This window comes from Pogona vitticeps, chromosome 3, assembly GCF_051106095.1.
Source record: "Pogona vitticeps strain Pit_001003342236 chromosome 3, PviZW2.1, whole genome shotgun sequence".
NCBI classification, from domain to species: Eukaryota; Metazoa; Chordata; class Lepidosauria; order Squamata; family Agamidae; genus Pogona; species Pogona vitticeps.
In genome coordinates, this window is record NC_135785.1 from 254,434,952 (window position 1) to 254,678,744 (window position 243,793).

General features: G+C 43.2%; 2 protein-coding genes and 2 long non-coding RNA genes across 6 annotated transcripts; 3 read left to right on the plus strand and 1 right to left on the minus strand.

Annotated features, from left to right (window-relative positions):
• Positions 1 to 15,128: 15,128 nt before the first annotated feature.
• Positions 15,129 to 142,947, plus strand: NOX4 (NADPH oxidase 4). 2 transcript variants are annotated; one of them, XM_072993556.2, is made up of 18 exons: positions 15,129 to 15,706; positions 24,855 to 24,950; positions 35,149 to 35,259; positions 37,585 to 37,669; positions 39,816 to 39,913; positions 41,802 to 41,829; positions 47,760 to 47,832; positions 50,915 to 50,995; positions 61,780 to 62,002; positions 63,988 to 64,155; positions 64,714 to 64,776; positions 80,745 to 80,805; positions 101,423 to 101,504; positions 123,143 to 123,262; positions 126,681 to 126,789; positions 128,093 to 128,161; positions 130,565 to 130,665; positions 142,210 to 142,947. In XM_072993556.2, exons 1-18 carry the CDS (start codon positions 15,650 to 15,652, stop codon positions 142,328 to 142,330), a joined length of 1,746 nt encoding a protein of 581 aa, XP_072849657.2. In that variant the 5' UTR covers positions 15,129 to 15,649; the 3' UTR covers positions 142,331 to 142,947. The 2 variants fall into 2 exon arrangements, with proteins under 2 accessions (XP_072849657.2, XP_072849659.2); XM_072993558.2 differs by lacking the exon at positions 15,129 to 15,706 and having other exon boundaries at positions 35,153 to 35,259.
• Positions 142,948 to 149,616: 6,669 nt separating this feature from the next.
• On the plus strand, positions 149,617 to 157,515 carry LOC144588089 (uncharacterized). The gene is made up of 2 exons (XR_013543433.1): positions 149,617 to 153,226; positions 156,027 to 157,515. It is a non-coding gene; the product is annotated as an uncharacterized LOC144588089 (long non-coding RNA).
• Positions 157,516 to 158,305: 790 nt separating this feature from the next.
• On the minus strand, positions 158,306 to 230,478 carry TYR (tyrosinase). Its single transcript, XM_020810966.3, has 5 exons — positions 229,097 to 230,478; positions 212,541 to 212,757; positions 192,691 to 192,838; positions 170,728 to 170,909; positions 158,306 to 160,792 (listed from the first exon to the last, which is right to left on the minus strand). The coding sequence occupies exons 1-5, from the start codon at positions 229,913 to 229,915 to the stop codon at positions 160,575 to 160,577; spliced, it is 1,584 nt and encodes a 527-aa protein (XP_020666625.3). The 5' UTR covers positions 229,916 to 230,478; the 3' UTR covers positions 158,306 to 160,574.
• Positions 193,475 to 207,915, plus strand: LOC140705385 (uncharacterized). Of its 2 annotated transcripts, none has more exons than XR_012084765.2 (3): positions 193,475 to 197,684; positions 198,068 to 198,184; positions 201,320 to 207,915. It is a non-coding gene; the product is annotated as an uncharacterized LOC140705385 (long non-coding RNA). The 2 variants fall into 2 exon arrangements; XR_013543432.1 differs by lacking the exon at positions 201,320 to 207,915 and adding an exon at positions 199,977 to 200,226.
• Positions 230,479 to 243,793: the final 13,315 nt, after the last annotated feature.

Here is a 243,793-nt window from a genome sequence, read left to right on the forward strand (position 1 = left end):
CTCTAACGGATATGGGCATGACCCAAACCACAAACCAGAAAAACTGATGAACCGTGATCCTGTTTTACCAAAGAGATGAAATTTTCCCCCACAGTGCTTCTCTTTGGTTCAGCAAAATGGATGCCTGTCAACCCTCTCCCAATACCCCATCAAATCCCTACCTGGTCCTGCCACTGCCAACATCCTCAGAGACAGCAGGCCCAGCTTTCTTTCCAGGAGCTGAACCCGCTTCCTCTGTGCATGTACTCACATGAACAGAGGCAGCGCTGATCAGGTGATCAGCTGGGGGTTGGGCGCATGTGCAGAGGCAGTGGCTGGCTTCCCTGCAACAAACCCAGATGCTACTTCTGTGCATGGCATCCAAGGATGAGGCGTTGGCAAACTGGTTTGGTTTTTTGGTTGGTTCATGGTTCGTGGCTAATCACGAACCATCACAAACCATCGTTTTTCAGGTTCATGCCCATTGCTACTCCCTAATGTCTTAGAAAGTGATCTTGAAAGCTCACATTAAATTCTATCATGCAGCGGCTTGTTTCCAAAAGTTGTCAACGACAGCTACCTTGATTCAACGTGAAGGAAGTTAAGGCCATTAGGCAACTTCCTGGTTTTAGAGCATAATGCATTTGAATGGAGTCAAGATTTAGGGATTGCATCTAACCACCCAGCAGACTTATTTAATGCTTTTGTCTTTGAAGTCCCCGGCTCTTTCTGTTTTGCAAAGGCCAGCTGCCTGAATCGAGGCAGGCACACCCTATTTAATCTGGTAATCCATGGATTGAGAATGTTTTAATCAAATGGTACTGCTGAAGCTAGCAAAACTCAGTGGGGTATTCCTGCAGGATGAAGAACAACAAAGGCATGGCCACAGCGGCCTGGCTACTGGGCCATATTTGGGAAGCAAAAAATAACACGGACAATTTCCGGGCATGGGATTCGGGGATGGGAACACCAGAGAAATGAATGCAAAGAATGAAAACACCCACTCAGCCGGGATTCTTTTGCAGTATTGTTCCTAAACAACCAAAGGTATGCTACAGCTGGGTATGAATCCACTTCACATTGTACCAGTATCCCCACATCCATCAACTAGAACCAAATGGGGGGGGGGAGCCTCTAGAATCAACACATTCAGAATCCAGGGATTACTTTCGCATGCCAGAATTCCTTCTGAGTACAATTCTTGCTTCAGTGGGTGGGGTTGGACTTTATGTCTCGGGGTTCCCTTCCAGCTCTACGATTCTATGATTCCGTAATTCAACAGATCTCATAATCCTTCCATGCACCATTTAATTCTTGGATACCCTCTCTTGCCTTCAGAAGCGCTGTCCTCTCCCTCCACCCTAGCAGCCTCATTTACAATGGGACACATCATTTCATTTTTCCTCTTGCTAACTCACTGGGGACAAGAATTAATGCCAGAAGCGACTGCAGTGTATCCAGATATCCATCAGTCAATCTCCATCAACATTCTGTCTGTCCTTATATAGACACCGTAAGAGCTTTGTTCCTCTCTTAGGTTTCTCCCTTGAAATCCAGTACCTTCTTCCTTTTTCCCATCCTGTTTGAAATAAGTAGGTGTGCTACACTTATTCAAACCACAGCCTAACTCAGAATGTGGCTACAAAGTGAGGGGAATGTCAATTAACTTGGCGTTAACTAGCATTCTCCCGCTGTGAAGTCATACTGGGGCATTTGGTTCTCTTCGGTATAAGTGGCCGCACAGGCAGAGAAAGTAAAAAAAAAAACAACACACACACACACAAATCAAAAAATAGTTCCATTTGAAGCAACTGTAGGTGGCGTGGTTCAATGGAACTGCCTTAAGAAGGCTTTCATTCCTCAGTCACTCATTTCCATATCTTATAACTCCATTATTCTGTGATACTGTGACAAACACAGAACCGAACTGAGCTTTGTATTCTTAGTAGGAAAAGTGCATACTGCCCCCATGTATGCTTCTTTGGTCCTGTCTGTTCTAACTATGATGCCATCTTGTGTCCCTACCTTTCTCCCTTGCTGAAAAGCATCTCCAGAGACCCTTCCCCAAACTAGAAGTTGGCTCTCTGGAATTTCACTTCAACAGGACAATTTTTTTCAACCTTTCTTTAAAAAAAAGTCACCTCAAGCTACTTGGAGGAGATGAATATGTAATAAAATAACGTAGCAGTGACTTCCCTGGATCTCAAAGAGGAGGGTTGTTTTTTTCCTAGCTCTTGCAGAAAATCCCTGAGATTGAATTTAGGACCACCTTCATGCAAAGAATGTGCTCAACCACATAGCTGTTGACCTTACCAATAAATAGCAAGAGGCCTTGGCAAACCCAGACCAATGAAGCATTATGTGAGCAGATGAGGGCCGATTATATTGTCCCCAGGAGCAAATAATGGAAACCTTTCCTGGAGCATCTTCATTCTCATTCTTAAGTAAGACGAGAATGTTGGCTTGTTTGAACAGGGAGGATTTAGAAGGATGGAACATACTTGTCAGGAATGTGATGGGCATTTTTTAGCATTATCCAAAGCCATTCCAAATGGTTGCCTTTGTATTGACCTTTGATGATGATGAGCATCCTTGCAAACCAGAGGCCTCAAAACAGTATGTCTTACCCTTTGATCCTGGTCCGAGATTAATTATTCTCGACACCTTGTCCACACACACACACACACCCCAAGACAGAATGCCTCTCCTTTCTGTTAACTATATAAATCTGCAGGCGGAATGCATTCTTGTCTATTTATGGGGAAAACCATATACAGTAACTACTCCAGAAGCAAAAAGTCTAAAAGTCTTTGAGTACAAGTGATAAGAAGCTCAGTAATAAAACTGAGAAATACTCATTTCCTAAATATCACTAAAATTTGAATCACAGAAAAGAAGTTCAGACAAGGAGGCTTCCTGAACTGAAGAAACTGATTAAAGATGGGGGGAGGGGAGATCTTTTTTTTGTCTGTTTTGTTTCACGTTCAAAATCTTTTAACATCATTTTTTTATCTCAAATGTAATATTTGTGATTTTCTTCCCCAGTCAGTTTCTCAAAAGCACATTAAAATGACATTTCCCTTATCTGCACCAGCCCAAAGTAAAAGACAGTGCTATTCTCAGTATGGAGATGAGCCAAATGTACCTCTCTACCATACAGATGTTAAAATGAAGAATTTCTCACAAAATAAGAGGTGACAACCCTAATCCCACACTAAATGGGCCGGATAAACAGAGATTCAAACCCAACCTTGTGAGAAACATTCCAAGCTTTAAGCCTCAGTGAATTTATCTATCGTTTTTTTTTTTGTTTCTTCTGCTTCTGAGCTTCTAAAAATCTTTCCATTCGAGATGCGAAGACATTTGCAAATGTTCCCAAATACTTATCCAAAATGAACTGAAAACAAAATTATTTCCCATTTCTTTTCTTAACATCATATCTGTGTCCATTGACTGTTCTCTTTCTCCTTGTTCCTAGACTAGAACGTGGAAAACTTACCCCTTGTTTTAACTGCTGTTCCCCAAATCTTCCAGCCACCATCGTGGTCATGCTGGCTGAAGGATTCTGGGACCTGTAGTCCTAAGTAACTTTCCAATGCTGTTTTCCCAATACATACCATCTACCCTGCCATTGCATCAATCTGGTATCAGTTTAGTAGTTGCCATATTCCTACAAAGAATTCCTGGACACTGCAATTTAATGGAGTAGCTGAGAATTCTTGCGCAAAGATTGTTCATTAATGCTTCTCATAGAGCTATAGGCATAATTCCAGGGGATGACCCGAGAAATTATTCTGCAACAGCAGATGGCAAACCCATCTCTCCAAAGCAAGGTGCTAAATTCCTGAAATATAGAGATAGTCCTTTATAATTTTTTTAATATGGTGGCTGGAATCCTATGAGTTATGCCTGCTGGTGTAACACTGCTGGTGTAACTGCTGCAAATTAAGAAGCTGGTGCAAGTATTTCCTGTCACTTGACAATTGTGTGTTTCAGTGTGCAATGGGAAATGCCTACTTTGGCTTCGTGAGTCCCCACTGAAAGATACATTGCTAAGATTACAGCAGTGGAAATATACAATAGGATTCTGGCCTGTATTATGTAAGCAGCATTTCTGTACTTTAAAAAAACAACACTGGTTGTCAGTGCAGCAGCATCTCTGACCTCCTGGGGTAGTTATTTTGTTGTTGAACAACTTGTAGCATAAGAAATTTCCTCCAGACATTCAGGTGAAATCCCCTTTGTTGTAATCTTTCTGGATTTATTCCTCCAGGTCCTAATTTGCTCCATCATCTGGGTGACAGAGTTTGAAACGTTTGAAGACAGTTATCCTAAGGCCTGTTCAGACTGGCCATTTTGGGTGTGGAGTGGATCAGGCTCCAAATGATCTGTTGGGGTTTTTTTTTTTGGGGGGGGGGAGAAGCAGTATGCCATTTGGCATGCTCCCCCCATCCAAACAGCAAACAACCCCTTGCAGCTGGATTAGTTGTCAAGCTAATGATCAGGGAAGCACAATTAGAAGTGCTTCACCTGATCATCTGCAGGGGTCAGGGGAAGTGAAATTATCTTTTAAGTTGTTCCTCTCTCCCTCTGTCAGTTTTCTTCCAACCCTTCCCTCATTCTACCCCCCTCCCCACTTTCTTTCTCCTCCCTTGCAATGTGCAGCCATGATGGCAGAGACTGCTACAGTAGAAGTGATATCCAGGCTAAAGAATGAGTTTACCAAAAAGAATGCATGCTCTATCACTTGGCCAGAAAAGTGTGTGACAGCTCTTCAAGGGGAAGGGTGGATCATTCTAAGTAGAAACACATGCTGACAAGGTTTTTTTTTTTCAATTCGAACTATGCCTTCTGCAATCCATATGTCATGCCAGTGTGGACAGGGCCTCAGCCTTCTTCCCTTTAGTAAAACACACTCAGATCCTTCAACCAAACTTCTCATCATCTTTGCCACCCTCTCTGAGATATGTTTCCATTTGTCATTATCCCTCTTAAGCTACAAAACCCAAAACTAGACATATTGTTTAAAAGCTATCTGATGTGCAACGGCATCACACCATTAATCTTCATGACCGTGATGATAATCACCAAATTCCATTTGATTCAATGGACCTACCCTAATGATTGGATTTCGGTCATGGGCATTATCTACATGATTATCCCCTTAAATTTACCCTATCTTAAAGGTCATGATTCCATCCTATGGAATCTTGGGATCTATAGTTTGGCCAAGCACTCCAGCACTTGGCTGATTTTTGGTGTGTGCATGAGAGATCTCTAGCACAGAATCCCAACCAGCTCACCAAACTACAGATCCCAAGAATCTATTATACCTCTCTTGCACTGCATTTGCCTTTTTCAACCCCTGCCATCACACAACTGACTTGTATGGAGGAAAAGCACTGCCGATGTGTCCTTAGAATGACCTGTTAATATCATTTCCATATATTCATGCTGGCAGAAGTGTTTCAGAGCACAGAAGCAAGCAGAGGTTGGCGTGCCAATCTTGAGATATTATCAGCCCCTCAAATCCTACAATCTGAGCCCCTCTCTTGCTTTTGTTGACATGCTCAGGGACCCTCTGTTTTCAAGCATGCCGTCAGCTGCCTCAGATGTTGTGCTTTGTCAATGGTAACAAAACTTTTAAGACTGAGCTGTGGCTCATATTCAGATGTGGGATTAGCGGACAATGAAGCAGTCTCAATCAACTACAAATCGTGGTGGGGAGGAAATCATACCAAGAGGCCAAGGTAATGGAGAAATTAATGTAATTTTTGTCTATTCTGGTTTATGCAGCCTTCATAACATCCCATGCAAATAAGCATGAGCAATATAGTAGGAATTTGTATTTTTTTAAAAAACACACACACATCCAAGGTCACATATTATGATTCCCCCATCTGCAATGAAATGAAAATGGGAGAGTGCTATGTAACACATTTAGAAGATCAGAAATCAGTTCTGCTGCTTATTGTTGGAGTTTTATTTAAAACCTCACATGCTGCTTGCAGTTTGAGTGACTGGGAGAAACTTTTTCTGGACTGTGGTGATTGTCTGCCTACCCACCACTAACCAATAGTTCTTCCAGCTTTTGAAATTCAAAGAGGGTCCCATATCATCTCTGAGTGTTCCATTCACACTCTTTTGTTAGTGGCAGTTGTTTGCTTGCTGCTGATCGCTCCAGTTGGTTTCTAATATCTGCAAAAGCAGATATTCTTTCCCAACTGGAAAGAATGCAGCATACACAAGCCTATGATTTCAAGAAAGTGCCGGTTAAGTAACTTTTTCTTTCTTTTTCCCTACAAATGAGTCGGAGAGAGTTAATGAAAAGTAAATGAAAAAGTTAATAAAAAGGGGTGAACTCTGGGAAACTTGAAGCTAGTCTCCTCTGTGGATCTCAGTACTTCTAATATGTAGCAAACAAACAAACAAAAAACCGAGAAATTCAAAACTCTGTCACATTTATTGGAAGTTCTCAAAGGGAATTCTAAACAATGTTAGGAAGGTAAGGTGGCAAATCTGCAGTTAAGTATAATACGTAGAGGGGGGGGGGAAATACCATAACTGAGCAACAAGGGGAACTTTTATTTTGGGGGGCTGAATTCAACATCAGAAACATATCTGGGAGCTGCATTCGAAGGAGAGGCGGATGAAAGGCAAAATAGAAGGAAGTAAAAACGGTGGCTATTGTTGCTTAGTGCTCTTACTCCCGCTAACTAAACCTTATGAAAAGGAATTGGTATTTAAAAACACATACACGGGAGAATAGGTGTTTCAACGTTTTTCGATGGCAGCGAAGAACACTATATAAAAGCTGGAAAGCCATCAAACAATAGTGACATTGGAAAGGAGACACAGCTAGACTGAGAAGCTAGAAAGGCCAGATTTGGCTCCCAAATCCATTGCAAAGCTTTGCAGTGAAATCTAGATGACAAATAGCCCTTTTAGCCACTTTGAATTTAATCACTGGACTGTTTTGCCCTTCGTGGGACAAAACTGCCTATAGGAGAGTGTGTGGAATTGCATGCAGGTAAATCTGAGTTGATGGTGGGGATACAGATTATTCCATGCCTCTTCTACAGCCAGCATAAAAAGACAGTAAATTATTGCAAGAACTTGCCCTCTGTCCTCTGCCTCTCCATGAAGATTAGTATTTTAAAAATATATATAATTTATTTTAGATCAGTAAGTTACCCAGACTTTTAGAAAACTGTCTTAAAGGAGCCCATTTGGGAAACCATTGTTGGGAATGGTTTTCTGAACTGTCAGCAAATATGGTCTCATTACATCTGCTTGAGAGCTCAGTGGTTTGTGGGTACCTGGCTGTGGAATCAAAGATTAGGAGTTTGATTCTCCATTCTGTCTCTTCGGAGAAGTACTAGCCTGTGTAGCTTTGGTCCAGCTGCACAGTCCCAGGGCGGTGCCAGGAGAAGGGAATGATCAACTGCTTCTGACCACTTTTCACCTAGGAAACCTTGGGAAGGATTTCTATAAATTGCTCAGATGGATATGTATGCAAAGGGATCTTTGTAAGAATCAGCTGATTCAATTTCAGTCCTTCCATCCTTTGTTTCCCTTTCATTTATCATCGGATTGGGAATTGTCTCGCTTGCAAAGAGACGGATATGGCCCCTGGAGTGGGCCCTAGGGGAAAAAAGCTGAAAAAATGGAGCCAAAATAAATAATTGTACCCCCTTGAAGCCACCAGAGAGAAAATAAATGGTCCATTTTTGTGCTATTTTGGAGATGGCATGCATTTCAGGGACTTGAAATAATCTTTAAAACCTTCCAAGCACTTCAGGTTTCCAAAAAACAAACAAACTGCACCTTCCAATCACTTCAGGTTTCTCAATATATCCAGAAAAGGGCAACCAAAATAATAAATCCCTCTCTCTTGTCATTCTGCTGCCAGACCAAAAAAAATATATATATATTATCTGCATACTTCTACGGACCTTTGGTGTATATGCTTTTCTGTGTTTTTAAATGGCAGTTTCTAATATTGTTACCTGTTTGCTTTTAATATTACTTACAATTGTGTTTAAAAACAATTAGTTCATATGGTGTATGATTATATTGTTTTAATTAACTGGGAGGTGCCTTGGACCTCTTTGTTGAGAGAGAGGCAGCATATAAACAAAAGGAAATGAAAGGTCTGTCAATCAAGCTTCTTGAGGAATAGTTTGGAAACATATTGTGGCAGTTGAATACGTTTATCCAAAAGAAGAGAAGATTAATTGTTGGTTTGATGAACACCTTCAGCTATCTGAAGTTGGTCACGTGGAAGATGCAGCAGGCTTGGGTCTTTTCTTGGAGAAAGGTGATGTGAAAGGAAGGAAGGAAGGGAGGGAGGGAGAAAGGAAGGAAGGAAGCAAGCAAGCAAGGAAGGAAGCAAGGAAGGTAGGAAGGTAGAAAGAAATCAAGAAAGGAAGGAAGGAAGGAAGGAAGGAGGGAATGAATGAATGAATGAATGAATGAATGAATGAATGAATGAATGAAAGGAAGGAAGGAAGCAAGCAAGCAAGCAAGGAAGGAAGGAAGGAAGGAAGGAAGGAAGGAAGGAAGGAAGAAATCAAGGAAGGAAGGAAGGAAGGAATTTCTTGCCTCGGCAAGGTTGGGTGACATAACCCTTGAAAACTCTTCTAAATCTCCAGTTCTGTGAGCACAGACCATCAGACAGGAAGACCCACTGGCTCCAGTCAACACTTCTTCAACTCTTTGTCCCAGCTTGGCAGGGACCAGCTGTGTTTATGGCATGCCGTTCCCACATGGGCATGCTCTGTGCATTCCACCGCTTGGTGCTGACTCTTTGCCAGCTGAGCTGCTGTGCCTGGAACCCTGGCTCATTCTCCCCCCTCCAACTTAAAGGAGGAATGTGGGGAAAAGGTTATCTGAGGATGTCGGTCTGTGTGAACTGATGCTATATTTTGAATGGAAGTTAGCGGGGGAGATGGGGCCACAGGGTTTGGAGAGGAAGCGCTATTAAAGGAGAAAATGGAACTCCCGGGGTGCAGATTTTGTGGGCCTTGGGTTTTAACAATCCTCTAGTGCTGCAAATCAGATACTGTAAAATCTGCATTAGGAATCCAGAAGCCAAATAATTGGCTAGTTAATCAAATAGTTATGTGTTTCTTCCTCTCCCTTTTTCCTGCCTCATGCTTTGTTGTGACGGCTGAAGCAACAACAACAACAAAAGGATGGGGGAAGTGAGTCTCTGTGCTAAAGGAAGATGATTTGCAGTATTTAATTTGTTTAAAGTAACTCAGAAGTAACTATGTTACTTTTGAGAAAGAAGGAAGAAATTCTCAAAGTCATCCCTGCACTATTGGTCCTGGAGAAAAAAACCTGCATGGTATTAATAAGAGGGGAAAATAGTGGCATTGGGTTGGGTGGGGTCTCTTTTCATGGGAATAAGGAAAAGGAAAAAAGGGCAAACGCTCTTCTGTGAACATCATCCTGCTTGGCCATGATTTAAAGTTTAAAAGATAGATGGAATGTTCATCAAAACGGAATGATGCTAAACTGACCAAACCGAGTCTATCATTGTGTTTTGGGAACATCATGAGAGGACGAGACTCCTTGGAGAAGACAACAAATCTGGAGAAAGTTGAAGGATATCAGGGAAAGAGGAAGGCCCCTTTGAATCAATGAAACAGAGGAGCTGACTCACCAAATCCACATTGATTCAATAGGCCTCCTCTAGTGGAATTTACTACACTAAGCAACAGAGTGTTAGCCATTATTTCACCAACCATTAAAACTTTCTCCATCTTATACCTGTCAATCATATCACTTTGTCCATCAGCTTAAAATATCTTTTCACTGTGTTCCATTTATTTTTATTTAAAATATTTTTTACCCCAACTTTCTCCTTAAAAAGGACCCAAGGTGGCTTACATCATTGAAAGACAATATTTAAATCTGAAAAAGAATGAGTATACAACAGTGGCTTACATAATTAAAAAAACAAGATTTAAAGCCAAGAAAAATGAGTTTAAAAAGGCAGCTTACATACCGATCCGCAGCGCTTTGATCCCTGCTTTCCTTTTGCTAAGGATTAGCAAGTGGAGGGGAAAGCAGGGATCAAAAACCTGCAGGATCACTTTGATCCCTGCTTTCCCCTCCACTTTTTTGTACTCTCCTCAGCTTACTTCCGTGTATAAGATGACCCTCAATTTTTAGTCTAAAAATTTTAGACAAAAGTATTTATACACGAAAAAATGCGGTAATTAAAAACAATATTAAAGCTAAACACAGTAAGTATACAAATATTACAAAAGAAGAAATAAATGCCACTCCACATCCAGGTCACCATTTACCCCAGTGCAGAAAAACGGATCTGAAGTATGCCCCAAAGCATGGGTGGGAGCAGATACCATTTGAAACTGCAAGGAGAACAAACCTATCCATTCTAAAGGAAATCGACCCTGAGTGCTCACTGGAAGGATAGGTCCTGAAGCTGAGGCTCCAATACTTTGGCCATCCCATGAGAAGAGAAGACTCCCTGGAAAAGACCCTGATGTTGGGAAAGTGTGAAGGCAAGACGAGAAGGGGACGACAGAAGATGAGATGGTTGGACAGTGTCAATGAAGCTACCAATATGAATGTGACCCAACTCTGGGAGGCAGTGGAAGACAGGAGGGCCTGGCGTGCTCTGGTCCATGGGGTCACGAAGAGTCAGACATGATTAAAAGACTAAACAACAACATGGTCATCATGGAGGTCATGAGGTCCTGAACCACTGCTGACAGATCTGCCTTAGCATGGATATTGAAGTCCCCCAGCACAAGCCAAGGGGACGTGAACACCACCCCCGAGACCAGCTTATGTTTACCTTCCTTAGGCTTTAATTAAATTGTAAGAAGCTGGGGTGAGATACTGTGTTTTGCAGATGCCATAGGGATGGACACTGAAAGATATATAAGATAAAATAAAACATTCACACACATGCCTTGGGAACATCATAAATAAAGTAAATACAAGAATCATGAATCTCACCCAGGAGGTTTTGTTCCCCTCAGAATTTCCCCTTCTCTGAAATGATTTTCAAAAGAAATACCTGTGACTTTGATTAGTGTTGGTCAACATTCTAATGGGAGAAATTTCTGGCTTAGCAAAGACTCAAAACCAATCAACCTCATTGGATGCTTCAGGTAAAAAAACCTCACAAGCTTCTCTTCCATTCCCTGGAGATAAAAATAGCAATACCAAAGTAAATAGCTAACAATTTGCTGCAACAACAAAAAAATAATAACATACACAGTATAGTGTTTTTATATTTTTTATTGATCATGTCTGATATTTTTGATCACTACCACTACAGCCATTTCCAGGGCTTTTCAGGTAGAAAATACTCAAAAGTCATTTACCATCCCCTTCTTCTGGGGGTGCCTTGGGACTGTGCAACTTTGCCCAAGGCCACACCAGGCTGGCTTTACTTGCAGGAGGCACAGTGGGGAATTGGAACTCTACGGCCAAATACTGAAACCTCTGAGTTATCCAGCCAGTCTGTTGCCCTTTTAAGACACCCAAAGCCCTTCTCATGAGGTGGCTTCATGATGCTACCCAGCGGGTCTTATATGTGGGACATATGGTATATGACAGGTTTGGGCTAAACCTGATAGAATTGTTAAATCAAGTTTTTGTACATGACAATAAGTATTGTCAGGATCAGTATTGTAAAAGAGAAGCGAAGCTTGAATATACACAGCTGAGGTGATTGTTACAGCTGTGAATGTAATCCTAGGATTGGTCAATACTGGGATAAAACTAGCAGACCAAGCATGCACAATTTGTGGGTTGTTGTTGGTGATGCTGGTTGGTGTGTTTGTGGAGAAGAGTTGTCTTGTTCCTGTGCTGGAGAATCCTGGAGGAAGCTGTGTCTATGAGCTTGGAAATGAAGAGGAACTCTGGCTACCTGTATGGAATGTATGGTATATGACTATTGAACTTATTTACTGAACATTGACTCTGATATATGCACTAAACTCTGTGGAAACTATTGTGCATTACTTTGGAACTGAGAACAAAGGCTGAGCTGTAAATATGCCTGTATATTCTGTAAATAATACAATCTCTGCTATCAACACTACTCTGGTGCTTGGCGTATTCATCATCTCAGGAAAGATCTTTTTGGTTATCGCACCCTGGTGTGTACCTGTACTACCGCTACTCTGTCAGTATACAGTGGGGTCTTGACTTGAGAACTTAATCCGTATTGGAAGGCAGTTCTCAAGTCAAAAAGTTCTCAAGTCAAATCTGCATTTCCCATAGGAATGCATTGAAAACCATTTGATCCGTATCTGCTCTTTTCCGTCCATAGAAACTAATGGGAAGCTGCTATTCTGCCTTCGACCACTAGAGGGGGATATTTTGTTTCTTTTTTTTCTTAGGTCAAGAAAGGTTCAGGGAAGGCAGGGAAAATACAGTCCAGGCAAGTACAGTACCAGGCAGCCTGAAGACAGTCTCCCAATCCACTCTCTAAACGCTGGGAGGAGTGAGGAAGCAGACAGGCACCCTTTTCACTGGCCAACAGTTAACTGAAAGTTCACTTTTTGCACTTTCCCTGCCTCCCACGTGGGGTTTTTTCAGTTCTTAACTCAAATCTAAGTACTTAAGTCAAGTCAATATTTTCCTATGAGAGTGGTTCTTAAGTCAAAATGTTCTTAACTCAAGCCGTTCTTAAGTCAAGACCCCACTGTAGCTACATCCTGCAAGAGAACATTTGAGGGGAGTCACAAGTAATGGCCAGAAAGCTGACAGCGTGAGCTTGTGACTTGCCAAAAACAAAAACAAAAACAAAAACTGAGATAGTTGCCTCAATCTACTTAACGGTAGGACCACTTCTGAAACCACACTGGCCAATATCTAAAAATTTTTTATTAGTTTTCAAAGAACATACTGGTTCCTTAACATGGTCTCTTGAGGACTCAAGGTGAGTGAAATTGCAACTATCATAAGTAAAAGAAATAAGAGAAAGCAGAGGTAGGTATAGGAGTTTCATGGAAAAGAGAAACAGAAAAGACATAGAAGTTATGAATGACTGAATATGAGACAGTGTTGTATAATAGTTAGAACACTGGACTAGGACTCAGAATGCCTATCTATGTTCAGATCTCTATTTAGCTAGTGAATTCATCTGTTGATGACCTTGGGGCCTCCATGCTTCCTCAGCTTGACCCACCTTCCAGGGTTGTTCTGAGGATAAAAGGGGGAGAAGGCAAGCCATATACGCTGCCTTGAGCTCACTGGAGGAAAAGTGGGACATAAATGTGACAAATAAATTATACCAAAGTGGTAAAACTATACACATCAGCATCTATAAGGCTACTACATAAAGAACCTGAAGTTATATGGCACCGAGTCCCGCTAATCAAGGGAAATTTGCCTTCTTAATATTTTATTGGTCTCTCAATGCAACCAAAACATCTGGGTTTTTGTTGCTGTGTTTTTAAAAGAAAAGATGGGAGAAGAGCCCATAGGATACAAGTTTCCACTCCAGCACCATCCAAAAAGTGGTACGTTGCCCACCCTTGGTTAATCTGAGTTATTTAACCACAGAAACTTCTGTTTCATTCATTGATAAACAGCAGATAGTTACTCAACAGGTGAAGCTTAAGTTAGCCTAGAACAGTGGTTCTTAACCTTTGTTACTTGGATGTTTTTGAACTGCAACTCCCAGAAACCCCAGCCAGCAGAGCTGATGGTGAAGGCTTCTGGGAGTTGCAGTCCAAAAACATCTGAGTAACAAAGGTTAAGAACCAGTGGCCTAGAAGATGCTTCCCACCTCTGTAGATCCTTTTAGGGACCTTTTGTTTAACTCTTCTGATTGTCGGGAGGGGGGGGATAGTAGGAAAATAACAGCCTGAACTCTGGCATACAAAATGGTTCAGGGGCTAAACCTTAGATCAACCTCTGATGTATGGGCATACATGCACATTGTACAGTGCCATATATTCTGTCCTACTGTACAGCATGAGCTGGCAATTCCAAAAAAAAGGCAAAAGTATCTCAATGTGGATTTGTTTCAGGGTGCTAAGAACTTCTGGTGGTGCTGGTTGGATAGGTCAGTAGTTTAGGTATCTGTCTGGGAGTTTGATTCCTCATTGTGCCTCCTGCAAAGTACTGTAGAGCCACCCAGTGTGGTCTTGGGCAAACAGCACAGTCCCAGACAAAGGAAAGGGTAAACTTCTTCTGGTAGGAAGAGAGCAGCCAACAAAGTACTAAAGCAAATGAATAAAGGTATCATTAAATACATGCAATATTTTTTTTGTCTTGGATAAGATGAGACAGAGTCTTCTCAATGACCAGTCCTAAACCATGGATCTTCCCTTTTGAGAGAGGCTAGGATGGCCAGGGATATGCTGCATTTTTATATTGTTCCTTGGTCAGGTTCCTATTGCAAGACTAATTATTGAATAGCGAGTCAACACTTCTGTAAATCGCACTGATTGACACAATATCAGACTATCCTAGCAGGGACTGCTGGTAGGATTTTGGCCATTTTTGTTTCCACTGAGATGTTTTTCAATGGTATATGACTGCATTAAGTCCCAATATAACTTATTAAATCAGGTTTTCATGTTTACGATGTATTGTATTTCATCATACTTTATTTTACTCTCTCTCTCTCTCTCTCTCTCTCTCTCTCTCTCTCTCTCTGTAAGCTACCTTGTATCTCAAGTTTCCAATCAAATCTTTTTTTTAAAAAAATAGTGGAAAGCTGGATATTTCTATTTCCTCTGTACAGTCTATTACAGCTGATCATTCAATGAAAGGGGAAAGGAAGTGGAAGGAAAGGGGGGAAAGTCACTGGATGAAAAGCCTAAGAGACAGGTTTGGGTGCAGTACAATCTCCTGGTTTTGAAATTGCTATTGTTGTTATGGGTCATCAAGTCATCTCTGACTTATGCTGACCCTATGGATAAGCGATCACTCGAATGGCCTGTCCTCAACTCTGTGGCTTCCTTTAGCGAGCCAATCCATCTTGTCGTTGGTCTTCCTCTTTCCTGGCTGCGTTTCACCTTTCCAGCATTGTCTTTTCAAAAACAAACAAAAAAAGTACTGCCTTCTCACGAGTAGGGCAGCCTCAGTTGCCGCATTTTTGCCTTCAGGCTTGATGTGATCTAGGTTGGGCCACCCCCGCCCATCGAGATAACCGTCCCTCGAGGAACGAGAAGCCGAGTGAGGCTCGACGGCGGGGCATACTCCTCAGGCAGAGGGAGAGAGGGGGGAAAAGAGAACGTGTGTATGCGTGTGGGGAGGAAGAGAGAGAAAACGTGTTAAAAAAATGAAACAAAGCGCCTCCTCACACCCGCGCACCGCTGGCTTCCCGCCGCCTCGTCCCGGACAAAAAGAAGTCCGACGGCGCCCCCCCGGGAGTTGCCTTGCGCGGCTCAGGGAAGGTGGGAAGGCGGGCAGAGGCGGCCAAGTTTCTCCCCTCTGAGGGGAGAAGGAGGGGGCGAGGGAAGAGGAGGCCAAAAACTGAGGGGGGCGGAGGCCGGAAGGAGGCGAGGGAGGTGTGTGTGTTGGGGGGGGGGAGGCTTGGCTTCCAGCGGCTGAAAAGGAAGAGCCGCCGCTCGCCGGCCGCCCCCGCCTTGAGCAGCAGCCGCCGCCGAGGAAGGACGGCGAGGGAGAGGGAAGCAGAGGACCGCGGCTTTCGGACGGCACCATGGCCCCCTCTTGCCGCAGCTGGCTCGCCAATGAGGGAGGCAAACACCTCCTCCTGGTAAGGCAGAGCGAGCGAGCGAGCGGAGGGCTAGACGGCCGGCCGGGCGCGCGCGCGTGTGCGCGCTGCCGCGCCGGGGTTTCGGAGAGCGGGGCGGGCGCAACGGGGGCGCGCGCCGCGCCGGTCGGGGGCAGATGTTTTGAAGCGGCACCCCTTCAAACATCTGCTCCCGGGGGGTGGGGGCGGCTCTGGCGTGAGTGGCGGGAATGCCCCGCCGGCGATGGGGAAAGGGGAAGAAAAGAGTGTTCCTGAGCATTGGAGGGAGGGAAGGGAAGAGTCTGTGGGGGAGAAACTAGTGACTTTAGGGGGTTGAGGGACATGCTCGGGGTGCAAAAGGGCCGCGGAGGGTGTGTGTGAAAAGAGAAAAGTGTTTCTGAGCATGGGCTCAAGTGGTGGAGGAGGGAATCCCGTGGGGAAAAAGTAAAAAGAAAATGAAAAGTTAAGAAGCTGGAGAGAAGATGGCCGAGGACACCTGCAGGGAAGGGAGAGACTGTTCCTGAGCATGTGCAGCAGTGTAGCATCTCTGGTACAGTCGTGTCAGAGAGGCTTGGCGTGATTTCTCATCTGCCTGGCATCTGCTAGACACTTGATGAAAGTAAAACAGATGTTGCGTATACCTGTTGCCTTGCAATAAAGCTTACAACAGCTCTGTCTAGTTGTTGCTGTGTGTTGTCAAGTCACCTCCAACTTATGATGACCCTATGAATGAGCACTTTCCAAAATCTCTTGTCCTCAACTGCCCTGCTCAGCTCTTGACAACTCAAGCCTGGAGGTTCCTTAGAGAGTCATCTCTGTTTGATCTTCCTTTTTTCTTGCTGCCTTCCACTTTTACCACCATTATTGTCCTTCCCAGGGAATCCTGACTTCTCCTGATTTGCCCAAAGGAGGACAGCCTCAGCGTCTACATTTTGCCTCCAGAGATAGTTAAGACTTGATTTGTTGTAGGACCCACTTGTTCCTCTTTCTATCAGTCCAGCATCACTTTTCAAATGAATCATTTTTTTCCTGGCAGCTTTCTTAATTGGTCTGCTTTCACACCCATACATGGTGATCGGAAATACAGGAGTGTGGATGATCTTAATCTTGGTGTCCAGTAACACATCCATATACTTGATGATCATTTCTAATTCCTTCATTGCTTCATTCTCAGTCTTCTGATTTCTTGGCTAAAATCTCCATTTGTATTGATGATTGAACCAAGGTATAAAAAAATCTCTATTTCAGTTTCTTCATTGTCAAGATTAAAGTTGTGAAGTTCTTCTCTAGTCATGATGTTTGCCTTTTTAGTGTTCAACTGCAGTCTTGCTTTGGCACTTTCTTCTTTCACTCTCATTAAAAGTCATTTCAGGTTATTTCAGCATAATTACCCACACATTGCAGATGGGGAAGTTTTTCAGAGAGGATGGCTTGTCGCTTTTCAGCAGGGCTACTCAAAAGAAAGCCTCCAGAATTCAGTGGAGTTTGATATGGCATAAATGACTACGAATGACTAAGAGTCGGACATGACTTAACGACTAAACAACAACAAATGACTACAGGATTCCAACCCAAGATAAATTCTGCTGGATTCAATTTAGAGATGATTACCCAGTTCACTGTGTCTGATGTTACATTACAGCAGTTTTTGTCACTGTGTAGAGAGTCAAAGGCACACATGGATACAACATGAACATGTGAAGGGCTAAAGAAGACTTTTGGGCAGGGAATCTAAATTCCTGACTCAGAAGCTCAGATTTTTCATTTTTGAATTGAAGCACAGTGCATCTGTTTGATAGACCCATATGGTCCAGTACAGATTTCATGCTCCACAGTTTTGCATAGAGTTACATGCTTTCTATTCTGTGCAACTTAGTTACTCCTCAGCTTTTGTTAATTCATTCCGAGTGGAATCCAATCCTTTGGCTTATTAGTTTAGGGCAAAGGTGGGCAAAATATAGGGAGGCATCCTTCCAAGGCTATTTTTTGCAGCCTCCTTATCCCCTTCTGCAAGAAATGAAACTTATTTTCCTCTCCTGGAAACTTCTGGCCACACTAGTTTTTCAGTAAAACAGGGTGCAAAAATAAACTCAGAAGTGGACTTCCAACAACATTTGGGTTTGACTTGCACATTTTGGGTTAATTGTGTTCTTTGGGTTATTTCTTTTTCATTGGGTTATTTCTTACTCATTTTTGGAAGCTGATACCCCCTCCCCTGTTGGTCCCCAGCTGAGCATGCTTACAACCTTCTGTGAGACTGGAACCCCTGGCTTATGATAACTTCTGATCATCAACACACTATATCTCAGATCAGCACAGCAAGCTTACATATGTTAGAAGAGATGGGCACAAACCGGTTTGTCCCAGTTCATTCCTGTTTCGAAAGGTGGCAGCACAGCTGTTGGTGCTCCCTTCCCTGCCTCCTCAGACACTCACCAGGCCCAGCTTGCCTGCTTTCCCCACCTCCTCAGCTAATCTCCCAGTCGCGAGCAAGAGCCCAGACTTCTCTGCCCCCATCCTTTTGTCTGAGTGGTAAATCAGCCAAGGAGGTGGGTCAGAGAAGCCTGAGCTCCTGCCGGGACTGGAAGATCAGTTGAGGACGTGCAGGAAGCAAGCACGCCGGGCCAGGCAAGAGGCTGAGCCAGAGGACGCGGGGAGGCGAGCAGCAGCACCTTTACGAACTAGGGCAAACTGGTTCGTGCCCATCTCTACACTAAAGCCTTGCCGTGAATGTGCAACAGTCTGCTGGTCTTCTGTATGGAGTAGATATAGGACTGAAGATCCATGGCACCACCAAACTTATAAGTCTTGCCTGGTTTCAAGTGTAATTATTATTATTTATTTTTATTATTTATTTAATTTATATGCCGCCCACTCTACCCAAAGGTCTCTGGGCGGCTTACAAATGCAGCCTTCTATAGGAAAAAAAATCAGAGAGATACAGAACACATCTTGCATATGGAAAACTCCAGTTTCATTCTTTAACGTCTTCATTTAGAACAGAAATCAGCAGCTTTAGGTAACTCCAGGGACCAGTTCCTAAAATCCAAAGTATTTCCTCCTTTGTACATAGGTGGGCTTTGAGGTATGGCCTTTGTGATGTGCAGAAATTCAGCATGATTTGGGGGTGGGGGCAGGAATCTTGGAACAAAGGAGTTCAGGGTTTTTCCTGGCTCATAGACTTTTGCATCCTTGAGCCTTGTGTTGTATACAATGAGTAGGAGAGGTCAACCACTGGATTGCCCTCTTTGTGAGCTTCCCAGAGGCATCTGGTTGGCTGCTGTGGGAAACAGGATGTTGCTCTAGTTTAGTCTTTGGTCTGAACCAGCGGGGACTTGTCTCTGGTGTTGAAAAAAGACCTGTGTGTGACACTTTGGAAAAGTTAACTTGTTCTAGAATTCCCCTAGCCAGCATGGACACTGACGGTGCGGGCTGGAGGAAGTCTGAGAGTTGTTGTCAAACATGATAAACTTTTTCATGCTGGAGAGCTACCGTCAATCTGAGTGCACCAGATGGATTGATAGTTTAACCTGGGAAAAGGCAGATGTAATTAGGATTTCCACAATTTGGATGTGACTGCATGACACATAACACAAAAACTAGACCATCTGATTCTCCCCTTGGCAGCAGAAATTCTTCGTAGCAAGTTAATATGGAAAGTTCTATATGTTTATTTGGGGGAGAAACAGACATTATGGATAGTCTGTAAGGTTCCCCTTGACATGTAGTCCAGTTGTGTCCCATTCTAGGGCACGGTGCTCATCCCCGTTTCCAAGCCGTAGAGCCAGCGTTTGTCCGTAGCCAGTTTCTGTGGTCACGTGGCCAGCGCGACTAGAAAGCCGTTACCTTCCCACCATGATGGTATCTATTTATCTACTCGCATTTTTACATGCTTTTGAACGGCTAGATTGGCAGGAGTAGGGACAAGCAAGAGGCGCTCACTCCGTTGCATGGATTCGATATTACGACTGCTGGTCTTCTGACCTTGCAGCACAGAGGCTTCTGAGGTTTAACCCACAGCACCACCACATCCCACTTGGATAGTCTGTACTGTAATTATTCCTTAATTGCTGGATGCATCTGCATGCGCAGCAGGAGTTTTTATTACCACTTGTATCTTACAAATTTGCTTTGTTTCATAATCGTTCTTTGGGGTTTAAATGCAAGATTCTTTTGAAATCTGATTTCTTGAATGTAAAGGCATCTCCAATATTTGCGTACTCCATCTCTAGCTAAAGTCTACAATGACTGATTCTGTGCTAATGGCTTGCATGTTTTATAGAAGAAATCTTAAACTTGCAAGCAGATTTTCTTCTTGAAACCATCAGTACAACAGGAGCCCTATTCAGGCATTCACAAATAAGGCTAAAATCAATACATCAAGAGGAGTATGCCCTGGTTTCCAATCTTCCAGGGTTGCTTTGCTAAGAGGGGAAGTGACAGTCTGAATGGGAGGGTCCTTCTGTCTCTAGACATAATTAGGAAATCTGGGGAGCGGGGAATCAAGCCAAAAACAGGGTTCCCAAATAACCCTGTTTAACTGGAGGGAATGTTGTCCTGTCCAGACATGGAGGTTGGGTTGCCCCCCCCTCCATCCTTACACTTGGAGTTGAAAACCCACCTCTTTAGGCAGCCTAACTAGGACCGAGTGCCTGAATGCTGGGCTGTTTGCTTTTCCATGTTTACTTTTAACATTTTAAATGTTTGTAGTGAATTTTAGTTATTATTATAGTTTAATTGCTCTTTAATCTGATTAGACTTCTGTAATGCATTCAGTGTTGGGCTGCCTTTGGAGAATACTCAGAAGCTACAGCTAGGAAAAAAATGTCTAATATGCAATTTAGATGTCATATATCTCTCAAATCACCCACAATCTTATAGTTTGCTTCAGTTCAAGGTTTGGGTTTTGATCTATGAAGCCTTAACTGGCATGGACCAGAATATCTGCCAGACCATCTCCTACTATAGGTGTAAATAAGAATTGCATGCCATCCACTCTGACTTAATGGTGACCCTTCGCAGAGTTTTCTAGATATAGAGAACTAGAAGTGGTTTCCCATTTTTCTGAAGGTGCCCTGGAACTGTGCAGCTTGCTAAAGGCTACGCAGGCTGATGACTCTTTTCTCAAGAGAAGCATTGGTGACTCAGACCCCCAATCTCTGGCTTTGCAGACAGATACCTAAGTTGGTGAATTTCCTCCCTGGGGACATCACGCTGGCTTCATACCTTATGAACTTCAAGTGGGCAGCCAAGACTGTATGGCATTCAGAGTCTGAAAGTGATCTAAAGCACGTTTTTAGCATTTTTATTATGTTCTTGTTGACTTTTGACCTTATGTGTGCATGTGTGATTTTTGCATCACTTTGGCATGACTTTGTTAACTGAGAAGCAATAAGCCAGTGAATAAATGCTACACCAGGGTGGGAGTTGAGATTGTAGCTCAGGAAAGAAGGGCTGAAATTTCCCTCCCCATGTATTATATACTCCTGATGAAAATTACCACCCACCTATTCATGTAATTAAATGAAGCAATACCACAAGGATAGCTGAACGAAGCACGTTTTGTGCTTCAAATCCAATTAACATATTTTTAAATGTGGTGTTATATGTCATGGACTTGCTTCCACTTATGTTGTTGTTATGTTCTGTCAAGTCATCTCTGGCTTATAGCAACCCTTTGATCACCAACATGTCCTGTCCTCTGCAGCTCTTGTAAACTCAAGACTGTGGTTTCCTTTTTGGCGGTAATCCATTTTGTATTTGGTCTTCCTCTTCTCCTGCTGTCCTCAACTTTTCCCAGCATTTTTTTTTTTTTTGCCAGTGAATCTTGCCTTCTCATGATGTGCCCAAAGTAGAATAGCCTCTGTTTTATCATTTTTTTGCTTCTATAGTTCAGGCTTGATAGGATTTGGACCCACTTGTTTGTCTTTCTGGCAGTCTAGGATATATGCAAAGTTCTCTTCCAGCACTACATTTCAAATTAATCATTTTTTTTCTTGTCAGCTTTCTTAACTGTTCAGCTTTCGCATCCAGATATGGGGATCAGAAATACAAGAGTGTGGATGATCTTGGTCTTGGTGTCCAGTAACACATCCTTAGGCTTGATGATCTTTTCTAGTTACTTCATTGCTGCCCTTTCAAGTCTCTGTCTTCTTCTAATTTCTTGGTTGTAGTCTCCATTTGGATTGATATTGAACCAAAGTGTACAAATTGTAACTGTTTCAATTTCTTCATTGTCAATATTAAAATTGTGTAGTTTTTCTCTAGTCGTGATTTTTGTCCTGTTCATGTTCAACTGGAGTCCTGCTTTGGCACTCCCTTCTTTCATTTTCACTAAAACTCAGTTCAAGTCACTGCTACTTTCTGCAAGTAAGATGGTTTCATTTGTGCATCTTAAATTATTGATGTTTCTTCTGCTAATTTTCACTCCTCCTTCATCTGAATCTAGTTCAGTTTTCCATATATATTCTCAAACAGATGGGGAGAAAAATGGACTCTTATCTGACACCTTTGCCTAAGGGAAAGCATTCCATCTCTCCACCTTCTGTCCCGACAGTAGCTTCTTGTACACAATACAGTTTATGCATCAGGAGTCAGGGCAATCAAACACTGAGAGACACCCTTTTATTTCGGAACAATCCATAGCTTCTCATGATCCACACAGTCAAAGGCTTTGCTCTACTACAGGTGGATAGACTGTAGATATATACGGATAAAAGAATAATAGGGAAGAATGAAAAAGGTAATTCCTATGAAAAGAAAAACTCAAATGGATGATGGAAGAAAGATTTTATAATTGCTATGGATAGGCAAGAAACAAAATTTTGTTTTGTGACAGAAATAAGGTCAAAATCCTGAATGCAGCTTTTCAGCAACTGTCACATAGAGACGAAGAAAATTATCGTAATGGCCAGTACAAAGAAATGGAAGAGAACAACAAAAAAGGAAAAACAAGAGATCTCTTCAATCCTTAATTCTTCTAGTTCATGATCAATCAGGTTTTGTAATGCAAATCCGTTCTGTATGTGGGCTTTAAATTCCTCCTAAATTTTGTTTAAAATATATTTTGGAACTAGGGTTCTTTTAGTGCTCTTCAGTTTCACTCTGATGTTCGATATTAACAGTTCATGATCAGTACCACAATCTGCTCCTAGTCTTGTTTTGTCAGAGATTATACAGCTTCCTTATCGCCTGCTTCCTACTATGTAATCCATTTGATTTGTATATTGACCACCTGGTGATATTCACGTGTATAGTCTGCTGTTCAGTTTCTTAAGGCATGTATTTGCTTGGCTTCACAAAACTCTACAAGTTGTTCCCCTGCTTCATCTTGACCCCGAGACTGAGGGATATTATTTGGCTTGACTTTACATTATAGTCCCTAATTGCCTGTGCTACACCTTGCATCAGTATTAGAGCCACTTCATTTCTCCTGAGTTTTTCATTTCCAGAGTAGCACACCTTTTAGTTAATTGACTGAAAATGTCCCATTCTAGTCCACTTTAGTTCTCTTGCATCAAGCACTGAAATATTTAAATAATCCATTTTTCCCTTGATGGTTTCCAGTTTACAGTGGGGTCTCTACTTAAGAACTTAATCCGTATTGGAAGGTGGTTCTCAAGTTGAAAAGTTCTTATGTTGAATCTGCATTTCCCATAGGAATGCATTGAAAACCATTTAATCCGTATCTGCTCTTTTCCGTCCATAGAAACTACAGTGGAACCTCTGCTTAAGAACTTAATCCATTTTGGAATGGTGTTCTTAAGTTGAAACATTCTTAAGTTGAAGCAAGATTTCCCATAGGAATGGGCTGAAAACCAATTAATCCATTCTGGCTGTTTTTTTGTTATGTAGAGGTGCGTTCGTACATTGAAGCATTAGTTCCCATAGGAACTAATGCAAAGCTGGTTAATACGTACTCTACCACTAGGGGGAGAACTTTTTTTTAACCTAAGATGACCTAAGGTTAAAAAAAGAGCAGGAAAGGTTTTTTTTCCTGTTCTTATCTTGGATTTCTGTTCTCAAGTAGAAGCAAAATTTAGCAAATGGAGCTGTTCTTAAGTTGGATTGTTCTTAAGTAGAGACGTTCTTAAGTAGAGACCCCACTGTACCTTGATTCATATTTCTCATGTTCTATGTTCCAACCACGTCTGTTTTGCAGAATCAAACTTTCCTCTTTCTAATTACATCACACTGGCTCTCAACTAAAAGAGAACAAACTCCAGATTTCTTAACTAGACAAGACACTGTTAAAAGGAAGTTGTGGGGGGTGCAAACTTCTTAATGTCTTAATGCTGAAGTCATCTAATTTACATCATAATCTGCAGGGGAATAACAGGGGTTTCAGTGAGATTCTAGATGGTGATGCAATGGTTTTAAATTTCACCTGAAGTCACCACTAGAAATGCTAGGAATGAGAAAAGCAAGATAATTTGATCCTCTGGCTTTGAAATTATATTGTCTAGCAACACATCCCTTTATTGGTGGAAACCAATGTTCCATGGTGGCCGCGCTAAGCCTTTTCTGGTCGAGCAGAAAGCTACATAACTCCGGGTTTCCTGTTGTCACATTAGTTGATGCTGAAAACTTACTGCGATGAAGAACAGATTCAGGAAAAAAGGGGGCTTTAGTTTGAGAAAATGAGTCTTTTCTGCTTTGCCTTGGGTTTTAATTGGTTTCTGGCTTTGGCATATTTGAATAGGATTTTTCACTCTCTTTCGTTGACCTTCCACCTACTGTATATTCTGTATCCAAAAATGAGACGAAGCAGTGTTAACTCTGAGTCATAATTGCAAAGGTTTGGAACTGTGCTGGAAGATTGTCTCCATCATCGCCTACTTTATTTTACTTTATATTTAAAGAGCTCTGTTTCTTTCTCATTATATGAATCTCAGATAGTTTCACCGTGATCTTTGCTGATGGGAGGGGGAAGAGCCTTCTGGTACCTTTCACACAGATTTTATTGACCATGTACTACTTTTATAGATAACAATCCATTTAAATAAAATTTGTGGATGCTATACTGAAATAAATGTCAGTCTTAAAGGTTCCCCCTTTTTAAAGTTATTCTGAAAAAGAACAACACATTTGAAAATATACAACTGACAAAAAGAATCCTGTACCTGTGAGATCTTCTTTATTCTGATGTCCTTTCTTTTTTTTCTCCCATCAGTTGCTGTGGCTATCTCTCAACGTGGGACTGTTTGGCAAAACTTTCAAGCTCTTTTATTGTGAGCCAGAGTATTACTATTTGCACCAGATGCTTGGGGTAAGTGGTGCAGCCATATTATTGCATTGCTTCCTCTTTTTCTTGAGACAGTAGGACTGCAGACGAGATGGAAAATCTTGTTTCATGGGGAAACAGGCGAAGCTTCTTAGTGACTCATGAGGTGGGGAACAGTGGGTTGAGAAGGAGGGAGGAATTCTCCAGGTGGGGAAGAAGAAAGCAAAAGGATCTGTTTCGCTTTTGGAAGGAAGGTCAGGAAATCTGGGGTCTGGGAAAGCAGAGATTGCTTTCCTCTCTGCCACTTCCCACTTGCAGGCAGATCTGGCATGTGAAACCCCGTTCAGCAGAAGGCTCCACTAGCAGGGTTAGTCACGGTGACTCTAAACCAGCTCGTGGGCCTGTTTGGAGAACGCTTATATGCCAGCTTGCCTGATATATATTTCCCAAGGGGAAGAGGGCTTTATTTTGGGGAGGGAAAAAAAAGATCAGTGAACATTCACATCCTTTCTGTCTCATCCTTGTGAATTCTGCTGCAGTTTAATGCAGAAAGTCCCATCCAAAAAGTGTGTGTGTGGGGGGGAGGGTAAAAAGGGGGGGAAGGGAAGGAGGGGAAAAAAGAGAATGAATTATGAATAACCACTTTTTGTGGATGTCGTGTGTGGGAGAGAGAGAGAGGGAGAAAGAGAGGGAGGGAGGGAGTGTGTAGAACCAGCCTAAATCTGACTTTCAGAGAGGTAGTTTGCTACAGAAGCAACAAAACCAGAAACAACTCAAAAAAAAGTATTGCGTGGAATGTCAGACTAACAGGTTTATTGCGCTGTGAGCTTTCATGGTTTTAAGACCCATGAGTTTTAAAGACGGCAGATGGTTCTGAATAAATGGATTGAAACCCACAAAAGCTTACGGCACAATAAATTTATTGGCCTTAAAAAAATGCCACGTTCCTTTTTGTTTCTTCTCCGTCTAATTGTTCGTCCGAACTAGCAAACTGTAGTGAATCAGCTGTTGAATGATTAGACGGAATTTATGCACACCCCCTTGATGCAGTGGGTCTGTTTTCTTTGAGAGCAGCAGTTGAATTGAAGATGTATATCCCCAGGCAATGTCACAAAGAGGGTTGCTGGCTGTTTTTTTTAAAAATTAGTTGCCTTGATAGCCTTATGTGACTGCCATCAGCCCTGCCCAGGGTGGCCACGTCCAGGACGGTCTCTTCTCCACCATGGGTGCCATGAGCTCCAGGCTCTCATTGCTATTTAAACTCAACTTTATTAGGGTAGTGAAGCAGGGTTCAAAGGCAGGCTGGTTGCGTGGTTCCCTCTGTCCTGACAATCTGCAGGGGTGCTTAATTAACTCCACTTAATTAACCCCACTAGCCCCTTGCTGCCTTCAGTCCCCAGCTGGGCCTGAACTCCATTCGCTTGGCCCCCAGCATCTTCAGTCCTTGGGCTGGGGTCTAATTCTCAGCACTGACCCTGGCCAGCTGATGCTGTTCAGGGAGGGTCAGTAGTGCTGGGCTGGTGGAGGTCCCCAAGTCCCACTTCTGGAAGGTCTGCTGTAGGTGCTTGTTGTGGCACCTCTTCCATCTCTGAGTCGGGGAGGCGGTCAAGTGGCTTGGGGTTCAGCTGAACACCTGTGCTGTCCTTGTGAGAGCCCAGATTGGGAAGTGACCCCTCCCCAAGTGCCTTACCTGTAAGGAAGCAGATTAATTTGCCCATCTACACCTCCTGTAGCAGCTGATCTCTGCTGAGAGCTATAATTTTTTTGGGGGGGGGGCTCTTATAAGGTATCTGCCCAGTCTTTCCCATCCGAGTCTGTTGAGGGCAAAAAGTCCCCACTTCCTCTTCTTCCTCCTTTAAACATGGATCCCACAAACCCATCCCTGTCTCTGCCCGTCTGTCCTGGGGCAACGCCAATGCCTCCTCGCTCCCACCTCTTGCCTGCTGTGCCCTTAGGCCACCCTGCCAATTGGGGCTCCATACTGTCCACCAGGGGTTGTGGCTCCATGGACTATGGCCTGCTGGGGACAGCCTAGATTTTCTCCAGTGACCCTAAGGAAGCATACAAGGTGCTCAAGGAACCCGGCCCTGTTAGAGTCATAGAATCATAGAGTCATAGAGTCGGAAGAGACCACAGGGGCCATCGAGTCCAACCCCCTGCCATGCAGGAACTCCATCAAAGCACTCCTGACAGATGGCCATCCAGCCTCTGCTTAAAAACCTCCAAAGAAGGAGACTCCACCACACTCTGAAGCAGCCTATTCCACTGCCGGACAGCTCTGACTGTCAGGAAGTTCTTCCTGAGATTCAGGTGGAATCTCTTTTCCTGTCGTTTGAAACCATTGTTCCTTGTTCTAGTGTCTAGAGACATGGAAAACAAACCTGCCCCTTTCTTGACATGACATCCCTTCAAATATTTAAACATGGCTATCATGTCCCCGCTTAACCTTCTTTTTGGAAGGCTAAACATTACCAGCTCCCTAAATCACTCCTCATAGGACATGCAAACTTCCCTTGCTTTTTCCTTTGTTTTCTTTGCATTTCTGACCTTCCCCCTTTGTTCTCTGTGCATTTCCGATCTTCTCCATTTGTTTTCTGTGCATTTCCTATGGGTCTTGCAAATTTGATTGCTTTTATTCCCTCCCCCACCTTTGGCCGGAAGGGATTAATCGTGTTTCCAATGAGTCTTGCAGTGATTTTTTTTTTGGTGATTTTTTTCCTTCGGGTGGAACGGATTAATTGCATTTCAATGCATTCCTATGGGAAATGGTGCTTCGACTTATGACCATTTTGAGTTACGTCCATCTTCTGGAACGTATTATGGTCGTAAGTCGAGACACCACTGCCAACAGCTGTGAGGTGCACCCCATCCTCAGCCAAAAGACAATCTTTGTGAAATAGCAGACCGTGGATCAAGAAGCCAAATCGTTCCTGGCGGCACCACCTGTGGAGCCAGTTGTTCACGTCCATTATTCTTCTACCCCCTTAGTGGGCCAGGGAGGAGAGATGAGATTACGACCTGCACACCCAGGTCCTTCAGCTTCCTACCCATAGCCTCGTAATCCTTTGTGATGTCCTGCGAACTATGCCTTGCGGTGTCATTGGTTCCCACATGAACCAAAAGGAAGGAGTAAGAGTCGGTGGGCTTAATGAGTCTTGTCCATCTCTCTGTTACATCACGAATTTTGGCTCCAAGGAGATACCGATTCATCTTGTCAGGCTTGCAGATCGTGGCTGCTGTTCCTCCGAGCAAGGAGCCCCCAACCACCATAACTTGTCTCTTCTGAAGCTTGGTAGGGGACACTTCATTTACAATTTATTTATTTATTTATTTATTTATTTATTTATTTATTTATTTATTTATTTATTTATTTATTTATTTATTTATTTATTTATTTATATCCCACCTATCTAGCCGGTGAAGACCACTCTAGGCAGCTAACAACGTAAAATAGAACAATAAATATATATAAAACAGTATTACATAAAATAGACGTAATAAAAGAGGCAAATGGGGGGAGGGGGAAGGGCATCAGGGATTGACTGGAGGGAAGGCCTGCCGAAACATCCATGTTTTAAGTTGGGTTTTAAATCTACCCAGCATGGGGGCCTCGCGAATCTTCGGAGGAAGGTTATTCCAGAGGCGAGGAGCCACCGCCGAGAAGGCCCGATTTCTTGTCTTTTCCTTCCGGGCCTCCCTCGGCGTCAGGCTCCTCAGCCTCACCTCCTGGCTCGCACGAGTGACACGGGTAGATCTTGGTGGAAGCAGGCGTTCCGCCAGATATCGAGGCCCTAAACCAGATGGTTCCTGGGTCCTCTGGAGATTCTCTGCAGGCTGACACTGCTGCTCTTGCTGCTGTTCCATTTCCTGATTAATAAGGGAGAGAGGCTGGAATCTCTTCTGTAACTCCAAACTCTCTGTAAGGTTCTTGGGCCTTCTACTTCTGTGTGCGATATTCCTCCACGTGTCTGCCTCCTGTATTTGTGAACTGACTTCCTCCTCAATGAAGTTCTCCATGTGTTTTGTATGGAAGATGGTCTTCACTGCCCCATCCAAGAAATCCTCATCCCCCCTAGTAATCCAAAGATTAGAAACATGGGCCTCCAGCTTCTATGTTGTACGGCAAAGTGAGGCAGCTACCTCCGACAGCTGTTTTGGGGAGTCAAGAAGGCTGCAAATGTTGGGGTGTTTGTTGTTGTTTGTTTGTTTAAAACAAAGAGTATCTGTCATTGTATTTTACTGACTTGAAGTCAGTGGCTTAGGTCTGGCTGCAAAGCCAGATGATGGGAGTTCAATTCTCCACTTTGCCTCCTTGATAGGAGCTGGAGTCGATGATACATAGGGTGTCTTCCAGCTCTGCAGTTCAAATGTGATTATCATATTATTATTGTGGCCTTTTTCTTTATTTACCTCAAGGGCCAGAATAATGTGTACAGCCTTCCAGAGGCCATACTGGAGTAGGCTGACCAAAAAGGCACAGAGAAAGCATACAATCCTTTGATCATAGATACAGTGGTGCCTCGCTTAGCGATGTTAATCCGTTCCAGGAAAAACGTTGCTAACGTGTTTAATGCGTTTTTATGGGCTTAAAAACTGACCTTATGCGAAGACCCGCCATAGGGGCAACTATTTTTAGTGCCTCTAAAGTGAGGCAAAACAGCAGGTGGCCATTTTGTTTTTCCAGTGGCCATTTTGGAACCACCGATCAGCTGTGCAAAAAGGGTCGCTTTGCCATGATCTCTTCCCCACGATCATCGCAAAGCGATTTTTCCCCATAGGGGTCATTGGTAAGCGATCAGTCTGGCAATGGCCAAAACCCCATCGCTAAGCGATTTCATCGCTCAATGGAGTGATCGCTAAGCGAGGCACCACTGTATCTTTATGAGGCAATGTGTCACTAAGGTGAACAGAAGATAGTGGTATGTGTGATATGAAATGCAGAAAGTATCAAAAGATATTCAGATAGATGAGATAATGTGATACCACTATTACTAGAGTCTGGCTCAGTTCCCATGGTAAACTCAGAGTCATTTCTGGTCTCTTGAGCTCACCGGATGAAAAGCATATAGGTACATCATGGTACATGTACACCTTAATGAATGCATTGATTAATACTTCACTTTTCCATAAAAATTTTGCTTAGTGCATCTGCCAATAATAAAAGGAAAACGATGAACAAAATCTTAGTTAAAATACTGTACCATAAAAAATTTAAGACATAACTATAAAAGACAAAGCATTCATCCAGCTGTTTAGACTCCATTCTGCAGCAGAGAAACCTCAAGTCAAAAGTCTGCCTTAATAACAGTGTATTCGGCTGGCAGCAAAATGACTGGATAAGAAAAAGGGAGCAGACATTGCCTTCCATTGGCAGGGAGTTCCATAGTCTAGGAGAAGCCACTAAGAAGACCTTACCTTGCCTTCTTACCAACTGATTGATTGCACCCAAAGATGTTAGAGAATGTCTTGGCTTGTTTGGAAAAATGTGGTTTCCTGTAGCTTGGGCCTACGTTGTCTAGGGTTATATAGGGTGCAGTCAACACTTTGAATGGTGCCTAAGAACAGAATGGGAGCCAGTGAAAGTGCAGAAACAATGCAGCCACATGCTTCCTGTCATCAGCCACCACTCAACCCTCTGGTTACAGATTTCTGCATTGCTTCAGGTTTACAAATGCTTTCCAAAGGCAGTCCCATATCATCCTGCTTTAAGGTTGCAACCCTATATTCATTGATCTGGAAGCTAAGCCTTGATCCCAATAGAGCTTCTTTCTTTATAGACATGAGCAGGGTTGCCTTGTGAGGTAGATGTTGGTGGAAGAAGTGTCCAATTTTCCCACCTCTTCTCTCCAAGATGAATTTTCGAGGAATGATGCTATATATGGCTGTCTAGTCGGGAGTGAAAGAGCCCTCTGTCTTTACACATTGTCTTGTCATCTCATCCAAGAATGCTCTCTTATTCTGTTATAATTACATCCTCTTTCCTTTTTTTTTGCTTGCAATATGTTCCAGATGTTCCCTTGGCCTACCTAATAACAAATCCTCTGTATGTCTTCCTCTCCAGAGTGTGTTCAAACTCTTTCCCATCCACCCCATCCCACATTGTCGTAGTGGGAAAAACAGAAAAGCTTTGTTGCTTCTAGGCTTGCATTCCCATGCTGCTATCTATGCCAGTTTCGGAAATGATGGAGTCAAGGGGCAGAGACCTATATAGTGCCCAGAATTTTACAAATTTAAAATAGAGATGATCTTGTAACCTCTGAATTCTCATATCCCTTCAGATCTAGCCCTGCCTGGGAATTTGAAAGTATGTCGGTTTTGTTTTCTGTCCAATTCCACTTTTCTTGTACATCTCAAGTGCTTTTTCTCTTGAATATGTAGGAATGTACAGATTTTTAAACATTGAAAAAGTAAACTGAATTGAACTATGTGTGTACTTGCACCAGTAAAATTCAAAAAATATAGATGTTCCCATCATGGAGAGGACCACATTGCATTTGTCTGCCGTATAGGCAAAGATTCCCCTTGACATTTAGTACAGTCGTGTCCAACTCTAGGGCACGGTGCTATTCCCCATTTCCAAGCCATAGAGCCAGTATTTTGTCCGAAGACAGTTTCCCTGGTCACGTGGCCAGCGCGACCAGACACGAAATGCCATTATGTTCCCACCTTGGTGGTTCCTGTTTATCTGCTTGCATTTGCATGCTTTCAAACTGCTAGGTTGGCAGGAGCTGGGACAAGCGACGGGAACTCACTCTGTCATGTGGATTCAATCTTACGATGGCTGGTCCTCTGACCTTGCAGCACAGAGGCTTCTGCGGTTTAACCCACAGTGCCACCACGGCATATAGGAGTTAAATTTAAAAGCTTCTTGAGAGGAAAATGATGGCAACCCTAATAACAGGAATGGAAACCTACACTTTTAAGAATGAAACCTTCAAAGAATTATCATCCATCCCTAGCTGTAATGATGGCTAAGAAGAAGAGTGACTTGTCGGGGGAGTCCAGCTGTGTGCAACACAGAGAAGATGGTGACTTAGATTTTTTAATGATTTTCTTTTCAGTTGAATCAACAGAACAAGACCTGTTCTTGGTCAAGGTTCACCTTTAGTACACCTTTATATACAATGAGAACACCATAGTTGTAGTACTTAAGTATTTGCTTAAGTTTCTCTTAAATATTATTTATGGTAGAAATTCAGAAGACACACACACACACACACACACACAGAGAGAGAGAGAGAGAGAGAGAGAGAGAGGCATGCTTTCTTTATATATGAGAAGTCCTTTTGACAAAGGCAAACGTGGTAAGCTAATGGAATAGTTGGCAAACAAAAATCTCGATTCCAGAGATATTTGGTAGCTGGCGTTGGGAACACAAAGCTTTAAAAAAATGTTGAAGATCAGCTGAGAGGGGGCATAGAGATACAAAGGGGAACATAACAAGGATGTAGAGTTTCACCACTGCTTTTCAACTGAAATATCCTTAGAGAAGAACTTGCTGATTCAAATGATACTATCATTGTCAATGAATATATTATCACCATCTGCTGTGTAGAGAATAACAGTATTACTAGCTGCCAGTGGGCCAGAAAGGGTGCTCAGTGGAGTCAGTGAAATGTGTGATGAATACAATCTAAAAATGAATGTTAAGAAAATCAAGTTCATTATATTACGTAAAAAACAAGCAGACTAAGAACTACTGTTAAAGATCCAAAATGGATCTTTACTGTTAAAGATCCAAAGATACCATATGGAATATGGTAATGAATATTTGTTGTTTTTGTTTAGTTGTTAAATCATGTCCACTCTTCATGACCCCATGGATCAGAGCACACCAGGCCCTCCTGTCTTCCACGGCCTCCCGGAGTTGGGTCAAATTCATGTTGGTCGCTTCGATGACACTGTCCAACCATCTTGTCCTCTGTTGTCCCCTTCTCCTCTTGCCTCCATATCTTCCCCTTCTATTTGCCAGGAGGTGATGGGACCAGTAGCCATGATCTTAGTTTTTTTGATGTTGAGCTCCAGACCATTTTTGCGCTCTCCTCTTTCACCCTCATTAAGAGGTTCTTTAATTCCTCCTCACTTTCTGCCATCTGAGTGGTATTATCTTCATATCTGAGGTTGTTGATATTTCTTCCGGCAATCTTAATTCTGGTTTGGAATGCATGCAGTCCAACCTTTTGCATGATGTACAGTGGTGCCTTGCAAGATGAAAACAATTGCTAGCGTGTGAAATGAGTGCAATTGTACGGTAGTTGGAGCATTCTTTGGCACTGCCCTTCTTTGGGACTGGAATGTAGATTGATCTTTTCCAATCCTCTTGCCACTGCTAAGTTTTCCAAACTTGCTGCCATATTGAGTGTAGCACCTTAGCAGCATTATCTTTTAAGATTTTAAATAGTTCAACTGGAATGCCATCACCTCCACTGGCCTTGTTGTTAGCCTGGCTTTCTAAGGCCCACTTCACTCTCCAGGATGTCTGGCTCAAGGTCAGCAACCACACTATCTGGGTTGTCTGGGACATCCAAATCATTCTGGCATAATTCCTCTGTGTATTCTTGCCACCTCTTCTTGATGTCTTCTGCTTCTGTTAGGTCCCTTCCATTCTTGTCCTTTATCATGTCCATCTTTGCACAAAAGGTTCCTTTAATATCTCAAATTTTCTTGAACAGATCTCTGGTTTTTCCCTTTCTATTATTTCCTTCTATTTCTTTGCACTGTTCATTTAAGAAGGCCCTCTTGTCTTTCCTTGCTATTCTTTGGAAGTCAGAATTCAATTTTCTGTAACTTTCCCTATCTCCCCTGCATTTTGTTTCCCTTCTCTTTTCTGCTATTTGTAAGGCCTCGTTGGACAGCCACTTTGCTTTCTTGCATTTCCTTTTCTTTGGGATGGTTTTTGTTGCTGAGAATGTGCTGATTTTTCTGGCAATGATGAGCTTCCTTTTTCAACTCAGAATTTCTTGGGCTTGCTTTTAGAGCAAAGTTGGAGCATTCAGAGATTCGACTCTGTAGCTGTTTGCTTTGGGTTAAAAAAATGTACTGGAGACTTGATCCTTTCACTGAGCTGTTCAATATAGGATCTATGGAATTGTGTAACAGTGTTAAGTGTATTCAGAATCCAGTGCTAACTATAGACAGGAACACAGGGTCAGGAGGAGATGCTGTTGAACTGTACTATTCCAGAATGGGAGTGAGAAATAACATGTGAATATTTTAACTACTTCTTATTCTCCTTCTTCATTTATTTCCTGCAGTTAGAAAACCATTGTGTGACATAAATGGGTAGTTTGCAGTCTTTTTTGTTGCTGCATTTAAGAACAAAAATCTATGAAGTAGCATTTTTTTGAGATGGCCCAATCACGCACCCCTCCTCGCTGTTGGAAACACAGGCTAACAGGGGTGGGAGGCAGAATTCTACGGATGGTGTGTTTTTAGCTTTTTAAGAGAGTTTTCAGGCCTGCCAAACAGCTTACATGGCTATTAGGAAGAGCTAAGTGGCTGCAAATGCCATTGGAGATCTTTGGAAATCAGATTTTTTAGGATTGCTGGGCAGTTTGTGTGGGTGATGCTAGCATGTCTTCCAACAGGGAGAATGTCACATTCACGCAGCATTTGCCAGAGCAGGGAGGTTTTAAATACTTGCCCAGTCCAATGAGGGAGCAGTGGGGAACTGGGTCACAGCTCTATATATTTATGTGTGCTCCCCAGTGGATTCCAGAATCTCTCTCTGAATTTTTGGTTTTCATTTGAAAATAAAGAAAAAAATAAGCCTTTAATACTCTTTTTTATTTTCTGAGCTCTAAGCAAAAAAGCTCAGGAGTTATTCTGTAAAGTGAGGTAAGAGACCATAGCATATGCTTTTCGGCAGAAGACATGAAACCAGTTTACTAGCATTTCCAGTGGTCTTTTATTATTATGTGCATGAGTCAAACTTGACTAGGAATTTCTCAGCTTCTATGATCCACCCCCCTCCAAACCAACATCTTTAGAGGACTCTGGAAGTTGTGATCCGAAATGCAATTTTCCCAAGCTCTCACTTTTGTATGAAACCTTGCAATCTTTGCATCTTTCTTTCGGCTTTTTTTTTTGTCCTAATGAAATAGGTTTTGTGTTTCTTCCCTCCTCCTGATCCTTTTTTATTATTGCATGGATAAATATATCTTCCCTCGTCAACGACATTTTCAAAGGCTGTTCACTCACAACCTCGCCTATCCCGATTCTAATCCTGGTGGTTTTTGTTCAGCTAGGATTGTGCCTCAGCAGAGCCTCGGCATCGGTCCTTAACCTCAACTGCAGCCTTGTCTTACTGCCCATGTGCCGGATTCTCCTGGCCTTTCTCCGGGGATCTCGGAAGGTAAGAGCGATCTGTCTGGAAATAGTGCCATGATTTGAGCTTATAGTAGGGACGTGGTGGTGCTGTGAGGGATGTGGTGGCGCTGCGGGCTAAACCGCAGAAGCCTTGCTGCAGAAGACCAGCAGTCATAAGATCGAATCCACGCAACGGAGTGAGCGCCCGTCGCTTGTCCCAGCTCCCGCCAACCTAGTGGTTCGAAAGCATGCAAATGCAAGTAGATAAATAGGGACCACTTCGGTGGGAAGGTAACAGTGTTCAGTGTCTAAGTCGCACTGGCCATGTGACCACAGAAGATTGTCTTCGGACAAAACGCTGGCTCTGTGGCTTGGAAACGGGGATGAGCACCGCCCCCTAGAGTCGAACATGACTGGACAAAAATTGTCAAAGGGAACCTTTACCTTTACCTTGAGCTTATAGTGCCTCATGGGGTGTCAAGAGATGAGTTCCAAACAGATTTTAGAAAAGTTATATATTTTGAACTATAGCTCTGAGGGTGCATCACCAGCAAGACAACTAGGATTCTGGGGTCTGTCATCCCAAAAGTCCACCTTGCTCCTTCCCCTTCATTACCGATTTCAAGCAACCCTCACCTCTTCTCTAAGGAGCCATAAATGAGACTCAAGGAAGGCTCAGGAGAGAAAGTTTTGTGAAAGAATGAAAGAAGTGGAAGTTAGAAAAAAATTCTCCAGTTTTTTGGGCCCCATGCTCCATCAGCCACCCCTGCTGTAGGGTTTTGATGTGTGCCCTCAAACCAATGTACAGCCTTTTGCAATTTGGTGTCCTCCAGATCCCACTAGCCCCAGACTCAGTGTTCAGAGATGTTGTGATGTCTAATCTGAAACATCTGAAGAGCACCAATTAATGATGGCCCCTATCTTTCTCCCTAAAGGGCTTCATTGGCCTATATAAAACTTGCCCCCTTATCTTTCCACCAGCCTTTGAAGCAGGTTAGATTGAGAACGGATGTCTGAACATTCTGTCCTGTGTGTCGTCCTTTCTCTGTTGTGGACAAGACAGGGAGCTTAAGAATTCTTGGCATGGTGTCATGGGCTCTAGTGCCTTCTCCAGTAGGAAGCCAACCTGTTCGACCCTGTCTCAGCCTAACTCACTTCACAGGTTTGTTGTGAAGCACAAAGAAAGAACCTTGGATTTTTTTATTTAAAAAGGTGGAGGGAACCCCAAAATATACCCAATTCACTCTTAGCTAGATGGTATAAAACAAATGACTTTTCAAGCAACCCACGCTATACAAATATAAACAGCAGCTGCTTAATAAATGTCTCATCTGTAGCAATCAAATGTGACCTGCTATAGAAGACAGGTTGGCTGTTCATGCTGGGAAAGGTTCAATCACAAAAACACTGTTATCAGCCATCCGTTTGGTTATTTCTTTATTTATTTTGTGTTCTTGTGTGCTGCCCGGTTTTGTGACAAGCACTACTCTTGAGTGGTTTACAATGGAAAAATATTCCCGTGGATAACATGAACCAACAACAGAATCAACAGTGAACAATCATGTAAGAAAAAGGGACAAAGAAACCAAAATCTAATAATACTTAACGTGAAGCCTAAAGGATTGGTGGGACTGATGATTTGAATATGTCAGAACTCAAGGAAGAATGTCCTTAAAAGCTTCTTTGGACATCGCTGTCTTGAGCATCCTTTTGAAGGCTGGGAGGGAAGTGGGGCCCAGTAAAGCTTAGTCCCCCTTCTACCCATGTGTCACTGTTTACCCATCAGAGGTACAACTATGGAAAGCCCAGCAGCCATTTTTCCATCTCCTTCTGCAGCAGACCTGGCGAAAGTGCGTCCCGAGGGCCACATACGGCCTGCGAGCCGCTCCTGTCCAGCCCACCTTCTGAAGATCAAAACCATTTATAGCTTTTCTTCTAAAGTTGATCAGTTGCTTATCTTTAACATACCACCAAAAAACCTCTTTAGTATTTGTGAAAATGAACCAGTTTAAAATAAAAACAATCATAACATCACAGTTTCATTTTATTTTTAAGTAAAGTTGGTTCGGCCCCCGAACACAGTTCAGATTTTTCATGTCCCCCCCCCCCCGAAATTAATTGCCCACCCCTGCTCTGAAATCTGCAACTCTCCACTTGGTTGATACGGGAAGCGACTGTACCAGCACTTGTCTTTCCGTTTTAAGGCTGTTTGGACCCCACAAAAGTCACCAAAGGTCCTGAAATAGCCTGAAAAATGAAGTATCACATCCCCTAGAAGTTTTGGACAGCCATAACGCTCCCACCGCCTTGCCTTAGTTGAACTAGTGCTTCATGAAAAAGGAGTGACATCTCTGCCTTCTTCTTTTCCCAGATGCCCAGCCGGAAAGCCAGGAGGCTGCTGGATAAGAGCAAAACTTTCCACGTGACGTGCGGTGTGATGATATGCATCTTCTCAGGTGCGTTGCTCTGGAGCTAGGAGAGCAGCCACGAAGCACGCATAACTTTGCAAGCGCTCTCTGGTTTTTCTTCAGCTGTACATGAGAGGGTACTCTTGTTCCATATTTCTCCCTGGAAACCTGTGAATATTTTCTCAATTTCTTGTCGTCTCTTTGAGCCGAGGAGGTCTCCATCGGGGTGCGCGAGGATCCTGGCCCTGAAGGCTTGTCTTTTTATCTTGCATGTACAATCCTGCCGAAAGCTTACTGGTACAGAACTGGTCCCTGGATCAAGTGCAGCCAATTTAAACAAAGCAGCACAGAGCTTGCTTCAGAGAGGGTCGAGCCGTAGACAGATTTTTTTCTCTGTGTAGCCGATGCCTGACAGATATTGAGGGCCTCTTTTCTAACCTACTGTCTCATCAATTCTAGCTCTTTGTCTCCTTTGAAAAAGCCTTATTTGCTTTCAAAATAGGTTGACACAAGTTCCAGTTTAATCTTATTTTTAAGAGTGGTGGAAGGACAGAATATACCACATGTATGATTGTTCTATCCTCCCAACAGAGGAGAACAGCCACAGGAAGAGATGATAGGGTGGTTTTGCTGCCCCCCAGGATCTGCAACCAGAGGCAGTTGCCTCACTGCATTGGAGGAGGGAGATGATGATAGTAGGATTTAGCACCAGAGGGTCCCTGATAATGCTGACCAGCTGCCATTCTGTTATTACTGACAGTGGATGAGTAGTTTTGTGTGTGTGTGTGTGTGTGTGTGTGTGTGTGTGTGCGTTTGTTTGTTTGTCTATCCCTGCCTTCTTCAAAGGGACCCAAGGTGGTTTACAGCATTAAAAGACAATACAGTGGTGCCTTGCTTGACGATTACCTCGTTAGACAAGGAAATCGCTTGACGATTAGTTTTATGCGATCGCTATTGCAATCGCTAGACGATGACTGAATGGGCTTTTTTCGCTTAACGTTGATCGGTTCCTGGCTTCGGGAACCGATTTTTCGCTTAACAGCGATCAAAAACAGCTGATTGTCGGGTTTCAAAATGGTCACCCGCTGTTCAAAATGGCTCCCTGCTGTGCTTTAGGATGAATTCCTCGCATTACAGGCACTGGAAAATGGCCACCCTATGGAGGATCTTCGCTGGACGCTGAGGTATTTCGCCCATTGGAATGCATTGAACCGGTTTTCAATGCATTTCAATGGGCTTTTTCATTTCACTTGACGAGGATTTCGCTTAACAGCGATTTGAACGGAACGAATTATCCTCATCAAGTCAGGCACCACTGTATTTAAAGCTAAAAACAGCCAGTATACAAATACTAAAAAGGATCAAACAAATGCTACACTAAGAGATGGTCAACAAAAACAATATTAAAAGCAAAGCAAAGTGTGCTGCTTATATACTGCCCCATAGCGCTTCAAGCACTCTCTGGGCAGTTTACAAGTTAATTATGCAGGCTACACATTTCTTCCCCAGCAAGCTGGATACTCATTTTACCGACCTCAGAAGGATAGAAGGCTGAGTCAACCTTGAGCCGGCTACCTGGGATTGAACCCCAGGTCGTGAGCACAGTTTTGGCTGCAGTACAGCGGTTTAACCACTGCGCCACGAGGCTCATAAAAACATATTCAAACCAGTAAGGGGCAACCAACCATTAAAAAACACCACTCAGGCTGCCAGTCACTTGAGGGAAAGCTTACCTAAAGAGAAAGGTCTTTGGTTGCTCACAGAAAGACAACAAAGATGGGGCCAGTCTGGTCTCCTGTGGAAGGGAGTTCCAAAGTCTGGGAGCAGTGACAGAAAAGGCCCTCTCCTGTGTCCCCAACAAACATGACTGTGAAGATGGTGGGACTGAAAGATGATCCTAACACCTACACAGGCTCACGAAGGGAGATGTGGTCTTTGAGATAGCTTGGACCCAAGCCGTTTAAGGGGCTTTATAGGTTAAAACCAGCACTATGAGTTGTGCCTAGAACCGAATCAGCAGCTTCTGAGAGTTTTAGTCCACGAACATCTGGGGACCCAAGGTTGGCAACCATTGAGCTAGAGTCTGCATGCCTTGTATACGTTAAAAAAGAGTTTAAATTCATTTGACAAGGGCTTTCAGTATGAAATATTCAGAGACCTTTTCAGGTGACCTCAGATCTCCCTTCTGTTTCAGTGATTCATGTTGCTGCACACCTGGTGAATGCTTTGAATTTTTCTGTGAATTACAATGAACAGTTTATTGCACTCAATGCAGCCAGCTACCATGGTGAGGTGAGTGAACAGAGCTTCTTCCCTCTTCCCCTCAAAATTGCTGCCTCCTCTCTTTGGATGGCTTTTCACCAGAATACTGTTGGGAATTCAGAAGTGGGAAAGGTTTCAAGGCTATGTAAAAGTTCAACTGGGTTACTCAAAATCTGAGTAATCAGGCATAGTCCTTTGAGTCTATCAAAGAGCTAGATCAAGGATGAGGAAACTAGGTGTAGAACATTCACATTTCTTCGATTTCAGCCCCCAGAATTCACCAGGAATTCACCAAGCCAGAATTCTGGGGACTATAGCTAAAGTCGGACATGACTTAACGAATAAACAACAACAAAATAGCTAAGAAATTGAAGCAATTTGTGCTGCTTACATACCTCCCCTTAGTGTTTAAAGCAATCTCTGGGCAGTTTACAATTTAATTATGCCAGCTACACATTACCAGAGGGACGTGGTGGCGCTGTGGGCTAAACCACAGAAGCCTGTGCTGCAGGGTCAGAAGACCAAGCAGTCGTAAGATCGAATCCACGCGACGGAGTGAGCGCCCGTTGCTTGTCCCAGCTTCCGCCAACCTAGCGGTTCGAAAGCATGCAAATGCGAGTAGATAAATAGGTACCATCTCGGTGGGAAGGTAAACAGCGTTCCGTGTCTAAATCACACTGGCCATGTGACCACGGAAAGATTGTCTTCGGACAAAACGCTGGCTCTATGGCTTGAAGAGCGGGATGAGCGCCGCCCCCTAGAGTCAAACACGACTGGACAAAAATTGTCAAGGGGAATCTTTACCTTTACCTTACACATTACCTCCCCCCCACTCCGAATCCAGCAAGCTGAGCACTCAATTTACTGACTTAGGAAGGATAAAAGGCTGAGGGAACCTCAACCTGGCTACCTGGGATCGAACCCAGGCTGTAAGCAGAGTTTGGTTTTCTGTACTGCAGTTTAACCACTGCACCACTAGGATCCTTAAATTAAATTCCTCACAGGAGTTTTCAGATAAACACAGGTGGATAATGAAGGCTCTGGCAGCCATTATAAAAAGAAGTGGTTGAGAGGGCCAAAGCACCATGGGATCTGCAAGGAATTAGTAGTTTCTTTTCGAGAGAAACTCTGTATACAGCCTAATGGCCAGAGAGACTTCCAGTCTTCCAATCCCTTTCAGTTCCCACAGAGCTGAAACCTTCCCAGCTATTTTCTCACAGACAGATAATGGCTGCTGGATCCATCCTTCTCCATCTATGTTTAATTGAAAACTCCTGTGAGGACTTTGATTACTCAGCGTAAGCCCCCAAAATTCTGTCTTGAGGGTATTCCTAGTGAATTAATTACTAAAGAATAAATAATTAGCTTCCCCGCCCCTAATGAAGCAGTAGTCTCCAGGATGTGGTAAGAGCAGCAGGTAAATTCTGAGGAGAAGATACACCACTGATAGAGCTCTGGGAGGAGGATTTTGTCATGGTGGAGAACCCCATATTTATCAGTATTATTGTTTGATGAATGTGTTTTGAGTACTAGTGGGCACAAAAGGGGTGTATTTAGTTTGAAAAAAGGTTTTACATTTTTAAACAGTTTCCATTACCCGAAGCAGAGTGCAAAAACAACTTGCACAGTCGACAACCAATAAATAAAGAATGCAAATTCGCCTTCTTGGCCCCCACTTCCTTGCCTGCACAGCCCTTGGCCTGCCCGCAAATCTGAAAAATAGCTCTGCCAAGATCACACACACACACACACCCCTGCATGAAAAGGGAGAGAACGTTACCTGTGAATTGAAGCAGACTGTGTAATAGGAAGGTCAGCGTTCCCTTTACAGGAAGCACCACTTGGGCCGAGAATGCTGATGATGTTCTCCCTGGCTGTGCATGCAAAATAATTCATCCTTTCTGTGTCTGCTTTCTAGGATCCCAGGAAACTCCTTTTTGCCACAGGTAAGTCAGCAAAGCTTCCTCAGAATTGCGTGGAATCGGCAAAAAATTTCCAGGCTGCGTTTTGCAAAATCAGGAACGGGACTATTTTCTTTTTTTACCACTGTTCTTGGAGAGGTACCACACTTTTTCCATTTAACAACATTCCCTGCTGAAACTGGCAGCCCTGCCTGTTTTGTTTTAAATGTCCTTATAAAAATAAACAAGCAAATGAATGAGCGCACAAATAAATTACAGTAGCATTTGTTGCACTTTAAAGATGTCACATAGTTGCGGAAGGGAGAAGGATTAACGGAATGGTTTGCCGTACAAATGAAATAAAAGTTCCCAGTTTCCCCCAGATTTGTGTGTTCTCTCTGTGGCTTTCATGCTGCTTGTTTATGTGCAGGATTAATTGGGAACGAGACCCGCTGTGTTCCCAGTGTGCATAAGATTGCAATATTAGCCTAGGATAAATATTAAGGGTTAGAGCCAGACTTAGCCATATTTTAAGAGGGAACCCATGGAAATCAGCTAGCCTGGGGTAATTACCAAGGATTGGATCCAGATAAAATTATAAATAACCTATATCCCATTGATGTCAGTAGGTCTACTCTGAGTATGGCTGTATCTGGATATTTTCTTCTTCTTTTTGTGAAGCTAATCTTGCACTCTCCTCTCCCATCATCCTGGTCGGTCCTACAGTAGAGGTGCTACTAGTTTTCCTTTCTAGCAAGCACTTGGTAAAAACGCCTGGTGGTATTTGGGGTGGTATCTCTCCTATCTGAAATGTTATGGCAGAGAGACATATAGTATTGAGCCCTTCTGTTCAGAAAAAGTTCAGTAGCAAGTAGAATATTCTGTTCTCGGATGTTCTCTACAAGCTGACCCCTCTCTACCTTGGTCAGCCTCTGATCATTTTCAGAAAGATTCCTAGTTATGACTAGACAGGGTGGATGCCAATGCTTTTTTGCATTCTCTGTTTTGCTTTAGGACTCCATTATGTGTTCAGTCATTTAGTCATGTCCGACTCTTCATGACCCCATGGTCCAGAGCACGCCAGGCCCTCCTATCTTCCACCGCCTCCCGGAGTTGTGTCAAATTCATGTTGGTTGCTTTGATGACACTGTCCAACCATCTCATCCTCGGTCGTCCCCTTCTCCTCTTGCCTTCACACTTTCCCAACATCAAAGTCTTTTCCAAGGAGTCTTCTCTTCTCATGAGATGGCCAAAGTACTGGAGCCTCAGCTTCAGGATCTGTCCTTCCAATAGCACTCGGGGTTGATTTCCTGCAGTCCAGGGAACTCTCAAGAGTTTCCTCCAGCACCACAATTCAAAGGCATCAATTCTTCGGCGGTCAGCTTTCTTTATGGTCCAGCTCTCACTTCCGTACAACACTACAGGAAAAACCATAGCTTTGACTATTCGGACTTTTGTTGGCAAGGTGATGCATCTGCTTTTTAAGATGCTGTCAAGGTTTGTCATTGCTTTCCTCCCAAGAAGCAGGCGTCTTTTAATTTCAGGGCTGCTGTCTCCATCTGCAGTGATCATGGAGCCCAAGAAAGTAAAACCTGTCACTGCCTCCATATCTTCCCCTTCTATTTCCCAGGAGGTGATGGGACCAGTGGCCATGATCTTAGTTTTTTTGATGTTGAGTTTCAGACCGTTTTTTGCACTCTCGTCTTTCACCCTCATTACAAGGTTCTTTAGTTCCTCCTCACTTTCCGCCATCAGAGTGGTATCATCTGCATATCGGAGGTTGTTGATATTTCTTCCTGCAATCTTAATTCCAGCTTGGGATTCCTCCAGTCCAGCCTTCCACATGATGTATTCTGCATATAAGTTAAATAAGCAGGGTGACAATATACAGCCTTGTTGTACTCCTTTCCCAATTTTGAACCAATCCGTTGTTCCATATCCAGTTCTAACTGTTGCTTCCTGTCCCACATATAGGTTTCTCAGGAAACAGATGTGGTGAGGCACTCCCATTTCTTTAAGAACTTGCAATAGTTTGTTGTGGTCCACACAGTCAAAGGCTTTTGCATAGTCAATGAAGCAGAAGTAGATATTTTTCTGGAACTCTCTGGCTTTCTCCATAATCCAGCGCAAGTTAGCAATTTGGTCTCGAGTTTCTCTGCCCCTTCGGAATCCCGCTTGTACTTCTGGGATTGCTGCCTTGTCGTGGCGAGGGGGCTTGAGTAACTCAGAGAAGCTATGGGCTATGCCGTGCAGGGCCACCCAAGACGGACAGGTCATAGTGGAGAGTTCTGACTAAACGCAATCCACCTGGGGTAGGAACCGGCAATTCCACTCCAGTATCTTTGCCAAGAATGCCCCATGATCAGAAACAAAAGGACTCCATTATGCATTTTAATTTACTTATTTATTTAAATGTTTTACTCCACCTTTTTCCTTAAAAAGGACCCAAGGTGGCTTACATCATTAAAAAACAATATTCAAAGCTTTAAAAAAAGCCAGTGAGTTTACAAAGGCAGTTTATGTCATTAAAAGACAACATTTAAAACTAAAAACCAGTAAGTATACAAATATTAAAAAGGAGCAAACAAGTACCACTCTGAGAAATAAATACTAATAATGTTGTTGTTGTTGTTGTTTAGTCGTTGTGTCCAACGGTGGAAGTTGGGTGCCACTTTTGCTCCTCCACAACCTCCAGTTTTTGTTGTTGTTTAGTCATTTAATCGTGTCCAACTCTTCGTGACTCCACGGACCAGAGCACACCAGGCCTTCCTGTCTTCCACTGCCTCCCGCAGTTGGGTCAAATTCATGTTGATAGCTTCGATGACACTGTCCAACCATCTCATCCTCTGTCATCCCTTTCTCCTCTTGCCTTCATACTTTCCCAACCTCAGGGTCTTTTCCAGGGAGTCTTCTCTTCTCATGAGATGGCCAAAGTATTGGAGCCTCAGCTTCAGGATCTGTCCTTCCAGTGAGCACTCAGGGTTGATTTCCTTCAGAACAGATATCCAAAATGGATAAATAATAATAACATTTATTTAATAAATACATTACTGGGATGTACAGATCTCCTTGGTTCATGTTGGACATTCTTATCCATTGCTTTGATGGGAGGCAAAAGACCAGTGTGTTCAAGCATGTCAAGCCTTTTCCACTAGAGCTATTTGGCTTGGTTCGTCCCTCTGTCATGAGTTAATCTGTTTTACTAATTGATTACATTTACTTTCTGCCTTTCCACTAGAAATAGCACTCAAGATACTAATAACATTTTTAAAAAACAAGCTAAACAATAAAGCATGAAAATCATGCCCCAAGCAAATTAACCATTAAAATCAGTAAACAGCAGAGTAAGGCTACTGTGAAGAGGTGCCTCCACAGGCTTTCTAAAAACAGCAGGAATTTCTGGAAGCAACCATCCCCTGTGGAGAAATACTTTAGAAATACACAGGAGAGGCTTTTCTCCTGTGTATCTGTAAAGTGTTTCTCCACAGGTGATGTTATCCTCCAAGGGGACTCTCTTGAACCCTTTACTATATATAGGCAAGCTGACAATGAAACTGCCTTGGCTGGCCAGATCCCAATGTTTCTAAAGCTAAACACCTTGATTTTGACCCCAGAAGTAATTGATAGTATCAGAGTCTTGTCAAATAACTTAAATGCTGACAAAGAATCCTTGGAAGAAGCTTTCCTGAACTGCAGATGAAGTAGGACAGTGGTCCTCAACCTTGGGTAACCCAGGGGTTCTTGGACTGAAATTCCCAAAATATTTCTCCCATCAGCTCTGCTGGCCATGATTCTTGAGGGTTGCAGTCAAAGAACACCTGGTTTACCCAAGATTGAGAACCACTGAAGTAGGCTAAAAAGCAGGGTGGTGAAAGCTGGACAGAGAAGAAAGCTGATGGGGGGCAAAAGCTGATGCATTTGAAATTTGGTGTTGGGGAAGAGCTTTGCAGATACCTTGGACTATGAGAAACACAGAGAAGTAGGTGCTAGATCAAAGTAAGCTTGAACTCTTTGTAGAAGTGAAAACTGAAGGTGTTGTACTTGGGGCACATGACAAAAAAAACAAGACTCTCTGGAAAGGACAGTGATATTAGGGGAAGTTGAAGGGAGCTGAAAACTAAACTTCAGATGGATCTGCTCAGTTAAGGAAGCCATAGACCTGTAGTTTTGAAGACCTGAGTAATGTTGCTTATGATAGGACCTTTTGGAGATCAGTAATTCATAGGGTCGTGTGGATTCGATCTTACGACTGCTGGTCTTCTGACCCTGCAGCACAGGTTTCTGCAGTTTAGCCCGCAGCGCCACCACGTTCATAGGGTGGAGGGACGTGGAGGGACGTGGTGGCGCTGCGGGCTAAACTGCAGAAGCCTGTGCTGCAGGGTCAGAAGACCAGCAGTCGTAAGATCGAATCCACGCGAGGGAGTGAGCTTGTCCCAGCTCCCGCCAACCTAGCGGTCCGAAAGCATGCAAATGCGAGTAGATAAATAGGGACCACTTCGGTGGGAAGGTAACAGCGTTCCGTGTCTAAGTCGCACTAGCTATGTGACCACGGAAGATTGTCTTCGGACAAAACGCTGGCTCTATGGCTTGGAAACAGGGATGAGCACCGCTCCCTAGAGTTGGACACAACAGGAATAAATGTCATGTGGAACCTTTACCTTTACTTAATTCATAGGGTTGCCATACATCACAAACAACCTGACAGCACATAAAAATTCCCATTGTTCTGCTAAAAGCTGGAATCTGTGCAATCATAGATAATCTATGCTACTGAGCTCCTTGAAAAAAAGTGAGATGCAAATATGGTAGCTAAGTTAATACAGTATGTTCTCAGTGCCCTGGATTCACTTCATTGGCATTTTAAGCTTTCTCCAAGAGAAAGTTGAAAGACTTGCAGTTGGAATTCATGAATTAAATTGTGTTTATCTAAATGTAGAATATTCACAGGTCATGCATTATTGCTCTGGTTTCTTTCCTCTGTGATATTTTTTTCATTTCTCAGGCCACCAACTTTGATAGCGACATAAATGTCAGTCAGGCGTTTATCCCCCCCCCCCTCCTTCTCAGAGCTATATATGGGCTCAATTTCTTCTCTGGAGGTTGAGAGGTAGACACTTGGGGGCAATGTTGCTGCATTGGTCATTCCAACATCTTTCCCTTTTCACAATTAAATGGATCCATTGATACCCCAAATTTAATGAGCTTGTGCTTTATTTTTTGCCTGATCTCATTTTCATTCTGCGTTACAGAAACGTTTCACCTTCTGTCTCATTTTTTTGGTGGAAATTCCAAAGATAGCTATTTAAAGCACAATTCTTGATGACTCACTAGATTAAAAGTAAAGCTTTTGAAAATTACTTTGGGGGTCTTCCCCCCCCCCCAGTCATCTTCAGCCTAGCACGTATACTTCCTAAGTTTTGATTATAAAGTGGCATAATGTAGACTCTGTGATGAGCCATCAGCTGCCTAGTTTAGATCTTGCCTTGTCCCCTGATTCACAAGGTAAGCAACCATCTTTCCTAGTTAGACTCCACCAGTAACGAGGGGGTAATAAGATCAAGCCGCCGGTGCAAACATTTGACTTCTGTAAGTTTTGTAATCCAAGTGTAGGCTTATATACATGGAGGTCTGATTCTGTAGTGCCAACTGCCCTAACCTGAACACACTAAAGTAGCTAATTCCCCTAGAGCAGGGTTATCATGTTTACCCATCTCCTCTTCAGATCAATGAGATTTTATCAACAACATCATGTTTACTGACTTGTGTCAGTTGGCTTGGATTTAGACTCCGTTGTGGCTAGAGCAACCCCATGGGAAGGGAATAATCTCAGTTGCATTGTGTCATAGGATTAATATTGATGGCTCTGTGCTGTGTAGGACAAATCTTGTATCTCACCTAGGTTTTTAGTAGCACCAAGGAGATCTTTTTTGCCATTTCACCTAATACACAATATATCAAAATATGTTTTCTTCTAGTTCCTGGGTTAACTGGAGTCCTCATGGTTCTGGTGTTATTCCTAATGTCTACAGCTTCTACATATGCCATTAGGTAAGAGTTAAATTGAAATATTTTGCCTATTTCTATCTGAAATAATCATGGGTTAATGTGGGCATCCAAAACCCTCCTACAGTCATGGCTAAAAATATTGGCAGCCTTGCAATTCTGTCAGAAAATACAACCCTTCTCTCAGAAAATTGTTGCAATTGCAAATGTTTTGGTACTCACCTGTTCATTTCTTTGGTTTGCGTTGGAACAACACAAAAACACAGAGAAGAAAAGTCAAATCTGATACAATCCCACACAGAAACCCAAAAATGCACTGGCAAAAATTATTGGCACCCTTAACTTAATATTTGCTAGCACCCCCTTTGGAAAAAATAACTGAAATCAATCATTTCCTGTAACCGTGAACAAGTTTCTTACACCTCTCTACAGTGGTGCCTCGCTTACCAAGCGCCCCGTTTAACGACGAATCCGCATAGTGATTTGTTTTTTGTGATTGCAAAAGCGATTGCATTGCGATCTTTTTAATGGCAAAAAATCGCTTTGTGATGATCAGTAAGCTGTTTCGCTTACCGATTTTCGCATAGTGATGTTTTAAAAACAGTTGATCAGCGGTTCCAAAATGGCCGCTGGGAAAAAAATGGCCACCCGCTGTGTTTTCGCGCCCATTCCTTGCATATCGGGCAGCAAAAATGGCGGCCGTATGGAGGATTTTCACATAACGGTGAGTTTTTTGCCCATAGGAACGCATTTAACGGGTTTTAACACATTCCTATGGGCTTTTTCTTTTCACATAGCGACGAATCCGGATAGCGACGATTTTTCCAGAATGGATTATCGTTGCTGTGTGGGGCACCACTGTACTGGAATTTTGGACAAACTGCTCCTGGGCCTTCAGATTTGAAGGATGCCTTCTCCCAACTGCTGTTTTGAGATCTCTCCACAAGTGTTCTGTGGGATCCAGACCTGGACTCATTGCTGACCATTTCAGAATTCTCCAGCGCTTTGTTTGTAATCATTTCTGAGTGTCTTTTTGAAGTGTGTTTCGGATCATTGTCCTGCTGGAAGACCCATGACCTCTGGTGGAGATGCAGCTTTCTGACACTGGCCACTACGTTGTGCCCCAAAATTCTTTGGTAATCATCAGATTTCATAATACCGTCCACACAGTCAAGGCATCTAGTGCCAGAAGCAGCAAAGCAACCCCAAAATATCTTTGAACCTCCACCATGTTTGACTGTAGAGACTGTGTTCTTTTCTTTGAATGCCTCAGTTTTCTGTAAACAGTGCCATGATATCCTTTACCAAAAAGCTCTCCTTTTGTCTCATCTGTCCACAGTACGTTTTTCCAGAAGGATTGTGGTTTTGTCACATAAGTTTTGGCATACGCCAGTCTTACTTTTTTATGCCTTTGTGTCAGCAGTGGTGTCCTCCTGGGTTTGCTACCATAGCATCCCTTTTCATTCAGATGGCAACGGATAATGCGAGCTGACATTGTTGTACCCTGTGTCTGCAGATCAGCTTGAAATTGTTGGGAAGTTCATCTGGATTCTGTATCTACCATTCAAGCAACCCTTCATTGTAATTTTTCAGAAATTTTGCTCTTCCGTCCACGTCCAGGGAGGTTAGCTACAGTGCCATGGGCTGTAAACCTCTTGATGATATTGCACACAGTGGACACAGGAACATTAAGATCTCTGGAGATGGACTTGTTGCCTTGAGATTGTTGGATGTTTTCCCACAATTTTTTCTCTAAAATCCACAGGCAACTCTTTACACCTTATTCTTTTCTCCATGCTCAGTGTCACACACAACACAAAGGTTGAGTCAACTTTTCTCCATCTTAAGTGCTTACAAGTGTGATTACTATATTGCCCACACCTCTTACTTGCAACAGGTGTGTCTAAATACAAATTAAAGGAGCATCTCATGCTTGAAAAGCAATTCTTTCTTACCATTTAGACAGGGTGCCAATAATTTTGGTCAGTAGGTTTCTGTGTGGGATTGTATCAGATTTGACTTTTCTTCTCTGTGTTTTTGTGTGTTGTTCCAGCGCAAACCAAATAAATGAACATGTGAGTACCAAAACATTTGCATCTGCAACAATTTTATGAGAGAGAAGGTTTGCATTTTCTGACAGAATTGCAAGGGTGCCAATATTTTTGGCCATGACGCTAAATGCAGTATAATGGAATGCCTGGTCATCAACTACAGTATGCAGACACTGTGATTTGATAGTTTGTCTCCCTCATTAATAGAAGAAGATTGGGTGAATGAATCCTGTATACATCCAGGGTTATCCATAGCGCTTCCCACTCATGTGTCCTGTAGATTTAGCATGGGAGTTAACATGTTCTTCCCAGTGGTGAGATTCTGGTAGTTCAGAGGAATTTTCTCATAGCCACTTTTTACAAATAAGTTATTCTGATTATTTATTACTATGTTTAGAAAGTATTCGACTGCTGCTTGTTACAATGTTTAGAAAGGAAACTGTTGTTACTACTATATTGCTCTTGCCTCTCTTAGTCATTAAAACTTGTTTTCTTTTTTTTAAAAAAAAAATCCTTAGGATTGGTAGGAGACTGGTTTGGACTTGAAAAATTCCAACTCAAAATGCTCTTTAAAATTACTTTCCAAAGTACTTAGACAACGTTAATGATAGCAAGTAGTTTTGTTCCCACTCAGTGTTTTGTATTTCAAATGTAACTTTCTATGCTTTTGTTACCCAGAAGGTGAAAAGAAAAATAACTTGTTGTGGGTAACTACATTACTTGTAACTTGTTGCTTCCAAGGGCTGCTGTTCTTATGCTACAAATAACTATCCTTGACTATTTCAGTATGTGAGCATGTCTCTCTATCTTTCATTTTTCATTTCTTCCTCCCCCTCCCCTTCCTGGTTTAGCCTCTGGAAAATCCAGACTTTGCTTTTTTTTTAAACACAGCCTGCTCTAAGAATAAACAAAATATGCCTTTGGTCAGAGGAGATGTAAAAAAAGACTACCCTAGAATAAATATAGATTTTCTTAGAGTAGCTACTCAGAATTTGGCCTACTCAGCAGTGGCCACAGAAAGAATGCAAGGCTGTTTGATTGTCTGCTGTTTATTAAGTATACTTTGTTCTTTGCAGGATTTCAGATTACGACATCTTCTGGTACACCCACAACATGTTTATTGTCTTCTACTTGTTGCTGATGTTGCATGTTTCTGGGTAAGTTACAACCTCTGTTGATTAAACACAGCCCAAGGAGTGTGTCCTATTAAGAACTGAGGAATGGCATTTATGTAATGGCTGAGATGTCAAGGCATGGCAGGGTAGACCAAACCGTACGGGTGGTTTGAATCGTTTAATGCGTTCCAATGGGCCCTAAACTTACCGTTCAGCGAAGTTTCCTCCATAGCGGCAGCGAGGGCGTGAAAACGCTGCGCGCAGCCATTTCGGGGCTTCCAGCGGCCATTTTGGAACCGCCTAACAGCTGATCCGCGGGCATCGCAAAGTGAAGATCGGTAAGCGAAACGCTTACCGATTGTTGCTATGCGAGTTTTGCCCATTGCGACCGTCAGTATGCCTCCGCATTAGCGATCCTGAAAAAGGGATCGCTATGCGGATTCTTCGTTATACGGTGCACTCATTAAGCGAGGCACCACTGTACTCGGACACCGACCTTGAGTCCCCATGTGTTCTTGGACTGGAGCTCCTAAATGCCTTCACCATTAGCTGTTCTGGCCAGGATTTTTGGGAGCTGCAGTCCAAGAACATTTGGTGACCCAAGGTTGGAAACCACTTGTCCTAGAGGGTGGAACCATAGGAATTCATGTGGGGAGTGATGGGACTGAAGTGATTTCAGTGTGATGGAGTCAGATACATTGCTTATTTTGATGACTTTGCCATGCTTGCATTGGGGGCCAATAATGCATCTCATAGAATTTTAGAATTGGAATCGACACAGAAGGGAATTTGTTAATGCATGGAATCCAGGGCTAAATCGTCCCCGACAGTTATGTCCATTTTCCCAGTCTGGTCTCAGTTCATTCTACCCAACTACTTGTAGAAATCAACATAAACAGACCGATGGCTGCCATAGGAAAGGGTATGAGCAAGCCTTACCGATACCCACAGGAACTGGAGAAAAGTTTCAGACCCCATGTTTCAAAGCATGGTTCCAAATTACTCTGGTGTTTAGAGCTCTTCCTGTTGGAAGAAGTTGTGTGCAATTGCTAATCTGGTTTTGTGTGCTTACTCATAAATCAGCTCATTGATGTAGTTAACCTTCTTCTACATACTGTGTATTAGGACTCAGCTTGTCATTTGGCAAAATAAAGTAACTGTCTTAGCTGGCAGATAGCAAGGGACAGTGGTTGTAATTAGAGATGGGCACGAATTGAATCATGCTGCTTCATACGAACCACCCCGTGCAGCACCCTCCCCACAACTGGCTAGCCCACTCATATTTTGTCATACGCTGCTGGGCGCCAGTATGGGCAGGAGCTCTGGCTGCCCTTCCCCGCCTCCTCCAGCAGCCAACCACTCAGGTTAGGAGGTGGGATGGGATTCTCCCTGTGCAGCCATGGTGTGGTTGGCTGCTGGAGGAGGTGGGGCAGGGCAGTACGGGCTCCTGCATGCACTGGTCCACTGTCATAGAAGGAGGACTCCAGCCGTGCACAATGAAATGTGAGTGGGTCAGTTGGCCAGCAGCAGAGGGGAGGGAAAGCACAGCACCTGTGATCCCATTTGGGGTGGTTTTGTACAAAGCAGTACAATTTGATTTGTGCCCATCTCTAGTGGCAATCCCTAATTCTTCCACCTAGCCCCCTATCCAGAACTGTGTGTAGCACATAGGACACCCTATACCCCATAAACCAGCCCACTGTCCCCAGGTTTATCTGAGAACACTGTTTTCAGTGTTAAAGGGTGAGTGCAGTATTCACCTGCCAGTCCAGTCAGCTCCTGGACTGTGTTTTGCTCTGTATATATGTATGTGTGTGTGTGTGTGTGTGTGTGTGTGTGTGTGTGTGTGTGTCTGTCTCTGTCTGTCTGTCTGTCTGTCTGTCTGTCTGTCTGTCTGTCTGTCTGCATGCATGCATGCATGCATGTGTATATATACACGCATATATGTATGTATGTGCGTGTATGTAGGCAAAATGAAATAAATGAAACATACATGTGTGTTTGTGTATGTATACACACACACACACACACACACACACACACACACACACTTTCATTTCATTTCATTTCACCTCAGGCAGCAAAAGTCTTGGGATAACCTTGCATATCTGAACCATCTTGTAATGTTTTAACGCAAATGACATCTGTAGCCCTAAAGCAGTACACATTCTCAATTGAAGAAATAGCTTATGGCACATTTTATGTGCAATGTGTTGGTAAGGATAGATACCTGTGTAATTATTTTTTTTGTTTGTTTTCTGGAGAGAGGCTCCCCTGTCTCTAGCATGTAACCTTTAACCTTCTCCCTCTTACAACTTTATAAGGTGACTCAGAAGGAGAGGATGTGGAATTGTGGCCTGCCTAGTGGGTTAAAATACTTCCAAGTTCCTCTTAATTTTTTTCCTTCTTAACATTTATAAGAAAGGAAGTTGGCTTATGCTAAATCAGACCAATAGTCCAGCTAGCCCAGTTCTGTTGGCCTTGGCTACCTGTAGTTTCCCGGGGTTCCTTTCCTACCCTTGTTTGGAGATGTTTGGTATTATTTGGTGGTCTCCTGTTTTAAACCCCATAAACCAGAATCCTAGCCTTGCTTAGATTCTGAAATGGGATGAGGCCAATGTGTTCAGGGTAGCATGGTAGTAGTGTATTAGTAATAGTAGAAATTATGGTATTGGGAGAAGGTCAAGGCAGGGTTAGGGAGAAAGCTAAGGATGGACTGTCAAGACAGAACTGGTGGGCTTAGAAGGAGCAGGAACAGAGTAGAAGTATGGCAATGGACTTGTTTTCTTTTCTTTTGCAAAGTCTCCTGAGAGACAAAGAAAGTCATCAACCCTTCACAAGACTACATTTCAGTGCAGGGGGGGGGGAGGGAGGAACAATTCTTGATACAAAGGAGGAGAAACGTTATCTCAGTTTCGGTCCTCACATTCCCACCTAGACCTAGTAGGACTTGTTTGAAGGCCAGAATATTTTAAGAGGCAAACCTCTGTCCCCAAAGACTGCAAATATGGAATTGCAGAATAATGGAGCTGGAAGGGGCCTATAAGGCCATTGAGTCCAACCCCTTGCTCAATGCAAGCATTTAACCTGCCATTCTCCTTAAAAAAAAAGACCCAAGGTGGCTTACAAACAAATCCATCCATAATAACTGAAAATCCCATAGTATGGGTCATCTTGGCCTTGTCTCTCTCTAGTTGTAGCTGTCGATATAGCTTTCTCTACAGTTGCGTTTGAGTAGTGTATGAGCCAGTAATGAATGCATCTCCAGGTCATGAAGCAAGTTGTGTTTGAAAGCGTCAACTTTTCCATCAACATTGTTTTTGATTCAGGCTCTACTTAGATAAATCTTTGAAACAAGTGTATTTGCATTTAATGCATATTTGCTGCTGCTGCTGACACATTTTCTATAAAAAATGTCCAAGGCAACCAGCAACCAAAACGATACAAGCTGGGGAATCAACAATGAAATCAATTACATCTAAAACACCACCAATAGAAAGCCTGGGAGAATAAAATTGTCTTCCAGGTGAATGTTAGGTATTAATCAAACATTATTGAAACACAGATTAAAATTCTTATTTCTCTCATCCTTGTGTGCACTGCAAAATCTTATCTCCTTGCATTCCGGGCGGGCAAATATTTGCTTCTACTCTCAGTGAAGATTCTTGAGAATGATTTTTATGATGGTTCTTGCTTTTTCAGGCTTAAAAGCATTGAATTGGTTGAGTGCATCTTTTTAAAACAATATCTTATTATGTATTAGGTATACATCTATAGCCTTTGCTTCTCAAAGGGAAGCAAGTAGAACCAGCCTGGGTAGCCTTGGGCAAGCTGGACAGTCCCAGGGCAGCCCCAGAAGAAAGGAATGGCAAACCACTTCTGAACCTGGAAACCCCTGAAAAAGCGTTGCCATAAGTCGGAATTGACTTGAAGGAACATTATTATTATTGAACAGGATAAAAACATTCTTTGTTGTAACCTTCACTGTGGAGGTGAGAAATCTTGCTAGACTTAAAATTGCTTGGCATGTAGCACTGACATATCCAAACAACCTCAATGGATGAGAGCAAGGAATTTTCCGAACATCATTGACTTCCCTACTGTAGAGAAATCCTTGCAATCTGGTGTGCCACCACTGAAAAGGCCCCAAACCTGGTGGCCATGTTTCTTGTTTGCGATGGGAAGTGGAGTGAGCAGTGTTTCTCACGGAGACCTTAGAAAACAGGGATGTGGGTTATGGGAAGAGATTAGTAATGTTTTCAACTAGCCTTCCTGCCAAAACCTCAGTATGTAATTCACTATGGCAGTGGTCCCCAACCTTGGGCCTCCAGATGTTCTTGGACTTCAACTCTCAGAAATCCTGGCCAGAAAAGGCAGTGGTGCAGGCTTCTGGGAGTTGTAGTCCAAGAACATCTAGAGGCCCAAGGTTGGTGACCACTGCACTATGGGACATCTCATTCCTCAGATTTCTTTCATCTATAGAAGCGTTTTTTTGTTGAGACAAAGCTTATCTGCCACCGTGAGCTATGAGTCAAACAGACCAGACTACCCTGCAGTTGGAAGTGAACGGGCACTGCAGAGGAAATATATTTATCATGACATAGAGTCGTTTTGAGGAACATTCTGCAGAAAACAAAATGGTGGCTGCCAGCCAAAGATTGGGCAGAGTGCTGCTGGGTTTTGCTTCCAGTTCCACCCGTTGACTCCTCCTTTCATTTTTGCATTCTGTGACTGAACCATGAAACTGGGCGACAGTTTTCAGCCTGGCACTAAATAAAGCTCCTGTTTCTTGGCATGTCTAGGTAGCCTCCCTGAAGAAAATGCAAGGGACAGAAGTGAGTAATGTAGCCCTACTTCCGCTGTCAAGTGTTTTGTGACTTTCTAACAGCACGATAATGGATTGTATATCTTGGCAAAAGATCAGGGCCCTGACAGAATGATTCACTGCAGCTCTGGTCCCTTTCAAAAGGCAATGTTTTGAGTATACACTCCCAGCCACTGAAATGGTTTCCTTTTCAAGGTCTACACGCCTTCACAAAAATCGTTTGAGAGCTTGGCAGACCTTTAGACCAATCTCCCCTCTCGGCGTAGGGGCTGCAGTGTAGAACGCACAGCATCTCTGATGGACGGCTGTTCCTATTCGGCCTCTCCTTCAGTACCTCCACTGAAGATGATCCCACTGCTTCCCACCCCACCCTAAGGCACATAGTTCCAACATTAAACAGATCTTACCATTAGGAAGCTAGCCAAGTTAAGTGTTTGCTTGAGAAGGTAGATAGACAACACAGCAGTCATTAGCTTCTCCAGCTATCTGCAGTGGTTCCCAAGCTTGGGTAACCTGGATTTTCTTGGACTAGAACTCCCAGAAGTCTTCACCATTAGCTGTGCTGGCCAGGGTTTCTGGGAGTTGTAGTCCAAGAACACCTGGGTTACCCAAGGTTGCTCTCTATGTATCTAGCAACCGTGGAGAAGCCACAGGGGTTGGGGAAGGGCACATTTCAGTGATTTAGACCATGCCTCATCCCTGACAAAAATTCCTTTCTGAAACTCGGTGGTTTAGGCCTCTGGGTGTGGAGCCAGAGGTTGGGAGTTTGATTCCCCAATGTGTCTCTTTGACAGGAGCTAGACTCCGTGATCCATAGGGGCCCTTCCAGCTCTTGCAGTTCTAAGACGACGGTGATGATCATGTTGACACTGATGTTGAGGATTATGATGATGAAGGTGTTTGCCTTTCAGAGGAAGCTCCCATTTGCTCCAGTGGCTGCTTTCCTTGAAATTCAAGTAGCATTTTTTTTCAGAGGGGCAGTTTTTGACCAGACTGCAACAGGGAGAGAAAGAACTAAGCTATAGTCACAAGACTTTCCGGAGCTGCAGTTTACATTATTACGCGTTAACCCCGTGCTACCTACAGTTTGGCCTTCATTATAGTTATTTTGAGTCCACTTCAGGATAGGAGAAATAGGATGCAGGTGGCCCCAGTAACCCAAAACAGAGCTGGAACAGCTTCCAGGGTATGTTTCTGTGACCCTCCGCTAATCTGCGTGTTGTGCGACACACACCTTGGAGATAAGCATTGTTTCATTCATATTGCAATTTCCTTTCTTCTTTACCATCACTGGCCTTGACTTTCGTCATTTCCACTTGTATTTGGAATTTGCTTGACTATGGCAATCAGTGTCATCCTAATGTTACAACTCGGTAATGACATATTGGATTCTTGTAAATAGAATATTGTGGGTTCTCATCACTCATGAGCGTTATTACTGAAGTAATATATGGGTGTGCGACAAGGTGAGCTCATGGAAAGCAGGCTAAGTCCTTTTGCTGCATTGCATGTATTGACTGGGAAGGCCTACGCTAGAATCAGAGAACATTCATTGCAGTGGTGCAGAAATTAAACTACAACTGATTTGGACCTTCCATAAAAAGAGATCAGAAGGCTTTACTTGGTTATATTTCTTCAACATGGGCACTCCATCACTCTTGCCACAGAGTTTTTATGCAATAACATTTTGAGAAGAGAAAAAGGAGGAATGAAAACCAGAGAGAAAGAGTATTCATACTGAACTCAGCACCTCACTGTTTTTAATAACTTGGAGGCAGAACTGGGTTTTCTCATAGCGTTTCCCCTCCTGTCCTTTTGATTTCTAACCGTGTTTTCAAAATCTATGGTCCTTCATTTTAATATAAAACAAAGCTAGCAAGCTCCCAGAAATGTTATTTCTGCAAAGAGCAAGTATTGCCCTTGCAGACTTCCAAGGAAGACGATCATTTCCTCCTCTTCTTCTCCCCATTTTTTCTTTCTGAAACTTCTCCACCAACTGTCACATTTAACTGAGTGACGGGAGTGCTCACTCCATCTATCATGTAGCGCTGCTCTTCGTACAGAACTGACAGCCTAGGCAATGTGAGAAAGGAACATTTGGAAATAAAATAAAATAGTCTCTGTAATTCATTAGGGTTCCCTTTGCTTTCCTCCCTTTTTCCTTTTGTAGAAAAGTCAAACCAACACAGCCTGGGAATAGCAGATGGGCTGCAGGATGAAAACAAAGGGAACTAACCAAAGAGTCTGTTTTGTTTTGCGATATTTTTTCGCCTGAGGTCGGACTGTAGGAGCTGATGGCAGTGGTGTGAAACATCTGGAGGGAATAGCATTGAGGAAGGTTGTTCCTGGAACTTAAAAGTAGATAGGCGTCTCTGCAATATGCAAGCCAGTGTTGCTGTTTTGAATTTTGACTTGGGAATAGAGAAGGGGACAGAGTTCCAAAATGGTGCTTGGTCTTGCTTCATGATGCCTCATGAACCATGAATTGCCCCCCGGTGTCCCAATGAACCATGAACCAATTCGTTAGTTTGTTGGGTAATTTTTTTTTTACAGCCCCTGGGGCTATCAAAAAAGAAATACAGTAAATAAATAAAAGAAAGCCCTGGCCCTCACACCGTTCCTATTCTGCATGGCACAGAAAGAAGGGGAAAGAGATCCAAGCATATAAAAAGGGGGAAAGCCCGACTGAAGCCATTGCCTTGCCCCACTGCCTTTGCAAAGGCAGTGGGGCCAGGGGATCGCTTTGATCCCTTCCCTAAGCACAGCGGGGAGCCATTTTAAGCACCCAGTGGCCATTTTGAAAACCCGACGATCAGCTGTTTTTGATCGTCGTAAAGTGAAAATCGGTTCCCGAAGCAGGGAACCGATGATCACTAAGCGAAATCCCCCCGTTTAGACCATGGTTTTGCGATCGCAACTGCGATCACAAAAAGATCATCGTAAAGCGGATTTGTTGTAAAGCGGGGCAATCGTTAAGCGAGGCACCACTGTATAGTAAAAGGTTTATATTTGTTGCTTTGTATTCGTTTGGGGGGGATGTCTCTGACCCCAAGAATACAAAGCAACAAATACCTGACGAATCAGGGGTATATGTTGAATTTCCTGATTTGTTTTTATATTCATCCCCATGTCTACTTGGGAACAAAGAATTAATAAATCAGTACTTGGAAGCTGCAGAAATTCCCTTCTGGGGTTGCAAGGTCTTCATTCCTGCAATAGAGGTTAAAAGATTTATTTAACCCTTGTTCTCCTCCCTCCTCAGCTTCAAACTGGAATATCTCTCTCTCTCTCTCTCTGAAGTACTTCAGACAAGAATTTTCTTTAAAATTCGGTGGAAGATGTGTGTGTGTCCCTTAGCATGAGCACAATGCTCTCCTGCAAGACTCTCCTGGAGACTCTTGCAAAAGCCTTGGACTTGGCCTCTTGTTCTACTACACTCGTTTTCTTGGTATCCAACACCTTTGCTAGAAAGTAGAAGAAGGAAGCCTTTATACTGGATATTTGTTTCAGAATGAGATGTGTGGGTGATATACAGTACAGGAAGAATGGAGGAAGAATCGTTTGTCCATATCTATACTGTATTGAGAATCATAGCTTCACTTGCATAGACTCCATGGCCTACATCCATTTATTCATCCCAACTAAAGTAACCCCATTCAATCAGTGGGGCTTGTGTGAGTGTTGACATGCTGAAGTCCTAGTGGTTCTGTGTGTTCGCTCTAATTGGAATGGACAAGTGGATCTAGCCCCATGTGTTAAGTCAGGTGAATGGAGAAATCTGGAACTGAGGACTACCCATGACTGGTAACCACCCAGCCCCATAGTTGTGATGAAGCTGTAGAATTTGGCTAAATAAGACCTCTTGTACGAGGGTGGCCCTTAACAGCTTCAGTTTCTCAACATTCTGGAGCTTGAATGAACCCAGAAAGCCTCTGTAGAACAACTGAAAGGGATTATTTGCTAACGGGCTAACAGTAGTTGCACAGGGTCCGGAGTTAACGAGCTGGTCACAGAAAAAGGTGTTTCTGGTGGCTAGTTACATAGGCAGTGAAACTGGGAAGAAGGATGGCTTCACCCTGACATTACTAATTGGTGCTCCTGTGCAGAAATTAAACAAGAATTGTCTGCTTGTGTACGAAACAACTGTGATTCCCACTTAGAATTTGCTGCTGTCTGGTGCAGTCAATGGTTTTTTCTGACCAAACATTTTGCTGCCTGAGGCAAAGTTGATACTCACCCATGTTAAGGTGAACAGTTCACAAAAGCAGACTAATTGGCACTGGAGGAAGAAAATGTCAGGAATTGCTCTGCAAAAAACAAAAACAAAAAACTGTGACAAATTAAACATGATTCCCTTTTGCGACACCCCAAGTTCTGTTGGGAGGAAAGCTATGATTGGGAGGAAAGTGGTGACAAACCTAGACAGCATCATAAAAAGCAGAGACATCACCTTGCCAACAAAGGTCCACATAGTCAAAGCTATAGTTTTTCCAATAGCGATGTACAGAAGTGAGAGCTGGACCATAAAGAAGGCTGACCACCAAAGAATTGATGCTTTTGAACTGTGATGCTGGAGGAGGCTCTTGAAAGTCCCCTGGACTGCTGTCACATTCCCTGGGGTTTCAACAGCAGAGTCCGATAAGCTAGTCCAATGTCAGAAGTTTAGAGAATGCAGAGCCGATATCAATGTCAAAGCCAAATCACAAACAGTAATCCGAAGTCAGAGTCCAAAGCCAAATCACAAACCATAATCCAAGGTCAGGATCCAAAGCCAAATCACACAACATAGTCCAGGGTCAGAGTCCAAAGCCAAGCGTCCAGAGAGCAAGGTTCAACGTAGCCAGGAGCATGGATGCGAGCCAGAGATTTGACTTGTCGCTTCCATAAGCTTCCCAGCGTCTGGGTGCAGATTTGATAGCAACAGCAGCCCCCTAACCACCTCATCCTGCTAATACTCAGGGCTGCTTGACCTGATATTCCTATGGGAAGCATTCATGCAGGCTTCGCATCTCCGTGTCATGAGTCCTTGCCGAAGCTTGTCCCTTACTCCGGCTACTGGGGAGGAGAATCTGGTGGTGATTCAGCTGTCTGTGATTCTGATTGTGTAGCATTCTCCTCAGCTGTAATTAACCCCTCAGATTCCAGATCTTTTTCAGCAGAACTCATGACAACTGCAAAGAGAACAAACCTATCCATTTTGAAAGAAATCAACCCCGAGTGCTCACTGGAAGGACAGATCCTGAAGCTAAGGCCATCTCATGAGAAGAGAAGACTCCCTGGAAAAGACCCTGATGTTGGGAAAGTGTGAAGGCAAGAGGAGAAGGGGACATCAGAGGATGAAATGGTTGGACAGGATCTGTCTTTCCAGTGAGCACTCAGGCTTGATTTCCTTCAGAATGGATAGATTTACTCTCCTTGCAGTCCAGGGGACTCTCAAGAGCCTCCTCCAGCACCACAATTCAAAATTAACAATATGTAATTGTTAGGTATGGGCTTTCCCAGAGGTGGGGGAGTCCATACATTGCTCATTCCAGTTTATATTCTCTACTGGAGTCAGGAGGACCTTGAGAAATTAGTGCCTTTCTAAAGATATTTTTCCCTAAGGATTTTCGGAGTTGCCCTTTAAAAAATCTTTATAAACTGTTTAAGCTTTTAAAACTGAAGGTTGGGTGCACATTCAGATAAGCCCTGCTCTCTCTTGCAACAAACAGAAACCTGATGAGGTGGAACTTTTGGCTCTCGTGGAAGACCTGTCAGAGTTCCATAAGAAAAATGATAAACACTGTTGTATATCAACAGATCAACAAGCAAAGAATGATCTTAGGGACAAATCTGTGGGTGCCAAGGGCATGGAGTTCCAGAAGGCACGGGACCAGCCTGATGAACAGAACTTGGGGAGATATAAAATGAACAGTTTGATCAGTTGCTTATTGCTTATCCAATGCTCTCTGAATGAGGAAAATATGAAGCCTTTTCCTTTTAAAAAATTGTATTTACACAGAGGTGTTCTGAAATACCAGACTAATCTAAAGGAGCACACCCCTGGATGTTTTAACCCTAATGCAACTATTCAAGAAAGCAGACGGCTTGCGGTTGGATTCGAAAAGTCCCTTCCTGCAAATGCTTTGGAGCCTTTCCCAGGAGGTTTCGTAGAGACGGCACCGCTACTGAAAAACCGCTTTGTTTGCTCAGAGGAACCCAAATTCCAAGCTCATTTTCCGGAGGTTTGTACCAGTGTTTGTGTCATATTGCCCTCTGGAGTGGGAAATCCATGTTTCTTCAAAAATGACGTAGAGTGGGGGCCCCTTCTCCACGGGATCAGTATCTGCGGATTCACATATCCGCAGTCTAAAAATATTAAAAGAAAAATCCCATATTTTTCTAACAAGGAAGTTACCAAGACTTGCCGCTAGAGGGAGCCAGAGACCATGCTGTGTATAGCGTTGGCTAGAGCAATACATTTTCACAATGTCATTAGGATAACTGGCCACTAGAGCATGCTATGCTATATATAGCGTTTGCTATTATAATAGCATTTGACATAATCCATGTTTTTCAGCATAGCTGGGGGGAGGACCTGGAACTGATCTCCCACAGATACAGGGGCCCTTCTGTGTACTGCTCTGCTAATTTAGAACAGTGGTTAGAGACTTAGGGTAGGACTTTCAAAAAGGGATGAGGGGACTTGTATACAATTTGAGGGCAAGGGTAGATGATACCTTTGTTAGATCTTTTTTTTTTAAAAAAATGTAATCTAGCTTTGAACCCTGTACAGATCTTCATCAGGCTGGGTGTCGGAGAGCTGTGGATGGTGCAGAAGAAAACATAAACAGTTCCCAGAATTATAGCCACACCTGCGTGCTATTTTTCTTTATTCAAAATAAGTTTCAAAGTGGGTTCTGGAGACTCAGGTCAAAGTTTTAGGCGTCAGATTCCACCTCTAGCAACTTTGCTTGGAATGTCTCTTGAAATCTGATTTGAGAACAGTCACCTCTTAAAGCAGGTGATGCAAGGAAGATGATGTGGACCACATAGCACGGTCTGCCAGCAGCAGGGAATGGCCAGGAAACTCTCCCCACTGCCCACTCTATGCCACCAAGTTTGTGCTGCTGGAAGTGGCTGTCTTAGGTAAAGGTAAAGGTTCTCCTTGACAATTAGTCCAGTTGTGTCCTACTCTAGGGCACAGTGCTCATCCCCATCTCCAGGCCATAGAGCCTGTGTTTGTATGTAGACAGCTTCCATGGTCACATGGCCAGCGCGAATAGTCACGGAACGCCATTACCTTCCTGCCGAGACGCTACCTATTTATCTACTCGCATTTGCCTGCTTTCGAATGACTAGGTTGGCAGAAGCTGGGACAAGTGATGGGAGCTCCCTCCGTCATGCGGATTTGATCTTACGATGGCTGGTCTTCTGACCTTGCAGCACAGAGGCTTCTGTGGTTTAACCCACAGCACCTTACTGTTTGCCTAATGTTAGAGCTGCCCTGATGGAATGGGAGTTTCTCAACAGCTGGAGAACTCAGTGGTTTAAGTCTCTATCTGGCTGTGGATTTAGAGGTTGGCCGTTTGATTCCTCATGGGGGCCTCCTTGACAGGGGCTGGCCTTGATGATTCGTAGGGTCCCTTCTATCTCTGCAGTTCTAAGATTATAATCCTTCTAAAGCAAGCCCAAAACCAAACCAAATCAGACAAACAAAAAAGCAATCAATCAAACGAAACAGTCATATATATATATTGTTATGTGCCATCAGGTTACTCTAATACGGCTTTCAAGGTACCGCATTTTTCTGTGCATAAGACTATACTTTTGTCTAAAATTTTTAGACTAAACATTGAGGGTCGTCTTATACACGGAAGTAAGCTGAGGAGAGAACAAAAACAAGTGGAGGAGAAAGCAGGGATCAAAGCGATCCTGCAGCGCTTTGATCCCTTTCCCCCTGCACTTGCTAAGCCCCACTTAGATTTCTTAATTTTGGATACATGGAAAAATGTAAGTGAGATATTTAAGGAGTGGTTTTAACAGTTCCATGGTGCTGAATATAAATTTTAAAGCAATATATATTGGTTTATATATCTCTCTCTCTTAATTGTGCTGAATTTTCTTAGTGGGGCTGGGTTCCAAAAGAGTGGTGTGAACCCATCCACCAGTTCTGTGTTGAGATGCTTTTATCAGTAAGGTTTTTCTTATTCTTCCTTGCCCCTTTCAGACGTGGCTGTGGATCTCTGGCCCGCTATGCCTGTATTGTGCAGAAAGGCTCTATCGATATATCTGTAATAATAATAAACCAGTCACGATCATCGCAGTGATCAGCCACCCCTGTAAGGTCCTTGAGATACGGATGATAAAGGAAGACTTCAAGGCACGGCCGGGACAGGTAAGTTAACAGTCAAATAGTACTCCAGCTCCTGGTTACCAAGAAAGGCAGAAAACAACCAATGAGGAGGCAAAGAATCTGGCTGAATTGACATTTCTGTACAAACATATCAGTCTTACATCGCTAGAGACTGTCTCTGACATGGAGCACATGGTGCCTTGGAAATCTGTCTATTTTTCCTAGGACTGCAAAGTATGCTTGTCCCGGCACACATTTTAAAAATATGTACATTTAAAAATGAAGTGCTGTAGGGAAAGATACTGGAGTTTCCCAGCCAAGAATTCGGAGCACCTCACCAAAATACCAATGCCACAATTCAGTGAGATGGAGTCATAGCCGTCGGAAGTACAGTAGGACTCTCCTATCCACGGGATCAGTATCCACTGATTCATGTATGCGTTGCCCAATCCAAGAGTCTGGAATCGTCTCTTGCCAATTTATAGAGTTAGTGGTGGGGAAGCAGGAATACTTAGAGGCCCCAAATAAGAAGAAAGATAAAGAAGAGCAAACGTTACCATGTGTGTGTTTTTTGTTTTGTTTCTCGTTGATCTGTTTCAGTACGTTGTTCTACACTGTCCCAGCGTGTCATCGGTGGAAAGCCATCCCTTTACTCTAACACTGGTAAGGAAATCTTTCAATTGTGCAATTTGGGGGATCGTTTATTGGGAATGGTTTATTGGGAATCATTTATTTTCCTATTTTATATGTGTGTGTACATAGGGGATATTAGTTGTAATCTATGAAATAATATCAACTGTGGGTCCCGATGGCAATTTTTAGAGTATATGTTATAATTGTATTTTAATTGTTTTATCTTTTTTATTGTAATTTAATAGTTGTAAGCCACCCAGAGACCTTTGGGTAGTTTGGGTGGCATATAAGATGGATGGATGGATGGATGGATGGATGGATGGATGGATGGATGGATGGATGGATGGATGGATGAATGAATGAATGAATTATCAGCTTCAGGCGCTCCTGGATGAAACAGATGCCCTGGATCCATTCCAGTCGGGCTTCAGGCCGCGCCACGGTACAGAAACGGCATTGGTCGCCCTGTGTGATGACCTATTGAGGGAGGCCGACAGGGGCAAAATGTCTCTGCTGGTCCTCCTCGATATCTCAGCGGCCTTTGATACCATTGACCACGGTATCCTCCTGGGGAGGCTCTCTGAGTTAGGAATAGGAGGCCGGGCTCTGGCCTGGCTCCGTTCCTTCTTGGAGGACCGCCCCCAGAGAGTACAGCTTGGGGAGAGTGTCTCGGCCCCGTGGAGCCTCAATTGTGGGGTTCCACAGGGGTCGATCATCTCCCCAATGCTGTTTAATATCTATATGAGGCCGCTGGGTGGGGTCATCAGGGGGTGTGGAGCACAGTGCCATCAGTATGCGGATGACACGCAGCTCTACATCTCCTTTTCACCTACCGCAGGAGATGCCGTTCTGCCCCTCCAGCGCTGCCTGGAGACTGTACTGGAATGGATGCAGGAGAACGGGCTGAGGCTGAACCCGGACAAGACGGAGGTACTAAGGGTGGGCGCCCCCACAATAGGGGATTTGGGAAACTCCCTCACTTTTGGGGGGGTGACCCTGCCCGCCAGGGACGGGGTCCGCAGCTTGGGGATCCATCTAGACCCGGCGCTCACTATGGAATCCCAGGTGGCGTCCGTGGTTCGCACCGCCTTTTTCCACCTTAGGCGGATAGCCCAGCTGCGATCCTACCTTGATGTTGGGGCCCTCACTACCTTGGTGCATGCGCTCGTAATCTCAAGATTAGACCACTGTAATGCGCTCTACGTGGGGCTACCTTTGGGACTGCTGCGGAAACTACAGGTGGTGCAGAATGCGGCGGCCAGATTACTCAGTGGAGTGAGAAGATACCAACATATCTCCCCCACCCTGGCTGCTTTGCATTGGCTGCCCATCCGTTTCCGCATCAACTTCAAAGTGTTGATGCTTGTGTATAAAGCCCTAAACGGTTTAGGACCTCGATACTTGGCGGAACGCCTCCTCCCACCAAGATCTACCCGTGTCACTCGTGCGAGCCAGGAGGTGAGACTGAGGAGCCTAACGCCGAGGGAGGCCCGGAAGGAAAAGACTAGAAATCGGGCCTTCTCGGCGGTGGCTCCTCGTCTCTGGAACGACTTACCCCCTGAGATTCGCGCGGCTCCCTCGCTGGGTATTTTTAAGAAACAATTAAAAACTTGGATGTTTAGGCAGGCCTTCCCAACAGATAATTCCTGACGATTCTTCCCTACCCTATAGCTCCCCTATCCTGTTTAATAATTTTTTTTTTGTTAAGTAATATGGTTATATGTATTTTTATTGTTTATTCTTATGTTGTTAGCCGCCTAGAGTGGTCCTCACACGACCAGATAGGCGGGATATAAATAAAATAAATAAATAAATAAATAAAATTTTTCATGCATATAGTTGAAGTATTTTGTATATGTTATCTCAAGAGTGGATGCTTTTGCTGACCAGATGATTCACATTGCAACTCAACATTAGAGATGGGCACGAACTTCAGTTCAGAAGTTTGTGCCAGTTCATATGCCCGGTATCACAGATGCCATGTGTTCCCTTCCCCCCACCTTCACGACTGGATCCCCCACTCACCGGCCAGCGCACACTCCTCTCCTCCTCTTTGGCTTTTCGTCCAATCCCCAGCAGCTTCCGTGCTGTACCTCCTTGGCTGATTGCCCACTCAGATAAGGAAATGGGACATGCAAACCCATGCTCCTGCCAGGGACTGGTTGAACAGCCAAAGAGGAAGAGGACAGGAGCATGCTCCAACTGGTGAATGAGTCACAGGCTAGGAAGTGGGGGAAGTGAACCAGTGGCGCCGCACGTCCAAACCAGCATAAACCTTCCAATCAAGGTTCTTGCTCATCTCTGCTCAACATGCTTTCCCATTAGCCATACCAGCTAAGGCTTCTGGGAGTGGAAGTCCAAAACATTGAGGAAACCAAAGATTCTCCACTCCTCTGTTATCTCAGGTAATACAACAGCCCTGTGAGGTATTTTGGCATTATCTCTGTATTACAAAGGGATGAAGCTCAGAGAAACTGTGTTTGCTTTGAACTTGAAAGTTAAACCTCATGGTTTCAGCCATGTTTGCGGTAATGAATTAGGTTGTCTTGCGAGGTGTGAGGGGGCAAGCTTGGTAAAGCATGTCTGGAACCTGAAGGTTTTCTGCATGCTGCAAATGGCTCTACTTTACATCAAATTCGGCCAATGCAACTGAGAAGAATTTTGTTGCTCTTTGCAAGAATTTGCTCATGTTCAGATTTCTTCATATTTTGGCTGGGAAATAAAACCAAATAACAATCCAAATTTGGGAGAAGCAAAACTTGATAGATTCCCTCCATCCTTAGGAAAGACTGTAATGTAGACATGAGGAACAAGCCCGGGACATTGAAAGGTTCTGGATCCAGTTATTGGCTTCCCCCAGTTAAAAACAAAGAGGTGATGTGGAAATATATCTACACCACATTGTTTTAGCAGTTTGATACCACTTTGATTTCCATGACTCCTTCCTATGGAATCACCATCGTCATCTCAGAACTACAGAGCTGGAAGGGGCCCCATGGATCCTCAAGTCCAGCCCCTGTCAAAGAGGCATAGCGGGGAATCGAACTCCCAACCTCTGGCTTCGCAGCCGGATTAGTTATATGGTAGAGTTCTGCAGATTTGTGGTGGTTTTTTTTTTAAAAAAAATTACGTTGGCCTGCAACTCCCAGAATTCCTTGGGCAACTGTAGTCCAAAAAATAATAATTAAAAAAGACATATAGGGACCTCTCTAGGAATCTAGCTTAATGGATTTCTCTTCTCCAGCTACAGCCAAAGCAATTCTGGTCTCTAGTAGAGAATTCCGTGTTCATCGCCAAAATACAAATTCCAGGACTCTATAGAACAATGTCATAGCAGTTAAAGCACTCTCAGAGGGGAGAGAACAATTATAAAGGGATGTCTGCATGAGCCTTAGAAGATTTTGGCTAAGTGAAAAAAAAATGGACTTCCCTGCTATAAGGCCCCTCCTTCTGCTATATCATGGCTGATCCCTCATTTTCTGCTAACAGCTGATTATTGCTAACTTAATTAGCAGGTCTGGAGTTTCAAAAGACACAGGTCTTCCGAACAGAGCTTGGAAAATTACTTTTAAAATAGTTGTGATTGTTGTTCAAAAGCTCCAGTTAATTGCTGCTGTAGTTACATCTTTTGAAAATAGCCACTTCTTTCGTTAATTTTGATTTCCAGTGCCTTTGAACCTTTTTGAAACTGTGTCCTCTTTTTGATACATATATAAAACGTCTCACTTAAAACCTGCCTTTCCCAATAGCTTTAATGGTTCCAAATGAATATACTTGGCTTCAGCTGGGTTGGAAACCAGTTTAGCTCCACTTCAGTGCTCTGTCTTACGTCTTCCTCTGCCTCAAAAATGTTTTCCTCACTAGTCTTTTTTCCCCTCTTTCCTCCCCTCTTCTACTCACCTGGAAATGGAATTTCCTATTTTGAAGTCTAGGGATATCAACCCCCAAAGTATATTCATCCAATTCTCAGAGTTCAAAGAACAGTATATTCAAGCTGCTTTTGCCCTTCCATCTACAGCTGAAAAACTACTGTATTTTTTCCATGTATAAGATGTTACTTCCTAAAATAGAGTAAAAATTGAGGGTCGTCTTATACATGGAAGTAAGCGGGAAGGGATAAAAGGGCTGCAGGATCACAGCCCTTTGATCGTGCAGCCCTTTCATGGCTGCTTTACCCAAAGTAGGAATGAAGTAGACAACCCCCACTATTCTTATTTGGGGTTGGAAAAGTGGGGGTCGTCTTATACATCGGGTCATCTTAAGGTAAAGGTAAAGGTAAACTTCCCCTTGACAATTTTTGTCCAGTCGTGTTCGACTCTAGGGGGCGGTGCTCATCCCCGTTTCCAAGCCATAGAGCCAGCGTTTTGTCTGAAGACAATCTTCCGTGGTCACGTGGCCAGTGCGACTTAGACATGGAACGCTGTTACCTTCCCACCGAAGTGGTCCCTATTTATCTATTTGCATTTGCATGCTTTTGAACCGCTAGGTTGGCGGGAGCTGGGACAAGTGACGGGCGCTCACTCCATCACGTGGATTCAATCTTACGACTGCTTGGTCTTCTGACCCTGCAGCACAGGCTTCTGCGCTTTAGCCCGCAGCGCCACCACGTCGGGTCCTTTTACATGCGGAAAAATACAGTATCTTTTCAGTCAGGCATTTAACAATCACAATTGAGTCCCTGAATTAAGTTTTTAAAACTTGTGATAGTTTTTAATGTTTATTTGCTTTTAATTATTTAATTGTATTTTAATTAGCTTGTAGTTTAAATTTTTTAAGGGTTTAACTTATTATGTTTTTAATTCTGTTCTTTTTAATATTGTGAGCTGCCTTGAGTCCCCTTATCAGGAGAACGGTGACCCATAAAGCAAACAAGCAAGCAAACAAATAATACACTCTTTCATAAGGGGTAGTTTTTTTCCACATTATTGTTTTTTATCCTCCGAACCACTCTTTTTTTCCTTTGGCCATATTGGCTGAAATCCAGTAGTGCGTTGCAAATAGAGTAGCCCATTGAATCAATTGAGTTTATGGAGGAATTAATTCACCAAATTCCCATTTATTCAGTTGGTCCTGTTTTAGTTACAACTTGCTACTGGATTTCAGCCATTGATTAGATGACACCTCTCAGGTTATTTATTTTTCCTTTAGTGGCCATGCCGACACAAGTTCAGTTATGGAATGATACTATATCATTTTTAAGTGCATCTTATACATCATATATAAATAGTTTATCCTGCACTTGGAACAAGTAATATGTAATAAACAATGTAATAAATAAGTGACGATGATGATAAATGACATTTCACATAGTTTTGTGCTGAAATAAAAGAAAAAGCGTTCACAGAGGTACAGTCAGCAGTATGTGAATCATTTAGTTGGTAAGCTGCAAGGAAGGATCCTTTACCTGTACAGAAGGGACCCCCCCCCCATCTATGGGATCATAATCCACTGAGTCACTTATCCATTGGCTGAAAATACTAAATAAAAAAATCCCAGAAATTACCTTTTTATATGTATTTCCAGAATGTATTTACCATAACTGGCCACTAAAGGGAGCCAGAGAGCATGCAATGTACAGTGGCTCCTAAACTTAAGAACTTAATCCGTATTGGGACTGCGTTCTTAAGTCGAAACATTCTTAAATCAAAGCACCATTTCCCATAGGAATGCATTGAAAACCATTTAATCCATATCTGCTGTTTTTTGTTCTTAAGTTGAGGTGCTGTTCTTAAGTCGAAGCATTAGTTCTCATAGGAACTAATGGAAAGCCGGTTAATCCATATCTACCACTAGGGGGTGAATTTTTTTCTTCTTTTGACCTAAGGTGAACTTAGGTCTTAAGTCGAGGCTCTGTTCTCAAGTCGAAGCAACTTTTTGCGAACGGAGCCGTTCTTAACTCGAATCGTTCTTATGTAGGGATGTTCTCAAGTCGAGGTACCACTGTATAGCTTTTGATATGTCTGTATTTTTCAGCATCTGGAGGGAAGCCTTGGAATTGATCCTTTGTGGATACCTACTGTAGTTTATAATGCAATATTAGTTTGTTTATAATATTTATACCCCACCTTTTTCCTTAAAAGGACCCAAGGTGTCCTACATTATTAAAAAGATATTTAAAAGCTAAAAGCTTATACAAATATTGAAAAGAATTAAACAAGTATTGCATTAAAATGGTAAATAAAATAAATATAAAAACACATTTAAGAGCAATACTTGCCAATAGCCCATGGTCGGAAAGAAAGCATGCAAAACTGTAATATAAATGTTGTATTTGTAACATCCCATGATCACAGCTAAGGCGTGCAATCAGCACTTTGCTAATGAGCAAGAATTTGCCACCAAGCCATTGGATGATTCGTGCAAGTACAGATTGGCAATAAGTTTCTGCCCTGTTTGGTAACTAATTATTTTCATGCTGTGCTGCAGAAGTCTTTGGCATTCTGCCTCACAGAGGCTGAGGATTTCCCCACTGCAGGCAGCCCATTACAGTTACTGTAGTAAGAGTCAAAAGACAGAATGTTTGAAGAAAGGGGCAGAAATGCTTTGCTCTGAAGAGTCTAATGTGCATTTTTGTATTCCTGGTGAGCTCCTAAGCGATTGGTGCCTCAGTGTTTGCTGCCATTTTGCATCCTTTAAAAAAAGAAAAATAAACAAGAACAAAACTGAGTTTTGTTGTTTAGAAAACAGAACTACCTTGCCACCAAAAACTTCAGAAGTTTCTAATCTTCTCTGTCCAGCCTCAGCAGTGGATATCAACTTCTGCCTACTTTTCTGGGTCATTACTATGCCTGGGGCTGCTGCTTGGCCGAGAGAATATGTTTCATTCCCTCTTATGTCCTGGCTTCAATATAATGTCAGATTTAGGACTATGCTTTTAATGGATGCATAAAAAAAAACTTAATACTGTTGTTTTCTAGTTCTCCTGCACTTGTTTTGACCTATTTTGCAGAGAAAGTTGCCCTGACTGCAGTGGAAAGGCTTGAACTAACTTTCGGCCTTCTTCTGTAACATTAACACCACATTTTTCTTTACTTTTTCCTTCTTTGTTTTTTAACATTTAGGTGAAAGAAACACTGTAAATGGTAAGGGATTTCTTGACTTTTAAAAGATTCGATTTCAGTCACTATGTATTTTACCATGTTAGTGGTGAGTTAGAGTTTGACTCCTCATCTTGAAGACCTATACAACAGCCAGGTTCAAAATGAATCATTTTTGTTGTTTAGTTGTTTAGTCATGTCTGACTCTTCGTGACCCCATGGACCAGAGCACGCCAGGCCCTCCTGTCTTCCACTGCCTCCCGGAGTTTGGTAAAATTCATGTTGGTCGCTTCGATGACACTGTCCAGCCATCTTGTCCTCTGTCGTCCCCTTCTCCTCTTGCCCTCACACTTTCCCAACATCAAGGTCTTTTCCAGGGAGTCTTCTCTTCTCATGAGATGGCCAAAGTATTGGAGCCTCAGCTTCAGGATCTGTCCTTCCAGTGAGCACTCACTGATCCATTTTTTTAAATTTTGTTCTGGTTTGTTCCTGAAGAATTTAGCAATCTCTGAAAGATTTATTCAGAGTCAAGATGGAAAGAACTAAAACTTGGAGGAAAAAAATGAATGAAATGAACATGGAAGGAAGCAGAAGAGTATCACCAGCCCTGTGATTCCCCTCATGGATCTGAAATTCATCAGATTTTTGTATGTCCCATTGATTTAAACAAGTCTGGTCCCTGCATAAATTGCAGAGAGAAGAAAGTCCAGGAAAGTTAATCTATATTTGCAAACACCCTGGATCTGGGACATTATTCTCAAGTATTATGCAGGAATATATCAAGGTGGCAGCTTCTCCTTGAGTAATAGATAATGTACGTTCATCTTGCAGTGAATTTCTTTCTTCTGGACACTTCAGTGAGTCTGGCAGGATACAGTGTAATGGATTAGACTATGCAACCAGCTCTTGCCTATTCTGTTATTTCTTTCATTTTCTTCTTTCTCTTTCTGTCTCTAATGGCTGTTGATCCAAAGTACTCAGTCCTGAATCCCACTAATAAACCTTCCCATTCTTGGTTCAGGTTGACCTGGCTTTAGCTCATCAGGAGAGAACTGTACATCCCTTCCTTTCTTTATCAAAAATTTATAAGCCTTTGTTTGAATTTCCATGAGTTTTCTTCTTTTGCTTTCATTGACACTCAGCCTTGTTTGACTCTGGGGGTTTTTTTTCGGTGAAGGCTAGAGCGATGACATTTTCATCTGCCTTGATTGTTGTTTGCTGAGCTGAGTAGTCAGTGGTGTATATTTAGTTTTGAACTTCAAATATCTGATTTTTACAAGGAACACACACCCTGCTTATTGTTAGTGAACTCATTTTTATGGCTGTCTCCTTATACAGTATACCCCAAACAGGACATCCACAAAAAATAATATTGTTTTTTAAATGGTTTGTAAAACACCTTGGGCCTGTCTTGGGAGAAAGGCAGAGAAAAGAAGTACATAAAATAAAATATGTACTTATTTCATTTTATGTACTTATTTTCTATGTAAAATAAGTATTGTACATAAATGTTAAATGAGACAGAGAGAGAGAGAGAGAGACTGTGCAGGGGGCACAGAGAAATTCACAAGACTTTATTATTTTAAATCCTTAAGGAAACCATTAGGAAAAGAAAGCTTGGAGTAATGTGACCTTGTATAGAACACAATTATTCTTTGTATCATCAGTTCTTTTAGTATCGCAGTTCAGATCTCAGCTCCAAACTCTTTTAGGAAAAGCTTATACAAAAATGCAGATGTGAAGGAAGTTTTTTATTTAAAAAAAACTTGCTTAATAGAAAAAAAATGATTTCGGATTTGGATGTGTTGCTGAAAATTCGCCAGGTGATGCAGAATTAGGATGGAATACATGTGAAATTGACCTAGCAATAGCTTGCTTTGTGCATTTCTTAATAAGAAGCAACTGCTAAGATAATATTTTAATCCATTTCAGGAAACACTGGGTATTTAAAATGCACTGGATTGTGTAGCCTAATTTTGATACAACTTGCTTCGGCATCTCATGTGCCTTCATTAGGGTCTTTTCTCTTAGTGTATTATTTGGGGGAAAGAGTTTCATTTGAAAACCGCTGCAGCTCTTATGAGGTTGCCATCTATGAGTGATTCTCATCTTTTTTTGGTGCCTTCATTTAGGTTAGGCATATACTCTGATCAAAACCAGGTGTACCTGTTATAAGATGATTCTGGAAAGAGCCTGTAGCTCAGCATGAGAGCATATGTTTTCAATGCATTTAGGCTTCACGTTCTTCATGTTCTTGCCATCTCGAGTTAAGTGAAAAATGATCACGTAGCAGGTAATAGAAATAGCTTCTATCTAAGAGGATGCTAGTCAGGTTAAGCAAGACTGGAGGCCAACAGGACAGTGACAGAAAACCCATCAAGCAGGAACGTCTCAAGTGTTGAATGACATGTGATTGTCACAGCAGAGCTTTTCCATACCTGCTGTGGTTTGTAAACTAGCTTGCTAAGTTAGTCTTTGGAATATGAACATGGACTTTGTTTGCATGGTTTCTGTCAGAGTTCTGAGCCAAAAAATAAAAAATAAAAATCAGCTAATGTGATTTTAGCTATAAGCATGGGTTATCCGCAATATAGTTGAGGCCAAGATGGGCAGACTATATAACACAACTCTTTATATCTCAAAATCTGATTAGTTTTGCCTAAATTTGAAAAATTGGCCCTTCAGTTTTGGAAACATGAATTATGGTCTTGTATCAACGACCAGGATGAGATGAAAAAGCAGCTTTGTGATTTGATGTCTTTTTGAGCTGATGCTGTTCCAGAAAGTGAAACAATAAAATAGATACTTAAAATGTGATCTAAAACCTGAAATAATCCATGCAGCTTTCAAATAAGAGCCATCTGGCAGCCATAGTGAAGTGTTTTGCTGATGGGCTGCAGACCTCGGTCTGGTTTACACATTAGCTATCACTGTTATCTTCCCTCCGGAGAGTCATTTATTTTCAGCAGTCATGTTCGCATATGATCCTGGAGTGTACGGAACCCGGTGTCAGCAACTTCCATGGTTTTCTGAAGCTCTAAAATATATGACTTTATGTGTATTTAGAAAACATATAGCTTAAGATCTCACATTGCAAGGTTCCCAGAATGGCTAAAAGAAAAGAGTGGTTTATTTAAAACAAACTGTCAAACTTTGAAATGTTGCGTGTATAGAGTGCCATTTTCAGGGCTATTTTTTTATAGCTCCCTTAATTATTTTAACACCCTATACAGAGAAAGATTGAAACCTTGACAAAACAAATAAACCAACAGGGATATATTTAATTACAGTGGTGCCCCGCATAATGAGGTTAATCCGTTCCGGATTAACCCTCGCTGTGCGGAATCGTCGCTAAACGGGTAGGGAAAATGTATTGAAACGCATTAAACTTAGTTTAATGCGTTCCAATACCTTTCTTACTTACCCGTTCAGCGAGGATTCCAATTGCCGGCAGCCATTTTCGCGCACTCGCTAAGCGAGGGCACGGCGTGAAAACGGCTGCCGGCAGCCATTTCCGGGCTTCCGGCGGCCATTTTGGAGCTGCCGAACAGCTGTTTGGCGGCTCCAAAATGGCCACCGCAATACCCGATCTTCGCAATGCGGGTTTTCCCCATTGCGAAGATCATGTATGCTTCCGTATAGCAATCCCGAAAAAGGGATCGCTATACGGAAACATCGCTATACGGTGCACTCGTTAAGTGAGGCACCACTGTATTAGCTTCAGCTACAATGGGCTCACTGAATAGATGGAACTTCTTAAAGTCAAATTTATGGAAGTCCCATTCATTTGGTGAATGGCATAGTAATTAGAGTACTGGATTAGGATTCAAATTCCTGATCAGTTGAGAAATTTACTGGGCTAGTCACATTCTGTCTCAGCTTGACCTGCCCCACAGAATTGTTGTGACATTAAAATAGAAAGGGGGAAAACCATGCTTGCCACCTTAAACTCATTGATGGAAAAGAAGGATAGAGATCTATCAAATGAATGAATGGCCCAAATCTTGTTCTGTAGTTTTTTCCAGTGAAAAGGAAATGATGGCTAATTGCTACTAATTAATCCGTGGTTGTTGTGCTTCCTCATGGCACACCAATTGGCTGGCTTACTGGGCAATCAAGAAGCCAAGCAGGAACTCATTAATTAGCTACAATTAGGTCCAGCAAGTTATGCCATTTTCTGTTCCCTGGCATAACTGTGGAAAAGCATTTTAGCAAAGTCACATCTAGACTAGGCGCATTGTATCAATTGAACTTATGGGAAAGTTGACTTAGGTACCCACCGACTTCGTAAGCATATTTGCAATGTAACTGTTGGGTTACAGCCAATAAGTAGTAGTTATAACTAACAATTGGATTTAATCCAGAATATACAAAACTGTTTCAAATATGATACTGAGTTGAACCCAGTAATCAAAAGAGCAGTTTTCTTGTTTTCAAAGAAACCTGAAAAAAAGTCTGAAAGATCTAAAAACCTTAAACAAAGAATACATTGTCTTCTCTCGCTGGAAAAGAATTACAGTCAGAACTAGGTGAACGGACACAAGGGGAGATGATTACAAAGACAGACTGTTGCCACCAAAATGACCACCCACAGGATTATAGTGTGTGGCAATGCTGGTTAAAGGATTCTGGGAACTGTAGTCCAAAAAAACCTAACATTTTCAAACTCTACAAAAAGCGCTGCCTCCTGTTATCATCTACTCACTTCTGAAAGAGGAGGTGGGTGGGTTGGTTTCAGGAGAGCCTCAGATCCAAACCCTTCAAACCTAAGTAGGCTGGTGTGTGAGTAGCTGGAGAATATGATTCTTAACGGAGACTTGTAATAGGCTGCTATAAGCCAGGGTCATGCCAATATTTACGGCCAATATTTTTGATTTCTCCTGAATTATCTGGAAATGTGCCTTTAAGAATGTGCATCTCGAGGCTAAATACTTGTAGGGTGGCTACAAAGAATCTTTTAAAGAGGGTGGTCTTAATTTTGCATATGTGCCTATGAATTAGCATATGCAGTGTGCTCTTTCCTCTCCTCTTTGGTGATGTATGCGACTTGCTAGTCCACAAAGTCCCTTGTAAACCAACCCTTAAAGTAGTGTGGGAAACAATTCAGACTCAAACTTAGAAGTCATCCCACTCTTTCAAAGGAATGGCAACTGCCAAAGAGAGAGAGAGAGAGAAACCAAAGTCCTGTGGAGCCCTCAAGACTAGCTAATTTATTTTTGCAGAAGGTTTTGTGGATTATAAAAAATAAGAAGATGGAGGAGTGACAGGATAACACTTTTCAAATACTTGAAAGGGTATACAGAAGAGGGGCAGGATCTGTTCTTGATGATCATCCCAGAGTGCAGGGCATGCAACAATGGACTCAGATTACAGGAAGCCATATTTCAGTTGAATATCAGGAAAAACTTCCTAACTGTTAGAGCAGTACGACAGTGGAACCAGCTACCTTGGGAGCTGGTGAGTGCTCCAACACTGGAGGTATTTAAGAAAACTTAGACAACGACCTGGCAGGTATCCTTTGATTTGTATTCCTGCATCGAGCCGAGGGTTGGACTAGATGGCCTTATAGGCCCCTTCCAACTTCACTATTCTATGATTATAATCCACTTCCTCTAATATGCCCAGTGACCTTCACACCTTGGATTAAAATAACTTTTGGAAGAAAAGCAGCGTATAAGTCCAGTCAACAGACAAACTTCATGAATGATCTTCTTGATTACTCCTCTTTATATGAAATCAAAATTTTAAACATTAAAAAGAAAACAAATCCAAAGGCCGCTGAAAGGAACAATTTCCAGACATCTACATTTTAAGTTTTGCATTAGGTAAAAATTAGGTGTCCCAGTGTGCTTTTTGTGAATCACGTAAGAGCTGCCTTTTGATTAGCTGCTTTGTTTTTGTAGTTATTGATTTTGTTGGTTTTTTCCACCATTATTTTCCTATGCACCTGATTCTGGGGACAATATCTGCTCCTACTCTTGCTTCCTTTCCTCCCCCACCAGTCATTGAAACAACATAGAAGTTTATAATGTACTGTGGCCAGAATCCTCTTTGGGATTTACACTGAACTAAGTGTAATTGCATAAACCAAAGTGGCAAGTTAATTTATGAGTTGCTTCTCACATTCCTGGACACACACAAGTCATGCAACTGGCATATGACCAGGAGTGAGAGCAGCAACTTTTCAATTAGCAACAATTGGCTGTTGTGAATTATGCAGTTGTACTTGCACTGACATAAATCAACAATATCCTATGTTAACTAAAATATATAGACAATCTGTTTGGCCTCATCTTGACTACAGTACTTCAGATATTGGTGGACTACTGTTCTCATCATGGGTTCCCAGGGTGGTGTGGTGGATACAGTGATGGACGTGGGTTCTGGAAAACAGGGTTCGAATCCCCACTCAGCTATGGAAACTCACTGGAGGGAGTGGAACTGGTAAAGCCATTCCTTAAATATCTCACTTACCTTGAAAGCCTCATTAGGGTTGCTACAAGTCAGTTCTAACTTGGTAGTCCAGAACACACACACAAAATTCCATCATTCTTCACTACTAGTTGTGCTGGCTAGAGCTGATGGAAATCGTGGTCTAACTATCTAAAGAGCTATGCTTTCCCCATCCACCTCCTACGTAGGGCAATGGTTCCCAACTTTGTGTCTCCAACTGTTCTTGGACTAAAACTCCCAGAATCCTTTGTCACTAGCTGTGCTGGCCAAGATTTCTGGAAGTTGTAGTCCATAAACATCTGGGGAACTGAGGTTGGAAAGCATTGTCCTACATGATGGAGTTTGTTTCTTTTTTTAAAACAAGATTTACTTGGCTGGCTAAGCTTGCAGGAAGCCTCAGAGGAGCCCTGAAGGTCTACAGATAGCACTGAAAGATGCTTCTGAAAATCTGAAGGAAAAGAAATAAATCTAGCGTTTTTATGAGTCATTTATCAAAGTAATGCTGTTGGAGCATCTGCAGGCATCAGACAAAGGTGGCTTGCCAAGCTGTTTATTCTTCATTGACTTCAGAAGAAAGCAGCATGACGTCCGTGAAAACTCTGTTCGGGAGACAATACTGGAGGCAAGCCAAGCGTTGGGAGAAAGATTTACAAATCTTCTTTCTTCTGGAGATTGTGATCCCAGCGCCAGGCTGTTGTGATAGAGTTTTTTCTAGAAAGAAAGAGGAGAGAGACTTTAGTTTTTTGGTAGATTTGGGTAAGCCGCTATTTCTTTCAGCCTCAGCTCCTGCCCACTACTGCCTATGACATGCTGTCAGTACAGGAGCTGTATTCTGCTAGACTGCCTCACAAGGTTGTTGTAAATATTACCTTATATCTAAAATGCTTCTGAAATAAGAAGCCAACATAGTATTGTGTTTAAAGTGTCAGCCTGAGGCCCAAACTGGGAAAAAAAAAATTCAACCATGAAGCTTCCTGGTTCACTTTGTGCCATTGGCAAGCATCCCTGTTACATTACCTCACAAGACTGTTGTGAAGAGATAGTGCATGGCAGTGGTTCCCAACCTTGGGTATCCCAGGTGTTCTTAGACTACAACTCCCAGAAACCCCGGGCAGTAAAAGCTAGTAGTGAAGGTTTCTGGGAGTTGCAGTCCAAGAACACCTGGGTTACCCAAGGTTGGGAACCACTGGTATATGGCACCTGGAGAGCCTTAAAGAAATAACAGACTATAAATGACATAAATAAAGGGACTGTGATTTTTGTGGGACTGCCCCACAAGTCGTCACAACAGAAGCTTTTCACGTGCCCTGTAGTTTGTGAGTTACCTTGCTTTGTTTTGTGATTGGTCATTGGGGAGGTCTTTGTTTGCAAGTACGATTGTTCAAACATAAATGTCCGCCAGAGTTACATCTCTTTCTCTTCCACCCCTTGACCCTTCTGGCTAATCATTCATTTTCCTTCCTTCATTTTTATCATCGCAACTTAGACGTGAGAGTTTCATATTCATCTTCTGAGGGGGATGAATACGAAACTTGCTGGCACAGGTGGCTGGACCAATTGGACCTCCGCCCTCAACTGGGTGTCCACTTACCACTCGTCGGTTGGCACATGCAGCCGGCATCATTGAAAGTGCACCAATCACAGTAGCCCAGCTTCTGCTGCCCTGCCTCGCTGCTCAGCTGACCACTCCAACGAGGAGGCAGTATGAAGAGCCTCCCTGCTCAGCTGCTGAGTGGCCAGCTGACCAGGGAGGTGGGGCAGTATCAGCCGGGTTGCTGCTGTGATCGGCATGCTTTTGATGATGATGGCCATGCATGCTGCGCAACAAGTGGTGAGTGGATGCCCGGTTGAGCTGGGGAGGGTCCAATCAGACTGGCCACCTGTGCCGGCAGGTTTCCTATTCATCTCCCATGGGAGATGAATGCGAAGCTCTCATGTACAATCACAACAGTCCTGTGAGGGAGATATTGTCTGGGGGACGATGATTCATCCAACAATCACTCATGGATTTCATGGTTGAGGGCGGGTTTGAACCTCGCTCTCCTCAATATCTCTCCCAAAACACTAACCACTAAAATGTAGAATGAGTAGAATAAATGATATACCTTAAAATGGTGTGGAAATTGCCATAGAGCTCCCAGAATATCAGTCTTTTTTCTGTGACTGCATTATTCAATATTGGCTGTGTCAAAGAAGAATTATTACTGTGGGATTAGAGCAGAACTTGGCAAAAGTACTCTTTTTGATGATGGTTCCCGGAATATCCGGCTTGCATGGCTGCCTGGGAGGTAGTAGATAGAGAGGTATGTAGATTTGTGAGTCTGGACTACCACTCCCAGAATTCAGCAGGCAGTTGTGCACACCTCTAGTATTCTGCCCACCTCTTGTACTGTTGTCCAAAACACAATTTAAAAAAGAGTAGTGTTTCTAGTATTCCATCCTCTTTTGATGTCATGTGCTTTTAAAGAAACCATTAACGATTTCCTCTTAACTGGCTTCGTTTTTCAGTGTCCAACAGCTACCAAAACAACCTTTGGAGTCCATGTTAAGGTCGTCGGAGACTGGACTGGTATGTGAAAAACCACACACATTTATATTTCCATACTTAACAAATTGCATTATACACCACCTGAAGTTACCCAGTTTTCTCTCACTGTCTGGATTTTCTTCAGTCTGAGGAACCAGTGATTCTGAGCAAAGGGTTGGATTTCATCTTTAAAAAAACAAACAAACCACCAAGCAAACAAAACACAAGGATAACGTGTGGGGGAGAGGGGATATTTTAATTCTTTTGTTTTTCTGCTTGGCAGGCTCCCTCTGGAGCTCCCTTTCTCTATCCTAGTTCCGGCTCCATGGCTTGAAAATCAGCAGTTTTCCTTACTTTGCCCCCTCCCTCCATTTTATTTACCATGCAGTCTGGTGAAGAGTTTTGAATAGCTCAAAAACCTGCACAGTTTTTTTGTGATTTGTTTCCCCTAGCTGGCCTAACCAATGGATTTAGCTTGTTGTTGCTGTTGTTAGAAAACTGATTCAGAGGACAACATTTTACCCACCTTGTGTCATTTTTTGCAAAATTCACACAGAAACACAGCTGGAGGATAGGCGTTCTGTAGCGCTGTCCCCTGAAACATTGTAAACCATTCACCCAGTGGCCCAGTAAAGGTAAAGGTTCCCCCGGACATTTAGTCTAGTCATGTCCAACTCTAGGGCGCGGTGCTCATCCCTGTCGCCAAGCTATGGAGCCAGCGTTTTGTCCATAGACAGTTTCTGTGGTCACGTGGCCAGCACAACTAGACACAGAACGCCGTTACCTTACCACCAAGGTGGTACCTATTTATCTACTCGCATTTACATGCTTTCAAACTGCTAGGTTGGCAGGAGCTGGGACAAGTGATGGGAGCTCACTCCGTTGCGTGGATTCGATCTTACGATTGCTGGTCTTCCGACCTTGCAGCACAGAGGCTTCTGCGGTTTAACCCGCAGCGCCACTACAGCTCCTTAAAAAGTTTCAGAACAAATTAATGTCCTGAACAAATCTAGGACAACAGAAGCGGCACTTTCTAATGGATTTTATATTTGGTTGTTCTGGGTTTTTCTGTCTGTTTGGCTGTGTTCTGGTGGTTTCTATTTGTAACATTTCGCCAGTCTCTGTGGCTGACATCTTCAGAGAACAGGAGCTAAAATTCTGTCTGTGTTCTGGTGTAGTGTGTGGGATTGTTGAGTATTTGTAGCTGTGGGAGCAGATTTTTGTCCTTTTGAGGACACTGGGTGATTCCTGTGATCAGGGTGTGTTTTTTTAAATGGCTGTTTTGTTGTGATGAGGGGGGAGATGATCTGTCACTGTGATTGATGGGTGTCATTCTGCACACCTAGTGTGTGATTTCATATTTCAATGTATTTTAATACGATCCTTTTTTGATGCTTTTAAAACACTGCAATAGTTTATTATTTGGCATTTAACTTTTTTTCTTTCCATACTGTAAGCCATCTTGGATCCTTTAGGACAGTGTTCCCCAACCTTGTGCCTACAGATGTTTTTGGACTATAACTCCCAGAAGCCTTCACCACCACCTCTGCTGGCCAGGAGTTGAAGTCCAAGAACATCTGGAGGCCCAAGGATTAGGGAACACTGCTTTAGGAGAATGGTGGCATATAAATATTTTAAATAAATAAATAATTTCTTCCAGCCACTGGCTGAAATCCTGTTTGTAGAACCTCAGAAGGCTGGCAATGCCATCGGCTGCAGCCACTTTGGCAATAAAGCACTCCAGGTGCTTCCCTTGTTTGAAAGGTCCCAAGGCTTCAGTGGGATCCCTGTCATTTTGGAGAAACTGCTTGTGGGCTGCAGGACAGGTTGGGAAAGTCTTTAACTTCCGGAAACCTCATCCACTGGGCAGGATTTGAGCCTTTCGGATAAATAATGTCCCAGGCTGCTTTTTAGGGAACCACGATTCAGTAGCCTCTGAAGTCTCTTAATATGCTGAGCCCCATCTCCCCTGTTTTCACTTTGCTCACTTGAGCAATGAGTTGTCCAAAGAAGACAAAGGTCCAGCTCACGTGTGGGCGCTTCATGTGAACAAGAACCCAGATTTTCTGGGGAGCTTCTGTATGTGTACAGCAGGAAGTTCCCCTTGTCCAATTTGCTGCTACTTGTGTGAACAAAGAGAGAGTAAGGTTAGCTTCTCCCCTCAAAGCATGTTCATTAACCCAGAGACAGAATAGGGCTCGGTTGTCACTAGATGGGCCCCCTCTGGAGGAGCAGGGGACATCTCATTTGAGCCAAGAAGTACAACAAGTGCATATTGCTTTGAAACCTTAACCCTAACTCCAAGGACCTTCTGCTAACCCTCAAAACTCCAGAATTCTCACCGGGGTCCAAAAATTACCCCATGACTCACTCAAGACCATTTTGTTTTTCTCAGTGAGTTCTCTGAGGGTTAACCAGTATTGAGACCCAAAACTAACATTTCGTACAGGGTTCCATCTATAAGTTATTTTCACATCACTAAATGTCCAAAGCACCGTTCCTAATTTGTCCTCTTGGCTTTCCTAACAAACACATCAACATTTTTATTGCTGTTTGGGTATCCAGGTGTCCTTTAATTTGGCTTCTTTCACAGACTGTCCATTATTTTTAATATAAACAAACTGCTCTTACTCTGAGTGTTAATTATTAGTCGATCTCTTGGCTTGCCTCTTCTTTTAAATTATTTTGTTTTGGGGTTGTTGTTTTTTTCCTGGAATATCCTGCTTTGCCTTCAAGGCCACGCATGGTGGCTGCAGTTGAAATGGCGAAATGTGCAGTCGTTAGATAAGGGGATTTTAAAGCTAGGCATTTGGTTTGCTTCCAGGTTAATCGACACCTTATGTCATGCTGAGATTACCAAATCCCTTTCATGTTCCACGATATATCTCTCGGGCTCTGAGAGCATCCCCAACATCTCTTGGTGTTCTCTGGAATTCAAGAGCAATGGGACTTCTAATTTCAATTTGGCACGAAGAATAACAGGCAGTGACTTGTTCATTGTTTGTGCATGAGAGGCTGCCATGATGAACCAATGAGGTGCTGTTGGCTTGTGATCAGAAACATGGCTGGCACCTCTTCAGATCCCCGTGGCACCGTCACATGGACAAGTCAATACTAACTAGGATACTAGCCAAGGAAAGTTTTCAATGAAACCTGTTCCAGATTCAGGACTGGATAAAAGGAAAAGGAGACTGGTAGTGGATATAATGGGAGATCAGCTGTTGTGGCACTGGTTATTGTAGGGGAAGAAATAATCCAGATTACTCATCTTTTTTGCCACGGTAATCTATTCATTATGCCTAATGCTTAGGAATGTAGAAAGCTACCTTACTGTGTCAGATCCTTGGTCCACCTAGGCCAGAATATTCAACTCTGAATGGCAGTAGCTATCAGTAGCGATTCAGGGTTTCTGGCAGACTTATCTCCGAGCCCCACATGGAGACCTCTGGTAGCCTCCCATCCATGTACTAACCAGGTGTGGCCATGCTTAGCTTCCGAAATCAGTTAAGATCATGTGCATTCAGAATGAGATGGTGGTTCAGCGGACTTTGAGCCATGTATGGCTCAGGCATACACGCATGCAGTTCCCATGTCTGTTTTTGTGTGGGGGTCCAGGTGCCATAGTTAACCACAGTGGTGACATCAGTGGGGGGCAAAGCCACTTTCCCTTGATGATGTGATGTGCTTCCTTTGCCCTTCATTTCCAGTGGAATCACACATCCAGGAGCCTTCTGGAAGGTGTGTGCCCTTCTTTCCTCTTTGTAACTGAGATGTGTGCTTCATGCGCACTATTCAGATTGCTATTCTGCTTAGAAGTAGGCACTTTCCTGGCTGTACCTGGAGCTGCCAGAGATTAGATCTGGATCTAATGAGATTAGATCTGAGTCATTTTGGGCCTCCATGCTCCTGTGCTCTGTCACCAAACTACACCCTTTTTCACTTCTCATGACAGCCATAGATAAACATTGCCTCCACTGAGGTTTTAATATGCTCAGTCAAAACTCAGTGTTGGAGGTGATGACTGAGTGATGAACACGCATGTGTTAAACTGCCCTTGAATGACCTGGAATTCCTTGTTTCCATGGCATAACCACTTCAGAATATGAATGTTTTGCAACTCAACAGCTGAGATGCAGCCAGGTTTAGTTGATAATAACACAAGAGAGGCGTCCTCATCAATAGGTTAAGCATAGCACATCGATCCTCATCAATAGTTTAAGATAGCATGTCGACATCAACACATTAATTGATTGTAACGGAGGGTTTTATGGTGTGTTCCATGCCTGCACAATCCAGTTAAGCATCTTCGACATCTTCATATTGACAACTTCCATTTCTTTTTCTGTTCCCAACCAGAAAAATGCAGGTTTTTCTTATATTTGTAAATGGACCACCAGTATTTCCAATATTCTATCTCTTCAATTTTTCTGGTCCCCTTTGCTGCACCTTTTTGTACAACAGCCTTTTTTAAAAAAAAGACTGGCATTCTCAATGGCATTTGGTGTGTTTTGGCTTTCTTGGAATGCAGCAGCAAGGGAAACAAACAAACAAACGCCATCACCATCGGAGCTGTGTATCGGAGAAGCATTCCTCTCCCCTTTTTTCTCTTTCTGTCTAAATTTATTTCAGGCTCTCATTAAATAGGAAGTGAGGAATGAAGACGACATTGCAAGCAAGAGCATGTTTTGCTGCTATAGGAAGTTGCTGTCACTGGCGCGACACACCAGCTGGAATAATAACAAGGAACACTGTAGTTCGGCTCAGGCATTTGACATGTTGGTCCTACTGTCAAGCAACCAGATCATATCCTGACCCGTGATCTTTCTTGTCTCTGCTATCTGAAATTAGAAATGAGAGAAAATATAGAAAAAAATAGCAAAAGGCGGGAGCAAACAGGAGACAAGGACAAGCAAATCAGAGAGAAAATATGATTCTTTTCTCTCTGATTTGCTTGTCCTTGTCTCCTGCTTGCTCCTACCTTTTGTTTTGCTTTGAAGAGTTTCTACAGCTAATTACAGAATTGGAACATGCAGGATATGAAGGGCTGTCACAGAGGCAATGGAGAAAATTGTGACTATGGAAAGATAGGGCATTAAACAACACTTTCGAAGTGCAGAGGAATTCTTTTTCTGGACCGCAAGAAGAACTTTCTGGCAAGAATTTGTATTCAGCAGTGAAACAGACTGCTTAGCAAGTGGTGGATTCTTTTTTAGTGGGCATTTTTAGGCACAAACCGGACCCATCAGGGAATCTTGCTGGATGGTTGGGGCAATCAGGGATCCTGTACCGTCAGGCCTCTACTGTTACACTGGTAGAGGGCTAAACTGGATGGCCTTTGAAGCCACTTCTACATTTGTGGGTTGGATTCAGACTTAGTGGTATTGTACATTTCGATCAGTGGACATTATGTTATGTATGACTTCCTTATATGCATCTGATTCCACTGGATCTACTGTGCGTTGATGTGTTTCTTAAACAATAACAGAAGAAGATGCAGGAAACGCGTGACTCTATGGAACCCTCCGTGTCCACTGCCACTTGGTGATGAAACAATATAGTGACAGTATCTGCACACCTTTGCATTGGACTACTAGCCACCTATTTAATCATGGATGGGGAAAACCTAGCTGTTTGGATGTCCCTGGACAACAAAGTCCAAGTCCCAGCAACAAAGAGAAATAAAAACACTCAGTGGCAAAGAGAAGTTTGAGGAGCGAAAGGGTGAAGAATAAGGGAGAACTCAGCACTTTCTGTGGCTACTGTTTCTCCACAAACCTGTCCCTAACTCAAAAATAAATTTTCCTTTCTGAATATGTAGTAGTTTGTTCAGGATTAATCTCTGATCTGTGTAACCAGTTCTATTAGTCTTCAGTGAAAGTAAGCCCGTTGAGCCATTCCCTAATCCATATTCATCAACACAGTTAGGGAGGTCAGACTGGCTCTACCCCTTCCCTCATCCCTTTTCCCCCTGATCGGGGATGGGTCTGAAGAGGAGACGTTCTTGCTCACAAATAGGCTCCCCTTGCAATGAAACATCCAAGGAAAATCTGGGTTGGTTGTTGTGGGTTTTTAGGGCTCTTTGGCCATGTTCTGAAGGTTGCTCTTCCTAACGTTTCGCTAGTCTCTGTGACCGGCATCTTCAGAGGACAGCACTCTGTGCTCTGTTGCAGTTGGCTTGGGAGTGGAGTATTTATGGCTGTGAGATAGGCTTTTGTCCTTTTCAGGAGATGGGTGATTAATGTGTCTTGTTGTGGGTGTATTGTTGTGATAAGGAGGAGAGATTATCTGTCACTGTGACTGATGGGTATCATTAGCATTAGAATCTGGGTTCTTGTTGAACTGTAGAGTCCACAAGCAAAGAGATACTCTCCCCTTCAGACTTTGCTCTTATAGAGGATAGGGTGGGGATAGGAATAATCTCTCCGTTTTTTGAGAAAACTGGATTGGAGAGCTGCTGAATAAGGATAGTTTCTCTACATGTTGTCCTGTTTCCCTGTCCTAACTACCAAATGGAGACAGCAGGAATCGATCTCAGCCCTTGATATTCCATAACTTCAGTAGACAGGGACTAAAGATCAGGTATGGAGACTTGAGTCGTGGGACTTGCTGTCAAGTCAGATTTGACTCAACTCAGACTCTGCTCATTTTTTGTTAATGACTCAAAGTCTATTTGCAACTTGGGACCCACCCACCAAGTCCCAATTAAAACCTTGTTTTTAATAAAGACTTGGATGTTGGTCTTGTACCAAAGACTTGGATTCAGACTTCGAACTTGGACCGAAAGACTTGCCAACATGCCTGCTGAAGACTATGTAGTCTCCCTTTCTGTTCACACAATGAAGAATTCACACAGACACAAGGGGATAGTTTTCTCCCCCTGTAGATCCCTAGCAACTGATACAAAAACATATAATACCTTTGCCCTGGAAGGTAATATATAGCTAACATGACCAGAAGCCAATGATCGTTTTGTGCCTTTTGAATATTCCTAATCTCATCTAAAACCATTCAGGTTGATGTCCGTTGCAACATCTTGTGGTAGCAAATGTTCTGTGCTTCCTTCACTCTCTCCTCGGTCTTCTGCTGTTCAGCTTTGGTGGATGACCCTAAGCTCTACTATTTTGGATGTATCTGCACTGCAAAGAGATAGCAGCTTGATACCACTTTTGTCTGCCTATGGAGTTCTGGGATTTAACTCACACCTCTTCAAAGATTTTAAAAATTAGCATACAGAGGAGAGGCAGGATCTGTTCTTGATCATCCCAGAGTGCAAGACATGTGATAATGGGCTCAGGTTATAGGAATCCAGATTTCAGCTAAATATAAGGAAAAACCTCTTAACTGTTAGAGTGGTACAACAATGGAACCAAATAACTTGGGAGGTGGTGGTGAGTGTTCCAACGCTGGAGGCATTCAAGAGAAAATTGGACAACCACCTGGGAGATATCCTTTGATTTGGATTCCTGCACTGGACAGGGGAGAGACTTAATGGCCTTATAGGCCCCTTCCAACTCTATGATTCTATGCCAAACAAGGTGGTATAAAACCATTAACTGAATAGTGCAGATATATCTTGAGACAGGAAGAAAAGCTTCTCCCTACCCATTTTCTGTACATTTATGCATATTTTATAATACATCTCTATCATGTCCCCCCCTGACTCATATTCTTCTAATTTACATAAAAAGCCCAAAACACATTCTAATCGCAAGAGACTTCTCCATTCTGCCTATCCTGTTCTGTACTTTCACTTACATCTATAACATCTAAGTTGTGGCAACTGAAGTTGTGATCATGAAATTCCAGGTTGGTGCTGACACAAAAATCGTGGGGGCTGCACACTGTCCCGCGGGGTACAGAGGGCGCCCTCTGCCCTGCGCCTCGCTCTCGGTTGTGTAGATTCTGCCTTTGAGCACACCATTGTGGTTCTTGGCAACTTGCAATAATTGAGTAATAAAAAGTACAAGGGACAGGCTGAGCCCTGCATTTTCTTGAGCAACCCAAGGGATGTAATTAAGGTAGCTGAAAAGTGGAACATGTAATCGATAGCGACCACAGTTTGACAACGTTTGATCCAGGCTGCTGGGGGAGCGGGAGGAGGGGAGGAGAGGGGAGTGACAAAACATGCTCATTAGCTAACTTACATTAATTCCTAGTGAAGGATATGTATTGTGGGGGTGGAGAGCAGAGAGAGAGAAAAAACAGTGGTGAACAAACAAGGATCAAGAGACGATCATCAAGCTCTCATCTGTTATTGCTTTCGATTTCTTCCTAGAAATTTGACTGGAGTGGGTTCCAGGAAATGAGATGGACCCAAAAAGTGATTTTAAAAAAAAGAGCACCTAATCAGTATGTTGTGAGTCCTCATATCAATTTGAAATCAGGTTTGGGTAATGCTTTTATAGGACCACCAAATTGTCATAAAAATTTGAGTGTTCGAGTCCACCAGGTAGAGATGGGCACTTACTGCAGTTTGGCAGATCAGGCCCACAGATGTTGCGCCTGTGCCCCAGATTCTGCACCCCATCTCCTCCTGTGGGCACCCACTCAGAGGAGGAAGTGGGGCAAGGAAGCCCACAACTCTGCTTCTGACATGGGAGGAGATGGGATGCAAAATGTATGTGCTGGAGCTGGGGTCCAACTGTGAGATTTTTCTGTAGTCTTGACTCACGTTTCTGCATTTACAGTTTGTACTACTAAACTATCTTGTTGCCTTATTACTGGAATGTTGATAAGTAATGGGCTATTTGCATCTTCTTGATCAATAAGTCGGTCTCTCTCTCTCTGCGTACATATATATATACATACATACAGTGGTGCCTCGCTTAACGAAGATAATCCGTTCCAGCGAAATCTCTGTAGAGCGAAATCCTCACTAAGTGAAATAAAAAATCCCATTGAAACGCATTGAAAGCCCATTCAATGTGTTCCAATGGGCTGAAAAACTCACTGTCCAGCGAAGATCCTCCAAAGGGGCGGCCATTTTCAGTGCCTGTATAGCGAGGAATCCATCCAAAAACACAGCGGGGAGCCATTTTATACAGCGGGCGGCCATTTTGAAGCTGCCAATCAGCTGTTTTAAAAATGTAATGTGAAGAATCGGTTCTCGAAGCAGGGAACCGATCGTCAGGAAGCAAATTTTGCCTATTAAAACATCGTTTTGCAATCGCAAAAGCGATCGCAAAACAGTCATCATATAGTGGTTTTGTCGTTTAACGAGGCAATCATTAAGCGAGTCACCACTGTACTGTATATGCTTTGTTCACAAAGCAAAAAAAGAAACAAGAAAAGTTTTGAATAAATACATTTTGCCCGGATCTCAAAATTTATGAGGAAAAAATTTGTTCTCATGCTAGAGGTAAGAAGTCTCAGAGGAGCTAACCAACTCTCCACAGGCTTTCTCAATGAGGTGAGGCCTGTCGTGTCAAGAATAACTAACACATCTGGAACTGATAGAATAAAACTTCTAGCCTTTCATTTTACTTGCATCTGGTGTTAGTAGGCTTGTTTGGAGAATCATCTGCAGACCATTTCTTTTTTATGTCGGAGCTCCAGAAGAAGGAAATGGGAAACTACTTCTACTACTACTAGATAGATAGGGTAGAAATGTAATAAAATAAATCAATAAATTAGTTGGCTGCGCAGATTATATGTAGAACTGTACAGAAGCATTTGAGAAGCACTTTGCCAAGACGCTATAATATGTTAGAAAACGGCTGAAATGGCTAACCTTTGCCAACAGAAGATGACTAAACCAGATAGAACAGCATACAAGTCTATGATTTAGGATCACAAGGGAAGAAATAAAACTAGAGATGGGGACGAATATAAAAACTGATCAGCTTTTTTGACGAAAATAGTTGATTCGTTAAATATTCGTTGATCCGTATTCATCAAATTTTAAGTCATGATGAATAGGGATCGGTGAATACTTTGCCGTTTATATTTGTCCTTTGTAAAATAAATAAACCCCCACCCTTCTGCCTACCGGCTGATCGGCAGGCTGATAGGCAGCCACCCCCCCCACAACCACCACCACCCTGCTGACACCCCCTACCATAATCGCCACCGAGGTCTCTATCTGGCCTCCGCAGCCACGACATGTAAAAAGGGAGACTGGCTGCCCTTTGCAAAGATGGTGGCTGCGGCTTCATTTAGGGTATGGAAGCTGCAGCTACCATCTTTGCAAAGGGCAGCTTTTTAAAAAAATAACCCGCACGAATCGGCTTCATGGGGGCAACTTCGCGCTTGGTGAGTCGTTCCCATCTCTAATTAAAACTTCTCCCTCCCACCTTTTAAGAGGATGTTAAAGACTGTCTTGTTTCAAGAGGCGTTTAAGGACATCCTTGCCTAAGTTAATGTTGTCTGTGTTCCCTGTTTTGTCATCATTTTGGGCTTTTTATTGTCTTAACTAGTTAGAGGTGTTTAATGTTGGTGCACGGGGTGGAGGATTTGTTGTCCTGTCTTACTGTAAACTGCTTAGAGTGGTGCTTTGCGCTCTCAGCAGTATAGAAATGAATCAAACAAACAAAGAAATAATTTAGCAAGATTTCTTCAATTCCCTAGATTATTCCTGGTATTCTGAGGTGAAGGGACCATGACTGATTTCCAGATTGTTAAAACGAAGAGGCTGGTTGTAACCCCAGACCTATCCTCTGCCTTTCCACATGACACAGATTCCTGGTTGCGGGAGAGCAAAAGTGGAGAGGAACACGGCAGCTTTCTTATTAGCAAAACCCGGGATTAATGTTAGGTGATGCATTTAAAACCAAAAATCCTACTGGAATCCCCAGCCGGTGCAGAGGGATGTAAACTTCAAAGTACACAAATGAAAACTTCTAGTAAGAGGCTTCCCTCCTTCTCTTGGATGGCTAAAAATAGTTTCTATTCAGGCACCTGAACAATGAAGAGAGTTGAGCTAGTCCACGAGAAAAAAGAAATCCAAGAACTGCAGTATCTTTATTATCCTTTTTTCCTTCTGCATTGCTGATTGTTGAACAATGGCTGAAATCCAGTAGTAAGTCACAGTTAGAGTAGGCCTATTGAATCAGTAGGAACTCCGTGAGCAAATACCTCTTTAAGAGTAATAGTTTGCTCGATGGGTGGTATAGAAATTGAATAAATGAATAAGTTCCATTGATTTAGTGGGTCCAATTTAGTTGCAAACTTTTACTGAATTTCAGCCAATATGCTCTAAATCAGTGGTTTTTAACCTTTTTGAAAGAAACGCCCCCTTGAGCCATTGAGGAAGTTATAATCGCCCCCCTCCCTGAGGTGATATCTTACCTACCTACCTTGTCTCCCTCCTCACCCGGGTGCGAGGCAGCACTTCATGGGGTGAGGATGAGGACCCAAGAGACCCTTTCCTTCCACCCGATCCACACTCAGTGCTCCCATAAAGGAGAAAGGCAAGATGTGGCAGGTAGAAAGAGCTGGATCATCTGGCGGCAGCAGCAGCACCAGATCTACTGCCAGCACTGCGGCTGCAGTCACCTTCTCCAGTGCCCCCCTTCTGTTCTTTTGCCCCCCACACTGCCCCTTTTTGTTCTACCGCCCCCCTGAAAAATGAAATCGCCCCCTGGGGAGCATTATCGCCCATGTTAAGAACCACTGCTCTAAATGAAGACTTATATTGCTTCCAGATAGTATTCTTGCTGGCCATATATCTGCTTTTTAACTAAACCTTCCCAGGAAAGTTTAGCACCTTGGCATAACATCATAGTTTTATCAGAGCAGTTTTAGTAGAGTTCACATCTCTGCCAGAAATACCCCTCAGATTCAGATCCCCTCAGATTCAGATCCAGAATTTGTGCCCAAAGTATGGAAATACAGAGATGTTGCTTGTTGGTGAAAGGGTGGGATCTGACAGCATTTTTACGAAGTAATCTCCAGAACTGGATCTTTTTCCTCTGCTAACCATATTCCCCAAGACTTTGGCCACACCCTAAGCAGCCATATGCTAAATGTTCTGGTAACTACATCTTGGAAATACATATTTCTGAGAGCTTTCTCTTAGTATTTTTAATTGTTTCAGACAGTGGATAAGTAAAACCAAAGTTATTGCACCACAAAGACAGGGATCCTCCTGTAGTGTTAAATCAGAGGAAGGGGAGATGTGATCACGAATCCCATTATTCCTCATTGTTGGCAGCTAATGGGAGTGGCTGATAGGTTACAGGTTCCCCAGCCCTGTGGTAACAGATACTGCTGATGTTACATGAGTGCACAATTAGCTTCGATTAGGGTTAATGCTATATTACTCCTTTGTATACCAAGGTCATCATTTATTTTTTTTAAAGGCATGATACAAGATTCATTCAGCCATCCTTCTCATTTGTTCCCAAAGACGTTGTTTTTTTAAAAACCCATTTCTCTTAGGAGGAAAGGAGTTTTACTTTCTGTTTCTTTGTTTGGAGAGAAGCTTTTTCTAGTTCTTAAGCAATTCTCACTGCAGAAGACTTTGCGCTTTAGTAAGCTGTTGACAGGAAGGGGTACCTCTGAAGAGACTGATCCTGGGAAAAAGCATCACATCTTTCCATGACCATCCCAAGGCGGACTCTCGGCGTTTATGTTAACAGGAAGGTTAAGGAGAATCCCACTGGCTTCTCGTTGGCGTGGGCGGCCTTGTTCGTCTCCGGCCAGTGATTGGAAAACACATTTGCAGCAAACCCTAAAGCTTTTGAAACAAAAGCAGAGCTAAGCAGACCATAAACAGAGCCTTTCTTATCCCACAGCACTGTTTCTGATTTAGATGTCTCACCCTCATCCGTTGTGTTCCAGCAATTTTTAAAATATATATATATAAACAAAAATACTAGAAATTATGTAAAATGGGTTTCTAGCCTCTGGCTCTGTTTTTAATTATACATGTTTGCTCTGTTCTAAAAAAAGTGAGACGGAGAGGATTTGGTCATGCTTTAGGGGTTCAGTTCAGGTCATCAGTGATAGGAAACTGACTTCCAATACATTATTTTGTGCTGATCCAATCACACACAGGTCAACTGGTCAAAGTTGTGGATGTCTTATATTCCTTTATCAATGGAAACTACCGTATTTTTCGCTCCATAAGATGCACCTTTCCATAAGACGCACCAATTTTTTAGGAGAAGAAAACAGGAAAATATAATCTGTTTTCTTCGCTCCATAAGATGCAGAGATTTTCCACCCCCCTGTTTTGTTGGGGGAAAAGTGCGTCTTATGGTGCCAAAAATATGGTAAGTGGTCCCCGACTTAGAGACACCAATCTTACAGCGAATCTTCAACTGACTCTTCTCCCCACCTACTCCAAGCTTGACAAATATTGGATTTGGGCTGTCTGAGTTATAGCCCCCCAAAAAGCCGGTCACCCCAAGAAAATGATATTTAGTGGGAAGGAGAGTCAGCTGAAGATTTGCTGCAAGTTTGGCATCTCTCGTAACTCATACGGGGCCTGTTCTACCACTCTCGGAAACCCTGAATTGCACAAACCACAAAGGTATGAATGGCCAACACCGATAAGAGTTTGGTGTTTTGTTCTGCACAGGCAGCCATCGCTATTTGTGATCCTACCAGATGATTCCCCTGGTAGTGTTCTGGAGCTTCCCATTCACTGGGATTTCAGGGCCACAACCTGAGGCCAGCGATAGAGGCCTTGTGATGTTCCATAGAGTGGGCTGTTGTGTAATGCTTGCAAAATAGCAACTGTGTGTTTTGTGTATGTGAGAGAGGGAAATGGTGAATGTGGATTTTCTGCACTAACTCATGTATACTTGTTGTATCTGCAAAACACGAAACTCCTTTGCGCCGAGCTGGTGAGACTTGCCACCAGCTGGAGGGATAGAGACCAACTAAGTGCTGGCACGCATACTGTCAAGCTTTCTCCTCTTTCAGCGCCACTCGTCCTGAGATTTATCTCCATCCTTGAGAAGTTAACTGACAACCTAAGACCCGGTAACGCCAAACTCCTGTAAAATTCTTCAGTCAAGAAATTGTGATTTTAAAGTTACAGCTTGTCCTTACCAAAAAAATCAAATCACCTCTACCATTGCTGAGCATGGTGCTTTTGTGAAAAGGAAAGGTTTAAGATAGTGCTCTCTGTCACTTCATGTTCTGTGCTCAGCTAACCCAACTCATTTGGCTCCTGATATTGTCTGGCTAGCCAGGTGTTGTTTTCTTAGCTGTGGACTTCTGTAGTGAAGCAGGATTAATTAATTAATTAATTATTATTATTATTATTATTATTATTATTATTATTATTATTATTATTATTATTATTATTATTATTATTATTATTATTATTATTATTATTATTATTATTATTATTACTGGGGTTGACCTATCTTTCTGTACACTCATAAGTTTTTCTCTTCTCTTTCTGGGCCTGCAGGTTAGTTAGTGTTGGCATTGTTGGGCAAAAGCTGTGTATATTTCTGTAGCCTGTTTTAATAGCTTTGTTGTTGCTGTGTGCCATTAGTTTGCCTCCGACTTATGGTGAACCTATGAATGAGCAATCTCCGAAGTATTCTTCTCTCAGCTGCCCAGCTGAGCTCTTGCAAACTCAAGCCTGTGGCTTCCTCAGTGAATCTCGTATTTGGTCTTCCTCTTTTCCTGCTGCCTTCCACTTTTCCTAGCCTTATTGTCCTTTCCAGAGAATCCTGCCATCTCATGATGTGACCAAAGCAGGACAACCTCAGCTTCAAGATTTGTTTTGCTTGCAGAGACGGTTCAGGCTTGTGATTGGAGCATAGGGAACAAAGCTGGTCCAAATGTTGTTGGAAAATTTTGCCTAGGGGACAGAAATGAGGCAGGAGAATGACTCATAGAGTTCTGCGAAGCTTAGCTGATGCGTTAATAGCTTAGCTGATGCAAACTGATTGGTTTCAAAGAGTATCACCAGAATTGTCTTCTGGTTGAGCAGTGTCTACAGATCTTTCTCAAAATCTTTCTTGATCTATCATCTGCTTCTGTAGCTTCTCTTGCCTTGTGGAAATTTTGTTCTTCCTAAACGGATAAGGAAAAGCAGTTTAATCTGCTTGTCTTCAGATACTTTATTTATAAATAGCCCAACTGACAAGAACATTTTTCTTTCTTTTTTTTTAATATTAGTGTTGGCATCCTAAGGTGACTAAAAGTTAACAGATTTTTTTTTCTGTCTGGAAGTCCCCTGAAGCTTTCTAGAAAATAAATCTAAACACCTCTCTGATATTTATAATAATACATTGCATTTGAATATTATTTTACATTATAGCTTGAGGCCTGGGAGAAATATCTTCCACTTAAAAGCAAAACAGTTATAACTACAGTACTTGGTTCCTCTTAAGGACTAAATAGCTAGGAGCTAGTGAACTATTTTCTACAAAACCATCTAGTATTCTTTTCAAAAGTCTTTTAAATCACTCTGTCTTCCTTAGTAAAGATGTGTAGAAATGCCACTCCTGAATTCCAGGTCAGTGAAACAGACAACATCAACCACCCAGGACCTGATAATGCTGGGTGAACATATGCTTACTTGACTTGTATTATAGAGATCCCAGTTGGAGGAAGCTGGGACAGATAGTCTTATTTCAGCTTTGCCTGCCTGGGTTCTCTGTGGAGTAGCAGGTCAGACCTAATGGGCAGAGGAGTAAAGTTGTGGTCGTCTATCAAGGTCCTATCCCCCTCACCAGGTACCCCTGGGTTTGAGTGTATATATCTGAAAGTGAGCACCCAGGAAGAATAATGGTGCTCTTGGTGTACCCTTCACCCCACTGCTCAACAGTTTCCCTTCCTGAGCTGGCTGAGTTGATGCTGGAATCCCCTGGGGTTGTGGTGCAGGGAGACTTCAGCATCCAAGCCGAAGCCACCTTGTCAGGAACATCTCAGGACTTCATGTCCTCCAATGAGTAGGACGTGACAGTCATGGGGCTGGGCCCCAAGTTGTATCTGGCTGAAGTCATGTAGCAGGGGGCGCTTTGTACCTAGTAATGACTTTGGTCTAGGTAGGTGGGATATTGGATGGATGGATGGATGGATGGATGGATGGATGGATGGATGGATGGATGGATGGATGGATGGATGGATGGATGGATGGATGGATGGATGGATGGATGGATGGATGGATGGATGGATGGATGGATGGATGGATGGATGGATGGATAGATAGATAGATAGATAGATAGATAGATAGATAGATAGATAGATAGATAGATAGATAGATAGATAGATAGATAGATAGATAGATAGATAGATAGATAGATAGATAGATAGATAGATAGATAGATGGTGCATGTTGGGCACCAGTGGTGAACTGGATATGGAGGAGATCTACATGGTTTCATTGTCATGGACAGGTAACTGTCTGGCAAATGACACCCAACTCTTCATCACCCCTTCCTCTCTAAACTGGAGAAATTTGTTTTGGTTGTAAATCAGTGTCTGGTGTCAGGAATGGACTGGTTGAGGGCAAACAAATTGAAACTTAATCCAGACACAACAGAGTTTCTTCTGGTCAATGACAAGGCAGAGGAGGGAACAGAGACTCAACCTGTGCTGGATGGGGCTATGCTCCCCTGAAAACTCAAGTTTGCAGCTTGGGTATGTTCCTGGATTTTGCATTTGGACAAATAAAAATGGTGTGCCGGCTGCACCCATGCATTGAGATGTCCAGTTTGGCGACAGTGACACATGCCTTAGTTATGTTGTGTTTGGATTACTGTAACACTCTCTGTGTGGTCTGACTGTGAAGACAGCTGAGAGACCCCGGCTGGTTCAAAATAGAGCAGCCAAGCTGCTCTATTTTGGGCCAGCTAAAGAGAGCACATAACTCCCCTGTCACAACAGCTTCACTGGCTAGAGACTAGTTGATTGAGACTCATGGGGGTGCCTTACAAGAGATAACGTTGCCATTATGTACGAAGTCTTGCTGTGTTAAACTTGCTGCAGCTGCAACCTTTTCCCATTCCCCGGGACTTGGGTGTGGGGGAGAAATTATTTGGGAGGCTTTGGGGGTTTATGTACGGACTCCTCTAGAAATGCTGTATCTCCAAGCACTTCTTTATACCCACTTCTTGAACTAACGTAGTATTTTCTCTCCACGCACTGCCTGGAAGAGGTGGTCGTAAAGCCATACTTTCAACCATTCAGTATTAATAAGTCATTAAGAATCACATGATGCTGAATTAAGCCTGTCAAGAGCTCTTACAACCTAAAAGCTAGGAATAGAGACAAATTTACATACAGTGGTACCTTGCAAGACAACGACCCCGCTAAACGATGAATCTGCATAACGATGACTTTTTGCGATCACTATAGCAATTCGCAAAACAGTCATTCCAATGGGGGATTTTCGCTGGACATTGATTAGGTCTGTGCTTCGCGAACCGTTCGCAAGACGATTTTTTTCTGCTGATTGTCGGCTTCGCAAAATGGCTGCCCTGTGTTTTCCAGACCCATGCTTCACAGGACAGCCATTTTTACAGCTGATCGGCACTTGCAAAATGGCTTCCCTATGGGACGGATTATTGTCATCATGCGGGGCACCACTGTATCTTTAATAGATTGAACCCCAGCTTAAAAAAATTTTTTTTTTCAGGGTAGCTTTGCAAACACCTGTCTAAAAAGAAATGTCCTTTTCTCAGGGAACACACTGAGGTTTGCCTTTTCCCACCCCCCACCCCTTCTGCTTCTTTTGGTTTGATTTGTTTCGAATGGTAACTTTTGTTCTCCTCCTCTTTCCACCCATGCTCCGGCCCTGAGGTTCTCTTTTAATGAACTGGTGATGGGAAATAATTGCTTTTTATTTAAATTATTATTGCGGGCTCTGGCACACAGGATATTTTGCAGCTGACTGCTAATTACACTCCTGTTTGTATTTGTCAACTTAAAAAAAACTCAGCCTTGATTATTTTACAAATATGGCAAAGGAGATTCATCCAGAGGAAGCAATTAAGCTCCGTTCCAGAGCATCTCTGTGCAGTAGGCTCAATGTAGGCATCATGTAACGGTATTTTCCTGAAGGGTTTCAAAGACCCTTGCAGTTCCCAGAGGGGAAGGAAAAAAAATCAAATATATATCTGAACTGAAATCTAAAGTGAGGTTTTTTTCCACTTTAATGTTTTCCCCAAATTGCCCCACTTTTAAAAAATTGTTCAATATCCCCTCACACCCACTTTTTAAAAAGAAATACTCATTTATTTCCTCATCTGCTTTCGGATTTACTGTAATTCCAGGAACTGTGTAGTTTCTTATTTGCCCTGCATTTGATGGACTTTTGCCATGAAAACCAACCTCTGTGGAAACAACAGTTTCACCCTTCGTTTGTGTGGGGGACTGCTTTCTATAAGTACGCAGCGGGTGGTAGGTGGGCCAGGGTGGGGAAAGAGAAATCACTCCAGAAACGGTAGTCTGGGGGAGAAAAGGGAATCCCAGTGCTCCTTTCCAACCTAGCCTGACATGATTTTATGGATGGGCATGTACAATTTGGAGGTGAGAAGAGAATGGTAGAGGCTGTCAGCAAGGCCATTCAGAGAATTTACAGGGCCTTGCGGGCAGACGCGATAGAGCAGAGTTGGAACGGAGGCTGGCGGTGCGGACTGGAGCTAAGGAAGGGTAGTAGATTGTAGCCCAGGGCGGAGAATAGCATAGTGTCATCCCAGTAAATTCATCCTGGCTATGAATATATTAGGGACGTGGTGGCGCTGCGGGTTAAACCGCAGAAGCCTCTGTGCTGCAAAGTCAGAAGTCCAGCCGTCGTCAGATTGAATCCACGTGACGGAGGGAGGTCCCATCGCTCATCCCAGCTCCCGCCAACCTAGCGGTTCAAAAGCATGTAAATGCGAGTAGATAAATAAGTACCACCATGGTGGGAAGGTAACGGCGTCCCATGTCTAGTTGTGCTGGCCACGTGACCATGGAAACTGTCTTCGGACAAACGCTGGCTCTACGGCTTGGAAATGGGGATGAGCACCGCCCCATAGAGTCGAAAACGACTGGACTAAATGTCAAGGGGAACCTTTACCTTTATGGATATATTGTTTGTTGACTGTAAAGGGTTTCGGTATCTACTAGTCATGATGGCTGCATCGTATGTCTCGTATCCTATCTGAAATCCATTGTGGTGCAGTGTATACAATCTCGGACTAGAATGCGAGAAACTTCACACCACTGTTGCAACTCACCGTAGGGTGACAGTGTTTAAACTACTCATTGAATGTTTTACAGACCATGAAAACCCTACTAGGGTCTCTGTAATTCAGAAGCAACTTTAACACACACAGTATGTTTCTCAGTACCGGAAGTGTGTTCTGCATTCATGCCCTGCTTGTGGGCTTCCCAAGAGTTATCTGGTTAGAAATCGTGGGAACAGAATGTTGGACTAGAACAGCCTTTCTGTCATCCAGTGCTACTCTTCCTATCCTCTTATTAGCTCAATCTTCTCTAGCTAGGAGCACCGTAGTGCAATGGTTAAACCTGCAACAAAAACTCTTCTCTGAGTTTGATCCAAATAGATTCAGGTAGCCAGCTTAGGGTTGATGCAACCTTCCATCCTTCCACGGTTGAGAAATTGAGTACTCAGCTCACAGGTGGGGGTGTGGACAATATGTAACATGCATAATTATGTTTTAAGACACCTGGAGAATGCTTTAAGCCAGTGGTTCTTAATGTGGGTGATAATGCCCCCCAGGGGGCGATTTCATTTTTCAGGGGGGCGGTAGAACGAAAAGGGGTGGCGTGGGAGCGCTGGAGCAGAAGGGGGCGGTAGGGGGGCGCTGGAGCAGAAGGGGGCGGTAGGGGGGCGCTGGAGCAGAAGGGGGCGGCGTGGGGGCGCTGAAGCAGAAGGGGGCAGTAGGGGGGCGCTGGAGCAAGTCAAACCTGTGAAGATGGCTGCAGCCTTTTTACAGTGTGCATGAATATATATTTTCCTCCAATCTTAATTTAGTTTCAGAGTTTTCGTCTTGAAATTTTTAGTTCCTGCATTGTGGTTTGTTTTCATGCCCTTTTTATATTTCTTTTTGAGTCTTAAAATTCGCTTGCAACTAAATCATTAAATGTTACTTTTGGGGGGCATTGCATTTTCTTGGAATCGAATTTTGTTTTCAGGGGTCATTGGATTTAAGTGTAATAAATAAATAAATAAATAAATAAATAAATAAATAAATAAATAAATAAATAAATAAATAAATAAATAAATAAATAAATAAATAAATAAATAAATAAATAAATAAATAAATAAGATATCATCACCGCGGGGAGGGGGGCGATGATAACTTCCTCAATGGCTCAAAGGGACGTTTCTTTCAAAAAGGTTAAGAACCACTGCTTTAAGCATTATGGGGCAGTATATAAGCCACACACTTTGCTTTGCTTCAGCTGAAAGACAATGATTCCTTCAGACACCAATACATACATTGAATACAATGTATGCTTAAGCAGATCAGGTCTGTACCTCTGACACAAAATATTGCAAAGTCATTAGTATTATAATTATTTTGACAGAGATTTTGGGATGTGCTGATTCTTCATTTTGTTATTGCTGTTACTGTTATTATCGTTGTTGCTCTTATTAATATTATTTTGTTATTGCTATTATTGCTGCTGCTGCTGCTATTATTATTATTATTATTATTATTATTATTATTATTATTATTATTATTATTATTATTATTATTATTATTATTATTATTATTATTATTATTATTGACAGAGAGATTTCGGGATCTGCTGCTTGTGCCTTCCAGCTGGGATGCTGAGATTCTGCCAGTCTTCCAGCAAAGACGTTATCCTAAGTAAGTAAATGTCATCTCATCCTTGTGAAGAACTGCATTTTTTCAAGCTTTCCTGTGTTGTTTTTCGTGGTGCAAAAGAAGGGAGGAATTGGCCACCTGTGTTTGCAGACACTTGGATAACCCTCACAGATCCGCATCCTGCTTCACTTGACACTATTCATTGACGTGAGAAGGTGTCTTGGCAAGCTATTCCTTCTTTCATGTCTTGCTGGACACCAACAGACCAACTCGCCTAGATTTTTAACGAGACATCCCAGGGAGTATATATATGAAGATTTGTGAGTAAAAGAGATTTTTAAAATTCTTTCTCAGAACAGGAGTCAGTGATTGAATCTGTTAAGATTATATTGCCAGTTGAGGTAAAACTAACTAAACAATAAGGAGTAATCTATATAATGGAGATTTGTAATTCAATAGTAATCTGCTCTGTAGGTCTCTGTCTGGATTTTTTTTTCCCCACTGCCTAGCTGGAGTTTTTAAACCAGCAATTTCCACACACTGCCAAAAGTTTATGATGGTTGTCTCTTAGTAGAAAGAGGGAGCCATCCTTTCTAGAGATGGTACGCTAGATTCTTAAACAGAAGACTGAGAGTATGCCTGTAATAAGAATGTGTCCATTTTAGCAGGTGATTTTAATCTTTTCCATGTTTCCATGTTTTAATCTTTTAATTTAATTTTAAATCATATATTGTTTAATTTGTCTTTTAATATTTAACTTATTGTGTTTTAATTGTGTGAATTTTAATGCTGTGAGCTGCGTTGGGTCCCTTTGTTGGGAGAAATGTGGCATACAAATAAAACTAATAATAATCTGAAGGATAAGGCGGGGAGTTTTTATTTTGTTCTTATCCATTTTTATTATTGAGATTTCAACTACATAAGTAGTTTCTCATAAGGCAGAGAAAAAGCCCTGAAAAGGTGGCAAAATAAAGATGCTGTCTGATTCTATATCATAATATCCCTCAAGACTTTGACCTAAGATTACACCCCACCTTCATATGAATATGTGACGCCACCTTGAACTGTCCATGTGAGCTAGTCTAGTCAACAGCTGCCTGAAATCATGTTGTACAGCATAAGGTGTACGTTTTAGAGGTCAGTTGCCTTAATCTGCGTAATTGCCATAGAGTTGGTAAGCAACAGATAAAGTCTGAGGAGATTTCTTTACTTGAGGCATTTCCCCTCTAAAATGTTTTTGCTGTTTGCAGCAAGATCTTGGGTTTTTTTTAAAAAAATCAGTACAGTATATGGAGAAAATGTAAAATAATAGTGGTAAAAACAGTGACCCTACAAGATTGGAAAATAGAGAAGAACAGCAAAGATTAAAAGGGGTTTATTTATTTTTCAAAGTCTTGGGACAAATGTGATGTGATATATCTTCAAAAGGATTTGCAAGGAAAGAACCTCAGTGTCAAAGCCCCATTATAGCAAGCACTGAAGAAACAGTTCAACTGATATCATCTTATACTTTTCAACTTAGACATCTTACTTTTCTTTCAATACTTACAAAAGTTTTTTTTCCATTTGCTATAACAATTTTTTGTGTGAATGAGGTAAATTCCACAAAACTGTGACAGCTGCTGCTTTCTTTCAAGGATTTTTTTCCCATTTGAAGCACGGGATGGTTTGTTTGCATATTTTCATATATTGTGCTGTGTGCGTGCATGCATGCATGTTTGTGTGCAGGCCTGCTTTGCTTTTCCACGGAAAAGGATGCTAGTTTGTGCGAGGAATCTTGCACAAAATTTTTTGCAGGACTTGAAATTCACTTGTTGAGGCTCCCGATTTTGTTGAGACCTCCCTAACCAATAAGAATAAAGAATGTAGCAAGTATTGTTCGCACCTCTATACCAATTCTTGTATACCAAAATTACTTGACCCACTTCATGAAATGTTACTGTGGAATTTTAGGCCGGAAAAGCAACTCATTTACTGATGAATCTCAAATGCAGGCAGCCCCCCAAATTTATACATCTAAACATATTTATGTACAGAGGAGTAAAAATCAGGATTTTCTACTGTATAATGGCATGCAAAGTGCTGCTTCCTGCCATTATTGCTTGGGGTCTAGTGTCTCTTAGCAAGCTAATGACTAGATCTGCTAAATATTTTCAACTCCCTGTTCAATTCCACAGAATCAGTGGGTAATCGCTGTCTCTGAAAATCACAAATTCTTTGAACCATAAATCTCATGCTGCTTAGATTATTGAGCTGTAGCACTCTTTGAAATGATAATGGCCTCTCATTACAGTACAGCAATGGGATTGGTTAGAGAGCGGTATCTTCCCTAACAAAATGACTGGCTGGTACTGTATATGCTTCTGCCTTTCTGTGCTATATTTTCCAGGTATGGAGAAATCAGCCATGATTTGGTAGCTAATTCTTTAAAAAAGGAAATCTTTATGTATCGACTGACGTTTATAACATAATTCATTTGTTGCAGCAAAAATAAGTACCGTATTTCATAAGACGCACTTTTTCCCCACAAAACAGGGGGGGTGGAAAGTCTGTGCGTCTTATGGAGCAAAGAAACAGATTATATTTTCCTGTTTTCTTCTCCTAAAAAATTGGTGTGTCTTATGGAAAGGTGCGTCTTATGGTGATAAAAATACGGTAAATAAACATTGTGCTCATTCGGAAAAATGAGTTGTCATCATCATCAGCTCCCGAACAAATGCAGCCAAGGAGTACTGATATATCAGAATTTCTCCTAGGAAATTTCTGTAGCAGTCAGGCACGCAAAATAGCAGTAGTGAGGAATATATGAAAGATGGAGTTTCGGTGAACGATTTAAGGTGGATCTTTATGTTCCTTTCAAAAATTGTTTGGTTCAACATGGGAAAGTTAATTGGAGGGGAAGATGCAACAGATTTCCGTGAGTCCCTCTTGCTTTTCAGCTACTGCTAGCGCTGCAGCTTCTTTCAAGGTATTGACCATGGGTGGATCGCACACATGTTGGATGGATCCCATGTACACACCATCATTATATTTATGACATGAACCAGAGTCCCTACCCATCCCCTCTGCTGCCCAGTTTGCCTCGGAAGCAAAATCAGTGGGGGTTTTTTTCCATGTAAACAGTGGCCTTGTTCATAAAGTGGCTCAGATACAGAGCTTAGAAGAATCACTAAAAAAACTACATTTCTCAAAATACTCTAATTCAGTGGCTCCCAACCTCCTTGGTTCCCCAGATGTTCTTGGATTACATCTCCCAGAAATCCTGGCCAGCACAGCTAGCAGTGAAGAGGCTTCTGGGAGTTTTAGTCTAAGAACATTTGGAGACCCAAGGATGGGTACCACTGATCCAGCCAGAATGAACATTGGCTAGGACAATGGATAATGGGCATAATGGCAGGAGGTAGCTTAGGACCTGTCATTTCCAACAGGTAACTTTTCCAAGCTTTATCGATACTTTTAGTGGTGTGGTGCATTTTTTACCACGACATTGTTGGTTGTGGGCAAAGATAAGACATTATCTTTGGATGTTTTCAACGCAAAACCAAGTGATTTTCCTGCTACCACCACAGTTGAAGCACTGAGTGTGAAGTGTGGTCCTCAGTATGGTCTGGGTGGACTCATATGTTCTCTCCCTTCCCAAATAAATTAAGTACCCCTGGTTTGGGAGGTGGTGATGATCATGCTCGCAGGTGTCAGCCACCATCGGCCTCGTTTATGAACTCTGATTAGCTTCATAACTAAGGCCCGTGACGAATTGATGTGGATAGCCATGAACCATTTAACCCTTATACCAACCAGTTCCCTGATTTCAATTCTCTGTCCTCCAGAATAGCAGTTTTAGAAGATGTAGCCCTGTTAGTCTGTGCTAGCATATCAGGCAAAAACTAAAGCAAAATTAAAAAAAAATAAAGCAGACAAAAACGGTGTGGCACCTTAAAGACAAACTACTATAATTTAATGTGAGCTTTTGTGGACAAGTCCACTTCCTCGGACGTAAGAGTGGGACTTTGTGGCAAATATTTATACCTTTATATAAGGCTTTTAAAGATCATTGTCAGGTCAATAACTTGTTCCCAAAAGCAATATCTGGAGGTATGTATCAATATATAGATATTTGCCATTTTGCTTTTGTTTTTGCCTGATATCCCCCAGAAGTTGTAGTTAGACATTCAATTTAAAAAAAACAAACCACTTGCAGCTATGAGTTAAATTTAAAACATGGCTTCTCTGGTTGCATAGCATCTAGTGACTCGCACAGCTGTGTGTACGCAGCCGCAAAAGTCACAAATAGAATGCTGTCCATATTGCTTTAATATTATGGTTTGTTTAGTTCTGTTTTAATATGACTGCCTTTTGTATGCTTTTACCTACACCTGTTTGCATCTATTTTTATCTGCATCTGCTTTAATTAAGCTATGTTTTGGGCCTCAGTTCCGTAAATCAACTAATAAACATTTGTACAAGTGAAATTGTAAGAAATTTCAGGGTGTTTTACATTAAATATTAGGTGGCTGTATATTTTCTTTCTTTTATCTCTCCATCTTTGCTGTGGTTTCACAAAGGACAGCTGTGTTTCAGGGAAATTGGAGGTAGCTGATCTTTTTCTTTCTTTCTTTCTTTCTTTCTTTCTTTCTTTCTTTCTTTCTTTCTTTCTTTCTTTCTTTCTTTCTTTCTTTCTTTCTTTCTTTCTTTCTTTCTTTTCAACCCCGTATTATCCCCTGGGAATCGTTTCTCATTGTTGCCTGTTCAGTACATTTTAAAAAATTGAGAATATACCAAATTTTAGAAAGTATTTCTTATGTTGAATAGAAAAACATGGAGTTGTCTTTTTTTTTTTAATGCATGTCAGAGGAAGTGGAATTGAGTTACATCATTGCCCTTCCACCAACATAACTCTACAACGGGATTTTAGCTACTGTTGCTCTCCAGAAAACAAATATGTGTTCAGAATTGTTGTCAGTTATTCAGACCGTTACGCTCCTGTCTCCACTTAAATAGTTACATGTATCTTCGAACCTAATAAGACTCTTCTTTTGTTTCTGTTCTGTTTTGTCTTGCCTCTCCTTTCTAACTTTTTTTCCTGTGATCAAAGAAAGGTGTATGAAAATTGGATCTGATAATACTCAATATCTTTTCTCATTTATAAGATAGCTGTCTTTTTCAAATAAGACAACACGGCACGGGTACACACATCTGCTTTAAATAGTCTGCAAGTGATATGAAAGTGTCAACCTCAGTGGTAAAAGACTGATTAAAAAAAAGAGATGGTGATGTTCATTAATCAAGCTGTCAAATGCTGACACCCAGCAGTTCAATGAGAAGTGTCAGATTAGTTTTAGATTGGGACTGGGTAACTTCCCAGACCCTGATGTTGGGAAAGTGTAAAGGCAGGAGGAGAAGGGGATGACAGAGGATGAGATGGTTGGACAGTGTCATTGAAGCTACCAATATGAATTTGACCCAATTCCGGGAGGCAGTGGAAGACAGGAGGGCCTGGCGTGCTCTGGTCCATGGGGTCACGAAGAATCGGACACGACTTAACGACTAAACAACAACAACTTCCCATGGATGGGAGGGGAGGTTGACACTTTTCTAGTTTGTAAAGAAGAGTAGTCCTGAGCCGAAAACAATGACATAATTGCCTCTTCAGGAGGGGGATGTAGACAAGGATTCAACGGCTGAATATCATTATTCTGCTGACCTCATTCTGCAGCCTGTACTCATACTCTACAGGATCTCTGCAAGATGCTGGCAGTTCCAGTATTATGACTCCCTTTCTGCAGAAACTAAAAATGTTGCTTCCTGGTCACTGTTTGCCTAGGCATAGCAGGAGTCTCTCTGGAAAAAAAAAACCATAAAATATGACAGGAGCCGAGCTGGGTCTTCCATTTTTTTCCTAGAGGCAAGGGACTACGTCTACCCATCTATTTGAGCAGCTTTCTTGAATGCATGCTGCAGTACTGCATCATCAGACAGATGCTGGCAAGGAGCTCAGAAACGAAGTGTGAAAATTATGTGGCTTCTCCTCCTTTTTAAATTCAAGCAACAGCTACGTGCAGAGGTTCCACTTGACAGATTAGCACTTAGGGAGCTATCCTTCCTGAACCTGTCTAATCTTGTTCTTCAGCCATCTAAGGGTGTGATCAAAAGGGGGAAAAGATCATAAGTTGGGCCACTTGCGGGTGAGTGATCAGTTTCCTGGCAATCACAGGACATAAAAGGAAATGCATTTCAACCCACCCCCCAAACCATGCCCAAGGTGGACCGTTTTGGTCCAGCTGTAGGGCTTCTACTTTTAAGGGCTGGGCTGGAGTAATTCCCCAACTAATGGAAGGGTTGTTTTAAGGGAGATGGCTTCCATTAAAGCAGGCCTTGCCAGTGTGATCAGCTACACATCTCTGCAATAGAGATGAGCACGAACCAGTTCATCCCAGTTCATAAAGGTGGCAGCACAGGTGCTGCTATTCACTTCCCCGCCGCCTCAGCCAATTCAGCCACTCACCAGGCCCAGGTTTCTTGTTTTTCCTGCCTCCTCAGCTAATCTCCCCAAGCAAGACTTCTCTGCCCCACCCATTCATCTGAGTGACAGATCAAGGGGGCAGGTCAGAGAAGCCTGAGCTGTTGCCGGGACTGGAGGATCAGTTGAAGATCATGGAGTCTGGGTCTGGTTGAGGGGTGACTGAGCCAGGCGAGGCAGGCAGCAGCACCTGTGCTGTCACCTTCGTAAACTGGGACAAATTGGGTCATGCCCATTTCTAGTTTGCACCCTCTGTTAGCACGCAGGGCTAGTGCCAGACTTGAAAGGGCACTGCGCAAGATGTTGTGGGGTCCCCACGCTTCTCTGCAGATTCCTTCAGTAACTTTATCTTTTTGTTTCTTTTTTAAAAATAGGGGGTTGGGCCACAAAGAGGAGGCTGCTGTTACCCTCAATCATCTTTCTGACCCCTATTATTTATTTATTTATTTATTTATTTATTTATTTATTTATTTATTTATTTATTTATTTATTTATTTATTTATTTATTTATTTATTTATTTATTTACTTATTTACTTATTTACTTACTTATTTACTTACTTACTTACTTACTTACTTACTTACTTACTTACTTACTTACTTACTTACTTACTTACTTACTTATTTCTATACCTTTTTTCCCCCAAGACTTGGACTCAAGGCTCAAGTTATGGTTTTTTGTTGGGGTTTTGTTTTTTTTGGAAGTTCAAATAAAAATATAGGAAAATCAATGTGGAGAAGAAGAAACTCTTCGCTACAATGCTAAAACACAAATACAACATGAGTTAAAAGATTATTAAGAGAGAGAGATGCCTTTATTTAAAGCACAGTACCAATCTATTAAGATCCCCTTTCTCAACTGTCCATTGGTTGCTGAATGTTTGCTGGTTTAGAGAGATTTACGCTGTGTTGGTATCCAGAAGGATTGCAGGAAGGAGAAGGTGGTAGGTGGCTGAAGCCCTGGGCAACACATCAATTCACATACGTATACACCCACCCTTCTAGCAGTTATTTTCAGTTGAACAAGGCAGCCTAGACTGGCTCCATTAAGCCACCAGGGGCCAGTGTTTGCCCTGTCATGCTGGAGATTTCACTCAGCCTGCTTTTGAGCTTCACTAAACCCTGACAGTTCAGTTCATTGCATATACAGTTGTGCCTCGCTAGACAATGATAGTCTGTTCCACTGAAATCGCTGTTTAGCGAAATCATCATCTAGCGAAAAGCATTTCCCCATTGGAATGCATTGGAATGGGGAAAAATCGTCGTCTAGCGAAGATCTGCCATAGGAAAGTCGCTTTGCGAACCACCGATCAGCTGTTTAAAGAGCTGTCTTGTGAAGCTTAGGTCCAGAAAACACCCGTTTTGCGAGCATGGAGGGAGCTGTCAAAATCGTCATCTAGCGAAAATAGGTTTGCGAAGCAGGGACCAAACGTCCAGCGAAATTCTCCCATAGGAATCACTGTTTTGTGAATCGCTATAGCGATCGCAAAAAGTCAATGTCTAGCGAAAAAACTGTCATGCTGGGTAACTGTCTAGCGAGGCACGACTGTAATCACCACAGACTGACAGGAGACCTCTAGAACCGAACTCAGTCTTGAGGCCTCTGTTCTCTATTTTGTGGCCATGTAGGCTTTCTTTTTCATTTGTCAAAAGACACTTCAGCGAATCTCCCTGATCTGTACACTTGTGGGGTCTCAGGGCACAGTTTGAAGGGCTTTTGCTTTCCAAGATCTGCAAGGGAGGAGAGACACCGATCTTGGGAAGGCATTGGAGGAGGAGAGAGTTTGAATTGGGTGTAAACAGTTTGTGTTTAAAATCTTGTGTACTAATGCCCACCCTTTCCCAGATGGTGCCACAGTTCACTTCCTATGGGACTATATCCGTGGATGCCCCTTGTGCCTGCTTGTCGCAAGAGTTGTGAGCTAGTGGGAACTCTTGGGGCGTAGGATGCTCTAAAGGTTGACAATAATACAAGGCAGTGATGGAGGAATATTGGGCTCTTTTGTATACATCAGGGATGTGTTGAGTTAAGACATGAGGCTTTTGCAAATCTTGCTTTGGGTAGTTCTAGGGGTTTTTTTTCTGGAAGGTGGCCGAGAATTGCCAGCCCTCCCAACTTAGACACCTTGATGAGTTTGACACATAGCTGTTGACATGCCTCTTGCTGTGTTTCATACTTTTCGCCTTCATGCTTGGTTTCATTTGCTTTTTTTCTTGGAAAGAGATGGTGTGCTGGGTAATCCTGGAATTCAGTGTGGCTTTCTGTAGCTTCTAAAGGCCTAGTGTTCTTAGACAGAAGATTTGGAAATTGTGGATGGAAGGGGGACGTGGATGGCTGAAGTATGAAGCAGAGCTTGGGAATAACTAGTTACAACTACCGAGTTGCTTGTGATTTGTTCCTCTTTTTTTTTCAGAAATGAAGGTGTACTAAATGTACTTCATGGCTCTAGCACAACAAGTGATCACTTCAGACTTTAATTCCTTTTATAGTTATGTCGTGTGGCCTCAGATGATTCAACAACAAGGTTAAATTGTTGTTTTAATTGTCCTTTGTGTCGATGATTTGACTTACAGTATCTACTTCGCCCCGGGATGTGGTGGCGCTGTGGGCTAAACCGCAGAAGCCTGTGCTGCAGGGTCAGAAGATCCGGCAGTCGTAAGATCGAATCCACGCAACGGAATGAGCACCCGTCGCTTGTCCCAGCTCCCGCCAACCTAGCGGTTCGAAAGCATGCAAATGCAAGTAGATAAATAGGGACCACCTCGGTGGGAAGGTAAACAGCGTTCCGTGTTTAAAGCACACTGGCCATGTGACCACGGAAGATTGTCTTCAGACAAAACGCTGGCTCTATGGCTTGAAGAGCGGGATGAGCGCCACCCCCTAGAGTCGGACACGACTGGACAAAAATTGTCAAGGGGAACCTTTACCTTTACCTTTATCTACTTCGCCAAAGTGCTAGAGCACAGTCGGGGTGGTTTACAACATAATTATGGAAACAACAACTCCCCTCCCCCACCCCCAGTGCTTTGGGTACTCATTTTACGGACTTTGGAAGGACAGAAGGTCGAGTCAACCTTGAGCAGGCTATGTGAACCCATCGGAATTGAATTGAGGTCATGAGTAGAGGCTTAGCTGCTGTACTGCAGTTGAACCACTGTATCACGGGGCTCTTTTCTGCTGCTGCCTTGTTTCCCCTCGGAGATACTGAGATGGCAATGAGGTCAACAGAGACCATCTAGTCTCTCAAAACAAAGGGAGTGTTTTGTTCTCTTGACGAGTGGCTTACAGCATAAGATGTTATTTCAGAACAACAAAAGTGAAACTCAAGGTCTGGCTCACACTTTACCCTCATGTTGCAAAATATATTTACAATTTATTATTTCTGAGAAAAGGAGCAGATTTTCAAAAAAAAAAACAAAAAACGTAAGCATAACGATGAATAAGTCCTTGGAAGTCTAACTATAACTGATTATTTCTAAAAGTAACTTTTGAAGCTGCGAAGAGTCAATTGAAGAAGAAAAGATAATGCTCTGTGGTTCAAATCATAGGACATCAAAGCCTCTCAAGGGGTTTCTAGGCAGAGCAGGATGGACAGACTTTCCCTAGTACCATGGCATGATAGCAGGCGTGGCATTTTGGCCAGTTTAGAAGCTAGTTTAATGCAGATGTGCTGCAGGGTGCTTTCTGAGCCAAGGTTAGTAATTCCTGCCCTTTTTCAGTGCATGGTAAAGAAGTAAAGCCAGGGGCAGGAAAAAGAATGAGCTTTTTCTCCATCTGCAGTTTAACCTTTCCTCCTCAACAGCCCCTTTCTTTCCTTGTTTCTTGACTGTCTCCTACGAATGAGTTGAGCATTCCGGGAGACAGGAGGAGGTTGCTCGGAAGCGAGGTAGAATCACTGTCCCCGTTGCTCTGCTGGTCTGCAGGAAACAGTGGATAAGCCGGGAAAACATAGCAGTGAAGGCTCAGAAAGAGCCCTTCCCTTTGGGGAGGGCCTGCAGGACCGCATCAAGCCTGCAGGGTTGGGGGTTTCTACTTCTTGCCTTAAGGAGTAGCTTGGCCATTAATTCTCAACAGTGAGTGATCGTCTTTATTTCTTGGCAGTGCAATGGGACAGAAGCAAAAGCTAATGCAATAATAAGGTGCACCAACATTAAAATAGTGTCCAGATCAAAGGAGGTAACAGTACCACTTGATCCTTCATTAGTCAGACCTCATCTGGAATGCTGTGTACTGTTGTGAGCCTGGCCGTTAAAGACAGGAAGTGACTAGAGATGGCCACTTAAGCCTTTTTGGTGGATCGGACCCATAGGTGTTGTGTAAGCACCCCAGATTCCGTGCCCTGCCTCCACCTCTGCAGAAAGAGGTGGTGCACAGAATGCGGGGTGCCTGTGCAACACCTGTGGGCCCAATCTGTTGAACCACAATAAGTGTCCATCTCTAGCAGTGAGTAGCTGGAAGAATAACCAGGGTGGGAAACAGGCCGGAAACTATGCTCTGTGGAGGCATTGGGTGGGTATCACTTGCAGAAGAGGGCATGGAGGGGTGAGGTGATGGTCTTCTTCAGACAGTTGAAGGGCTGCCATATTTTCTGCTGCCCCAAACAGTGGATTCAAATTGCAAGAACTAAAGTTTCCACCCAAAACATTGAAGGGCTGCCATATTTTCTGCTGCCCCAAACAGTGGATTCAAATTGCAAGAACTAAAGTTTCCACCCAAAACATTGGGAAGCACTGCCGGAGGGTAAGAGCTTTTCTACGGTGTGATAGATTACCTTGGAAGGGATGAATTTCCCTTTGTTTTTTAAATAGACATTAGGTGGTCATTGTCCAATATCCTTTTAACTGTGGATTTCCTGTATTGATCAGGAGGTTGGACTAGATCTCCTTTGGGGAACCCTTCCCACTCTGCAACCCTGTGCTATTATCTTTGGATGCCAGATGATCAATTCAGGGGAAGAAAGAACATTAGCCCATAATGTTCTCAAGTCCGCCAGGCGCTGCCATTTGGTCTGTTCTGGCAGTGACTGCAGTCTGGACGTGTCAGGGCTGCAGAAAGAGGTGGAATCCTTCCTCTACCCCTTTTCCCAGGCCCATCAGTCAAAATTAAAAGTCTTTTAGTGAGCATTTAATCCTTATAATGGCCTGTGAGCAGGGAAGAATGGTTCCTAGTAAGTAATCGCCATCTGTCTGGCAGGCGTTTGGTGTCCTGTAGACATTACGCATGGACAGGGTGGGTAGGGAGGCTAAAAGAAAAATAATAAGATGGAGTGGTGAACTTCTTTCAGCCCAGGTGCTGAATTCCAATGAGGGCAGAGTCCGAGGGACTCTTATCTTCCTCTACGGAGTGGATCCAAAGGTAGAAGGCAGGGTCAGAGCAAAGTACATAAAGTGCAGGGTTAAATTTTCCCAGCTCGCCCAGTGCAGCAATTTTCAGGCATGCAAAGCTGCCCCGGTCTGTAAACCGGAACAAAAACTACACTTCTACGTAAAGCCTGTGGACAACCTTCAGAGAACAAAAGGCTAGACCTCCCTGCCTCCTGGATCGCCAACGCCCGCACCCGTTCCTGCATTATACCCATCTCTCTTTTTCCCCTTTAAAGAGGGCTGTTTTGCAGACCAGTAATGCTATCTCCTCCATAGTCATAATTTTTTTTTTAAAAAAAATCTTACCAAACACATTTGAGACAATAGAGGAGCTCAAGGATGCCAGGAAGTAGAATATGGCGAAATGACCTCCCAAATCCCCGGGAGAATCCAAGGGAATCTTTAAAGCCCATTAAAAAAATTAATGCCAATTAGATCTGATGGATTGGGAGACGCAGATGTGTGCAAGAGGAGGACCCTTGGCCCTCTGTGGTATAAGTTTTCCTGGGCTTTAAAAATTGGGCTCTTCCTAGAACGGGATAGATCTGGAGGAAGAGGTTGGGAGTTCAATTCCTCACTGTGCCTTCTTAACAGGGGTTGGGCTGGATGATCTTTGGGGTCCCTTCCGGCTCTGCAGTTCTAAAGTGATTATCAGGTTGTGTTGGGAAGGAATTGGAGAAAAGGAAATTCTTTAGATAGGGAAAGCAGGACATGAAAGGTAAGATTTAAACCCTTTTTTTCAAAGGATATTAATAAAGCAGCAAAATGCAGGCCATCAGTATGGAGAGCTCTAGCAGCGATGGTAGAAAATTAATATATATGGCAAACAAATGAGAAACTGCCATGTAGCTAATATGAACTTGTGTACCTACGAAAGCCTCTTTGTTACCTTTACCCCAACTCCCCCTCGAGATCCTACATTAATGGTACTTTGTAGCCTTCTAGTTGTTCCACCTTAAAGAGGAATGCTTTTTTAATATATATATAACATACATATCAAACGCACAGGGAGAAAGGCTGGACAGCTAACAGCTGGGGAAGGCAGTCAGCAGCTGTGGAGGAAACAGTGGCAGCCAACGAAATGAGGTGCCAAAGCTGTTCCAGAGAGTGTCTAACCGCCGAGACCTTGAGTCCTTTCTGTGGAGATCAACACGATGAAGAGTTTGGAGATTTAAAGGCTGCCAGGAAGAAAGGTGCCCCCCCCACCCCACATTACAACGGTTTGGGACCTCAATATTTGGCAGATTGTCTTCTCCTACCCAGATCTACCCGAATCACCCCCCATAGCCAGCAGGGACGGCTGAGGGGTCTGACGCCGAGAGAGGCTCGGAAGGAAAAAACTAGAAACCGGGCCTTCTCGGCGGTGGCCCCTCGGCTGTGGAACGCCCTCCCAACAGAAATTTGACTGGCACCCTCACTAGGTGTTTTTAAAAGACAATTAAAAACTTGGCTATTTAGGCAGGCCTTCCCTCCAGTCAACTAAGTCTTTTTATTTCTTCTTTCCTTATCTTACCCATCTTGGTATTTTTTTTCTTAAATTAATTGTTTTAATTAATATAGTAACTGTATTTTTTAATGATTATATATATATATATTATATTGATTTTTATGTTGTAAGCCGCCCCGAGTAGACATGGTCTAGAAGGGCGGGGTATAAATTTAATGAATGAATGAATGAATGAATGAATGAATGAATGAATGAATAAATAAATAAATAAATAAATAAATAAATAAATAAATAAATAAATAAATAAATAAATAAATAAATAAATAAATAAAAAGAATGAGTCTAAGAAGGATGAAGTATCAGGCTACCGGCCTGGCCATACCGAACTACTTAGGATTCCTTGTGAGATGTTTTCTTTCCTTAATCTGTCGTATGTGGAAATTAAAAATAGATTAAAGCATTTTTAAACAAGAAATTATTCAGTGTAGCACAGGCCGGTCCGTCCATCCGTGCAGTGAAATCAAAAGGACATGGTCTACCAGGCCCCACTGCAACAGGAAACTGAGGGCAAAAAAATTAAACGTACATCAAAAACTTACTTTTGGATTTTTAGGGAATGGGGTTTGGAAGAAAGATTGGGAGTTGTACATTATTTTCATTCAAAGTTATCATTTCTGGAGGTGAAAATGGCATTGGGGTTGCTCTGGGGAGAACAAGAGAGGACAAAAAATTCCTGCATGGGGCTGTGCTGTGACATACCTGCAGAAGCGCTTCGTGGATATCCTGGCCCACTGAAATTTTTTTCTACACCTTCTGCCGTTTCACATCATGCACCTGTGGTTGTGCAACAGGATTTCTGTCAAAGAGAACAGTGTTCATAAATCTCATTGGCAAATTATAACACATTAACAAGTCAGTGTGGGTGTTTGCCTGTTGTGTGTTGCCAGATCGGCAGGCAAAAGCAAATGCCAACGCTGACTTCTCAACTTGCAGCAATTCACTGATGAGATTTACAGTGATGCCAGAGGAGATAACTAATAGGATTTTGGCCTGTCTGTTGTTTAATGAATAAAATCCTGTTGGTCTAACTTATGTTGTGTAAGGCTCATGATGTCATCAGCATTGGCGATTTTTCAGAAATGAAACAAGTAAAAAAACGCCTTTCCTGATTCAGGGGTAAGATTTTAATTACTGGATATCACTGCCACTGATAAACTCAATTTTTGTTAATTAAAAACATTCCCCTCTCATCCCACATCTCTTACAGGCTCCTAACAATGAAAGAGATTATGGGGGGCTTAGAGGTTTTGGGACAGATGTCAGATATGTTTTATTTTTTTAAAAAAAGAACCGCTATTGCTGATAACAATTTCAGTCTTACATGGTTTAAATTATACCAATAAGGTTTCAGCCACAGTATTAAGGAACATTATTTGCCAAGCATGTACAATAGGAAGAGGTCTGTATAGAAATACTTATATCAGGGCAAAGCACAAAATGCTTATATTGGGCGAAAGTAAAAGAAGTAAATAAAGCACACTTTTTAAATACATGTTTTCTTAAAGTAAAATTGCAAATACACAATGATAGGGATGTGAGATGAAATGGAAAGCCTGGCAAAACGAGGATCTGAGTAAAGAATAAATTGCAGACGTATCCATGGGTTGTATTCTCTCACCCTCACTGTTGACTGCTGGCTTTTATAGTGTCTTATCCGGCTCTGCTGTGGTTGTCTGGGAAAGGATGGCTGGAACTCTACATTAATTGGAGGCTTGGATTTGTTGCTGTATGGAAAGATAAAACAAATGGGCTGACTCCAGCCTCTGAGCAGAGAGCAGGGCCTAGCTTGTTGAGGGATGACAGTCAGACTGAAGCATAGGTCTTTGGCTCCTGTATTTCTAAGCAAAAGAGGAAAAAGGAGGAAAACTCCATATGATAGGGGAAGCATTTTTCCACACGTATTAATCATTACGAGGTGCCCTGTGAACTGACCTCCCTTTTTACAGAAAAGGCAATGTCTGGGATGAAAACTTTGCCTCGTCTATAACGGAGCCTTGAAATTCTGGAGGAGCCACAAAACAAAGTATGGCTGATCCTGCATTTTGTCTTCTAGTTAGAACTGGACAGACATTGCATGGCTGTGGTTGTGTATTGTACACCCAAAAGAGGAGGCAAAGAGTCTGAAGAGAAGGAGAAATCTCAGATTAAAACCAGTTTAGAGCCAAGGCAGAACTGAGAATAGGTTTGGCTTGTTTATTAAAGTAACTGAAGATAGATTGGAAACATGTCAGTATTGCAGAAGATCTCCCTGATGGCTGAACCAAGGTTTTACAGGGTTCTTGCTCATGCTGACACTGAAAAAGTGACAACGGTGATGGGTGTGTGTGAAACTACGCACTCCCCCGCCCCCTTGCTACCTCAGGCCATGCTCCTCCAGGTAGCTATTCTGAGGGAGGCTTGTAGGCCTTCCACAAGAGATCTGGCCTTCTTCGTGGTGGCACCAACTTTATGGAACCAGCTCCCAGTGGAGCGACGCCTGGCCCCCCTCTCTGTTAATGTTCAGAAGGCACCTTAACATGCTGCTCTTCAGGGAGGGCTTCCACACTGACCCTACTTGATTCTGGGCCTCTAGAACTGCTCTCTCTCTCTCTGAGAACAGGTGCTATTGGTCTGAGGTGTTCTGTTTATCAATTGTTTTTAACTTCTTCCTGGTGTATTTATAGTTTGAACAATATACGTTTTATTTATTCTTGTTGTAAACTGGGCTGTGTCCTGGCACCAACCCTTTTTGGGATCTTTTTTGCTGTCATGCTGAAGCACGCCTTTGGAACTGCAACAGAAGGTGTCTATCTCCAGACTAGATCAGACAGAAAGCTCTTTAATCTCTCTAGATTGAGAGCGAGGACCAAGGTCCAACTGAAATGCATGCAGGACTTCCTCTTTGCAGAAGATGCAGCCATTGTTGCCCACTCTGCTGAAGACCTCCAACAACTCATGAATCGTTTTAGCAAGGCCTGCCAAGACTTTGGACTAACAATCAGCCTGAAGAAAACACAAGTCATGGGCCAGGGCTTGGACTCATCTCCCTCTATTACCATCTCCACACAAGAATTGGAGGTTATTTATGACTTTGTGTACCTTGGCTCAACCATCTCTGACACCCTCTCTCTAGATGTTGAGCTGGATAAATGCATTGGCAAAGCAGCTACCATGTTCTCAAGACTCACAAAGATAGTATGGCTTGATAAGAAGCTGACGACATATGCCAAGATCCAGGTCTATAGAGCCTGTGTCCTGAGCACACTCCTGTACTGCAGTGAATCCTGGACCCTTTGTGCATGGCAGGAGAAGAAGCTGAACACGTTCCATATGCGTTGCCTCAGATGCGTTTTTGGTATCACCTGGCAGGACAAAGTTCCAAATAGAGTAGTCCTAGAACAAGTTGGAATTTTTAGCATGTATAATTACTGAAACAGCGACGTCTATGTTGGCTTGGCATGTCGTAAGAATGGCTGATGGTCGGATTCCAAAAGATCTCCTGTATGGAGAATTCGTGCAAGGAAATCGCCCCAGAGGGAGACCACAGCTGCGATACAAGGATATCTGCAAGTGGGATCTGAAGGCCTTAGGAATAGACCTCAACAGATGGGAAACTCTGACATCTGAGCATTCAGCCTGGAGGCAGGCGGTGCATCATGGCTTCTCCCATCTTGAAGAGACACTTGTACAGCAGGCCGAGGCAAAGAGGCAGTCCCGAAACCAGCAAAACGAGGGAGCTGGACAGGGGACAGATTGGATTTGTCTTCAGTGTGGAAGGGATGGTCACTCTCAAATTGGCCTCCTCAGCCACACTAGATGCTGTTCCAAGTCCTCCATATAGATCACGTTACCATAGTCTCTTGAGACTGAAGGATGCCTAATGCAATACAAAACTGACCAGAATAGGGCATTGCATTAATGGGGTAGTATATAAATTTAAGAAATAAAAAATTCATGAATAACTCTGTTCAGTGATGACGGAATAGGACTGTGATTGAGCAAGAAGTTGAAACCTGTCTCCCAAGTATTTTAATATGCATTATCCCTTCGATCAGTCTACATCCCAATCCCAAAGAAAGGCAGTGCCAAAGAATGCTCCAACTGCCGCACAATTGCACTCATTTCACACGCTAGCAAGGTTATGCTCAAAATCCTACAAGGTAGGCTTCAGCAGTATGTGGACCGAGAACTCCCAGAAGTACAAGCTGGATTCCGAAGAGGCAGAGGCACTCGAGACCAAATTGCTAACTTGCGCTGGATTATGGAGAAAGCCAGAGAGTTCCAGAAAAACATCTACTTCTGCTTCATTGACTATGCAAAAGCCTTTGACTGTGTGGACCACAACAAACTATGGCAAGTTCTTAAAGAAATGGGAGTGCCTGACCACCTTATCTATCTACTGAGAAACCTATTTGTGGGACAGGAAGCAACAGTTAGAACTGGATATGGAACAACTGATTGGTTCAAAATTGGGAAAGGAGTACGACAAGGCTGTATATTGTCTCCCAGCTTATTCAACTTATATGCAGAATACATCATGCGGAAGGCTGGACTGGAGGAATCCCAAGCCGGAATTAGGATTGCTGGAAGAAATATCAACAACCTCCGATATGCAGATGACACCACTCTGATGGCAGAAAGTGAGGAGGAATTAAAGAATCTTGTAATGAGGGTGAAAGAAGAGAGTGCAAAGCATGTTAAAAAGCAGAGACATCACCTTGCCAACAAAAGTCCGAATAGTCAAAGCTATGGTTTTTCCTGTCGTGATGTATGGAAGTGAGAGCTGGATCATAAAGAAAGCAGACCGCCGAAGAATTGATGCCTTTGAATTGTGGTGCTGGAGGAGACTCTTGAGAATCCCCTGGACAGCAAGGAGAGCAAACCTATCAATGCTAAAGGAAATCAACCCTGAGTGTTCATTGGAAGGACAGATCCTGAAGCTGAGGCTCCAGTACTTTGGCCATCTAATGAGAAGAAAAGACTCCCTGGAAAAGACCCTGATGTTGGGAAAGTGTGATGGCAAGAGGAGAAGGGGATGACCAAGGATGAGATGGCTGGACAGTGTCTGCGAAGCAACCAACATGAATTTGACCCAACTCCGGGAGGCAGTAGAAGATAGGAGGGCCTGGTGTGCTCTGGTCCATGGGGTCACGAAGAGTCAGACACGACTAAACGACTAAACGAAAACTTCCTCGGGAACACTGCTACAACGTTCCACACAGACTTTTGGTGTGTTTTTTTAAAATGCAAAATTGATAGGGAAGCGAGACAAAGCACATTGCAGAAATGAAAACTGAACGAAAGCGAAATAGATTGCTCATGTGTATTTAACCTCAATATTCAAATCAGAGTAGTTCCTCTTTTTTTTTAACCTAAAGGCACCAACTATTTTCTAGTTCAAACTGATCCTGTAAGAAGCATAAAGGCTCCCCCGCCCCTATTCATTCATTTCAACAAGAAATAAAATCTGTACAAATTAATCTCTGGAGAACTTCTTGAAGAGGTGTTAAAGGTCCTGCTGGCTAGTTTTTAACTGAACAAATCTGTATTTCTCTCTTGCAAATTAAAAAGTAAGCAAAAGATCCGAAGAAAATATCTAATTCTGACTAAAAGTAGTAAAATGAGTACCCAGCTTGCTGGGGGGGCAATGTGTAGCCTGTATAATTAAAATTGTAAACCGCCCAGAGAGTGCTTGTAGCACTATGGGGCGGTATATAAGTCCAATAAATAAATAAATAAAAGAGAATTTTAAAAACACTGAGATCTACAGGAGGGGAATTTGCTCTTTGCCTAAGAAACTTTTCTTTCTCTGCAGAAAGAAATATGTATAATTTTAAAAAAAAAATGCATATTAAAATATAATTCATCTGGTTATTTGGAAATGAAGTCTGAGACAAATTAATTCCGCTGGGTTTTATGAAGTCATCTTCATTATAACTTAGACATCATACCAATAAATATCCTAAAGGCACTGACATGTATAAAAGAAAATGAAGAAGAAGAAGAAATACAGTCAAGGAGTGGAAAATCCTACAGGCAATTGCTTGCTTTGAAGAAAGATGTTGAAAGGAAAAAAAATATCTACAATCAGATTATAGTGAAGCAGAAACCACTCAAAGCAAGGCCATTATAGCCATGTAGCAAATCAGAACAAAACTTAGTCATATTTTGGTAGACATGACACAAAGCTAACTAGAACTGTTAGGAACGTAGTAGCTGAAATCCTGTTTCTAAGCACAGTAAATTGCACTAGAGTAGGCCCATTGAACTTATGAGTCAACTCCTCCATACATTCCATTGATTCAAAAGGACCTACTCTTTTCGCAGCTTACTTTGATAAAGTAAGTCAGAACTAAAGCAACCCCATTTCAATCCATGTAATTTACAGAGGATTTGATTTACCAAATCATTCAAATTTACCACTGATTCAGTACCCTACTGTAATGTGACTTGCTATGTTAAGCAACAGGATTTCAGCCATTAAGTTCTCTGGTGGATAAGGTTCAGCTTCCAGTGGCTAACCAGATACCATAGAAAATTCACAAGGAGGACATGTGGGTCAAAGTCAGTACAAAATGTAGAAACCATTTGGCACTGGCTCATAACTTGCCCCTGACCTAAATTCAAAGTCATGGTTGGGATATCTGAAGGACTCCCTCCTTTCCTGTCAGCCTGTCCAAAATCTGAGATCTTCAGAGGAGGATCTGTTCTGAAGTTCACAACCCCAGCAGGCATTCTCCTATAGCAGGACCTTCGTTGTGGCAGTTCCTTCTGAGGGATGTGAAGCTCACTCCATTCTCTCAAGCTTCCAGCAGTAGCCGAAATGTTTACCTTTGGTTTTTAAAACTGGTTTCCAAAAATACAGTGGTGCCTCGCTTAACAGCGATAATCCGTTCCAGGAAAATCGCCGTTAAGAGAAAACATTATAAAGCAAAAATAAAATGCCCAGTGGGCTTAAAGCTCACCGTCCAGCGAAGATCCTCCATACAGCAGCCATGTTCTCTGCCTGTATAGCAAGGAATCTGTCCCTAAACACAGCGGGGAGCCATTTTATTTACCCGGTGGCCATTTTGAAAACACTGTTGAAAAATCATCATTTTGCGAAGAATCGGTTCCCAAAGCAGAGAACCGATCATCGCAAAGCGAAATTCCCCCATTTAGACCATCGTTTTGCGATCATCGTGAAGCGGGTGCGTCATAATGCAGGGCAATTGTAAAGTGAGGCACCACTGTAGTTTTTTTAAAAATGGCTTCTAATCTGTTCTTAAAGGATGCATTTATTTGTTTTACTGTACATTCTTTCCAGAGCCTAGTGGACAGAAAACCGAGCAACATGGTAGCAGCTTGACTCTGTTTTGTCTGTCGGTGTCCTTTTATTTTCTCTGTTCACAATCTCCGATCATTCAGCTTCAATGGCTTCTCCCCATTTTTAATGTTAGGAGAAAGATAAAGTATTCTCCTTCTCTCTGCCCTCCCCAGTCCCCTAGCCTTTAGACTGTGCAAAATAACTGGGAGTTTTATCGGTGCCCTTTCTCACTGTGGAAAATTAAGTAGAACTGGAAAGACAGTCCTTGAAGAAAACGCCAACTAAGTCGAAGCTGAGTGTTCTCTTCCTTTACCACAGATGTTTGCAGGAAGATGGGTGAACCAACCACACTTGTCACTGCTTGCTGTGCTTTTATGACTCCTAATAGCAGGTGTGGAGGGAGAGAAGGCAAGGAAGAGGGGATAGCAGTTCAACACAGAAGGCGTGGAGAAGCAGCTTTGTAGTGCTTTCTGCTCCTTATTTAGATACAGTGGTAAATGCTCAGCTTTCAGTGGTGCAGCTGGCCTCAACAAGGAGCAGAATGGATAGTCTATCTAATAGAATCTCCTGCACACATGTTTCTCAGTTGTTGGTATCCACACCACCAGCGGGACATGGAAATAGTTTAGATGGGATGCGGAAATTTCATAACAATTAATAATTACTGTTTTATAGTTTTCAAGTCTTGTCTTCACCAAAATATTTCTCAGCTTTTGCTGTCAAGAAGGTCCCTGGGTTAAAGAGCTTGCAACTGTTCCTTGAGTAAATTCTTGGTGTTGTGGTTCAAAAGAAGTAACAGCTCCAAGCGCTGAATGGATAGTCTCCCTGCTAAACCTAACTGTTGGCCATCTCTCCATTGCTGGAAGACCAGGGCCAAAAAGAGCCCCTTAGAAAGCCCATGCAACCAGCTGATTTGGGGCTTAGGGTCGCTTTGTGAAACATTCATGTGTTTGAACTGTGACACCTTATCAGCAGTGATAACATTTCTTGCTTCTTATTTTACCCCTAGGCTATACGTAGACGGTCCCTTTGGGAGCCCCTTTGAAGAATCCTTCAATTACGAGGTTAGCCTCTGTGTGGCTGGAGGCATTGGAGTGACTCCATTTGCATCTGTCCTCAACACCCTGCTGTATGTAAGCCTCATCAAGTCAAACCTTCTTCCAGTCCTGCTCCCAAGATTTATAGGTTTCTCCTCCCTCTCCCAGATATGCTTTACGGCAGTGGAATGGTCAAGAGAATGGGCCACGATTTTAGGAAAACTTGGTTTTTTATAACACGAGCTTTTGAAGAGGGTCTCCATAATATCAGAGCTTGAAAAAGCTGCTTTTAAAAGTAATTATGGTCCTAGAGCATCAACAATGTAGTTATTTCACTGCATTGTTTCAATTTCCAGGGTATTTCTACAGTTATTTATTTGTTTGTTTGTTTGTTTGTTTGTTTGTTTGTTTATTTATTTATTTATTTATTTATTTATTTATTTATTTATTTATTTATTTATTTATTTATTTATTTATTTATTTATTTATTTATTTATTTATTTATTTATTTAATATCCCGCCTATCTGGTCAATCACGACCACTCTAGGCAGCTTACAGCATGAATAAAATACACATAAAATACGCAGATAAATATAAAATGTTTCCATAGTGAACAATAAACAAAATCCAACAAGACGGAAAACAAACAGTTACTGTTTTCCGCAAAGTAGCTCAGTCATTGTTAGCTTTTGAGTTGCTTTTCAAAAACTTCTGGATGCTACAAAGTCAGAATTGTAGCAACGAAACAGGAATCAACACAAAAGAATGTGCTGAAAAGCCAATTCTCCCACCCCAGCGACAGTCTACCTTGCACACAGAAAACAACTTAATCAAACCACTATTTTCATGACTCCAACCTGGTTCTCTAAAAGCAACTTTACAGCTACAGTTACACCACAGAAAGAATTATGCTACCCCTCATGAATTTACCACAAGCTAAATTTAATTACATTTCATAATGTAATTAAATACATTTAATTACATTTCATAATGTAATTAAATTCTATCTTGATGGTTGTGAAAATGAATGAATTCTCTCTATCTTTTTTTTGGGTAAGTTTTCGCTTCCAAGCTCTAGGTAATATTAAACTCTGCAATAAGGAGAGCTTTATTTGCCAAAGGGCTTACTAGCTTAAGTTCCAAGAGTGTATATGAGAGTAATAGAAGGAAAGTAAGGAAAAGAGCAGGGCTAACAGAAGATGGGATTAGCATCTGCTAATGCAATTACACATTCTTTGGCTCTCCTTCAGTTAAGAGTCAGGCCAGATTGGCATTGTCAAGGGGTCTGCCAAGCTTTCATCTACATCAGTGGTTCCCAACCTTGGGTCCCCAGAGGTTCTTGGACTAAAACTCCCAGAAACCTTCCCCACTAGCTGTGCTGGCCAGGATTTCTGGATGTTGTAGTCCAAGAACATTTGAGGAGCCAAAGTGGGGAACCATTGAGCTACATAACTCTACCTTTCGTCTGTGTCTCCAAAGGAGATGACAAAATTCCCTTGAAATTAACCTCTCTAGGCTGGAATCCTGTTGCACAACTTTATGTTGCGCAACTATGATGCCGTCTTCATCTGCAGCCATTTAGGGGGAATTAACATTTCCAGTATAGCCCCTCCCAGGATCTCTTCCATCCTGGGGAAGCCTTTGAGAGATGCTGAATGGCGGAGATGAATCATGAATGCCCCAAAACGCCCCCCCCCCAGTGGTTTTATTTATTCTAAGCTGTCATGGTTGAAGCTCATTTCAGTGAGTCGTAGTCCAGGAGAGTGGTTTCCTTTCTCCTTGTTGTTGTTCCTCTTCTGCTGGAGGCTGGGCACCATCACGGCTCTCCTGACCTTGGAATGCTGCCCTTCGAAACAATTACATTGCATTGTATCTAAAATAGTCTCCCAGGTTTTTCATCCAGTAAATTCTTCTTCCTGTTGCACATACAGTGGTGCCCCGCATAGCGACGATAATCCGTTCCAGATAAATCGTCGCTATCTGGAATCGTCGCTATACGGGGCAAAAACCCCCATAGGAACGCATTAAACCCTGTTTAATGCGTTCCTATTGGGGGGAAAACTTACCATTATGCAAAGATCCTCCATACGGCCGCCATTTTCGCCGCCCCGGTAAGCAAGGAAACTGCGCAAAAACGCTGCAGGCGGCCATTTTCTTCACCCGGCAGCCATTTTGGAACTGCCGATCAGCTGTTTAAAAACATTACAATGCGAAGATCGGTAAGCGAAACGCTTACCGATCATCGCAATGTGATGTTTGCCTATTAAGAACAATGCAATGCGATCGCTTTTGCGATCGCAAAATCCGCATCTCTATGCAGATTCGTCGTTAAACAGGGCGCTCGTTATGCGAGACACCACTGTATTTGCCTATTCATTTTAACAGTCTCTATTTTCTGATTCTCCTTATGGAACCAAAGCTTTCTGCATTTTGTGTGTTTTATTCTTTCTTGGCTTTTATTCATTTACCTTTACATTTCTTTGTTGGCCACCCTTCTGATCTGAGAGATCCTTGTGAAGGCTTAGGCCAAATAAAACTGTGTCGTCCATAAGGTGCCACAAGACTGTTTAGAGCTAGGGTTTCCACCCCTGGGTCTCCAGATGGTCTTAGACTAAAACTCCCAGAACCCTTCGCCATGCTAGCTATGCTGGCCAGGATTTCTGGGAGTTGTAGTCCAAGAACATCTGGAGACCCAAAGTTAGAGAAATTAAGTTGTTTTTGTCTGAGCTGAGGTTTTCTGGGGTAGACCTTTTCTGGGGCGGGTTAAAGCAAGTGGGTTTCAAACTGGGGTCCTCAGATGTTCTTGGACTGCAACTCCCAGAAATCCTAGCCAGCGCAGCAAATGGTGAAGACTTCTGGGAATTGCATTCCAAGAACCTCTGGTGGTCCTAGTTTGAGAACCACATGGTTAGTGCAGAGAGAAAGGGCTTAAAGTCCAAGTGAGTCTTCCTCCTCCCTTATATCTGCCCCACATGGGATGCTGCAAGAAAGCATTGCCGTTTCTTAGCTATTGACTACCAATTGCTACAGATAAACATTGCAACTGCCTCTGTGCCACAACCTGCTTTTGCTGCTCAGAAGATGTGGTTGCAGTTTCACATCTGCACCTCTGAACAGCAAATGTTACCACAAAAAAAAACCTATTGCATTCCACTTTCTCTTGCATCTTCAATTCTTTTTGTCTCAAGTATGGAAGAATTCACAAATTCGGATACATTTGCATCCAAAACAAACATAAATGTATTTCTTACCCACCAGTAGATGGGCTCCCGCTACTGTACTTGATAGCTGAGTAAATCATACTTCTCCATGCAAAGTAGCTTTTTAAAAGTGCTAGCGTTAAAGGTGGCTTTCGAAAAGTGGAGTAATTCATACTGTTTCCTGTGCATTAGCCTTACCTACGTGAACTGCTGAAATCTGAAATTGCAACTGGGCTTAGTAACCAGTGTGTGATTTTTAAAGGGTTGTTATTTCTGATTTCCTCCCTCCAACATGACCTGGATGTGAAGTGATGGCTGGGAAGGCTACAAGCTAAGGAGGCTTTACTTCATATGGGTGTGCAGGGACGTCCAGTCATTCTGCTGGTTTGCTGATCTGCTCTGCCAATTGCACGACAAGGTACGCGGGGCTGGGCCTGGCGGGACTGCTCTGTTGGTGTGTCTGAGAGATCCTCAGTCCTTTTGTTAAAACCTTGTAAAGGCTGCCGGTTGGGCCCTTCAGCTCTTTCTGAACCCAGGTGGTCCGAAGTCTGTGGCGCTTGGTTGTGAGCTGATCTGTTTATTTATTATGTATTTATTAAATTTCTCCCTAGCCCATCTGGTGACAAGCTACTAGATGACCAAAATCCTATTGCTTATGTATACAGATGCAAGTACAGTAGGGCCCCATATGTGCGGAGGATCAGTTCCACCACCCCAGTGGATGCTGAAAAACTGCAGATTATAGCAAACACTATACTACATAGCATGGCCTTTGGCTCTGTCTAGTGGCCAGTTCTGGTAATGACATCATAGAACTATATTTCTCTTGCAAATGATATACAGTGATGCCTTGCAAGACGAATGCCTCACGCAATGAAAAACTCACAAGACGAAAGCATCTTGTGATATATTTTTTGGTGACTTGCAAGACAAATTTTTCTATGGCCGTGCTTCACAGGATGAATAGGAATGCATTAATTAAATTTCAATGCATTCCTATGGGAAACCACGCTTTGCAAGATGAAATTTTCGCAATACGAAACGACTCGCGGAACAAATTATTTTCTTCTTGCAAGGCATCACTGTACATGACTTGCTCTCTGGTTCCTCTAGTGGCCAGTTCTGGTAACTTCAACTTTAGAAATAGGTATTGCTGATCAATATGTACATGTTTGTACAATATCAGTGCAAAACTGTTGTTCTTACTACTGTTACAATAGTACGGTGGTTTTGCTTGGTGCTACACCCAGCCACAGGAAAGTGAACATCTCTTACTGTAAAGCAAATTTCTTGGAAAAAACTGGCTAAAACGGTGAAAATACTTAAAGTAATGGAACAATAGACACATATTTCCTTCTTTGTCCTTTAAGTAGTTAATGCAGAAATATGCAAACAGACTAATACACAATCTTAGACAAGTGACTTTTTTCTGTCTGTAAACTATAATCAGCATTAAATGTTATCCACTCCCAATTCTTCAACTGCACATTTTAGCTTAATCAGAAGAGAGATAATACATGTGTAAGCCTAATGGGTAACATGGAAACATGATGGATTAGAAGAGTCATCTCTTCTGGGGGATTTAGCAATAATATCTTTGTTCCTACTTAAGAAAAGATGTACAGGTTCATTTAATGTATTTTTCTTCTCCCACTCTTCCTCCTCCTCCTCCTCCTCCTCCTCCTCCTCCTCCTCCTTCTGGTGATGCTCAATAATCTCAGCTCTGGCAAGAAAACCGACCAGACTTTATCAATATCCAGCTGTATCTTAGTCGAACACACGGGATCCAGGTAGGCAGAGCGTGGGAACTACGAATAAGTAGTAAATCTTAATTCATTCCTATTTACAATAATGGAGGTTTTACTGATTGATTTCATTGGATTCAATAGCTCACAGCTATAATGAATAAATCCTGCAGTCAAAAGACAAAACAGGGTCAAAGATTTAACTTGAAATTAAATTATAGACACGATAGAAAACAATCTGGAAGTTGAGTCATGGCAACTGGACTTCTTTCTTATTAGGCTGAAACATTTCACTACTCATCCAAGTAGCTTCTTCAGAGACAGAAAACAATCAAAAATATAGTTTAATTGAAAACATAGTGCTAGAGAAAAACAGCTCCCTAAACCATATTCAGGGATGTGGTAGCGCTGCGGGATAAACCGCAGAAGCCTGTGCTGCAGGGTCAGAAGACCAAGCAGTCGTAAGATCGAATCCACGTGACGGAATGAGCTCCCGTCGCTTGTCCCAGCTCCCGCCAACCTAGTGGTTCGAAAGCATGCAAATGCAACTAGATAAATAGGGACCACTTCGGTGGGAAGGTCACAGCGTTCCGTGTCTAAGTTGCACTGGCCACGTGACCACGGAAGATTGTCTTCGGACAAACGCTGGCTCTATGGCTTGGAAACGGGGATGAGCACCGCCCCCTAGAGTCGAACACGACTGGACAAAAATTGTCAAGGGGAACCTTTACCTTTACCTTAAACCATATTCAGAAGCTTTCCTGTACAGTAATACCTCTCTTAGCATTCAGGGTGCATTCCAAGATAATGGAACCCTAACTCAGCACTTAGCTGGCTCATTTTAACATTATACCATATAAGAGGAGTTCTGGAAGCCCAATCTACTTCCAGTGTGGCAGTTAGTCTAGACCCCGGGTCTTCCAGACGTCCAGTCTACCTCTGTCAGGTAGCCTGAGGATTTACTGAGTGCTACAAAACTTCAGCCCAAGCCTGTGTGCTATAACAAATTAGCGCTAAATGGGGCTGTGTTGTACTGTGTATTACTGTATAAAATGTGGGATATCTTTATTCCTTTTACAATGTAAATGTAACTTATTAGTTCCTTTTAGGTACAGCAGGGTGGTAAAGTGGGAATATTCCATACTTCAAGTGCTGGCTCGTGCTACTGCCTTGTGCTCTCTCGTGAATTATTCAGGCAATAGTGAGATGGGTTGTAGGAGAGTGCATTTTATAGTACAGGACAGTAGCTTGTAGCATATAGATGCCATTTTAAAAGAGTAATTTTTTTAAAAAAAAGTATTCTAGTTACTTTTGAGAAACTAGAAGACGAAGTGTTTGCATGTAATAGATTGTAACTATGATAATAATGGAATTCTAAAGAGAGCCCTTGAAGTATAATGGTAACTAATTGCTTTTAGAAAGTAATTCTCTGATCTCAGTAGGTTTGTGGGGAAATGGAGTTTGTACTGTGGAGGGATATTTTGTAAGGTATCTGAAAACTGTCATGGCAAAAAAATAAGGAAGGAAAACCCTGACCCAGACTGTCTCTATGATGATGCAGGTAGTGGTCGATCAGGTAAGGACATTACCAGGTTCTGTCAGCTGGCCTCCAATGGCTTCTTCTCAAGCAAGATCTTAAGATCTTCTCAAACAAGATCTTAAGAGGAATGCATATTGCCATCTTATTATTGTAACCGTGGGATTTCTTGGGAATTACATGCCTTAGCATTCCAAATGCAAATTAAGCCTGTGTTTACTTTACAATAACCAATCACAGCGCACATAATGCTAAAGGCAAGATACAGAGGTGAGGAACAACATGTAGTAATGACAAGCAGACATCTTTCATCATTTGAGAGAGAGCATCTCTTCCAGGTCCCTGCCAAACAAATAATTCCAGCGTTGCCCAGAAAATTGCACCAACTATTCCAGCTCACCATGGCAGGTGGAGCAACTTTTTAAAAAACCTTTCAGCCTGGGCTAAGGCTGAAACTCCCAGGGTAACATCTGCATTTCCATCTGCATTCTTCTGGGTGACCACTAGGTAGCAGCCTTTGGACTGTTTCATATCAGGAAGAAATGTGCCAGAATGAGATCTGATGTGGTGTGTAGTGGATGGAGTATTGGACAAAACTTGGAAGTCCCAGGCCAAGATGTTTTGTTGTCCAAGACAAGGAATGTGATTCTTCTCCCCACCCCCTTCCCTTTGTTGTTGCCTCCCAGGATCAGCCCCCTGAGACAAGTACTCCAGTGTGCGTAATGGTAGGATCAGTTCTGCATAAGCAAACACACATACATCCTAGTGCTGTGGCAGGGATAACTGAAACCCATTAAGCTTCCCCTAAGACATTTGGTGTGTACATAAGATTTGATGTGCCAAGTGGTCAGTGATTGATCTTCAGCAATTTCCGAGGTGCCGCAGAGGGAATGTCTCTTGCTGTCTTGCAGAAAATAATTGGAGAGAAATACCGAGTGCTCAACCGCCGGCTTTTCATGGGGCGGCCTCGCTGGAAACTTCTCTTTAACGAAATCGCCAAGTGCAACAGACAGTAAGTAAGATTTTCCCCCAGCCCAGCTTGTGTGGCAGGCTTTTTGAACGGTGGGAATCGGGCGAGTTTAATAAACCGCAGTTGTAGCGGGAATGACTTTTGGCTTAACGTCATCATTTAATGCCAAAGTTACCTGATGGTTGGTGTAATCTAATAAGTTGCATCTGAGAAACAGGGGCTTGAACAAAGGAACTGTCAGCTTTCATAATCGGAATGGTTCATCTTCTGGGCAGCTAGGAGCAGAAGGAGATGTTTTGCACATTTTCATAACAGGCATAGAGATGCAGTATCTTATTACTTCCATGTGAATGCCCTGTTTGCAATTTTTCTTGGGGTTTCCCCCCCCCCCCCCGAGATGCTTTATTTGTCATTGTAGTTTGTCACATCTAAGAGATGTGAGAAATAATGTAATTCCACGGCACAAGGACCCCCAAAGCTTTTTGGGTACAGGATTTCTCAGAGCCTGAAAAAAGTATTGGACTACGATTCTGAGAATAGCCATGCTGTTGGGGGGATTCTGGCAATTATCGAAGGAGAGAAACTTTTTCAAACTCTGTTCTCCGCCCTCCCGAAAGACTGGTGATCATGCCAGTTGGAAGTCCCTTTGGCAGGGTTGGGGGGAAGCGGTGCGTGGGAGTAAACCCAACTTGCTTTCCAAACCACTAGCTGGCACAACACAAAAGCTCCTTGCATACAGGGGTGCACCATTATGTGCAACACATCACCCTTTGAGAGTGCAGGGTTCGCTTTCTGTTACAGGGAAGGAGTGGTTCTGGACATGCACAGGGCCTAATGGCTGTAGGATTGTAGGATTTTGAGAAAGAAAACACATTTGATTTTCTTCCTACTGGGAACGCCTGGGCCAAAGTAACAATGAAGTTCTCAAAATATCTTTTTTTAAAAAAAATCCAGTTGATTGTTCATATAGAACAGCGAACACTCCCATCTTTCTGTTAGAGAGACCATAATTATGTTCATGTTGTGTTTTCCCCACACCTATTCTGGGAATGGTTTCTGTGTTTGTGTGCGTGCGTGTGAGCGTGCTTCAGTGGGAACACTTTCTTGGGAAGAAAATGCTCTTAACCTAAGTCAATTTCTTTTCTACCAGTCTTCTACAGATGTGACAGACTACAGTTCCCATCTCCTTTTGCCTGTGTTGGCTGGGATGGTTGCAAGTTGCTGCATGCCCCATTTAGTTATTTGCTTAGATAGTATTTATACCATGCCCTGGATTGCAATATCTTAGGGCAGGGTACAGACAGAAGCAATTTAAAGGACTGAAAAACAACTTGAAGTATATAAAGCAATTGCATCAAAAAGGCTGTTGCGCAACACCGTCTGCCCAACAGGAATGATGTCATACTCTGTGCCAAATTGGCACTGCTCATAACTCATGCATCCTGGAATTGGCAAAGGATACCTTTTTTGTTGTTTAGTCATTAAGTCGTGTCTGACTCTTTATGACCCCATGGACCAGAGCATGCCAGGCCCTCTTGTCTTCCACTGCCTCCCAGAGTTGGGTCAAATTCATGTTGGTCGCTTCAATGACACTGTCCAACCATCTCATCCTCTGTCGTCCCCTTCTCCTCTTGCCCTCACACTTCCAAGGTCTTTTCCAGGTCTTTTCCAGATGGCCAAAGTTTTGGAGTCTCAGCTTCAGGATCTGTCCTTTAACCAACACCAATTTACTGCTATTGAGGATGTTGTTCTCCTTGTGCAGCCAGATGGTTTCAAAATAATAATAATCAAGTGCCCTAAATTAATTTTGACATAGAAGATACCTTTCCAGGTAGAGATGACTCGTACGTGGTTTACTGTTCTTTTCTGGGGGTGCCCTGGGAGTGTGCAGCTTCCCCAAAAGCCACACAGGCTGGCTCTACTTTGCAGGAGGCACAGCGGGGAATTGAACTCTCAACTTCTGGTTCTGCAGCCAGATGTCTAAACCATTGAACTATCCAGCCTGCAGATGATTTCAACCAGAATATAATTGAAAGCATTTAAAATCATAGAGCTTCATTCCACGCAACATATGCATGTTCCAAAATTTGCAAGTTTCTTCATGTCTGGAGTGGAAGGAACCAGGAAGGTTTAAAAAAAAAAAAAGAAACATTTTTTAAAATGTGAAAGAAACTGAAATTTGTATGATTGTTCATCCAGGATCAGAGCTTAACTCTGAATGCTTAACTCTTAAAAGTCAAAACCTGAATCTTGTTCAAGCAGGCATGTCTGCTCTGAATTAAAATTATCAATTTCTTCTTTTTTTTCCTGAAAAGCTTCTCATCTTTTACACCTTTATGGCAGAGAAGAACATTATGGTCTTCTCCATGCTGAGAAAAGCTTGAACCAGACCTGTGCAGATGAGTGAAAATATTGTTTTAATTGGTTGTTGAAGAAATTGTGGAAAGGCCTAAATTGTATCTCAGACAGAGATTTAAAAATTTCAAAGGGGAACAGAACCATTTTATGGATTTTCTGATCCCTAGTTTTGAGGGCATGCCCATTGTGGACTAAGATTCAGGACCCCTGGGTTCAATGCAGGCTACACATTGCCCTCCCCCAGCAAACTGGGTACCCAAACCACTTCTTAAATATCTCATCTACCTTGAAATCCCTTTTGGGGTCACTGTAAGACGGTTCCACCTTGACGGCACATAACAACAGCAGTTTTGAGGGCAATCTTTAGAAAGTGTCCTCTGACTGAGCTCTTTCTGCACTCCTAGACTTCTCCTGGAAAGGGGCCAAGAGTTGCAGTTTGAATAAGTTCCTATTCTAATGCTTCTCCCCAGGATCGCCGGGATGCCTTTCTTGGGGACAGGTCCAATGTTGGCAAGGTGGCTGCGTTAGTCTGTTGCACTAGGGGGGAAAATACTAGAATTTTCAGGTTTTTGGATGACACCACATTAATGGTGGTGTGAGCTTTCTCGGGCAAGGATCGCCATCAGATCCCGGCCGTGAAAGCCTTCGAGAATACGCTCAAGTGAAAGGATGGTGAAAACAAACCCCCTGTTTGGTGGTGTCTAAATGAGACTGGGTGACTGGCCCAAGGTCAGCCTGTGATTTTCATGGAAAAGTGAGGGGTTTTAGTCTTGGGATGCCCACTCCCAGTTCAGATCTCTAATTTTTATATGTGGTCACATACTCTTGTGTTTTTTGTAGTCCTCTTAGTACCATAGGATAGGTTGTATTGATGCCTTCATGGAAGGTCTTCGATGGAAGAGGCACGCAAGCATTGTAAGCCAACTGTGAGCCTGTCTATGGGCGGTGGTGAAGTTATATGGGTTTCTCCATAGCCCAGTTCCAAGGCTTCTTCCAGTCAAAGCCTATGGGGACTGAATCACAAGAGAAGAGAAATCACAAAGACAAAGATGCATCCCAAAATGTTGTCATTCTATAAGTTCTCCATTCTCCTGATTTCAGTAGACTCCGACCTTCTCAACTGGCTGGGGAAGAAAACATTCTGCTCAACCATCTCTGGCATTCTCTCCCTAGATGTCGAGCTGGATAAATGCTTTGGCAAACAGCTACCACGTTCTCTAGACTCACAAAGACAGTATGACTTAATAAGAAGCTGAAGGCTATCTATCTATAATTATATATCTATATCTATATATAGATACATACATACATACATACATACATACATACATACATACATACATACATACATACATACATACATACATACATACATACATACATACATACATACATATATTTATATATATATGTACACACACATATATCTGTCTATATATATCTATATCAATGATGATAGATAGATAGATAGATAGATAGATAGATAGATAGATAGATAGATAGATAGATAGATAGATAGATAGATAGATAGATAGATAGATAGATAGATAGATAGACAGATGATATGTTTCATCTATATAATATCTATCTATCTATCTATCTGTGTGTGTGCGCATACACACACACACACACAGAGTGATGCCTCACATAGCAATCGCTCCGTTTAGCGATGAAATTGCTTTGTGACACATTTTTTGCGATTGCAAAAGCGATCGCTTTGCGATGTTCCCTATGGGGGAATTTCTCTTTGCGATGCTCGGTTCCTTGCTTCGGAAACCGAGCATCGCAAAGCGACAATTTTAAAACAACTGATCGGTGGTTTCTAAATGGCCGCCGGGTAAACAAAATGGCCACCTGCTGTGTTTAGGGACAGATTCCTCGCTTAAGAGGCAGCGAAAATGGCCGCGCTATGGAGGATCTTCGCTGAACTGTGAGTTTTAAGCCCATAGGAATGCATTAATCGCGTTTTAATGCGTTTCTATGGGCTTTTTAATATCGCATAGCGACGTTTTCGTTCTGCAGCGATTTTTGCGAAATGAATTAATGTCGCAATGCGAGGCACCACTCTGTGTGTGTGTGTGTGTGTATATTTCATGTGTTTCATCTTAATTTATATCATGTGCCCCACCTATTTCTAAAATATAATGATTCTTGTGTTGGAGTATAACCTTTAGGTTTTGTAAATATATATTCTATATAAGGGTGGGTTCCAGATTCCATTAAAACTGTTTTCTTTCAATAATCCTTTCTAACTTCCAGTTCACAAGTTAATTTATCATCAATAGCTGGATTCCACGTCTCATTATAGCATTCTTCCAACATCAATCGATGATTATAGATTGAAGGATGTGACTGGCGCAAGACTTCCTTCAGAATTCATTTGGCCTTTTCCTGGTCATGCTCAGCACGAAATATCTCTCACCTGCTCCACAGGTTGTCTGTCCCTAGAGGCAAAATGCCTCGCTCTCTCTCATGGTACAGCCAGCTCTGCTTAGACATTATCCCAGCAGCCGTTCCTGTCCTCCTTAATAAGTGCAGACTATGGCTGTTAAGCAGTGGCATGGAAGACTGCTAGGTCACAATTTGTTTCTGGTGTCATCTCTTTCCAAAATTACTGAAGATTAATAAGTAGTTGCAGATATTAAGGCAAAAGTGCTGTGGAATTCTAAAAAGCTAAGGTCTGCAGTTTTTCCAAAACACAAACAGAAAGACAGACAGAGAGACAGACAGACTTCTGCAGAAATACAGCAACTAAACAAAACAGGAGAAAAACCAAAGGAAAGTATATGCTGTAATTCAACAGCTTGTTGATTAATCTTCACCACTGTGTAGAATGGATTCACAAACTTGTTTGCTAGTAGTGGGTTTTTTTAAAAAATAGGTCTTTTTCAAAACTGACAGTAACAAGATAAGAACATCTGGCTTTGTCGGTGTCTGCACCATCGCACATAAAAACAGTCCTGCCAGCACTGAACGGATTGTTAATTGTGACTTTCCCACAGGAGATTATGGATGCAAGACCTGTGGTAGACTCCATCAATCCAGGATTAGGCTCCTCTAGCAACAGACCATTTAGACTAATTAGAGCACTCCAAAAGGGAAGCTGGAAGCAGAGTGGTGGACAGCTGCCAAGACACTGGTGCATTATGCAATCAACCCGATAGAGGTTTCCGTAGATGTGTTATGTAACGTGTGAAGACATTCAGTTGTCTGTTTTTTTAAAAAATGAAACCAAACAAGCTTCTGGTTGGGTGATGCCTGACGGGCAAAGAGATTCGAGACCTGTGGCAAGAGAGTTGGAGGATAGTATTGACCCAACGTGCAGCAGCTGTGGAAATAAAAATGTGAATTCCACGCTTGGGTTCATGAAGAAAAGGGTTGCAAATAAAACAGCTGATCCATAACACCTTTCTCCAAAGCTGTAAAGTGACCACACTTGGAGTAATGCATACAGTTCTGTTTGCTCCATCTCAGGAAGGGAGGGAGAAAAAAATGATCGTGGAGATGGAACAACCTCCCAGTGAGGAAAACGTTTAGCTTTTTCAGCCTCAGTAGTTTGTACAAACAAGGGAGATAAGTTATGGGGGCAGTGAAGAGAGATGCGGTAGAGGTTTGTAAAATTAGTCTTGTGTTTAAGATCCCGGTACAGGGAAGCTTTTCTTTGAGAACTTGTGAAATTGGATTCTATGAGCCTCAGGACAGACAAAAGAAAGTACATCTCCACCCTCTGCACAGTTTAATGACGTGTGGAAAGATCCAGTGATGACCATCAGTGCAAGACTATGGAAACATTAGTTTGCAGTAGGTTTACAGAGCAGTATCTAGCCCCGCTCCCTCTGTCATTTTCTAAACATGGTGATTGTAGAGTCTGAGGCGACAGGTTGCTGCTGGCAGGTAGCCTCTACAAAGACACAAGACCCCCCAGTTTTCCCGGGACCTTCCTGCTGTTTAGAACCAACATACAAGCAGGAATCTTTTCCCTCTTGAGTTGTTTGTTATGCATAGAAAAGAGTGATGGAGGAGATAGTGCTACTATCAGCTCTGCTTCCAAGTATATACCGTTAGGTCCAGAAATAATTGGACAGTGACACAATTTTCATATTTCTGGCTCTGTATGCTACTAATGGATTTGAAATGAAACAGCCGAGAGGCGACTGAAGCGCAGACTTTCATCTTTCATTCAAGGGGTTGAACAAAAATGTCGTATGAAACATTATACTTACCTACTTAATTGATGATGAAATAATGAAGGAATAGCCCATACCTGGTGCATGAAACATCTTTTGAGTCAATTATCCAGTTACTTTTGGTCCCTTGAAAAAGAGAGTCTGCGTATTAAAGAGCTGTAATTCTTAAACCTTTCATCCAATTTGGACGATAGTATCCTCTTGTTAGAGGACAAGATGGTTGGACAGTGTCACCAAAGCTACCAACATGAATTTGACCCAACTCCGGGAGGCAGTGGAAGACAGGAAGGCCTGGCATGCTGTGGTCCATGGGGTCACGAAGAGTCGGACATGACTTAGCGACTAAACAACAACAACCCTCAAAGCTGAGAGACTGTACTTTAAGCCCATATTCATTATTTCACTGTAACATGAATTTATTTTGGTAAACAGCTGATATAATGAAACTTGTGTCAGTGTCCAAATATTTACGAACCTAACTGTAGATGAAAACAGATGTACTAATGGCTGAAAAGAGGGTCGTCATTTAGTCGTTTAGTTGTTTCCGACTCTTGGTGACCCCATGGACCAGAGCACGCCAGGCCCTCCTATCTTATAGATATAAGATATATCTTATATAGAGGGTAGACAGCTCTAAATGTGGGGCAAAGAGATCCATAGAGGATGTCTACCAATGGGTATTTATTATCATTTCTGTAGACTGCCTGGGGGATTACAGGGAACATGCCTCCAGATACCACTCACTCTGATGCAGAAATATGAGATTGTTACTGCAGTGATGACTTGGCCACAAGCATCCAACAGGCCGCTAGTTAGTTGGCCACTGCAGAAACATAATTCTAGACCAAATTCTGTTTGGATCCCTGGGTGCTCTTGGACTGCATCTCCCAGAATTCCTGGCCAGCACAGCTATTGGTGAAGGTTTCTGGGAATTTTAGTCCAAGAACATCTTTGGAACCACTAGTCACTGATTCAGCCACCAAATTCTTTTTAGTGTTGATGCCAGCTATTCATTTTGAGCCAGTACTAAGATTATCTGTCATCATATGACGTCATGGCGGACACCCAGCACCAACAAGAAAGCTATGCGGACTCCGTATGGAAGTGTCTTGTCACTTGATTGTCCACAGACAGCTCTTTAGTTATGCATTCTAGAGTTTGATCTTTAATGATGACACATTCCGTCTTTCCCCAACAGTTTTGAGGGACAGCAACATGCTTGAGACAGCGCCACAAGCAGGTAGAAGAGGGAAGCAAGAATGAGTGCACCTGCATGGCACAGCAAGGAGATATAAATCTGGAGTGGGAAAGTGTTGTTACCTTTTGTCCATTCCTATACTAAATTGTTGGATCTAGTGAGATACTGCCAGAAGTGCCCCAGATATTATAGCGGGGATATTCTAGAATCAGTAGTCCTAAAAAGTAACTTTACCAATGTATTTTGCTTCTTGTGTGCAAAACAAAATGTGCTAGAACTGATAAATTTGGTGAACTCCTTGCGAGGGGCCCAGGAACATTCTGGTGATTACGGGTAGAGGGAGATATGGCGTTGGCACAGTCCCTACCCGTGTCAGAAGAACGGTGAACAGATGTCTGGCTGCTGTTCATTGTTCTGAGACTGTGACCAACCCTCAGTATCGAGGTGGCCAGCTCAGTCAGCCCTCCACTCTAAATCTGGTGCTGCTGAATGCCAGGTCTGTATCCAATAAACCCCAGTTGATCTATGATCTTATCCTGGAGGAGGATGCAGACCTGGCATGCATAACCGAGACGTGGATTAGTGGGGAGGGTGCCCCTCCCCTGGCTCTCATCTGCCCGCCCGGTTATGCTGTCCAGCACCAGGGTAGACTGGAGGGGCGGGGAGGGGGAGTAGCCATTGTTTACAAATCCATCTTAGAGGTTACTAGGCGCTCCTCGGTGGTAAAGCCAGGCCTAGAGGCACTCCACGTGTCGATTGGGGCCAGGGATGGTATTGGGATTTTGCTGGGTTACCGCGCTCCCCGTGATCCAGCCATTTCCCTACCGGAGCTGGCCGACTTTGTCTCCGCGGCATTGTTGGGGTCCCCGAGGCTTTTGGTCTTGGGTGACTTCAATGTGCACGCGGGGGCAGAGACCACTGGGCCAGCTCTTGAGTTCTTGGAAACCATGGCTTCCTTGAACATGTCCCAACATGTTATCGGCCCCACCCACGTGGGTGGCCATACGTTAGACCTGTTTTTTACCACTACATGGAACGAGCGTGATCTGATGGTGACTGACCTCGTGTCAGTCCCCTTGTCATGGTCAGATCACCACCTAATAAAATGTAACCTCTCAGTGGCACTTCCCCCTCGCAGGGAGCAGGGACCTATTTCTATGGTCCGCCCTCGAAGGCTACTGGATCCGGCCGGATTCCAGGTTGCTATGAGAGGGGTTACGGCTGACCTGGCCAGCGCCCCTGTCGAGGCTCTGGTTGACAGCTGGTCCACTGCTGCCGCCAGGGCCGTAGACATGATCGCGCCTAAGCGCCCTCTCCGCCGCCGAACTCGCCCGGCGCCCTGGTTCAACCAGGAGCTTCAAGCGATGAAGCGATACAGGAGAAGGCTAGAGCGTAGGTGGAGGAAGAACCCGACGGATTTTAATTGGATAGCTGTCAGGGTCGCAACTAACCTTTACCTAACTAAGGTAAAGGCTGCATGTCGATCATTCTTCACTAACCGGATAAGCGAAGCATCAAATCAGCAGGCGGAGCTGTTCCGTATAGTGCGCGACCTATCTGGAACTGGTTCGAGTGATAGGCCTCCCCCTAGTTTTTCGCCTGACCAGTTTGCAGCCTTTTTTAAAGCTAAAGTGGAGGCCATCCGCCGGGACCTCTCTCCGTTTTTGAATACAGTGAGTCGAGCAGAGATGTCCAGCACTCCGTCTTGCCCGGTGATCTTTGACTCCTTTCAGCCTGTCATCCCTGATACTGTGGCCAAGGTGCTTGATCGCTGTCGTGCCACCACCTCCTCCTTGGACCCTTGCCCGGCCTGGCTAATCAAAGCAGCCAGGCCAATAACAACTGAATGCGCCACTGCAATAATAAATGGGTCTTTCCTTGAGGGCAGGTTTCCCTCTGCCCTCAAGGAGACACTCATTAGGCCCATAAGAAAGAAACCTAGTTTGGCGGCGGACGAAATTGGCAATTATAGGCCTGTCGCCAATGTTTCTTTCATGAGCAAAGTGGTGGAGAGGGTGGTGGCCGACCAGCTTCAGGCATACTTGGATGAAACAGATGCCTTGGATCCATTCCAGTCGGGCTTCAGGCCGCGCCACGGTACAGAGACGGCATTGGTCGCCCTGTATGATGACCTGTTGAGGGAGGCCGACAGGGGAAAAGTGTCTCTGTTGGTCCTCCTCGACATCTCAGCGGCCTTTGATACCGTCGACCACGGTATCCTCCTGGGGAGGCTCTCCGAGTTGGGAATTGGTGGCTCAGCTCTTGCCTGGCTCCGTTCCTTCTTGGAGGACCGTCCCCAGAGAGTCCAGCTTGGGGAGAGTGTCTCGGCCCCGTGGAGTCTCAATTGTGGGGTTCCACAGGGGTCGATCATCTCCCCAATGCTGTTTAACATCTATATGAGGCCGCTGGGTGGGGTCATCCGGGGATGTGGGGCTTCGTGTCACCAATATGCTGATGACACCCAGCTCTACATCTCCTTTTCACCTGATACAGGTGATGCCGTCCTGTCCCTTCAGCGCTGCCTGGAGGCCGTACGGGGATGGATGCAGGAGAATGGGCTGAGGCTGAACCCGGACAAGACGGAAGTTCTGAGGGTGGGTGGCCCCGTGGTTAGCGGCTTGGGGGACTCTCTCACATTTGGGGGGGCAACTCTGGCCGCAAAGAGTGGGGTCCGCAGTTTGGGCATACATCTGGACCCGACGCTCACCATGGAAACACAGGTGGCGTCGGTAGTCCGTACCGCCTTTTTCCATCTTTGGCGGATTGCCCGGCTGCGGCCCTATCTCGACACGGGGGCACTCACTACCTTGGTGCATGCGCTCGTAATCTCAAGATTAGACCACTGTAACGCGCTCTACGTGGGGCTGCCTTTGAGGCTGATGCGGAAACTTCAGGTGGTGCAGAATGCTGCGACCAGACTCCTTACCGGAGTGAGAAAATACCAACACATTTCTCCAACGCTGGCCGCATTGCATTGGCTGCCCATCCGTTTCCGCATTGACTTCAAAGTTCTAATGCTTACTTATAAGGCCCTAAACGGTTTAGGACCTCGATACTTGGCGGAACGCCTGCTCCCACCTAGGTCTACCCAGATAACCCGCGCGAGTCTGGAGGTGAGGCTGAGGAGCCTGACGCCGAGAGAGGCCCGGAAGGAGAAGACACGAAACCGGGCCTTCTCGGCGGTGGCGCCTCGCCTCTGGAACAACCTTCCTCCAGAGATTCGCGCGGCCCCTACGCTGGGTGTTTTTAAAACTCAATTAAAAACATGGTTATACATCCAGGCCTTCCCTCCAATCAATTCCTGATCCCTTTTCTAATTTTCCTTATATTCCTTTTTATCTGCTGTGATTGTAATTATTATTTATGTTTATGCACATGTTTTTTAATTGTATTTTATTTTTATTATATGCTGGAAGCCGCCTAGAGTGGACTTATAGTCCAGATAGGCAGGATATAAATTAAATAAATAAATAAATAAATAAATAAATAAAATATCCACAGAAAGACTATTGGTGTTTTTTGCTGTGGACCAAGTGGAATCTCGAAAGCTCTTCACAAACTGAGCAATAGCCTGTATTATGAATTTATTTTGGTAAACAGCTGAAATAACTAAACTTATGTCAGTGTCCAAATATTTACAAACCTAAGTGTAGATGAAAACAGGTGCACTAATGGCTGAACAGAGGGTAGACAGCTCTAAAAGTGGGCCAAAGAAATCCATAGAGGATGTCTACCAATGGGTATTTATTATCGTTTCTGTAGGCTGCCTGGGGGATGACAGGGAAATGTGCTAGAACAGATAAATTTGGTGAACTCCTTGCTTTTTTTTTTTAATATCCGCAGAAAGACTGTTGGTGTTTTTTGCTGCGGACCGAGTGGAATCTCGAAAGCCCTTCACAAACTGAGCAATAGCCGCAATCTTTATGGGACAACATTTGAATACAACAAAGAATCCTTCAGCTGAAAGACTTGAAGATTTTATAAGGACTCTCTGGAAGCCCCAAATGCAACTTGTTTGTTTTTTTTTCCTAAAGACGTCAAAGTTAGCAGCATTAGCTCTACAGCTTTGTACCAAAGGGTAGCAAATGTCCTCCTTTTAATTTATAACTATTTAAAACTTTTGGAAGCAGCAGAAAAAAATAAAACAGTCTATGAGCAAAAGCCTAAATGTCTTAGGAGCTGGTACAGGCTGATTTAGCAGCAGGCAATTAGAAAGAGGGATGTGCAATTGTTTATATGGCTGGTGTTAAGATCAATCCGTGGAACACTTAAGATTTCTCCACCTAAAAGTTTCACATGCTAGAAAATGGTATTGATTGTATGAATGCTGGATTCATCAAGTTGGAGAAGAAAAATTGGATTGGAAGTTGGATTCTGCTCCATCTTGGCAAATAAATAAACCCGCTCTGAAAGAGAGATGGTTTGGATGCAACTGTTGAAGAAGGGACAGGTGGGAATGAAGACTTCTGCGTTATCCTGTGAGCATACTCTGCTGCAGGCACTTCTGTATGTTAAACAGCCGGTGGATCGCACCCACCCATGATGAGAATTAAAAAAGGCAAAATGTTTGTATTAATCAAAGCTACAGGTTTCTTTAATGCAAAACAAGTGATTAGCGAGGATGTTGCAAATGTATTCAGGAGTCTGCTAATGTCAGGAAACACTATCCTACCTAGTGGCGTGTGAGGCTATCTGCACCTTATGCTGTTGTTTCAGCTTATATACTGCCACATAGTACTAAAGCACTCCAGGTTGTTTGCAACATTATTATGCAAATAACACTTCACACACACACACAAGAGGCCAGCAAGTCAAGTACTCATTTTTCTGACCTTGGGAGAATCGAAGGCTGAGTCAACCTCAGGCCATCTCCATGAATCCATAGGAATGTGATCTTCTTCCATTGTCTCCTCCTTTGACCACATCTTTCAGTGCAGAAAGAGGCTGTCTTGAACATTAATTCAACTCCTTCCATTGGCCCCAATAATATGAATAGGAATCCCTTCCATGCCCTTGGGTCCCCCCAAATCCTAAGAGTAGTATAGGGCAGAAGAGGAGCATGATTCCCAGAATTTTGATAGAAATTCATTCATGCCATTCTTGACTTGTCTCATTCTCACAGGCAAGGCTAGGACACCATACCACTAAGACAGCGAGGTGCTCCCAGTGTGTATCTTCCTTTTGCAGCCTGTTATTCCCAAAAAACAAAAACAAATACAGTATGATCTTTTGGGGAGTCCTCTACTTCATAGGCGTGTGTGTGTACAAATGAAGAAAGAGAAAGTGAGGCCCATCTTGCAGAACTGGGGAGGGAAGTGTTCACTCAGAATAGGCAAGAGGTTCCCCCTACATCCTTGGTCCATGAGCCATTCAGGATCAACCTATATATAAACAATGTTAAAAGAACATTTTGAACAAGGCAGTCCTGGATCCCAGAAGAAAATGATTGTTTGCTGGATATATATATTTATTAGAATGGCTTAGAAAGTAACCTTATAAAGCTATAACATGCAATTATGATTTTTTTTATCATGTCTCACTCTCACCAGGTGAAAAAGGTTTCAGCAGAAGTCTTTTTAAAAAAACCTTGCTTGGTTTTATATAAAATTTGGCCATGCATGCAACATGATAGCATACATGGTATTTCCATTCTTACTCTTTGCAATTCCCTGATGCTACTTTATCCAGAAGAGTACATTAATTTGATCCAGGCATATAAAGCAACAAAAAAAATTCTGTTACTATAATGTCTATCAGATAACAAGCAGGTAGAATTCACCAGCTGTACCCAATCCTACCAACTTTCCCCCTAAGATGTCCTTGATACAAAGGCAAGACCGTCCTGCCCTGCCATGTGGTCTGTGCAGAAGGTCTGACTTTTCTGCAGACGGTCCCCAATTCTGTAGGTCAAACTGGTGTTAGGTGTTTTTGGAGTCCTAAAGGATTTCTGGCACTGTTGGGTAAAAGGTAAAGGTTCCCCTTGACATTTAGTCCAGTCATGTCCAACTCTAAGGCGTTGTGCTCATCCCTGTTTCCAAGCCATAGAGCCAGCGTTTCTCCAAAGACAGTTTCCGTGGTCACGTGGCCAGCGCGACTAGACACAGAATGCCTTGACCTTCCCACCAAGGTGGTCCCTATTTATCTACTCGCATTTACATGCATTCTAACTGCTAGGTTGTCAGGAGCTGGGACAAGCGACGGGAGCTCACTCCATTGCGTGGATTCGATCTTATGAGTGTGATACGGGTAAGAAAGAAAGACGATATGATCCTTAAAACTCTATTTCATATAAAACTAAACCAGATCAGAGAGCAAAACAGAGTCCCACAGGGTAGGATGAAGTGTGCAACAAACAAGGTGAAAAAGACAAGACAAGCTGGGCAGAGGGGGGAAGAGCCCCAGTAATTTTATAGGGATGGGGTTGCATTGACGGAACAATTGAAGGCTTTCATAGTGTGCTTTTGTTAAAGTGATAGTCAATAGAGCCTAATACAGAAGAAATAACACTGGCTTTGATAAGGCAAGGGTGAGCATCACACTTTGATCATAGTGTATTTCCTCCCTAATGGTCTCATAATGGCCCCAAATGAGCCATCTTCAAGGACAGGCTGATTCAGATCAGTGGCAGGAGGAAGAAGACAGTAGCTTATAGACCAGTCCTTGCAGGATGTCAGATTAATGCTGGGGGAATTAGTTGTTGCTTTGGCGTTAAGTCGTGTCCGACTGTTCGTGACCCCATGGACCAGAGCACGCCAGGTCCTCCTGTCTTCCATGGCCTCCCGGACCTGGGTCAAATTCATGATGGTCGCTTCGATGACACTGTCCAACCATCTCGTCCTCTATCATCCCCTTCTCCTCTTGCCTTTACACTTTCCCAACCTCAGGGTCTGGGATAATTACCCAGGGTCAAAATGAGCACAAGATGATGGTGATGATGATGGAACTGGTAGGGACTGGTAGGGAACTGTGGAACTGGTAGGGACCCTATGGATCATCAAGTCCAGTCTCTTGTCAAGGAAGCATAGTGGAGAATTGAACTCCTCAATATCTAAGCTACTGAGCTATCCAGCAGTTTAATAGAAACTGTCACACAGGAAGCTCCTGGCTGGTGCTCCTTACATTGTGCCACAAAATCATGAAGAAAGTTGGGTGGGGGAGGGAAGTGACTGAGTATCTGCTCTTTACCTGGCAGTAGGAGTTTCAGGGACAAGAAATTTACTCTTCTTGGTGTTGCAAGAAGAGGGAAGTGTTTTTTTTTAAAAAAGACCTACCAAAAATGTTTTCAATTATATGCCACATGCGTAATGTAACAGTAACTGCCACCTTCCTCAGCTGCTGTAAATCAGATTATACATATTTGTATGTGCATAGATGTATATGCATGAGCGTAAAGATGGAGAATGTCAGCGCTAGTCAAGGGCACGGCAAGTTTTGCAAAGCCTTTTGGAAGGAGCGTGGGCACAGTAACAGTTAAATCTTCACAGGGTTCACAAATCAGGAAAGCAAAAAAGCAATTACATTCCTGCACTCCTGCTGTCAAAAAACCCCAAAAAACACAACCGACCTCCCTTCCTACCTTTAGCCTCGAATCCGCACCTTTTGCCTGGTGGTTTGTATCATTTCTGTAGGGGAGGGAAGCTGTGGGGAGGTATCAGAGCTGCAGGTAAATGGTGTCATAACACATTCATCAAATGGCAGCGGAAGCCACAGTAAAATTCAGGCATCTGACAGGGGGCAGGAAGATGTTAAATATTTACTGATCCAGTGAAGATGAAAGGAAAAGGAAGAGATGTCTCTAGATTTACCAAGCATGCTTGCATAGGGAAGCTAAGCAAGGGGAAGGGAGGCGACTGGAACACATTGCCAGTGCCTCCATAGAAGAGTGAAGTTGGAAGGGGCCTAGAAGGTCATCAAGTCCAACCCCCTGCTTGATGCAGGAAGACAAACCAAAGGAGATCTACCAGGTGGTTTCTCTTGAAGGCCTCCAGGGTTGGAGCACTCGCCACCTCTTGAGGTCACTGGTTCCACTGTCGTACTGCTCAAACAGTTAGGAAGTTTTTCGTGATATTCAACCAGAATCTGACTTTGAGTACCAAACATTTCCTGTGCTGATTTGGAAGAAGCGAGGATGCCGATTTTTAAGGCTCAGCAGGGGTTGGTCCTCGACACAAAAGTGAGGAAACCTCTTAACATGTATTTAAAGTATTGATTTAAATGTGTGTGCTGCATTTTGAAAAATATGCTGCACAACCCGTCAAAACATTCTCGCAAAGTTTATTTCCCCAAAATCTTTAAAAGCCCATTTTAAGGCTAGTTTTTAGATGTCAAAAGTCATAAGAAATGTGCAGGTTGCTGGAAACCCATCCGTGCTGGAGACAAGACAACTTGGCTTCCCTCTGGAAGGAAGGTTCACAGGGAAAGTGTCGCAACAGGAAGAGGTCTGGGCCGTATACTCAGCCACCTAGTCTCTCGGGATGGTGGCCTACACAACAAAACATCCACTGAGTGGCTCAAATTCTCCAGTGGTCTTGGCGGCCAGCTGGTAGCTCAACAAGGATGGAGTCAGCCTGGCTTCCTACCACCATCTTCACCTCCTTGTCAGAGCAGCAACTCCTGCACAATAATAGGCCCTCTGTGTTTACTCCCCACAGCCCAGTCATGCACCAGTCCATGGAATGAGATTGGGCTCCCAACCTGCATACAGCCTACTCAGCACATGCCTTGTTGTACCCACCAAGCTGAACAAAGACCACCAGACACTGAATTTTGACCTGCTGTGGGTTCAACAAACATTCTCCTGTTTGGGCACTCTGGAAGACCTGGGTTTGGCCCGGAGGAGCCACCATTACGGACATGAATAATCTCTCTTGTCTTTGTTTCACTTTACTTTTTCACCTCCCACAATCTTTTTTTTTTTGTCTGCGTTGCTAATGGCTTGAGTGACTTCGCTTTTTTTAACTGCATTGAAATTTATGTGCATTTCTGCACGTTTTTCCTTAATGGGCACATTTGTTGTTGCATTTTACCTAATATGTGTATTAACTTATTCCTCTCACCCTAATTTATGCATTTGCCCAATTGTCCAATGCAAGCATGTGCACCCCCCAGCCTCCAACAGCATGAATTTCAGCCTTTCACTTCGCCGGTAGTTCTGCGTGTGCTTTCTTTCTCTGAAACACCCTGTAAGTCTTGCAAATGTGCCAATTCTTGAAAGAAGGTGCATTTCAATTTAGTCAGAAGATGCAAAAACATCATTTGTTTAGGACTCTTTGATTTTTTTTAAAAATCCCATTTGTACCTAACCTGTTTTCCTGAAAATAAGCCCTAGTATGATTTTTCAGGATGCTTGTAATATAAGCCCTACCCCCAAAATAAGTCCTAATTAAATGAAAGCCCGCCCTCCACCATTGTGCAGCAACCAGAAGAAGATGACATGACTGTATTTGAATAAACATAGATTGTACATGAAAAAAAATAAAGCATCCCCTGAAAATAAGCCCTAATGTGTTTTTTTTTGTTTGTTTGTTTTTTGAGCAAAAATTAATATAAGATCCTGTCTTTTTTTCAGGGAAACAGGGTATGAAGCAAAACGACTAGAATGTACTCAACTCAATGGGTATAAGTTATCTAGAAGGGCACTATAGTGGGAGCTGATTGGCATGAAGGTGTGCCTCTATAACCCGTCAAAAAAATCCCGGGACTTCCTTGTGTGACTGTGCAGAGCCTATAAGTTCATGAAGTTATTTAAGAGATCTCCAGATCTCTGATCTTCTTGAGTGGTTAAGAGGGTTCTGAAATGCAGGTTTCATGTGGCTGCATACTTTCCATAGCAAGGAGTTTCAAACTGTGTGTCAAGAATAGATCATGAACATTCAAAATATGTTTATAGATTAGCTTGCATTGCCTCATTTATTCTAATAAAAGTAGCTAGGAATTGACATGAGTTGTCAGAATGACAGATGAGGTTTCATGGAAAAGAAGGGCTGGAAATTAAGGTCAGAACATGTGCTGACTGAGTATTGTCATTCTAGATACTAGTAAACATATAAATGCACACTGTTGCCTGGATCCATGAGGACCGGGAGCCTGATTCTGTTTTTCTTTTTTTTAAAAAAAAATCATAGAAAGTCAAGACTGGTTAGAATCCTGTTCAGTCTGCTAATATACACAAAGATCTGTTGCATGCACATTTATTCTTTTAATGACATATGGGCAAAGTGTTATTCACTATCCCCTTTCATATGTGGAAAGCATGTTGTTTTCAACAGGATAGTCTCAAGCTTGAAGTTTTAAAATAAATAAATAATAAATAATAACTGCAAGCCAGAAACGATACAAGGAACAAAGGCAGCTACAGATCCAAAGCATTTATACTGTGTTTCCATACAGGTTCTGGTCTGTCTGCTGCTTAATGAGTGCATGTTCCTATAGGCATCCTTCACTCTTGAGAAACTATGGTAACATGCTCTGAATAAAGGAATTGGAACAGCGTCTAGTGTGGCTCAGAAGGTCAATTCCAGAGTGAGAATCCCTTCCACACTGAAGATAAATGCAAACTATCCCCTGTCCAGCTTCCTGATTTTGCTGCTTTCGGAATGGCCTCTTTGTCTCGGCCTGCTGGACAAGGGTCTCTTCAAATTGGGAGAGGCCGTGATGTAACGTCTGCCTCCAGGCTGAACACTCCGATGTCAGAGTTTCCCATCTGTTGAGGTCCATTCCTAAGGCCTTCAGATCCCGATTGCAGATCTGCTTGTATCGCAGCTGTGGTCTCCCTCTGGGGCGCTTTCCCTGCACTCATTCTCCATAAAGGAGATTTTTTGGAATCCGACCATCAGCCATTCTCACGACATGCCCAAGCCAACATAGATGTCACTATTTCATTAATGCATACATCCCCATTTCCAAGCCATAGAGCCAGCGTTTTTGTCCAAAGAGTTTCTGTGGTCACGTGGCCAGTGCGACTAGACACGGACGGGCGGGCGGGCGGGCGGACGGGCGGGCGGGCGGGAGGGCGGGCGGGCGGACGGACGGACGGACGGACGGACGGACGGACGGACGGACGGACGGACGGACGGACGGACGGACGGACGGACAGACAGACAGATAGCTAGCTAGATAGATAGATAGATAGATAGATAGATAGATAGATAGATATCTGGTTGTGGAACCGGAGGATGGAAGTCACCATGTAAGAATTGACTTGATGGGACATTATTATTAACTTAAAAATTGAGAGCCAGTGTAGTTTAGTGGATGGATGATGGAGACCTGGGTTCAAATCCTGACTTGGCCACAGACACTTGCAGGAGAGCAGCAGTGGTAAATCACTCTTTGAACATCTCACATACCCACAAAACCATATTAGATTTAATATAAGTTTGAGATGGCTTGGTGGCACATAACAACAGTTGAGACTAATGGATTTATTTCAAGGATTCGTGTCCACTTCATCAAGCGGGCAGAGTCTGACAATTGTCATCCATGAAAACCTGCACTGGAAATAACTGTATTCTTCTTAAAGGTGTCACAATGATTTCTGTATGGTCTGTTTGTTGTTTAGAAAATAATGATCGTCTTAGAACTGCAGAGCCTGAAGGGGCCCTATAGATCATGGGGTCCGACCCCTGTCAAGGGGAATTGAACGCCTAACCATTCATTTTGCTCTGCCACCAAATGCCAAATCCATTGAAGTGTCTAGCAGTTCAAAGTAACGACTTTGCAATTAAAAAAAAAAAAGAACGGATCAAAGCCGAAAACAAAGCAGCACAGGTGCAGATGTAAAAACTCATAATGGGACCCGATGATCCCTGTAAACAACAGCGCAAAGGTGCAGGATTGTCCCTGATCCTCCTCTAGTGGCCATGGCCACTGTGAATGGCAGCCTACCTGGAACATCATGTTCAACCATAGAGAAACGAGCATTGGCATGTACCTCTCTTGAACCCCGTGCACACAGCCCCCTGTGCAGTTCTGTCCCTGGGAAGAACTTTTGTTAACAGCATCCTGCGCCCACTTGCAACCTTGGAGTTTTGCTGCCAAACATAGCTGCATTTGTTTAACCCCTTTGCTGCCGTGCCTCCCCGCCAACCAACCTGACAGATTGGCCAAGACGTTGGGGGTTCGAATCTCTTATTAACCTCAGATGGCAACCAGGGCAACAGTTGAGAAGCAGAGATACAGAAATGTCTATCGTACATTGGCGTGTTAGGAGAGAGAGAAGCAGAGGGAGATCGAGGGAGCAAGAGAGAGAGAGATTGAAATTCTGTTACTGCAAAGTCGCTGCGCTTGTCTTCCTACCCCACTTTGCCCTTCCTCCCACCCTTTGGGCCCAGCCTTTGGGGAGGAAAAGGAGAGAGAGGAAACCCTTGCTTTTCAACACAACGGTACCTCTCTCTTGTTTACTTTCGGTTGCTTTTAGTGCTTCACTTCAGGTAGACACTGTTCCTTTTGGAAAGATGTATTGGATCCCAATCTGTCTTTGACCTGATTTGTCATCCTGTTTCTTACATATACCCACACTGAGGACATTCTACCTGCAGGCCAGGCAAGGCAAGAGTCAAGAGCTTCGATCTGAACAGGGCAAACCACCCCTTCTCTTGTCCTCCCATGAATAATCTCCGAAGTTTTTGCTGCCCAGCAGCTCTCTTCCCCCTCCACACACACACACTTTTTTTTTTTGCAGAGCACATGTCCTGGTGTGCACTCCCGATGCAGTGGGCATGATTAAGGACTCCCGGGAGGAAGCCGCTAGAGATTGGAAAGAAAACAGTCGCGGTGGAGAGAAGCACAGCGATCTCAGGACTGGCTCACTGGAACAGACCAGCTGATCAGGGACCGTCTGGCTGCTCGGTTGCGCCCCTCACTGGATCTGGAGATTGGCTGGCCATTGGCAGGGCTGACCCAAGATGCTTTGCCGCCTGAAGCAAGCCTTACCATCTCCCGTCACACTGTTTTACTATCGGACACTTAAAATGCCTCATTTCCCTGTGCACCTTTTCAGACAACATTTCTGACCTATGATCCTAATGGAAAACATGTTTCTTATTTGTTGACATTAACATATATATTCCTACCTTTCCTCTCCGGGCCTCGAGCAGGTGTGATTTACCCTCACAACCACCCTATAGGGTAGACCAGTTTGACAAGAGTGTGCAGCAGGCCCGAGGTCTCCCAGTGGCTGAACAACAATTTGAACTCAGGCCATCTAGATTATATGCCAACATTCAGAGCCATTATGCCACACTGGTTCTCGACTTGAAATTTTAAAAAAAAGTACAGTGCAAGCAGGACCTTTAAAACAATAGGCGAATTTAGGTCAGTGTGTTTAGGAGTTTAGATATACAACCCCCCCCCAAAAAAAAAAACTGGACATGAAATTCTATTTCAAAATACTGAAATACTGGACAACACCAGCAATCATTATGCCAGACTGCACAGGGAAGCCATTGAAATCCACAAGCACCAGCAAAACTGGTATTTTTGAGAACTGGGAGCCAAGTTTTGTTGAGCTTCACTTTCCTCTTTTTTGTTAAAGAGGAAAGTGTGAAGCTCAACAAAACTTGGCTCCCAGTTCTCAAAAATACAGCATGCAAAAGGTCAACAAACTCTAACCAGCCACAAGGACAGGGGATCACTACACACAAAAGACCAGCTAATGACACTCATCAACCACAGGAACAGATAATCTCTTCTCCTTAGCACAACAATACACCCACAACAAAACACACTAATCACCCATCTACAGAAAAAGACAAAAGTCTATCTCACAGCCATAAATACTCCACTCCCAAGCCAACTACAACAGAGCACAGAGTGCTGTCCTCTGAAGATGCCGGCCACAGAGACTGGCGAAACCTTAGGAAGAACAACCTTCAGAACATGGCCAGAGAGCCCGAAAAACCCACAACAGCCATAGAGTCATGCAGTTGGAAGGGAGCTGGACGATCATCTAGTCCTTCTTTGTACACTTTCTCTGCAAGTTTAGACTTTTTTTTTCAGGGCTTGATGGTTTCAAGAGTTTAATGAGGTTTCAAAAATAGATTTCGGCTTGATTTGTAGAAGCTGGGACAGAGGGATCTGAAACAGACCTCAGAAGAGTTGCTTTTTTAGACTAAAACTGCCAGAATCACTCTCGGCCAACATGCTGTCGAGGAATTCTGGAAGCTGTAGTCCCCAAAAGTAACTTTTCCGGGCTCAAATGCAAAGGTCTAACTGCTCCTTCATGAAACTGCTTAGAAAATAACCTTTCTACATCTAGAATTCTCATCCAATTAGGATAAATTCAGATTCGAGAGGCTTTTTGGCAGACGAGTGTTGGATCCCTGCCTGTTTCAATAAGCACCTGGGAGCTGACCTTACAACACCAAGTCCATGTGAGTCCTTATTTAGGTGTTCTATAGCCAAAACCAGCTTCATGTCGCTTCATCCTCCCTCACAGTCATTATTTTGTTCATGTACGAAGTAACATGAGGAGAGGTTCCTTCAGAAGTTCTTTCAGAAAGACTGAAAGCACTGAGCATATTTAGCCTTGAGGAAAGAATGCATAGGGGAGATAAGATAGCACTTTCAAATAAGTTGTGCACCGCTTAACGATTACCCTGTATAACGACGAATCTGCTTCACGACAATGTTTTTGCGATCGGAAAATGATGTTTTAAATGGGATTTTTTTTCGCTTTGCAAAGATCAGTTCCCTGCTTCGGGAACCGATTCTTCGCAATACGATGATCAAAACAGCTGATTGTTGGATTTTCCAAAAGGTTGCCGGGTGCTCAGAATGGCTCCCCGCTGTGTTTTTGGACTGATTCCTCGCTCTACAGCCACTGGAAATGGCTGCCCCTATGGAGGATCTTCTCTGGACGGTGAGTTTTTCAGCCCATTGGAATGCATTAAACCGTTTTCAATGGATTTCAATGGGCTTTTTTATTTTGCTTTACGTTTTCGCTCTACAGCGATTTCGCTGGAATGAATTAACATCGTTAAGCGACCACTGTACCTGAAAACTAGACATACAGAGGAGGGGCAGGATCTGTTTTCCATCATCCCAGAGTTCAGGACAAAATAATGGGCTCAAGCCACAGGAAACTAAATTTAGTTTGAATATCAGGAAAAATCTCTTAACTGTTAGAGCAGTATGACAATGGAACCAATTACCTTGGGAGGCGGTGAGCTCTCCAATGCTGGAGACATTCCAGAGACAATTGGACAACCATCTTGATCTGGATTCCTGCATTGAGCAGGGGATTGGACTTGATGGCCTTATAGGGCCCTCCAAACTCTGTGATTATATGATTCCTTCTTGCTTGGAGATCATCACTGCAAGCAAAAAACTTCGTTGTCCATGGGTTCCTACTTGGGTAGAGGGTCTCCATGTACACCGAAGCATCTCCTTTTCACACCTGTCAGTTTCCTCATCAAGAAAGCCACAGTTAAGAGGAAGTTGTCAGAATGAGATGCTCCTCTTTTTGCATATTACATAAAGCATTGGAACAAAATACATGGCGCTTCAGCAAGAGCATCCTCAGTAAGCATCTGCAGCTGTTCCAGCCACTGCTCAGCAGACAGATCTTTGCGCCTCCACTTAAATTTTATGCAGTGCTCCATACAGAGAGGTCATCAGAGGCATGGTGAGAAATGGTGGCTCTTAAACCATCTACTCAGTGGTGAGATTGCTGGAGAAAAAGGAACCTTGTGTAAAGGACTCCATGGGAAAGTGTCAGGGTTCACAGAGTCACGAAAAACCACCCAAGACTGTTATGAACGTACCATGGGCTGGCTTCCCAGATGTATCTGTCAGGTGCCTACTTGACTTCTTTTTGTATGCTGAGTTAAATTCATTCTCTTACCCTGCTTCTTTGAATAGTTTTCACTTCTTCCCGCTTCCTTCTTTTATGTGGTTTTTACCTGCTGTGCCGTGTTTTGTAATTTCATGGAATTGGTTTTAATTATTTTTACTGTGAAATTGTTTTGACTGCGAGCTGCCTGGAGTGAGTCAAAAAGGAAGGGTGCAGGGTTTGTTGTTTTTTTGTTTTTTTAAAAAAATCTGCAAATCTTTTTTAAAAATCCAAGTCAGTGGCTGTAGAAATGGGCCCCTTTCTACTGTTCTCTCCTCAGGTTCTGACAGGACCCCTGGTAAATCAGTGGCGCGTTCACATTTGGTTGTCTCTGTATCTTTTTCTGCTTTGCTGCCAATTTGGCATGCATTTCCACCGAAGCAACTGCTGGTATGAACGCTTCTTCTCAGACCTAACGGATGTGGGACATCATTATAAAAACCAGAAAGAAAGCAAAATGACCTAATTGAACATAGTACCAGGCAGACAAAAAAAAAAAAATAAGGAAAAAAAATAGACAAAGATGTAAACCCAGATAATGTAGCAAGACCAGGCAGCAGTAAAAGATGGACAAGATTAGGGAAGCCCATCAGAAGTTTTCCCGAAAAGATGAGTCTTCAACAGCTTCCTGAAATTAGAGAGGGAGGAGACCAGGTGTAGCTCCATTGAAAGATGGTTCCCAAGAGTTGGTGCCACTGTCGAGAAGGCCCAGCTTCTTGTAAAATATATTCTGGCCTCCTTTGCTGGGGCTCCTCGAAGGATCATGGCTTGTCAGGATCTGATGGAGCAGGCAGATGACCTTGGGAAGAGACTATGATATATGTCGTAAAATTATATATAAACGTAAAGGTTCCCCTTGACATTTAGTCCAGTCGTGTCTGACTCTAGGGCGCGGTGCTCATCCCCGTCTCCAACCCATAGACAATCTTCCATGGTCACGTGGCCAGTGCGACTTAGACACGGAACGCCGTTACCTTCCCACCGTGGTGGTACCTATTTATCTACTCACATTTTGCATTCTTTCGAATCGCTAGGTTGGCGGGAGCTGGGACAAAGTGACGGGGGCTCACTCCGTCGCGTGGATTCGATCTTACGACTGCAGGTCTTCTGACCTTGCAGCACAGAGGCTTCTGCAATAATACAAAATGCTTTCAAATCAGGTACTTAATAAATAATTGATTTGAAAGTATGTTGTATTAAGTTTCTCAATTTACTACACTGACTACTCTCCTGTGTACTGATGACCAGCCCCACAGGCCCCTTTGATGGCCTCTTGCCCATGGTGACCCACACACCATCATACTTTTCTTGCTGTCATTAGTTCCCAACGTTGGTCCCCAGATGTTCTTGGACTACAACTCCCAGAAATCCCAGCCAGCACAGCTAGTGGTGAAGGCTTCTGAGAGCTTTAGTCCAAGAACATCTGGGGACCCAAGGTTGGGAACCACTGGCAGGAAGTGTTTTTCACACTAGACTATCATCAATTCCACCCTCTATCCTGCGGGCATTTCCACAAATTACTGGTACCTTGTAGACAACATGTGTATTAACAGCTTGTGAAGTGAAGGAAAGGCTTGTGCACATCTCACCGTACACACCCATTAGCTTTGAAAAGTTACTTTTTTTTGGACTAAAGCGCCTGGAAAAGTAACATCTCCAATCTCTAATTCAAAGATTCTGCAAATCCCTGTGGCTTTTATTCATTTCACAGCTGCAGTTGCAAGCAGCCGGGCTGGCAAAGAGCCACAGTGTTATGAAAATATATCACCCAGGAAAAGAAGCTTTCAATAAAAGGCTCATGCGGTGATGAGTAATTTTTTCCCCCCAGGTTGTTATGATCGGGAAGCCATTTGCTGTTTCGCTCGCAGTCAACGGCATCCTCTGGACGCAGCTGGAATGTTTAAGCAGGAAAGAGGGACTGGTGTTTTAAAAATAAAAGATGATCCAAATTCTGAGCCCCGTCTCCCCTTGCACCCCTTGTTCAGCATTCAAGAGAAACTTAGACAACCACCTGGCAGATCTCCTTTGATTTGTCTTCCTGCGCTGAAAAGGAGGTTGGACTTGATGGCCTTATGGGCCCCTTCCAACGTCACTAGTCTATGACTCTATGATTCATTGGGCCTCCGGGTTGTGGGCAGGAGAATCAGAGCCGGCTGAGAAAAAGGTCTGTGTTTCATGACAGAGGGGTTCATGCTTTCCCCTTTAGATGGAATATGTCAATTTTTAGAGTTGTGATGTGACATTTTCCAGTGATTGAGGACCTGCCGAGCTTAGAGATGCCATGAAATGCACCCTCCATTGCAGTGGTCCCCAACCTTGGGCCTCCAGATGTTCTTGGACTACAACTCCCAGAAACCTTCACCACTACCTCTGCTGGCCAGGATTTCTGGGAGTTGAAGTCCAAGAACATCTGGAGGCCCAAGGTTGAAGACCACTGCTCCATTGCATCTGAGGCTCACTTGGTATTTAATTGCAGCACGTTTTGACTGGGGAAAGATCAAATATGGACAGTGATATGAAACTGATTCTGGATGTGGTTATACTCCATGTCCAGAACAGATGTGCACCTTAGGGTGTTTCTAGCTTGGCTTCTGTCCAGAAAGTCATAGGCAGTGACGGGGCAGAGTACGGGAGTCACACTTTACAAGCAGAAATGTTGCTCCTCCGGCCCTGTTGAAAAGAATGTGATAAATACAAATGTTCTCTTTTTCTTTTCTTTTCTTTTTGTCCAAAAAGTAATGCTTACTCATTATTTTAAAATATTGCCCAACGGGCAAATTCTAAAAAGAGTAGTTTTCCATAATTACGATGATTTTAAAAAAACAAACAATCAACGAATTGGAGATGGGGAAGTTAATATGGTGATTTCATTGTTTATATCTGCTGTTTTATCTGGCGGAGTGCCTCCTCCCACCTAGATCTACTCGAATCACTCTCTCTAGCCAGGAGGGGTGGCTGAGGAGCCTAACGCCGAGGGAGGCCCAGAAAGAAAAAATAAGAAACTGGGCCTTCTCGGCAGTGGCCGTCCCGTCTTTGGAATAATCTCCCCTCCAAGATCCGCTTGGCCCTTTCGCTGGGTATTTTCAAGAGCCAACTCAAGACCTGGCTATTTAGGCAGGTCTTCCCTCTCGGCACGACATTATTTCTTTTATCTCCATCTTGAATGATTTTCTTATTGTTGTTAAATTATTGTTTGATACTATTTGATTGTTTTTAGTTTACTTTTATTGTGAGCCGCCGGGAATAGACACTGTCTAAATGGGTGGGGTACAAATCTAATAGATAGATAGATAGATAGATAGATAGATAGATAGATAGATAGATAGATAGATAGATAGATAGATAGATAGATAGATAGATAGATAGATAGATAGATAGATAGATAGATAGATAGATAGATAGATAGATAGATAGATAGATAGATAGATATTTGTCCTATCTTAAGTGACTTTTAAAAAATTAAAATGCAACACATTCTGTTATTTATTTACAAATAAATCACAAAGACCATGTGGAACTACTTGCAAAGTGCTGAGTAAAGTAGAGTGTTCTTTAAAGATCAGGCTTGTTCAAGTCACAGATGCTATGCACTGCTGAAGGTTGAGGACTTGCCTCAGCGTAAAGTGGTAGATTTGTGGCCTGTGGAACTCCCTGCCCGAATGCCATATGCTCGTTAGGGAGACTTGAGTATCACAGGAGCTGTAGCTGGACACTGTTAATAGGGGGAAGTGAGATTACAGACCTCCCATGTAGCCCTTACTGGTCCATATGACACCTGTGGAATGGCTCCATTTTTGGAAATCATCTGATCTTTCTGTGGTGGGTTTTTAGATGCTGAGAGTCGGTGGCTTTTCTCCCTGTCTGGAGAAGTGAGGAGTAAATGTTCTCAGCTTGCACCTGATATCAGCTGTGGAAATGCATGTTATTTGTTTTGCCCCAGCTCCCTAATCTGTAAGGCCATCTTGATTTCTGATTCTGTCCACAGAGTTATTAGCTGGTCATTCCAGTTGCATGCCATCTATAGATTTGATTATCATTCCTTCTGCTCCGGTAGTTTTTATTGGACACATTGAACTTCATAACAAATGACAGGGCCCAGAAAGTAGATCACTTCTGCTGAGATATTGCGATATTTATTGCAATTGATAAGGCAACCCTAATTTACCAAGCCCTCAGTTGAAAGGTCTTGACAAAATGAGCCTGCCTTTTGCTTTTTAAGGCATAAAATACAGTTTATTGGTAGGTTATGCGATGTATTACCATAAAAGAGGCACAAAATACAGTTATTTTCAGGATAAATACATTTGTTCTTAAGACTAGGAAGAGGGTTGCTTTAATGTCTCTGACCATCTCACATGACTGATGGTCCCCAGTTTGCAGTAAAGGGTGCTTGTCTGTATTGTACCTTCTTTCGGTAGCCTGGTTGGTATGCTTTTTAGTCAAGATGGCTTTCTTTGTACAACAAAATGTTATATGTTGTAGTGAGAGGACGTACATTTCATCACCTAGCATTGTGTTGCCTAATTGTGGAGCAAAAAAGAAATTGTGTACATGTCCCACATGCGCCACTGTCTCAGGAGGTTTCCTGTCAAGTAATTAGTAAATAGTTGCAAGGCCAATCATGGAATCAGTGTGACTCAATGGAGAAATATATCAGAGTTTCTGTCTTAAATGTTATCTATAAGTATGCACTAATGGCGCACGAAATTCTCAGATTCTCTGATTCTATTTCTGGCCCTAATATGGTAAATAGGAAAGTCAATTAGATTTGCATACACCTTGGAGGCAGGAAAGTTCTAAGGGTTGGATCATACTTCCACACTATTAAAGAGCAGACTGGGTAGGTGGGGCTCGTCAGCCTTGGAAGGCAGCCCATCTAGGAGAAGGAGAACTCGGATTTCAAACCTCCACTGCCTTGTGGCTATATCCACTCATGGAAAAGGCTTCAGGAGTTAACCTCGAGGCAAAATCCGGAGCTGGAGTCCCAAAGGCAGTTCGTGTCATTCTGCCAACTCCTATGATGTTGCTGGAACCAGTTGTATTGGCTATTGCCTTTCCATTGGACCATTTCAGCAACATGGAGAGGGGGGATCTGCTGCTTGGGTAACAGCCTATCTTCCATATTACTTTACCCAGGCTTCATGCTTTGGAGAGGGCACTCCTCGATTCAGAGCATGTTACCATAGTCTCTCGAGACTGAAGGATGCCTATGATGATGGCACTGAAAGAGGAGAAAACTCCTAATCCTCGGACACCTGTCAACCCAGTGGGACACATACAGGATACAGAAATAGTCCAGGTGAAATGCCAGATGCTCATAAATTCATTTCAACAATACTGCCACAATTATTTATTATCTTTGTTTTTGTAGTTGCTACGGCAGTAAAACTGATAGTCAACTATATTATGGCAATCTTCAACCACTGATGGTGCTTATGCCACAAAATGCTAGTTCAGGGCCAGTATCCTGTTCAGTGCTTCTGCATGCAGAATTTTTGCAGAAACAACCATTTTACCTTGACAATGTACTGGCTGTGTGGCTGGTCATGCATGCACTGCACCTCTGTGCTAGTTTCTGCAGTTGTAATGTTATCTACCCATAAATACTGAACAGGATCCTGCCCTAGTTTTTGTTTGTTTGTTTTTGCATCCTTGACATGTAAGGTCAATTATGACTAGAGTTGCACAGTGCCTTTGAAAATCTCAAATCTGCTTCACAGATAAGTGGACTTGTTTCTGTCATGGTGGGACGCAAGTTCTTTGGTACAGCAATTGTGATTATATGATATGAAAAGTTGAGAACCACTTCCTTTAACCAACTCTGACTGTAGATACAAAAGAATGGTTAAAGTGTGCTTAGGAGTGACGAGCCAGTCCTGGAAGTGATGAAGCTGCTTTAAACACTTTTAGTTTGAATGAGCACCTTAGAATCACAGACAGATCCAGGGCCAACATCAATGTGACGTGTCCAACCTGTGTTTGACTGTCCTTATGTCTTCTCAAAGCTTAAACTAAAGAATGGAGGGGTTGAGCTGGTGACCTAGTGCTTGAAACAAGTTGTCTGAACCCTTCTCCTAATCAAATTGCTGTCCCTCCAAAGTTACTTGGCTACTAAGAAAAGGTCAAGTGTTGGTGTTATATTATCTAGTGTGATTATGCCATTTTGAATGGAGAAAAGGTATATAGAAAAGGTTTAAAGACTATTATTATGCATCCTATCAAAGCTTCGAGAACCCCTATCTCTCTTCTGTACAAACGAGGCCCAACCTGGAATTCCTCCCTCCCCTTGTTTTTTTCTGATCAAGCTTTGGAAAAGACATTGGAGGCTTCATCTCACACATCATGTTGGGTTAACAGTATTGGCCCTGGGCAGTTGTTATACATGTGACTGGTACGTCACATGCTGATAATCGTCACTCTCCATGAGTAGCGGTTGCGTCTCCTCGGAGATTCTTTTCTTCCTCCGACATCGGAGGATGCTGAGTCCGACGATCAACATGATGATGGCACCCACCACAGCGGCTCCCACCAGCCATGGCCAGATTTGGCGGGCTTGCTCCAAATAAGGATCGAAAAAGGTCTGGAAGGGGTTGGCTGAAAAGAGAGAAAAGGCTTTCATTTTTGACTCGGCATGCAACAGAATTCATTGGGAAATAAGAACACAAAACAGTTCCAACAGTCAAATCCCAATGCAGCCAGTGGTCTTCCCATCCAGTTATTCATGACAATGATGTCTTGGTGGTTGCTGTTCTTATATGCTGTCAGGTTGTCTCTGACTTATGGCGGCCCTAGGAATGGAGTGGCCTCCAAAATGTTCTACCATTAACATCCCTACACAGGTCTTTCAATAAAAGCTGTGGTTTTCTTTAGGGACTCAATTTCTTGATTTACGGAAGAAATTCAAGTCATCATCATCATCTTAAACTCTCTGCAGAGTTGAAAGGGACCCGGGGGGGGGGTCTCTGAGTCCAGCCCCCATCAAGCAGGCACTGTGGGGAATTGAACTCCAAACTTCTGGCTCAGCAGCCAGATGCCAAAACCACTGAGCTACCCAGCAGTTCTTAGTCAAGTGGCTAACTGATCAGAGTAAAGAACTGTTGTTGTTTAGTCGTTAAGTCATGTCCGACTCCTCATGACCCCAAAGACCAGAGCACACCAGGCCCTCCTGTCTTCCATTGCCTCCTAGAATTTGGTCAAAACATATTGTCTTTTAATGATGTAAGCCACCTTGGGTCTTTTTAAGGAGAAAGGCAGGGTAAAAATATTATAAATAAGTAAAATAGATATACCTACAGTGTGATAGGATGGGGAAATACTGTATTTTTCTGTTTATAAGACTATACTTTTGTCTAAAATCTTTATACTAAAAATTGAGGGTTTTCTTATACACAGAAGTAAGCTGGGGAGAGAACAAAAACAAGTGGAGGGGAAAGCAGGGATCAAAGTGATACTGCAGCACTTTGATCCCTTTCCCCCTACACTTCCTAAGTCCCACTTAGATTTCTTAATCTTGGATTAGAAAAGTGGGGGGCATCTTATACATGGGGGCGTCTTATACACGAAAAAATACGGTAGCTCACATTTTTAACTGCTTAGGGCACAGTCCAGTGCAAACTATTTCCTGGTGATCATATGATATATATGCAATAGTGACACAGCCTGATCCATACCCAAGCCAGACCATTTGGGGCCACTGACAAAGCTCCTTTTTCAGGGGGCTGGGCTGGACCAATTCCTACACAGACAGAAGAGTCACCTTTAGGGACATCACTCCCAGCAAAGTGACCACTTATGATGCCATCAGGCAAAATCCTTTCTTGCCACCTGATTGCAACCCTTAGTAGGTTGGACCAATGAGGACAAGGACAGGAGATTTGGGAGATAATGAATTGCTCCCAAACCCAAACGCGGGCCATGTCCAGTCTGGAAATAGTCAGAAACTGCTCTTAAAAACAAATTCCAGGTAGTAGTTCTTTTAAACTTTTTTTGTAAAAAAATTCACTTCTGATTTCCACATTATTTTAATGGGTAGGGTCTTAAATAGCCCCCAGAAGCAGCACTTTAGAGGCCTTGAGGGTCTCAAGGGTGGCCTTGGTCTGCAGTGTTCCCACCCCTGACCAGATATATGCTACCCAATTTCCAGGGAACAAATTGGGGGGGGGGGATGGTGGAAGGTTGCCATGATTTTGGGGGAAGGAAGCCTAGAGGTGGAATTGAGGAAGATTAGGAGAGGTAATGGTGGGCAACATTGCCATGAATCTTTGGGGCTACCATCACTCCCGAAAACACTGCAGAACAGCAGTAACTAATGATGTCACAGAGCAGGGTTGAGTTTGTTTGTTTGTTTGTTTGTGGGGGGCAGAATGGCAGCCTGTAGGAGGATTATTTCCACCACAGCCAAAATGTTGGAAGCAGCAAAGAAAGGTGGCCGTCGTGAAGCAACAGATGCCAGGAATGGTGCGACGCCCTCCAACCGTCGTGGCAAAATTTGTCTGGAAGGTTTCCAGAAGCTTCCAGGGCGGACCGAACTAGCAGAACATGTCCCAGTCCAACTGCAAGGCTCTGTACAAATCCAGCAGTTGACGGACGAGCACACAAATATACCCGTGTGAAACTATCTGGAAAAATGCTCACAAAACTCACACTTTATTCCATGGGAAACAATGGGCAAAAATCTATGTATTAGAAAATATGTATACGGAAATATGCACACATTTCCCTGTGTTTCTTCCATGAGCAAAAGAAAATATTTTGTATACCAATTACGGATGAGGATGTTAGTGGTATTTTTGAAACAAATGGCAATGAAATGGTTAGATTTTTTAAATCTCTATAAATCTGAGACCTCCGCTGTGACTAGAAGGTATGGGTGCCCGAATATGTTCAACTGAGTTTATTGGGCAAACAGACCCTGCATTTCGTTTCGCTCCTTCCCTCTTGCATTGAATAATTATATTTGCAGTAATCTCACACATCATCCCAATGGACCAGCTCCAGTCTCGTCTGAGTTCCCCAGCAGATAGTTACCTGCTCCAATAGGCTTGAAAAGAAACCATAATTACTTTTGAAAACCACTGGCTGTTTGTGCTAATAATTAAAGGATTGTGGCTAAGAGCCGTAATGAGCCCCACCGTATATCCTGAACCAGAGGGAATTTTTTGTACTCCATCATTTTTAAAGTTTTTTTTTAAAGAAGGGCAGGGAAGGACATGGACCCCTTTGAGAATCTGAAGAACCCACTGAACCCTAGAGTTAAATAATACTTTAATAACACAAACTTCCCCCACACATACACACACAAAGGCAATTTCCAAAGTAACAGGAATGGAAGCAAAGAAAAAACTGTGTGTGTTTGTGTATCTCTCAGTGTGTGTCTGTGTGTCTCTCTCTGTGTGTCTGTGCATCTCTCTGTGTGTGTCCCTGGTTCATGATCCCCTGAAGCCTATCCAGGGATCCCTACAGCTTCATGAATAAGATCCTCTCCTCTCTCCTACCTATCTCTCTGTCCAATTTCCATAATTTCTTTTTATTTTCCTTTCCTTCTGTAAGGAGAAACCTTCTAGAAACCTTGTCCAAGCTATAACTTTCTTTCAAATCATTGCAGTTGACATTTTAAGTCCTCCTCGCCCCCAAGTCACACTTTATTTGGGGGTGGAAGGCAAGCACACACCCCAAAAGGACATTTCTGAGGAACTGGAAGCAGCCTGCGGACTCTTCTCCCAGCCAGTCCATGGCCAAGGTAATGTTTCCCCTTGCCATTTAGTCCAGTCGTGTCCGACTCTAGGGGGCAGTGCTCATCCCTGTTTCCAAGCCGTAGAGCCAGCATTTGTCCGAAGACAGTTTCCGTGGTCACGTGGCCAGCGCGACTAGACATGGAACACCGTTTACCTTCCCACCGAGGTGGCACCTATTTATCTACTTGCATTTTTACATGCTTTTGAACTGCTAGGTTGGCAAGGAGAGCCAGTCCATGAGCCTCTTCTAAATGCTATCTAGTCTAACTTATGCCAAGCAGGCAATCATTAATATGCTTTCAAATCCTCTTGACACTCCATGAGATAGACGCCAAACACTGGAAAGTTCTGGAAAGTCACCCAGTGTAATCCATAGCTCAGGAGACTGGTGTTTCGTAAATCCTGGTTGTTTTGGAATTGGGATACAGAGTCACAGAGTCAAGATTATTAGAGTGCCCACAGCTGCAGCTTTTGAAAACAGGTACAATAATATAAAGGTATAGTATAACACGTTATTCTACCCATAGCCACAGTTAGGAACATCTACATTGCTGACGTCACATTGCGCTGGATCCCACATACATTTTCTCTCTGTCCTTGGTTCCTACTGGGTTTCAAGACTTCGTTCATTTTTCCCTCACTGAAATTGGCTCAAGTTTTTATATGTGCTTTCCAGTGCTTCCATTTTTATGAATGTTCCCTAATTAGTTCATTTATACCTTTTTGCCTAATTTGTGCACATAATTTGTTCACTTCTCCCGCCAATTAAAGCAACTTAAAACACTTAGGTATCTGGTGCATATCAGTTGCACAAATCTAAGCATTCCTTTTAGAAAATGTGTGCATAGGTTTATGCACTCTTTCCCCCCCCCCTCCTTGCAAGGTTCACACCGAGGAGCGCATTTATTTTTGCAATGAGTCTTGGGAGCTAAACCCTGCCCCCGCTTTAATCAAAACAGCCAAATCCAACATTATTCCTTTTCATCCCTAGAACACTACAGGAAGGAGTGGAGATTTTCTCAAAACGAGGAACAAGGACTAGGCATATATGGAATAATTTGCTAAGTTATTCGCTCTTGTTGATTTCTCTCTGTGCAAAATTGGTGTCCTTTCATTTTAAGGAACAAGACATACACAGCACAGGAGGACAGGCTGATTGTTATAAAATCGCAGGAAGAGAGACAATTTCCCCCCCCCCCAAAGTTTCAAACCCTTAAAAATATCAATGCAACAAAGGCATCACTATTTCACACTACCTTGTTCACATCCAGCAGCATCCCTAAGTCTCTGGAGGCTGAGTTTTTGCCCCTCTTTCTAAGTCTCTTTTTAAATGTTTTTAATTACTTTATGGCTTTCTAATTATTATTGTACTTCATTCACTTTCTATCCCGTAATTACTATTATTAGTAGTATTACTTGTTTTAAACCTTGTGAGCTGCCCCTTCATGGATTGCTGCCTTGTCGTGGCGAAGGGGCTTGAGTAACTCAGAGAAGCTATGGGCTATGCCGTGCAGGGACACCCAAGACGGACAGGACATAGTGGAGAGTTCCGACTAAACGCAATCCACCTGGAGTAGGAAATGGCAAGCCACTCCAGTATCTTTGCCAAGAACACCCCATGATCAGAAACAAAAGGCTAAAAGATATGACGCTGGAAGATGGGCCCCTCAGGTCGGAAGGCGTCCAACATGCTACTGAGGAAGAGCGGAGGACAAGTACAAGTAGCTCCAGAGCTAATGAAGTGGTTGGGCCAAAGCCGAAAGGGCGCTCAGCTGTGGACGTGCCTGGAAGTGAAAGGAAAGTCCAATGCTGTAAAGAAAAATACTGCATAGGAACCTGGAATGTAAGATCTATGAACGTTGGGAAGCTGGAGGTGGTCAAACAGGAGATGGCAACAATAAACATCGACATCCTGGGCATCAGTGAACTAAAATGGACAGGAATGGGCGAATTCAGCTCAGATGATTATCATATCTACTACTGTGGGCAAGAATCCCGTAGAAGGAATGGAGTAGCCCTCATAGTCAACAAAAGAGTGGGAAAAGCTGTAATGGGATACAATCTCAAAAATGATAGAATGATGTCAATACGAATCCAAGGCAGACCATTCAACATCACAATAATCCAAGTTTATGCACCAACCAGCATTGCTGAGGAGACTGAAATTGAACAATTCTATGAAGATTTACAACACCTTCTAGAACTGACACCAAAGAAAGATGTTCTTCTCATTCTAGGGGACTGGAATGCTAAAGTAGGGAGCCAAGAGATAAAAGGAACAACAGGGAAGTTTGGCCTTGGAGTTCAGAACGAAGCAGGACAAAGGCTAATAGAGTTTTGTCAAGAGAATAAGCTGGTCATCACAAACACTCTTTTCCAACAACACAAGAGGCGACTCTATACATGGAAATCACCAGATGGGCAATATCGAAATCAGATTGATTATATTCTCTGCAGCCAAAGATGGAGAAGCTCTATACAGTCAGCAAAAACAAGACCTGGAGCTGACTGCGGTTCTGATCATCAGCTTCTCATAGCAAAATTCAAGCTTAGACTGAAGAGAGTAGGAAAAACCACTGGGCCACTCAGGTATAATCTAAACCAAATCCCTTATGAATACACAGTGGAAGTAAAGAACAGATTTAAGGAACTAGATTTGGTGGACAGAGTGCCTGAAGAACTTTGGATAGAGGCTCGTAACATTGTCCAGGAGGCAGCAACGAAAACCATCCCAAAGAAAAGGAAATGCAAGAAAGCAAAGTGGCTGTCCAACGAGGCCTTAGAAATAGCAGAGAGGAGAAGGGAAACAAAATGCAAGGGAGATAGGGAAAGTTACAGAAAATTGAATGCAGACTTCCAAAGAATAGCAAGGAGAGACAAGAGGGCCTTCTTAAATGAACAATGCAAAGAAATAGAGGAAGATAACAGAAAAGGAAAGACCAGAGAGCTCTTCAGGAAAATTGGAGATATTAGAGGAACATTTTGCGCAAAGATGAACATGATAAAAGACAAAAATGGGAGGGACCTAACAGAAGCAGAAGACGTCAAGAAGAGGTGGCAAGAATACACAGAGGAATTATATCAGAAAGATTTGGATATCCCGGACAACCCAGACAATGTAGTTGCTGACCTTGAGCCAGACATCCTGGAGAGCGAAGTCAAGTGGGCCTTAGAAAGCCTGGCTAACAACAAGGCCAGTGGAGGTGATGGCATCCCAGTTGAACTATTTAAAATCTTGAAAGATGATGCTGTTAAGGTGCTACATTCAATATGCCAGCAAGTTTGGAAAACCCAACAGTGGCCAGAGGATTGGAAAAGATCAGTCTACATCCCAATCCCAAAGAAAGGCAGTGCCAAAGAATGCTCCAACTACCGAACAATTGCACTCATTTCGCACGCTAGCAAGGTTATGCTCAAAATCCTGCAAGGTAGGCTTCAGCAGTATGTGGACCGAGAACTCCCAGAAGTACAAGCTGGATTCCGAAGAGGCAGAGGAACTCGAGACCAAATTGCTAACTTGCGCTGGATTATGGAGAAAGCCAGAGAGTTCCAGAAAAATATCTACTTCTGCTTCATTGACTATGCGAAAGCCTTTGACTGTGTGGACCACAACAAACTATGGCAAGTTCTTAAAGAAATGGGAGTGCCTGACCACTTTATCTGTCTCCTGAGAAACCTATATGTGGGACAGGAAGCAACAGTCAGAACTGGTCATGGAACAACTGAGTGGTTCAAAATTGGGAAAGGAGTACGGCAAGGCTGTATATTGTCCCCCAGCTTATTTAACTTATATGCAGAATACATCATGCGGAAGGCTGGACTGGAAGAAACCCAAGCCGGAATTAAGATTGCCGGAAGAAATATCAACAACCTCCGATATGCAGATGATACCACTCTGATGGCAGAAAGTGAGGAGGAATTAAAGAACCTTGTAATGAGAGTGAAAGAGGAGAGTGCAAAAAATGGTCTGAAACTCAACATCAAAAAAACTAAGATCATGGCCACTGGTCCCATCACCTCCTGGGAAATAGAAGGGGAAGATATGGAGGCAGTGTCAAATTTTATCTTCCTGGGCTCCATGATCACTGCAGATGGAGACAGCAGCCCTGAAATTAAAAGGCGCCTTCTTCTTGGGAGGAAAGCGATGACAAATCTTGACAGCATCTTGAAAAGCAGAGACATCACCTTGCCAACAAAAGTCCGAATAGTCAAAGCTATGGTTTTTCCTGTCGTGATGTATGGAAGTGAGAGCTGGACCATAAAGAAAGCAGACCGCCGAAGAATTGATGCCTTTGAATTGTGGTGCTGGAGGAGGCTCTTGAGAATCCCCTGGACTGCAAAGAGAACAAACCTATCAATTCTAAAGGAAATCAACCCTGAGTGCTCACTGGAAGGACAGATCCTGAAGCTGAGGCTCCAGTACTTTGGCCATCTCATGAGAAGAAAAGAGTCCTTGGAAAAAACCTTGATGTTAGGAAGGTGTGATGGCAAGAGGAGAAGGGGACGACCGAGGATGAGATGGCTGGACAGTGTCTGCGAAGCAACCAACATGAACCTGACACAACTCCGGGAGGCAGTAGAAGACAGGAGGGCCTGGCGTGCTCTGGTCCATGGGGTCACGAAGAGTCGGACACAACTAAACGACTAAACACACACACGAGCTGCCTTGCGTACCCTCACCAGGAGGAAGGCAGCTTAACAAATCATACAAAAGGAAAAATAAAATCAATTTAAACGTTATTTGCTCCAGAGCATTATTTGTGCAGTTTTGGTCCATTTTCCCTGAAAGTTCTTTTCCCCCCCCTCTTATCCAGAACACCACCAATTTTCCCATCATCTTCCAGGGCAAGGAGACTAATTTTGTGGTTCCCATCATCTTCCAGGGCAAAGAGACTAATTTTGTGGTTCCTCAGCCTTGCTTCTGAAGGCAGGAACAAACAAGAACTTGGTAGTGGTAGTGAGAGATAAGAAGAACCTAAAAACACTGTTTTGTACTAATTGCATAACTAAGGTGAAGTTCCTGCATTCACTTTCGCATCATATCCTTTAAAAGCTTTTTGTTTTAATGTATTCTTTAATGTTTCTTTGCTTGCTTATTTTATTCTTTCAAGGCAAACCACGAAATGCCTTTGCTGTTGCGGTTACGTGTCATCGAGTCACCTCCAATTCATGGCAATCTATGAATGAGCACTCTCCAAAATGTCCTGTCCTCAACTGCCTTGCTTAGTACTTTTAAACTCAACCCTGTGGTTTCCTTTAGGAAGCCAGTCCATCTTGTCTTTGGTCTTCCTCTGTCCCTGCTTCCTCCCACCTTCCCCAGCATTATTTCCTTTTCCAGACAATCCTGCCTTCTCATGATGTCTCCAAAGTAGAACAGCTTCAGTGTCAACATTTTTGCCTCCAGAGATAATTCAGGCTTGATTTGATCTAGGACCCACTGGTTCATCTTTCTGGCAGTCCAGCGTATTCCACAAAGCTCTCCTCCAGCACTGCCTTTCAAATGAAACCATTTTCCCCCCTGTCAGCTCTCTTAACTCTCCAGCATTTAGCCCCCGCCATTTCAATGATTGCTACAAACTCTTGCACCATTTCTGTTATGCTGAGCTGGAAATGCAATTTGAGCCAGGGCTTAGTAATCCAAAGGAAATGAAAGTATTTTAGGGATCCATTTAAAGCCCTCCCTTACACATTTTGCCAGCCATGCCCACCTTTGCTGCCAAGCAGACATTTTGTCAGAATGATAAATCGAGCAATCCAGGGGATGTTGCCCCCATGAAAACATTTTGTCATTTGAGTCTAGGAGGTTGGCAGATTGGTAAACTTGCCTTGTTCTTAGCACAACTGCAGCCAAAAAGTATTCCCATCTGATTTCTCTACCCAATGCAACCTGATGTAAGAGGTGGCTCAATAGCATTGTGAAATACGTAACTCTCTCTCTCTCTCTTTCTCTGTGTACTTCATTTATTCTGCAGTACATGCTAGGTGGGTTGTTGCTGTCTCCATCATCATATAAAGCTCTTGAAGCTGCCAATGATAATTATTGGTTTTGCTGTAAAGTAGCTTTTTAGAACTAAAACACCCAAAGACGGATCTTTTAAGATTGTTTACAGCTAGACAAGCATGAGAAAGAGAGAGGGAGAGTCATACTTTGTGGATGAGACTATCAGAAATCATCGTTCAGCCCTGCCTGAAATGTGATATTGGTCAATGCAAAAGCAGCACCACCCTCAGAGATTCTGGGAATCACAGTTCCAAAAAAACGGTAACACCTCTGGGTTCTATAATTTTAACTAAAAATGACAGGACAGAAAATCTTCTGGTTGGCAGCCTTGAACTTTGCTTCTAGGTACAAGAGATGGCACATTCATCTACAGGTGAAATCATCATCATCATCATCATCTTAGAACGGCAGAGCTGGAAGGGACCATGTGAATCATGGAGTTCAGCCCTGGCCAAGAAAGCACCACGGGGGAATCAAACTCCCGACCTCTGGGTCTGCAACCAGATTTCTAAACCACTGACTTATCCAGCGATAATCCTCACAGAATTTTCTATTGGCATGGAGGCAATGGGGAACCCAACACAGAGATAACTATTTTGGACTTTTTGGGGCAGCAAGCCTCAAACACCTCATTTTTCCCCCTTAGGACCCCATATGTAGGAGCAACACAATCTGATGTCAAAACAGCATCAATGGTCATGGGGAACTCTCTTCCTCTGCTCCTCTGGTTCTACCTAAAAAGACTAGCTCCAATCAATAAAGGCTACTTTACTGATGCAACAATTGGACATTACCTGGATTGGCGAGATATTCATAATCATATCCGAGTTCTCTGGATGATATGAAGAACTCCCCATTCCTGTAAAGAGGAATAAAGGGGACCATGTAAGATTCACGGTTGTGTCCAATGGGGGCGTTGGCTGCAGGGTAAACCTCCCGCAGAGGTTGGTGTCTTCTGAGCCACTGTTCAAAGATGCTGTAAAAGGAAACAATCGTGTTAGCACAGCAGTCCTTTGTTGTCTCTGTGCTTCTTTTTAATCCAAAATGGTAAGAAATAAAAGCAGAATGAAATAAGCACCGACAACTACCAAAGCAAATGCAACGTGAAAACACAATAGTCCACCGGAAGGCTCAGTAAAATTGCCCTTCTGTGACAACTGAGAGCTAACCAGGAATGTGAGCTGGCTCTACCTAAAAAGTGAGCTTCTGTGGGGAATCTGTCAACACTAAAATGGCACTGTCTTGTCTCAGCCTCATTTACCATTGCAGCAAAGTGAATACAGTGGTGCCCCACATGACGACGATAATCTGTCCCATGAAAATTGCTGTTTAGTGAAATCGTCATCATGCAAAAACCCTTTCCCCACTGGAATGCATTGAAACCCGGTTTAATGCATTCCAATGGGGAAAATACCTCGTCGTCCAGCGAAGATTGCCCATGGGGAAGCCATTTTGCGAGCACCAATCAGTTGTAAAAATGGCTGCCCTGCGAAGCATGGGTCCGGAAAACACAGGGCAGCCATTTTGCAAAGCCGAAAAAATCGTAGTCTTGTGAACAAACGGTTTGCGAAGCATGGACCTAATCGACGTCCAGCGAAAATCCCCCATTGGAATGACTGTTTTGCGAATTGCTATAGCGATCGCAAAAAGTCATCGTTATGCAGATTCATCATTTAGTGGGGTCGTCATTTAGCGAGGTACCACAGTATATGGCATAAAGAGACACCATAGAGACACAAAATAGAGACACCACAGATGACCTAACTTCTCAGTTCTCAAATTTCATGACGCTTTTGGGTCCTGTCATCATCTCCTCCCCTCTTTTGTTTACAGACAACTTCTCTTTATTTTGTGTTGGAGAAAGTCTCAGAGGAAGGCTTTCAAAGGAAAGCCTTCCTCTGAGCTAAGAGATGGCAAATGCATACACGAAGTCTAGTTGTGGGGAACAAACAGAATTTGTGTTCGCCTCTGTAGGCCACAATTAATGGTGTGAGGAAGGGGATGATGCTCCACCGTGTCTCTTGGGAGAAGGCCAAGTGTGCGTAGCCTTGGGCAAGCTGCACAGTCCCAGATCGGCTTACCCATAAACCACCTCTGAGTACTGTAGACCTCAAAAACTCTGGAGAGGTTCATCATTATAGCACATAATTATTATCATTATCTTCAGGAGCAGCTGCATGATTTAAGTACACTTGGAACAGGTGCGGCAGAATAAACTGCCTTACAGGCATTGAAGGCAGCAAATATGTCCTCTAGAAAATCTCTAAAACAGTTCTGTCGGGTAGTTGTGCCTCGTGTTCTGCCTTATCTGATAACTGATATTAAGCCTCCTGTATTATAGTTTCTTGGTTTTATATATAACTCTGCTGTTGTGGCGCTATATTTTATTTTGCTGCAAACTGCCCAGAATAGCGTGCTGCACTAATGGGAAACTATGTAAATAGGTAAATAAATAAATATGTTTGTCTGGCCCAAGGTCACCCAAAGACCCTTTGGGTCAGGTTGGCAATTCAATGCTGCTCCCTCCACAGTTGTACCAGAAATCTAACCATTATCCCACACCGACTTGAAGGAGGACTCAGTCAAGCTTATAACAAACCCCAAAAAGGCACCTGTTATGTGCTATGTGCCATTAAGCCTCTGCCAACATACGGCAAACCTATGAATTAATGAACTTCAAAAGTTCTGCTCATGAACAGCCCCACTCAGATTTGGCAAACTAAAAGCCATGGCTTCCTTATTGTGTGAATGCATCTCATGTCCATTTCCCCTCTCTTTCTGCAGCCTTCCCTTCTTTCCAGTATTATTGGCCCTTCCGATGTATTCTGCCCCTCCCAGGGTAGGAAATTAAATTTTATTATGTTTGGGTCTACAGAAAGTAAGATTAAGTTTGGATAGTTGCCTTCTGGCATTATTAGGTGCCTGGGTGCACATTTTGGAAATTATTCTGCCATAGTTAATGGTTTTGTGAAGGCGGCTAAAAGAATTTACATTACATGACCAATTGTGTTATTGTCCTATTATTTTAAGCTTGGCTGATTCCAGCCGTCAGAGACGCTTCCTCCACTTCACTTACATTGCCACCTCTCAAAGTGAACATCCAGTCCTCCCTAGAAACAAATTGATGTTCTGTGGCAACAATTACAGCTGCAGAGAAGTAAATAATGCCATGATTTCAGGGCATGTGTTTTTTCCATTATGATTAGGTCACTGCATTAGCAATTTAACTTAAAGATATTTTAGAAGAGAGGAGCAAAGGCATATTATTTCATAGATATTTCCTCCACACAGAAGCTGCATCAAAAGTAGTCCTGGATGCATAAATAAAAAATATAGGTCATTTAGCCTTTCACACAGGCTGGTGCTACAGAGCCCAAGGCATGGTGTTGTTGTTTAGTCGTTAAGTCGTGCCCGACTCTTCATGACCCCATGGACCAGAACACTCCAGGCCCTCCTGTCTTCCCCTGCCTCGTGGAGTTGGGTCAAATTTATGTTGGTAGCTTCGATGGCACTGTCCATCCATCTTGTCCTCTGTCATCCCCTTCTCCTCTTGCCTTCACTCTTTCCCAATGTTAGGGTCTTTTCCAAGGAGTCTTCTGTTCTCATGAGATGGCCAAAGTACTGGAGCCTCAGCTTCAGGATCTGTCCTCCCAGTGAGCACTCAGGGTTGATTTCCTTTAGAATGGATAAGTTTTTTCTCCTTGCAGTCCAGGGGAGTCTCAAGAGCCTCCTCCAGCACCACAATTCAAAAGCATCAATTCTTCGGCGGTCAGCTTTCTTTATGGTCCAGCTCTCACTTCCATACATCACTACAGGAAAAACCATAGCTTTGACTATTCGGACTTTTGTTGGCAAGGTGATGTCTCTGCTTTTTAAGATGCTGTCAAGGTTTGTCATTGCTTTCCTCCCAAGAAGCGGGCATCTTTTAATTTTGTGGCTGCTGTCACCATCTGCAGTGATCATGGAGCCCAAGAAAGTGAAATCTGTCACTGCCTCCATATTTTCCCCTTCTATTTCCCAGGAGGTGATGGGACCAGTGGCCATGATCTTAATTTTTTGGATGTTGAGCTTCAGACCGTTTTTTGCGCTCTCCTCTTTCACCCTCATTACAAGGTTCCTTAATTCCTCCTCACTTTCTGCCATCAGAGTGGTATCATCTGCATATCGGAGGTTGTTGATATTTCTTCCGGCAATCTTAATTCCAGTTTGGGACTCCTCCAGTCCAGCCTTTCTTATGATTGTAGCGAACAGCCCTGCCCTCACCCGTCTGTCACAGTTGAACAGTGGAGTAGGAGATAATGAGAAGATGGAAGGTGGAGCCAAGGGGGAAAGGGGTTGCATATAAAGGCTGGTGTATGGAGTCTGAGAGAGAGATTCTGTGAGTGGAGAGACAGTGTGAAACTTAAAAGTGAACTTAGAGTGAGTTAGAGATCTGTAAGAACTCTGAATGGAACAGAGTGTTAGTAGGAGTTTAAAGTTAAAGTAGAACTGATTCAAATACAAGTGATTGTTCAGTCATTTAGTCCTGTCCGACTCTTCGTGACCCCATGGACCAGAGCACGCCAGGCCCTCCTATCTTCCACCGCCTCCCGGAGTTGTGTCAAATTCATGTTGGTTGCTTCGATGACACTGTCCAACCATCTCGTCCTCTGTCATCCCCTTTTCCTCTTGCCTTCACACTTTCCCAACATCAAAGTCTTTTCCAAGGAGTCTTCTCTTCTCATGAGATGGCCAAAGTACTGGAGCCTCAGCTTCAGGATCTGTCCTTCCAATGAGCACTCGGGGTTGATTTCCTTTAGAACTGATAGGTTTGTTCTCCTTGCAGTCCAGGGGATTCTCAAGAGCCTCCTCCAGCACCACAATTCAAAGGCATCAATTCTTCGGCGGTCTGCTTTCTTTATGGTCCAGCTCTCACTTCCATACAACACTACAGGAAAAACCATAGCTTTGACTATTCGGACTTTTGTTGGCAAGGTGATGTCTCTGCTTTTTAAGATGCTGTCAAGGTTTGTCATTGCTTTCCTCCCAAGAAGCAGGCGTCTTTTAATTTCAGGGCTGCTGTCTCCATCTGCAGTGATCATGGAGCCCAAGAAGGTAAAATCTGTCACTGCCTCCATATCTTCCCCTTCTATTGTTACATACAGCACTGATGTTACCTGTCTGTCATGGGTTTGGAGGGAAAGTTCCATCCTATGGGGAGTGGAAGGCGGGACATCAGGAGGAGGGGCTGTACTGTATATATATGTGAAGCCTGTGTGGAGAAGTCAGAAGCTGAGGGAGAGCTGAAGGAGAAGCTGAAGAGAAGAAGCTGGTGTGGGAGTCTGTGTGTCAGACAGGGTACTACTGTGTGTCAGTCAGTACCAACCTGATAGGTTCAGGTGTCTGTATGGTTAGCCAGAACTGATAGGTTCAGGGTCTGTGCTTTATCTAAAGGTGTTCTGTGTGAACCAGACTGGTGTATGTATGATTGAGACTAAGCCACGTTACTGTATCTTATTTACTTGATCATTTTATTTTCCCTGTGTGTTATTTAAATAAACCTTGTTCTGTTATTTGTTAAAAATCCATTCCTGGTCTGTGTGACTCCTTACAGGGAATGGTTGGTGGCAGCTTAGTGAAACTGTGGCATATCCCAGTAGGTCTGGGGTTGTCACATTGATTGGTGTCCAGCGTGTGGGATACGACTGGTCCAGTTGTCCAGCGGTCCAGCAAAGCCTTGGCAAGTGTGCCCAGAGCAAGGGGGGTCTAGTCAGGGACAATCTGAGAGCGCGTAGGTAATCTTCTAGGCTTACCTCACGGGGAGGTAGGCTAGTGGAAGAACGTGTGACCTCAGATTGGTGGGACTAGATTAGGGAGCTCTGAGGCAACCTGTTTTGGCGGGAAAAAGGCTGAGGCAAAGCTGAGTGAAGTAGCAGTGATCTAGCCTGTCTGCTGAGAGGCCTAGCAGAGGGGGGTAGACTCTGGCTGGCAACAGTTGCAAGTTAGTGCTGAAAGAACAGCAGCAATCTATAGAAGGCTGGTTCTGAGGTAAAAGAGAAAAAAAAAGTGGTCGCTTTATTTTGAGGCTTGACTTTTGAAAGCAGCCTGTTCTGGGGGGGGATTATGCCATTGACTCGAAGCCAAATGGCAGAAATGGGTGAAGCGAGGGAACCCCAGGTAGACCAAGGTTCTGAGGATGAATTTGGCTCAGTGCAGGATGAGAGCACGGGAGAACAGAACCCAGAACTCAGGAAAATGCTCATAGTCCAACAGCATGAACTGAGGGTGAGGGAAATGGAGGAAAGATTAGAGAGAGAAAGAAGGGAGGAAAGGGAAAGGCAATTTGAAATGGAGCAAAGGGAAAGGGAGAAACAGAGACAATTTGAATTGGAATTGCAGAGAGAGAAAATGGCGTTTGAGTTAAGAAAATTGGAACTGATGAATCAGAACAATAATAACAATAGGGATTCTGAGGGGGGCCAATTGTCTAAAACTGACCTGAAGAAATTCCCTGTATACCACAAGGGAGATTGCCCTGAGGTGTTCTTTTCCCTAGTGGAAAGAGCGTTTGTGGACTTCTCAGTAAGGGAAACTGAGAAGATGACCATTATGTGATCTTTAATCAGTGGCAGCCTGGCAGAAGTATATGCAGAGATGCCAGAGGAATTGCTGAGAGATTTCGCAGAGTTTAAAAAGCTGGTGTTTGCCAGACATGGGATAAATGCGGAACAGCTGAGGCAAAGATTCAGGTCACTCACAAAGAAACCAGAGCAGACTTTTACCCAAGTGGGGGCCCAACTGGTGAGGCTGCTAGAGAAATGGCTATCTCAGGAGGGAACAGAGACCTTCCAGCAGCTCAAAGACCTGATAGCGCTGGAACAGTTTTATTCAGTCCTGCATGGGGAACTGAAGTTCCAGGTGAGGGAAAGGAAACCGAAATCTGTGGCCGAAGCGGCCGAAATCGCAGATTTTATTTCCCAAATAAGAAAGCCCTTAGGTGAGGGGAAATCTGTAGGTAAACCTAAAGAAACCTACAGCAAGTACTCTCAAGGACCAGGGAGAAACCAGCAAGGGGGAGGGGCCCATGGTGAAGGGAAGCCCTCAGACACGAAACCAAGACCTCAGATTTTGGAGGGAAAACCAAAACAAGATGAGAAAGACTCAAAATACAGCAGAAAATGTTATTTCTGTCAAGGAAAGGGCCATCTAATCTCAGAGTGTGAGAAATTAAAGCAGCTAAAAGGAAATGTGCCTCATGATTTGAGTGGAACCAAGCCAAAAGCTGTGTTCTGTGTCCAGAAAGAGCAAAGCTCCTTGCCACTGAGGGAGCCTGTTGCCATGGCTACTCAACCTGGAACAGTTACATCTGCTGATCAGGCTGGGGAAAATGGTCCTCTTGTGGAGGTCAAGCGCTGCTTACTAGTGAGGACAGATTCTCAGTTGTTTGAAACCGCAGGGGTGGACGCAGGAATACTTGACCATCAGTATAGGGGGCTGAGGGATACTTGTTCCCAGGTGACCCTGTGCCATCCAGATATTATTCCTAGGGAGTATATAATCCCGAATGAGAGCATGAAGGTGGCAGGGATTGAGGGACAGGTGATCTCGCTGCCAGTAGCTGAGGTACCTGTGAACTTTCAAGGCTGGAGGGGAGTTTGGCGGCTAGCGATTTCATCGACTCTGCCAGCAGCCGTGCTCGTGGGAAATGACCTGGCTGAACATGTGAAACGGGTGCTAGTGATTACACGCTCACAAGCCACCACGGGGACAGTTCAGGGGGGTACTGATGAGCCCGAGACGGAAGCAGGTGGGGGAAGTTCCGAAGCTGTGGTGGAAACCTTGACCACGGACAGCAGATTTGGCCAAGAGCAAAAGGCAGACGCCACTCTCCAAAAGTGTTTTGAACAGGTGACAGACGCCCAGCTAACACCTGAAACCCCAGTGAGATTTCGAGAGGAAAAGGGAATTTTATATAGAGAGACCCTGAGGAATATCTCAAAAGGGGGAGATGGGATCAGAAGTCAGCTGGTGGTACCTGAAAAGTATCGCCCCATGATCTTACAAAGGGGGCACTCTGACATGTTTGCTGCGCACTTAGGGGTGAACAAAACACAACAGAGAATTACACAGAATTTTTACTGGCCTGACATAGGGAAGCAGATCAAGGAGTTCTGTAAACAATGTGATGTGTGTCAGAGGCAGGGGAATAACCGTGACAGGACCAAAGCAAAGTTGTGCCCTTTGCCTGTGATTGACACTCCGTTCAAATGTATAGGGGTGGATATTGTGGGACCTTTGCCCACGGCCACAAAGAGGGGGAACCGGTTCATTCTCACCATTGTGGACCATGCCACGAGGTACCCTGAAGCCATACCCTTGACTAACATTGAAACCAACACAGTGGCAGATGCCTTGGTGGGGTATATGTCCAGGATGGGATTTGCCTCAGAAATAATCACAGATTTGGGCGCATCGTTTACATCGAAGCTCATGAAACGGTTATGGCAAATCTGTGGAATTAAACACAAGGAAACCACTGCCTATCACCCTGAAAGTAATGGGTTAACGGAGAAGTTCAATGGGACTCTGATGCGCATGATTAGGGCTTACTTGGCAGAGAATCCAAACAATTGGGACCAGAAGCTGCAATCCCTTTTGTTTGCTTATCGATCAGTGCCACAAGCCAGTACCGGGTTCAGTCCATTTGAACTCTTGTTTGGGAGAGGGGTGAAAGGGCCCCTTGATTTAATCAAACAAAATTGGGAGCAGATCACCCAGGATGACCCACAAGACGTTGTGACATATATAGACACCTTGATGAATGACCTAAAGAGAAACCTAGAGCTAGCAGCAGAGACCCTGCAAGCTCAAAAGGTCAGAAAGAAAGCTTGGGATGACCAGGAAGGCAGGGAGAGGCACTTTAACCCAGGGGAGGAAGTGCTTTGGCCTAGGCTCTGCAAAGAGAACAAACTGCAGCTGGGAAGCCCAGAAATAAAATACTTGGGTCACATAGTAGGGGGAGGAGTGATCAAACCCCTAGAGGCCAAGATAGAAGCAGTTCGTGATTGGCCTAGACCCAACACCAAGAAAAAAGTCAAATCATTTCTTGGGTTGGTGGGCTACTACAGAAAGTTCATCCCGAGGTTTAGCGAGATTGCGGCTCCGCTGACCGATCTGACGAGGAAGAAGACTGATGACCGCATCCCGTGGACCAGCGACTGTGAGGAGGCGTTCCAGAGGTTGAAGGAGGCCCTCATCAACTATCCAGTGCTGCGTGCTCCAGACTTCGACCGGGAGTTCATCATCTACACCGATGCGTCTAACAGCGGGGTAGGAGCAGTTCTTTGCCAGGAGGATGAAAATGGTGACCAGCATCCAGTGTCCTACCTGAGTAGGAAACTCCAGAAAGGTGAGAGACATTTGGCAACTGTGGAAAAGGAGTGCCTGGCCATAGTCTACGCGATCCAGAAGGCCAAGCCTTACATCTGGGGAAGACATTTTATTCTGTGCACTGACCATTCACCACTGCAATGGTTAAAGACAATGAAATCCCACAATAGCAAACTTATGAGGTGGGCTTTAAACCTGCAAGACTATGACTTTGAAGTGAAGGTGGTCAGAGGGTCAGTGAACTGTGTTGCTGACGCCTTGTCAAGAAGACCCGAAGAATGAAGACGGCGAAAGAACATGGACTATGTATATATTTTGGTGACCAAAAAGTTAAATGTACCTGTTGTTTATTAAACATGCCTGGTTTGTATGAATAAAGGTAAATTGATGTATTGTAAATGGTAAATGTTTAAATGCCTAATTGATATGTTTATCCAGAGTAAGTATGGTATTGTATGTTAATGTATAAATGTTTTTGTATGTTTTGGATCCAGGTTGTTTTTTGGAGAAAAGCACCTTAGCTTTCCCCCTACAAAACAACTTATAAAGAGGGGAGGTGTTACATACAGCACTGATGTTACCTGTCTGTCATGGGTTTGGAGGGAAAGTTCCATCCTATGGGGAGTGGAAGGCGGGACATCAGGAGGAGGGGCTGTACTGTATATATATGTGAAGCCTGTGTGGAGAAGTCAGAAGCTGAGGGAGAGCTGAAGGAGAAGCTGAAGAGAAGAAGCTGGTGTGGGAGTCTGTGTGTCAGACAGGGTACTACTGTGTGTCAGTCAGTACCAACCTGATAGGTTCAGGTGTCTGTATGGTTAGCCAGAACTGATAGGTTCAGGGTCTGTGCTTTATCTAAAGGTGTTCTGTGTGAACCAGACTGGTGTATGTATGATTGAGACTAAGCCACGTTACTGTATCTTATTCACTTGATCATTTTATTTTCCCTGTGTGTTATTTAAATAAACCTTATTCCTTTATTTGTTAAAAATCCATTCCTGGTCTGTGTGACTCCTTACAGGGAATGGTTGGTGGCAGCTTAGTGAAACTGTGGCATATCCCAGTAGGTCTGGGGTTGTCACATCTATTTCCCAGGAGGTGATGGGACCAGTGGCCATGATCTTAGTTTTTTTGATGTTGAGTTTCAGACCGTTTTTTGCACTCTCCTCTTTCACTCTCATTACAAGGTTCTTTAATTCCTCCTCACTTTCCGCCATCAGAGTGGTATCATCTGCATATCGGAGGTTGTTGATATTTCTTCCTGCAATCTCAATTCCAGCTTGGGATTCCTCCTGTCCAGCCTTCCGCACGATGTATTCTGCATATAAATTAAATAAGCAGGGTGACAATAGCCTTGTCGTACTCCTTTCCCAATTTTGAACCAATCCGTTGTTCCATATCCAGTTCTAACTGTTGCTTCCTGCCCCACATATAGGTTTCTCAGGAGATGGATAAGGTGGTCAGGCACACCCATTTCTTTTAGGACTTGCCATAGTTTGCTGTGGTCCACACAGTCAAAGGCTTTTGCATAGTCAATGAAGCAGAAGTAGATGTTTTTCTGGAACTCTCTGGCTTTCTCCATAATCCAGCGCATGTTGGCAATTTGGTCTCGAGTTCCTCTGCCCCTTCGGAATCCCGCTTGTACTTCTGGGAGTTCTCGGTCCACATACTGCTGAAGCCTACCTTGTATGATTTTGAACATAACCTTGCTGGCGTGTGAGATGAGTGCAATTGTCCGGTAGTTGGAGCATTCTTTGGCACTGCCCTTCTTTGGTATTGGTGATTAGCAACCTGTGATTTACAAGTGATTAGCAACCTGTGATTTACCTATTGAATATAAATCATATGTTAACTTCCCTGACCTAATAATTGAGTTAAGTTTGAAAAGCACACTTGTCTCCTTGATTAAATGGTATCGAAGCAGCAATACCTGGTGGCAGCGAAGAAAGAAGAAGAGCGAGAACCTCATGAAGGCCTGGGGGAATAGGGGCTTCAGAGGGGATCGCTGCAATGATGTATTCTGCATATAAGTTAAATAAGCAGGGCAACAATATACAGCCTTCTCGTACTCCTTTCCCGATTTTGAACCAATCAGTTGTTCCATGACCAGTTCTAACTGTTGCTTCCTGTCCCACATATAGGTTTCTCAGGAGATGGATAAGGTGGTCAGGCACGCCCATTTCTTTAAGGACTTGCCATAGTTTGCTGTGGTCCACACAGTCAAAGGCTTTTGCGTAGTCAATGAAGCATGATAAAATGCAGCAAATGAACAAGGTTGCTTGTTGCTGGAGTTTTGCTTTGCAACCTTGCATGCTGCCTATACTGTAGTTTGTTTGACTGAGAGGAACTTTTCTGGGTTGCAAAAGGCAAATGCTGTGCAGAAAGAAAAATCACGCCCTTTACATCAAGCCCATGTTGAAGTGACATGTTTTCAGCCAGCTGTATTTGTCTTCAACCTGATTTGAGAGCTGTTGCTGCCTTCATAGCACTGATATTCATAAAAGAAAGCTTTTACTTCTTAAGACTGAGAGGGCGACCTGACCAGATCTGTACTTTAACAGGAATAAATGATGGTATCTTTTCGGTATCATCATTGTTTTTCTGCTCTTACGCCTTTTCTATCCCAGCCTTATGGCTTCTTTTTTTTTTTTCACCCCAGGAACCCAGCTACGAGTTTATTGTGTGCTGGAACATAAATAAATTGGCAGTGCAGGAAAGAGAGAAACAGAGCTGTAAGGAGGATGCGGAAAATGTGGCGGTTGTCTCAGGCATGCAAAGTGGTTGCTGATCAGATGCTGCAGAGATGCATGAAAGATCTTGTATCTGCATGGGGATTATTGCATTTCCCCTACATTCAAAGTCCATTTTGTGCTGGCAATAACACAACAGTGCAAGGACAGGCAACAGTTATGGTGTGTTCCCGTTTTAAGATATAGCATCCTAGAAGCAAAACCTTCCTAAACAAAGCAACCATGTAAGGGTTCTGGTGGAGCAAAATCTTGTATGAGCTACATTCGCTCAATAAGGAAGCCATAGCTTTGCAAAATCAGAGTGACGCTGCTAATGACTAGAACCTTTGAAAATCAATAAGTCATAGGCTTGCCATAAATTGGTAATAAGCAGAATACATCATGTGAAAGACTGAACTGGAGGAATCCCATGCCGGAATTAAGATTGCCGAAAGAAATATCAACAACCTCCGATATGCAGATGATACCATTCTGATGGCAGAAAGTGAGGAGGAATTAAAGAACCTCTTAATGAGGGTGAAAGAGGAGAGTGCAAAAACAAAAATGGTCTGAAGCTCGACATCAAAAAAACTAAGTTCATAGCCACTGGTCCCATCACCTCCTGGCAAATAGAAGGAGAAGATGTGGAGGCAGTGACAGATTTTACTTTTTTGGGCTCCATGGTAAGTGCAGATGGTGACAGCAGCCACGAAATTAGAAGATGCCTGTTTCTTGGGAGGAAAGTGATGACAAACCTAGACAACATCTTAAAAAGCAGAGACATCCCCTTGCTGACAAAGGTCTGCATAGTCAAAGCTATGGTTTTTCCAGTAGCGACGTGTAGAAGTGAGAGCTGGACCATAAAGAAAGCTGTCCGCCGAAGAATTGACGCTTTTGAATTGTGGTGCTGGAGGAGACTCTTGAGAGTCCCCTGAACTGCAAGGAGAACAAAGCTATTCATTCTAAAGGAAATCAACCCTGAGTGCTCACTGGAAGGACAGATCCTGAAGTGGAGGCTCCAATAATTTAGCCATCTCATGAGAAGAGAAGACTCCCTGGAAAAGACCCTGATGTTGGGAAAGTGTGAAGGCAAGAGGAGAAGGGGACGACAGAGGATGAGATGGATGGACAGTGTCATTAAAGCAACCAACATGAATTTGACCCAACTCCGGGAGGCGGTGGAAGATAGGAGGGCCTGGCGTGTTCTGGTCCATGGGGTCACGAAGAGTCAGACACGACTTAACGACTAAACAACAACAATACACCATCAATTTCATTGTTTCTTACAGGTTTGTTTTAAGCAATGTTGCTCCCTCCACAGATGTACTTAAAATCTAACCACTATCCCACACTGACTTGGAGTAGGATTTAGTCATCAAGTCCTTCATACGTTACACAAATTCAAATGGGCCTACTATAACTGTGACTTACTTTAGCATAGTTAGTAGCAGTTAATGTAGGCCCATTTGAATCAACAGAACAAGTCAGTTCACTAAATCTCCACTGACGGAACTATAATGCAGTGCAATGAAAGCTAAGCAACAATATTTTGACCATTGTTACATGCTCTCTTAAACCTACAGCAACCCTATGAAATAGTGACTTCCAAAGATTTTATCATTAACCGTTCTCCTTTGGTCCTGCAAACTCAAAGTCATGGTTTCCTTTGTTAAGTCAATCCATCTAATATTTAGACTTTTCCTCTTTCCCTACTGCTTTCCACTTTTTCTAGCACGACTGTCTTCTCCAGTGTGTCTTCTCAGGGTGTGCCCTAGGCATGCGAGCATCAGCATGGTCTTTTCCACTTCTGCTGAGAAGCCAAGCTTGATTTGATCTAGCATCCACACTTATTTGTCTTTCGGGTAGGCCACAATGCTCATAAAAGTCTCCTCCAGCACGGCGCTTTAAACGGAGCTTTTAGAGCTTTCTGTAAAGCCTGTTGACAGCTTGAAGGCATGGGGAAATTATTACTCTGACCTGCCTTCAGTTTGGATCAGTGTTTTCTACAGATGGCTCTATTTCCGTTCACACAACGAGCAAAAGGGAGGATTGCCCAGATTCTTCTAGGCAGAATCCAAGAGAGGCAAAGTTAACCTTTACAACGTATAATAATACATGAATTCTCCAGCAGCTGCAGGGCATTCAGTGCTAGCATGTGCCATAATTACCTTGAATGACATACATCAGGGCCAAAGATTTTAACCTGCTAAAAATACACAAGAGCCAACAAACCCCCGTTTCCTAGATTAGAAGACCAAGGGGTCAGGGGAATGGTAATCCATCAGTATTTCTTGCAAAGTTAAGGCAACGTTTTACAGTGCTCTTTTATGTTGTCTGCCCTAATTAATAAAAGTGTCACAGCAAACACACCGATTATGCATACTGTTGATTATGCTTTATTCCTGCTGGTTGCTGATCACAGGGAGGCTGGCTGTTGGGTCGCTGAGCCTCCATTGTGGGCCTGAAAGTCCTGCTGAGAAGCAATTCATTGATTTTATCTGATTTTAATTAATGGATGTTTACATTTATATAGCAGGCCAGATAGCTCCGTCAGAGTTGACTTGACAGCACATTATTATTGTTATGCTTAAATTTGTTAACATTATTTTCTTTTTTTATGAAGATTGTAAGCTGCTTTATCATCAATCATCATCATCATCATCATCATCATCATCATCATCATCATCATCATCATTAAAGATATTTTTAACCGCCTTTCTCCTTCAAAAGGAACCAAGGTGGCTTACATCATTTAATCAACAATAACATTACTTTGTCATGGAAGAGTGAGATATAAGAGCAAGAAATTAAAAGATGTTGAAGAACTTTGTTGCAGGAGATCAGATTCCACCTAGCCTAGGGTGGTTTTAATAATGGATCCAACTCTTTTGGATTTTTCAGTTGGGGATGAGAGGAGCTGGTCCTGTAATCTCTTGTGAAAAGAGAACATGATATGCCATGGAGTAATAATCTGTGGTGAGAAATCTGTTGAAGGTTCACTTGTTCTTAAATAAAGCTTGTGGACTCCACGCGTAAGGAGGGGTATTTACAAGCTTTACTCGGCCCTTGTCCTTTTCAAAAGGAATGTTCTGATGAGCACCAAAAAGCAGGGTTTGGACACATAGAGAATTTAGTTGGACAGAATAGCCTCTTCATCTTCAGCTTGTGTCCAAATTTGTTGAAAGTGATGTGGAAGAATCATAGAAAAATGAAGCTGGAAAGGGCCTACAAGGCCATCAGGTCCAACTTCCTGCTCAGTGCAGGAATACAATCAAAGCAAATCTACCAGGTATTATCTAAGTTTTTCTTGAATGCCTACAGTGTTGGAGCACTCACCAACTCCCAAGGTCACTGGTTCCACTGTCATACTGCTCTAACAGTTAGGACATTTTTCCTGATATTCAACCGAAATCTGGCTTCCTTTAACTTGAGCCCATTGTTTCGTGTCCTGAACTCTGGAATGATCAGATCTTGCCCCTCCTCTGTATGACAGCCTTTCAAATATTTGAAAAGTGCTATCATATCAGTCTTCTTTTCTCAAGGCTAAACATGCTCAGTTCTTTCAGTCTTTCCTCATTACGGTTAGTGTGCTCCCCTCATCATGTCTTGAGACCAAATGCTTTGAGCGCAACTGAATAGGCTCCCTCCCATCATGAATTAAGTTGAGTTTTGGAAACCCAGCCACAATATATGTTCTCTTCAACAGAAAGTAATATGTAAATATGTTTAAATATTTAAAATATTTTACCCTGCCTTTCTCTTTTAAAGAAAAAAAGACTCCAGGCAGTGTATTCGTAAAGGCTTTCACGGCCGGGATCTAATGGTTGTTGTGGGATTTTCGGGGTCTTTGGCCATGTTCTGAAGTTTGTTCTTCCTAACGTTTCGCCAGTCTGTGTGGCCGGCATCTTCAGCGTATGCTGTTCTCTGAAGATGCTGGCCACAGAGACTAGCGAAACGTTAGGAAGAACAAACTTCAGAACATGGCCAAAGAGCCCGAAAAACCCACAACAACCATTAGACCCCAGGCAGCTTTTTAAATACAGACACTAAGGATGCTCACAGTTCTTTGGACAAAACTGGACTGCTATTTTTTTGATTTTTAGGAAATGGTGGGGCAGAGGACGCAGGCTGTTCTTTACCTTTAAAGCAGAGCAACATCCCCAAAGTTCTTCCTTATCTTGTGGAGCATTTCTGGGCTTTAAAAAGATGGCCTGCGTTGATTTGAAACAAGGGCATCGGAACATAAACTACCAGTTCAACGGCGGAAAGCTGACCCCCGCTGAAGCCCAAGTATTGCTCTGGGCAGTCCAGCCACAAAGGCACTAAAGTGGGTTCATAAATTCCCAACCATGTCTTATAACCATTTTCTTCCAGCTGGTGCTGCTGTGGCCCTTTTGCAGAGCTGTAGGGAAAGATGCAAGTTTTTTTCAAAGCCCAAAGTCTTTCCCGGCCCTTTTCATATACTTGGGAGAGCCTCTTCATTTCTTTCTTTGGCTCTCAGCTTAAGCCTTGATTACACTGCCTTATTTAAACTGGATTTCCCTTAAAATGATTCGAACTAGAGAAAGTTGATTACAGAACACAGAGCTCAACTCAGTTTCATTTCCACCTTAACCCATGCTTTTCTCTTTGCAATTGAGTTTACTCAACTCCTCTGCAATTAAAGGGCTTTACCTTACAGAAGTACAGTGGTGCCTCGCTTTACGATTGCCCCGTTTAACGATGAAACCGCATTACGATGAACTTTTTGCAATCGCAAAATGATGTTTCCTGTGGGGGAATTTTGCTTTGTGATGATCGGTTCCCTGCTTTGGGAACTGATTCTTCGCAAAATGTTGATTTTCCAACAGCTGATCGGTGGTTTCAAAATGGCCACCGGGTAAACAAAATGGCCCCCCGCTGTTTTCTGGGACAGATTCCTTGCTGCACAGGCAGCGAAAATGGCCGCCCTATGGATGATCTTCGCTGGACGGCGCGTTTACAGCCCTTTGGAATGCATTAAATGGGTTTTAATGCATTTCAATGGGTTTTTTCTTTTCACATTACAACGTTTTCGTTCTACAGCGAATTAATGTCGTAATGCGAGGCACCACTGTATACCAATTTTAAAACTGTTCCCTTTGAGCTCCTCCACCTGGACATTTCAGACAGCTGTGGAACAAACAGACTTGTGTTGCTGCTTAGGCATTCTGGAACTATCTACAGATTGTTTATCCTCTCACTTATTTGATTATTTATTTGTTTGTTTGCTTGCTTGCTTGCTTGTTTAGCTTATAGATACTACCTGACTTAACGATATTACTGGGCTGGTTTACATAACGTGAACCAAGATTATTACAAACCCAAACAAGAATAGAATTCCAATCATCACCCCAGCTAAAAGCCAGATTTAGGCTGAATATCAGGAAAAAATTTCTTAACTGTTAGAGTAGTATAACAATGGAACTAATGACCTCGGGAGATGATGAGCTTTCCAACACTGGAGGCATTCAAGAGAAATTTAGACAACTACCCGGCAGATATCCTTTGATTTTTATTCCTGCATTGAGAAGAGAGCTGGACTTGGTGACGGTATAGGCCCCTTCTAACTCAGTTATTCTATTATCTATTATTTGTTTTCATCATAGGGAGGCCTGAGAGCCCTGAAACACACAAGAGGCCTATAGGCCCAGTCTTTATCATAGAAGCTTCTTTTTACTGTCCTAGGAGAAAGTGCCCTTTTAGGAGTGGTATAACTGGCCCTCAGGCAGTAAGCACAGGTTTACAAATACAATCTCTCAGACATGAATATCTACCTGAATGACATATTTAGAACACCAACATTCACCTCCTAATGATGGGCTCTCTGTGGCATATAATGTGTACCCCAGGGAAGCTACCTTCTTAAAGGGTGTGAAATCCTGCAGTCAATAGCAGAAATCCCTCTGCCCCATATGTCCAGCCCTCCTGAAGAACATTTTGGGAGCTCACGTTTTCCTAGTGTTGTTTTTTGTATTAATTAGTTCTGAATATCTACCATCTTTCCATCAGGGAGCTGACGGCATCACCCATGCCTCTTCAATGAGCCCATGAGGTAGGTCAGACTAAAACACAGAAACTGGAAGCATTAACCTGGGTCTCCCCATTTCATGTCTGCCTCACTCTCTTACCAAAAGACCACCTGCAGATGGTATAAGCTCTCCCACCATTTCAGGATGCCTCCATGCTGCATGGCCGTAGCCTGGGCACCAGGAAGGAAGGGGACTTACCTCCACACTACTTACTGGTCCACTGATGGAGGAGGAAGAGGTAGACGGTGCACTAACCTGCCGTGTTTAGGCCCCATTATATTTTTGTAATGCTAGCCCGTGAAGGATCCTTTTGGAATCAAGGTCAAAGGGAAAATGTCCCCCGAAATATGAGCCCATGAGGTTTGGCTTAGGGATCCAGCTGAGGAGCCAGAGGTTGGGAGTTTGATTTTCCCACTCGGCCTCCTTGACAGCAGCCAGACTCAATGATCCGTAGAATCCCTCCCTGCCACTCCAAGTGCTAAATCTCGGAAAGAGCGCTCTTGGAAAGGGACCACACTTTTGTTGCCCCCAGTGCTCTGCCACCAGAGGCAGCCTCCTCCGTGTGCTTAATAGCAGGACCAGCTCAAACACCACCCTGACTCTTAACATGTGTCCTGTGTGAGAAGTGAGAATGAGGTAGTCCTCAAGTCAACAAAGAAGAGTTTGCTCCAGGACCTGAACTTGCCAGCTTTCCATGCAGCACAGAAATATTCATATATTTTTCTTTCTTTCTTTCTTTCTTTCTTTCTTTCTTTCTTTCTTCCTTCCTTCCTTCCTTCCTTCCTTCCTTCCTTCCTTCCTTCCTTCCTTCCTTCCTTCCTTCCTTCCTTCCTTCCTTCCTTCCTTCCTTCCTTCCTTCCTTCCTTCCTTCCTTCCTTCCTTCCTTCCTTCCTTCCTTCCTTCCTTCCTTCCTTCCTTCCTTCCTTCCTTCCTTCCTTGGACTTTGTCTTGCGAGCGTGGGCAGAAGGCCATTTTTAATGGCTACCTCTTGACCTGCCTTTGTCTCGCAGGGCTGCCGTGGATCCGAGCCACAGCTCACACAGCTCAGCAGCCTATCATCTGGAGGCCATTTCGTCATCGGAGAAGGAGGCGAGGGCGGGAAGCAGCTTGAGCCCTCGCTGTGTGAATGCTGAACATATCAAGGCAGGTAATAATCATAATAATACTTGGCATGCATGCATGCAGGGGCCTTTTTGAAGCCTGAATTGCCACATGAATATTAATCAATCAATCTTCAAGCTTAAAGTGGATCACCTCACCAACAGGGTGAAAGGAAGGATGCATTGGGCAAGTGGTACTTGAACCTGATTGGCTCCGAAGCCACAGTAGCAATGCGTGTCAAGACCGAGAAGGACAACAGTGGCCCCTCCCCACCATGGCAGGGTGCCAGAGCAACGCCTACACTTCCTGCCTGCCCGCCTTCTCTCCAAATATTGCCATTCCCAAAACTTTCTAGCTCTTTTTAATACAGTTTTTTCAGTCTGAGACTACAGGAGCACCGTCCAAGCGTGAGCGGTCACCCCTCCAATGTGTTCTCATCACTCAAGGCAGTTTTTTAAAAAAGCAATTAAAAATAAAGCCTTTAAAAGGAGACCATCTGATGAAAGACCTGAAACAACAGCATCCGTGCTGTCATCATAACAAACTAAAACGGTCATCCCTGGAAGCCGAATGGTTGAAGATTCGAGATCAATGAAATGAGAATAATGTCTTCATGGTGAATATGGATGATACTGAAGTCAAGAGGGCGATGTAGTCAATGTTGCAGGAGGGCAGTAAATCTTCTCTGAGGTTTAGTCCAAATTTTGCAAACACTATGTGCATAGTCAAAGCTATGGTTTTTCCAGTAGTGATGTATGGAAGGAAGAGCTGGACCATAAAGAAAGCTGACCGCCAAAGAATGGATGCTTTTGAATTGTGGTGCTGGAGGAGGCTCTTGAGAGTCCCCTGGACTGCAAGGAGAACAAACCTATCCATTTTGAAGGAAATCAACCCCGAGTGCTCATTGGAAGGATAGATCCTGAGGCTGAGGCTCCAGTACTTTGGTCATCTCATGAGAAGAGAAGACTCCCTGGAAAAGCCCCTGATGTTGAGAAAGTGTGAGGGCAAGAGGAGAAGAGGATGACAGAGGATGAGATGGTTGGACAGTGTCATCGAAGCGACCAACATGAATTTGACCCAACTCCAGGAGGGCCTGGCGTGCTCTGGTCCATGGGGTCACGAAGAATCAGATACAACTAAATGACTAAACAACAACAACAACATCCAGGGTATCTTCCAATATCGCTGTCCAAAGCCACTTGCAATATCCCATGCAAGCAAAGTGATGCTTACAATTTTGAAACAAACTTATTTGCTATGTATGAGTGAGAAATGGCAGGTATTCAAGCTGGATTTAGAAAAGAAGAGACACTAGAGATCATGTTGCAGTTTGTGCTTCAGATTACAGTAAATGTGTTGGTCCTGACATGGATTTGTCTAAAAGAAATAGATGTTCCTCAGCATTTGATTCTCTAGATGTGTAACCTCTACTCTGCCCAAGAAGTTACTATTAGAACAGAGTATGTAGAAGCAAAATGGTTTCCCATTAGCAAAAGTGTCAGACAAGAGTATATTTTATGCCCTTTTTTGTTCAGTCTATATTCAGAACCATATGGAAAGCTGAATTTTATTCAGATGGAGTCAAAAGAATCTGAAATACCAATAAGCTAAAAGATCCTTGGTGCAATCATCAGTCCAAATGGAGGCTGTAGCCAAGAAATGAAAAGATTAAGACTAGAAAGGGCAGTTATGAAGGAACTAGAAAACTTCATTAAATATAAAGATGTGTTTCTAGAAACCAGGGCCAGTTATTCTAGAAACCAGAATAACTTTCTTGTTTTGCTAGTGTGCTGTTGTCTTGCTCAATTCATGGCTTATTAAAATTTTGCCAATGATTGGAGTTAATTTTCCTTTTTGCATAATTTTACTCATTTTTCCAGAAGCTTGTTCTCTGATTTCGTGACTGTTTCCTATTACTTTGTAACCATTCAACCTCTGTCTTTGCCAGGTATAATTTCCATTTTTTCCCCACTTTTCTTTATTTATTTTTTAAATAAAGTATTTAAAGAGACCTTCTGGTCTGGAGACCGTTTTTAAGAGAAATTCAGGTTCAATAATTCTGGTGGCCTTGCCAAGATTCAGCCACTAATTACCTGGGTATGCTTCTGAGGTGTGTTAAGTGTTCTTTTATATTTTGATTTCCTGGTTGGACAGTTGCAGCTTCTGCCAAAATTTCTTCTGTGGAGCTTCTGTGGGTTTAAGTTCCAGGTCAGGATGCTTTTGGAGGATTCCCCTTCAAAAATGGGGGGGGGGGATAAGTAGTGATGGGGACGGTTTTTGTCATGAGCACAAGAAGGGAACAAGTCAAAATCCCCCTTCCTGTGCTCCTCAATACTAACTCTGATTGAGGCTATCTGCAGTTGCTGTCTGAATTTATAAACAGATCCATAGACCTTGAAGAGATGCTTGTCGTTCATCCATCACCTTACAGTGTTGGGGGAGAAAAAAACACAAGCACAAGTATGCTGCTGTTTTGACTTATATACTATCCCATAGTACTAATACACTCTCTGGTGGTTTACAACACAATTATGCAAACAACACTTTGCCCCAAAGTGAGTCAGGTACTCATATAACCAACTTTGGAAGGATGAAAAACTGAGTCAACCTAGCTACTTAAGCCCTTCAGCATCAAACTCAGGTTGTAAGCAGAAGCTAAACTGTTGTTGTTTAGTCGTTAAGTCATGTCCGACTCTTCGTGACCCCATGGACCAGAGCACGCCGGGCCCTCCTGTCTTCCACTGCCTCCCAAAGTTGGGTCAAATTCATGTTGGTTGCTTCGATGACACTTTTCAGCCATCTCACCCTCTGTCATCCCCTTCTCCTCTTGCCTTCACACTTTCCCGACATCAGGGTCTTTTCCAGGGAGTCTTCTCTGCAGTTTACTGCAGTTTAACCATTGTGCTACAGGGCTCTTTGGGGACAATGTGAAAAATCAGGGCTCTGCCCTGGGCTCCCAAAATCTGGAAGGTACCAAAATCTAGAGGTGAACCATATTCTGATGAATGTCAGCAAAATAAACAACACCTCCTGCTCTTATTCACTCTCCCCTTGCTTTTTAAAAGCACAAGCTTTTCTTTTGGAAACAATTTCACATTATCCACCTCCTTTTTCTTGCTGGGGGTTTGTGCTCATGCATCAGACAGAATGGTTGGGAGGCCATGTTAGGTGCCCCCTCCCATCCACTGCCAATTTTTTTAGTTATGTCTCTGTCAAACAGCCGAGGGGTGGGGGGGAGGGAAGGGGACTTTTTCTCAATATGCTTGATCTGTCTTAGACTCAGGCTGTGAGGTTCCACGACTAGCGCTCTGAGGAACCCACTCGGTGTGCAAAAATGCTAATACCAAAGAACCAAAGCAGTGCTGTCAGTCAAACATGAAGCGATGAGAGACGTCTGGTATGTATGTCAGAAAAGATTCCAGCTTTAGTAGCATCTAAAATACCCAATAATCTGGATCCCTGACTGAAGGCATGAAAGGAGTCAGGTTTTTCCACGAAGCTTCAAACCCACCTGTCCACAAAGGCATGATGAAGGATGAAGACAGGATCGTTGGCTGATCCTTGCACCTCAGACATGGAGCCGTTCATGTAGATGTGCAACGCGTTGTGCAGACTGCTTTGAGAGGTGTTAGAGATGGCGGTACTTGGGTTGGCGAAACCTGTTGGTGTAGAGGAAGTCAAGGGGTAAATGGCAATGTTGGTGCAAGAGACCTAAAGGAGATCTCCTCCCATCTGTACTGCCTCCAACCTTTTCATCAACATCAGACAACTTTCTCAGTTTCCCTCTCCCATTCCTTAACAGCATGACGTTCGGCAGTGGTGACTAGCATCTAAAGGTGTGCAGATTTGTGTTTTGGGAGTAAAACTCAGAGAATTGCCGTCTGATGTGCTCAATTTCCTGTGCCATCACACATTACTGTACACAGAGAGAAGCACTCTAGCTTCACCTGGATCTATATGTCTAAGATGGAACTTTTTTAAGTACAGCACTGGTTCTTAACCTTGGGTTACTCAGGAGTTTTGGACTGCAACTCCCAGAAGCCTTCACCACCAGTTGTCCTGACTGGGGTTTCTGGGAGTTGCAGTTCAAAAGCATCCGAGTAACAAAGGTTAAGAACCACTGAAGTGCAGCCTCTACATTTGGGAGCCATGCTGGAGTGATTCCCTAACAGACAGAAGGATCAATTTAAGGGTGATCACTCCCATTAAAGTGACCCTTTCTGGTGTGATACCCTTTGCAGCCATCTGATCTCACCCTTAGCTCTGCTGGCCATGTTCTGCAGGAATACAGGCCAAAAACAGGGTGTGGTCAGGAGAAAGCCAAGTCATGCTACCCTGTTTCCCCGAAAATAAGACCTAGTATGATTTTTCAGGATGTTCATAATATAAGTCCTACCCCAAAAATAAGCACAAGTTAAGGGAAACCCCGCTCTCCACCCTTGTGCAGCAACTAGAAGATGACATGACTGTAAAATAAAACATCTCCTGAAAATAAGCCCTAATGTGTTTTTTTGTAGCAAAAATTAATATAAGACCCTGTCTTATTTTCGGGGAAACACGGTAGATCAAATCTCTTCCAGCTTTGGCTCAGAGCCCTAATGCTGGCATGAAGTCCAGCCAGGGTGAGGATAGTCCTAAGTACCACCCTGGAGTGCAACAGTATTTTATTATTATTATTTATTTAAAATATTTTTTACCCTGCCTTTCGTCTTTAAAGGACCCAAGGCGGCTTACATCAGTAAAAGTCAATATTTAAACGCTAACAACAGTAAGAACACAAATATTAAAACATTTTCAGATGCCCTGCTTACTGGCCACAGAGCTATCCTCTGTGTGTCATCCTTTTACAAGCTGAAATTTGGGGGCAAATCGGGGGGGAAACTTATTAATTCAAGTTAGAAATAGTTATTATAAAGTGATTTTCATGGGGTGTCACCAAATATCAGTGGCCAACCTGGAAAATCTTGTTAGAACCAACATTTGGGCCTTACGTTAAGTAGCTTTCCTGGTTTGCTTTCAAATTTCAGTGGCATAGTTGCTTCCAAACCTGTGGACCTCGTTAGGGTTGCTGTTGTTGTTTTTTTCTGAGGGGGAGGGAAGCAACGCTGTCAAAATAGCTTTGTGAGTTACAAGCAAACTATGGGCTTCATACTGCCAATTCTGTAAGATAGACCTAGAAAGGAGAGTCTTTTGCTTTGTGAGAGCCTAAGAAAAATTACCCAGCTGCCCCCTGCTGGCCAGGCTTGACTGCACAGCCCTAAATTCAGAACTTATCAGCCAGCAGGATCCAGTACGGTCTGAACCATGGAACTCACTCAGCCAGTCCCTCTCTGACTCAGATTGAGCTACCTCGTAAGACTGTTGTGGGTATAAGGTGGGAAAACAAAGGAGTCATGCAGGCCACCTGGAGCTCTTTTCAAGAAAGGTGTTATACAGGTAATAAACAATAAAGTTTTTTTTTCACTACACCATTTTTCAATACAGCTGTTGATGAACTACAAATCCCATCATCCGAACTACAAATCCCTACTCTAAGCAGGCCAGATGCCCCCAAGGTTTGGCACAAGATGGTATTCCTCCTTCTGCCATAGAACTGGGAACCCAGTCAGGTTTTGTAAGTAGCACGGAAAAAGGTTGTTACCACGCCATCCTGCGTTTTGCTTCAGGCAGCGAAATGCCTTGGGTGGCTCCTGCTCGGCTTATCCTTCCCAGCTCTAAAAAAAACAATTGGCCTTTAACTACAATCCAAAAGACTTAGGCTTTTGTACTCCTGAGGTCGTGTTGGAAGTTCAAAGCAGCACATGACAAACCTCTCTGGCTGAACCTTCCGTCATGTGCTGTTCTCCATAAGCTCTCTTTCAATATGTGTGGTCAGTAACTACGGAAGAGAAGGTTCCTGTACAATGATAGTCTCGTCATGGGGTTGATGCATCTCGTCATGGGGTTGAGGCAGTGATGGCTTGTGACCAGGGGTGGGGGTGGGTGCCTCCTGAAATTTTGTGAGTGACACTTCCACACACACGCACACACACACCCCAGTCTATGAGCTGTCCATGCACCGAGGCATGGCAATCGCCAGAGAAAAGCATGGCCTTGAACTTTTTATAGCAGACTGGCATGGAAATCAGCAATGTAAACCTGTTATTGTGGTGGTGTTGGTTGGTTGGTTGGTTGGTTGGTTGGTTGGTTGGTTGGTTGGTTGGTTGGTTGGTTGGTTGGTTGGTTGGTTGGTTGGTTGGTTGATTGGTTGGATGGATGGATGGATGGATGGATGGATGGATGGATGGATGGATGGATGGATGGATGGATGGATGGATGGATGGATGGATGGATGGATGGCCGATTGGTTGTTGTTGTTGTTGGACACAGAAACAAACAAGTGCAGTGCAGTGCCTGGAGTGTTGATCTGGGATCCAGGCTCAAGTTCCTGATGAGCCATGAAATGCACTGGCTGTTCTTCATCCAGTCACTCTCTCTGAGCCTGGTCTTTCTCAAAGGATTATGTGGAGATCAGGAGACTCATGTACCTTGCCTTTAGTTCCTTGGAAGAAAAGGGAGGATGAGGAAGATGACTTGAAGAGGACAGGACCCCTGTTGGCAGGCCTTCCCACCTTTCCCCCTGAGGCCCAGAAATTCCCAGCCTCAAGCTCGCCTGTTGATTGAGGAGAATCTCAAATCCTTTGGGAGGGAGTAACAGAAGATGGAGAAACAGGAAAAATATGGAGGAGAGGGAAAATGAAAAAAGAACAGCCCCCAAATGAGGTTAGAGGAAGCATGGAGAAGGGCATAAAGGAGGAGGAAAATGAGGGAGAGAGGAAGGAGAACAAGAAAAGTGAAGACAACATTGGGAAGGATGTAGTGGAAGAACAGGCAGTGGATATAAACCTGGTTGAGATAAGGGAATCAGAGAAAGTTTAATCCATTGAAGAGAGGGAAGGAAGACCCCCCCCCCGGACAGGGGAGCCAGTCATCGGGTTACAGATAGTCCAACTCCTGCAAAAGCCCTCATCATGAGGTGAAAGAGAAAGACAGGAGAAAAAACACTGGGGACAAGAGCTACGTTCAACAGGGAGACCTGGCACTGTCATGATGCCCTGAACCAAGACCCAGGAGAGGGGCTGCCAAACACCCCTAGTTCAAGAAAGCCCAACAGGGAGGAGAGAGGAGTCAATCACCTATATCCAGTGGGACTGTATAAGACACCCCTGATGCAGCAGCCCCCTCTCTGGCTTAAATGAAACCAGCACAAGAAGTAACAATAGATGTCATCTGTCACCGTCTGTTGCCAACTTTTATTTATTATGTAGTAATTCCAGTGTCCACTTTCTATTTCAGTATAGTCTGGTGTCTTGGAATTTCAGTTTGGGATCTTCTCATTAGAAAGAAATGGATGATTATCTGATGGTTGTGTATGGCTGGGGAACAGTATCAGTCAGTTCCTATAGCCGTTTGTGTATGATCTGCAATGGTCACACTTAATTGCATCTAGTTGACAAGGTGCCGAGGCCTATCACAATCATGCCATTGGGTGCATGGACAGGAATATGATGGAGATATGCCTCAGCACCTTGTCAATTAGCTTCAAACCTGCATCCTGCAACCTTGGTGGCTGGTGAAGAATTGTGGTCAGCGGGAATCACTTCCTCCATCACTCGAGGAGTCATATCCCAAGTCTCATAATCAATAACAATAATATTGAAACCAATTTATGCAATTGCTATCAGATAAAACCTGGATTCTGAAACGCAAGTGAAAAGAAAGCCTGAAATACACAAAATTATACAAATTAGGGCAATGTACACAATTTGCTCTTGATATGCTTAATTTATTATAAATGTCATTTCTACACACCCCCCCCCCTTTATATATATATAGAGAGAGAGAGTGAAAAGTTATTCCCTATGACATCTTGGGGCTTCTTCTTTCTGCTTGTTCTGAGGCTGCATTGCTGAAATCTCAAAGACTCCCTTTGCTCAAACCTGCAACAATGAGGGCCAGAAACTTATTTTAAAAATAAAATAAAATAAAACAAAATGAGAATGAAATTTAACAGTTCGAACACTGATCACAATGCCACATCTCTGGCTTTTTCTGTGCTTTTGTCAAAGCAGAGGATCAAGCCCCATGTGAAAAGAAAATACCTATCATCTGCTATTATGCCTTTGTTCCAGGGACACAGATTCTGTCAAGCTCTGTGCCCGAATCATCAGATTTTTGAAACAAAACCTCTGTTTACATCCCAAGGACCTGCTACAAAACAAAAAGCAAGCCTTCGAGAATACAAAAAGCAAGGCAATTTGCAACATGCAGAGAGAAGTGAGCTCACGCTTTGTTAAACAGATGCTTTTTATTTCTCAGTGGGGGATTCTGCTTCTAATAACGTGCTAACTGTGTCATCTGGTTTGGGTCCAAGAATCCGGATCGTTTGGACTGCACTGGAGATGAAATGGAGTTACACAGAAGAAAAAAGCAGAATAAGGCTAACGAAGAAACTGGAATTCTCAGGTAACTACTTGTGTTTTGTGTGTGTGTGTGTGTGTGTGGGTCTGACAGCATATTGAGATAGATTTATGCTGAGCAATGATAGACAGAAGGTAGGCGTCTTTTTCAACAGCCAAGAGCCTCAAGCGGTTGATGTTTCTAATAGTATGCAGTCAAGCAGAGCTAAGACAGCAAGCTGTACAGCTAAACTATGCCATGTGAAAGTTTGAGACATACTTTGATGGAGACAGGGAGGCTTAAAAATACTCTTCATTTCTGTAATCTTAAATAGTGCCACCGCACTATAGATGCCACAAGACCAGCTTGAGTTTATAGGGGAAATCTTGTTCTCTTGGTCTGAACCATGGTAGCTAAACTCAACCTTCCCTGTTTCTGTTTTTTGAAAGGAACTTTTTGGGGAGGAAACGTCAATGAAAAGAGGCTGAGCACATGGGTCATGTAGGGCAGCCATTTCCACATCACCAAAAAGAAAAAGGAAAGGGGATCCTGATTTGCACCAAAAGGTACATCCTAATTCTTACACGTCTATTAGTTTTGCTGCTCTAAATCCCTTCCTCCCCAATAGTGAAGGTTGATGACTCCAGTTTTATTAAGGGCAGAGAGTCCCCTCCAGCTTTCCGTATTTGCAAGAGCTCTCCAAGGTCCTGAAGCCCACTCTTCAAAAATACGTTGCACCTCTTGTAAAATTGAGGCCAAAACCTGGAGCAGATTCACCAGCAGGTGCAGACCTTCCCACAGGTTCTCTCCCTCTCCCCTCCCTTCTTGAACTTCTAGTGCACAATCACAACATACATGCACTCAGCCAATGATGTAGGGTGGATTTTTAAAATTTTGTTGAACTACAAATCCCATAATTCTCCATTCTGTCGTTCCACCTGGCAGACAGACACCTGAATGTGATACACTGGGAGGCCTAGCATTCTTTTAGGAAAGAAAGCTTCCAGGTAGCAGTGTGGCAGGAACGGGAAGCCTGGGCAGAGCTAGGCCTCGGTCAACCTCAAAGCCTTCCAGCCACATTTAGGTGTCTGTAAAGTACCTATCTGCCAGGTAAAACTCCAAGAATGGAGAATTATGGGATTTGTAGCTCAAGAAATCCAAAAAGCTCATTCCTACCAATGACTTCTTGGTGCAGCAGGGAAATTTGTAGCCAGTATTCAAAACCACTCAATAAAAAGCAAATTAGGTTTTCTTCTCCTCTGGCACTCCCCCCCCCCCTGGATTTGTCTGTCTGCAGAGAAACACCCCTCAGGCTTGGAGAGTCCGCAGCCGTAGGCATCATAGGGCAAACTCTTGTTGAGTAAAAGTTACACAACGGGACAACTGGATCAAATTGGGGAAATAACTGATTGATAAATTGAAATCTACCTATCATTCCTCATCAGGTTCAGAGGCTCCCTTACGGCTCCTTTTTGCCTTATTTATTTATTTATTTTATTTATATCCTGCCTATCTAGTCACTTAAGACCACTCTAGGTGGCTTACAACAAGCGTGATACAATATAATTAAAACAATTTTGAAAGGGGGACAAACTTTGGACAAGATGGAACAGACACTAGGAGAGAGGAAAAAATAGGGAAAATCAGGAATTGGTTGAGGGGAAGGCCTGCCGAAACATCAGTGTTTTTAATTGTTTTTTAAAAATACCCAGCGAGGAAGCCGCGCGAATGTCAGGGGGAAGGTTATTCCAGAGGTGAGGAGCCACCGCCGAGAAGGCCCTTAGTGGAAGCCTTTGGGATGGGGGGGGGGAGCTTTTAATAGTCAAACGTAGCCAGCAGTCCCAATCCTGGCAGTGGCAATGCAGTGGCAAATTTTGACTATTAAAGGTTTCCCCTCCACCATTCCGAGGCTCCCGAAGGCTTCTCCAGGGATATGGATATAGAACCCTGGGGAGCTACAGAGCCTGAAAATGGGTGAGGGGAAAGAAGAACCTATCAGTTAGTTTAAATTAATTATGTCTGGTGCCACATCCATGTTTATACCCACATAACTTTGTGCAAGAGGATTTTGCCCATAGTCTCGGTTATTCTCTCTCCCTCTCTCTATTAGATCACCCAGGGGTTTTTTTTAAAACATGTTTTTAAGCAATATACTTTTGTTCTGCCCTAGAAGGTAAACCAGAACCTACGGAAACCATTGGCAGTCAGGCACAGCCTGAAACAGCAAGCTGATAAATAGACACCTAAGTTGTTTGATGCCCCATTATAACATTTATGAATAGTCCAAGATCTCCTGGAAATAAACAGGACTGGCATCCTCTCAGAGATGCTTTCTGACTCCCCTGTTGCTTCCCACAGCAGCTGAGACATCAACAATTAAAGTCTGTGGGCCCCATTCTTTTCAACACAAAAATACAGGATTTGAACAGACCTCCATCCACAGATAACACAACAATGCTTTCTCTCTCCTCCTGTCTCCCAAATGCATCTAACCCAACAAAGCCTGAATATTCTGCTTCTCAGAAACAGAGGAGGTAAGTGCTAAAGAGCACTTCAGCACTGAAAAGCTGAAAGCACACATGAATAGGCAGTAATATTTGTTGCTCTGGACGTGATTTTAAAAAAAAGCAGATGGGAGATTGGAACGCGTTTGAGTGTTTGTCACTATGGAACTTCACTCACCTGTATTGTATAAGTATTTACATCGTCATTTAGTCGTGTCTGACTCTTCGTGACCCCATGGACCAGAGCACGCCAGGCCCTCCTATCTTCCGCTGCCTCCCGGAGTTGGGTCAAATTCATGTTGGTCGCTTCGATGACCCTGTCCAACCATCTCATCCTCTCTCGTCCCCTTCTCCTCTTGCCCTCACACTTTCCTAACATCAGGGTCTTTTCCAGGGAGTCTTCTCTTCTCATGAGTTGAGAAGACTCCTTGGAAAAGACCTTGATGTTAGGAAAGTATTAACATAGGCATCCTTCAGTCTCGAGAGACTATGGTAACATACTCTGAATCGAGGAGTGTCCTCTCGAGAGCATGAAGCCTGGGTAAGGTAATATGGAGGATAGGCTGTTACCCAAGCAGCAGATCCCCCCTCTCCACATTGCTGAAATGGTCCAATGGAAAGGCAAGAGCCAATACAACTGGTTCCAGCAATGTCGCAGGAGTTGGCAGAACGACACATGCTGCCTTCGGGACTCCAGCTCCGGATTTTGCCTCGAGGTTAACTCCTGAAGCCTTTTCCATGAGTGGATATAGCCACAAGGCAGTGGAGGTTTGAAATTGGAGTTTTCCTTCTCCTAGATGGGCTGCCTTCCATGGCTGACGAGCCCCACCTACCCGGCAAAGTATTAACACTGGTGCTTAAAATGATTTTTGATGATGGTGAAGGACACTGATGATGATGATGATGATGATGACGACAACGAAGATGATGACGACGATGACGATCTATTATGTGCTCCCTCTTTCCTGTGCCAAGGAAAGCTACACTGACCTCTGTACCATTTGTGCTAATTAAGTGGGTTTTGAACACCTAATGATCCGCTATTGAGGAAGGGGCTTTGATCAGGCAGGTGATTTTTTTTTTCTTTTACTCGTGTGATTTTAAAATGCTTTTCATTAACTTGCATTTTACTGTGATGGATTTTCTAACTGTGTTTTAATGCAATAACTTTGTATCTTTTAAATCTCTTCCTTTTAGACTCTGGCTGGGAGCCACCCTGAGTCCCAATTTTTGGAGACAGGCAAGATATATATCAAACAACGAGAGGTGCTATTACTTCTTTAATGAATAATGCTGAATCTCAGTATGGCATGGCTGGACTCAGAAGTAAAGGCAAATATGAGTTTGTGCTATGAAAATATCCTTTAGAGAATACTGGACACATATATGCTATTCTCTCTGTTTTCCCTCTCTCTGCTGTAGTGATCAAGTCACAGTCAGCTTGCCTGGATATGAAACTAATGCTCCATCCTGGTTAGTTATAACTAACTATGGTTTGTTCAACCCACTGTTTCTAATATCCAAATGTAACAAGAAACTGCCATTTGTTCCCAATTTATTGAAAGATTTAAACTTCCTCAGCTCAATGCAGGCATTCTAAATCAGCTGAACTCACAACATGTATATGGGAGGGATCTAGCACTGCGATTCTCTGCTATCCATGGACACTCCCCCCCCCCAAGGATCTGGCTCACATGGAGAGTTTCCACAAACAGCAGACCTCTCTGCCTGCAGATATATTGCCCTCCACGAGGAGGAGGGCTATAGAAGTGATGAAAAAGGAGGCAGAGCTAAAGAACTCCCATCTACATGGGAGTGAGTTCAGTCAAATTTGTAATGCTTGAATTGGGTCCTTCTTTTCTGGAAAGGAAAAGAACCTTGAGGTTCACTTCTAGTAGGAATCCATTGCTTCCTGTTATATCTGAGTGAGGAGTTGGACAGGGAGAAAAGTTTCCCTTTACGCTTTTATTCGTTTCTAACACAGTGGTACCCAGGTTCATGGTAGCATGATTGGTGGGATCTGAGAAAAGAAAGCTGGAAAACCAGAGATCTGTAGATCGACCCAGGCCTTGGTTTTTGCCATGGAGTTTATTCCTTTCAATTTTGTTTGATCCACCTTCAGCAGGATGAATGCTCATGTCATGAACCCAAGGGATGAGAAACTGTAGCCCTCTAGATGCTAAGCTGCAACTCCAGTGCTCTAGCCATGAACATCTAATGCCTAACACTCTCCACTCCTGATGTAGTCAGTCCTGTAGATCTCTCTCTCTCTCTCTCACTCTGACTCTTTTTTCAGATTTAAGGGATTGAAGGACTAACTCTTTGACAGAGGCCAGGAGGGGACAGGCCACTGCATATGTTCAGAAGCCGTGGGCCTGGCTACTGCCCTCTTGCCCCATCCACTGCACCTCCCAGCCACACCCCCGGTGCCACCACGCACTGTTGTCCTCAGAAACAAGCCTCAGGCTCAGCTTCCCTTCCAGGAGCCAGACCTGCTGCTTTGGGGCATGCTCAGACTTCTGGTTCTGAGCCACGAGTTGAGTGCTCGTCATTGGAGGAAAAAACCCAAGTCAAGTCCAAGTCAAGTAGGTGGTATGACTTAAGTCAGAGTCAACAATGAGCTTTGACTTGCGAGTCCCCATTGCTGTTAATAAGACACCATGGGAGTTCCTACGGATAGCTCTTAGCAGAGAATCAGGACCTCCTGTCCATGTGGTCCAAAGCAGATCCCGGTCGCTTTATCAGAATACTTCAAAAATCCAGTCTTCCTAGATGTTCCTAGGTGATTGCGCACATCTCTCTGTGCAGCTTATTCCACAACAAAGGTCTGCTTCTGATTGGGGTTGGCTGGGTGTGTTCCCTGGTGTTCATTCTCTCTCATTTCCTTCTCTGACAACATTATCCTCTCTGGCACGCCAATCTTTCAGTGCTACATGCCTGAGACATCATATATGCAAATGAAGCTATGCTTGCCCAACTGACCAATTAAAATGGGTTGGGGGGGGGAAGCAGGCTAAATTACCAAATGTAGACAGAGGCAAACTTGTGTTTGGATGAACAGATAGTCTTTTGCACTTCATGAACCTCTACTTTTAATGATGTGTCAACTGTATTAGTTAATTTGTCTCTCAGCTCTAGGCAGTTCATCCTTATGGACACATTTTCATCCACATACCCAACTTTTGGAAAGCATCTCACATATGAAATATAAAATATAGAAGGATTACGATTTCTGTTTGCAAAACAGAAATCACTGCGGCATAGTCACCTTCGTGTTTGTATTGTGGATGAAGGGAGGTTTCAGTCTCAGGAAGATAAATCTCTTAAGAGGATCAGAAAACTGCAACTTAGGAGTAATGGAAAGCTGGCACAAAAATGTGTCTCTTTTCTCTGCTAAAACAGTGTTTTAAATACAATTACTGCTTTGTCACTGTCCAAATCCCCGACTCTAAGGCACTGGGTCAAATCTGTTTTTCCATTATCCTCCACAAACATAGACAGTATAACCCTTATTATTTAAGTGCAGACATAGCCAGATGCAACATATATTCATTTTTAATATGGCACATATGTCTCTGGCTGTTATCGACGTGGCACTTGTTTCTTCCGATTGGTCCCTCATAAACTGGAACTCTGTAGGTTTTGGTAAACTGGTAAATTATAAGAGAATTAATTTTTTTAAAAAAACAAGCCACAGGAAGGGAACTCAGAGAAGAAGGAAACTGGATGTCAAAAATACAGCAAAGGATCAAAGATTCATAGAATTGTAAAATTATAAGGGTCATCTAATCCAACCTCCTGCTGATGCATGAAATCCCCAGCTAAAGTAAAATTTGGACAGACAGATGGTCATCCAACCTCAGCTAAAAATTTCCAGACCAGGCAAGTCTGTTTCACTAATTGAACACCTTGTAGTAGGGATGTACAGTAGCACCCAAACCTGCTCCATGTCCACATACGGGCACAGCCCACCTCGAGCCCTTTTGGAGGTAGTTCCAGGCAATACTTGCCCAGGTCCATGCCAGTATTTGTTCATTTGCAGTTCTCTGGAGGAAAAAATCCCATTCCCATCACTGGAAAATGCAAACAGCAAGGCCTGGTCATAGATTGAAAAAAGAGCAATTTTCTGTTCTGTCTGGGAGAATCCTGAGCAGGAAAGATATCATCCTGCACAGGAACTGTTACAATCCTGTGCAGATGAGTTTCACCACCACCACCACCACCACCACCACCACCAAAATGCCTATGAAACAGAAATTGTGCTAGATTTCCTGTGAGATTTCTTGGGTGGGTGGGGGAATATTTGCTCAGATAAATCTTTCTAGGAGAAGAAAAAAATAGGGTTTTTAATGGTTATTTTTCAACAATGAGAGAATGGAAGAGTGAATTCTTGTATGTTTCCCTGACTTGCCCTTTTTGGAAAGGTGAAGAGTGATGCAAGATTGCTCTACTGGGAAAATCCATCACAAGGAATCTAAAAAGTGTGTGTTGTATGGACAGTGAATGCTCTGTGAATCAACTGCTGAATAATAAAACAACATGTACGTAAAACTAATTGAGTCAAGAATTCTACTCTAGTAGAGACTAGAAAAAGCGAAATGGTTCATGTGTGTATATAAGTAGTATAAACCAAGGGTGCCACCAGTATTTCCTTGTTCCCCTGTATCCTTGACAAACTCCTAATTTTGGACTTAAAAACAACCTTCTTGCCCTATACATAGTGCAGAAGCAACATTGCTTCGTTGTCACAAACCAACCTCTTTAATGCTCATGGGGAGGCTTCTTCTACTCGTAAACAAGTAGATCTAGCATGACCTACAACATGCAACATTAAAAATCAAACTTTTCTCGAGAGTCTCAGGGTGTCATGATGGTGGGGAGGTCTTCATGTGTGGCCTCCTGCCCTCTGCACATTGGTCATCCCTGGTGTAAATGGTATGACTGAGCTGTGTGAGAGAGAGACGGCTCATCCACACGAGGTGTGTGGCTTGGGTTGATGTCGGTTGGAGCCGTGGCTCCTTTCCCCACAGACAGAGACTCAGTCCAAGTTTCCATAGCTGTTAGTTAATTTTCCTGCAATATCATATGGATTCTTCCCATTTCAATGCCAACATCCTCCCCCTCTTATACCCTCCCCAGTCCCCATGCTGTTTCCACCTCTTGCTTCTTTATTCCCCCTGGCAATTGCCTTTCACAGCCTTTGTACAGTCTACCACTAGGTAGCTTTTCTGCCTACTAAAGACTGGCGCATGCCAGAATGACTTTTATGGCAAAAATAAATAAGTAACAATAATAACCCTGTTCCCAAGTGAGCAAAAACAAGCCTGAAAGTGGAAGTGAGTGATCTGAGTCTCCAGTAAGGTAAAGGTAAAGGTTTCCCAGTCGTGTCCGACTCTAGAGGATGGTGCTCATCCCCATAGAGCCAGTGTTTGTCCGAAGACAATCTTCTGTGGTCACGTGGCCAGCGTGACTGGACACGGAATGCCGTTACCTTCCCACCATGGAGGTACCTATTTATCTACTCGCATTTTGCATTTTGCATGCTTTTGAACCACTAGGTTGGCGGGAGCTGGGACAAGCGACAGGGGCTCACTCCGACGCATGGATTCGATCTTATGACTGCAGATCTTCTGACCTTGCAGCACAGAGGCTTCTGCGGTTTATCCCGCAGCACCACGACGTCCCTTTTGAGTCTCCAGTAACATCATGTAAATCAGTAGTTCCCAACCTTGGGTGACCCAGGTGTTCTTGGACTGCAACTCCCAGAAGCCTTCACCACTAATTGTGCTGGCCAAGGTTTCTGGGAGTTGTAGTCCAAGAACATCTGAGTCACCCAAGGTTGGGAACTACAGATGTAAATCCATCAAATAAACCCAAATTGACGGGCAATGGAACCGGGGGTGAATAAATTGCAGAGATCAGGAGCCCAGACAAGACCAGTGATGGCTCATGGCTTGGGGTAGCTGTGGGCTCCCCAAAATCTTGAGGAGCGGTGCCCATCATTCTGGTCTAGGAGCCACCTACAATGGCTCTAACCTTGTCCATTGATGGCATGTGACCCATGACAAGTTTCTTCAGTGTAATCCTTGGGCCAAGCACTTTTCCATCCCTTCATCGGGCTATCCAACTTTATGATCTATCTAGCATACCACAGTGACTGGACTCTGTTGTTCTCTTTACTTGTTTCTCCCAACAGCTATTAGATGATTTTATGACACAGTTGTATGATTCTCTTATCACATTCTTTCTCTTCATGCTTATCTGACTGAAAACAGAAGAAGGGATGTTGAAGTAATTTTACAGAGGCCCAGAAGTGTAAGAACAAGACTTCGGTTTACTCACTACGTAAAGGACAAAAGCTCTCTTCAATATGCACATCAAAGGAAAGGATGATGAGAAAAAGTGATCTGTTTCTCAATTCATTGATTCCCCCCATATTAATTATCATTCATTTCAACGAGTAACTGTCATTTCAACAATAATTATTGTTACAGACATTTTAAGCAACCTTAATGAATGACTGGAAGAAAGATTTTTTAAAAATTACATATGAAGGACCCTAGCAATGCAATTGTAAATATTTTACATGGAGCTAAGTCCTACTGACTAATCCAGGTCTCAAACTCTAGCAAAGTATGATTATAGTACTGCAATTTAAGGTTCTAATGTTAAGCCCACTTATTTGAGATTAAGTAGGATTTACTTCTGAGGAGACACAAGAGGGATTTCAGTCTAAATGCTTCTCCAGGGAGAATACAATGGCATTTAAAAAGATTTGTAGTAATTGTTGAATAAATTATCTGTTTATAGCCTTCTTTTCTTTATAAAATGGTCTCCGGATGCTTACAAGTAGTTCATAGGATGCATAGAAGTGATTAAAATTGTGAAATAGAAATGAGATTATATCAATACTTGATTATATACATGCAGAGTGCAAATCTTATGTCTCTACTCAGGATGGGGTAAGCCAGAGTAAGCCATCATCCCACTCCTTCAAACATCTATAATGGTTCTAGCTTTGCCCATTGACAGCACGTGACCCATGACACATTTCTTCAGAGCCAGGGCGATCCTTGCCCATCTCTTTACAAAGCTGTCCAAATTTATAATCTATCTATGTAGCTTACCACTGATCAAGCATGAGTTCATTGAGATTTATTCCCAAGAAGAGGTGATGTTAAAGCATTTCACCTTGCCTGGAATTGTGCCTTAAGCCACTGGGTCAATGAAAATGGTAAATGGCTGGAAGAGAGTCAGATCTGCCAGCTTCAGAATCTATGAAGGTAGCAGCAAGATTATTTGATTTTATGCCTACAGTATAGCCTGCAATTTGGTTCAAGAGACAAATGGTAAACATAACTCGCATAGTCGTACAACAAACTGTGACAGTCCCAGAAAGTTTAGATTTCTTGCTGGCTGTATTTTTGAAAACTTAAAACCATGGGCCATAAAGAGTAGCTAGAGGGTCTTAATGACAGCACTTCAATTATTTGTAATGGGATAAGATTGTGCAGTAAGCTAATATTTTAAGACGTTCCGTGAGTAGAAGTGTCACCTGAGCAGATGATTAACATTCAGCAAGCAAAGCAAAAACATTCTGAAGCTGATTGCAAATAAATATGCAGTTTTCTGTCATTGCAAATTATGCAATAAATATATAAATATATGCATCTATCCAAATACAGGGTTATCTCTTGAGGCTACCATATATAGCCTATCGCTATGCTTGTCTTATTTATTTGGTGCATTTATATCTCTCTTTCCCTCAATGAGCTCAAAGCTTTCCTCCCCATTTGATGTTCTCAGGTAGGTCATGTTGAGAAGGTTTGACTGGCCCAAAGCCATCCAGAGAATCCTGTAACTCTATGGAGATTAGAACGTGGTGCTCCAAAATGTCAATCCTGCACTGTAACTACTATACACACACCCAGTGGTGGGATTCAGCAGGTTCGCACCAGTTCTACAGAACTGGTAGCTAATGTATTATTGATTCTGCAGAACCGTTTGTTGGCCTGCTGAATCCCACCACTGCACACACCCCTAAGCTCTCACCATGCTGGGTCTGTTTAGTTATTATTTATTTAAAATATCTCTATCCCGCCTTCCTCTTAAAAGAAAAAGACCCAAATATACTGTAAGGTCTATGAGCCTAATCATGCATAAACGTTGAGGGCCTTTCAAAAACAGAAGCCCAGTAGTGGCAACTTTGAGACCAAGCTATCTGAAAGAACATATTCTCTTGCACAAATCTATAAAGGATTTGTGATCTTTCTTAGGGTCTTCATAGGCATGTTTGGTGGGGATGCAAGAGGAGACCTAAGTAGGGAGGTGGATCTTGTAGATTGTCACTCTCGGTGAAAAACAAGGGAAAAATCATTCCTTCATAATTGCAGGGTTGGTAAATTGAGTACCCAGCTTGCTGGAGGGGGGTGGGCGGTCAATGTATAGCCTGCATAATTAAATTATATTCCCCCCAAAGTGGTTTAAGTACTATGGGGTGCTATATAAGCAGCACACTTTGCTTTTATAGATTTACAGTGGTGCCTCGCTAGACGATGATAATCCGTTCCACTGAAATAGCTGTTTAGCAAAATCATTGTCTAGCGAAAAGCATTTCCCTATTGGAGTGCATTGAAACCTGTTTAATACGTTCCAATGGGGAAGAATCATCGTTGTCTAGCGAAGATCAGCCGTAGGAAAGCCGCTTTGCGCACCGCCGATCAGTTGTTTAAATAGCTGTCTTGCGAAGCCTAGGTCCCAAAAACACCCGTTTCGCGAGCGCGAAGGGAGCTGTCAAAATCGTTGTCTAGCAAAAATTGGTTTGCGAAGCAGGGACCAAACATTGTCCAGCAAAATTCCCCCATAGGAATCACTGCTTTGTGAATCACTATAGCGATGACAAAAAGTCAATGTCTAGCAAAAAAAAAAAAACCTGTCATGCGGGGTAACTGTCTAGCAAGGCACCACTGTATTTGATGTTTCAAGGTCGTCCAGAGGAAAAACCAATCTATGCATTATTATACGAATTCCTGGGTCAAAAGGCATCTATCTTGTTTTCTCCCTCCCTGGAGGAGAGCACTGGGGTAGACAGAACTGGGCTGCTCCTTCTGCAAAAGAAAAGGCAAAAACAGAAGACAAAACACCACCCCAAAATAATTTTTAAAATGGGGGAACAACAACAACACTGGAATCTTATTTTCATGGAAGACTGCAAAAACTTTTGCTGGGCTGACGAATGGGGTGGGGAGGCTCAGTGAGAAGTTGTAAGAACTGACAGATTACCAGGAATTTTTAAAAAATTCAAATATTTTTCATCCTCCTCCTAAGTGGCTGCTCTTAGCTCAAGCTTCCTTCTTTCCAGTTGTACATCTACCATCAGGTGTAGACCTTTATATTCAAATAGGCTTTAGGACAGTGGTACCCAACCTTGGGCCTCCAGATGTTCTTGGACTACAACTCCCAGAAGCCTTCACTACCACCACTGTTAGCCAGGATTTCTAGGAGTTGAAGTCCAAGAACATCTGGAGGCCCAAGGTTGGGGACCACTGCTTTAGGAAACTGACTGGCTGCAAGGGTTTCTGGTGCCTGAAACAAGCATGTGCTGTGTGTTTCTTTTGTTCTTTTAACTAATTTTGAATTTAGTATTTTGTTTCCAACGTGATGGCAAGTTTACAGTGCAGTGCTTCTGGAAGTGAAAAACAGTCTAAAATAGTCTAATTAGCCCAACATTTTAATTTGTTTTAATTTTAGCTATATTTCATATGCTCCTATAATTTTAAATTGTGCAATGCTCAGATACAAAGAAAGAAGAAATAAGATAGCACATTTAATTGGACTGATTGGCCTGCATCCTGTTCAATGGTGCATACATGGAACTGCAAACACAGAAGCAGCTGTTGTTGTGTGCAGACAAGCTGCCTCAGACTCATGGTGTGATGAATGGGTGATCTGCATAACGTCCTGTTCTCAACAGCCCTGCTCAGCAATTGTAAACCCAAGAATGTGGCTGCCGCTATGCAAAGCTATCTTGTCCTTTGCTTGATCCCATGGTAGCTGTGAGGCCTGGCAGCTGGATAGATCTTTACACCTTGCTGCAGCTGCTTCTGTATTTGCAGTGATGTGTCTGGAAAACTGAAGAAGATACTGCCTCTTATGTTCCTTAATGTGTAGGTACCATTTAACCAACATGGAAGTGAGAGCTGGACCATAAAGAAGGCTGACCGCCAAAGAATTAATGCTTTTGAATTGTGGTGCTGGAGGAGACTCTTGAGAGTCCCCTGGACTGGAAGGAGAACAAACCTATCCGTTCTGGAGGAAATCAACCCTGAGTGCTCACTGGAAGGACAGATCCTGAAGCTGAGGCTCCAATCCTTTGGCCATCTCATGAGAAGAGAAGACTCCCTGGAAAAGGGATGTTGGGAAAGTGTGAAGGCAGGAGGAGAGGGGGATGTCAGAGGACAAGATGGATGGACAGTGTCATCAAAGCTACCAACATGAATTTGACACAACTACGGGAGGCAGTGGAAGACAGGAGGTCCTGGCGTGCTCTGGTCCATGGGGTCACAAAGCCTTGGACATGACTTAACAACTAAACAACAACAACCATTTAACCATCTGATGAATTGCCTTGCGTTCTGTATTGGAAGAAAGGTTAGATGACAGACAGATGGACAGATAGACAGATAGATGAATCATGTAATGACAAGTCAGTTCTGACTAATGGTGACCTTTTCTGGGGTTTCCCACATAGAGAAGACTCAGAAGTGGTTTCCCATTCCTTTCTTCTGGGAACATCCTGGGACTGTGCAGCTTGCCCAAGGCCACACAGGCTTGCTCTACTCACTGGAGGCACAGTGGGGAATTGAACCCTCAATCTCTGGCTCTGCAGCCAGAGATCTAAACTACTGAACTCAATAGCTAGACAGATGTTGTTTTGTACCATCCAATCAGAACTGCTTTATAGGAACCCTAATAAGGTTTTCAAAGTAAGAGAGGTATTTAAGGAATGGGGTTTTTTTTACCTCTTCTCCTCCCCCAGGGAGCTTCCATAGCAAAACCACGGAATCAAAGCCAGGTTTCCTGAGTCCAAGTCCATTACACTGTCTGTTACATCAGACTGGTTATCCCAGATAGATAAATAGATACATTGATTTTGGAATGGGGAAAGGTTGGGAAGGAAATTCTCTCCTAAATTATGCAGTAGTTCTGCAGTTTATTCAATAGTTTGGTTAACAGTGGTTATTCTAAGTGTTTGTTCTAACATATACGTACAGAATGAGGATAGAAAAGATTGTCTTCACTCTGATTTGGCTTTGTCATATCATATTGTCACATTCTTTCTGTGTAGTTATTAGCAAAGCATGGAGGACAACAAGGGGAGCTACACAAGCCCTGCCTGCCATCTTATTTATTTATTTATTGCATTCATACCCCGCCCATCTAGTCAATTGACTACTCTGGGCAGCTTCCAACATATATAATAAAACAATATAAAATATAACAACATTATAGACATTAGTAATCAAATTATTCAAGATGGAAAGAGATAAGATAAAGTAAATCAAATAGTAACTGAAGGGAAGGCCTGCCTAAACAGACAGGTTTTCAATTGGCTTTTAAAGATGCCCAGCGAAGGGCCCGCATGGATCTCAGGAGGAAGATTATTCCAGATGCGAGGGGCTACCGCCGAGAAGGCCCGGTTTCTTGTTTTTTTTCTTTTGGACCTCCCTTGGCATCAGGCTCCTCAGCTTCACCTCCTGACTAGATCGAGTGATATGGGTAGATTTTGGTGGGAGTAGGCGTTCCGCCAAGTATCGAGGCCCTAAACCGTTTAGGGCTTTGTACGTAAGCATTGAAACTTTGAAGTCAACGCGGAACCGGATGGGCAGCCAATGCAAAGCGGACAGAGTGGGAGAGATATCTTCACCGTCAATATGTGAAAACGACACTCTGAAGAGCAGGAGGCTGTCGTATCCACATGGTTTTGCCATGTGAACAAGAACCTCACAATTGCAAGGTTCTGGATCATGTGTGGGGCTCCACAGATATGCCAGCCTCCCTTCTTCACCTGTTGCCTTCTCACATTTAAAAAAAGAAATGATGAAAGGGGGACCTAAGGCACTCTCCTCATTGTAGGTGGGCTGCACAAGCTAAATCACCATCTTTATGCAGCCATGACTGAGGTGGCACCATGCCGAGAGATCGTACCCTACCTTGCGTTTGCAAAAATGCGAGTTCCCTTTTCTCAGGTAAGGCTCTTGCTCTAAGCTGGGGAAACTTGCCTCTGTGTGTGAAAAAGAGCACTGCTGGATCCAGTCTACATTCATGTTCCAACCGTTTTCTTCCTGGTGTGTGTGTGTGTGCATGTGTATAGAATGATATTTGTTTACAGTAGAAACAAAAGGAGAACCAGCGGTACCTTCTAAAGTGTTCCTGAAGCTAAAGTTAGCCATCTTGTCCATGGTTCCAGCTTCATACTGTGTCAGACTTAAGCAGAATTCAACGTCTGCTGAAGACGGAAGTCTGGGCGTCCGGCCTTTATCATGGTTCCCAGGATTTCGCAGAATAGGACCTTCGGTGGTGCCATTGCAGAGTTCTTGGCGGCTGTTGTACTCTTCAGAATGAGTGCAGATTACCTGCAAGAGATACATAGCATTGATTCAACTGCATTGAAAAGGAATGTGTTTCGACCATGATGATGTCCTGACCAATGCCAGGGGGAAAAATACACTTAATAGCTAAGGAGACAGGAAGATGCTTTACACAGAGTCAATCTTTCAATGCATCTAGCCCAATGTAATTGTATCTGACTCTCTAGTGTTTCAGGCATGGTGCTTTCCTAGACCTAACCCAACACATATCAGATATTCCACAATGTTTTCCCATCTAAATCCTAAGCAGGCCTGACCCTGTTCAGCTTCAAAAAATCAGACAAGTTGGAGTGTACTTAGAGATTTTATGATTCTAAGTGGTTTGTAAAAACCAAAGAAATAATAAATGATAGGAGAGTGTAAGGCTGTTTCTCTAAGGTGCCACAAAGTTGTAGATTGTATTATGAGTGTCGATTGTGTTTAGAGCTGTTTTATGGGTGTTCAGGAACTAGAGGCATAAGTCAAGGATCTATGAATGCACAAATTTATTTCCTTCCTGTTGTTCGCTTGTAACATTTGAATTTTGCTGAATGGGATTCCACCAGAACTGACTTTGCTGTGAATATTACCCATTGGCACCCCACTGATCAATGAAAATGTGCATCCTTAGGTACATTGGTGAGCTGGAATATCTTAATGCCAGAAACTGGAAATTTAAATTTTCACTTTGCTTCCTTGAAAAGGGACCAGACAATTTTTTTAAAAAAATGCATAGATTACATTTGTAGAGTAACAGGTCATTTTTAATACCGCAGGATGCTCTGGACTACAGTAGGAGATGCCACCCTTTTCTGAAATTTCAGAGAGAGGTTCCCTCCCTCCGTCTATGACCTCTCACCAGATGCTCCAATAGAAGCACAAGAACCATATACACCAGGCAGATGTGAGATAATCTGCTCTCATTAAAATCTCACCATAATCCATATCTAGCAGGAGGCTTTAGCTTTGGAGCAGGAGAGTTCTTAATTCCGTCTCAGAGTGCATCATTATGCAGCTTGGCTCTTGATGGATACATTTGTCTCCCAGGCAGATATTCAGTCCTTGCTGGAATCTGATGGAGTTATTAGCCGTAGCTTCCCCACAGTAACATATTTAGCTGTCCCCATCACATACAAAGTAAAGAGGGCATTTGTGTTGTTCAGGTTAGAAATCAATGACCTTTGGGTCACAATCTAACAGATCCCTCTATTATTGATTTGCCCCAGCATGCTTATAGATTTTTTGGAAGGGATATGTGAATAGCATCATTAGAGATGGGCACAAACCGGTTTATCTCAGTTCGTCCCCGTTCGTAAGGGTGGCAACACAGGGGCTGCTGCTTCCCACCCCAGCCTCCTCAGGTTCAATCAGCCCCTCACCAGACCCAGCATGCTAGCTTCCTGCATCTCCTCCACTGATCTTCCAGTCCCGGCAGCAGCTCAGGCTTCTCTGCCCCGCCCCTCTGGGCTGATCTGCCAGTCAAAGAAAGGGGGGAGGAAAGAAGTCTGTGCTCTTGCTTGTGACTGGGAGATTAGCTGAGGAGGTGGAAAAAATAAGCAAGCTTCGCCTACCGAATGACTGGTCCGCTGAGGAGGTGGAGAAAGGGAGCATCAGGGGACTGTGCTGCTACCTTGATGAATGGGTCCATGCTCATCTCTATGACCGATTTTTCTTTTTCTAGACAAGACCATACCAGACATTTCCTTCCCATAGTTAGAGCAGCAGGTGGCATTTCCCCTTCTTCCCAAATCCAAAAGCCTGCTACCCTTGTCAAGGTAAACTTTTTTTTTTTCATGCGCTCTCAAGTCCATTCTGACAGACAGAAAGAATAGGATAGGACAAAACTTTATGACGGTCAAAGACCAGCCACAAATAAAACATCGAAATCTATAAATATACAGAGGTACGCAAAAATATTGGGACCAAATGCGAACACTCGGTTTTGAGGTGAACAACAACACCCTTCTGAACGAGAAAAAAAAGCTACTAATGCAAAAGAAACAAAAAAAAAAAAAAAAGAGGCCCAGAAAGAAAATTGGGAAAAATTGATTCAAGCAGCAAAATCTAGGGATTTGACTCTGTTCTGGCGGCTGATGAAGAAAGAATAATCATGTGCTGTCAAGTCAGTTCAGACTTAGGGTGAAGTTTCCAAGTCCAGAGTACTCAGAAATAGTTTACTATTCTCTTCTTCAAGGGGCAGCCTCGAACTGGCCACCGGTCTGGCTGGCTCTACTCGCTGGAGGCACGAGCAGGAATCAAACTCCTAATCTTAAACATAATCCATTAAATGACGAGGAACTGCTTTACCATTCCATCCAAAATCTGCTATCCGTCATAGCTGCTCCATCTTCTTCATCATAGGACCAGACCCATTTCTACATTCCTCCCTCTGTCCATATCCAAAGATAGGAAGGCTTTATGTTTTGGGCAACGGCTCCAGGAAATCCATAGCCAGCATAGTTGCTGATCATGGTGACCACGGAATCCTGGTAGCTGTAGTCTAGAACACCCAAATAATTTCCCATTCTCTGACTCTTTTCGCTCTTAATGAATGCGGTACCGAAGGCCTGTGTAATTAACGATGTTATTAGCAATCATGCCGTGTGCTTGTTTGTTTGTTTTTATGAATATCATAATAATGGCATTACTAATGCAGGGTTTTTTTTGTGTGTTTTTTTTTGCTTTTTTTTTTTTGCTAATGCTAATTGCTCTCAGGAGGATGCTTATAGGTGGGTTTTGCTTTGCTTGCAGCTGAGGAAGAATTTTAACTTTGCTCCGTACACTCCTGTGCTGTTACAAGCACCATGGGACATACCTGGATGCATTTACATTAAGTCTGCATAAGCACTTCTAGAAATAATTTTTGGAAATAAATATATAGTCACCACCGGTGAGGATGTAAATCCTCACTTATCTGATGATTGCCCACAAAGATGAGGAACGGCAATATTCTTCTCTGCAGTGAAGACAAAGAGGAATTTCTTGGTGCTCTCAGCTGGACTTCTCAGGTTGGCCAAAATGTTGTGTCGCACAAAATATCTGTTCCTTTTCTTCCAAAACTGCCCAATGCACAAAAGTGCAGAATTCACACAGTTGCATGTATTTGCAGATTTCACAAGGAGCCCCAAATGACTGCTGCTTTACGTATAGTAAGCATTGTATGGGTAGATTGACTCTTGCTTAACAGTCAGTCAATCCTGTGTCTTGTGGCACGGTGGTTAAACTGCAGTACTGCAGCCAGGATTCTGCTCAAGACCTGAGTTCAATCACGATGGGCTCACGTAGCCTGATCAAGGTTAACTCAGCCTTCCATCCTTCTGAGATCTTTAAACTGAATGTCCAGCTCACTGGGGGATAGGGGGCAATGTGTGCCCTGCATAGTTGAATTGTAAACTGCCCAGAGAGTGCTTTAAGTTCTGTGTAGAGCAGTATAGAAGCAGCAATCTTGCTGTGCATGGTTGTGTCTTTGCTTCTCAAAAGCAAAGGACACCAGAGACATTATGTGCAAATTACAGGGACTCTGAGGTCTATAGGCTGGAAGCAAGGAATCTTGCATTTCTTAACACATGTCACGATAGCCTAATCAAACATAATAATAAATTTAGAGAATATGATTTCCACCCAGACAAATCATAATGACAAATCTGTGATCAGCTTGCCCATATACTTGGGAATCAACCTACCGTTCAGGGTGCTTGCTTTTGACAGGTACATTCAAGAACCCTATTCTCTCTTCTTATTCTTGATTTTTTAAACCATACATGATGTTGAGAAACTGAAAAATGGGGATAATGTCACTGGGAACCTGTCTTGTAAAACCAGGCCTCTCTGTGTACGGTTGGGAAACTAGCTGGGGGTTTTAATGATCAGTGTCTTCTGGGTCAAAAGGGAAGAGTAAGACCTGTAGCTTATGAATTGGGAAGGAGGCTTTCAACGCCAGGGGTAGTGGGTTTCCTGGTACCGCACAAATCGGAAGATGACTTCAGCTATGTGAGAAGAGAGTGGGACAGCAATTGCTTTTGCCTTCTTGAACATTCAACGGCACTTCATTGATAGCTCAGGAGGAACCTCATGGCACAGTGGTTAAACTGCAGTACTGAAGTCAAGACTCTGCCCCCATCCGGGTTGGATCCGAATGGACTCAGTAGTTGGCTCAAGGTTGACTCAGCCTTCCATCCTTCTGAGGTTGGTAAACTGATACCCAACTCACAGGGGGAGGTAATGTGTAGCCTGTATAATTAAATGAAATTAAATTAAATGATAATGACATTGCAAACCACCCAGCTATGGGGCAATATATAAGCACTATACTTTGCTTTTTGCTTTCTTCTGGAAAGTTCTAGAATGGGGCTATGTGTTATAAGGGACAATGGTGTGGATTCTCTTTCTCTCCACTGCATCTTGTGTAGCTTTACTATCGTTCAAGCATTACTGTCAGAGTCGTTGTAGAAAAATAACTAAAAATCTGGGCTTTGCTTCATGTTGGTATGACAACAGTCTGTCTTGGCAGATCTTGATATCTCCAAAGGAACACCCACTTCTGTATCTCTTCTATCCTCCCTAATAACCATGTTTTTCATGTTTATAAATAAAGTCGATAGCAAGTACAGAACATGAAACATTACACACAGACCATCTACAGCCATCTAACCTACATAGACAATCAGATATAATAATTCAAACCCTGGCAATGACCTCAATTCAACAATGAGTGCCTTGATTTATAGAGAACAGAGGAAGCAGAGCATATGGTTGAAGACTATCCTTGAATTTATCATTTTTAAAGGCAAGAAAGAACCATCATCTCCATATGCACACATTCCTGGATCTCTTTCCTGCTCTTCTCTCCAGAAGAGAATATTTTGGTTTACAAAAGAAAACAGCAGCTCTAGAACCATTCTAGACCCCTTCCTCCCACCCACTATTAATTATGGAAGACTGTGGCAATGGGCACTGCCTATCCAAACATCTGCAAGCCGCTCACATATGCCCACCTCCATCTTTGATTCTGAGGATGCATTTGTTGCTACTAAGTATGCCTGCTCCTCATTGATAGATTTGAATAGATTTTTTTAGGTTTGCTGCTAATCTAAAACAATCAATATCCCATCTGTCTGTCTGTCCGTCTGTCTGTCTGTCTGTCTGTCTCTCCATCCATCCATCCATCCATCCATCCATCCATCCATCCATCCATCCATCCATCCATCCATCCATCCATCCATCCATCCATCCATCCATCCATCCATCCATCCATCCATCCATCCATCCATCCATCATAATTAAATAATATAAATGATACAATCCCTCTTATGCATATACGGTATCCTTTTGGTGAAAGAAGGACACTAAGAATTGGGCATGTTTAGCCTTGACAGGAAATATGAAAGCATTTTTCAAATACCTGAAAGGTAATCATAGAGAGGAGGGACAGGATCTGTTTTCAATTATCCCAGAGTGCAGGACAGGTAACAATGGACTCAAGCTACAGGAAGCCAAATTTAGACTGAATATCAGGAAAAACATCTTAAGTGTTAGAGCAGTAAGACAATGGAACTAATTATTTTGGGAGGTGGTGAGTACTCTAATCTTGGAGACATTCAAGAGAAAATTGAACCACCCTCTGTCAGACCTGCTTTGATTTGGATTCCTGCCTTCAGCAAGAATTTGGACCCAATGGCCTTATAGACCCCTTCCAATTCAATTGTTCTGTGATTCTAATAATTCTAAGAATGAATTCGGCTTCGCTACCTAAAATAGTAGTTTTGCTCTTCTGAGGAAGGTCCCATGGGATGTTTTTTACCTTAGATGCCCCGATGGAGTGAATCTACCCTGTCTGGGATATATCAATGGGCCTTTTCCAGAAAACCTGGCGATCACTTGAAGAGGTTATAACAGAACATCTTCAAAGCTTGAGTTTAGCAAGGTGAGATGTAAACTGTTTTTGGCAGCTTTGATGGCAAGAGCAGGTATCTCTGTAAACATGAAGGAAACATCGCTTGCAAATTCATTTAGTTAAGGAGTAACAACAGTTAGCTGAGGAAAAGACTAAAAGATTGAGGCAGAGGGGGAAAGAAGTCAGCATTTCACCATGCATTCACAGTTATAGTTGTTTCCATGGAAACATTTCCATGGAAGAAAGTCTGTGCTCCTTTCTTTAGAAAAGGGAAAACTGGGTTAGAAATAGATACTTCATATAGCCAGCCATCACCCTCCTCTTTAATTAAAATTTTTGGGGTGTGCCCCAAGCTTTCCTTCTGTTAATTGTCCTTTCTTTATATTAAACTTAAAAAGCTAATTCTCTGTGACTTTTCATCGAAGGAGCTCCTCACCCCCTCATGCAGAAGAAAAAGGTGTGGTTTTTTTGTAAAAAAACACTTCCGCTAATTTGCCAATTTGATTTCCACAGCTCTTTGAAAAGCATTCATTCCCACCCCGCTTTTTTTTTTTAAGTTCCTTTATTTGTCCTGTTATTTGCCTGACCGTGTTCTGGCATGCAGCGCCTCAGATCTGTGGTTTCCTTTGGCACCCAAGTGAGTCTGTTTCTTTTTCTTTTCTTGGTTTCATAGGGAGGGAATCCAAGAATACACAGGGACTGCAGTATTAGAAGAGAGAGCAAGACATGTTTCAACCGAAATCTGAACAAGTCCACCCAAAATCTGTTGAACCAGCATGGCGTGGTGGCCTGAAAGATGGGGCTGCCCTGTGGGAAAACCACATGAAGCTGGGAAACTCTCTGGCTATCCTTATGCTAGTCACTCTTTCTGAGTCAGGTTTACCTCATGGGGTTGTTGTGAGTATAAACAGAGGGGTAGGAGAGCTGTGGACACCACCTTGACATGACTGGAAGAAACGAAATATATAAATGCACACTTATAGAGTCCAGAACACAGCTGGCTCTCTTCATTTATATTTATTTATTTGACTTTTATATCACTCATTTAGTAGCATTCTGGGAATTGTAATCCAAAAAGTCAAGAAAGTAATGCTTTCAAGCTAAGGTTCCCAGATGTTCTTGGACTAAATTCCCTGAAGCCTTTGCCACTAGCTGTGCTGGCCAGAATTTATGGGAGCTACAGTCCAGGAATATCTGGAGACTCAAGGTTGGAAAGCACTGCTCTAGAATAAGACTGTGATTATTTCAATTTTTTTCTCTTGGTGAGAACCAAGTGACCAGACAGACGCCATTTTGACCTCCCGCCATGCACCTGATGTAGCATCACTCGACAGCAGCCTTCTTTGATAACTTCCAGCATGCCTAAACATGCTGGCTCAGTCTAGTGGGAACAGAATTCCAAGACATCTGGAAGGCATCAAATTTCACCCTACACCATTGTTTAAAATCAGCCATCATTATCTCATGTATCCTGAGAAATGGATCTCACAGAGCTAGATTTAGAGAAAAGCTAAGTAAACTGCAGTTTGGGGCATCAGATTATGAAGGACTTTTAAATATCACTTCTACCAACAACAACAACTAAAGCAAAATATCAACAGTAAAAGGGCACCATGGTATGCAGAACACTTCTAATTAATAATATTATTGTGTTGGTTTTTTCAATATTATTTATTTAGTTAGTTATTTAGTTATTTAGTTAGTTAGTCAGTTAGTTAGTTAGTCAGTTAGTTAGTTAGATTAATATTCTGCCCATCTAGAATGGGTCTACTCTGGGCAGTTTACATATAATATAAAATATAAACTAAGATAAAATCCAGATTAATCCAAGATGGGAAAGGGAAAAAGAAAGAGGGGGGAAAAAGAAGAGGAAGAAGAAGAAGGAGAGAAAAGAAAAAGAAGAAAAGGGGAGATAGGCTAGGTAATGTAGGGAAGGCCTGCCTGTATAGCTATGTCTTCAAGTTAGTCTTGAAGGCCCTCAGCAAGGGAGCCAGGTGGATCTCAGCAGGTACGTTGTTCCAAAGCCGAGGGGCCACTGCCAAGAAGGCCTGATTTCTGGTTTGTTCCCACCAGGCCTCTCTTGGCGTTAGGCCCCTCAGCCACACAGCCTGACTAGAGCGGGTGATACAGGTAGAACTGGGTGGAAGAAGGCACTCTTGCCAGGTATCGAGGTCCTAAACCATGAACGGCTTTGAATGTAATGGTTAACACCTTGAAATCAATGTGGAAGCAAATAAGTAGCCAATGTAAGGTGGCCAGAGTAGGGGAAATAGGGTGAAATCTTTTCATCCCAGTTAATAGCCTGGCCGCCATGTTCTGGACCATCTGAAGCTTCCGCATCAGTCTCAAAGGAAGCCCCACGTAGAGAGTGTTACAGTAGTCTATTCTTGAGACGACGAGCTCATGGACCAGCGTGGTGAGTGCCTCTGTGTCTAGATAGGGACGCAGCTGGGCGATCCACCGAAGATGTAAGTGGGCAGACCGAACCACTGAGGCTACCTGGGTCTCCATGGTAAGCGCCAGGTCAAAATGGACCCACAGACTGCAAACTGAATTCTTTGTGGTAAGAATCATCCCCCAAAAACAGAAGGAGCTCCCAAACCACTGACATCAGGGGCCCCCACCCGCAGGAGCTCCATCTTGACCAGGTTCAACCTTAGTCCATTCAACTGCATCCATTGCAGAACGGCCTCCAGGCAGCACCCAAGGGATGGAACGGTATCCACTGCAGATGGAAAAAAGGAGATGTAGAGCTGGATGTCATCAGAGTATTGGTGACATGAAGCTCCACATTCCCAGATGACCCCCCCAACAGCCTCATATAGATGTTAAACAGCAATGGGGAGATGATCAAACCCTGTGGAACCCCACAACTGAGGGGCCACGGGGCCGATACATTCTTTCCAAGCTGCACTGTCTGAGGACGGTCCTCCAAGAAGAACTGGAGCCAAGTGAGAACAAGGCCATCAATCCCCACCTCAGAGAGCTTCCCCAGCAGGATACTGTGGTTGATGGTATCAAAGGCAGCAGAGATATCAAGGAGGACGAGCAAGAACATTTTGCCCCTGTCAGCCTCCCTAAGTAGGTCATCCAGTAGGGCAACCAATGCTGTTTCTGTACCATGGCGTGGCCTCATCCAAGAAAACCTGAAGCTGGTCAGCCACCACCCTCTCAACCACCTTGGTGAGGATATAAACATTGCCGACGGGCCTATAATTGCCAATGTTGTCTGTCACCAAGCTCCGTTTCTTTCTAATGAGCCCAAGGAGCGTTTCCTTAAGGGCAAGAGGATCCTTGCCCTCAAGAAGAGGCTCATTTATTATTTCAGTGGCCCATTCAGTTATCACCTGCCTGGCAGCTTTAATTAGCCAGGTCGGGCAAGGGGTCAAGGGAGGAGGTGGTGCCTCGGCCATGGTCAAGGACCTTGTCCACCTCTGTGAATGTCACAGGTTGAAACTGAGTAATTCTCAACAGACAAGGCGCTGCGCTGGATGTCTCAGCTCGAGCCACTGTTTTCAAATAGGGTGCGAGATCCCGGTGGATGGCTTCCACTTTTGATTTTAAAAATTCTACAAATTGCTCGCAAGAAATGCTAGATGGAGGCCAGTCGTTGTGGCCAATTCCGGATAGGTCGCGTACTATATGGAAAAGTTCTGCCTGCTGATTGGATGCTTCGCTTATCCAGACAGTGAAGTAGGCTTTCCTAGCAGCCTCTACCTTAGCAAGATAGATGTTAGACACGACCTTTGCAGCTTTTAAGTTATTTTCTGTCAGGTTCCTTATTCCTTCTCTTATTCCACTTCATAGCCCTCAGCAGCTGGTTAAACCAAGGTGCTGGTCGGGCTCTTTGGTGGAGAGGGCGTTTAGGAACGATCGTGTCTATAGCCCTGGCGGCGGTGGCATACCAACCATCCACCAGGGCCTTGACAGGAGCGCCAGCCAGGTCAATTGGAATTCCATGCAGGGCATCCTGGAATCCAATAGGATCCAGTAGCCTGTGAGGGCAGACCATGAAAATAGGTCTCTGCTCCCCAGGGGGACGGAGGTCCATTGTGAGATTGCACTTTATCAGGTGATGGTCCAACCATGACAAGGGGACCAACTGAAGGTCAGTCACCATCGGACCACACTCTCTCTGCTCAGTGGAGAAAACCAGGTCCAAAGTGTGGCCACCCACGTGTGTGGGGCCGTTAACGTGTTGGGACATGTCCAAGGAAACCATGGTTTCCAAGAAAAGAGCTGGACTGGTGACCTCCACCTCCGCATGGATATTGAAATCGCTCAAGACAATCAGTCTCGGGGATCCCAACAGAGCCGTGAAGATGAAGTTGGTTAGCTCTGGTAGGGAGGTGGCTGGATTGCACGGAGCATGGTATACCAGCAGGATCCCAATACTGCCCCTTGCCCCAATCGACACATGGAGGGCCTCTAGGCCTGGCATCACCACTGCAGAGAGCCTGACAACCTCAAGGGTGTCCTTATAAACAACGGCAACTCCCCCACCCCGCCCCTCTGGTCTACCCTGGTGCTGGGAAGCATAACCGGGGGGGGGGGACAGGCCAGAGACAGGGGTATACCTCCTTCACTACCCATCCACCTCTCGGTTATGCAAGCCAGATCTGTCTCCTTTTCCAGCATAAGATCTTGTGTTAGCTGGGCTTTATTGAATACAGAACTGGCATTCAACAGCACCAAAGTTAGAGTGGAGGGGCGACTGAGCTGGCTACCTCGAGCCTGGTAGGTGGTAACAGATATTACTTGCACACCCTCAGGTTTCCCTCAATATGTAGACTGAGTCAATTCCAGAGCCGTGGCAGGCAGGCAGGCAGGCACGCATGCACACACACACACACACACACACACACACATTTCCTTGTTATTATTGATGGCTGACTCTAAAGAAAAAGTAGGGTAATCAGATGAAAAAGACACGGACTTTTTGCACCTTTGAGTCTTATGCGGAGGAGGAAATGTCAGCAGGTGTTCACTTGAATCAAAAGCAAGACCTGCTGGAATGTCCTCAATGAAGCAGCTATGAAAGGTGCTGGAACCATCTTTGCTTTTCCATTTGGACACCCTATGAATGAGCTAAGACATCTCTCACACTCCCGGCCATAAGACTTAAAAGGGATGATATATCACTATTTCATACATCGAGACACTATTTCATGTGTCGCCCTTTCCTTTTTAATCTACTGTCGTGTAAGCTTTCAGGTTCTCCAGAGCAATTTGCCAGGCTGGGTGAGAGATGGACAACCCATTGCCCATGTGATGTGAAACCTATCAAGTCACCTCCAACTTATGGCGACCCTATAAATGAACAACCTCCAAAATGTCCTGTCCATTAACTGCCCTGCTCAGCTTTTGCAAACATAAGCCTGCGGTCCTTCAAAAAGTCAGTCCATCTTGTATGTGGCCTTCCTCCTTTCCTCCCGACTTCAACCTTTTCCACCAGTTTTCCAGAGAATCTTGCCTTCTTATGACATGCACAAAGTAGGACGGCCTTCTTTTTCTCTGTTTACTTCTTAGCTCAAACAATTTATGTTAGTTTCTGATACTATTTTTTTGGTGATGTCTAGTGGAAGGCAGGAACTTAGCTCAGGGCAGGTCCAGGTAGCAAGAACAGGCCCACACCTTCTGAGAGATACCTCTTCCTAAAGAATAACACTTATAAAAAAACCAATTCCTTAAACCACGCCACTGAAGGCTCATGAAAATCTTAGCCTATACATTTTGCTTAAGCACCGTACAATGTTCTTGTTCGGAGAGGCATTTGAAGGAACTAGAAATAGCAACACAAGGCTTATATTTCTTTTTAGTTTGTTTAATACAGTGGGGTCTCTACTTAAGAACTTAATCCGTATTGGAAGGTGGTTCTCAAGTGGAAATGTTCTTATGTAGAATCTGCATTTCCCATAGGAATGCATTGAAAACCATTTAATCCGTATCTGCTCTTTTCCGTCCATAGAAACTAATGGGAAGCTGCTATTCCACCTTCTGCCACTAGAGGGGGATATTTTTTCTTTTTTCTTAGGTCAGGGAACAGTGTTAAAAGCACTTCTGACGAAGCTAATTTTGAAGCAATGGACTGAAAACCAATTAATCCATTCTGGCTGTATTTTTTGTTATGTAGAGGTGCGTTCGTACATTGAAGCATTAGTTCCCATAGGAACTAATGCAAAGCTGGTTAATACGTACTCTACCACTAGGGGGAGAATTTTTTTTAACCGAAGATGACCTAAGGTTAAAAAAAGAGCAGGAAAGGTTTTTTTTCCTGTTCCTATCTAGGATTTCTGTTCTCAAGTAGAAGCAAAATTTAGCAAACGGAGCTGTTCTTAAGTAGCATTGTTCTTAAGTAGGGACGTTCTTAAGTAGAGACCCCACTGTAGAGGGTGGTATCCCCCCCCCCCACCGTGGATGTGTTATTCTCTGAGTTTGATCTTTTTATTTATTTCAAGAGCAGTTATGTAGCCTAAAGCCTCAAGAATGGATTTTGGATTCCCCCCCCCCCCGCCATTCCACTGCATTCGAGCAAACAGGTTAATCAGGAATATCTTTCATGACATGAGCAAGATCTTTATTTGATCAAAAGAGGCCACAAAAGATGGCAGCATAGCTAGTTCTCTTGGGCACAATGCAAAATCTTTTCTTTTCTCTTAAGGTATGTGTTGCATTGAGCCATATCCAGAATCTTATCTCTTGGGAAATGTAGGAAGGGGAAAATATTTTTTCATTTTTGCCTACCCAAAAATATTGCTAAACATGCATTCCTGTTTCCATTGTTCTCACATTAAATTCTCTGCACTTACTTGCTCTATTTGGGTGGCTACAAATCCTCCCAAAGCATCTTGTATTCTGTTGAAGCCTCATGGTGTGGTGGTTAAACTGCAATATTGCAGTGAGGACTCTCCTCATGACCTGAGTTCAATTGTGGGCTCAGGTGGACAGCTCGAGGTTGACTCAGCCTTCTATCCTTCTGAAGCCAGTAAATTGGGTATCCAGCTCATTAAGAGGGTGGGCAATATGTAGCTTGCATAATTGAGTTATAAACAACCCAGAGAGTACTTAAAGAGCTATGGGACAGTATATAAGCAGCCTGCTTTGCTGCTGATCTGAAAATCTGTTATAATGAATTTCTGTCTTGGAATTTGGACTGAGGAGATTAACCCCCTAGATTGCCATTCCGGACTCACTCTTAAGTTTTTCTACTATTTACCCCTGTCATTGCTTTTTGCTGGCATGGAAAGCAACTGCAACTCCCAGACATAATGCTCTACCAAGGCCACCAGTTACAGTTGTCCAGCCCCCAAAGAAACAAACTGTAATGGCTGCCTGGTCACATCTGGATTCAGTAGAAAGCCCAAATTTTAATTTTTAGTCCTGTGTCCCAATTGTGGGAAACCTGTAGCTCTTGAATTAATATGCAGAATATTTCATACACTGTAAAAAGCCCCAAGGAATTGGCTGATTTTTGTCACTGAAGTGTTTTGCTTTATTTTGGTTTTTATAAACCATAAGCCACACTCAGAATCCTACTAATGTTTGCATATGTTTTGCCCGTATTGCCATGGCCAATCACAGCTAATTGATGAGGCTATAGGATAAATTCTGGTTATGCTTGTCACATGACCAAGATGCACTCTGACATCTCATCAATTAGGCGCAATTAGCTTTGGCAACCTCTGCCAATATTATGTGAACACTAAGTAGGACTCAGGCTGATGTTTATCTATCAGGATTTTGCAGGAAAAAATATCCTGTCCTGATATCGTTATGAATGTTAAATGGAAACTGAAAAAGTTTTTTCCCCCTCTTTTTTTCTTTTTGATGCTGAACCCTCGATTAGGTTTGGGGGAGTTTTGCTGCTCCAAGATACATTGAAATGTAGCCTGGGACATTAAAATTAAATATTTCCCAAATATCATGGGCAGAATTAGCTTATTTCATGGTCTGCAATCCTGTCTGTGCAAGGATTGCAGCCCATGAAATCCTTGTAAGGCCGAGGACATCACCCACTTAGAGCAGTTTTTCAGAAATTAAAAAAAAAGTCAATTACCTCCCCGGGACTCCCATTCCTTCATCATGGGGAATCCACTTAGGGCCAAGGGGCTGGGGAGGGGGGGAGGGGACTCTTTAATTTCTGAAATTCACTGCTGCCAGTAAAGCTAAGTCATTCCAGCGGTGGCAATTTTCTGAAACGAAAGGCTCTCGCCCACCTCCCTCAGCCCCTGCGGTCTTCTGTGTCACAAAGGGGATCTTCAACACGAACCTCAAGATATTCAAGGATTATAATTGGAAATATTTTGCTTCTGAAAATTTGCCTCAGCTGATGATGCCATCAGCTTTATGTGGCATAACATACGTATGTAATAAGGCTTCACACACTACGTCTAGCTGTGTACATTGAAATAACAACTAAATGTAAGAGTTAAGGGCAAGACCCCCTCACCTCCCTGAAGACACCCTTTTAATTTCAGGATTTTAACTTCTATTCCTCTCAGTTTTCCATTCCTACCCCTTCAGAACCAACAATGTTTACTTCCCCTTGGATTTGTTCTGGGGTACCCTCCTGTTCCAGTATTTTCCCTTTAAACTATACTTCTGAAGATCTGGGGTGCCATTAAACTCATTGATTCCTCCATCTTGGGAGTGGATGGTGTAGTGACTGAAAACTACAAAAAGCAGGAACCTTGTTTGACAAAATCCCATATCCTTGCACCTGGCACTTATTTGCTAGCTTTTAAACCTCCTGTTATTTACCCAGATGTCTCTGGCACTGTTTACATTGCAAACCGACGGGTCGGATTGATTTTGCTGTTGTTTTAATCTGCTGGTGGTTTGTGGTTTGTTTTACTTCTCTCCCAATTGTTTCTTGAAGATTGCATTGCATTTTAAAGATGCCATTAACCACCTTGAGAAAGAACTCTGGGTAGAAGATGGAGTAATGTCGGCATCTCGTTAAACGACTGGCAATGTGCTTGTGGAATATACTAATGTGAGACCTTAAAGAACCACTGCTTGTCCAAGTGAGCAAAGGATGGCTAGTTAACCTCACATGATCATAGAAGCACCCAGAAAATTGGGAAGCAAGAAATGTCCTCGTGTTGGACTCTAATTTTCAGGTTATCCCAGCCAACATGGCTACCGACTATGTCAGCTGGGGGATTTGGGGAAGGATAGACCTCAGAACTAGAGTCAAGAAATCAGAAGAGAACTGAGACTTGGAAGGCAACAATGAAGGAATTAGAAAAGATCCATCAAGGATGTGTCATTGGTGATCAAGACAAATACCATCCACACTCTTATACAGTGATGCCTCGCAAGACGAATAACTCATGCAACGAAAACTCGCAAGACGAAAATGCTTTGCGATTTTTTGGTGACTCGTAAGACACATTTTTCGCTGTGTTTCGCAAGACGAATATGAAGGCATTAATTAAATTTCTGTGCATTCCTATGGGAAACCACGCTTCGCAAGATGACATTTTCACAATATGAAACGACTCGCGGAATGAATTATTTTCGTCTTGCAAGGCATCGCTGTATTTCCAATCACCATGTATGGGTGTGAAAGCAGGACAGTAAAGAAAGCTGAGAAGAAGAAAAAAAATGATTTGTTTGAAAAGTGGTGCTGGAGGACAGCTTTGCAAATATCATGGACTGCCAGAAAAACAGACAAGATCAAATTAAGCCTGTGGAGCAAAAATGTTGAAACGGAGGCTGTCCCAGATCATGAGAAGATAAGGACAATAATGTTGGGAAAAGTGGAAGGCAACAGGAAAAGAGGAAGACAAGAGGGATTGACTCCCTAAAGGAATCAACAGCATTAAGTTTGCAAGAGCCCAGCAAGGCAGTTGAGGACAGGACATGTCAGAGATCTCATTCATAGGGTCGCCTGAAGTCAGAGGGTATTTGATAGCACATAGCAACATACCTCAGAAAAGGAATATGTCTCATCTATAGTGAAACCCTAAATAATCACAGCATTATTCCAGCACATCAGTTTAGAAAAGAGTGAAATTCTCTCTTGCATTACAGACATTACAGATTCACATCCATCTTTGTCAGTTCCCATTCCCAGTTCCAAGGTCATTCTGTGCTGGTTTTCTTTTGACAATTTTTCAAAATGTGTGTGTGTGTGTGTGTGTGTGTGTGTGTGTGTGTGTGTGTGTGTGTGTGTGTGTGTGTGTGTGTGTGTGTGTGTGTGTGTGTGTGTGTGTGTGTGTGTGTTGGGGGAGTAATTTTGTATCCCTGTTCTACTGTAAATATGCCACCATTCACAAAAAGTGACATTAGTACCCGCTTCCTTTAGAAACATAAAATAATTGGGTTGCTTGCTTTAATAGGCGAACTGCAATGCTTACTGAACAGAAAGAAAAAAGAGCAGAAAACCTAGCAAAAAAAAGGGGAGGGGGGTTCATTTCTTCCTTGCTTCTCTTTCCTTCTGCCTACCTGCCACGAAGAGAAGAAAGATGCAGGGCTCAGGAGATTCGGGTTGCTGGGATGCCTGCCACCCATGTACTCATCCGTGCAGATGTCACATCTCTGGGCATCGCGCCAGTCCCAGTAAGGGATGGTGAAGTTTTCATTCCCGGTCAGTTTCCGGATCTCCTGTTCCCACATGAGCAAAAAAAGCCGATGCCAAGGAAGGAAGCCCGGGGCCTCGTGGGCAAAATCTATATCCCGCCATACATTTGTGCCTCCGAGCAGAGTGTCCCGAGACACGTAATAATGCATCCAGACAAAGAGGTCGTAGACATTGATGTCCCGGAACATGGGCACTGACCCGTTGTTCATCTGGGCGTACGTCCCCGTGGCAATGACAAAATCCCGGCTGGAGGTGTGCTTTGCCAAGTTGAGGTAGGCCAGGAATTGGTCCTTTTCTCTAACGCTGATCCGGAAGATGTCTCTCCTCACCCGCATCTTCCTTTCGCTGCAGTCAGGACCGACAAAATTGAACTTACAGTCTCCGCAGTTGAACCCCATGAAGTTGCCCGAACATTGGCACGTCCTGTTATAAAACACAGCGGGCCAGTCTTCTCGGTCGTCCACTCCAGAGAAGGGGAACTGAGGACCAAGAGGGGCATCGGAGAGAAGGATGTCTCTGCAGGATCCCCTCCCCGAAAGCTCCCCGCAAGGAGAACCGTCTCCCGGCCAGGGAGGGCAACACTCTTTCCTCAACAGGCTTTCGGAATTGGCACACATCCGTGGGAACTGGCTAGATCCAAAGGGGAGAAAGCTGAGGAGGAACCCGATGGAGAAAAGAGGCATTCTCCCTCAAAAGCTCAGTCAACCTGCGATGAGGACCTTCTTGTCTCTCCTGGAGCCCTGAGAAGTTTTACTCTATATCCTGCTTTTCTGTGCATCGTGCACTATCACTTCCCATCCTTGCCTCATGCATAAACACACAATTTTTCTGTAATCTGATTATCACATGTTCTGGGCTGCATCCAAGTAACTTTTGCCCACCCTCCCTCTTCGGCTCTGCTTATACAGAGAGTTCCTTGAAAACTCTTGTCCTCTGCCTAGCACATGATTGCTTTTGATGTGCCCGACTGCAGAGAGTACATTTCTCAGTCTCTCTCTCTCTCACACACACACACAGGAACTTGGGCCATGATAAAATGTCTTGTTGGGTTTCTGCGGTTGGCTGGAAGCCGCAAAAGACATTCCACAAACCAAATCCGGGCCTTTTGAGTGGCATGAGATCAGCACAATGGAAAACGGAAAAAGCAGAGAGGTTTGAAATCCCACATGCTCTTCCTTGAAAGGAAAGGGCAGTTTGAGGCATGAGTACAGTCCATCGCCTGCCTCCCCCCTCCAAAAAAAAAAAAAAAAAACGCTCTGGGGAGCAAAAAAAAAAACTTGTACAAAATAAATTAAACCAGAACCAAAGGGTGTGAGGTTGGTTTATTCATTTATTTAATTTTGGCATACTGTATTTTTAAAAAGCTATTTCAAATAACATATTTTAGGGGTAGGCACAGCTCAGGGGTGGAGGACCGCCACTGGTATAAGCAATAAATGTAGATTTTGTTTCTTGACCCTCTGTGGTTTTATTTGGAATGTAATTGGAGGGCTCAATGTTTCTAACAGAGATAGGGATATTTGTATTCATAAACGAGTATGAATATTCCTGGGACCAGACCGTCAACTTATGTGTCATGGCACCGCAAAGGTACTGCCCTTCCCACCAATGGTGCCCAGAGCTTTGCTGTCATCCTGCTTGGCTGACCACTCAGCAGCCATGCGAGGAGACTCATCCTCCCGCCCTCTGCCAGGAGTGGCCAGACAAATAGGAAGACAGCGGAGCTCTGATTGCCATTGGTGGGAAGAAAGGGACTTTTGCAGTGCCAGGATACATGAGTGCATGGTGTAGTCCTGGAGACTGACCTTCATTAGGTCTAGTTACGAATATTCGTATTCATTTACAAATACAAATTCCCCATCTCTAGAAAGTGTGCCGACTCGATTAAAGGACACCCAATTTAATTTCCTTCTGCCAAAAGATTGGAAACCTTTTTCCTTTTTTTTTTTTTTTTTTTTTTTTTTTGCCTTTTAGCTCCCCGAAGTAACATTTCCTCATCTCTGAGAAAGACAGAGGGATAACCGTGATGTTCTTGTGATCTGGAACAAAGATGTTATCCTTATGAAAGCATTCAAGTTGACATCAATGGCTGCAATGCATTGATCCCGATAGGGTACTCCACCCCCTCCATTTTCTACTTCCACCTCTGGAGCTGCAGCAGGTGATGATACCGCCTGGACAGCAGGCTGAGCAGGGACCTAAATCACTTAGTCAGTCTTCCTAGCCATACGTGTTTGGGACCAAATGGTAGGTCTTAACACACCTTGAGTTGCGACATGAGCCAATCTGCATCTCTTTTCCCTGCGATGTATAAGCAGCCACTGTAAGAACTGCTAGAGAGGGCCTGGACTCCATGATCCACAGGGTCCCTTCCAGCTTTGTAGTCTTAAGCGTATGAGTAAGAATGACCAAAACCTTGTGAACAGCTCTCTGGTTTGAACAAGATGGGACCTTGTTGGGTTTGAGCATCCTCTAGAAAGTGGATATCTGGCTGGGAAAACTTTGCCTGCTTTTTTGCAGGAATCAGAGGGCTATCATATGATCTTGCTGAGAAGCACGAGGAACTATAATCCTCTTGGTTTCAGGAATGCAGAGAGATTATCGCAGGGCCTCTGTGACTGCTTTGGACTCCTAAAGCTATTTAGCTTTTGTTTCTTTCTCCCCCTCCCCTGAGGTGTTTAAAAGTTCATTCAAAATACAGACCATCACTTGATACATAATTCATTTATCACACCAGCTTTAGCCGTTTTTAACATCCTGAGTAAGTAATTTGTGGCCACAAATGTGTTGCTGGACTATACATCCCATCATTCCACACCGCTGACTGTACTGGCTAAGGATGATGGAGCAGGTAGCCCAACCATTTACGAAGGGCTACAATTGACTCCTCCCACATCAAATGCTTTCAGAAAGCTTCTTCTGCTAAGTCACTTCCTAAATGAAGTGGGCAAAGAATCAAACATTCCCCATTTGTGGGGAAATAAAGTCAAACAGCAACAGAGTGGAGATTCAGCAGCCAAGGTTCCACAGAGCAGGAATGCAGACAGAGGATCTGTGCCTTAAAAGTTCCCTTGAATGTAGGAACTCAACAGGTTTAGTTTCCATCAAAACCCCTCCCAATGAGGATGGGTTGCCTCCATAAGGTGCCTGCTTACTCCACTAGTGTCAAAGGTGCATAATCTTCATAAGAAGGGAATAATAGGAATGCTAAAGGTAAGAAGTTTGGTACAAAAAAAATTTCTGAAATTCGTGAACCTGAAGTTCTTTCCATCCCCAAATATAAAGAAATTTGTACATTGTGGCAAATTTTTGGGAAAGAAGCTGAAACAAAACTCTACCCCATTTGCCCTAAGCAAATTTTATTAAGTTTTTTTTTCCAAAAATTGGTGTTTTATATAGTAGCAGTTAAAGCCCCCCTTTGTTCTTTCAGCACCTGAATAAAAGAGGGCAAAAATTGGAGTCTAGAATTGGGGAATATTAATCATGAATATGAATATCCTTGTTCCAGCGGGATGTCATAAGGGACCAGACTATCCACTCATCTGTCCCAGCACTGCAAATGTACCACTCTTCCCACCAATGGCGCCGGCCACCCCAGGTAGAGGGCAGGAGGACAAATCTCCCCGCATGGCTTCTGAGTGCAGAGAGACAGCAGAGTTTCTGAAGCCATTGGTGGGAGGAGCAGGAGCTTGGTGGGAGCAGGAATACAAGAGTGGATAGTCCAGTCCCCCAGGCGGACCCTCCTTAGGTCCAACTCAGACAGGGATATTGGTATTCATTTACAAATACAAATATCCCCATCTCTATTGGTGTCAACTTTTTTGTGTTCTTTTGAAAACACTCTGATCTTGCTCTTATCTGGGTCCATGACAGTTCTGCTGGCATCCATCAAAAGTCCATGGTCCTCCAGCAATAACGCCATGGGTTCTGGCTCAGTGTCTTCACTCAGAACAGCTTTTATTAGTGGTTCAGCATCCTTCTCCCCTGCCTTTCTCCCCGCCATCTCATAGGGCTGAATTGTAGTCTCTGATTTCCTGGATAACATTTGCCAATTTGGGAGCTAACTCCTCCGGAATGCCACAGAGTCCATGTTCTGGAAAGCAGGAAAGAGGAGAGAGTGTGAGCTAAGGAAGCACCCCTTTTAAAGAAGGCCTGCAGATAAGTCAGGCTCAGCAGCTCCTCTCTACCAGGCCCTTCCCTCACTGGCCTCTCTGGGGCTACAGCAGCGTTCAGGCTAACACAGCCTGGCCCAAGCCATTTGGCTGGAGTCTCACTCCTGTTTCAAGCAAATAAAATGGGTGGAGGTGGACAGCTTCCACTGTTCTTCTCTCTTGCATTTTCCAACATGTCCTCTTCTTCGGATAGGTAAGGACTCTCTGCCTTCCCAGGCTTGCTCTTTTATTCTCCTTTTATTGATCCTACCTCATCCAGATGTTTCTCATCAGTGGAAGGAGAGCTACATCAGGCTGATGTAGCTCTCCTTCAGCTACATCAGCCTGATCCTGAGAAAACTTACTCTCCCATCCATCTGATCCTGAGAAAACTTACCTTCCTCCCAACTTCCCTATACTTGTGTGCTGGGGCCAGAAAAGTTCAGTTAGGAGTGCCATACCTGCACCCCCTCACTGCAGTATTTGCATGTTTCTGGTTCTACATGAAGACCCCTTTCTCCCCACTGAGGTTTAGGGGACACGCTTGGCAAAGCTGGGTCACAGGCTGAATGTGAGCAAGACAGAAGAGCACCAAAGGCAGTCTTTTTTGCTAAGCACTCCAATTTATTTTTATTTTCCTCCGCAGAGAGTCCCAACTGGCCTCCTAAGGCAGCCACAGGGAAAGGCGTGAGTAAGAGATTGTCAAAGGGCAATAGCTCCTCTTTGATCCCTTCTTTAAAAGGCAGTTCTTAAAGGAACATAATCTTTTCTTCTGCACCATTTCCATCCATTCTCTCCCCTGTTACCCCTCATGTTCCCTGAATCACAAATTACTGAGTGCAGCTACAAGGCCTTCATGACTTAATGACTTTGCGACACAAAAGGCCAGGAAGGTCCATTTCTTTTTTTAAAATTTTAACTACAACATAAACATAAACATAAAATACATCAACCAAAATACAAATCGACTGTGTTCCCCACCACCCTAGTCGAGACCTCTTGCAGTAACCCTCTTCTTCCTCTATCTTTATGCTTCTTCTTCCTTTATTGTCCTGTTCTCCAGAACTGCATCGATTCCTGATTTGGACCTTTCCCTTTTCGTCGTTAGCACATAGTCAAGAAATCTGCCATATATATCATAGAAATTATTTTTTTTCACCTCTGCTTTCTTAAACTTTAAGTTACAAGTTAACTTATCATTTATAGCAATGTTCCATGTTTCATTCCGACAGATTTTTGGTATCACCTGGCAGGACAAAGTTCCAAATAGAGTAGTCCTAGAACGAGCTGGAATTTTCAGCATAAATACATTACTGAAACAGCGACGACTACGTTGGCTTGGGCATGTCGTGAGAATGGCTGATGGTCGGATTCCAAAGGATCTCCTGTATGGAGAATTAGTGCAGGGAAAGCGCCCCAGAGGGAGACCACAGCTGTGATACAAGGACATCTGCAAGCGAGATCTGAAGGCCTTAGAAATAGACCTCAACAGATGGGAAACCCTGACATCTGAGCGTTCAGCCTGGAGGCAGGCACTGCATCACGGCCTCTCCCAATTTGAGGAGACCCTTGCCCAGCAGGCTGAGGCAAAGAGAAAGTCACAAAAGCAGCAAAACCAGGGAGCCGGACAGGGGACAGATTGGATTTGTCCTCAGTGTGGAAGGGATTGTCACTCTCGAATTGGCCTCCTCAGCCACACTAGACGCTGCACCAAGTCCTCCATACAGAGCACGATACCATAGTCTTTCTAGACTGAAGGATGCCTAACTAACTAATGTTTCATCATACCATTCTTCCATTAGAAATTCAGATTTTGATTTCCAATTCCTAGCTATTATTAATCTAGCTGCTGTTGATAAATTAGTAATCAAATCTTTAGTCATCTTATCATAGTCCACATTTTCAAATACCGATAACAGAGCAATCTCAGGATTAAATTCTATATCTTTTTCACATATATCATTGAGTTCTTTAAAAATTAGTTTCCAAAATCTTTGTACTTTTTTACATTCCCACCACATATAAAAGTATGTACCAATTTCCTTCTCACATTTCCAACAGACATTCAGATAACTAGCATGAATTGTATTCAATTTTATTGGTGTCAAATACCATCTTAAACCCATTTTTTTAAAAAAAAAATCTCTTATTCTCACCAACACAAATCTTAAAGCCCTCATTTTCCACATCTTCCTCCATTCTTCATCATTTATTTTTTCCCTAAGTCTTGTTCCCACACTAACTTTAGGTTCATTTTTAAAGTGCCTCTTGTCTTTGGTTTTCCAGATGATCCCCCCCACCTCTTTAGCCACAACTAACTGTAATACACGCATGCCATATTTAATGTGAAAGATCTGTGGGGATGTTCCACTGCCCCATTGATGACCAGGAGCTCTTTGCTCCACCCTATGATCACCCCAGAAATTCACAAATACCCCGATTGGGTTCATATTTGCACATTTGTCCATACACAGCCTGTATACCTAATTTTATACCTGCCTGCCATTTACATCTTAAAGATGAGGGGGCTGTTAGAAGTTTGTTAATATCTTGCATTTATACAACTTAAATTTCTGTTAATGATGAACCTTTGCTTGTTACTGACCCTTTAGGAGCTGCTTAGCAGAGCCCAGGGAAAAGCAAGTAAAATACAGGTCTCGCAGTGACTGTGTTTGCTTTTTGTAGCAATCACCGGGATAGGGGCTTTGCTACATCTCTGCCAAGATGTTGGAGTCAGTTTTGCTCAATAAAATTGAATTTGTTTGACACTCCCGGGTAAGGATACAACAGATCCTTGCAAATTGCCTTGTTTATGGCAAAAAACATGTCTCAACACACTGAGACACCTTGTCACGGAAATAGTCAACCGCTGCAAGATTTCAAGAATAAATAGTCAACAACAGTAGCCACAAAAACTGTGGACTAGTGCATATTTTTTTGCAAAAGCAGTGGGGGAGCATTGCTTTTGGTACACTCCAGCGCAAGGGACAGGGATGTAAGTTTCCTTATAGTTTATTAACTACCTTATAGCATATGCATATACTGTAGGGACGTGGTGGCGCTGTGGGTTAAACCGCAGAAGCCTCTATGCTGCAGGGTCAGAAGACCAGCAGTCATAAGATCGAATCCACATGACGGAGTGATCCAGCGCAAGGGACAGGGATGTAAGTTTCCTTATAGTTTATTAACTACCTTATAGCATATGCATATAGGGACGTGGTGGCGCTGTGGGTTAAACCGCAGAAGCCTCTATGCTGCAGGGTCAGAAGACCAGCAGTCATAAGATCGAATCCACATGACGGAGTGAATTCCCGTCGCTTGTCCCAGCTCCCGCCAACCTAGCAGTTTGAAAGCATGTTAAAATGCAAGTAGATAAATAGGTACCACCTCGGTGGGAAGGTAACAGCATTCCGTGTCTAGTCACACTGGCCATGTGACCACAGAAACTGTCTTCAGACAAACGCTGACTCTATGGCTTGGAAATGAGGATGAGCACCGCCCCCTAGAGTCAGACACAACTGGATTAAATATCAAGGGAAACCTTTACCTTTACCTATGGCATATTACATAGGTGAGGGACAGTGTAGTGGACAGGTGGTCAGATTAAGACTCAGGAAAGCTGGTTCACATCCCCACTTGGCCACAGAAACTCCAGGGTTGTATGTGTTTGGCAAGAGCAAACCATATCTAAACATACAAGGTTGAAATGTTAATAATAATCATGTGCTGTCAAGTCAATTCCAACTTACGGCAACCATTTCCAGAGTTTTTCAGGTAGAGAATACTCAGAAGTGGTTTACCCTTCTCTTCCTCCAGGGGTGCCCTGGGACTGTGCAGCTTGCCCAAGGCCACACAGGCTGGCTGTTCTCCCCAGAGGCAAAGTGGAGAAGACAACTCCCAACCTCTGGTTCTTCAAGCAGATAACTAACTCATTTTGGGTCACCAGAAGTTGAATTCAGATTGATGGCACAGACACAATTACATTAATTGCACATATTTACATCACATCACTTTACATAAACAATGAAACAATGGGACAAATTCAAGGTTTCTGTACAAAATACCTAATTTTAGCACAAAACCAGTTTGCAAAAAGTGAAAAATACACCAAAAAAACTCTCATAACCTTGGCTTGCAGGGCAAAAAAACTTTTGAAATGTTTTGTTCTCACCTGTGAGAATGAAAGAAGGGAAGGACTGGCATCTCTATTTTCGGGGCACAGATGCACAAACCTGCCTGCCTCATTTTGTACCAGTCAGTAGTCTAGTGTTTTAAGTTCCATCTGTCCTTAATGTGGAAAAAAATGAAAACAATCAGAAGCAAACTGAGACCAGAAAAATTGCCCATTCTTAGAATCAGCTATTGGGCATCAAACCTGGATGCTCAGTGGCACCAATATGGTAACAGCTATTTGTACTGAACCTTCTCTTTCGAATGAACCCCCTCACTCTACTGTAATGTGGCAGGCATTAGTGATCAAAGAGTTTTCATGTTTATTGAAAAGCTGATTAGTAACTCTCGCTTTTACCAGCCAGTGGCTGATTAAGTGGTTTTCTGCCTCCTCTACCTTCTGTAGTTGGGTTTAATGAATTTTTACTGTTTTAAAAGAGTATTGTCACTTCTCCAGCATTTTCGAACAGGAAAAGATACAGAAATGTTTCAAATCCATAATAAAAGGAATAACAAATATACAGTGTATATATAGTAAACAAATATATAACAACATTTAAAATATTTAGTTTTAATAAAAGGAAAAATGTATAGTAAATAAATATATAATGACATTTTATAATATGTTTGTTTTCTTTTGTTTCTTTTCTTTTGTTTCGATGAAAGAGCATAAATGCCTGGAGGATATCCCATGGATAATAATTCCTTAGATTTCTTTAGTCAGGTGTGTCCCTGGATATATGCTTAATGTATTGATTTTCTTTCTTTCTTTTCTTTCTTTTTTTGGATTAATTTGATTACTTGTTTCTAATCTTCATGGTTTGTTTTATTTTGCCTTGTTGTCTTGTCTGGTTACCGTATATTTGTTTATATTCCTTTGATGGCACCACGCCAAGTAGTGCCCGGCACTAACTGGGCAGAATGCAAGCTTAGAAAACAAACAAATATATACGTTTTCCATTTAGATTGAAAAGTATCTGACAAAGTTATGGTCTGAGTCCGACCGGCAGAAAGCTAAGTTTTAGCCAGTAGTTGATCATGTCTACCCTTGGCATAAGATTCGATAGGAACTAGACCTGCCTGTATGTGAACAGCCATATTAGGGATACCATGATGATGGTGATATGCCATCAAGTCAATGTTGACTTATATTGACCCTTTTCAGGGTTTTCCAGGCAGAAAATATTCAGAAGTAGTTTAGCATTCCCTTCTTTTGGGGGCATCTTGGGACAGCTTGCCCAAGGCTACACAGGCTGGCTCTACTCACAGGAGGCACCGTGGGGAATCGAACTCCCAACTTCTGGCTCTCCAGCCAGATGCCTAAAGCACTGAGCTATCTAGCCAGCATTTGTTGCAAGCATGGCTTGCCTCATATGCATCTTCTCTCCCTTTTCTCACTTTTTTTTGTATCAGGGAAAGAGAAAAAAAAGTGTACTGAGACCTTGCCAGAGTTTTTAAAATTGATTAATTGATCACTTAATCATTTCAAACAGCTCCGCTAATCAGGTAAAACACGAGCCTGAATTTGTAGGCAGCAGCTCTAATTATCATCTTCGTGTGTGTTAGTATAATTAAAATCTGGTTGCAAAGCCTCCACTTCAAAGGGAAGCTGAAGGTCAAGTGGCCCGAATCACCGCCCGCATCTCTTATCTCTACCTTCTGGAGTGGGCCATTTGCCACGTGGATTGGCTTCTTCAGAAAGGAGGCACTTAGATTACCTTAACCCACCTTTGTCACCCAAGAAATCCTAGAAGATTTGCTGATATCCAGAAGTGGAGTGGGATTTCCCACCCACCCCCTAAGTGACTGTTCAGCATAGTGAAAAAGAGGGGAACATCTCCTAGTGTGTCTGAAATGATCAAAATCTTCCACAAGACCAGTACGACTCATGGTCTCCAAGATGCCACTGCTATCTTAACTGATAGAGCTTCAGGTGAGCTTCATCTTAGCAGGTCTCCTAACCTTTGCTTTCCTATGCCAAAGAAAGATGAGATGGAAGCAGATACTGTAAATCCCTTTACATGCCCATCCAAAGCTGCCAACCTATGCATACTGTCATGGACATAGGCCAGCACATGACCCCAGGTTAATTATCTAGCTCCTCTGATTTCCCCCAAATGCACTCCAACTGAAAAATATTTTGAGTTCCCCAAAATCTGCTGCAGAGCTTTGAATTTTGACTAAAATTCATCTAGCTGCCCTGGAGAAGTGCAGGGATTTCACAAAGCAGGATCTCTCCACGTTCCCACAGAGCAGTCCACCCCTTCTTCACATCAACTGGCATTTACACTCTCAATAACTTACTCTGAAACTCTTACTTTTAGTAAGACAGAGAATAAAAGTCTTCATTTACTTACAGTGAATGTATAACAGCAAGCTAACAACATGACTGCTTTGAGCAATGGCCTCAATAGACTTCCTATTGGTCTTAGGAGAGGGGAGGGGAAAGAATTCAGATGCAGGAGGGAACTATTGGTTGGAGCTGGATACAACCCTAACCCTAACCCTAACCCCAGGGCATTCTAGGCATGAGACTAGAAGCAACAAGTTATAAAAGGAGCTTGGAAAAGTTAACTTTGACAAACCTAGACAACAACTTAAAAAGCAGAGACATCACCTTGCTGACAAAGGTCCGCATAATCAAAGCTACGGTTTTTCCTGTAGTGATGTATGGAAGTGAGACCTGGACCATAAAGAAGGCTGACCGCCAAAGAGTTGATGTTTTTGAATTGTGGTGCTGGAGGAGACTCTTGAAAGTCTCCTGGACTGCAAGGAGAACAAACCTATCCATTCTGAAGGAAATCAAGCCTGAGTGCTCACTGGAAGGACAGATCCTGAAGCTGAGGCTCCAATCCTTTGGCCATCTCATGAGAAGAGAAGACTCCCTGGAAAAGACCCTGATGTTGGGAAAGTGTGAAGGGAAGAGGAGAAGGGGACAGCAGAGGATGAGATGGTTGGGAAGTGTCATTGAAGCTACCAACATAGATTTGCCCGAACTCCAAGAGGCAGTGGAAGACAGGAGGGCCTGGCGTGCTCTGGTCCAAGGGGTCATGAAGAGTCGGACACAACTTAACAACTAAACAACAAGCCCATCAAAAATCCTCAGGGTAGCTTGGTCATTGTTCCATTTTCTCTTTCATGCCTCTGGTGTTGGAGTGCTCACCACCTCTTAAAGTAGTTGGTTCCATTGTCATACTGCTCTAACAGTTTAGAAGTTTTTCCTGCTATTCAGCCTAAGCCCGGTTCCCTGTAACCTGAGCCAGTATAAACAAAACTGTTCATATGTTGTCCTATGGAGGCAAACAATAAGTATTAACACCTTTTTCTGCCCTTGAACAGAATCTTCTGATGTCTTCATAATTTTAAAATTGCTCTTTTGCGGGGATGTGTCATCCCTGATAGGAAGAAGAGAAAAAGAGTTCACATGCTAGTTAATTGCTACATCCTGTGGCGCTGCGTTCAGATATGGCTTTCTTTTTTTAAAAAAACAACCCTCTGCAGAAGTAATTGTAGAACAACTTTTTAAAAACTGCCACTAAATGAGTGACTAACCTTGAAGGAGGGGTGTGAGACTTTTGATAACTGACTATTCACTTTTTTTAAAAAAAAAGCCTATTTTTAAGTTCCATATTCTGAATATTGTTCATGAATTTTCGTTGGGAATATCCCAAGTGTCTTCATGTACTCATAGAAAGCCCTTTCCCATGCCACTCAGGGGCACCTATTGCAAACTCAGGCCACCTACTTCAAATACTTAGCTACAAACCATTTGTAACACTATCCTTCCAGAACATTCTCCCTTGCTTGATGTTTGAAATCCCAGCGTGGTAAAATGTTTCTAGTTGGGCTTACTTTGGCCTCTTTCAAAGGCCGATTCAAACTATTTTATCTGTAGACTTGATTAGCTTAAGGCTTGGTAATAGCATTCCATTTTTGGAAGAGTGTGTGATACAGAATTAATAAGACACTTGAAGTAATGCAGATTTATGCCTTCATTTATGCACCTTTAGATTAGGGAACAAAATATGTAGGACAACTGGGGGGAGGAGCAGTTAAAGTGAAAAAAAGGGAAATGTATGGATGCCTGGAGCTAGCGATGCATGTTGTTTCACATGGTGAATTCCTTTATGCAGATCAGCTAGTGTCCTAGCAAGAAAAACAAATGAAAGATTTGGCTAAATATTTTTCCAGGGGTACAAATCAAAGGGATAAAATCAAAGATGACAATTTTTAAAAAATACAGCTCCATCAAAAAATAATTCACCAATCTAGTGTGCCCTAATGGTATAGAACTATCATATGTTGTCATTTCACAGAGTGGAGGAGCAGAGAATACAGTTTTGATGCCCCAAATTCCTCTTAAGGTGCCCGTACATCTTTCTTTAGAAAGGATACAGCTTTTGGAGGGACGTGAAAACTTTTCATCATTACCTCTGTTTTAGTCAAGACTACGGAGAGGAAGAATATTTGCCATGGATGTGATTTGCAAAACAACAGATAGTGTTATTCTGGGAGTTCTACTTATCCAAAAACCTAAATGTTATGCACCGTGGGAGAAAGACCTAAATTAGAAATTTTTGAGGCCAAGGTAGGTCTATCTCCAGCCAAGCTCTCTGCTCGGAAAGAAAGCTCCCGGCTCAGTCAGAGGCAACAACAGGAAGCTTGTGTGGAGCGGGACCTGACTAGGCCTCCGAGCCTTCTATCTTAGTTCTTTCTCCTATGGGCATCACATCCAAGGGTTTGAAAGGTGCCTGCAAGGTAGTGGAACTCCCAAAGTGGAGAATTGTGGTATGCATTGTCCAGAAAAATCTGAAAATCCCATCCCTAATATTTGCTACATTCCTTGCCTTAGTAGATTTAGGCTATCTGAGCTTCCTAAGAACCTTGACGGTGGATCTGAAAGCCCCATAAGAGTCCTTATCTCCAAGCAAGAGGGAAATAAGGAGCTTCCCCCCCCCCCACTGTTCCTATTAAGGTCCCAGTAACTTGTGTGAAATATATCTGCACAGAATAAATGATATTTCCCCTTGAAAGCATACAAAAAGCACAGAAGATCTTAATGACTGGGAAGACAGATGTGAACCCCTCCATTTCTTCAAATTCTTAAAGCAGCAGGTTTTCACCAAAAAAAAAAAAAAATCACATAATTTACACGAATTGTTCCATTTAGGCAAGTGGTACAATTTTGCACAAACTGTTCTATTCTACTCCAAAATCTGGACAGGAAGGAAGAATTTATACTCCTGGTCAAAGAAACGTCTGGCAGAAAGCAGCAATGACTTGAAACAACTGCTGATGAAAATGAAACAAAAAGTAGGACTGCAGACAAAACATGATAAAGGCAAAGTCATCACTGCAGGAGAACTACATAACTGTAATGTTCAATGAATTGTTAAAGATTGGGACTGTTAAAGATTTGTATAGCTCAGTTTAGCCATCAGTGCAAAGGGAGACTGCAGTGAAGAAATCAAGAGAAAGTTGAGAGTTTCAAGGGCAGCAATGAAGGCATTAAAAGATCATCATCATCATAATAATTATTATTAGTTTTATTTATATGCCACATTTCTCCCAACAATGGACCCAAAACGGATGTATCACCAAGACCAAGATTTTCAACACTATTGTATTTCAATTTGCTGTATATGGACATTAAAACTGGACAGCAAGAAAGCCAACAAGAAAAAATTGATGGATTTGAAATAAAATATTAGAGAAGAACATTACACACACACCATGGAATTGTAGAAAGATAAAGAAATGGGCCATAGATCAAACTACACCTGAACTCTCTCTAGAAGCAAAAATGACAAAATTGAGACTATTGTACTTTGGGCACATCATGAAAAGACAAGACACATTGGAAAAGACAATAGCACTAGGAAAAGTTGAAGGCACTGGGAAAAGAGGGAGACCAAATGGATTGACTCCATAAAAGAATCCATGGCTTTGAGCCTGCAAGAGGTGAGCAGGATTATTAATGACATTATGGAAGACACTCATTTATCAAGTCATCATGTGTTGGAAGCAACTTGATGGCATATAACAACAACAGTCAAGAAACCCCTAGAGAGAGATCTTTTTGAGGAGTCTCTAACTTTCATGAGAGATCTTGCCTTCAGTGAAAGACCAAGATACCACACACTTTCTAGGCCATATTTTCTACATTTTCTGTCAAATGTCTCTGCTCAAAATTTGTGTCTTTTGTCCTTGTAAACCTAAAAACAAACAGAGCAAGCACAA

Excerpts from the sequence above, each read along its gene's own strand:
- NOX4 (XM_072993556.2), top strand. The coding sequence starts at position 15,650 with ATGGCCCCCTCTTGCCGCAGCTGGCTCGCCAATGAGGGAGGCAAACAC. Across the intron at positions 39,914-41,801 it reads CAGCCAGCTACCATGGTGAG|GATCCCAGGAAACTCCTTTT; the intron begins GTGAGTGAACAG and ends TCTGCTTTCTAG. Across the intron at positions 101,505-123,142 it reads CAGCAAAGACGTTATCCTAA|GCTATACGTAGACGGTCCCT; the intron begins GTAAGTAAATGT and ends TTTTACCCCTAG.
- TYR (XM_020810966.3), bottom strand. The coding sequence starts at position 229,915 with ATGCCTCTTTTCTCCATCGGGTTCCTCCTCAGCTTTCTCCCCTTTGGA. Across the intron at positions 212,758-229,096 it reads CTTTCTTCTCTTCGTGGCAG|GTAATCTGCACTCATTCTGA; the intron begins GTAGGCAGAAGG and ends TATCTCTTGCAG. Across the intron at positions 192,839-212,540 it reads CTTCAGGAACACTTTAGAAG|GTTTCGCCAACCCAAGTACC; the intron begins GTACCGCTGGTT and ends CTACACCAACAG.